The sequence below is a fragment of the Pelophylax lessonae genome, assembly GCF_965119305.1.
Source record: "Pelophylax lessonae genome assembly, chromosome: 9".
NCBI lineage: Eukaryota > Metazoa > Chordata > Amphibia > Anura > Ranidae > Pelophylax > Pelophylax lessonae.
In genome coordinates, this window is record NC_138776.1 from 55,849,252 (window position 1) to 56,137,609 (window position 288,358).

Below are 288,358 nucleotides of genomic sequence, written 5' to 3' on the forward strand. Positions count from 1 at the left end.
AATCTATCCATTTCTATATAGGTGTTCCTACTATCAAAGCTCTCACAATTTGAAGAGTTAAAACTGCAGATAATACTGGGGGGCCTTGTCGTGGCCTCTGCTGCTTACTCATGTATTTGCAAATGTATGCAAACTAAACCCCTGTTTTTATTGTGAACTGTTAAACAGGACAATTTGGTTTGTTGCAGGCTGGTTGGTAAGTTGAGCTGGGAATTTTGTATTTGTTTTTGTTTGATATGCGTTGGCTTTCCACGTGATCCTTACTGTTAAGGCAGTTATAGCTGTTTGTTTGCATGGTTCTACGTCTCCCAACTTAAGGAACGGAGTTAGGCTTCTTAGTATTCAAGTTAAACATATGAATAAATGTCACTGGGAGTGAGGTGACAGTTACTGGGCTGGTGGAGTCCAGTACATGGCTCAGCAGGTGGCAGTTTAGAAATGCTGCACAACTAACGTGAGAGAAGAGTTAGAAGAAGATGATGACTTGTTATCCATAGTGCACTGAGTTTAATGAGGAACTTATGTCTATAGTGAACCATGCAAAGTGCTACATAATTTGGGCCATGAATTACAAGGAGTTAACTGTGCACTTAAGGAGAAGCTTCACTTTTAAGTTGGATTGCAGCCTTAACGTCTACTTTGTGTTAAACGGCAGCCTCAGCCTGCCTTTGGGGGACACTAGTGAGCGAACTTCAAAAAATATAGGGGAAAGACAGAAAGGAAACCCCACCTTCAACGTTTTTGGGACTAATACAGCATGTTGCCAGACTCAGTAAGAAGATATAGTTTATCAATCAATATGTTAAAAGTTCATTGAAATATACACGTATCAAAATTGTCTTGTAAATCACAACCATCATCACCCCAGGGACAATGTTGTCTACACTTAACATAAATATTTGCAAAACGTCACAAATGGCCACTTGTAAGACTCCATTCACACTACCGCGACTTGTCAGGCGACTGGTCAGCCTGACAAGTCGTGGTCCATTGTGTGCTACGGGAACCATTCTAAAAGGAGCGACTCAAGTCGCTCCGACTTAGAAAAAGGTTCCTGTACTACTTCGGGGCGACATCGGAGCGACTTGCTTATATGAAATGACATTCATTATATGAAAATTATATTATAAAAAAATTATATTATACGTGCAAGTCGCGCCGAAGTCGTGGTGCACACGACTTCACAGGTCGCCCCCGAAGTCGTGCCGCGTTAGTGTGAACCGGCACTAAGACTGACTGGTTAGAATGTGTGTCCTCCCTATTCCTATCAGTCCTCCTTATTCCCTTAGAAATATTGAGTGGGGGTCAGTACCTTGGATAAGGTGCTATAGGTGCCTGCATTCCATGAATCACTGATGTGTTATTTTGTTAGGATGGATAGTTGATAGTTGCGGTTAATAATGATCATCCATAATTACTGTCTTTCCACATAAGTGTGTTTTACCCATGAGTTAACCAACTTCGTACAATTGTTATAGCGTAAAGGCAGTCCTCATCTAGAGGTATCTGTACCATTGATCATATAGCCACAGTACCTATCTTGGGCATGATCTGGCTGCTTATTCTGAAGGTAAGTAGCTGCACATTGAATTACATGTGTAGGTATCTATCCAACCTTGAATATAGTTTGCAAAATATTCAGTCGAGTAACTATTGTCCACTGTTTGGAGATGTCAGCTTCATTTACACCTGAATTATCCATCCATCCAGGATATACTTAATATACTTAAAGTAGAAGTTCAGGCAAAATCTAACTAATGCTAAACCTGCTCTTCATTGCCACATTCTGTAACGCTCCTGCGTTTCTTATATGGTGTGGATTTTCAGCTGCAGAAATAGTTCCACGTCAGTAGTCATGTAAGAGATATGCTGAGATACCATTCCCAACCTCAATGACTCATCATGTGTGGAAGGTCTTATTTCAGCCAGTAAATACACACAATTAGCAAGCTGGTTCCTAGAATGACTTTATGTATGTGGTAACACAATGATGAAGGTTGAGGGATAGGTTGAGTGGAGGTGATAGGTGATAGACACTTGAAGGTGAGACAGTAGCAGATGGATGCAGGAAGGTTTAGCAATGTTGTATGATAGCAGATGATAGAATAGCAGGTGGACATACAAAAGAGATCAACCCAGTGCAGAAAAGTAGCAGTAGTCTCAAGAGCTAGCAATCTAGTTTATGCAGATGTAATAAACAGTCTTTACTATGCAGAGCTAGATAGTGTAAGTTTAGTATAAGTTTATAGAGAATTCCCCTGCGGGGTACTTAGCACTATAAGCGATACAGCCGAAGGGTGGTTCTGGAGAGGCGGATGATCCAGTAGCGGGATAAAGGGATCAGCGCAGCGAGGTTCCGTCAGCGAAGTAAGCTTGCAAGCATGGAAGCTTCAAGCAAGGTTAGCATCCAAGTAAGGGTGTTTGAACGAACACATGTGAGTGAGAACCGACGCCCTAAATAGCCATCCAGTCCGGCGCTGAGTGATGACAGCTCCAGTCTTAAAGGTGTATGCGCACCTTTCCAAAAGTAAATGGTAGGGCGCATACACTTGTGGAAAGTGTAATTTAGGGTACCAAAGGTACCGGAACATTACAATACCCCCCCCTTAAGGCCTGCTCCTGAAGGCCTCTGGAGCTGGTTTGTCTGGGTATCTCGCATGAAAATTGCGGATTAATCTAGGGGCATGTATGTCAGAGGTGTTTAGCCAGGTGTCGTCTTGGGGCCCATAGTTCTTCCATCTAACCAAGTACTGAAGTCTTCTTCTGTAGATACGAGAATCCAGAATCTCTTTTATCTCGTATTCTTCTCCACCTTCAACTTGTACAGGAGTGGGAGGTGGAATATTAGGCCTTATTCCTTGGTCCGGAACATGGGGTTTTAGTAGCGACACATGGAAAATGGGATGGATTTTTAGGTCCATTGGCAATGTAAGCTGCACTGCAGCTTTTCCAATAAGTTTCTTGATTGGGAAAGGTCCCAAGAACAGAGGTCCAAGCTTTTTGCTAGGGATCTTCAGTCTCAAGTTTTTTGTTGAGAGCCAAACGAGGTCCCCGATAGTATACTGTGGAGAAGGTCTTCTACGAAGATCATAGTACTTCTTTTGTTGACTGTGAGCGTGTGCAATGGTAGTATTTAGTAAACCCAGAGAATCCTTTATTTGGGAAAGATAGTCTGAGGCTACTGGGTTATTTGAAGGAAGGATGCGTGGAGGGAGAATAGAGGGATGGAACCCATAGTTCAAGTAGAACGGACTCTGCTTGGTTGTACTGTGAGTTGCGTTGTTGTAGGCAAATTCTGCCAGGGGGAGAAGATCCAACCAATCATCCTGTTGGTAAGAAGTGTAACAACGTAAATACTGCTCGATGCATTGGTTGACTCTTTCAGTCTGTCCATTGGTCTGCGGATGGTAAGGAGAAGTGAGCTTCCGCTCAATCCGTAGTATGTGACATAGTTCTTGCCAGAATTTAGAAATAAATTGGGATCCACGGTCAGACAGAAGAGTTTTTGGGATACCATGTAATCTGAAGACATGTTTCATCAGGAGTTCTGCCGTTTGTTTGGACGAAGGTAGTCTGCGAATAGCAATGAAATGTGCCATCTTTGTCAAATGGTCCACTGACACCAAGATGGTATTAAATCCTTTGGAAGGAGGCAATTCTACGATGAAGTCCAATGACAAAACCTCCCATGGAGTTTGGGGTATTGGTAGACTGCATAGTAGACCGGATGGTCTCGTAGTGTCAATTTTGGACCTGGCACAGACATTGCATGAAGAGACGAATTTTTGTATAGATGTTTTCATGTCAGGCCACCAGAATTGTCGAGAAATCAAATTGAAAGTCTTTGTCATACCCATATGTCCTGCCATAGGCACATCATGCGATAATTCCAAGATCTTGGTGCGTAGGGTAGGTGGTATGTAAAGTTTGTCGTTGTAGTAGAGGAAGCCTTCTGCATCAGTATTTAGTTGTGGTGGGGGTGAATCCAAACTTATACCATGCAGAACCTCTTCCTTTAAGGAACGGACAACTCCAATAATGCGTTTGTGAGGTATTATAGGAACGGAAGGGATTTCAAAGTAGTTTTCTTCAGTTAGTCGTGATAGTGCATCCGCCTTTTTGTTCTTATCTGCAGGTGTGTAGGTCACTAGGAAGTTAAACCTTAGAAAGAATAGTGACCATCGTACCTGTCGATGCGAGAGAGTTTTGCTAGTCTGAAGATATTGGAGGTTTTTATGGTCCGTGTATATAATTATTGGTAGTTGGGTGCCTTCGAGTAAATGTCGCCAATTCTCCAGAGCCAATTTTATAGCAAGCAGTTCCTTTTCACCCACGGGGTAATTTATCTCGGGACTGCTCAGGGATTTAGAAAAAAAAGGGACTGGATGAAGTGGTGAAGTGTGGGTAGGTCGTTGGGAGAGTATTGCTCCTACTGCCATGTTTGACGCATCTACCTCCAGAATGTATTGGAGGGATGGGTCTGGATGGCGTAATATGGGAGCGGAAGTAAACCTTGTCTTTAACAAGTGGAAAGCCTTATTTGCTTCTTCTGACCATTTAAATGGTATTTTTATGCTAGTGAGCTGTGTGAGGGGTCTCACAATAGCAGAAAAGTTTTTTATGAACTTCCTGTAGAAATTTGAAAATCCCAGGAATCGCTGCAGCGCCTTGCGTGTAGTTGGTGTAGGCCAATCCTGAATGCAGGATATTTTACTCATGTCCATCTCGATTCCTGTTTTGGATATGATGTAGCCTAGAAAGAGTACCTCATCTTTATGGAACAAGCATTTCTTCAGCTTCACATAAAGATTATGTGCAAGCAATCTCGATAATACAAGTCTTACATGTCTTATGTGTTCAGACAGGGTCCGTGAATATATAAGTATATTGTCCAGATATACCACAACACAGACATCTAGTAAGTCTTTAAAAATATCGTTTATAAATCGTTGGAAAACTGCAGGGGCATTGCATAGGCCGAATGGCATCACAAGATATTCGAACAATCCGTATCTAGTTCTGAATGCAGTCTTCCACTCGTGTCCATCACGGATTCGAATGAGATTGTATGCTCCTTTCAGGTCTAATTTTGAAAAATAGGTAGCTCCACGCACCTGCTCAATGAGCTCAGGGATAAGCGGTAGAGGATAGCGATCTTTTATTGTGATAGCATTAAATTTCCTGTAGTCGATGATAGGTCTGAGACTTGAATCTTTATTGCGAACAAAAAAGAGTCCTGCTGCTGTGGAAGAAGTGGAAGGTCTAATAAAACCTTTTTCCAAGTTCTCATCCAAATAGGTTTTGAGATGGGCAAGTTCATCCTGTGAAAGAGGATAAACATGACCGAACGGCAATTTGCTATTTGGGAGTAGATCAATGCTACAATCATAGTCTCGATGAGGAGGTAATGCTTGAGCATTTTTCTCAAGAAAAACCTCAGAAAGATCCTGATAACATAGTGGTGCAATCTCATCTGTCACCACAGACAGAATCTTCCCGGAAAACGGGAGGTTACACGTTTCCTCGCAATAACAAGAAGGGAAGGTCAAAGACCGTTTCTTCCAATCTATGGTTGGTTGGTGTGTGTGCAACCAGGGAAGTCCCAACACAATGGGAAAGTGGGGTGAAGGTATTAAATCGAAGGTAGTAGTCTCCTTATGAGACTCGTTAATAGTGACTAGAAGTGCCTGTGTCTGATCAGTGATCGGACCAGAGGATAACGGAACACCGGTAATAAGACTTACTGAGACAGGTTTGAGTTTAGAAATAATAGGAATTTTATTTAAAGCAGCAAAACATATATCCATATAATTTCCACAAGATCCTGTGTCAATCATGGCCTTAGTAGTAATCCTGTTCTGGTCCCACTGTAATGTCAAAAAAACAGAAATGTAGGGGTTAGTGAATGAAGTTGTCAATCCTCCTAGGGAGACATGTGAACACTCACCCTTCTTTTTGTTGACTAGGGGACAGACGTTTATCTTGTGATCCGGGGATGCACAGTACAAGCAGAGATTTTAATTTCGTCTTTTGGCTTTTTCCATAGTTGATAGCGGTGGGCGTATGGTTCCTACCTCCATAGGAACGGCCAGACTCCGAGAGGAAACGGATAATGGCATTCCCATCTTTTCAGCCTTTCTTTCTCGTAGTCTTCTATCTATGGTAATACTGAGTTGTATTAATGCATCCAGGGTTTTTGGCAGATCCGCTCGGGCGAGCTCGTCCTTAACGGCTTCTGATAGGCCAAGCCTAAATTGGGTTTTCAGAGATGCATCATTCCATTCTGAATCAAGGGTCCATCTCTTGAACTCTGCGACAAAGTCTTCTACAGGCCTCCTTCCTTGTTTCAAGGATCTTAACTGAAGATCAGCAGTACTCTGCCTATTGGGGTCATCATATAGGCTAGTGAGCTCTGCCAGGAACAAGGCATAGGAGTTGAGAAGCTGGTCGTTTTTCTCAAAAAGAGAATCTGCCCAGGCTCGAGGATCGCTTGATAGGTAAGAAATAATAGTACAAACCTTAATGTGATCAGTAAGGTAGGTACGAGGTTTTAGCAAAAAAAGTAACTCACATGCGTTTTTAAATTCGCGAAATTTTTTGCGATCGCCTGTAAATACCAAAGGGGGATTTATCTTGGGTTCAGGGGACTGAGCAGAGGTAAGTTGTGTCAGTCTAATTACCTGCTGCGACAGAGCCTGATTGTCTTCTTTTAATTCAGCAAGTGCGTGTATTAACGCAGATACTTGCTGTTTTAATTGTGTCACCTGAGTGGTTATTTCTGCTGAATCCATTTTAGGTTCGTTCAATCTGTAACGCTCCTGCGTTTCTTATATGGTGTGGATTTTCAGCTGCAGAAATAGTTCCACGTCAGTAGTCATGTAAGAGATATGCTGAGATACCATTCCCAACCTCATTGACTCATCATGTGTGGAAGGTCTTATTTCAGCCAGTAAATACACACAATTAGCAAGCTGGTTCCTAGAATGACTTTATGTATGTGGTAACACAATGATGAAGGTTGAGGGATAGGTTGAGTGGAGGTGATAGGTGATAGACACTTGAAGGTGAGACAGTAGCAGATGGATGCAGGAAGGTTTAGCAATGTTGTATGATAGCAGATGATAGAATAGCAGGTGGACATACAAAAGAGATCAACCCAGTGCAGAAAAGTAGCAGTAGTCTCAAGAGCTAGCAATCTAGTTTATGCAGATGTAATAAACAGTCTTTACTATGCAGAGCTAGATAGTGTAAGTTTAGTATAAGTTTATAGAGAATTCCCCTGCGGGGTACTTAGCACTATTAGCGATACAGCCGAAGGGTGGTTCAGGAGAGGCGGATGATCCAGTAGCAGGATAAAGGGATCAGCGCAGCGAGGTTCCGTCAGCGAAGTAAGCTTGCAAGCATGGAAGCTTCAAGCAAGGTTAGCATCCAAGTAAGGGTGTTTGAACGAACACATGTGAGTGAGAACCGACGCCCTAAATAGCCATCCAGTCCGGCGCTGAGTGATGACAGCTCCAGTCTTAAAGGTGTATGCGCACCTTTCCAAAAGTAAATGGTAGGGCGCATACACTTGTGGAAAGTGTAATTTAGGGTACCAAAGGTACCGGAACATTACACATTCTAACCCTAATCTATCTAACTCTGTAAAGCAAAAATCGCTATACTTACATATTTTTTCCTATCTGGTCTGGTTTCAGCATCAGTTGTCAGCAGTGGAGTCGGGTGCAGGAGAGGCAGCCGACAACGGAAGCCCCATAGTAACCCTATGAGTGCCGTCACTTCCCAGGCATTTTTCAGCCGTTGTCGATACTCTCCAGCACACAGCTTCCGCCACTGGAGACTGGGCTGGATCAGCTGCAGAATAGACAAGTATAGCGATTTTTTTGATTTACAGGATTAGATAGATTAGGGTTAGAGTAGCAGAGAGCAGGTTTAGCGTTAGGTTTTGCCTGGATTTATCCTTTAATGTACAGTGGGGAAAATAATTATTTGATCCCCTGCTGATTTTGTAAGTTTGCCCACTTACAAAGAAATTAGGTATTATAATTTTCATCATAGGTGTATTTTAAATGATAGAGACAGAATATCAACCAAAAATCTAGAAAAAAACACATGACACAAATGTTATAAATTGAGTTGCAGTTCAGTAAGTAAAATAAGTATTTGATCCCTAAGCAAAACATGACTTAGTACTTGGTGGAGAAACCCTTTTTGGCAAACACAGAGGTAAGACATTTTTTGTAGTTGGTGACCAGGTTTGCACACATCTCAGGAGGGATTTTGGTCCACTCTTCTTTACAGATCTTGTCTAAATCCTTAAGGTTTCTTGGCTGTTGCTTGGCAACTCGAAGTTTCAGCTCCCTCCATAAATTTCTATAGGATTAAGGTTTGGGGACTGACTAGGCCACTCCATGACCTTAATGTGCTTATTCTTGAGCCACTACTTGACGGTATGTTTTGAGTTATTGTCATGCTCAAAGATCTATCCACCACGACCTATCTTCAGTGTTCTGGCTGAGGGAAGAAGGTTCTCATCCAATATTTTACAATACATGGCCCTGTCCATTGGCCCCCTAATGCAGCAAAGTCAGCCTGTACCTTTAGCAGAGAAACGGCTCCAAAGCATAATGTTTCCACCTCCGTGCTTTACTGTAACGATGGTGTTCTTAGGGTCATAGTCAGCATTTTTGTTCCTCCAAACACAATGAGTCGAGTTGCCAAAGCTCAATTTTGGTCTCATCTGACCAAAGCACCTTGTCCCAGTCCTTCTCTGAATCATTTAGATATTCATTGGCAAACTTCAGACAGACCTGTACATGTGCCTTCTTAAAGAGGGGGACCCTGCGGGCACTGCAGGATTTTAATCCATGGAGGCGTGTGTTACCAGCGTGTTACCAGTGGTTTGTTTGGTGACTGTGATACCAACTGCCTTGAGATCATTCACAAGCTTCTCCCCGTGTAGTTCTGGGCTGATCCCTCACTTTTGTCATGATCATCCTTACCCCATGAGGCAAAATCTTGCATGGACCTCCAGACTGCGGGCGATTGATGGCATTTATTTTGTATTTATTCCATTTGTGAATAAGCGCTCCAACAGTTGTTTCTTTCTCACCAAGATTCTTGCTGATGGTCTTGTAGCCCATTCCAGCCTTGTGCAAGTCTATAATCTTGTCCCTGATGTGCTTTGACAGGCCTTTGATCTTGCCCATGATTGTGAGGCTTGAATGTAAGAAAGAGATTCTATGGACAGGTGTCTTTAATAAACATAACGGGTTGTCATTAGGAGCACCTTCTTAAATTGACAGGACTAATCTGTGTACAACATGAGCCAGTCTGTGGGAGCCATATTTATTGTTGGTTGGTAGGGGATCAAATAATTATTTTCGCCACTGTATGCAGACACATTTTTGCCAATTATTGATGTTACTTCTATACAGTTCAATCAAGCAATTGATGTTCCATTCCTGAAGGACATTCACATATTCATTTGTATGCCTTTATGAGGGGATGTCAGTTCTGTTGGTTGCATGTAAACCATCCATCCATCCATCCATCCCTGATAGGCTCAGTGCATACAGATAAAGGGAGCTGCTTGTGTGGTTGTGTGTCATAAGCTGTCTCACCTTTCGACCTCTTCTCATCAACCTCTGCTAATACTGTTAGCAGTTCTATCCCCATCTCACATCCAGTGATACCTGGATTACACAGATGATTGGTCAAATCTCTGTGTGCATGCTGCATACTGGGGAGGACTCGTCCAGGGGGCAGGGGGGCAATTGCCCCCTGGGTCACTCTGATGCCCCGTAAAAAAGCTGCACTGCTTCTGCCACAGACATGCCTAAAGAATTCCTGTTGAGGAGAAGTAAAAAGTCCCTGCCACTGACCTACTGATTGTGGGTTGAAGACAAGGACAAAGCGCAGGCCTCCTCTCCCCCCCCCCTCCCCCCCAGCATGGACGGTGTAAACTGTGTCTGAGCAGAGACCGGTTCCATGCCCCACTGGAGACTCTTCTGCCCTGGCCAGCCCCAACCGAGCTGTCCCAGCACCCCCCAACCTCCCCCTGCTGACCAGGTCGGGAACCCATATTCAGCCGGTAAGTAGAGATTATCTGGAGCAGGGCTTCAGCTTGGGATGAGGGTCAGGAGGAGGAATGGGAGAGTGGGGGGGGGGTTGAGGGAAAGTGGGAGGGGGGCTGAGTCGCTGCGCCATGGGCCTCTGGTTTGTTCTTGCCCTCTGGGCCAAAAGTTGCCAGTCTGCCCCTGGCTGCACATATAATGCTCAATGGTTACACCAGGCCGGATCCACCTGGTTGTAGATAGTGGTTCTCTGCCGTTTGTGTTTCCAGACATCAGCTCAGCTGACCAGCCTCCTGGGCTAGTAGGTGGCCATGTGTGATGTCAGTGACGTTGTCCTGATGAAGCTGAGGAAGATAAGCCCATCGGCAAAATGCATTGATGTCACAACGTCAGTGACATCACACATGGCCATGGTAAACAATCTTTGTCTACCTTCTGTTATGGTAGCTTCTTTGCTTTTTCTTTGTTGTTTTTTTTAAGGCAGTAGCTACTTTAAGGGATATGGCCAGCACTGGAGGGAGCCAAGAACAGCAGTTTCTCCAGGAAAGGTCAGAATTTCATTCCCTTCATTACCCGTTCCTCAAACTTGCAATTCATCTAATAACCACTTTACCGCTGAGTACTGGAATAGTACTGCGGCAAAGTGGCACGATCCCGTCTGACGACGTAGACCTACGTCGCCAGACTCCTCCCCCTGTAGGCGGCGCTCGCGCGCCGCCGGAGGCGCGCTCCCGCTGTTTTCATTCACAGCGGGAGTCGGGCCAGGGGAGGAGCAGCGGCGATCGCCGCTGCTCTGCCCCGATCGTCGGGGAATCCAGTTTGGTGATCCGCCCGCCAGTGTAAACAAAGCGGGAGGATCTCCTCAGTGACAGGGAGTGACAGATCGGAGTGTTCAGCATAGCTGGACATCCGATCTGTCCCTGTCTCACACAGTCACCTCCCCCCCCCACACGTTAGTAAGCACCAGGCATACATTAACCCCTCCCTCTCCAATAAAATTAACCCCTTCCCTGCCAGTGTCATTTTTACAGTAACAGTGCATATGTATAGCACTGATTACTGCAGTAATGTCACTGGTACCCCCAAAAGTGTCAAAAATCTCAGTCAAGGGTCCGATCTGTCCGCCGCAATGTCGCAGTCCCGCAAAAAAAATCGCAGATCGCCGCCATTACTCGTTAAAAAAAAAAACACCAAAAATGACATTTAATAATGCACCATAAACCAAAATTATTTTCTTAGTGTCCATATACTTTCATACAACGTTTCTTCTACCAGTGTCCATACACCTGTGCAATGATTTAAACTTTCATTAAAAAATTGAATTTTTAATTATCAGTGACAGCTTCTTCACTCCAAAATAAAGTGCTCCACCACATGTGATACTCACCAGACTTGAATGGCCATAAACATCGGCTCAGCCTTTAGATTGTAACATGGAAGCTGAAATATGTTCAACATATAATATGCACTCCTCTGTAGCTCCTCTCTCATGTTCAAATAGGAATCGTAGATCCAAAAAAGATATATAAAAAATATATTGATAAGGCAATACGTTTATTAAAATCCAATAACTAAATACAAGCCAACCATATGCACTTACACTATATTGTCAAAAGTATTAGGACACCTGCCTTTACACACACACATGAACGTTAATAGCATCCCAGTCTTAAGGCCCGTACACACGATAAGAAAATCTGTAGGGAAAATTCGTCCAACGACCGATCTGTCGATCTTCGGATTGTTAGTATGGTGCTTTCGACAGCCAACTCCGACTTTTCGGCTGACAAAATCCTGATGTGCAGGCTATATCATTTTTGTCGTCCGTAATACAACTTCCGATTTTCATCTCATTTGTACAGATTTCGACGGAAAAAAATCTTAAGAGCAAGACTAGGCATGCTCAGAAACGAAAGAACACATACAAAGCAATCCAACACATGACATCACTTCTGAAGTAGAATTCTGTCGTAGGGGAAAATTCGAATGAAAATAACCTCTTCACTTTCCACATCAGACTAGCATGCCACAAAAAACGGACGACAGATCGTTCGATAATCTGATCGTGTGTACGGTGCTTTAGTCCGTAGGGTTCAATATTGAGTTGGCCTACCCTTTGCAGCTATAACAGATTTAACTCTTTTGGGAAGGCTGTCCACAAGGTTTAGGAATGTGCCTATTGGAATGTTTGACCATTCTTCCAAAAGCGCATTTGTGAGGTCGGGCACTGATGTGGGACACGAAGGCCTGGCTCGCAGTCTCCGCTCTGATTCATCCCAAAGGTGTTCTATTGGGTTAAGGTCAGGACTCTGTTCAGGGCAGTCAAGTTCCTCCACCTCAAACTCGCTCATCCATGTCTAGGTGGACCTTGCTTTGTGCATTGGTGCGCAGTCATGTTGGAACAGGAAGGGGCCATCCCCAAACTATTCCCACAAAGTTGGGAGCATGAAATTGTCCAAAATGTCTTAGAATGCTGACGCCTTAAGAGTTCCCTTTACTTGAACTAAGGGGCCAAGCCGAACCCCTGAAAAACTACCCCACACCATAATCCCCCCCCCCCCCCCACCAACTCAATATTGAACTCTACAAACTAAGACTGGGATGACATTAAAATTCATGTGCATGTAAAGGCAGGTGTCCCAATACTTTTGACAATATAGTGTATGTCTTTGTAACAAAAGGTACCATGTAACAATTCTAGAGAATGCTAGAGGGAATAAGCAAATACAATTAATTTGTTCATTCTCATTAGCATTCTGTAGAATTGTTACAAAGACTATTTTTTTCCTGTGCTCCTCAGCTGCATCTAGTGACCATCATGTGATATTTTTCTACTACCCATAATAAAGAGCATTTACTTTAAAAGAGAAAATAACCTGCTCAATTCGCACAGAACGAAAGTACGTTCAGATTCACTGGATGAAAGACTATGCAGATTTAATTTTTTTTTAAAAAACTGACCACTTACATTTTTTCTAACATTAAAATTTGTTTTCTCGCCATGTTGTTGTTTTTTTACTGGTATTATATAATTTTACTGCTATATAAACATATTTTTGGACATCTGTTTTGTAGGTGCTGCGTGTGACCTTCTATAAGGCTGGAGGTTGCACACCCCTCCAGTGTCCTTCAGAATCCATTCTTAGCTGTGTCAATGCAGATTTACTTATCAGTAAGAGAAGGTAACATTATTTCCCCATATGGTGACTCTGGGCTTTTTCACAGATCACGTAAGCCAACCTCCCAGCCATAACACCCCCCACACACAATACTGCTGATACAGGGAAATGGATGCTTGGTTTTATCTGCTAAATATGATAATCAGCAATTTTTCTGGGATATGTCCTACAAATGGACAGAATATTTATATATTTTCACTAGAATTCAAGGTAATCTTACAGGATCTGCTGAAGAAATAATAATATAGATACTGTACAGGAGAGTTGCTAAGTTGTATCCTGTCCTGGAAGGTCTAGGCCAGGGCTGTCATCTTTATCCTTTCTTAAATACTTAGTAAGTCCCTTATCCAGGGAAAGATTGTGCATTTAAGTTGGTCAACATACACGATGTGGCCAAATGTTTTTGGACAGCTGACCATCGCACCTATACATTCACCGGACCTTTATTAGGTACACCTGGCTAGTACCAGGTCAGACCCCTTTTTGCCTACAGAAATGCCCTAATTCTTTGTGGCCTAGATTGGAAACATTCCTCAGAATTTTGGTCCATAGTGACACGATAGCATCACACAGTTGCTGCAGATTTGTCGGCTGCACATCCGTGATGCAAATCTCCTGTTCCACCACATTCTAAAGGTGCTCTATTGGATTAAGATCTGGTGACTGTGGAGGCCATTGGAGTACAGTGACCTCATTGTCATGTTCAAGATACCAGTGGTGAGATGATTTGAGCTTTTGGCACTTTTCCACTGCAAGTACCGGCTCGGCTCTACTCGGCCCTGCTTGGCCTGGTTTGGTTTTCCACTGCATGGTACCACATGGTACGGTGTTGGAACGGTTCGGTATGGTTTGGTATGGTTTGCTTTTCCACTAAAGTAGTACTAAAGTAAGTGGGTGGGATAACAACGATTCTCTGACCAATCAATGGCTAGTAGTGACAAACAGTCAGCTGCATGCAAAGGATTGTGGGATATGGTACCGGTATGGTACCTCTTGGAACCACAATCGAGGTGGTACTGTTTTAGCGAGCCGTACCATTCGGTTCCATGTAGTGGAAAAGCGCCGCCGTACCGTACCGCACCGAACCGTTCCTACACCATACCATGCGGTACCAGCAGTGGAAAAGCACAAAAGCAAGCCGAACCGTTCGGTTCCATGCAGTGGAAAAGCGCCAATGTGACATGGTGCATTATCCTGCTGGAAGGAGCCATCAGAAGATGGGTACTCTATACTCATAAAGGAATGGACATGGTCAGCAACAATACTCAGGTAGGCCGTGGTGTTTAAACGATGCTCAATTGGTTCTAAGGGGCCCAAAGTGTGCCAAGAAAATATCCCCCGCGCCATTACACCACCACCATTGATACAAGGCAGGATGGATCCATGCTTTCACGTGGTTTACTCCAAATTCTTAACCTAACATCTGAATGTTGCAGCTGAAATTGAGATTTATCAGACCCGGCAACGTTTTTCCAATCTTCTATTGTCCAACTTTGGTGAGCCTGTGCTAATTGTAGCCTCAGTTTACTGTTCTTAGCTGACAATAGTGGCACCCACTGTGTGGTCTTCCGCTGCTCTAGCCCATCTGCTTCAAGGGTTGATGTGTTGTGCATTCAGAGATTCTGCATACCTTGGTTATACCGAGTAGTCATTTGAGTTACTTTTGCCTTCCTATCATCTCCAACCAGTCTGCCCCTTCTTCTCTGACCTCTGCCATCAACAAGGCATTTTTGTCCATAAAACTGCCGTTCACTGGATATTTTCTCTTTTTCGGATCATTCTCTGTAAACCCGAGAGATTGATGTGCGTGAAAATCCCAGTCGATCAGCAGTTTTTGAAATACTCAGACCAGCCCCTCTGGCACCAACAACCATACCATGTTCAAAGTCTCTTAAATCCAGTTTATTTCCCATTCTGATGCTCGGTTTTAACTTCAGCAAGTCGTCTTCACCATGTCTAGATGCCTAAATGCATTGAGTTGCCTGAATGTGATTGGCTGATTAGCAATTTGTGTTATCAAGCAATTGAACAGGTGTACCTAATAAAGTGGTCAGTGAGTGTACTGTATATGTCTAGGCACAGACCTACCTTGCAACATCAGAAGCCGAGAAAGAGGAAAACGCTGGAAAGGAAAAAATGTGGTATTCTACAATAAAAAGTGCAATAAATATTTAACATGACATAACTGAATGGTTCAATAAAGTCTAAGGAGCCCTTTTTTAAAAGAACATTTGCACATATATCAGAAGCATCTGTGCAAACTGAAGGAAATGTCACTGTCATTTCTGTAAGAGATTAATGCCTGTAACTCTGTCTAGTGGCCAAAATTTTGTTACGTTTTCTGAAATACCTCAGTGAGAAAACTATACTACATATACTGGAGGTACCTGATGATATAGGAGGTATTCTTCTACAAAAATGACGGTGACATTTTGTTCAGCTTGCAAAAATGCTTCTGACTTTCATGCAACTAATGTTTTATAAAGAGATCCTACCGTCTCTCTACCGACAGTACACACTCAGATTGATTTGTTTGTAAGTATACTTCCTTTTACTCACTATTAAAGATACCACTTGGGTAATGCGTAAGGCTAGTGCGCCCTCTTTTCCTTGTTTTACAATGTCCCCACTGGGTTCTCCTTCAACCCCTAGAGGGCAGCAAAGCCTGTGCTTTTATTGGAACTATCAAGGACCTGTGATCCATCCACCACCATTACACCACCCTTGAGTGCAGGAGGTTTTTTCTGTTTTTTTCTGCTCTTACAGCAATAGCACTACATATGTTGCAGGTCATACATTTCTTCACGCAGAAAAGGGCACTGTTTCATATAGTAATAAATCAGTCATTCATATACCACAGAATGCTAGAAGAACATTTCCTTGGGAGAAGGCTATAGCTTGTTCACATTGCATCTCCAAATGTTCCTGCAGATATCTGGCTTCCAGTTGGAGACTCTTCCAGGAAGGTGACAGAGGAGACATCCTGTAAGAGGAAACTTCTCTTACCTTCTTCCACGGATACTTCTTCTTAATGCTGCCCCTGCTCTCGCCCTAACCAGCAGGGCCATGTTCTATCTTACTCCCAACACTGCGGGCACTCTGAATTGCAGAATTCCACTATTTAGAGATTCCTTAGTCAAGATAGCTGTCAATATCTCACAGGATTTCAGTATCCAAAAGGGATGCTGTCCTCTCCAAGATGGCTGCCTGGAGCCCATAGCAAGAGAAAATTAGTTTTCAATAGGGCTTTTTTTCTCTTAGAGAATAAATGCAGGAACTCAACTATGCCTTTATGAGTGGAAGGGTCTTATAGGGGCATAAAATACCAGGAGTATGTTATAGTATAGACTTCAGGAGTGCACTATGTACAGAGTGCAGAGTTCAGGAGTGTGCTATGTACAGAATGCAGAGTTCAAGAGTGTGCTTTATATAGAGTGCAGAGTTCAGAAGTGTGCTATGTACAGAGTGTAGAGTTCAGGTGTGCGCTATGTACAGAATGCAGAGTTCAAGAGCGTGCATTATATAGAGTGCAGAGTTCAGAAGTGTGCTATGTACAGAGTAAAGAGTTCAGAAGTATGCTATGTTCAGAATGCAGAGCTCAAGAGTGTGCTTTATACAGAGTGCAGAGTTCAGAAGTGTGCTATGTACAGAGTAAAGAGTTCAGAAGTATGCTATGTACAGAATGCAGAGTTCAGAAGTGTGCTATGTACAGAGTTTAGAGTTCAGGAGTGCATATCTCACTGGCCACTTTAAACTAAAAATGTCTCCCCCCCTTTTGCCCTAATCACCTCTCTCCCTTACAGTACAGATTTCTCCCACTTCAAATCCCCCACCCTGACAAGATTGACATCCCCCTTCTAGCATAAGCCCACCCCCCCATCCATGCTCCAGATATAAGTTCTCTATCCCTTCCAGCGCATCCCCCTTGTCTCCCTCACCCAAATTCACCTTCATGTACAAATGTCATTTTACCTCTACCCCATCCCCACCCTGAATCTCCCCTTCCAGCACAGACCATAGATACAGTGTTGCTTGATGCAGGGTGGGAAATGTTGCTCCTCTGGGCTCCTCCTCACAGTCTATCATAAGACATGTCAGAGCCGAGGAGGAGCCTAGAGGAAACATCCCTCACCCTCTTAGACTAGTGTGATAGGCAGCACTAGGCAGGTAGAGATGCTGCAGGTGCCGGCACTTGCAGCGGGGCAATGCCTGGATACCTGGTGCTAGGGATGCCATTGGCATCCCCCCCTGTACTTTACACCAGCTGTGCCCAGGAAGGGTTCAGTGCTGCCGGTCATAGAGAAGCACTGTCACTTCTAAATACAGAAGTCGGGCTTCTGTGTTTAGAAGTACTAGTAGTATGCAAAAGGCTCTTCTTCATTGGGTGCCCCCATGGCAAGCCTCTTGCCATGGGGAACACATGCGGGCTTGCTTCCGAGTATAACTGCTGCGTCCTTTGACACAGACAGCGGGACTCGCCCCATCCCCCACTCCCGTGTCACAGGATTTGGTTGCCATTGGCTCCCGCTGCTATTAATCTGCCCAATGAGGAGAGAGACAGCGGCTAGAGCCACTGCACTCGTGCACAAAGCTGGATCAAATCAGTCTCAGGTAAGACCCCCCCCCCCCCCCCCCACACAGACAGTTTTTTAAGGCTTTACCACCAATGTAACTGCTTCCAACCCGCTGTATAGTAAAATAATGGTGGAGCGGGCGGCTCACGTTCTAGGCCGATGTCATATGACGTTGCCCAGTCTCGTCGTGATCGGGCGCCCGGTATTCACTGGTGGGCTGTGCCCCTGGAACACGGCACAACCCTGATCCCGGTAAAGAGCAGCGGTGTGGCTCTTTAACCATGTGATCGGCTGTGTCCAATCACAGCCGATCACATGTAAACAAGGAGATGCCGTTTATCGGCTCTCCTCGCCTTACACTGACAAAAAGTGAAGAGAGGAGAGCCGATCAGCAGCATCTCCTCACAGGGGAGACAGGTATAGGTAATCAGGGCCCTGATCATTAGTGCCCTGATTATAGTGCAGCCCCAACAGTGCCCATTAGTGATACCAACCTGTACCCATCAGTGACACCAGTCAGTGCCCATCAGTTTTGCCAATTTGTGCCCATAAGTGAGGCCAATCTGTGCCCATCAGTGATGCCAATCAATGCTGTCTTTCAGTGCCTGCCCATCAGTGCTGCTCATCATTGACCATCAGTGCTGCCCATCAGTGCCACCTATCATTGCCCATAAATGCCACCCTTCAGTGCTGCCTATCAGTGGCCGTCAGTGCTGCCTATTAGTACTCATTAGTGCTGCATATCAGTGCCCATCAGTGCTGCATATTAGTGCCTCCTCATCAGTGCCACCCCATCAGTTGAGCCTCATCAGTGCCCATCAGTGCAGCCTCATCAGTGCACATCAGTGAAGAAGAAACTTTATTTATTTACAAAACTTTGTGACAGTAGCTAAGAAAAACGTTTTATTTTTCAAAATTTTTGGTCGTTTTTTGTTTGATACAAAACCCAGTGGTGATTAAATACCACCAAAAAGAAAGCTCTATTTGTGGGAAGAGAATTATAAAAAATGTATTTGGGTACAGCGTTGTATGACCGCGCAATTCAAAGTGTTCAATTGGAATGGGCAGGAAGGGGGTGAAAGTGTCCAGTATCGAGGAGGTTAAAAACCGGCCAGAGATCTGTGGCACATTTGCGCATTCCCGAGGTCCTAGATACCAGTGGAGTGTGTGCATGCGCAGACCCGGTAGAGTACTGAAGCACATCTGCCCATGCGTGGCATATTCAAAGAAAAGGGGAGGTGCAGGAAAAAATACGGGGGGGGGGGAATAAAATTCCTCTTGAATGTCTCATTTATCATTAACTTCAATGTATTTTAACAAAATTATTGAACAATTTACAGAAATATTAGAAATGTTGCTGGCAAGGCTAAATCAGTCAAGTTCTATTTATGACTTGTCCTTCCCAGCACAGTAACACTCCCTGATTTTGTACATTACTCTCAGGTCAGCATCTGGTAATTTTCCATTTTGTGTATAAACACCAATCACTTATATAACACAATCACTTATATAATGGCCATACTTATTAATGATTACCAATATTGGGGGTCAGTCTCTGATGACCCCACCCCCATCCTTGTACATCTCTATATATACACACAGCTGTATGCAGAGAGTGTGCAGCTGACAGAAGCTCCGTGGGGACCAAGGTGAGTGTGGACACGGCATGGCAGCCTATCTATCACTACTGGTGATGGAGGGACTCTGCTTCAATATCTCTTCTCTTTACAGATGTTGCTGACCTGGATTGTCGGAATTTTTTGCCTGAGCGCCGTAAAAGGTAGAACAAAGCCAATATCTTTTCTATCTCCTACTATATGTGTTTTCAAAGCTTGCAATTTTAAAGCTAAAGTATATTCTGCTTATAAATTGCTTTCTCTGCCCCCCCCCCCCCCTTCATTAACATTATGATTTCATTTTTTAAAATAAAACATTTGCATTTTTGTCACATACCTTAATTTAGGCTCAGTGATGTCATCAGGGGACCTCTGTGCTTCTCTATACAAGAAGGCAGATCAGTGCCGGGACAAAGTCATCCAGTGCCCAGGGCAAGGATGCACAACTGCGCCCCCCTTCCCTTAGGGTCTGCGTCAAGGCGCCCCCCCATTCCTGTAATAAACCATTGTTCCCAGGGCAACCGCCCCCTCCTGCCCACCCCTTGTCCCAGCCCTAAGGCAGGTTATGCTTGGTGGGAGAGGCTGTACATACCTCCATGATAACATCACAGCACCCTGCCTTAGTACTTCTATCAAGAACCCTCAGTCCCGATACAAAAAGATGGCTGTGTCCTAGGAGGAGTTATGCAAATATCAAAATGCCTTGATTGGTAGGTGCCAGTTTGGAGGAGCGGGCATTCCTAGACAGGCTGTATTTACACACAGATCACCCTAGGTAATGCCTATATGTGATGCTGAGCCTCTATTATTGAAAGAACTGAAATCCAATGAAGGAAAGTGATGGGCGAAGGACAGTAAGTCTGGGAAGGAAAGAGCGAGATGATGCTGGATGTCTTCCAATCAGGGAAAGAAGCCGGCTCTATCTGACTTGCTGCAGCTTCTAATGCACATTTTGAGAAGCTCACAGTGTGCAATTAAATCTCTAAGCAAATTCAGTACAGGAGAGGAGCATGTACAACACAGACTGAAGGGAAGACTGGAGGTCAGATTTAATAACTTAGTTGGCCAACAGAAAGCAACACAAAAACTCCAAATTTATTCACTTATAAAACAATAAATCTTCTTTTTTTTAAAATCACAGTCACAGTAAAGGAGGTGCGGGTATGAACACATGGGGGTTTATTTACTAAAACCGGAGAGTGCAAAATCTGGTGCAGCTCTACATAGAAATGAGTCAGCTTCCAGGTTTTACTGTCAAAGCTTAACTGAACAAGCTGAAGTTAGAAGCTGATTGGCTACCATGCACAGCTGCACCAGATTTTGCACTCTCTCCAGTTTTAGTAAATCAACTCCATTGATTCCAGGCTGATGATCACCGTCTGACAGCAATGATCCTTTGACACACCAATAAGGCCTAAATGCTCTTTGCCATTGAAATTTAGGCCCCTTTCACACTGCTCTGTAGCCAAATCACGGTAAAAACGGATATGCTTTCAGATGCATTTTCTGTGCGTTTCTGGTGCATTTTTGGGTTGCCTGCACCTGTGAAAAATTGACATGTGACTTAAAAAACACACCAAAGATGCAAAGGGCAGTGCGGTTTTACAGCAATTTTTCCGCAATTTTTATTTTTTCCCCATTCATTTTAATGGAGAGCTAAATTTTTGGTGGGGTTTTCAAAACCGCAACTAAAAATGCAACATGCAGGACTTTTCAAAACTCACTGCACCCATAATGCAGTAATGTAAAAAGTCCCATAGGATTTAAAGGGAAACATTTTTCTTGCAAGGTAAAAACGCAGGAAAAATGTATCAGTGTGAAAAGAACCCTTACTGTACAGGAAATAGTGGACCCCCAGAGCTGGGGCTGGTCACATCATGTCCTTTTTTTAAGGGGTTCCACTATTTGCAGAGGATCAAAAATTCTGTAACAAAAAATAAATAAGTATTAATAATAAGAATACTTGCCCATAATATCTATATATCTGTATATCTATCTAAATCGATATATATATATATATATATATAATGCTCGCTAATGTGTGCAATATCCACAGTTAAATGGAGTCAATCTATCTAAAAGTGATATATGCATTCAATGTGCAGTCTGCAGGATTAAGTGATCTGTTGAGTTCTTTAATGATTTGAGGAAAACCTTTCTGCCATAGCTTCTAACTTTGGTCTGCCCCCACCTCAGAGTTTCGAGTGTTCCTTGAGGTGTTCCTTCTCTTGCAACATTCTCAATTACATAAAATATCCAGTAGGAATAGTGGGAATCCCTCATAATGGGCACAGTAGATGTGCAGAACTGGGAACTTACCACAGGGATGGTGGGAACTCTTCATAAGGGTATCAACAGGTGTGCAAATTCTTGAACTCAGCACTGGGATGGTGGGAACCCTTCATAATGAGCACAGCAGGTGTGCAGACCTGGGAACTTAGCACAAGGGTGGTGGGAACCCACCCATAAGGGTATCAACAGGTGTGCAGACTCAGGAGCTCAAATGGTGGGAACCTCTCATATTGGGCACGGTCAGTGTGCAAACCTGGGATCATACCATAGGCATGGTGGAAACTCTTCATAAGGGTATCAGCACGTGTGCAAACCCTTGAATTCAGTGCTGGGATGGTGAGAACTCCTCATATTGGGCACAGCATGTGTGCATACCTGGGAACTTACTACAAGGATGGTGGGAACCCAAGCATACAAATATTAACAGGTGTGCAGACCCAGGAGCTCTGTGCAGAAATGGTGGGAACCTCTCATATTGGGCACAGTAGTTGTGCAGACCTGGGAACATAATATAGGGATGGTGGGAACTCTTCATAAGTGTATCAAAAGGTGTGCAAACCCACTGCTGTATTTTGGCCTAGGCCAACAAGGCCCAGGCCTAGGGCGGCACTTTGCAGGGGGGCAGCAAAAAAGCCACCCCCTCCACCTGAAACTCTATTGGCCACTGGTTGCTAGAACCGCTTCTCTCTCACCCCCCCTCTCTCTCACCCCCCTCTCTCTCTCACTCACCCCCTTCTCTCTCTCTCTCAGCCCTCCTCTCTTTCTCCCTCTCTCTCTTTTAACCCCTCTCTCTTTCTCTATCATCCCCCCTCTCTCTCTCATCCCCCCCTCTTTCTCTCACCCCCCTCTCTCTCTCACCCCCCTCTCTTGCCCTCTCACTCTCATCCCCACTCTCTCATCCCTCTCTCTCTCACTCCCTCTCTCTCCCTCTCATTCCCCCTCTCTCACATTCCCCCTCTCTCTCATCCCCCCACTCTCTCATCCACCCTCTCTATCTCACCCCCCCTCTCTCTCTCATCCCCCCCTCACTCTCTCATCTCCCTCTCTCTCTCATCTCCCCTCTCTCTCATCTCCCCTCTCTCTCTCATCCCCCCTCTCTCTCTCTCATCCCCCCTCTCTCTCTCATCTCCCCTCTCTCTCTCATCCCCTCTCTCTCTCTCTCTCATCCCCCTCTCTCTCTCATCCCCCCTCTCTCTCTCATCCCCCCTCTCTCTCTCATCCCCCTCTCTCTCTCCCTCACCCGCCCCCTCTCTCTTTCTCTCCTTCCCTCACCCACCCCCTCTCTCTCTCTCTCACCCACCCCCCTCTCACCCCCCCTCTCATGAGATCTCAGGGGTTCATGCTGGGACTTGTAGTCCTTCAATTTTGGAGGGAGTCACATCTGTTAAAAAAGGAGTGGGGCAAATTTACATAAGGGGGGGGGAGGCGCCCGATTTTAGTCTTGCCTAGGGCAGCACAAAACCAAGATACACCACTGTGCAAACCCTTGAATCCAGTACAAGGATGGTGGGGACCCTTCACAATGAGCATAGCAAGTGTGCAGACCTGGGAACTCAGCACATGGATGGTGAAAACCCCTCATAATGGGCACAGCAAGTGTGCAGATCTGGGAACTTACCATAAAGATTGTGGGACCCCCTGCAGAAGGGTATCAACAGGTGTGCAGACCCGGGATCTCCATGTAGAAATGGTGGGAACCCCTCGTATTGGGTACAGCTGGTGTACAAACCTTGGAACACACCATAGGGATGGTGAGAACTCTTCATTAGGTTATCAACAGGTGTACAAACTCTTGAATCCAGTGGAGGGACATAGGAACCCTTCACAATGGGCACAGAAGGTGTGCAGACATGGAAACTCAGCACAGAGATGGTTGTAGTCCTTCATTAAGGGAAATTTAACACAGGGATCTCACTAATAAATCCCTGAAAAATAGAAGAAGCAGGGTTTAATTCTCCAGCACTCACCAAACATAAAAATGTCGGTTTTGTGTGGAGTGACCTTTTAGAAATCACATTTCTCATTTGTTCTATCCAGGTGCCGAGGTCTGCTACAACAGAGTGGGATGCTTTAATGATGCCAAGCCCTGGGCTGGCACTGTGCAGAGACCCATTACAAAGTTACCCTGGTCCCCAGAACAGATCAACACTCGATTCCTGCTGTACACCAGGAGCAACCAGAACAGCTTTCAGGTAATGGATAATGCCTGTTATTTAGTGCGGGGGGGGGGCTCATTTTTTAGGGGGTGATGGCTTGTTCCTGAAATTAGCTTTGGGGGTTGGTTAATTCAAATGCAGGGGTGGGCCATTCTGTTTTATTTTATTGCTGCCTTTGCCCCCTATTGGGGAGCTTTTGCCTAACTTTGTCTAAAGCCTCGTACACACGCAACGATTGTTGGCCGTGAATTTTCGGCCAACGTCCGATCGGCCGATTGTCGGCTTGTTAGTATGATGCTTCCGACAACCGACTGCGACTTTTCGGCCGAACAAAATCTGGTGTGCAGGCTATAAAATTTTTGTTGGCCGTCAACACAACGGCCGATTGTTCGTCAGTCAGTACAGATTTCGGCAGACAAAAATCTGATGAGCAAGACTGGGCATGCTCAGAGAAGAAAAAACACACGAAAAGTAAACCAGCACATGACATCACTTCTGAAGTTGGTTGTTGTTGGCCGAAAAAATTTGTGTGCAGTCTAGAGCACATTTTAGCCAACACAACAACCCTGGACAAAAGACGGCCGATCGGTCGGCCAACAATCGTTGCGTATGTACGAGGCATTAGTAATAGTAGGGTTAGAAACAAGAAGAGCGGGTGTCCCTGGGACAGGAAGACACAGACAGTAATATTATCCTGTTTTTTTAAATTTATTATACATATTTACCAAATTATGCTTCTGGTCGACTGTACATTTTATCCACCCACATTCGAGGTCATCATGGTCAAATCACACCAACTTTACGAGGTGGTCCCGTGAGTACCCTTCCCTATAAATGTGGGAACCACACACACTCGTGACATCAATCCCTGCAGTTATTGCCTTGCTTATACCAGCTCTGGTTTTACCCCCTTCATGACCAGGCCATTTTTAGTTACATGGCACTCTGCTACTATAACTGACATTTGCGCGGTCATGCAGCGCTGTACCCAAACAAAATTTATATCATTTGTTTCACACAAATGGAGCTTTCTTTTAGTGCCGGTTCACACTGGGGCGACCTGTGAGGCGACCTGGTCGCCTCACAGGTCGCCGCAGGTCGCCTCCCATAGGGAAGCTGCGGACCCGTTCTAATAGGAGCGACACAAGTCGCTCCGACCTAGAAAAAGGGTCCGGAGCTTCTTTGGGGCGACCAGGAGGCGACCGCCATAGACTTCAATGTTATGAAGTCCGTGGCGGCCGCTCCGAGGTCGCGGCGCGCTGCTCGCACCACGATCTCAGAGGTCGCCCCTGCAAGTAGCGTCGCGGTAATGTGAACCGGCACTTAGTGGTATTTGATCACCACTGTGTTTTTATTTTTTATTATATAAACAAACAAATCCGACAATTTTGAAAAAAAAATGAAAAAACAAATATTTTTTACTTTCTGCTATAAAACACGTCCAATAAAAAAAAAATCAAATCTCTTAATAAATTTTTTTTGAATACATTTTGACCAAAATGTATTCTGTTACATCTTTGTAAAAAAAATCCCAATAAGTGTATATTGTTTGATTTGTGTGAAAGTTATAGCGTCTACAAACTATGAAATATACACTATATTTATTGTCAAAGGTATTTTGACGCCTGTCTTTACACACACATGAACTTTAATGGGATCCCAGTCTTGGTCCATAGGGTTCAATATTGAGTTGGCCCACCCTTTGCAGCCATAACAGCTTCAACTCTTCTGGGAAGGCTGTCCACAAGGTTTAGGAGTGTGCCTATGGGAATGTTTGTCCATTCTTCCAGAAGCGCATTTGTGAGGTCTCACACTGATGTTGGACGAGAAGGCCTGGCTCGCAGTGTCCGCTCTAATTCATCCCAAAGGTGTTCTATCGAGTTGAGGTCAGGACAGTCAAGTTCCTCCACCCCAAACTAACTCACCCATGTCTTTATGGACCTTGCTTTGTGCACTGGTGTGCAGTCATGTTGGAACAGGAAGGGGCCATCTCCAAACTGTTCCTACAAAGTTGGGAGCATGAAATTGTTCAAAATGTCTTGATATGCTGACGCCTTGCTTTGTGCACTGGTACAAATAATTTGGTGGAGGGGGGATTATGGTGTGGGGTTGTTTTTCAGGGATTGGACTTGGCCCCTTAGTTCCAGTGAAGGGAAATCTTAAGGCGTCAGCATACCAAGACATTTTGAACATGTTTGTGCTCTTAACTTTGTGGGAACAGTTTGGGGATGGCCCCTTCCTGTTCTAACAACATGACTGCCCACCAGTGCACAAAGTAAGGTCCATAAACATACGGGCAATGTCTTCTACAGAAAAGGACTGGGAATGGCTCTTTTTCAGAGACAATTTATTTGAATGTTGCAGCCAACGCATTTTGGTTAACCACCTGCCGACCGCTTGTTTTACTGCTACAGTGCAGGCCGGCGGTGCAAATTTGGATTGACCCTCATTACAAAGGACTTATTTTGCCTTTAATCAAATCAATCAGACTCCATAAATCCAGCTAGACCCTCCCAGGGCTCAAGTAATCTTTCACAGAACTCTTGCTCAATAAATCCAACAATCCTCTCAGGTGATGTAGCATGGATCAGTGCTCAAAAAGATAAAAAAAAACTGACATAGTGCTCACTGAGGTATTTTTACAAAGAAAAAAAAGAAAAAAAAAACATGGGTAGATAGTTTAAACATTAGCAATATACAGATGCCTCCAGCTGCATGGAAACTTCTCTTCCTTGTGCAGAGTGCTGCCTCTTTGCATTTCATCATTCTGACATCATCAGGGGCACCAAGAAAAACAATATTATATATTATGCACACCTTGTTTATCGAATATAACACTGCATACTACTTCGTTTATATAACATGTTCTCTTTTTTAATACCATATCTTTCTACTAAGACATGTCAAAAAAAGGTTGTTCTTGTTTTGCTTTAAGAAATAATTAAAAAAAAAAAGTAATATAGTCATGCGCCTAAGGTTATTAAAACATTATAAAACTTTATTGATTACTCAATACATCCATCCCTTGATAATTAACTTAAACCCATTTAACTATTTAAATCGATTTTTATTTTACAGTGATGTAGGATATCTTGTTTCCTGACTCTGATGAAAGGGGGGGGGGGGGGAGAGTATTGAGTCCCCGAAACATGTTGGATTTTCTTGTGATTTCCTGATGTCTGAAAGAAAGATTTATTGGAATTATACTATAATTGTGACACTCCAGCTCTCTCTACCAGAGTTGTATAAAGTACTCAAAACCCATACTTGAGTAAAAGTACAAGTGCTCGATCAAAAAGTGACTGGAGTAGAAGTGGAAGTGCTCGATCAAAAAGTGACTTGAGTAGAAGTGGAAGTGCTCGATCAAAAAGTGACTTGAGTAGAAGTACTAAAGTATTCAACATTTTTTGTACTTAAGTATTGCAAGTAGTTTTTTTTTTTTTAAATTTTGCTACTCAAGTACTGAAAGTAAAAGTACAAGTACTGTGTTATGTAGTTATTAAAGAAAGAAGTCAAAAGTTTGAACATCATATTGTTTTTTATTATTTCAAATGCAGCTTTTATTTATACATACAGTAGCATTTATTTTCGTATGCGCTGATAATACACATGTTTTGAGCTTCATGAAACCTGCCATCTACTGTTCTGGCAGTGGTAATTTTTATAATTGTAACGAGTAACTATGCAGCACAAAAAAAAAAATCGGAGTAGAAGTATTGAAATCATTGAAAAAATGTAGTGAAGTAAAAGTGGAAGTAGGAGAAAAAAATTCTACTCCAGGAAAGTACAGATACCGCCTTTCAGTACTTAAGTACAGTAGTGAAGTAGTTCTACTTAGTTACTATACATCTCTGCTCTCTACACTTCTTAGACTACTCTGGGAGTCAGAGAGTGGTCTCTAAAATTCAGATCTAAAGTCTTATCCTTCCTGTTTTGCGCTCAGCACCCTACCAACACACCTGTTGTTGAATATCATTAACCTGAGAGAGGTTCTTACCTTTCCCAGTTATTAAAAAAAATGATGTGCATATGTTTTATCTTGGAGAATACTATTTCCAGCTGTACTTAGTGTTATTAACCCCACAACAGTAAAATCAGAGTGTATATGCAGTAAAGCATGCTTCTTCTACTCACTGTGGAACCTAAGGTTTTGATCCTCTGCATTGTGTAAAAATGCTGTTTGATCCTGTCTTCCCTGATCATCCCCTTTTTCCACTGTCCCCAATCCATCTCCTGATAGAACAGAGCCTTTGAAGTCACTCATGCTCAGTTTAGTGTGTATTGCTAGAAAGTTTTTTTATTTTTTACTTGGAGTCAGTGTTGGGGTAGTTACTCAAAAAATGTAACTAGTTACTAGTTACTTCTGTAAATTGTAACAAGATTACTTTACTAGTTACTGCATTTGAAAAGTAACTTCACTACTTATTACTTTACTTACCTCTTTCTTAATTGACCATGTAGAAGAAGATACATGACACTCTTTCTGCATAGAGTTTATTGTATAAACACAGGCTTTGGGAAACATGAGAACAAAACCTGAAAAAACAGAATAAAACATAAAGTGCAACAAAAAGTCATAAACTTCATCTCTCTCTATTCTTCGAAATAACGATTGTATCGCACGGCTTGGGTAACGCAGGAAAGCGCGTTCCTATAGTCTAGTAAAGTAGTGTAGTTACCTCCTATAGCCTAGTAAAGTAGTGTAGTTACCAATATTAGTATTGTAACTAGTTACATTACTTCGTTACCAAAAAAAGTAATGTAGTTACTGTAATCAGTTACTTTGTAACTAGTTACCCCCAACACTGCTTGGAGTGCATGTGATCAGCACAGGGCCAATCAAAACTGTCCAGGCAGAGGGTCAGGGGTCATTCAGCCTCATAGAACCGTCAGAGGAGAATGAAAACTCATTCTACAAGCTTTACCCAGACACTGATAGAAGTCACAAGACTGCTATATACTGCTGATGACAACAGGGATTTTAGCAGTTTATATTTACTAAAATATTTGCATTTCCATGTGCTGCGTACTGTGAGAGACCAGATATAGTGAATGCAGGCTCCTGGGGAGACCAGATATAGTGAATGCAGGCTTCTGGGGAGACCAGATATAGAGAATGCAGGCTCCTGGGGAGACCAGATATAGTGAATGCTGGGACCTGGGTTTAGTAACACTTTAAGATGACACAGCAGAGCATAAAATAAATTATACATCAAAAAGGACAGAAAATTCCTTCTGCCTTTCAGCTGTTTTCTATCATATAGTTTATCTAAAATCAAGAAAAAATCCCATGCAGTGGGGCCCTTGAACTGGCACGTTGCCGGTTTCTACCGTACTTTGTGACGTGGTCACTCAGAACTGAAAAATGATTGAAATATTGGCTGGTAGATCGCTGTGAATTCTGTTCCAGTTGGAATGGTTCAGTTCCCATTTTCTTTCCCATTGAAAGCTGATGGACATCCTCAAAAACTGTAAACAGGGCCGCTAATAAGGTAGTACAGCCAGCCCTCCTGTACTGGGCACAGGTCCCATTAGTTTCAAAAGGGGGGCCCAGGCACCTGCCTAGCAGGAGGGCCGACTGTACTGTCTCATTGCAGACACCGATCCTCTTCTGTCTCCTGTCTCCCACCGCAGTGCTGCCAGCTTCTCCTCCTCTCTCTGACTCCGGGTGCACTGCAAGGGGATGGCTTGTAGAACATGCGCCCCTTCCATCTGCTGTCCAGGCCCCCCTTTGTGCCCCTTTCCCCCGCAGTGCTGGCGGCTTCCCTCTTCTCCCACCGTCAGCTGCTGTAGGCACACAGGACATTTACTGGCCCCTTCCTTTCCTGAATGAACACAGTGAGTGATTGATACTAATCACTCCTGTGTCCACTTATCATTGAAACATAGTAAACTGTGTTTACTATGCTTCAGTTTGTGAATGAGCAAGAAGCCTCAGAGTGCTTCCTATTCATTCATCTGTGCAGCAGAAGCTGCAGAGAAAGGGATTGATAACTCTATGTCCTCAGTCACTTTTAGCCTGGGGAAGGGGGGGGGGCACTGTCAGATAGGCTGTGTGATGGGAGTCATTTTGGTTGGGGGGGCCCGTGGAACGCAGCTTACCTTAGAGAGGTTGGGAAATCCCTCTTATGTGTAAGTCACCCCATGTCTATGAGGGACACAGGGTGACCAAGGAAATGGACAGGTACTTAATGGACACTGAGAATGTGGTTTGTATTACTGTACTTTAAATGGGATAGTAATATTTATCAACCATATATCTCAAGAAACATATGAAGACTGCTTCACACAGTCAGACTCATAGCAGATGCTAATATCATCAGCTTAACCACCTATCTTCCACACTGATGATGCTGATTTACTCACCTGTTATCCACTGTGGGTTCTGCGTTTACACTCATGATAATGTGTATTGTACTTCATGATCTCGAGGATGGCAGTCTGTTAGTTAATTGGCTCAGGTTGATTGAATCATTGTCATCTATTAGTTACTGGTAGAAAACTAGAATACTGTTTGTGTAGGTTATTCTTTGGATAATTAGTTCAAGTTATTTATATTTCTGTATACAATTTCATCTTCATATGATAATGTATTCAGGCACCTGACCTGGGGGGTAATCTGATCAGGAGGCGGATGTCCATCCTGTATATATTCAGTGTGAGTTTGTTCAAATAAAGATTCCAGTTCTCTACAAGCTAAGTTCCATCTAGTTTTGTATGGGGGACGGCTAGAATATCTAATACCTATGTTCACGATTGGAGGAAGACGTATACTGACGGAAGCCCACAAACACAGTGTGGGTCGCAGTTTTGTTACATGCTGTATGGGCCCCTGTGATTTCTAACAGCAGCCCTGGTCATGAAACAGCCAAGTGTCAAGCTACAATGGAGACCATATCATCTTAAAAGCCAAAGACGGAGCCATCTTTGTTTAGGCATCATGCAGGGTCACCATAAACTTCCTGGACCGAGATGCCAGCTCAGAGATGACACAGTCGTTTAAATTCTGGTGTTCAGTTCTTGGCTGTGGTCACAAATGTCCGAATTATGAATGAAACTATACACAATAGTTTCTGAAGAACATATCATTTCTGCTTTTCCTCTGACAGCAATCACATTCACTAATAGACAATAACTTACTGGGTAATCTTTTCTTGCAGACGATCAGCGCTGCTAACCCATCCACCATCTCCTCCTCCAATTTTCGCACCACCAGGAAGACCCGTTTTGTCATCCACGGCTTCACTGACAGCGGCACGGCCACTTGGCTGTCTGATATCTGTAGGGTAAGTGAATCTTTCTTCTGACCTCTTGTTTTATTTCTGGATATAATTCAATAATGTACAAAATAACACAGACCACTGCCATGGCCTACCTCAGTCAGAAGGTGGGCATCTGCATTTAAATTCAGTACACATCACTTTAATGCAAGACCCAAAGGATCAGATAACTTTCTTAATAAAAATGACACCTCCTTCTGCAGCTAGTAGAAGTTATTGAGTTAAAAGAGATGTATGGGTTTAATTTTTTTATTTTTTTTATTCATACTAACTAGGTGGATGCAGCATCTCTTCACCGGTGCCTCTACTCTGGCAACCGAGCTATCATACACCGCCGATCTCTCAGTTTTCACAGCTTCATGAGCAGAGAGCTGATGACTGTCAGTCATCGCTCTCCGCTCTGACTCCTCCTCGCTCACTGGAGCGTTGGGCTGGGGAGAGGGTGGGACGAGAGGCCAGCTCAGGCTCTCAGCGGCCCGCTGAGAGGCTGAGCTGGGTGTTGGTCCAGGCACTTGGCGGATCCCGATCCTGTGATCGTGATACATACATATTCGCCAGCACACCATAGATCTTGCACAGCAGTCCGAAGAAACTTTTTATTGCAAAAGGATCACATTAAGAAAGGTGAAACGTTTCGGATTCACGCAGGACCCCTTCGTCAGGCATGTGATGACTGTCAGTCATCGCTCTCTCCGCTCTGACTCCTCCACCCTCACTAAAGCGTTGGGCTGTGGAGGGGGTGGGAAGAGAGGCCGGCTCAGGCTCTCAGCGGCTCACTGAGAGGCTGAGCTGGGTGTTGGTCCAGGCACTTGGCGGATCCCGACCCTGTGAGCGTGATACATACATATTCGCCAGCACACCATAGATCTTGCACAGCAGTCCAAAGAAACGTTTTATTGCAAAAGGATCACATTAAGATAGGTGCAACGTTTCGTAGTCACGCAGGACACCTTCGTCAGGCATGTGATGACATCACATGCTTGACGAAGGGGTCCTGCATGACTCCGAAACATTGCACCTATCCTAATGTGATCCTTTTGCAAAAAAAAATTTCTTCGGACTGCTGTGCAAGATCCTTGGTGTGCTGTCAAAACTGTATGTATCTATGATAGATCCAGTGTCCAGCTGGTGAACGTTGCAGCACCCACAACAGATGTGCCTATATCCAGGAAGGCGTGCAATGGGAATATGAACTATTCCGTGGTCGTGATGACGCAGAGCCTGGACTGACTTCTGTGACATCACCAGAGAGAGGACTTTAGCCCGTTCTCTGCTAAAAAAATGGGTCACAGGAATGTAAAACGGACTGGACTCCTGTGATCCAAAGAAGTACAACCAAACAAGCTTTGGCTGTACTTCTCCTTCAAGAAGTTCATTTGGCATATGGTTATAGGGTCAAGAGGAATTCTGTTATTTTGCCCTTAGTACCTCATGTAGTCAACACTCCGCAAGTTAACTGCCCTTACTATAAAGAACCCTTTTCAACTAATGAACCCTTTCCTACCACTGTTACAGCAAAGAAACAACAACTTTTTTTACTACTTTCCTTTAAAAACCAATTCCAGACAACCCACTGTATATATACGTCATTATTTGATGTTAAATACCAGGGTTATGGCAGAATAATCCCGGTATTTATTTATACAGTGGTTCATCCGGCATCTGCTGAAAGTGGTCCAAGCAGCAGATTTGCCACAGGATCACTTTTATAGGCAGCAAGAGAGGTGTAACAAAGCCCCCCCCCCCCCCCCCGCCGCTTTCTGGTCCTTTCCCTACTTACTAGAGCCGTCGGTAAAGGGGGACACAATCCGTTCCCCTGGAGCAATGGGCAGGAATTTGAGTGAGGACAAGATGGCCCCTATTCGACTCTATGCCCTTGGAGAACCGGAGAAATGTCAAACGTCACTTCCGCCTAACAGCCTTAAACGGTCCATTTTGTTTTGTGTAAAAGTCAAATTATATATATAGTTTTTTGCTTTTAATTGTAAATGTGAGATCTCGCATTAAAGAGGCCCTGTCATGCTTATTTCTATTATAAGGGATGTTTACATTCCTTGTAATAGGTATAAAAGTAATCAAATAAATATATAAGAATAAAATAACATTTCAACCGCCCCGTCCCTCCGCGCTTGCGCGCAGAAGAGAACGCATACGCAAGTCGTGCCCACATATCAAACCACACATGTGAGGTATCATCTCGATTGTTAGAGTGAGAGCAATAATTCTAGCACTAGACCTCCTCTGTAACTCTAAACTGGTAACCTGTGAAAAATGTTAAAGCGTCGCCTATGGTACTTTATGTACTGTAGTTTGTCGCCATTCCACGAGTGTGCGCAATTTTAAAGCATAACATGTTAGGTATCGATTTACTCAGAGTAACATAGTCTTTCACAATATACAAACAAATTGGGCTAACTTTGCTGTTTTTTTTTTTTTTTTTTTATTTAAAAAAAGTAAATTGTTCCCCAAAAAATTGTGTTTGTAAGACCATTGCACAAATATTGTGTGACATAAAGTGTTGCAACGATCTCCATTTTATTCGCTAGGGTCTCTGCTAAAAATAATATATATATATATATATATATATATATATATATATATATATATATATATAATGTTTGGGGGGCTCTAAGTAGTTTTCTAGCAAAAATTACTGATTGTAACTTGTAAAAAACAAATGTCAGAAATAGGTCTGGTCATTAAGTGGTTAAAGAATCCCTTTCTGCCTACAGCTCTTACTGTAAAGAAACACTCCCTACCACTTTTACCATAAAAAACCCTTTCCTACCACTTTTATTGTAAAGACTCCTTTAAAGCCACTTTCACCTTAAATCATTTATTCCTGTAAAGTTGTCCTTTCCCTATATGTAAATGATGCCCTCTAGTGTATTTTTTTAACCCCACTCACTTTATTACCATGCCAGTCGCTAACATGCTTAGCAAACTATAATCAAGCTACTGGACAGGGTTTGGTGCCATCTTCATATTGGTATTCCTGAACATCTATATAAAATACATGAAAAATCATACCCGCAATGTGTTGTCCATGGCCCCCATGTTGATATACAAAATACAACCCACTCATCGACATGAAGGATTGGATACAAATCCCACACACATATGCTGCTATTTTTTTCTTTTCTTGCAGAAACTGTTTGCGATTGAAGACGTGAACTGCATTGCAGTGGACTGGAGTGGAGGATCCCGCACCTTGTATTCCCAGGCCTCTAACAACATCCGCGTCGTAGGAGCTGAAATCGCTTATTTCATCGACATTCTTTCGGTAAAGTAAAGCTGGAGATAATAGACACCACAATAGAAAGATAACTGGAGGACTAGCATACCAACAAGTCCATGCACATTTAATAGAAAAATAATGGTGTGTATTTAACAGAGTTTGCTAATGCACACAAGACATACAGCAAGGACACAAAACTGTACACAACAGAACAGAAAAGGTGCAAAAAACACAGCCGCTATCAAATATGGAGGAACTGAGGTCTCAACTCACTGTTTCGAGTTCACATACCCTTTCTCAAGAGCATAAATATCAGAACAGAAAAAGGGCATAAGACATAGCAGTTACCATGTTAACGCAAGCATGGAGGAACTGAGTTCTCCAACCCAGTGTTTCGGGTTCACATACCCCTTTATCAAGGGCACAAAGCTGTACACAACAGAACAGAACAGAACAGGTGCAAAAAATATAGCAGTTACCAATGTTACAGCAAATATGGATGAACTGAGGCCTCCATCCCAGTGTTTTGGGTTCACATACCCCTTTCTTAAGCGCACAAAGCTGTACACAACGGAACAGCTACAGTGTGAAAAATATAACAGTTACCAATGGTACAGCAAATATGGAGCAACTGAAGTCTCCAACTCACTGTTTCAGGTTCACATACCCCTTTCTCAAGGGCATAAAAATGTACATATCAGAACAGAAAAAGTGCATAAGACATAGCAGTTACCATGTTAAAGCAAGCATGGAGTTCTCCAACCCAGTGTTTCAGGTTCACATACCCCTTTATCAAGGGCACAAAGCTGTACACAACAGAACAGAAAAAGTGTAAAGACAAAGCAATTACTAATGGTACAGCAAATATGGAGGAACTGAGGTCTCCAACCCACCGTATCAGGTTAACATACCCCTTTCTCAAGGGAAACAACGTTCCGTTCAACATAATATGGAATAAAACACTAAGACTACAGCAAGATGATATTTTCATAAAATTCTAGAGTGTATGTATAGCAAAATGTAATGATTTCTATAAGTTCACATATCATTGGAATGGCTGGTAACAATGTACTGTATATATTTTATACTAAATGCATAGGTCGAAGAAGCCTTTAAGTAAATGTAATGAACTGAGCGCTGGTTCACTAGAGTTACTACAATCTAGTATAGCCTTTCTCAATCTTTTACCTCAGAGGAACCCCTAAAATAATTTTCAAGTCCCAGGGGAACCCTTACTAAATTCATTTATTTGGGGGTCAATGGGGGAAAATGCTCCTACATTGATGGTCAGTAGGAATAATGCAACCCTTTACAGAGGTGGTCGGAATGCCCCCCTTACTGACAGCTGAAAAGATAATTGTGAAATGCTTCTTGCTCTGCCAAGAGTTGATCCTGCAACTATGCAGGCACCATCAGATAGGCACAGCTCAAGGAACCCCTAGCAACCTCTGGAGGAACCCTAGTATTCCATTATCAGTCCAGTATATGCATTATTTAACAATACCAAGCCCTGATGAAGGGGGAACCTTTTAAACCCTCTGAAATGTGTTGGATTTTGTTGATATAAGTGTCTGAAAAAAATGAAATCTTTATTCATTTGGCGCTTTCCTCCTTGCACACTGAGCTCCCGTTTGACTGATACTAAGTTAATATAGAATTACTAGCATCCTTCAGTTTAGGGTTGTAAAGGATATTCATATTCTGGAATTGTTGTTCTATGTGGCTTGTTTTGCTCATCATAAAATACAGTTAATGTGACATTTTTAAATTTTAGCAGTACACTCTTCCCAAATCTTCTTGTGTGTATTTAAAGTGTATCTCAAAGCATACACTTTAAATACGTTAGACATTTTAACCACTTAAGCCCCGGAAGATTTTACCCCCTTCCTGTCCAGGGGGTTTTTTGCGATTTTTTTACTGCGTGATTTTAACGGACAATTGCGCGGTCGTGCGACGCTGTACCTAAACGAATTTCACGTCCTTTTTTTCCCACAAACAGAGCTTTCTTTTGGTGGTATTTGATCACCTGTGCCATTTTTTGATCATGCGCTATAAACAAAAAAATAGCGTAAATTTTGCAAAAATAACAATATTTTTCACTTTTTTTTATATGAAATTCCCCCCCCAAAAAATGTAAAAATCTAAATTTTTTAACATTTTCAGCCAATTTGTTTTATGCTACATATGTTTGGTAAAAAAAAATCGCAAAAAGAGTATTTTGATTGGTTTGCGCAAAAGTTATCGTGTTTACTAACAAAGGGAAAGAGTAATGGCGGCGATCTGCGATTTTTTTTGCGGTACTGCGACATTGCGGCGGACAGATCGGACCCTTGACTGACATTTTTGACACTTTTGGGGGTACCAGTGACATTACTACAGTAATCAGTGCTATATATATGCACTGTTACTGTAAAAATGACACTGGCAGGGAAGGGGTTAACTGTATTGGACAGGGAGGGGTTAAGTGTGTCCTAGGGGCGTGCTTCTAACTGTAGTGGGACATGGCTACTAGTGTAAAAACAGAGATCAACGGTTCTACATAGTAGAACCGTCTGATCTCCATTTTTACACAGGGGAGAATGACAGGCGGCTTGTTTACATAAGCCGCTCCGCCTTTCTCCCGCTGTACCGACGATCGTACTGTGACCGGCGGACATGGGGTCCGCCGGTCACACGCCGCACTCCTCCGTGAACGAGCCGAGGCGGGCGCGCGCCCCAGCGGGCACGTGCTCGCCCGCTATTGGCTCAAAACCCGGTGACAGGTGAGCGACGTAGACCTACGTCACTCTGCCTGGCCGGGGCTGACTGCCGCAGTAAATATACTGTGCGCAGTCGGCAAGTGGTTAAATAAATTCTTTTTTTTTTACATTTTTAAATACAGTGGGAAGAGGTTAGGCCCTCTATCATATTTTTATTGTGGCCTGTCCCTCTTTTGGGGAGATTCACCCCTCCATTTGTACCAGTGACCATTGTCACCGAGATAGATATTGAAAGGAAATCCAAAATTCCGCAGACAAAGAGATGAGGAGAAATTTATCAATGAGATACCTATTCCCAGGAATACTGTCTAAGAAGGGAATTGGCATGGGGGCACAGAAAGAGAAAAAATAAACATAAGGGGGGTTTATCCTCTCTCTACTCTATCTTAAACTAATAAAAAAGTTTTGTCAATATATACATTTTAATGAATGTACTATATTCCATCAGTGAGTGCTACAAATATTTGTAACTGTATTGCACTTGTTCTTCCTCCTTCTGGACTGTCATCTAACATGTAATGTGCATGTATGTATGTTTGTAGAAAAACTTTGCCTACTCTGCGGCAAATATCCACCTGATCGGACACAGTCTGGGTGCCCACACCGCTGGAGAAGCTGGCAAGAGGGCGAAAGGCATTGCAAGGATTACAGGTGACCGCTGTTGAGATTGTGTGACTGAGCTAGGACAAAGTGTGAAGGAGCTGAAAGGGAAGTGTTGGAGAACCTTGAGGATCATTATTATTATTATTCAGGATTTATATAGTGCCAACAGTTTATGCAGTAAAAAATACAATAGGTAGACAATACAGTTACAATACAATAAAATACAAGACATTAGGAGGGCCTTGCTCAGAAGAGCTTACAATCTAATGACCATTAAAAAATCTGTTGTTTTTTTGGAATGGTATTTTACATAGGTCATGCTCTGTAAACCTATCATTGGAAGTAGAAAAGCTCCATGTAGGGTAGCTACCTGGCTGCTTTTCAACTGGAGTCTATGTTTTCTGAATGTGGTCAGGTTCTTTAATTGCTATTTATGCCCCATACACACGTGCAGATTATCTGCAGACTTTTGTCTGCAGATTTACCTTTTCTATGTAGTGCAAGGGCCTGCCAGATTGCATACAAATTGAAAGTGTTTAGGTTTGACCTCATATTATATGGTTTTGGTAAGTCTGCAGACAAAAGTCTGCAGATAATCTGCACGTGTGTATGGGGCATTAGTCTCCACTTTGGCCATGCTGCATAGGAAACTGGACCTCCCCTAGCCACTGTGACCACTCTGCCGGATGTAATTGGTGGTCCTGGCTAGTCATCCCTGTTTTGTGTTGTCAGGAGTGCTGACACTGTATAAAATGAACCATTAACAAAGACTAAAAAATTATATACAGTCTTCATTCATAAACACATTATTACAAATTTACAATTATTACAATGTACAATTACATAGGACGTTAACATTTCACATGTGACTCTTTCTCTATAGTAACTCTTCTTGTTCTTCTTTTTCGTTGCAGGTAAATAATAGAATCCAAGCAAAAGCAACATGTCGTCATTGAGTTCTTGATAAGGGAGGGGTGCAGGCTGTCCAACATCCACAGAATGTTTACGGGGTTGACACCATTGACAAGAGCAATGGGGTTGATTTACTAAAGGCAAATCCACTGTGCACTACAAGTGCACTTGGAAATGCACTTAGAAGTGCAGTCGCTGTAGATCTAAGGGGAAAATCTGAAATTAGTGGAAGATCTGCTGATTTCTATCATCCAATTGTGTGCAAACAAAAATGCTGGTTTTTATTTTCCTTGCATGTCCCCCTCAGATCTACAGAGACTGCTCTTCCAAGTGCACTTCTAATTGCACTTCTAGTGCCCTTGTAGTGCAGAGTGGATTTGCCTTTAGTAAAAAAACCCTCACTGTCTTGTAATTGGTAACTTTTGTCAGTATATCATCTCTGTGAACATTCTGTAGCCTTCTGTGGATGTTGGAAGTCTACGCCTCCTTCATCTAGAACTCAATGATGACACATTGCTTCTGCTTGGATTGCATTTTTCTCTTACATCCTCTGACAGATGCAGCTCTCAATGCTTCTTCACTTATGGGTAATGCGCCATCTGCAGGAGTAGACTAGGCAGTGAAAAGTTTTCACGGTTTTCACTTGACACGCCTATAGGGGCTGTCCCTCAGGACATTACCCCAGACACACTGTGCTCTAAAATCAGTTTCTTGCAGCCTAGTGAAGGAGTAGGACCTAGGTTTTCCTGCTGGGACTTCGGTCTCAGTTTTTATTTTCTTTTGAAAAGGTTTATGTTTATTTCTCTTTACTCGCAATCGCTAGCTAGTGTCAGGGGGATCCTCCTGGTGAACTATAAGCGACAGCTATCTGCGGCTTCACACTGGATAATCTAGATCCTTACGGTCTCCCAGCCTGGTCTACAAGTGTGAGCAGGTTGTGGTCCTCCCAGGCCTCGCCACGACAGAGCCCCGGTGGATGGGGACGAGCCTGCAAACGGGTGCTTTGCCGGGTCGCATCAACCTGGAACGCCCTGAGTTGCAGCGTACCCATCTTGGCGGATGGCACCCCCACTAAGGGTGGGAGGCGAGCTGTTTCAGAGCGGAGTCCCCCGGTCTATGGTATGGTGAGTGATGCTACGCGCCCGGTGTCCCTGGGATAGATGTTTGTTGGGGTGATGTGGGCCCACTCCTGGGGAATACAGCGCTGCGTCCCTCTGTGAGATCTCACAGGCCTGTCAGGTCAGGTACTACCCTCCCCGCTGCCGCTGGGGGCACTATGGAGGCATCTAACGCCTGGAGGGGGGTTGAAGATGTTACCTGGTCCTGGGGGGGGTCCCCTTAGGTGGATTCCCGCAGGTTGCCTCTCTCCTGGGTTGCCTGTGCATTTGGCTCCATTTTTGGCCACCATTTTGGGTGTGGACACAGGCCACATCAGTGTAAGGGCAGCGGCCATTTTCCCTTAGCCTTCTGAGTGTTTTCGGGCGCCATTTTAAGTGGGGGCATAGGTCGCGCTGTATGGGCAGTGGCCATTTTCCCTTTGCTTCCTATGTTTTTATATTGGCACCATTTTGTTGTGTTTTTTGGGCTACACCAGGTGGGCTCGGCTTCTTGTGATGTTTGGTCACTTTCTCCCAGCAGTTTTCACATGCTGGAAGACTGTCTGCAGAGCGGCTGCTTCTCAGGGTGTTGGTACAGTAAGGGGATTTTTAGTCCTTTGGGCATTCCTCGAACACACTTAGCTCCTGTCAGGACACTTTTTAGCATAAAGGGGGACTCCGGCTTTAGCACGGTATTGTGGTGCGGACTGCGATTGCTATTTAAAATGGCAGTATACTCATTTTTTTTTTCTCTTCTACCATTATCGAGTCCCAAGGTGAAAACTTCCCCCCTCTGAGTTTATTTGTGCATCCGGCCATCCGGATTACCCTCTCTGGTGTCTCTTTCTGCAGCCTTAGAAACTCTGGCGTCAAAGGTAGATCTTGTGATAAAACAGGTTTCTACTAACAAATGGCCAATGCCCTCTCAGTCCTCTGATTCAGAGCCTGATGTGGTTGCCACAGACAACGCCCTCCCTGTCCTCACAGTCAGATGGTGAGGAGGATGAGTCATCCTCAGTGCAGCGCGGGAACGCGCTCTGGTGGAAGCACTGATTTGTTCAGTAAGGGAAACATTGCAATTAGATGATGAGCCCTCACAATCAGGTAAACGGGTTGTCTTCGGTTCCCGCAAAGCCCAGAAGTCGGGTCAGGTTTTTTCGAGGTTTTCTCGATATTGTGAATGAGCAATGGAGGCGCATTAAGCACATGCTGGTGGTTCCCAAACGCTTTCAGCACTGTTGCCCCTTTGCAGACTCAGTTTCCAATCGTTGGACAGTGTCACCTAAGGTGGATCACACTGTTTCCCGGTTGAATAAATCTACTGTGGTACCTGTAGAAGACTCCCCGGTGTTTAAGGACGCGGTGGACAGGCAAATGAAATTCCTTTCCCACCACCTGCACTTTTTTGGCGGGTTCGATTCTTAAACCTGTGTTCGTGTCCGTCCTGGTTTTTTAGATGGTGACGGAATTGGGCAAGGTACTTAGGAGCAACTTGTCTGCTGAGTCAGTTCCTCCAACTCTAATTGAGCTCAAGGATCAGATGGCCCAGGCCATGGTGTACCTGTGTGATGCGGCCCTTGACACGGCTTCTCTTGCTGCCAGGGTGTCTGCGGTGGGGATCGCCTTACGCCGCATGGTGTGGCTGAAGAGCTGGTCGGCGGACCAAGCTTCTAAGAAGGCCGTAACTGATCTCCCCTTTTTAGGGGAACGTCTGTTTGGTGACTCCTTGGATGAGTTAATCAAGGGTCTAGCCCCTGAGTACCCTTCTCTCCCAATCTGCTAAGGGTAAGGCACCTCGCAGCAAGCGGGGGCCTTCCTTCAAGGCTCATAGGGAGCTCAGGCTCAGGTGCACAGGAAAAAGGCAAACCGTTCAAAGCCTCTCGAGGGAACAAGAAGGCCTGGTCGGGTAAGTCCAAGGCTGACCAGTCTGGTGCGGCAGCAAAATCCTCCTCTGCATGAAGGGACGCCCTCACCCGGTTCAGGGGTAAGGAGACATCTGCGTTACTTTTGGGAACCCTGGACATCTCTGATTCAAGACAAGTGGGTTCCCGAACTGATTCATACAGGGTACAAGATCGAATTTTGGTCTCGCCCAGCAGACAGGTTCTTTCCATCAAATCTCCGTCTGTCTCCGTATCGTTTGACAGATCTCAAGGAGGCGGTGCAGGATCTCCTTTCACAGGGTGTAATCGTCCCGGTCCCTCAGCAGGACAGGTTTCAAGGTTTTTACTCAAACCTGTTCACAGTGCCCAGGAAGAAGGGCAAGGTGCGTCCAATTCTGGACCTCAAATTGCTGTACTGCTTTGTGCGGGTGCAGAAGTTCCGGATGGAATCCATTCGGTCGGTGGTGGCGTCTTTAAATCAGGGGGATTTTCTGGCCTGAATCGATTTAAAAGATGCGTATCTGCACATCCCTATTTACGAGGGTCATCAGCAGTACCTCCGATTTGCAGTGGCGGAGGAGCACTTTCAATTTGTGGCATTACCCTTTGGTCTAATTTCCGCTCCCAGAGTCTTGACAAAAATTTTGGCCCCGGTGCTGGCTTTGCTGCGCAAAAAAGGGATTGCGGTCCTCGGTTATCTGGATGATCTCCTGTTGCGGGCGAACTCTTGTGCCACCCTATCGGGCGACTTGACATTCACGGTTCAGACGCTTCAGGAGTTCGGGTGGAGCATCAACTTCCAGAAGTCTGCGCTGACCCCGTCAGTAAATCTGGGTTATCTGGGCATAATCCTGGACTCCTCTCAAGTGAGGGTCTTTCTTCCAGAGGACAAATTCCGGACCTTGCAGGGCGAGATCATGGTCCTGATGGACACGGATCTCTCCTCCCTGCAAATGTGTATGAGGTCCCTGGGCCTCATGGTGTCAGACTTCGAGGCTCTCCCGTTTGCCCAATTTCACACAAGGCCTCTACAAGCAGAGATCCTTGCCAAGTGGAACAAGGATCCGCAGTCCTTGGACAGGATGATCTGTCTCAGCCGTCTCACGAGGTCGGAGCTCTTGTGGTGGCTTCAGTCACCGGCCCTGAGCCAGGGCAGGTAATTTCTGTCACTGTTGTGGATGGTGATCACCACAGATGCCAGTCTGACAGGCTGGGGTGGAGTGCTGGACACCCTGTGTGCCCAAGGAACGTCGTCTTTGCCGATCAATGTCCTGGAGCTCAGGGCGATCAAACTCTGCCTGCTCCATTGGACGCCACGGCTACATGGTCTTCCGGTTTGGGTGCAATCCAACAATGCCACGACTGTGGCTTACATCATTTACCAAGGGGGCACCAAGAGTGCCCGAGCGGTCAAGGAAGTGGCTGAGATTCTGACTTGGGCCGAGGCACATGTCCCAGCTCTCTCCGCAGTTCACATTTCGGGTGTAGAGAACTGGCAGGCAGATTACCTGAGTCGTCAGGCTCTGGATCAGGGGGAATGGTCCCTGCATCTGGAGGTGTTTTGCCTCCTGTGCACCCTGTGGGTGACTCCGGAGGTGGACCTGTTTGCGTCTCGTCTAAACTCTAAAGGTAGAGTGGTTTGTGGCCAGGGCTCGAGATCCTCTGGCCGACACCACAGACGCGTTGGTGGTGCTCTGGAGCCGATATCGGCTGATTTATGCCTTCCCTCCGATACAACTGTCGCCAAGGTTTCTCCGCAGGTTGGCGGTGGAGGAGGTGCAGGTGATTCTGGTGGCCCCAGACTAGCCTCTCCGGTCTTTGTACGCAAACCTGGTGAAGATGGTCGTCAAGCCTCCCTGGCGGCTGCCTCTGCAAGAGAATCTGCTGTCTCAAGGGCCGATCTTCCATCTTGCTTTACGGTCGCTGGTTTTAACGGCATGGCTGTTGAAGGCCAGGTGTTGAGGGATGGAGGTCTCTGATTCTGTGATCCCTACCCTGCGTAGAGCTAGGAAGACGACTTCCAGGAAGAAGCAACCATATCAAAGTGGATCAGACAGACTATTGTTCAGGCCTATTCGTTGAAGGGTCAAGTGCCTCTTTTCCCTATGAGGGCACATTTTACTAGAGCGCTGAGTGCCTCTTGGGCTTTTCGCCATCAGGCATCTGTGGTTCAGGTGTGTAAAGCGGCAACCTGGTCGTTGGAACACACTTTCACAAAATTCTATTTTGATGGCATCCTCGGATGCTTCCTTTGGCCGCAAGGTTTTGCAGGCTGCTGTTTGTCGAAGAGAACATGGTTTCTCTTCGGGGGTGAAGTTTTGTTTTTTTGGGGAAAGCTCCTGTTGGTTGAGCTTTTTGTTGCCCTGTTGGCTATGTTTTTAGCTTTGGAATGGCGTTAACAGTTGTTGATTGCGTTCTTCCCACCCACCATGCCTACACTGCTTTGGGACGTCCCATAAGTGAAGAAGCATTGAAAGCTGTGTCTGTCAGAGGATGTAAGAGAAAATGGGATTTGTGTAAGAAATTACCGTAAAATCCTTTTCTCTGAGTCCTCTGACAGACGCAGCTCCCGCCCCTCTATTTTGAGGTTGGTTGTGTCTTTTTTCACTGCTTGCTACAAAACTGATTTTAGAGCACAGTGTGTCTGGGGTAATGTCGTGAGGGACCGCCCCTATAGGCGTGTCAAGTGAAAACTGTGAAAACATTTCACTGCCTAGTCTACTCCTGTAGATGGCGCATTACCCATAAGTGAAGAAGCATTGAGAGCTGCGTCTATCAGAGGACTCAGAGAAAAGGATTTTACGGTAAGTTCTTACAAAAATCCCATTTTTACCTAAAATGAAAAAGACAAACAACTATAGAGGAAGATTTACTCTACCAACATGTGATTTTTTTTTTTTATACAACCTATGTAGGCTGATAAAGTAATGCCCACTTTTGCATTACTTTCCTGTACTTTGTTTGATATACAGTGTATGTGCAGCCCAAAAAATGTATCCTTAAATCTGTAAATAACATTTTATATTCTTCACCATACTTCGTATTAGGAATAAAATTTTGATGTTGATATAAACAGGACAAATCACAGAATATAATTAGCGAGAGTGTGTGTATGTGTGAAGGTTAATGATAATGCTGTGTGGATTAACCCTTTCTTTTGGCCCCTCTCTGGACAGGTTTGGATCCTGCTGAGCCATACTTCCAGAACACACCCATAGAGGTCAGGCTGGACCCATCAGATGCCAAAATTGTTGATGTCATTCACACAGACTCTGGACCTCTCGTCCCCTCCCTAGGTCAGTCTTTGTGTCACTTCTATTTAAATAGATTTTAATGAAAAATTTGGAATTTTGCATTTACGACTGTTGGATGTCATGATTAGACCCTAAGTATAGCCAGAGGGCAACAGTCAACAATGAGCAAGACAAATACTAGAGCAGTGTAAGGCCCCACAGAATTTGGGTGGTGTGCGATTAAATGTGGGAATACCCTGCACATTGCTATACACCCTTTCTAGCAAACTTTGCACAAAAACAGGGATTTTTGGTTTGCATACTTTGCAATACATGGTTAAACTGACCAACTGCATCAAAGTAATCTCTCTCTAGCCAGTCCCTACTCTGCTCTGCAAAATGCAAATTTTTACAAAGTATACTGCAGTGGATATAGTGCCAATATGGGGCACATAGACACAGTTGTAGGAGAGATACAGATTCAGATCTGGCCACTGACCCACACTGCAAAAGATATAACTGCGCTTAAATCCCAGTAGCTTCTACATACACTATATTGTCAAATGTATTGGGATGCCTGCCTTTACACGCACATGAACTTTAATGGCATCTCAGTCTTAGTCCATAGGGCTCAATATTGAGTTGGCCCACCCTTTGTAGCTATAACAGCTTCAACTCTTCTAGGAAGGTTGTCCACAAGGTTTAGGAGTGTGTCTATGGGAATGTTTGCCCATTTTTCTAGAAGCGTATTTGTGAGGTCAGGCACTAATGTTGGACGAGAAGGCCTGGCTTGCAGACTCTTCTCTAATTCATCCCAAAGGTGTTCTATCGGGTTGAGGTCCACAAAATGTCACATTAAGCATCGGTTCACACTTATGCGAGTGCGAGGTTCGCATGTAATGTCGGAGTGCACTGCTCCTTCATGACATGCGATCGGCTGTGCGGTGCGAGTTTAGCCATACACTTTGTATGGCTGAATTCGCACCGCACCCGCAGCAAACACGCACAGGACCCTTTTTTGCAGCCGCTTCAGGATCGGATCGCACATCGGTTCACACTTGTGCGATCCGATCCTGTGCGAACTGCACGATCGCACTGCGATATGCAATCAAGCTGGGGGTGTCGTTAAGATTACATTGACACCCCCAGCGTATCGCATATGGCAGTGTGAACTGCCGGGGGTGCGTGTGCGATGCGGGAACAGGCTGCGGATTCGCAGCCTTCCCGCATCGCATAAGTGTGAACCGAACCTTAAGGAATGATAATAAAATGTATAATTGTATTATTAATCTTTTAGGTTTTGGAACGAGCCAGAATAGTGGCCATCTGGATTTCTTCCCTAATGGCGGAGTCCATATGCCTGGATGTCCTCAGAACGTTCAAATCCCCAACGTTAACGTGGAAGATATCTGGAATGGTGAGGATTGTATATTGTAGATCAGGGGTCTCCAAACTTTCTAAATAAAGGGCCAGTTTACTGTCCTTCAGACTTTAGCGGTGCCGGATTGTGGCCTGTGGGAGCAGATATGGTCCCTAGCTTGGTGGTCTGTGTGAGTAAAAAAAAAAAAAAAATACACAGCATCCCTGTGGTTAGGAGGAATAGTGCACCATCATTGGTGTCAGTGGGAGGAATAGTGCCCCATCATTGGTGTCCGTGGGAGGAATAGTGCCCCATCATTGGTGTCCGTGGGAGGAATAGTGCTCCCATTGTTGGTGTCAGTGGGAGGAATAGTGTCCCATCATTGGTGTCAGTAGGAGGAATAGTGCCCCATCATTTGAATTAGTAGAAGGAATACGACCTCCATCGTTGGTATCAGTGGGAGGAATTATCTCTTATCATTGGTGTCAGTAGGAGGAATAGTGTCCCATTATTGGTATTATAGGAGGAATAGTGTCCCATCATTACTGTCAGTGGGAGGAAAAGTGTCCTATCATTGGTGTCAGTGGAAGGAATGGTACCCCACTGTTGGTATCAGTGGGAGGAATAGTGCTCCCATCTTTGGTGTCAGTGGGAGGAATAGTGCCCCATCACTGCTGTCAGTGGGAGGAATAGTGTCCCATCGTTGGTGTCAGTGGGAGGAATCATGTCTTATCATTGGTGTCAGTAGGAGGAATAGTGTCCCATCATTACTGTCAGTGGGAGGAAAAGCATCCTACCATTGGTGTCAGTGGAAGGAATAGTGCCCCATTGTTGGTATTCATGGGAGGAATAGTGCCCCCATCTTTAGTGTCAGAGGGAGGAACAGTGCCCCATCATTGGTGTTACTAAAAGGAATAGTGTCCCATCAATGGTGTCAGAGGAAGAATTTATGCTCCATCATTGGTGTCAGTGGGAGGAATAATACCCTATTGTTGGTGTCAGAGGGAGGAATAGTGCCCCAAGGGCCTGATAAAGGCAAGCAAAGACTATTGTTGTAGATGATGGCAGCTCTCTGTGATGCCAGTTCTGATGTTAGATTTTTCACATAGTACTTATCTGTGTTCTTGCAAGTGAGCAAATATGGCTACAATCACTGTTAAAAAGGATATTCCCACAGGAAATAAATCCACTGAATGTAATTTAAAAGCCTCATAATATGTAACTAGACTAGAGCTGGGTCATTCCAAATCGCCCACTGCTGACAAACAAGAAGTCCAATGATTCCCTACCAGCTGCTATGCATACTAGGATTTTTTTTTTTTATATTGACTATTTTTTCTGCTCCACTTTAATATTTACCTTTAGAAATCAGACAAAAAAAAATAGTGGCACAATTATATGAAAAATGATGCAGCAAAAAGGCCATTTTTTTTAGCCAAATCACATAGATGACTGTTGAGGACCCTAGAATGTGTCAGTAACATTCTATGCGGAGTCCTGGCACTCAGGCTAGGGTACTTGTATTGGACAATCAGAATTCATTTTATAAATTCCCCGCAATGGATTGTCACTTTTTCTCAAGCAGGGGAGGCCTGCAATTGAGTAATCATTGCCCAGGTGTTAATGCATAGAGAGCATTTTAAAGGATAAGTTCACCTTCTCTTTTTTTTTCTAAATTCCAGCTCTCCTATGTACCAATATATCATTAAAGGAGTTGTAAAGTCAGAAGGTTTTTTATCTTTATGAATTCTATGCATTAAGATAAAAAAAAACCTTCTGTGTGTAGCAGCATCCCTCAGCATCCCTAATACTTACCTGAGCCCCATCTGTATCCAGCGATGTCCACGGGTTCCTCGGCCTTCAGGGACTCTCCCTCCTGAGTGGCTGAGATACAGCCGCGGCACCATTGGCTCCCGCAGCTGTCAATCAAAGTCAGTTAGCCAATCAGGAGAGAGAGGGGGTGGGGCCGAACGGCAGCTCCATGTCTAAATGGACACAGGGAGCTGTGACTCGGCTTGGGTGCCCCTGTCCTGTCAGAATAGCGCTACCCATCAGAAAATGTAACAGAAGTGACATTCTAAGCAAAATTTTCTTAGTGAGCATGCGTTCTAACATGGCCGTGATGCGTTCCAATAGGTTTCCTAATCTGACAGGAAGCAGCGGCCGAAATTTTCTTACACCCAGACAAGTCTTCAATTTCCCACTTATTTTAGGAGTAAACTCACCCTATATACTGAATCACAGTATTACATTTGCATTATTATTGTATTATAGTAAAAATGGATAGAAACCTACTGGCAGAAGGTGGCGACGACCATCTTGGTGCACCCCGCACAGCTCAGCGACAAAGTGATTATTTCCTGAACTAAACTTTTTCACTTGGTCGCGGTAAAATAGTCTATTTCAGTATATAAGGTGAGTTACCTGCTAAAATAGGTGTGACATTGACGACTTGTCTGGGTGTAAGAAGAAGTTCCTGTTCTGTCAGATTAGGAAACCTATTGAAATGCATAGTGGCCATGTTGGAATGCATAGAGCATGTGCAATAGGCAATTGTGTGTGCAACGTCACTTTTGTTGCATTTTCTTATGGGTAGCGTTGTTCCGATAGAACACCCCCATAGCAAGCTGCTTGCTGTGGGGGCACTCGACAGGAGGGAGGGGCCAGGCCCAGGAGCAGCAACGAGGGATCCAAGAAGAGGAGGATCCAGGCTGCCTTGTGCAAAACCTGCACAGAGGAGGTAAGTACAACATGTTTGTTATTTATTTATTTATTTTTTTAAATGAGACTTTACAATCACTTAAATTTACCTTCGTTGCAGAAAAATAAAAGCTTCTTTGAATTTTAGAGCAAGGCCTTACCTTAGCCTTTGCTGTATTTCTTAGAAAGCTTCATAGACTTCTTGGTATATAGATTTGGGATGGAAAAACCAGTAAGACACAGGAAGGAGTTTACCAGCTGACCTCATTAGCACACACATCCTGCACTGGCTTCATTAAAACTCAACCCCTTCATCCATCAACTACACCAGGGGTCTTCAAACTGTGGCCCTCCAGCTGTTCAGGAACTACAATTCCTATCATGCCTAGTCATGTCTGAGCATGTCAGAGTTTTACAATGCCTCATGGGACGTGTAGTTCCCAATCAGCTGGTGGGCCGAAGTTTGAGGATCCCTGAACTACACTATGTTACCAAAATTATTGGGACACCTGCCTTTAAACACACATGAACTTCATCTATCGAATTCAACAATGCATATAAACGTAGGATTTTTTTCGTACGATTCCGGAAAAGCTTCCTGGTTGCTTAGCCGCGTATCAGATGGTGCAAAACAAAAACAATGGCAGCCAGACTTTTTCCGTGCTATTTTAGTGTTTCTGATCATGCACGGTCTTTGTCGATCGATTTTTAGCGGACGCATACTGTACTGATTAAACGATTGTCGTTCGCTAGGCTATCGTACGACAGAAGTTTTCGTGTTTGTCCCTTCGGATTTTGTTGGATGAATTGTCGTGATCGGCTGTCGAAAGCTGTGTACTAACGATCAGATTATCATGCGATCAAGTCAAAAGAGATTATTTTTGTCAGATTATCTGAACGTGTGTACGAGGCATTAGTCCATAGGGTTTATTATTGAATTGGCCCACCCTTTGCAGCTAGACCAGCTTCAACTCTTCTGGGAAGGCTGTCCACAAGGATTAAGAGTGTGTCTATGGGAATGTTTGACCATTCTTCCAGAAGCGCATTTGTGAGGTCAGGCACTGATGTTGAATGAGAAGGCCTGGCTTGCAGTCTCCACTCTAAATTATCCCAAAGGTGTTCTATCAGGTTGAGGAAGAATGGTCAAACATTCCCATAGACACACTCCTAAACCTTGTGGACGGGGCTATGTACCTACTGATCAGTCAGGGTGCCTATGCTGACCCATGTCCACAGCCAAAAGGGCCTACAATGGGCACTTGAGCATCAGAACTGGACCACAGCGCAATGGAAGAAGGTGGCCTGGGCTGATAAATCACATTTTCTTTTACATCATGTTGATGGCTGGGTGCATGTGTGTCACTTACCTGGGAAAAATATGGCATCAGTATGCACTATAGGAAGTAGGCAAGTCGGCGGAATGCATTGTGCTTGTCTAGTGGAGTCCAGGAGTCCATGCCTAGAGGAGTCGGGGGTGCTTTGACGGCAAAAGGGGGACCTACTCAATATTAGTTAGGAGGTCTCAATGTTATGGTGGGTAGTCATTATGTTTTGGCTGATCAGTATATATATATATATATATATATATATATATATATATATATATATATATATATATATATATATTTTTTTTTTTTTTTTTTGTCATGTGATAAACCCATTCACGTGTTTTGTTTTTTTTGTTTTTGTAGGAGTGGTCAACTTTGTAACTTGTAACCACATGAGAGCCATCAAGTACTACACAGACAGTATCGGTAACACTGGAAGTTTCGCCAGCTATCCCTGCTCCAACTGGAACACCTACCAGGCGGTTAGTGTCTCGGTGCTGATGACCTCTATTCTATAGGATATTTCCTAAGGGTGGAATTGTATTCATGTCTCACATCATCAATGAAAAGCTGAACTCCAAGATAGGTTAAAAACCTCAGCATTATCTCCAGTCATCTCCCACATTAAAAATAGACATTTATGAACACGGTCCTAATTCCTCTATATAGAATGGATCTTTAGTTGGACCTAACTTAGAATATTGTGTCCAGTTCTTGAAACCTCACTTACAAAAAGATATTGATAAGATAGAACTAGTCTAGAAATGGGCAACACAAATGGTGAAAGGTCTAAGGGATAAAACCTATCAGGAGAGATTATAGGATCTTAATTTTTACTGTTTGGCGGAAAGAAGGGAAAGCGGGTTGTGGTTGAAGCCTTCAGATACATAACGGGTGTGAAAAAGGTTCAGGATGGCAGTATTTTCAATACGAACAAGAAAACTTGGGCATAACCTCAAACTGGCCTACTGGAGGTCATTTTGTAGGGCTCTGACAGTGCTCATCCTGTTCCTCCTTGCACAAAGGTGCAGATAGCAGTCCTGCTGATGGGATAAGGACATTCTACGGCCCTTTGCAGCTGTCCTAGAGTAATTGCCTATCTCCTGGAATCTCCTCAATGTTCTTGAGACTGTGCTGGGAGACACAGCAAACCTTCTAGCAATGGCAAGTGTTGATGTGCCATCCTGGAGGAGTTGGACTGCCTGTGCAACCTCTAGAGGGTCCAGGTATTGCCTCATGCTACCAGTAGTGACACTGACTCTAGCCAAAAGGAAAACTAGTGAAAAGATGAGTAGGGAAAATATTGTCAGTGGCCTCCACCTGTAAAGCCATTACTGTTTTGGAAGTCGTCTCATTGTTGCCCATCTAGTGCACCTGTTGTTAAAACACCAAAGCAGCTGAAACTGATTATCAACCCCCTCTGCTACTTAACTGACCAGATCAATATCCCAGGAGTTTAATTGACTTGATTCTATACTCTGTGTTTCTTTTTTTTTTTTTTTTGAGCAATGTATATATATATATATATATATATATATATATATATATATATATATATATATATATATATAAAATTCAACATTTAAATGTCCATGACATCATCACTGTATACAGCACAAACCAGCACCATTAGGAGGGACAGAGGAAGTAGTGACACGCTTACTGTTAGTTTTTGGGACTGTAGACTACAATTCCCATCTTGCATTGGGAATTACTGCAAACCATGGACATGAATGTGAGTGAAATGTGAGTGTGCGCAGGTTTGTTGCATATTATGTCATATTTACTGGCCCTTTTTTTTTTGTGAATGAACACAATGGTTGATCGGTTCAAATAACCCTTCATCTTGATTTACCGTGGGTAAACAGTGTTGAAATGTTGATTCTATTTTTCTAGTAGTGACTATAGGGAATAGATTATTTACTCCATATGACATTCAGTTGGTTCTTTTTGGGTTTTTTTTGGTTCCTCTGGAAGAATTTATCTTGCATCTGCAGAAAAGGCATAGCAGCTTTTCAGTCTTGGTAAATATGCATTTCTCCATCATACAGGGCAGCTGTAAATCTTGCCCCAGCGCTGGATGCCCAAAGATGGGTCACTACGCCGACACTTACAAAGGTATCACCACCTCCAGCCAAGTCTTCTATCTCACCACTCCTTAAAGGTAAGTGCCAGCCGAGTTCAAAATGTAGAAATCAACAAAAGGGATACTCATATGCAAATACTAAACACTAACACAAATATAAAAGCATCTCAAATTGTATTTTTTCACATTCTTTGTTGGGACCATGAAAAGACCCATTACCACACCATTATTGCATTGTGTACGTCCCAGAGAATCCTGCATATGCTGATTGCATCCATCGCATTTCTTGGAACAAAGTTCATCTTTTCAAGGAATCACATGAGGTTCAAATAGTGAGAATAATCGCAAAAAAAAAGCAGACGTGTCACATAAGGAACATTCATATATTGCTTAAAGTAGAACTATAGGGAAAACTTTTCTTTTCATTTTGGATAGTGCATGGGAGGGTTATAACTCCTATCAGATTTTTTTTCGCCATCTTTGTCCCATTGTGGAGATTTACCTTCACTTCCTTTTCCATAGCCAAATAGGAAGTGTGAAGAAATCCCAGCAAATTAAGGGACAATGACAGCCCGTCCTTAAGGGGGCAGGGGCGCCGCGTTCCTAATCAATGCACCTGGCCCCTAATCTCCATGCAGGGCGCTGGCGCATGTATTCCAATGTTATTTTTTTTTTTTAAAGCACATGATTAGAGCCTGAGGCTTTAATTGGCTTAAAAAAAGGTGGGCTCGGGGCGCAGAGCACTGCGTCCTGAGCCCATCTAGTTATGTGACAATAGCAAATTAATATTCGCTATTGTCTTCCTGATTTTAGTCCTGGCCAATCAGGAAGCAGGTCCTGAGACCCGATTGGCCATGGAGTCTTAGGACCTACTTTCTGTTCTGCCGGGAGGAGAAGCCTGTCTGTTCGTCCTGGAGGAGAAGCCCCGACTCTTCCCTCAACTGGAGCGAGGAGCAGCAACCCTACCCCTCCTCATCTCCTAAGGTTAAGGCTTCCTTCCCATCCATCAACCGTGGGGGAGAGGGGGTTTTGTTTGCCATACCCCCCCCCCCCCCCCAAAAAAATATTGAGCACCACCTGCCACTGCTTAGGGGATCCCCGGAACTAGTGTCCCCATTGGAAGATTTCCTGTCTATTACTTTTCTGGGGACAACCCAAAATCTGGGATTTTCTTTTACTTTCGATGATAATGGTCAACAGGAGAAATAGAGGGGGTGAATCTCCCTAACGCACAGACAGCAAAAAAACTGAACATTCATTCTAATCCCTCTACACTCCATCCAAAACTAAAAAAAAGTTTTTTCCTTTAGTTATACTTTAACTGTCATTGGTGTGTTTATTATAAAAATTCAAATATAGAACTCCATCTAATGGATCATAATTAGAGATCAACCGATTATCGAGAGTCGATCTGCACTTTCCCCGATATATCGGAATCGGCCACGAAGGTGACCGATATTGCCGATATTTTGGGAAAGTGCTTGCACCAGAGAGATGCCTGCAGCTAGAGGCATCACCCCGGTACCGGCATCCATAGCTGGCGGTCGGCTGTCTTGTAATGACAACCTATGCGGCTGAGAAGCCGCTCGGCTGTCATTACAAGGAGCTGGAGGGGACATTCCCCCCCTCCTGCCGCCTTCTGCGGCTCGCCCAGGTCTCCCGCCCCACTGGGAGACCTGGGCAACCGTCCTGCATGGGCGCCGAAGAGAAGACCAGATCAAAGCCGCATTCAGGTCTGATCGGGTCTCCATGTAAAAACCCGGAAGTGATGTCATGATATCACTTCCGGGTACTCTGCGCCAAATTAAAAAAAAATGACAGTATTCAAAACATTGAATGCTTTTAAGTGCAGGGGAGGGGTTTGGGGTCTTTGAGACCCCCAGATCCCTCCACAAGAGTACCTGTAAAAAAATTTAAAAATAATTAATTTTTTTAATGTACAATAAAATATCGGCCATTATCGTCCGATACCGATATGCGATGACCAAAATATCGGTATCGGCATCAGCATCGGCAATAAAAAAACTATATCGGTCGATCACTAATCATAATATGCTGTTTTGTTTTAGAATATGTCTTTATGTCATGTATGTCATGTATGTATGTCTTTAGTCATTAGCATACAGTGTCAAAAGCATACCCTTCAGTATAGCAAGACACTGCAAGAAAGAGATAGATAACAATTATCTCAAAGTGGCAGCCTAAGTGTTCAGCTTTTGTCCAATACAATCATTTTTTTGTGTTTATTCATTTTCTTTGTATTTATTTCTAGATCACTTCTGGCTGTGAACGTGGACCTCATTATATCACTGCAATGTTTGGATTTTTCATTTGTCCACCAATAAAACTAGCACTTTCCAAAATCCAACTTTTTGTCCTTTTTTTTTTCTGTCATTATCTGTTCTCTTTGATACAATGTACTGAACAATGAAGACATCTTGGACAGTCTGTGCTGTCTAAAATAGCCAATCAGATCCCTTATATCCTTTGCTCAGTGCAGACTGCAGTATGCTTAGGTCAGACTCATAGGCACTTCAATTTGTCGGTAACACCCTGCCAAGTGTGCAGATAGCTAATTATCAGTGTCAAACATTTAGTTATAAGCCCCGGTTCACACTACTGCGTGTGCGGGGTTTGCATGTCATGTCTGAGCGCACTGCTCCGACATGACATGCGATCAGCTGTGCGGTGCGAGTTTAGCCATACAGTTTCTATGGCTAAATTCGCATCGCACCCGCAGCAAACACGCACAGGAGGCATTTTTGCTGCCGCATCAGGATCGGATCGCACAGCGGTTCACACTTGTGCGATCCGATCCTGTGCGAACTGCACGATCGCACTGCGATATGCGATCAAACTGGGGGTGTCGTTAAGATTACATTGACACCCCCAGCAGATCGCATATGGCAGTGTGAACTGCCTGGGGTGCGTGTGAGATGCGGGAACAGGCTGCGAATTCGCAGCCTTCCCGCATCGCATCAGTGTGAACCGGCACTAACTCACACGCATCTAGTGGAGGCTTCTTATTTGGACACAAGACTAGATTTGGTATTAGATAGAATACACCGGAATCTTTAGCCATATACTGTATTCATTGGTCACAGATCTTATGTCCGTCCTCTGTAGCAGCCTTTTTCAACCAAGGTGCCCAGGCACCCTGGGGGGCCTTGAGTCTTCTTCAGGGGTGCCTTGGCAAAATGCTGAAAAATTGTATACAAGCCAGAAGGTGGATGAAGCCTGCCTTTGAGTTACACAAAGCCACAAGTTATCATGATGAACCATTACAACTTTCTAGACACTGGCATCCTAACAACCAGTGACGTTATCAGTTGATAAGGAGGATGTCTGTTGCCTCCATAGCATCCTTGTTTGACCCTCCTGTGCCCCTCTTCCTCAGGACTGGGGTGGCATTAGCTGACTGATGGAGAGAAATTGAGGGAGAAGAGAAACATTGGAATACTAGTCAGTACCAGTTTGCAAACATGCATTTGCTTTGGAAGAATAAATCACCTCTAATGTTGGGCGTCCTACGTGTGTGGATGTTGCTGCATTATGTAAAGCTATTAGAATTGTTTTTTACATTTTAGAATGGGGTGCCTCAAGACTGCCCATAATTTTAAAGGGTGCCTTGAGAATGTCTATAATTTTAAAGGGTGCTTCGACTGAAAAAAGGTTGAGAAACACTGCTCTGTAGGAATGCAGCCCTTTAATATCAGCTTATTTACATATCGGACCTGATCTAATAACGGATATGTACATACAATGCGTCATCAATGGCAGGTGGCCATCTAAATTGTATGCTCACATAATTTGTTATAAGTCCACAATGTGCGCAAACATGTCCACTGGCTATATTGAACAAGGATGCTTTGCTATGGAACACCCACCATCTGAACACATGGTATGTTTAAAATAAAAATGCGTTGAGTTTGAAATATGCAAATCCTGTAGGAAAAAACGACATCAAGTGTGCTCAGCTATCATTAAAGAAGCAGCAAAAAAAAAACCTTAAGGGTTACATAGTTTCACAGTTAGTATAGCTAAAAAAAGACACAAGTCCATCTAGTTCAACCAACTAAGAGTTTATTTAAAAAAAAAAAAAAAAAGCTGCATGAATGCATCAAGTATTCACACAGTTATAAGAAATACCCCTATACATTGTCTAATATGTGAATTTCCTTTGATTGTCAGCTCCATCTTGTGGCCATAATGCAATATTTTACTGAAAAATGCACAATCTGGAAAATACTTTATGGCCACTAGGTGGAGCTGACAATCATAGGAAATATACATATTAGACAAATTAGCTGGATTATACGTGACCGGTAAGCATCTGTTTGAGACATTCTCACACTTTTTTTTTTTTTTTTTAATATAGAGCCCATAATGTTTAGGAAGCCTCAGAGAACATTACAGGAAGGGGTACTGTGCCAAGCATGGTCAGATCCTTGTGCACATGTCTAGAAGATTAACCATCAATGTAGAGGATTCCATATACCTGGAACACAGGGCTTGATATATATATATTTCTTATACAGTATCTCACACAAGTGAGTACACCCCTCACATTATAGTAAATATTTTATTATATCTTTTCATGTGACAACACTGAAGAAATGACAGTTTGCTACAATATAAAGTAGTGAGTGTACAGCTTGTATAACAGTGTAAATTTGCTGTCCCCTCAAAATAACTCAACACACAGCCATTAATGTCTAAACCGCTGGCAACAAAAGTGAGTACACCCCTAAGTCAAAATGTCCAGATTGGGCCCAATTAGCCATTTTCCTTCTGAGGTGTCATGTGGCTCGTTAGTGTTACAAAGTCTCAGGTGTGAGTGGGGAGCAGGTGTGGTAAATTTGGTGTTATCGCTTTCACTCTCTCATACTGATCACTGGAAGTTTAACATGGCACCTTATGGCAAAGAACTCTCTGGGGATCTAAAAAAAGGAATTGTTGCTCTACATGAAGATGGCCTAGGCTATAAGAACATTAGCAAGAACCTGAAACTGAGCTGCAGCACGGTTGCCAAGACCATATAGCGGTTAAACAGGACAGGTTCCCCTCAGAACAGGCCTCACCATGGTCGTCTAAAGAAGTTGAGTGCACGTGCTCAGCGTCATATCCAGAGGTTGTCCTTGGGCAATAGACGTATGAGTTCTACCAGCATTGGTGGAGAGGTTAAAGGGGAGGGTCTGCCTTTCAGTGCTCAGACCATACGCCGCACACTGCTTCAGATTGGTCTGCATTGCTGTCTTCCCAGAAGGAAGCCTCTTCTAAAGATGATGCACAAGAAAGCCCATAAACAGTTTGCTGAAGACAAGCAGACTAAGGACATGGATTACTGGAACCATAGCCTGTGGTCTGATGAGACCAAGATAAGCTACTTTAGTTCAGATGGTGTCAAACGTGTGTGGTGGCAACCAGGTGAGGAGTACAAAGACAAGTGTGTCTTGCCTACAGTCAAGCATGGTGGTGGGAGTACCATGGTCTGGGGCTGCATGAGTGCTCCTGGCACTGGGGAGCTACAGTTCATTGAGGGAACCATGAATGCCAACATGTACTGTGACATACTGAAGCAGAGCAAGATCCCCTCCCTTCGGAGACTGGGCTGTAGGGCAGTATTCCAACATGATAACGACCCCAAACACACCTCCATGACGACCACTGCCTTCCTAAAGAAGCTGAGTGTAAAGGCGATGGACTGGCCAAGCATGTCTCCAGACCTAAACCCTAATGAGCATCTGTGGGGCATCCTCAAACAGAAGGTGGAGCAGCGCAAGGTCTCTAACATCCACCAGCTCAGTGATGTCGTCATGGAGGAGTGGAAGAGGACTCCAGTGACAACCTGTGAAGCTCTGGTGAACTCCATGCCCAAGAGGGTTAAGGAAGTGCTGGAAAATAATGGTGGCCATACAAAATATTGACACTTTGGGCCCAGTTCGGACATTTTCCCTTAGAGGTGTACTCACTTTTGTTGCTAGCGGTTTAGACATTAATGGCTGTGTGTTATTGTTTTGAAGGGACTTCAAATTGTATACAAGCTGTACACTCACTACTTTACATTGTAGCAAAGTGTAATTTCTTCAGTGTTGTCACATGAAAAGATATAATAAAATATTTACAAAAATGTGAGGGGTGTACTCACTTGTGTGAGATACTGTATGTAAATTTTGTAAATTTAGGAAATAATCCAGTCATTTTTTAACCACATTAAGACTGCCTGCCACAGATTTACTGCAGCAGGCTGCCTCTCCTGCGCGAACCGTTGTAGCCCCACGTCAGTTGCGTGCGTGGTGCTGGGGGGGGGGGGGGGTGGGGACAACCTCCAATAGGCAGCGGGGATGCCAATGCACGGGTCGATGGCCGCGATAGTTTGTAGACGCGATAACTTTTGCGCAAACCAATCAAAACACGCTTATTGGGATTTTTTTTTACCAAAAATATTTAGCAGAATACAAATTGGCCTAAAAGGATGTTAAATTTTGATTTTTAAATTTTTTGGTAATGCTATATAGCAGAATGGGAAAAATATTGTTTTTTTTTTTCCAGAAATGTCGCGTTTTTTTTGTTTACAGCGCAAAAAATAAAAATTACACAGGTGATCAAATGCCACCAAAAGAAAGCTCTATTTGTGGGAAAAAAGGACGTGAATTTTATTTGGGTACATCATCGCACGACCGCACAATTTTCCGTTAAAGTAATACAGTGCCGAATCGCAAAAAATGGCCTGGTCATTAAGGGGGCAAATCTGGTCCAGAACTAGTTAAATGAATCCACTGAGATAGCAAGAATCACACTTTCACAGATCTTACTGTGAAGAAACCTTTCCGTACATGGAGTTTAAATCCCTTTTCCCCCCAGACGTAAAGAGTGCCCCCTTGTCCTCTGTGATGACCTTAAAGTGAATAACCCAACACCACGTTCACTATATGGACCCCTTATATGTATTTATACATGGTTATCATATCCCCCCCTTAATCTTCTCTAATATATAATAATAAATTCAGTTCCTCTAATCTCTCCTCATAGCTGAGCTCCCCCATGCCTCTTATCAGTTTGGTTGCCCTTCTCTGCACTTTCTCCAGTTACCCTGATATCCTTTTTGTGAACTGGTGCCCAAAACTGAACTGCATATTACAGATGAGGTCTTACTAATGATTTGTACAGGGGCAAAATGTACATCTCTTTCTCTGGAGTCCATGCCTTTCTTAATACAAGACAATTCAAGTGTCTATAGTGTAGTATTTTTTTTAATTTGTATGTTAAAAGCCAAAATAAAATGAATCATTAAACCATATGACAATGGGTGCCACTGCCGACCTGGTATCGGACAGTGGCCTGACGTCAGCACTAGTGTTTCCTCCCCAAAATATATATAAATATATATTAACATGAAGTGACTTAATTAGAGTTCAGTTATCTGTTCAAAAGTACATGGTGTGCTGCCATCTTTGACTCAGAGCTCCACCTTACGGTTGAGTTATCCCTGAAAGTGACCTCCAAGCTATCCCATGGCATTGGTGAGCACGGCACAAGTAAAGGTACCCCATGTGTAAGGTATTGACCCTAACCAAGGTGCTAGCATGGCACAGAAGAACCCATCCCGGGGTAGGCCTTTCATGTGACCAACAGTTGGTGCCCATTGAGGAGGGGAACATGGAGGTACAACCCACCTACTACCTACCCCTACAAACAATAAACCTCATTTATCACATAGTTGCCCAATAAAACAGTGCATGGAGGTCGGCTTGTAGACTGGAGTTATCATATATATACAGTGCATTGCGAAAGTACCCCTTGAACTTTTCGACCTTTTGCCACATTTCAGGCTTCAAACATAAAGATATAAAACTGTAATTTTTTTGTGAAGAATCAATAACAAAACAAGTGGGACACAATCATGAAGTGGAACTAAATTTATATATATATTTGTGTGTAAAAAATAAATATATACAGTGTATATATATATATATATATATATAGTGCATTGCGAAAGCACCCCTTGAACTTTTCGACCTTTTGCCACATTTCAGGCTTCAAACATAAAGATATAAAACTGTAATTTTTTTGTGAAGATAATCAATAACAAAACAAGTGGGACACAATCATGAAGTGGAACTAAATTTATTGGATATTTCAAACTTTTTTAACAAATAAAATAACTGAAAAATTGGGCGTGCAAAATTATTCAGCCCCCTTAAGTTAATACTTTGTAGCGCCACCTTTTGCTGCGATTACAGCTGTAAGTCGCTTGGGGTATGTCTTTATCAGTTTAGCACATCGAGAGACTGAAATTTTTGCCCATATCATTACCTGGATATGTTTATTTGTGAACCATTCCATTGTAGATTTTGCTTTATGTTTTGGATCATCGTCTTGTTGGAAGACAAATCTCCGTCCCAGTCTCAGGTCTTTTGCAGACTCCATCAGGTTTTCTTCCAGAATGGTCCTGTATTTGACTCCATCCATCTTCCCATCAATTTTAACCATCTTCCCTGTCCCTGCTGAAGAAAAGCAGGCCAAAACCATGATGCTGCCACCACCATGTTTGACAGTGGGGATGGTGTGTTCAGGGTGATGAGCTGTGTTGCTTTTACGCCAAACATAACGTTTTTGCATTGTTGCCAAAAAGTTCAATTTTGGTTTCATCTGACCAGAGCACCTTCTTCCACATGTTTGGTGTGTCTCCCAGGTGGCTTGTGGCAAACTTTAAACAACACTTTTTATGGATATCTTTAAGAAATGGCTTTCTTCTTGCCACTCTTCCATAAAGGCCAGATTTGTGCAGTATACGACTGATTGTTGTCCTATGGACAGAGTCTCCCACCTCAGCTGTAGATCTCTGCAATTCATCCAGAGTGATCATGGGCCTCTTGGCTGCATCTCTGATCAGTCTTCTCCTTGTATGAGCTGAAAGTTTAGAGGGACGGCCAGGTCTTCGTAGATTTGCTGTGGAGTGGTCTGATACTCCTTCCATTTCAATATTATCGTTTGCACAGTGCTCCTTGGGATGTTTAAAGCTTGGGAAATCTTTTTGTATCCAAATCCGGCTTTAAACTTCTCCACAACAGTATCTCGGACCTGCCTGGTGTGTTCCTTGTTCTTCATGATGCTCTCTGCGCTTTAAACGGACCTCTGAGACTATCACAGTGCAGGTGCATTTATACGGAGACTTGATTACGCAAAGGTGGATTCTATTTATCATCATTAGTCATTTAGGTCAACATTGGATCATTTAGAGATCCTCACTGAACTTCTGGAGAGAGTTTGCTGCACTGAAAGTAAAGGAGCTGAATAATTTTGCACGCCTCAGTTTTTTTATTTGTTAACAAAGTTTGAAATATCCAATAAATTTCATTCCACTTCATGATTGTGTCCCACTTGTTGTTGATTCTTCAAAAAAAATTACAGTTTTATATCTTTATGTTTGAAGCCTGAAATGTGGCAAAAGGTCGCAAAGTTCAAGGGGGCCGAATACTTTCGCAATGCACTGTATACAGTATATATTTATTTTTTACTTTTTTTGTTTTTTTTATCTGAATATAGTTCTATGTTTGTCCCAAGCATCTTTGAATCCACTTACAGTTGACTGACTCACTATCTCTGCTGAAAGTCTATTCCAAGCATCCAAGTAGATAGTCTTGAGTATCTTTTGTGATGATTGAAAGAATATTGGGCCATGTGGATGGTAATTGTGGGGTGATAACAAGCACTTCTATACACCAGTAATACATATAAATAACAGGTAGAGTAAAAAATATTTATCACGTAGCTATGTTAGGCAGGGCATCTAAACTTATAGGTTGACTTTTCCAGAGAGCCTTGAGAATGCACACTTATCTGTTGTCCTGAGGCTTTATTTCTAAGAAGTTATGGAAACCCTTCCCCATCTGTTTTTTCTTTACATTTTCCCATGGTGCCACAATATCATCGTATACATTGGAACACTGCCACATAAGATCCACACTGTGAGCTAAACTTGTTTTATTGTTGCTTTGGGACATAAACCAATTCTGACAATTTCACTTTTTTATTTTTTTTTTCACTTATTTATTTTATTATATATTCCATATTATTATTTTTATATATTTGATTTAATTTATTCAATTTTTGTATTTATTTATTTTGACTTAAGAAATATTATTCTATTTTAATAAAGTAGAACTATAGGCAAAACTGTTTTTTTTCATTTTGGATAAAGTAAGGGAGAGTTATCACCCCTGTAGGGTTTTTTTTCTTTTTTTTTCTTTGCCTCACTGCCCCATTGGGGTGATTTTCCTTCATTTCCTGTCCCTTCGCCAAAATAGGAAGTGAGGGAATCCCTGGTTGTCACCAGAATTAGTTTCCCCATTGGAAGGTTCCCCCTATTACTGTGTCTGGGGACAACCTAACATTTGGCATTTTCTTTTACTTTCGGAAATCTCTCTAACAGAACCCTCAATAGCAGAATTCTTCCCTATTCCAAAAGTGCACAAACAGTTTTTGGCTTGACATTAATTTCTATGGGCAACTTGATAAAGCAGTAAATGTGACAATAGCACATATTAAAGCGGAGTTCCACTCAAAAGTGGAAATTCCGCTTTAAATACACCTGACCCCCTGACATGCCACATTTGGCATGTCATTTGTTTTGGAGGGGAGCGGGTACCTAGTTTTGAAAGGTACCCGCTCCCACTTCTGCTCGGGCCACCTAGGCGGCTCAAGCAAAATTTCTCCTCTCCCCGTCCCTCCCTGCAATTTTCTGGGACACATCATAGGTCCCAGAAGATTGCCCGGTAATTCATGAAGTGCAGCGTGACTCGCGCATGCGCAGTGAGCACTGGGCTGTGAAGCCCCAAGCTGTCACAGCCGAGTGCCCACACTAGAGATGCCGGCACCGCAGAGAGCAGAAGGAGAGGATCCAGGCTTCAGGTGGCCGCATTGCTGGATCATGAGACAGGTGGGTGTGTGTTTAATAAAAGTTAGCAAATACACTTTTTGTAGCTGCTGACTTTTTATAATCACAAAAACGAGTGGAACTCCGCTGCCATTTTGCTAAAGCCCAGAGCCACTGAGCTGAAGTAAATCGTAAAGCGGAAATAAACCCATCAGTTTTACAGTTTCAAAAAGGTTACATTCCTGGAATGCCGGTATTACTAACTGTCACATTTGCTTGTGTCCTCAACCAAACTGTCAAACCAGAAAATGTCTGGTGTCATCATATCTGATCACATGTGCAGCACCATGGCAGTTGCAGATCAAACAGAAGCAGCTTCCTTGGCTGTAAAGTATAAGAGGGTTTAATAAGGTTGTCAGCAGATTGGTCTCTACAAATTCCTCATTGCCTAAAAGTGCCTAAAAATGGAGAGCAGCTGAGCATGTGCAGAGCAGGGTGAGACAGTGTATTACTGGATTTTAAACAGTATAGTCACTTATTTTTAATGTTTTACATCTCTATACCTGAAAAATGGGCCAGGATGAAGTGATCTAGTAGGACTTAATTGTGTGACCACTTTAAGAGTTCTTTGTGATAGTGTGCTTTAATTTTTTTGTATTCTACAGTTTTTTTGAGTTTTGTTTTTTTTTTAAGCAAAAGAATGAGGCTGGAGTGTTTTTGTGCCACAAGAACATATCCAGTATAGTTGAAAGAAGCTTATATAGGGCGTGGCTGAACTGCCGATGTGAGCAGACGTGTCTCGAGTCGGCTCCGCTATCCTGCCTGAAATAATCCTGTTGATCGGACCCTAGAGCCCGCTGACAGTACCTAGTCGACCCGTACTGCTGCTCCTTACATCCCGGTGGCTGTTTGGTGATCCTCACTGCCGCACTCCGCCATGACGAGGAGGAAAGACGACAGCACAGCCGCAGCCAGGCAAATCCAAGATGGCGCCGGCCCGCTCCCGCAGCGTGCAGCTCGTGAGAAGCCTCCACCGACTGCCATCGCTAAGCTGGGAAAGTTTGCCAGGGACCCTGCTAAGCACAAGCCAGCATCTCCTCCTCCGGCTCCCGCCCCGTCCTCCAGGAATCCTCCATCTCCGCCTGTGGCTGCGATGTCCCCACACGAGGCTGTCCAGGCCGGATCTCCTTCTGGGCACACAGTGAGTACTCGGCTGGAGGGTGCAGAGGGAGCAGCTCCGCTGGACAATATCCCCCAGGCCATCCCCACTATACAGGATGTCCTGACGGCTATACACACTTATGGGGCCTCACTATCTGAGTTGTCTGTGGAAGTCAAGAGCATGAAGGAGGGCCTGCTGCATATCAGGCAAGATATGCAAAAGATGAGAGAGCGGACCACAGCCTTGGAGGGTCGAGTGGCGCTGTTGAGGATGATTTACCCCCCCTGATCCAAGATGTGCGCATGAACTCTTCTGGGGTCTCTGAAGCGATGAATAGGCTGGAGGACATGGAAAACCGGCTGCGTCGCAGTAATCTGCGCCTGGTGGGCATCCCTGAGAAAGCGGAGGGTAAAACTCCGGTGGAATTTATAGAGCACTGGTTAATAACTACTTTTGGGAAAGATAATCTCTCCCCGTTTTTCTCTGTGGAGCGGGCACATAGGGTGCCTTTCAGGGCCCCTCCACCAGGTGGCCCTGACAGACCATTCCTACTGAAGCTGTTTCATTATAGAGATAGAGATATCATTCTGAGACTTGCCCAGCAACAGCCTCGCATGGAAATTCAAGGTGCTAAAATCTCCATTTATCCTGATTTTTCTGCAGCTCTGCTCCCGCGCTCCATGTATGAGGCAGTGGTAGTTGTTCTCCTGAAGCCCGGGAAGGATCCGACTCGACCGGAATCGTATAGACCAATCTCTCTATTACCCACTGATTTGAAATTGCTGGCTAAAGTGCTAGCCACTCGCTTGTCGAAAGTTATTGCCAAATTGGTGCATGGTGACCAATCCGGCTTTATACCGGGTAGGTCCACAGCTACCAATATACGTAGATTATATCTGAATATGCAGATTCCCCCGGATAACTGTGGCCAGAGAGCTATACTATCACTCGACGCTGCTAAAGCATTTGATAGCGTGGAGTGGCAGTACCTGTGGGCGGCCCTGGAGGGCTTTGGCCTGGGACCCTCCTTTATCAAATGGATAAAAATCCTCTATGCTGCACCTACGGCGTGTCTCCGCATCAATAATTCGCTTTCTCAATCGTTTCCGCTACGCAGGGGCACTAGGCAGGGGTGTCCATTGTCCCCCTTGCTGTTTGCCCTGGCGGTGGAACCCCTGGCAGCGGCGGTGAGGGCTGCCCCGGATGTTGTGGGCTTCCGACGGGGAGACCAGGAAGACAAAATTGCATTATACGCTGACGACGCGCTTTTATTTTTGGGCGACGCTTCGGGCTCGCTGCTCGCTTTAATGCGCCTGATTCATAGATTCGGATCCTTCTCGGGTTTCCAGATAAATTGGGATAAATCTGTCTTGCTGCCGCTTGACCCCCTGGAGGTGGCATTGCCTCCGGTTGCGTCGCAGATTGGGGTGGTGACCCAGTTCCGCTATTTGGGAGTGGTGATCCACCCTGACCTGGGGCAGTATATTAAGCTCAATATTCTCCCCTTGTTGCATAGGTTTCGTGATAAGTTGACTTGCTGGATCAGGTTGCCTCTGTCAGTGGTTGGCAGATGTAATCTGGTCAAGATGATTTGGAATCCACAGCTTTTATATGTTTTGCATAATGCACCGATATGGGTCCCCCTGCATATTTTCAAGATGTTTAACACGGTTTACCGAGCACTCATTTGGCGGAAACAGTCCGCCAGGATTCGTCTGGAAACTTTGCAGGAGGCCAAGGATAGTGGTGGTTTGGCCGTTCCGAATCCCTTCTATTACTTTTTGTCATCCCAACTACAACATGTGACGGGATGGCTGCTGGATGATGCGAGTGATCCTGTCAGACGGATCCTTGCGACTCGTCTGGCTGGTGGGACGCATGTCGAGGCGCTGGAGTCGGGCACCCTGCGAGGTTCGCCTGGCTGTCCCACTCTCGCGCTTCTTGACAGGGTATGGCAGAGGGCTAAAACACATTTTTCCTATGCTGGATTCTCCGAGTACTCCCGTATCCTGAATAACGCTAACTACCCCCAGTTGGATAAATTGCGGACCTCTCTGAGATGGGGAGACTATGGCATCCGCTTCATTTACCAATTGTACAGGGGGGATGTGCTTAGGGATTTCCAGTCTCTCCGCACCGAATTTGGATTACCTAACTCCCTCTTCTTTCAATATTTGCAGCTGCGTCATGCCATTGACGCTCAGTCTAAGGTCTCCCCCTGGGGTTTGTGCCGGCCCGCTGTCCTCCTGAGTCTGGTTAACTCCACAAGCAAGAAAGGGCAGATTTCCTCACTATATACGGCCTTTATGGGACAGATATCGAGGGCTATGACATTTAAGTGCAGGGAATCCTGGGCTGAGGACGTGGGTCCCATATCCGCCGAGGAATGGACCGGCATCCTGGATAATGTACCCAGGGTCTCGCTATCTTCCTCACAGAGACTCACCCAATTGTTTATACTACATCGCACCTACCGGACCCCGCAGCGCTTGCACAGTTGGCGGAGGAGGGATACTCCCCTCTGCCCTCGGTGCAAAGTTCACACGGGCGATCTGTTGCACATGCTGTGGCGCTGTCCGAAGTTGCATCGCTATTGGCATGGGATAATACGCTCTATTAACGATGTTTGGAAATTGACGTTGTCTGTGGAACCCAAATTGTGTATCCTGGGATGGTTGGATGAGGAACTCTACCCCCCCGAGATACACGTTGCAATCCTCAGAGTACTTTTTACTGCTAGAAAGCTGATAGCCCGCAGGTGGATCTCTGCTCAGGCTCCTACACATGAAGCCTGGGTTGAGGAGGTTAAGGTGCTCTTGAACAGGGAACGTCTCACTTATAAACACAGAGGGAATGTCATGAAATTTGAGCGCATATGGGGCCCGTGGTTGGATGTCCCGGGTCTAGCCCCACTTCACCTGGTGTCCAATAGGATTATGGGTGGGGTTCGACGACCTCCGACATAAGGTGGCTGCGACCCTGAGGGTTTCTCTCTGGGTCTACACCGGGGGGCTCCTCGAACTGTCTACCACATTTTCCTTGCGGCTGGTACTTGGGGGCACCCGTAACATACGTGCGTGGAGTAACTCACCGGAATGTTAGTGTATTGTTTTGTGTTCTGTCAGTGACGGGGGGCGTCTTCTCCTAGAAGTCTGTGCTTTATATGAGACGCTTAAAGTATAAGATTGTCGATACTTCACTGCAATTTCTCGCTTGATAATGTATTACCGTACTGTGATGCCCGTGGCGGCGGGTCCCCTGCTGCCGTATGACTATAGTCTATGCCACTCTAACTAGACCTTTTGGGACTTGGAGACTTCCTCGTCTGTTCTTGTCTTGTAAGTTTGGTTTTGGTTTTGTATTGTGTGTGAAAAAGTTTTTTTCAATAAAAATTATCTGATTAAAAAAAAAAAAAAAAAAGAAGCTTATATAGCATGAATGAGGCATTTTGGACCCATTGTACCAGCCAAAAGTTCACCTTTCTTGTTAACTCCAATTCAATTTACGAAAATTGTAAAATTGCATGAAATTCCCTGATCTTCACTGAAAATTTGTGGGGTTTAAAACTCTCATGTTTGCTCATTTCTATTCATAAGAGGCAGAGATTGCTGGTTTATTGTTGTTTTAAATAGATAAAGAAATTCTGACAATTTTAGTGCTTTATTCTGCTGCCATGGGCTATTTCCCTACTAATTCTGATGAAGAATACAATTTCAGCAAAATACATTTCTTTGCAGAACATTTTGCAGACAATATATGCCTTCTATAGCCCATGTAGCGCTTACCCACGCAGGAGCTGCTGGTCCTCTGTTCTTCCACGACTCTTAAATCCACTCTGTTCTCACAGACACCCCCAGTTAGAGGCAGGAAACCATGTACACCTGGGCAACTTAAGCGTTAGTTATTCACAACAATGTAAACAGTGCACAAGAGGATTAAACGAAGACTACCAAATAGCAAGTTAAGTAGATGTAATATCTCAAAGTAGATGACAATACAATACTTGATATGTAGCAAATAAACAAATCAAAGTTTTGAGATTGAATAACTTAAATACTGGCCTATAACCAGAAGGCTTAACTGCATTACGACAGTATTAAACCAAGTTTTAACTAGACTAGCCAATATTTAACTGGAATAAACCCAACAGACTCAATATTAATGTTCCTGAGTGCACTCTGATAAGATATCCCAGATGTGGGTATCTGCCAGTGTCTCTGAGCAGGTGATGGAAAAGTTCCTGGCACCTTGCTGCTAGTGTTGGCCGGCTTGCGGTGGGGCCCTTCTAACTAATGTGCTCGAGGGTCTGTCCCTTTAACCACTTACAGAATGGCAGCTACAGAGCAGCCAGCTAGTTCTTGGACGCTGCCTGGAGGGCATTGCTGATCACATATTGAGGTAAGGAGTCAATCAGCGGCTCTTTACCTCATGATCAGCTGTGACCAATTACAGCTGATCACGGATGTCAACAGAAGCCAGTTATCGGCACTCCTTTCCTCATGCTGACAGCATGAGGAGAGGATAAGAGAGCCGATGACCCGCTTCTTTGAAAGTGACACCTACACTGATAATCAGGGCACAATCTGTGCCCACAAGTGCTGCCAATCAGTGCCCTCCAGTGCTGCCTCCTTAACAGGCCACCTTCCAGTGTCTTCAGTGTCCCCTATCAGTGCCCATCAGTGATGCCTATCAGTGCCACTTATCAGTGCCACCTATTAGTGTCCATCAGTGCCGCCTATCAGTGCCCATCAGTGCCGCCTATCAGTGCCTCCTCATCAGTGCCCACCAGTGCGGCTTGATCAGTGCAGCCTATCAGTGCCTGCCAATGCCCATCAGTGCTGTCTTATTAGTGCCCATCAGTGCAGGTTCATCATCAACGCACATCAGTGAAGGAGAAAAATAACCTGTTTGCAAAATTTTAATACAAACTATGCTAAGGTTTTTTTTTTTTTCCCAGAATTTGTGGTCTTAATTCATTTATTTAGCAAAAAAATAAAAAACCCAGTGGTGATTAAGTACCACCAAAAAAAAAGTACTATTTGTGCAAAAACAATGGTAAAAATTTTGTTTGGGTACAGCTTTGCATGACCGCGCAATTTTCATTCAAAGTGTGACAGTGCGGAAAGCTGACAATTGACTTGGGGCAGGAAGGGGGTAAAAGTGCCCAGTATTGAAGTGGTTAAAGCCTAAATTGGTTAAGAGTGAGTGGAAGTGTAGCTGTAAGCTAATAGGTAAGGGGTAGTCTAAGCACAGTTGAGTGTAGCAATGGGTTTAAATGTCTGTTCTCCTCTCATCACTCCTGGCAAGCAAAGGGTCCTAATCCACCTGCATGGCAGTTCCAGATGTCTGGTCCAGAAGACTTGGTTCCTCTTCTATGGTAAGCTGCGGCAACAGAACTACCTCCCTCGGATGCAGGCAGTTAGGCATCGGCCAGGGGTATTGATAGGTGGGAAAAAGACCAGGGACTTCAGCCCGAAGGTAAATTTGATAACTCCTTTCACATTTTAAAGTATCTAGGGCGCTCGCTCCCTAGAGCCTACTACGTCACTTTGCCTGTGAGGGGCTGACCGCCACAGTAAATAGTCGTGCGGCTGTCGGCAAGTGGTTAATGCAGCCTCACCACTGACCATCAAATGCAGTCTCATCATTGCCCACCAATGCAGCCTACCAGTGCCCATCAATGCAACCTACCATACCAGTGCCCAACAATGCAGCCTACCAGTGCCCACCAATGCAGCCTACCAGTGCCTTGCAATGCAGCCTACCAGTGCCTACCAATGCAGCCTACCAGTGCCCAACAATGCAGACTACCAGTGCCAAACAATGCAACCTACCAGTCCTCACCAATGCAGCCTACCAGTGCCGAACAATGCAGACTACCAGTGCTCATCAATGCAGCCTACCAATGCCCAACAATGCAGCCTACCAGTGCCCTTCAATACAGCCTACCAGTGCCCATCAATGCAGTCTACCAGTGCACACCAATGCAGCCTACCAGTGCACACCAATGCAGCCTACCAGTGCCTAACAATTTAGACTACCAGTACCCATCAATGCAGCCTACCAGTGCCCACCAATGCAGCGTACAAGTGCCCATCAATGCAGCCTACTAGTGCCCATTAATACAGCCTACTAGTGCCCAACAATGCAGACTACCAGTGCCCATCAATGCAACCTACCAGTGCTCACCAATGCAGCCTACCAGTGTCCAACAATGCAGACTACCAGTGCTCATCAATGCAGCCTACCAATGCCCACCAATGCAGCCTACCAGTGCCCTTCAATACAGCCTACCTGTGCCCTTCAAGGCAGCCTACCAGTGCCCAACAATTTAGACTACCAGTGTTCATCAATGCAGCCTACCAGTGCCCACCAATGCAGCCTACTAGTGCCCATCAATGCAGCCTACCAATGCCCACCAATGTAGCCTACCAGTGCCCATCAATGCCTAGTCATGTCTGTGAATGTCAGAGTTTTCCAATCCCTTATGGGATGTGTAGTTCCGCAACAGCTGGAGGGCTGTAGTTTGAGGACCCCTGTCTTAAAGCTTTAGTTCCAGCATGTTTGGCATCATGCATCACTATTAGACAAGTGCAATTCATTTAGTTACAAATCGAAATTCTGACACATTTTTTGTTATTCAGAGGTTCGGATGTAGGAATATAGTAATGAGTTTCAAATAATCCAAAATTAATTTTAACAAAACAAATTATCCAAATTCAAATACAAGATTTAATTTGAATTTGGAAATTAATGTAAAAATTAATTTGAATTAGAAAATGAATTAAAATTCAAAATGGAAACACATTGCAACAAATACAGTAAGGTAAGGTAAGTAAAATAAAGATGATGATTAATCTTACTTAGGCTGCTTTATTGAATGGAATAGAATAGAATAGAAAATAAAGGAATAGAATAGAATAAAACAGAACAGAATAGAATAGAAAAGAACAGAATAGATTGAAATATAATAGAATAGAATAAAATAGAATGAATACAGCCTCTCTTCTGAAATTTGAATTTCAAATTGATTTGAAAATAACAAATACACGAAACAGATTCTGAAAATGAATCATTCTAATAACGAATATGATAAAACAAAATGATTACCTAAACAAATTAAACTGTTTCTATCGTGCACATCTCTAATCGCTGTATACTTTTTTAAGTTATCCATGTTGTCAGCCTGCAATGCCCGTTCCTTCTGCTGTGATCTATCCCTCCAAGTCTGCATCACCCTTTATCTGCTGACATCAATTCATCCCTCTCTCACTCCACCACTTTCCCCCTCCATTGACATCTATTCCTTCCCAGTCAACGTATCCCTCCTCCACTGATTTTCATCCCTTCCTAGCCACCACTTCCCTCTCCACTGACATAAAGTATCTCACCATTTTTGTACATTTTTATTATATCTTTTCATGTGACAACACTGAAGAAATTACACTTTGCTACAATGTAAAGTAGTGAGTGTACAGCTTGTATAACAGTGTAAAGCCCCGTACACACGTACCGATCGTCGGCCGAACGATCGGCCGTCTTTTGTCCAGTGCTGTCGTGTCTGTTGAAAATTGCAAAAGACTGCACATGAATTTTGACGGCCAACAGCAGCCGACTGCAGAAGTGATGTCATGTGATGGTAAACTTTCTGTGTGTTTTGTCTTTTCTGAGCATGCCCAGTCTAGCAAATCTGCTGTCTGTCGGCCGAATTCTGTGCGGACTGGCGAACAATCGGCTGTTCTGGGGTCGGCATACAAAATTTTTTAATGCTTTAACGCTGTCGGCTGTCGAAAGCATCATACTAACAAGCCGAAAATTGGCCGATCGGTCGTCGGCCAAATCTTTTCGGCCGACAATCTGCACGTGTGTACGGGCCTTAAATCTGCTGTCCCCTCAAAATAACTCAACACACAGCCATTCATGTCTAAATTGCTGGCAACAAAAGTGAGTACACCCCTAAGTGAAAATTGGGCCCAATTAGCCATTTTCCCTCCCCGGTGTCATGTGACTCGTGAGTGTTACAAGGTCTCAGGTGTGAATAGGGAGCAGGTGTGTTAAAGTTGGTGTTATCACTCTCACTCTGTCATACTGGTCATTGGAAGTTCAACATGGCACCTCATGGCAAAGAACTCTCTAAAGATTCTAAAAAAAAAAGGAATTGTTGCTCTACATAAAGATGGCTTAGGCTATAAGAAGATTGTCAAGACCCTGAAACTGAGATGCAGCATGGTGGCCAAGACCATATAGCAGTTTAACAGGACAGGTTCCACCCAGAACAGGCCTCGCCATGGTCGACCAAAGAAGTTGAGTGCATGTGCTCAGCGTCCCATTCAGAGGTTGTCTCCATCCCTCTTTGACAGCATCGACTCCCAAAGCTGACATCCACTTCTGCTTTCTCCTCTAAACTCAATTCTGCTCTGGCCATCTTACCCCTCCTTCATTGACATCCATTCTTCCACAAATATCCCCCACACCCACCTTCCCCCCCGATGTCTTTCCCTAACCTTCTCACTTGCTTCTGCTGTCATCTGTCATCCATCTCCATCTCCTCTCATCTGCCTCAACCTTTCTCTAAAATCCATCCCTTCTTGTAATCCCCCCGCCTCCCCCTCACACTTTCTTTCCTCCCCAACCACCTTTTCCCCATCCACTGACAAACATCAATTAATTTGCCTGATATGTTCCTGCTGTACCATTTACTTGTATGAAATTGTATCCTGTTCTCTTTGTATTGCTTCCTTTGTAAGAAAACCCCCGGTGTTCCCTCCAGCCCCTCTGCTTTCCTATTATAAAATTACCACACTAAGCATGAGAGCACAGCGTTTTCATTTTACTAGCTGTGCTAAAACTCAGCCTGCTCTCCTCCAACGATCAGACTTGTGCTGACGTGCCCTCTCCCCCTGCACAGCCGCTCACTTGGAAGACTAGTGTACTGCTGTTTCTCCTACCTCAGCTCTCTAAGATTCCTTATGCGGCTGAGAACAGAGGTTATGTGATCACTTATAAAAAAAAAGGTAAACAAGTATTTATAATGTTTTTATGTATATACACAAATGTTTTGCCTTTCACATCTATTTTAATCTGAATGGGTTGTTTTACAAGGTGAGTGTTTACATATAAAACATGTAATTGCTGCGCTAAAATATAATAAAAATAACTATGCGAAAAGCAGCCAACACAAATCTTTGGAACAGAAAGATCAATAATAATAAAAATACAAATGTGGCGCTAATCTGGTAGCTAAAATCAAAGAAATGTCCTTGATATGCGTGGATGAAAAAGCAACAGTTCAAATTCTTTCTCGTGCATCAACAAAAAAACTTCACAAAGAAGGGAAGAAATGTGAAGATCCTCAGCAAGGGAAACCACCACCAGGCACCCGCACACACTGATCCTTACCAGATCGCATTGACCCTCATCACAAAGGTCAAAAAACGCCCATGGTACAAGCACTGGAAAGCCGGGATCATTCACTCCTCCTCCTATGAAATCTTCCACCAAACGGACAGTCCTTAGGTCCTTACAGGGTCCCCATGTGAGGAAACAAAATACCAACACATAGTGTACACTGCTATGAAGTTTATTGCTCCCCAAGGATAATAAGTACACTTACAGGATAGCCGCACTTAGAGAGCGTTGCTTTATCCACCTCCGAACGGTCGGGTGCTCGCGCATCCCACCAAAAATATGGCCGCCGTGTCTCTTCCTGGTGTGGCGTGCGTCGCCACAGGCTCCACCCGACGCGTTTCGTCAGAGTTGACGTCGTCTAGGGGTGTGGTCCTGCGGCGTCAGCGCCATATATATAGGATCGAGACGGGCGGAAGTTGTTCAATTCACCAACAACCGGAAATGGCCTGCTTGCGCTCCACCACCCGGATGTGGGAATTTTAAGAATGGAACATAGAGGCATAATACCCCCAACGTTCCAATCACCACATAACATGGGATCGAATCGCGCAAAAAAGAAGAAAAAAGGCTTTTACTTATTAGACTTCAATGACGTTAGTTCTCACCATTAACAGTCAACACGCCAATTAGTCGGAGAACACAGCGCCAGTGTTTACATATACTTTAATCTCCTTCCTCTGATATTCCCCCTCCTCTCACATCCAGCCCCCATGCCTCACCCACTGCACTCCTCTCCTTCACAGCTGATATTTGTTAAACCTTATTAGCTATATCCCCAACCTTGCCCATGCAGTAATGGGCAAACTTATGCCTGTCAGTGTCTACTTTTATTACTCTACTGCAAATCTTTTGTGCAAAACCTTTAAAGTAACATGATACAAACGTAATGAATAATCTCATGACAGCTGATTTACTTAGAATGACCAGTGCATCCACAGCCTAAAGAACAGAACAGGTAAAATAATAAAATAATAAAATACAAAAATAAAGTACATTCTGTTTATTTGATCCCAAAGGATTTAACTTGATTATATTATCCCATGACACACTCTTATAGTGGCAATAAGAAGAGATGCTCTTTAATTATTATATTATACAGGATTTATATAGCGCCAACAGTTTGCACAGCCCTTTAATGATTGATAGTGCTGGGGGTCATTGAGTATAGTGACCCCTCCCTCCTTCTATATATACAATGCGATGTCAGGTATGAGTGCAGCTGAGTGGAGTGCTGTGGGGACGGAGGTGAGAGTGGAATTCTTTGTATTTCATCACCCAAGGATGAAGAATGCCCAAATCCTCATTTTAAATCCGTTCTCTTTCCCTTGCAGATGTTGCCTGCCTGGATCGTCGGTATTTTCCTCCTAGGCACTGTAAAAGGTAAAGGAGTTAATACATTTGCTTATTTTTAATGATCACAAAAAATGGTTATTTGTCTTTGGAATCCCTTTGGGATTATTAAAGTATTCTGAATCTGAATTGATGTACATTTAAAACATTACAGATAAACTGCAGATTTCATATCGAATAAGATACAAATAAGCATATTTAAAATGTATGTAGGACCAAAACTTTTTTTTCTGTTTTTAGGTTTGGGTGGTATGAGGAAGGATTAGAGGCTCTTTGAGTTTTTTTTTTTTTTTTAATTGCTATCTATGGCTCTTTTATTGAGATTTTCCCTTACTTGCTGTCCTGGTAGAAATGAGTTCCCCAGACAGAAAATTAGGGAGATTGGGAAACCAAATAGGGAAAACTGCAGAAAACTAGATAAATGATGGTCAGAAATTTTGGAAATGCCACAGGTTATGTTGGAGACATGCTGCAGACTGGGGACATGTTAGATGAAGCTGTAGAGATCACTGCCTGTGCTCCCACTACAGACTCCAGGACATGAGGGTCCTATAACAAGTGTCAAAGGGCTGCTTGTGGTCCTTGGGCTGCAAGCTGGGCAGCAAGGAAGAAAGGGAAAGGCTAAGATGCCTAATGGTTTTTATTGCTATGTACGGTGAAGAAATCGCCAGACCCTAAGTCCAAAAGTTAGGTTTATTGAAAGTCACATTCCATTAAAGCCAATATGTTATGAGGGCCTAAAGGAACATTTAGAACAATTCCAAGGATGATACGAGAACCTGTTCATTCTTAGCCATACTGTAATGGCAACAGCAGATAAGGTGACTTTCAACCAGTTCCTGAGGGACCGGCTAAAATCCAAGGCATTGGTGGCCCTGTCAATACCCTTCTGCCTGATATGAGGAACATTCAGAAGAGCTCCTAGGATGATATAAGAACCTGCTCATTCTTAGCTATACTGTAATGGCAACAGCAGACAAGGTGAATTTCGACCAGTTCCCAAAAAACACAAAAAAAAATTCAAGGTATGGATGGCCACGTTGGCACCCTTCCATCTGCAAATTACATAGTTAAATCGTTACATAGTTACATAGTTAGTCAGGTTGAAAAAAGACACAAGTCCATCCGGTTCAACCATAAAAAAAAAAAAACAGTATTGAAAACCCTACCATACAATCCCATATACACAATCCTATACCCGCTGTTGATCCAGAGGAAGGCGAAAATAAAACCCAGCAAAGCATGATCCAATTTGCTACAGCAGGGGAAAAAAATCCCTTCCTGATCCCCCGAAAGGCAATCGGATATTCCCTGGATCAACTTTACCTAAAAAAAATTTTTTAGTACCCATTTATATTATGTACACCTAGGAAAGAATCCAGGCCTTTTTTTAAAGCAATCTAGTGAGCTAGCCAGAACCACCTCTGGAGGGAGTCTATTCCACATTTTCACAGCTCTTATGGTGAAGAAACCTTTCCGTATTTGGAGACTAAATCGGTTTTCCTCTGTGTTGACCTTAAAGTGAACAACTCAAACCCAAGTTAACTGTATGGACCCCTTATGTATTTATACATGTTGATCATATCCCCCCTTAATCTACTCTTCTCAACAGAGAATAAATTCAGTTCCTCTAATCTTTTCTCATAGCTGAGCTCCTCCATGTCTCTTATCAGTTTGGTTGCCCTTCTCTGCACTTTCTCCAGTTCCCCAATTAAAGGAACTGAGCAGAAAATTGTTGAGCAAACAGTGGCTACATCCAATTAAAAGGATTTAATGCAGGTGCCAGCTATTAGAATATAACAGCAGGCAGGGGAGATTCCTCCATTCATGCGGTCTCGCATGGCTGGGGGATCAATAGATTTCCCTCATTCAGCACCTGGGGATGAGAGAAGGCTTACAGCAGGCATGTCCAACCTGCGGCCCGGGGGCTGCATGCGGCCCAGAACCGCAGGCAATGCGGCCCACTGCCCCCTGACAATTTTTTTTTTTTGCTGGGGAGGAAGGAAGTCTGGTCGGGGGCACGGCCACAGCAGCTTCCAACTAACTGTAGGCAGAGGCTGCCTTGGAAGGGATCATCCTCTAGTTGTGTTAAATTAGTGCTGGGGGGCGGCAGTGCGGGAAGGGCACAGGGGCCTTTTATTACTTATATACCTTAACTATAGTATATATTTTATATGCGGCCCGAGAACATTTCTCTACACTCAATGTGGCCTAGAGAAGCCAAAAGGTTGGACACCCATGGCTTACAGTGTATGGTCAGCTTAACCCTCACCTATCTATTCATTGACCATTTATCATCATAGTTTTTAAGTATACAGTCTTTTATTCAGCCATCCATGAACAGTACTGATACTATTTATTTTTTCCAGTTTGTACATGAATAAAGAGGTCAATTAAAAAAACACATATTTAGAAAATGAAGTACTGTTCAAAGAAAGCTAAAGTAGAAGAAAGGTGCTTAATACAGGAAGCGTTATACAGGGATAAGGATCTTTAAGCCTAGTGCACACGATTCAATAGAAATCGTCCGACATTCAGCCCTTGTATATGGCAGCCGGTTTGACAGAAGCCGGCCGTTCTTGACTGAAAGCGGTCTGTCGACCAGCTCCTGATCAGCGAGAGCGCTGACCGCAATGTTATGGTGGGGGGGGGCCGCCCCCTCTTAGAACACAATAGCTCAGCTGGGGAGACCCACTGGGTTGAAGGAAATAGAACTAGTGGTGTGTACTAAGCTTCAGTGTCAGTCATGTCGTTCTTAAACCTCATTGAGCTAAGCTGAAATTAACTGTAACTTTTTTAAAGTAGGGATCCAAATCTTTGTGTGTTGGCTTTTTCTGTATTATGGTAATATGGTATTATTTTTAAACATAAAATATTGCATTCTTTTTTAACCAGCAGCTCCTCTGTGCATGATTGCCTAAAGCCGGCCATATATAGATCAACATTTGGCTGGTTCAGCAGGGACCAGCTGAATTTTGACCCATGTATGGGTAGGTTGGCTGTATCGATCGACTTGTATACAACCAGCCTATTGGAAAGTTTTTGCTCAATTAGCGTCGTCGGCTATAGCTGGCGGTGCTGATGAGTAGGGATGATCGAACGGTTCAGGTCCACCATCGGTTCGGCCCGAACATTGGGTGTTCGAGGTTCGGCCGAATTTAGAACTTTTTGCCCAAAAAGTTCGGAATTCGGCAACCAGAACCGCCCAAAATGCAATGCTTCAGGAAATGGGCTTTAAAAGCCCGTGATTGGACCAGAACCATTAGCAAAAGCCAATTGAGGGGGCAGGAGAATGCTAGGAATGTGATTGGAGTGACTAGGGGGTCCCTAGACCAATCATTAGTGAATACGCCCCCCAGTATATAAGATCGCCCCCGCCATATTGCTAGCATTGTTATACTGGACATGGAAGAGAGTGGAAGCAGTTCTGTTAATTTTACTTTAAAAGTGTCATTTAGCATTTATTAGTGTGAGGAAAGGGATATCTAGTGTAGTTAGAGTGCTCCTTTACACTTTAGTTAGCTTCAAAAATTTAGTTTCTGTAGGGAAAGTGTTAAGTGTCAGGGGACCGTAGTGTAGTGTAGGGTTAACTGGCAAGCATATATTTCTGCTACTATCACACCTATATATGTCTAGGTGTGTATATAAATATATGGATGTGTGTATATACACCACTATACACAAGTTCAGATGTTTTGCCTGCCTCAAAAGAACCCCAAAAAATGCCAAAAAAAAACGCTAGCGTCAAAAAAAAAATGCCTAGGTGTGTTTTTGCTGGCATTTTTGGGGGGTTTTTGGAGGCAGGCAAAACATCAGAACTTGTGCACAGTACCACTATACACAAGTTCAGATGTTTTTCCTGACTGCAAAGATCCCAAAAAAATGCCTTCTATTAAACCGGCAAGGTGTTACAGGAGCGGAGCCAACCCCCTGTTAGAAAGTTTTCTAATACAAATGATTTTTTTTTCTGGTCCTGGACATGCTACAGAGCTGAAACTTCACATGTACACTTTTAGACCCCCCAGATCTGAAATCCAAAGTAAAAATCAAAAAAATCTCTCTCTTTTTTTTTTTTTTTTTTTTAATTTTTTCAATAATTGGCTTTTTTATCAAAAATGACAATTTTTAAGAACTTTTTTTTGTGTGATTTTGTGTCTGGGGGGGGGGGTCTAAAATGTGTGCATGTGAAGTTTCAGCTCTGTAGCATGTCCAGAACCAGAAAAAAAGATCATATAGGTGTTAAAGTTAAAGGAGGGTCCCGACCCACATCCCTGTTCTACTGAAAAATTATCTTTTTTTTTTTTCATGGTTCTGGACATGCTACAGAGCTGACACTTCACATGCACACCTTTTAGACCCCCCAGATACTAAATCCAAAGTCAAAATCAAACAATCTCTCTTTTTTTTTTTTTTTCAATACGTGGCTTTTTTATCAAAAATGACAATTTTTAAGAACTTTTTTTTGTGTGATTAATAGTTAATGGGGCATGACCCAGAACCCTAGGCACTTTTTAGGGGCATTTATTATTAATACAGTATCTCAGTGAGAGTGATTTCCCTATAAACCTTGAACGCGTGGATGGGGGAATTAAGTAATTTTCTTTCATTCAAATCGCTGGTTGAACAAAAAAAAAAAAAGACTCATCTATGGCCAGCCTAATTCTCATCTACTAATAAAAAAAACCTGTTGTTCACACAGCTCGATAGCTCAATGAAGACATACAATTAAAGCATATCTAAACCAATATAGTGTATATACAGTATCTCACAAAAGTGAGTACACCCCTCCCATTTTTGTAACTATTTTATTATATCTTTTCATGTGACAACACTGAAGAAATGACACTTTGCTGCAATGTAAAGTAGTGAGAGTACAGCTTGTATAACAGTGTAAATTTGCTGTTCCCTCAAAATAAGTCAACACACAGCCATTAATGTCTAAACCGCTTGCAACAAAAGTGAGTACACTCCTAAGTGAAAATGTCCAAATTGGGCCAAAAGTGTCAATATTTTGTGTGGCCACCATTATTTTCCAGCACTGCAGGGAGTTCACCAGAGCTTAACCGGTTTCCACTGGAGTCCTCTTCCACTACTCCATGACTACATCTTGGAGCTGGTGGAGGTTAGAAACCTTGCACTTCTCCACCTTCCGTTTGAGAATGCCCCACAGATGCTCAATAGGGTTTAGGTTTAGGCTTCCTTCTGGGACAACAGCCATGCAGACCAATTTGATGCAGTGTGCGGCGTATGGTCTGAGCACTGACAGGCTGACCCCCCCACCCCTTCAGACTCTGCAGCAATGCTGGCAGCACACATACGTCTATTTCCCAAAGGCAACCTCTGGATGTGACGTTGAGCACGTGCACTCAACTTCTTTGGTCGACCATTGTAAGGCCTGTTTTGAGTGGAACCTGTCCTGTTAAACCACTGTATGGTCTTGGCCACTGAGCTGCAGCTCAGTTTTAGGGTCTTGGAAATCTTCTGTTAGCCTAGGCCATCTTTATGTAGAGTAACAATTCTTTTTTTCAGATCCTCAGAGAGTTCTTTGCCATGTGGCCATATGCCATGTTGAACTTCCAGTGACCGTATGAGAGAGTGAGAGCAATAACACCAAATTTAACACACCTGCTCCTCATTCCCACCTAAGACCTTGTAACACTAATGAGTCACATGACACACGGGAGGGAAAATTACTAATTGTGCCAAATTTGGCCATTTTTACTTAGGGGTGTACTCACTTTTGTTGCCAGCGGTTTAGACACTAATGGCTGTGTGTTGACTTATTTTGAGGGGACAGCAAAATTACTGTTATACAAGCTGTACACTCACTACTTTCTTCAGTATTGTCACATGAAAAGATATAATAAAATATTTACAAAAATGTTAGGGGTGTATTCTCTATAGTCAGATACTGCATATATATATTTAAAAAAAAGTGAACTGCAAGCTGGGCAAGGGTTAAATCTTCAGCTGTTGTTAATGATGGGACATGGAAGGGTAAGGTTGTCTGTAGATAAAGCAGGTGAGGTTGATAAGATGTGACAAAGATAAAAGCTCCAGCAATGACCCTGAGATTGTAACCACAGATAGCAGAATACTGATAGTCATCTGCAGTAAACCTACAATAGGTTTATCATAATCACATAAAAAGATCATATAAAACAGTCAACATGTTTCAGGGGTCAACAACCCTCCACCTTCATCAGGGCTCAGTAGACTTTAAAGTGTATTTTCACATTTGCAGCCAAATTGGGATAACACTTAAGCTGGTCATAGAGGGATCAAAATTTGGCCGGTTCCGCAGGAATATATGGCCACATTAGGTCAATGATGTCACCAGCATCCCCTCCCCTGTGTTACATACGGCTACGGGACCGAATTCCATGGCTGGTAAACTGCTATCATGTGAAAGTTTTCTGCAGGTTTGGGTCAAGCTGAGAAAATGTGAAGCTATTGCAAACCTATAGACAAAAACCTACTTCTCCAAATGGTATCCCCCATCCTTGCACAGAGTTGCTGGTTGATGGTGATCTTACGTGTTAGAGGTCCTTAAGCACCCTCTGGGCTCCTGACACAGTTCTAGATGGCCTTTTGGGGGGTCTTACCTTGACCATAATGTTATTAAACGGAGCGTATTTGGAGTTTCTTCTTACTGGTGTCTCTTTGTGCCTTCCTGCAGGTGCTGAGGTGTGCTATGACAGGCTTGGATGTTTCTCAGATGCCTGGCCCTATTCAGGTTCTATTCAGAGACCCTCTGCCAAGTTACCCTGGTCCCCAGAGAAAATCAACGTCCGGTTCTTCCTCTATACCAGGAGCAACCAGAACAGCTACCAAGTGAGAGATCCAATTCTGCCATTTTTTTTTCTGTAAACTAAAAATGACCAGTATCAGCTAAAAAGTGATGCTTTAGATATTCAAAATTTCCTCACTTTTTGTTTCACTGAAAATGATCAGTATTGCAAATAGAGAGGGTTAATCTACCTAGTGGAGATAAAAATACTTTTCACCTTAGCACTTTAGGGCGTACTATATGGTATTTCCACAATATACCATGTTCCATATTCCACAATATAACATACATTATATTATATATATTTATTTATTCTGTCTCCTCCATCCAGGTGATCAGTGCCGTCAATCCTTCCACCATCTCATCCTCCAACTTCAGCACTGCCAGGAAGACCCGCTTTGCCATCCATGGTTTTACCAGTAGTGGAGAGGCTTCCTGGTTATCTGAAACCTGCAGAGTAAGTGGACCTGTCTTCAAAGTCATTGGCACCTTTACTGTTAATGTCCAACCTAATTTTAAGTTTTTGATTGTTTTTTTTTGCTGTCTGTGACTTCATTGGGGAGATTCCCCTTATCATTTTACCCTTGTGACCCCAGGACAGGAATTGAGGTCAATGGAAAATGAGCCAAGTCCAAAACCATTAATTTTAATTTAGTTTTTAATAGACAAGAAAGGGGTTAAGAGCATTTATCATGGCTTTATTGCTTTCTGTGATCTCGCTGGGGAGATTTTGTCATGATAGAAAGTGATAGGAAATCTCTCTGGTGGTAACCAAGACAACAAACAAAAACGCATTTTTTAAGCAATGATAAGGTTACCAGAAATCATGGACTTTATGAGCACAAAGACACGAGTGTATAAAAATAACAAACCAACTTTATTGATACATTATTAAAACACTGAACTCAGTGAAAGGGTCTAAAAAAACAGCCTGGATATAGCAAAATATATATGAATTCCAATTTCTGAGCCTTACTGCTTTACATGGCATATTCTTCAATTAATATCTCAACTCGACATGTTTCACGGAGAGCCGCTTCTTCAGGAGCCTCTTTGGTTGCTGAGTCAATTAAAAGCACTACATATAAACATATTTTACATTAGTGTACAAGATATATTGAATCTTTAAATATTTTACATCATATCTCGTTGCACTTACTGAAATTTTTAGTAGGGGTAGGATCCTCTTTTTTTTGCTTGTCTCAATGACAACCATCCTCCTCATTTCTTGTATAAGTGTCACATGGAGAGGAAATGGGGAAATATCTCTCTAGTGGGGTCACAGAAATAAAAACTTAATAGAAACATTTACTCTTCTCCACTCTGTCCAATACTAAAAAGAAGAAGACATGATATAAAATGTAGTAAAGACTAAACTGAGGTCACAGAAGCCCAATACACATCAGTGTCTACAGGAAATGTTTGGATAGCCTTCATTAGCGTGCAGCATGCATAGTTTCCTAGTTGTCAGCCCCTTATATCTGCCTGAACTTAAGTTTATGGTACTACAGTCTCTGAGGGGTCTTCTCCTCCAATGAACTATAAATAAACATACTTTAACCACTTCTGGACTGCAAGGATTTGCCCCCCTAACGACCAGGCCATATTTTGCGATTCGGCACTGTGTTACTTTAACGGACATTTGCGCGGTAGTGAGACGCTGTACCCAAATAAAATGGATTGAAGTTATCGCGTCTAGTAACTACGGGAAAAATTTATGTCATTTTTATTTATTTATTTTTTTACTAGTAATGGCGGCGATCTGCAAATTTTTGCGAGACTGCGACATTGCGGCTGACAGATTGGACCCCTAACTGACATTTTTGACACTTTTGGGGGGACCAGTGACATTACTACAGTAATCAGTGCTAAAAATATGCACTGTTACTGTAATAATGACACTGGCAGGGAAGGGGTTAACACAGTAAGTGATCAAGGGGTTAAATGTGTACCTAGGGGCATGTTTCTAACTGTATGGGGGCTGGGCTTGTGAAATGATCACAGAGACCTGTGACCCTACATAGAAGGATCACAGGGGCTCTGTGATCATCCCAGAGAGAAGAACGGTCAGCTTTGTTTACAACAGCTGACTCTTCTTCTCTCAGCAGGGAGCGATCGTGGGTGTCAGGTGGCAATCGGAGCCACCTGCCCCGTGCAGCGTAATCCCTGCTGATGAGTGGGGGCGGGAGTGCGCCACCGGCGGCATGTGCTTGCCCCCCTAGCTGCAGGCACGCGGCCGACGTATACCTACGTCGGTTCGCGCAGGAGGGCCGCCCTGCAGCAGTATAACTGCGGCGGGCGGTCCGGAAGCGGTTAAAGGAGAATTATAGCCTAAGCTCATTTGGCTGTACTTTTTCTGGGGATCACAGCAGTTAAAGCCCGCTGCCGGCTGACGTCACAGAGCCAGCCCAGGCTCGAGAAAGATAAGCGAGACACTAAGAGCCTGAGCTGGCCGCTCCCACCCCCTCTACAGCCAAGTGAGTGTGGGGGGCAGAGAATAGAGCCTGTGACTGACAGTTACCAGCTCTCAGCTCAGTGATTGGCGTGTTTGATCACTCGGTTCTCAGTAGACCAATGACTTCATTATGGCAAGTTCCAAAATGGGGGCTGGAGGATTGATTCTGATTGCAGTAGCCCCCACAGCAGTTTCTATGGCAGTGATAAAATTGCAGACAGTTGTTGGGTTCTAGCTTTTTAGAAATTGTTAGAACTTATTCTGTGATGTTCAGGATACATTTACCATTTTTCCAAGTCTAAACAACGCCCCTAGTATTGAATGGCAAGTTTATTGCTGAAGGACTCAGGGATATGGTTATATAATAAGCTAAGTATTTATGCAGTCGGTGCCAAGCAACAGCTACATCAGGCCGCCATCCCCTATAGCAATGAGACTTACTGCTCTTTTTTGTGTGACTCTTCTGATGACCTGTAGAGACCCACAGGTCATGAGGACCTTCCTTCACTGCCCTCAGAGTGTAGAAGGATCTATTGGCCAGGCTGCAAAGAGATATTGTCAACAAGTTGGAAAATCTTTGTGACTGCTAATAAAAGAATCAGAACTTAAAAAAGAAAAAACATAATTAGGAATTGCAATATGGTCACCCCTAGTAGTGCTTTGATTGTTGAATATAAATATATATTTAAGGTCAGCCTTTTTTCTATATCTAAGGAGGATTGTACGATGGGCAGGAATGTTTCAGAATGTAACATTCAGAAGAATTACAATTTTACAAATTCTTTTTTTTTTTTTACAATAAAAGCAGTTAAGTTATGGAATTCTATACAACATTAGCTAGTACTGGCAAAAGAAAGGTGGAATGTGAAAAGGACAATGGGGTTCAAAAGGATTAGTTTCTCCTTTCAGGAAAAATTGGCAACACAGTCACCTAGAATGAACGCGTGAGCATGTAAGCAGGAGCAACTATTTTGCCCAGTTATAAGCTAGGTTTGGAGGAGCATTTGGAGCTTGGGAGCACTTGGAGCATGGGAGCCCACACAAACACAGATGTAACCAGCACATGGAGGCCCTGTACAAGGCAGGAAGCTGGGGAGGAGTAGACCCGCACCCAGGAGAGCTGGCTGTAGACTTTCTGACTCTTTGGAGGTGGGGGCTAGGGCGAATTGTAAAAGGCCTTGTAGGCCAGGCCAAGAGTTCCCTGAGTTAGGCTATTTCCCTGAAGGGTCCCGGGAGAAATGTACCTGTGGAGGAGGTGGCTACAGAAAGCCCAGTCCTGTGAGCATGAATGACCCTGGGTAGAAGGAGAGACTGTTAGAGGGAGATGGATGCTTAAAGTGCAGCATATTCTTTCACATGTAACTACTGCAATCCATCAATGAAATGTAATTGCCTATGTATTGTTAAGTGACTCTGGAATGTATGTCGATTTGATGTGACGGTTTTGCCACCCCTTAAATTCCATCAGTAAATGGCAGCAAATTTGCTCTTTGTGTGTACATTCCTTCATTGGGCTACAAAGGTCAATGTCTGAGAATGTCTTGTGGTACTCAGTTGGATACTCTATGGCAGAGGGTTTGGCCTTAGCAGCAGGAACAGTGTTCGGCAGGACAGGATTGGGGGCAGGGACTTGTAATCTTGGCACCAATTCTAGCCAACTACCAAGCCCCTCTTACCAACTGGTATCTGTCTTTGGTTCAATGCAGATAGGGTCTGAAAAATGCTTATACTGGTGGGCACTGGGCATGTGTCCTTGGCAGCTAATTTGGAACCCCCCACCTTTGTACCTATAAAAGCATATAATCTTCCAGGAGGGATTTTCACAAGATCTTTGAGTGTGTTGGTGGGAATTTGCATACATTCAACCAAAAATACATTTGTGAGGTCAGGCCAGCTCACAATTAGCTTAATATTTTAGTCATTCAGTAAGATGGAGGTTAGGGCTCTGTGCAGGCCATTCAAGTTCCTCTACACCAAACTAGTCAAACCATGTCTTTATGAAGCTAGCTTTGTAGACAAGGCCACAGGCATGCTGGAACAGAAAAGGTTCTTCACCAAACTGTTACCACAAGTTTGGAAAAGCACAATTGTCTAAAACATTTTTGTATGATGTATTACTAACAGTATGCTTCACTTTTTGTGTTAAAGGTTAGGTGGGAAGGTCAGGTGTTTGGCCATATTGTGTACATCAAAGCAAGAAAGTGTAACCAGACTCTGTTTCTTCTTCTCAGACTCTGTTTCAGGTTGAAGATGTGAACTGCATTGCAGTGGACTGGGGCGGAGGATCCCGCACTACCTATTCCCAGGCGGCTAACAATATCCGTGTTGTGGGGGCAGAAATTGCCTATTTCGTTAAATATTTATCGGTAAGTTTTGGGTCTTTTGCAAGGGAGGGTTGGAAGGAAACTGGACTGAGAATGGGAGTACATTTTTCTAGCATGGATTAAGGGCCTGCTCTGGTTACCAGTCAAGCAGGCACATTCCATGGTAACTGGATGTAGGTGGCTGGGGTGGCTAAAAAAAGGGGAAATGTTCCCATTGCTAATTAGAAACAAATAGTGAAATGTATAGAGCAAGTCCAGGGTATTCAATACGTTCAGGTTATGCTGAAATTTTAAGCCCAATTTTAGCCCTAATCTGGGCCTTTTAGTCATTTCTGTCTTGATTCTTCCACAAACCATTATTTAAAGTGGAACTAAACCCATCAATTTTACAGTTTCAAAAAGCAGTTACTGTACATTCCCAGCATGCCAGGAATGCTGTTGCTTGTGCTGTCAACAAAACTGTCAAACCATCAACTATCTGGTGTCATAACTGATCACATGTGCAGCACCATGGCAGTTGCAGATCAAACAGAGCCCAAGATGGCAGCTTCCTTGGCTGAAAAGGATAGGAGGGTTTAGTTTTGCTTTAAACCCTGAAGGAGGGGGAAGACAACTCCGCAATCATGTTGACAATACCTGATGTTATTGTTCAATAAAAATATTAAACACATTTCCAAGCAAGATGACCCCTTCTACCAGGTGCTTCCAACCACATACTCAGGGTAAAAATAAAACACGCCCTGATTTTAAATGATTTTCTGAATCCCCTGCAGATGCCACAAAAATATATATTTTTATTTTAATTCTTGTGTTTCCAGCAAGACCACCTCCTAGCACTTTTCCTCCTATTTTTCCTTCCTCTTGAAAAAAAAAAGCCCCTGCCTTGTGTCTTTGAATTTAGGGCGTACCAAGCCTAATAGCGCTTTGTCCTGTCACTTGGAAATTGTTCTCGCTGCTATGTCTTAACTTCAAAGCAAGTGTGTTTAATGTGTAACTGATAAAACTATCTAAAACAAAGCCTTTTTTTAAATGAAATTAATCAGATTAAGATATCATTAAAGGCAAAACTTTTTTTTTTTTGGATAGAGTGGAGAGGGATTAGGACACCTGTTAGTTTCTATTGCTGTCTGTAGGAGATTCACCCTCTCTATGAGTCCTTTTTATCATTATCCTTGAAAGTGAAAGTAAATGAAAATCCCAAATTTTGAGTCCCAAGAAAAGTAATAGAGGGGAAATAATCCAATGGTTACACTAGTTCTGATGACTAAGGTGTCCTTAAGGAATTCCCTTCATTTTCAGGGATTTTCTTCTCACTTCCTGTTTGGCTTTGGGACAGTAAGTGAAGGGAAATCTCTGCAATGGGACACCGTTGGTTAAAATAAACCCTACAGTTATAACACTTCCTTACTCTATCCAAAATGAAAAAAAAAAATTTGTCCATAGTGATACTTTAAGTGATCTTGCAATAGGGGCTGAACTATACTTTGGTGATATAGTAAACATGAGCATAGTGTATTAGTGTATGCAAAAAATAAAAAAAATGTTCTATTTTTTGCATGTGCCCGTATGCCATACTTGTGTTTAGGATAACACCAACATATACATGAGTGCAGCAAAGCACACAGTCATACATGTCTATGGGAGGCTGTCTGGTGGGGGAAAGACACCAGCATTTACGTTGATCAGGGCTCAGCCACCCATAAGCAAAGAGGTCTATGGCAATTGCTGTAAAGTCGTCCCCAAAAGTTGATGACATAAATATACATTTTCAATAAATCTGCAACTTCAGTGTATTTAGATATTTTTGTCAGATGTTACTATGGTATACTGAAGTATAATTATAAGCAACTCATAAGTGTCAAAGGCTTTTATTAAAGAGGTTGTAAACCGAGAAAATTTTTTTTTTCTTTACATCCTGAAAGAGAAAGACATAATGAGCTAGTATGCATCGCATACTAGCTCATTATGAAATACTTACCTTAGAACGAGCCCCCGCCGCGCCGCTCGCTTACCTCTATGACGGACGACATGTCCAGTCGCCCCTCTCCTGGGATCGCGGCATCCGGCCGTTCCTTCAGAGCGCATGCGCCAGTGACATCACTGGCTGCATGAAAGGTAAATATCTCCTAAACGGTGCATGTTTAGGAGCTATTTACAGTACCTATAGGTAAGCCTTATCATAGGCTTACCTATAGGTGGAAGTGTCAGAGGAGGGTTTACTTCCTCTTTAATACAAAAAAATTGCAGCGCTTCTAAAAATCATAAGTCATAAAACCCCAAATGATAGTGCAATAGTCCACATTAGGGTAAATGTTAGATTGAGGCGCTGCCTTAAATTTCAAATTGTGTTCATATACGTGCATAGTATAAAAAAGTGCTATGTTTATAACAAAAACATTCCATTAATCAAGTATAATATAATTAGAGAACGTCCATAATCGCATTTCTGTAAACACACCACGTGCATATAAGTGCTCAGTATTCTTCTTAAACAGTGCTCCTTAATAGTGCTCCTCCACCTTAGATAAGGGGGCCACTCACCAGATTGCTTTGGGCCACCAGGACCCTCTTTGTTTTTATGGAGCTCTTATAATCCAGGATTAGTTTAGCTTAAATCCACAATCATCAGATAAAGATAATTAGATATCACAAGGTCTCCTAAGCCTTAAAATGTTTATATGGGTTTCCTTTGTGTCAGGTCAGGCTCTATTATCAGTAGAGCTTCCCAGAATAAAGAATATAGCAAATGACCGTGCAGTACCTTTTATTTAACATGTTTTGTTTACAAAAAATGTAGATGAAAAACTCACATTTTTGTGTGCCTCCAAGCGGCACCCACTACAATTGCCTGGTTGTGTACAATCAGCGGCGTCCACACTCAGGAGTGGCGTGCGTTCCACCTGTGTTCCACTGGGCCGGATGTTACAAAACTGGAAGTATCACCGCTACACTGAACCTCAATGCATTTCACCGGAAGGCGTCATCAGGAAGTCCTTTTTTGGGGCCTGTTGATCCTCCTCCCTCCTCTCTTTTCTAGGTAAATCAGATACCTAGAGGTTTGAGTCATAAGCACACCAGTTTGAGAAATGCATCACTATTTAACCCCCCTGGCACTAATTTGCATATTTCTTTAAGAATTTAGTGACACAGGATCTTGACAAAATTAGGATGCAAAAACTACATGAGGATAAAGAATCTCTTACGGGTATTAAAAACCTCCTTGAGAGAAAACATCTTGTAGTCCGACCAGCGGACAAAGGCTGTGCAGTAGTGATCTTAGATAAGGATAACTATATTAAGCAGATGTATGACATTTTGGATGATAGGGAAACCTACAGTATTTATCTTTAAATAAAAATCCCACTGGTACCTATGTACAATAATTAAAGCTTCTGATAAATACTGGGAGCAGCCTTAGTATCTTTAATAAAAAAGAAAAATAATTTTTGGTTCCCGCAGCTCCTAGAATTCCTATCATGTATTGCTTACCTAAAATACACAAAGATCCGGTCCGGGGAGACCGATAATCAGTGGGATAGGATCACTTACACCTTAAATTGGGGAGTACATTGACTCTTTTTTGCAGGATTTGGTAATAAAGACACCTGGTTAGTTGCGTGATACCAAACATGTACTAAATGAGCTAATGAATTTTGAATTCAGAGAAGGAATGTTTTTAGTAACTGTGGATGTCACATCTTTGTATACTAATATTACACATGAAGATGGGATGTCAGCAGTTAAACATTATTTGAAATTGAACAAAGGGAACCCTGTAACACAGAGAAAATGTATTCTTAACTTTTTTTCCTTTTCCAAGACACATAATTTTTGTTGATTTAACAATAAGTTCTATTTACAGCAAAGGGATGTGGCTATGGGGGCTAAATTCACCCCTAGCTTGGCAAACCTATTTATGTCTCATTGGGAAAGTGAAATAATTTTTGACCATTAATGCGAACAACTTTAATTTTTTTAAACGCTTCATTGATGACATTATACTAATTTGGAATTGAGATTGGGAGTCACTGGAGCACTTTATGAATATTCTAAACACCAATGAGCAAAACATCCAACTCTCCTTTTCTACTAGAACAGAGGAGATACATTTTCTGTATCTGACAATTGTAGTAAGAGAAGTGTTTTTAAAAAAAAACCAAACAAACATGTTATACTTACCTCCAATGTGCAGTTGGTTTTGCAGAGTGGCCCAGATCCTCCTCTTCTCGGGTCCCTCTTCACTGCTTCTGGCTCCTCCCTTCTGTCGAGTGCCCCCACAGCAAACAGCTTGCTATGGGGGCACCCGAACCGAGCTACAGCTCAGTGTATCCATTCAGACACGGAGCTGCCGTTTGGCCCCGCCCCATCCCTCTCTTAAATGGCTAACAAACTTTGATTGACAGTCGTGGGAGCCATTGGCCCCGTGACAGTGTCTCAGCCAATCACTATGTGATGATACATGGCTACATATAATCACTGTCCTTAAATAAAACAGTGTTTTGGCATAATCAGTTATATTTTTAATATCAATGGCAAAAATTCACATTTTCTGCCAGGGTATGCAAACTTTTGATCACAATTGTATACTGAAGCCACATTAAAATACCTTTTCCCTTCTGTACATTACTTATTGCTTTTTCCAATTCTGTTTTGGGGTACACATGCCCCATGGCAATTTTCAGCTTCCTATATAAACCTTTTTAAAAATACTTTGTTTATGAATCCCACAAAAGGCACAAATTAAATATCAAAATTTGCTTCACATCAACTTTAAGGAAGTTCTAGGTAAACTTGAGTTGTTTCAGATTTTGAGGATGCTTTGCAAAACTGATTGCCAATTGAATCTGGGGAGATTTGCTAATCCCTAATTCATTGTATTACTATTAGCAGCAAATGTTCTTGAATTGAAATAAACAGTTTTTTTTTTTAGAACGCTTTTATGCCTTTTCATATTTCTAATTTCTTATTAGGAGAAGCTTGGATATTCTCCTTCAAATGTCCATGTAATCGGACACAGTCTGGGGGCGCACGCTGCTGGAGAGGCTGGAAAGAGAATGAAAGGCATTAGCCGGATCACAGGTGACAACTGATGGGGGGGCTACAAAGACAGGATAACACACTGTAAACCATTTACGTTTTTATGTTCTATTGTGGTATTCTGATCTTAATACACACCTTTCAGCATTTGTTCAACCAAAATTCATGTTCAACACATGCCTCGCTGCAGCCAGGGTGTTTGGGCACCTATCACTTCAATCCAAATATGATCCTGGTACTCTAGAAATGTATTTTAGTGGTGCCCAACTAAACAAAATCAATAATATAATGGTGAGTGTCACTACAAAAACCTACTGATCCAATAAGCAAAGGAAACCAATGTAGTGGTGGGTTGAGGTGTCATTATAAATGCATGGTACCACAACCCAAGGCCAAAGTGACATGCACTACATTAAAGTAAAACCTGATTTAAAGCCAAAAAAAAATGTAATATATTGCAGCTGCCCAGTCATGGCTGGTTGGCTGCATTCTTTTTTTTTTCTGGATAAAAAAATGTACACTTACCGATAATTTAAAAGAAAGCAAAAAAAAAAACGTATCTTCCTGTATAAAATATTAGCCTTCATGTAATATTGATGAACAAAGGTAGACATGTTTGATGTCCAGAGTAAAAAAAGTCTGGCGGCATCCTGTAAAGGCCAGTGTTTGTAATGTATTCCAGGATGCAAAGAAAATGTTTTATTCAGTAAAATCATCCAACATCAAGAAAAAAATTCATGACACACACGGAGGAGAGCATGGTTGGCGCGTTTCACGAGTTGCTTCGCTTAGTCATAACCTATAAGCACTTGTGAAGTTGAACTCTTAAATAGCCAAAATAGCCAAACTACAGCTGAAGATGTTTGAATGTTTATTTAATTTGCTCAAGACACACACTTGGTATATACCAAAATAACATATTAAGAAAACTAAAACCCCTAGAAAGATAGATGTACCAAATTTGATGTTTGTCTAAAACCCCCTAGGTGTCATATGGATGTGCACAAATACAAATAAGATATAACATAAAAAGATAGAAGGTAGGCCAATGCGCTACCAATGGGGTATGAGACGTATGGGGGAAATTAGATATGTAAAATATAAATCAAGTATATAAATGAAACACAGAAAAAAGCAGGCAATTGTGTAGTGTCACCACGTACTGAATAAAGAAAGAATCTGCGCTAATTTCTCTATGAGCAGAATAAATATTATCTCAACAAAAGATGTCTGATGTAAATCTTAATCGCTATATATATTCCGATTCCCCAGGAATCGCACGATCAATAAATAGATGGATGTGACAAATGTAAAATGTCAAATAAATGTCTTAATCAAATGTAGAAACTCAGATTCCATAGGAACATAAAAAAACAACTTTGTATGTGTATGCGCCCTGACACCATGGGAAAAAAAAAACGATCAGTCACACAATGATTACTAATAGACAGACACATAGGGCTGTATTTAGTATCCCTACTTTTATAGTCACACGTAAATAATAATGCCTTTTAAAATTATTGTCTATTGTCACAAGTCATGTAAGGAGATTATAAACTGAACCAAAACCAGAATTATCAGAAGGATCAGAATCATCAAACAGGACACTTTGAGACTGACATGGGGAACAATAGCACAGTGGCAAAAATGCATTTGGCCCATAGTGTAAGCATGTCAAACTGGAGATTGCCTGTAGTCCACCATGTCACCTGAATAGGGACATGTATATACCACACTACAGCTACATACATACCTATATAAGATCAAAAATACAATGAGCCTATTGAAAATAAATAAATGAATAAATAAAATCCAATGGTATAGAAAACGACACGATCGATATGTACAACAATTATCTAATACCACGCAGCAAGACCATAAAAAGGATGCAAAAATAAAGATAACTAAATATGATGATATTTAAAAAGAAAAGGAAAAGGTTATTAAAGATAATATATTCTAAAATATAACAATACAAATAAAGTTGTTTTCCCTTCATGGCCAATGTTGCGGCATAGAGCAAAAAGTCATGAGTATATACACAACGACCACTCGCTTATCATAATACCCATGAGATCAACTTTGAATCCCAGGGCTGTCTTTATTATTGATTGGACCCTGGGCAAACATTTTCTTGGGCCCTCCCAAATCTGCTTACTAACTATTCTCAGGCAGTGCGGGCTCAAAGGGCAGCAGCTTAGGCCCCACAACAATGACTGGGCCCAGGGCAGTTGCCCCTTTTGCCCTGCCTTAAAGACAGCCCTGTTGAATCCTCAACAAAAGATATATAACAATAGGCACATAGGGGTATGGAAAACCAGACCAGAATACAACCAAACAAATAGAATTGTCACATATTGTAATAATCAAGAAATTCATATCAATATCAATTTACCCATAAATTTGAGAGTGAAGGAAAGAGCAATAATATAGGATTATACCTTACGAGTGAGACGAACTAAACTAGTGCAAAAAACCTTATTCAAAATAGTGTGTCACGCCCCACTCGAAGTTCAACCCATTAGACATCCTAGTCTGGAGCTTAAAACCTATGTTCCATTAATGGTAGGATCTTTAAGAATGACTAATTTTTCAACTGCAATACATCATATTTGATTTACGCTATTACATGTGGTGCTTGTCTTAAGCAATATGTGGGAAGAACCATTTGCAGGCCCAGGGACAGATTCCGAGAAGCAATATAAAAATTACAAATCGACTAATGTTGTTTGTCACCTTAATCTTATGCACAATGGAGATTTGTCCCTGGTCATAGAAAAAGTAAAAGCACTACAGAGGGGGAGATGTACTCCACCTCCTCTGTAAAAGAGAGATAGTCTCGATTTTGAAGCTCCAGACCAGGATACCTAACGGGTTGTACTTTGAGTGGAACGTGACACACTATTTTGAATAAGGTTTTCGGCACTAGTTTAGTTCCTCCCACTAGTAAAATAAAACCCTCGATTATTTCTATTTCCATCATTCTCAAACTTATAGGTATATTGATATATATTTCTTGGTTATTACAATATGTGAAAATACTATGTGTTTGGTTGTATTCTGGTCTGGTTTTCCATACCCCTATGTGCTTATTATTATATATCTTATGTTGAGGATTTAAAGTTGATCTTGTGGGTATTATGATAAGCGAGTGGTCGTTGTGTATATACTCATGACTTTTTGCTCTATGCTGCAACATTGGCCATGAAGGGAAAACTATTTTATTTGCATGGCTAAATTTTAGAATATATTACCTTTATGAACTTTTTCTTTTCTTTTTAAATATCATCATATTTAGTTATCTTTAATTTTGAATCCATTTTATGGTCTTGTTGCGTGGTATTAGGTAATTGTTGTACAAATCGACCGTGTCTTTTTCTATACCATTTGTTTCATTTATTTGTTTATTTGTTTTCAATGGGCTCATTGTATTTGTGATCTTATATAGGACCGTGTGTAGCTGTAGTGTGGTATATAGTACATGTACCTATTCAGTTGACATGGTGGGCTTAATGGAATCTCCAGTTTGACATGTTTACGCTATGTGTTGGTCTATTAGTAATCGTCCTGTGACTGAACGTTTTTTTCCCATGGTGTCAGGGTGCATACAAATACAAAGTTGGTTCTTTATGTTATATGTTATTTGTATTTGTGCACATCCTTATGACACCTTGTGAACTTATTTCTTGATGTTGGATGATTTAATGGAATAAAATATTTTCTTTGTATCCTGGAGTGCGGTCACTTTGTATCCTGGATCATTTGGTCAGACCACAGACTGGACCAGCACCCGGTCATCAAGGAGAGGATTACTCTCACCTGAAGCGGTGTCGCCCTTCTCTCTCTTTGCAGTATTGTAATGTATTAATTATCCAGGACAAGTTGCATGAAGCCCTGCCTAGGACCTTCTCCCTTGACACATTTCTCCCACCATTTCTCAGATTAGGCCCAGTTATGGGTGAAATGGGTCAGTGAGGGTGCCACACAACTCAAGGTGCCTAGAAAAACGTATTACAAACATTGAACTTTGTGCACTCTTTGATGTTTTTTTTCTGGATGCCCTATAGTTCAGGGTGGGAACGAGACTTTGCTTGGCATTTGCCAAGGGGGCCAAGGGAGTGATCCATTATAAAGGACTTGGGATAAATGAAAAACCTTGACTTTTATGTATAGTATGTTTGTCCAGGCCATGTGACAATTATGGCTGCACCCATAGATACAGTGGTGCATTGAGTGTAGCCACCCAGTGAAAAGAAGCGTGTTAATCACAGCATTATCAGGTAAAAATAAAGTTAAAAAAAAAAAAAGGCTAAAAAAATAAATTTATTGCGGCCACCACATCTAAGGACTGGTGAGCTGTAATATATTACAGTTTTCTTCTTGAGTTTAGATATTCTTTAAGCTTGTCTGATTTATCACATGCTATTATCTTGTCCCTTGGAATAAAGTTCCACATTGCATGGCTTCACTGACTGTCTGGTAAGCATGTTAAGTGAGTGGCAGTTGGTGTATGCACACACCATGCCAGTTGCACAATGCTTGCTCTACAAGAGAAGGTCACATGGCTTGCTGACCAATGAGAAACCAATGTCTACATTTCCTTATTCTTCAATTTTACTGGTGACATACTGTATATTTACATATGCAGTTGAAATTCCTTTTTTGTTTATTAAAAATAAATTGTGGATTTTCCCACTAGGCATAGAAAAAAATGGAAAACAATTTCAATTAAATTGCAGTTAATTTAGCATTGTTCTCAGGTTTTTTCACAGATTTGTACAAAAATGTCAAACTTTTGATGCATTTGTTCCTGGAATGTACTGTACTGCTATGGCTGGTGGAAAGATCTGATGTAACCCTTAGGGCAAGATAATGTGTGTTCAGGGGTGGGGTCTTATGGATCAGAGGGACTGTACAGTCCAATAAATGGGGAAGGTAATAGGGAAATCTGCGGAAACCTTATCTTGTATGCTTCCTATCTGATCAGGCCTGGATCCCGCTGAGCCGTACTTCCAGGATACACCCGCGGAGGTCAGGTTGGATTTGACGGATGCTTCATTCGTTGATGTCATCCACACTGATGCCGGAAGTGTCCTGACCGACTTGGGTTAGTATTACTGATTTATCATAATATTAAAAATAAAAATACATCTACAAGATAATGTGCCCTCTGATGTAAATTATAGAGAAGTATAATGACTATGTTAGCTAAATGTTGTGATTGAACTACAGACCTATGACCTCAAGGCCACCAGAGCCCCAATCATACTTTTTGTCACTGCTTTTTTGTTAGGGGCTTGAAAGTCCTCATACAGAAGTCACCAGTTGACATCGCAATTCAGACCACTTGTTGTGTTAGTAACATTGGGTTTAGCCCTATGTTTTGTTGCAAAGGCCCTACTAAAACCTTCACCTACTGCAGGACTAAAGCCTCGTACACACGCACCGAATTTCCGCCGACCGGTCGTCCATCTTTTGTCCAGAGTGATGTTTGTTGGTTGGAATGTGCTCTAGACTGCGCACGAATTTTCCTGCACGACAGAATTCGACTTCAGAAGTGATGTCATGTATTGGTTTGCTTTCTTTGTGTTCTTTCTTCTCTGAGCATGCCCAGTCTTGCTCATAAGATTTTTCCCTGTCGAAATCTGCACTGACTGCACGAAAATCAGACGTGTTTTGACTTAGGACAAAAATTTTATAGCCTGCACACCAGAATTTTTTCGGTCAAAAAGTCGGAGTCGGTTGTCGGAAGCATCATACTAACAAGCCGAAAATCGGCAGATCGATCGTCGGACGAAAATTCCTGGCATTTCGACTCGAGTGTACGGGGCATAAATCTCCCAGCATACCACACCTGACTAAATCTTGTAGCATTGACTATAGTTCGATACCGACTACTCTTAAAGTTAACCTGAGAACATCATAGACTAAAAGCACAAGAGTTTAGTGAATTTGGTAAAGCTCTGTTGACCTCCATCATTCAGTCATGTGCAAGCAAAAATGTTTTTTCTATTTTCCTTGCAAGTGATTGCATATTCTTTGCAAAGTGAATTTATATCACATTCTTTAAGCTCTGGGGAAAATTCCCTTGCAAAATGTACCTTCTCTTGCAAGGTAGACAGCCTACAGACCTATAGTAAATCAAGCTCAAAGTCCCTTTTGCAAAAAAAAAAACTTTTCTCTAGTTGCCAGAGACAGTGTAACTCCTGTGCATGCTAAACATTATTGGCCACCCAATGTCTGAAGAGGAGTGCCATGGAAACCCGAAGAATCATCATTGGTGTGGAATGCAGTGGTGACAGGATCTCAGACCCATTATCACTAAAGAACAGAACATTAGAAAGTAGTAGTAGCAAGTAGAAGCAGTTGAAGGTAGTAGTAGTAAAGTAGTAGTAGTAGAAAAGTAGCAGTGTGCTGTTCAGTACTTGCAGATTATGGTGAAGGTTCCCTTCCACCAATGAGTTTACTCCACTTTTAATTGCCACTTTTTCATACAAATGTATTCTACATGTATTACATTGTACAACCTTTTGTGCCATGAAAATGTATCTTTCAGGCTTGGGGATGAGTCAGGTCATCGGCCATGTGGATTTCTTCCCCAATGGTGGTGTGGAAATGCCTGAATGTCAGTCCTACAAGAATGTTGAGATCACTGATGAAGAAATCTTGAACAATCCAAGTAAGTCATTGGCAAATTTTAACAGATCTGTAACATAATGGATGAATGCTGGTAATGGTAGCGTGCTTTAAAGGTCAGTCCACTCAGAACTGATATGTCAGTGTTTGGTAGGTGCTGGAAACCAATCACAGTCTGTATCTCTCGGAGATTTCATTAGATCCCTGTGCTGTGTTCCCACTTATACACACCTACTGTGCCCGTTATGAGGAGTTTCCACTATCCCAGAAGTGAGTTCCCACCACTGCACAATTGTTGTACCTATTATGAGGGCAACCACCAACCCTAAGCTGAATTCCCAGATCTGCCCATCTACTGTATACATTATGAGGGGTTCCCACCAACCCTAAGCTGAGTTCCCAGATCTGCCCACCTACTATGTACATAATGAGGGCTTCCCCCCACCCTAAGCGGAGTTCCCAGATCTGCCCACCCACTGTGTACATTATGAGGTGTCCCCACCATTCCTGTGCCAAGTTCCCAAGTCTGCATACCTACTTTGCCTGATATGCGATATATCTGGGAAGCTGAGTTCCCAGATCTGCCCATATACTGTGTACATTATTAGGGATTCCCACAAACCCTAAGCTAAATTCCGAGATCTGCCCACCTACTATATACATAACGAGGGCTTCCACCAACCCTAAGCTGAGTTCCCAGGTCTATACACCTGCTGTGCCCATTATGAAGGGTTTCGCATATAGTATGCTCATGTGAAGTCCACAAAACTGTGCCGCATCCCAAAAAATAGAATCTTCAAAGAAATTCCCCTAGGGGTGGGACTTTTTAGGCACTAATATATCAACAACATTGTAAGTACATAAGAGTTCAAAAAAAGTATATTTTATTAAAGAAGTAACAAAGTACAAATAAATTGAGTTTAAAAATAATGGCAAGTTGTATACAGTAGATCAGACCACATAGCAGATGACTACCGCTGTAATGTAAGGTAAATACCCAACGCGTTTCAGAGACATAAGTGAAAAGCTCCTTCTTCAGGGGGTAACCTTTTAGAGGCGGTCTGTAAGTGATCAATTACAGATAATTAATCTTAAATACAAACATAGATACATATTGCAGTTGTAACATGATATAATAAAGTAACATTGATAATAATACAAAAAGTCTAATATCAGATCAAATAAAGCATAAAAACACTTACATAGTTTGTTATGTGGATCAAAAAAGCAACAGCTTGCCAGTGGAGATAAAAGCATGTGACTGAGTTGCCCAAATCTTTATATCAGGAGGTATCTGGTAAAGGGAGTCATAGAAGGATTTAAATGAGAATCATTCCTGCCATGCTCTGATATTGTGTATCCCTCAGCCAGTGGCTGATTGGAGACAGCTGGAACCCACAATAAGTGGAGAATCTGCCAGGTGAAAGACAAAAATGGAAACACTCAAAGGGTTGTATAAGTGCAATAATGTCTATGCAGGAGGTAAGGTCCCACATAACCATATATTATGAAGGGTTTCCACCATCCCTGTGCTGAGCTCCTAGGTCTTCACACCTGTTGTGCCCATTATGACGGGTTCCCAGATCCATGTACCAAGTTTCCAAGTCTGCATACCCACTGTGCCCATTATGAGGGGTTCCAACAATCCCTGATCTGAGATCTCAGGTCTGCACACCTGCTGTGCCCATTGTGAGAGGCTCCCACCATCCCTGTGCTGAGTACCCAGATCTGCACCCCTGCTGTGCCCATTATGAGGGGTTCCCATCATCCCTTCACTGAGTTACTGAATCTACAGACAAGTCAAGTCATCATTCTGTTCTCTTCTCCTATTCCCATGTTGACGGTCAGCACATGTGCATACAGCACACCTGACTGGCTACTGCCCTTCCCTCTACCAGCCTTGATTATTGTTGTGTGAAGGTTTATCCCACTTATCCAAATTCCCGTTATTAATACCACTAACTGATTTACCCTGATGGCTAACAAGGTGGGGGATTACCAGATTGTAGTGAGCCTCGTTAAAAAGGGGTCAAAAAGGTGTTTGTAAATATGTAGTAGCTCCATAATTCTGATCCACCCACTGGATTTACAGCAAAGCAATGTGTATCACCTCATATCGCAACATATGCTGGGCGTTGAGGCTCCTTGCACCGATGTTACCATAAAATAAAAAGAGCACGCTCCATTGTGAAAATCAATTAAAAACAGGAAAATTTAAAAAACTGCACAAAAACAGTACAAATTCAGGTCCTCCCAACAAGCAAGATCCAGCCGCGGTCATCTTGCTTGTTGGAAGGACCCAAATTTGTTCTGTTTGAAATGCTCATTTACTCTTCATGTATTGGAAGTGCAATTTTTATTAAATTTTCCTGCTTGTAATTGTTCCCTTCACTGGAACCAAGGGGCCAAGCCCAATGTCTGAAAAACAACCCCACAACATAATCCCCCCTCCACCAAATGATTTGGACCAGTGCACAAAGCAAGGTCCATAAAGACATAGATGAGCAAATTTGGGGTGGAGAACCTTGACTGGCCTGCACGGAGTCCTGACCTCAACCCGATAGAACACCTTTGGGATGAATTAGAGCGGAGAATGCAAGCTAGGCCTTCTTGTCCAACATCAGAGCCTGACCTCACAAATGAGCTTCTGGAAGAATGGTCAAACATTCCCATAGACACACTCTTAAACCTTGTGGACAGCCTTCCCAGAAGAGTTGAAGCTGTTATAGCTGCAAAAAGTGGGCCAACTCAATATTGAACCCAACAGACTAAGACTGGGATGCCATTAAAGTTCATGTGCGTGAGAAGGCAAGCATCTCAATACTTTTGGTAATATTGTGTATGTAATGTATATTTAGCCTGTCTAGCATTTCCTTTTTGGAAATTTCCTTGGACATTGCTATCCACTTTGTATTACTTTCTTGGTACTTATGCTTCCTCACTCTCTTTTGATTGTTGTATGTCATTATATTTTGTCACTGTATTTGATATTTCTGGTCTATTTTATAAAGTTTAAAAAAATAAAATTATATATATATATATATATATATATATATATATTGGATCTCCCCTCACTTTCACTACTTGTGACAATGGTCACCAGTACAAATAGAGAGGATACATTTCCCCAATGGGGACTCAGACAGCAGTAAAACGGACAGAGGGTCTAACCCTTCCTTACTCTATTCCAAAACAGAAAAATATGTAATGAGTATTAATAGATAACCTATTCCTGTCTGAACTTTTTCCAGCAACATTTGCCTCCCTCCTGTGCAACCACGATGCTGCCAAAGTATATTACCTCCAGAGTATCACCAATCCAAGCGCCTTCGTCAGCTTTCCCTGTAACAGCTGGAACAATTATTTGGCGGTGAGTGCCCGTTCCTAGTCTAAGGGGAGAATTGGGTTGTTGTGTTAAACCTGTAAACTCCCAAAATAACAAAATCAATTCAATAAATGCATTTTGACTGTCTTTATCTCAAAGTACCCAACATATTCTCTAACCTCTGCACTACATCATACCGACAGCTCACCATACATACAGCAAGGTCCTGAGTGCTCCTATTGTGGGACTGTCTTGGTGTTCTCCGTACAACACTTCAGTGTATGTCAGAGCTATAAAAATGTACAGTGTATTAATAATAATAGTGTGGGACTGTGGTGGGGACGTGAGAGTGTAAGCTTCTCTGCTACAGAGACTGATGTGACTGGCTCAGTGTTCTCTGTACAGCACTATGGCACATGTCCGAGCTATATAAATGTATAACAATAACAATAATAATAAAATTAGTATGTGACTGTGGTGGGACATTAGAGTGTAAGCTCTTCTGGTAGAGAGACTGATGTGACTGTCTCTGTGTTCTTTGAACAACACTGCAGTATATGTCAGAGCTATATAAATGTATAATTATAGTGTGTGACTGTGGTGACTGTGGTGGGAACTTTAAAGTGTAAACTTCTCTGATACAGAGACTAATGTGACTGGCTCAGTATCTCTGTGCAGCACAATGGCATATGTCAGAGCTATATAAATGTAAGATTTATTAGCGTGTGACTGGGGTGGGGACAATAGAGTGTAAATTTGTGTTTATTAAAAATCTTACAAACATAACAAAAACATATTTACATATATACAAAATAAATAAAAATATATTTTAACAAAAATAGCTTACATCAGCATAGAAACAGAAAATTGTTTTTTTTGCCTGAAAAAAAAAAACAAAACAAAGAAAACTAAATATACCAATCAAGACACATTTTTATATTATTATTATCATGATTCAACTCAACAAAGCCCTAACCTCCACCTAACCACACACTCAGGCTAAGAAACGATTACACATTTATCCCATGCATGCAGCCTTTTTTTAGAAATCCAATCTTATAAAAAAAATCAAGGGGGCATGAAAGGACAGAAAGAAAAGCCGCACACCCAGAGACTGACAGACAGCAGCTATGGGGACCTGACATTCCTCCACGCCTTTGTCCAGGCCCCCGGCCGCCACCTGCCCTTCTCAAGACCCTGAATCTTCCCAAACTTACCCAGAATGTTGTGCCCCACCACCTCGACAGGAAGGACTTTTTTCAGAGTGGAAACCTGACACTGTGCATTCCACGTTAAGTAGCAGACTACTAAGCTAACTAAAAAAAAGTCCCTCAAAATCAGAATCCTGATGTGTCTCGAAAGACCCGTACGACCACTCCGCATAACTCAAGCGGGAAAGGAAAGGGATACTGAGAGCCCAACCCACTTATAGACTTCTATATTGAAGGTGGACTGCAGCAAAAAATGGTCCATCATCTCCTCCACACCGACACACTCTACTCTTGGACAAACACGGTTCTCCGAAGAGCGATGCTTCAAGTTGCCTTTCACATAGAGTCTGCCATGGAACGAGAGCCAGACCAAATCCTAAAACTTTAAAGGGATTCTTTCCAGATTATTCAGACGCAAACCCTCCCTCATAACAGGGCCTGGGCAATCCCTCAGTGGTTCGCTAAAGGCAGATTCAACAACCCTCTACTCCAGAGCCTTCCAAGGAAGAGACCTAATTTTCTCTGTCTTCACTCGCCACTGCCGAAGCATTTTCAATCATGGAGCAATGTAAGGGTTTTACCATGTAGGATCCTCAGGCTTTTTACTGGCCCACCATTCTCTCAGCTTATCAGAAAAGGCCTAAACCAGGACTGAAAAATACCAACCTACCCAGGCGGTTCCTCTGCCAGCATGTTACCAAAATTATGTTTCAAAAACATCCGAGAAAAAAATACCAAATGGGTTGACCATACCTAGGCCACCCATCCACCTGGGAAGGTAGGTTGCAGACCTCCTAATGAGGTTCAGTTTTTTTTCCCCATAACAGATGGAAGAAACAGATGTTGATCTTCGCATAGAGAGATACTGGCAAAACACAAACAAAGCTGACATACAGAAATACCGGGTTAAGGTATGTTTTAATCAGGTCAATGCTTTCCCTTTAAGTAAGTTTCCATTCCTTCCAGCTGGCAACCTTGGCATCGGCATCTTATAATCTGCTTTCCCAATTTGCAAGGCCGTAATTGCCGGGACCAAATTTGATGCCTAAAACTTTAATTTTCTGCCGGGGCTCTGGGAAGGTGTTGGGAAGCTCAAAGCCATTGCCTTCCTCTCCCATCCAGAAAACCTCACTCTTATCCTGATTGATCTTTGAGCGAGATGTCTCAGCATACTGCTCCATCACCAAGACCACCTCCTCCACCAACTCTGTCCCAGAGATGAAAACAGACACGTCATCAGCATAGGCCAGGACCCTCAAAGGGGGCACACTAGGAATGCCCAAAGGCACCCCGCACAACAGCCCGCACTGTAACCTTCTGATGAAGGGATTGATTGTGAACGCGTATGGCAGAGGACTCAAAGGACACCCCTGACACACACCCAAGCCAACCTCAAAGGGCCGTTCAATCCAAACATTCACAAGCATGAAGCTTTCAGCCCCTCTATACAAGGTCTTTAGCCAATCGATAAAGCCCCCCTCCAGGCCATACTTGCCAAGAAGCAGTCATAGGTACTCATGCTTGACCAGATCTAAAGCTTTTGCCTGATCCAATGTCAGCAGGTACTTTCTCCAGCCTGCAGCCCTGCACCACTCCAGGGCCTCCCGGACAGCTAACACCGCTGAAAAAGTGCTTCTACTCTGAACCGAACAGTGCTTGTGGTGAGATTGCCCACTACAGACTATAAAGGTCAGAAACATTTTTTGCCAGTATCTTCCTATCAACATTGAGAAGGCTAATGTGCCGCCATTTCTCAATTCTTTAAGAATCTTTACTCTTTGACAGTAGAATCACCGCAGATTGTCACGGGAGGGAGAGAGCGAACCCTCCCTCAGACAGCCATTAAAAACCTACACCAAATAAGGGGCCAGAGTAACTTTAAAGTGCTTAAAAAACTTGGCTGTCAATCCATCTGGCCCGGGTGACTTCTTAATGGCAAGCTAATCAATAACCTTAACCACCTCATCTGCAGTGATATCCTCTGTCAAACTCGAGAGAGAACTGCCATTTCCCAGTCCTGGAACAGAATCCAGCAAACCTGACATGCCTGCCCAATCAAGGTTCCTCCTACCCAGGAGGTCAGCATAATACGACCCGACAGTTTCCAGGTTCGCCGACTTGGACTTTGTTAAGAAACCCATACTGTCAACTAGGCCTACAACTGACTTAACTGCTCTACCTTGTTTGTAATTCTGGTAAGGGTCGAGCGAGTAATATTTCCCATAACCTCTTTCCAAAACCAAAGAGGCATGCCCATCATATTGACACTCCCTGAGCAAGAGTTTAACCTCAGAGATCATCCCTGGATCTCCATTTTTTGAGGCAAGCCTATCAGGCTTCCTCCGCAGACGCTGGTAGGTGATATACTTATCAAGCTGTTTATTTCTTCCTTTGGCCTCTCTTCCTATCATGATCGATACCTGTGTCTGAAAAAAATCAAAGAATTGACTCACCTTCTGATCGTCCAGGAGTGCAAAATTTAGCTTCCAAGTACCCCTCCCTCCAGGTGGCGTATCGGGGCTATTTAGAGTCACAGACAGAATACAGTGATCGGAAAACTCCACCGCCTGACACACTGGTACCGAAAAGGCGGAGTTCCCCTTTAAAAAAAAAATTATCTATTCAACTTTGACTACTATCTTGCTGAAAAAGTGAATCCTGTCATCTGGGCAGCATCAACCAGACCTGCTCTTCTAGCTATGTTGTTTAACAAAAAGCCGTCACAGTCTAGCCTGGCTCCGTTACCTTTCCTGTCCTTAGTCCTAGTAAAATCACTACCGAAGACAGCTTGCTGGGCTGTAAATAGAAAAGGCTTGATCTTCATAAGGAGGCATTTCCTGATCCATTTTGTCTGGGGCCCGGAGATAATGAGCGGGCGCAGGTCCTGCTCCCCCCCATGAACACATCTAAGACCATGCATTTCCTCATTTCTAATTCAATAATCCGCCGACAGGTTACCATGCCAGAAAAAAGTACCGCAACTCCAGTGTAAGGCTCAGCCGCAAGAGACAAGAAGAAGGGCCCGCGCCTCCACTACTTTGCCAGATGAATATCGGCCAAACTAGACAACCGGGTCTCTTGCAAAGAGAAAATATCAGCATCAAACCTAAGGCCATGTTATGAGCACTTACTGATTTTATGCTGGCAACATGGTCACCACCTTCAAAGGAGTGGGAATCACCATCAGGATGATTGAGGTACTAGTTTCTTAGCCTGCTTCCCCCCCCCCCCCCCTCCCTGCTCGGAGACCCTACACACTTTAATGTTCCCTGTGATTGCTCTTCCATGGACATCACAGACGCATCACCCGAAGAATCCTCATCCTCCACTTCAAAAAACACCTCAAACTTACTGGACACCTCTACCCTCCCAGGTTCAGGTACAGGCATATCCTTCTTCTTCCTCTTCCCAGACTTTCTTTTTGCCTCCACCACACCATATCTTCATGAGACAATTCTGACTGCAAAGCCCCCTCCCCTCCATTCTACCATTACCCAAAACATCATCCACCCTACTCATTCCACTCACCACAACAGTCTCCCCGCTCTTCAGCCCAGCATCCCCACCATCATTCACTACATCCCCCGTGCCTCGCACCCTTCAGTCCTCAGATGCCGGGGAGTGGTTGCACACCATTCCAGCTCCCTCCACAGCCTCTACAACCTCTGGGAGACTGACACAGGAGGATCAGACACAACATCCACTGACACTGACTCAGGGGGCACGGCACAAGGGGATGACACAACATTGGATGGATCATAAGACACTGACTGCACTGAGACAACAGGGACAGAGACATTGGGGACCCCTGGAACAGCCCCCCTCTACTCTGCCTTCTCCATGTCCAGGCGAAAAAACTCTTTCACCAAAGTAAACTGATGATGTAAGGCCTCAGGGTACTGGCTGTACACATGCCCAAACTTATCACAAAGATTGCATTTGATCTTATTGGAATCCTTAGCCAGATTCCCCAGGTCCTGACACAAAGAGCGCTTCATCTCTGGACAGGAGGAGGCGAAATGACCCCGAGAACTGCACTTATTACAGTGCTTGGGCTGCCCAGGGTAAATACGACAATCCTATTCTTCCGAAAGAAGGCTGAGGAGGGAAGATGCTGGACCACATTCTCACACACGTATGCAACCTCATCTGGCACCGACCCACCCACCTGTCCATATGCCCCTCTCATCCACAATCATCTTCAATGGGGTCAGAAGCTCCCCAAATCGCCTCAGCCAGAGAGGGCAGCAAAAGAAATTGATTTATTCCTTACCAGGATGATGACATTCTTCACACGAGGTTGGCGTGAGACAAGTTTTGGGACGAGTCCTTCCCACTCTTGCAGACCCTATACACATGTTCATACTTCTCCAAGAAAACATTGAGAGACTTGGGTCAAACAAAGGACAGTTCGTACTCATAGAAGCCAACCGGACTGATCAAAGCAAAGATGTCATCTGCCTTGAAACCCATCGCCAAACTCTTGTCCACAACCAACCTCCTAATAGGGGGGCACCAACACCCTCCCACCCTCCCACCCCTGCAGCACTACATTCCACCATCTGAAAGACAGGGGTACAGATGGCAGACCCACAGCAGACCTCCCTCCTGAGCTGCCCGCCTGATGTGACCCCCTCATGCCAGCCAGAGCCCCAGCATAAGTTTTACTTGCAGGATTTGAAGCTCCAGACCTCAAAGCTGCACCATTGGTTGCAGGAGCCTCAGAACCCCCACTCAGCAAATCACCACCTTAGGTAGCAGCAGGTGTCACTCCATCCATCCAACCACTTTCCAGCATTACAAGCAGCTTCATCATTCACAATCATTTCCCATCCGTGGCACTTCTGCTCCCAGCAGACCTACTTACACCAGACGCTGCTGTCTTTTCCATCCTCCTCCTCTCCCCCAACATACTCCTCTTAGGTAAATGCCTTCCACTCCTAGTCACTCTGCTGGGATTTTAGTGAAGTATGTATGACTAAACACACTTTTGTAGGTTAGAGATAACTCAATTTATGAATTTGCTTTGTGGTATTACAGGGCAGCTGCAGGTCGTGCCCCAGTTCCGGCTGTCCCAAGATGGGTCACTACGCCAATACCTATGGAGGTGTCACCAATTCCAGCCAAGTCTTTTATCTCAGCACAGTGTAATGATAGACTGGTAAGTGATTAAATTACTATTTAAGAACTATGGGCTCCCATAAAAAAAAAAAGATATGTTCTACAGAAATTAAAGGGTTTGTAAACCCTTGATTTTTTTATACTAAACATAGCAAATATGTCTATACTTACTTGCTCTGTGTAATGCTTTTGCACAGAGCAGCTCTGATTTTCTTCTTCTGGGGTCCCGCGCCAGCGCTCCAAGCCCCTGCTCTTCATCGGGTGCCTCCACGGAAAGCTGCTTTCCATGGGGGCACCCGTGCAGCCCTGCTCCTTAGTCCTGCTGCTGCGTCCATTGACACAGATAGCGGGACTCCCCCCCCCCGCTCCAGTGTCACAGCTTTTGATTGACAGCAGCGGGAGCCAATGGCTCCTGCTGCTATCAATCTGTCTGATTAGGAGAGAGACAGCGGCTGGAGCCGCTGAGCTCATGCACATCGCTGTATCGGATTGGGCTCAGGTAAGAAAAAAGGAGAGGGTGTGTGGGGGGGGGGGGGAGCTGCAGTACAGTTTTTTTTTTCACCTTAGTTCAGAAAAACCTTAAGACTTTACAACCACTTTAATTATGAGTCAATCTGTACTTACAGTATTTCCATAGTCCCCCTGCAAAGTCCCACAAATACCTGCAGATCCTGCCACCATGTCCACCTAATGCAGCTTTCTGATGGGATGGCAACGATGCTGAAAAAAATACACATGAGGACGCTTCTAAGTGCAGTATGTACAATCAATTTAATAATAAAAAGCAAATAAACCACTCACGTGTAGTTGAAAAAAAAAAAAAAAAAAAAAACAATCTAGCTGCAAAGTGACAATATTTAATGGGTGGGTTATTGTATTGCCTTCTACTTTGGATCGACTACAGACATTTTCTTAGAAAGCAGCCACAGCCTGCGTAGTAAAGCCTATCCCCTGCCAGCATGTTGCAACAAAGGACCCTCCTGGTTCACACCTATGCAGTTTGCTTTTGATCCGTTTCTGCAGGTCTTTTTTGCGCACACATTTTTTACTTGTTTTATGTGCTTTTATAATGCATTTTGCTTTTTTTAGATGCTTTTGCCTTTTTTTTTTTTATGGCTAATTTGTTGTTGAGCAGATTAAAAAAAGCAAATCGTGGCAAAATCGTGGTTGAAAACATTGCAAAAAAAGCACTAAATGCTTTCCTGCAGCTTCTCCATTGAAGTCTATTGAAGCAAAAAAGCTCAGTTTTGCATTTAAAAAAGTCCCTGACCCTTTCCAAAAAGGCAATGGCTGAAAAAAGCATGGATGGGATTTTTAAAAAAAGACATTGAAAAATTTATTTTGTTTTTCTTTTTGCTACATCTGTAAGGCCCCTTTTACACTTGTGCGACCTAAAAGTTGCGCGATTTTACTGCAATTTTTTGGCCGTGAGTTTGACTAGTATTGAAGCGATGATGCCTATGTCTATGGACCTCAAAACGCCTTAAAATCGGCCCAAAGCAGTGCAGGGACTATTTTGAAGTCGTTGCTGCTTGAAGTCGCATAGATATGAATGGTACTCATTGGAAATAATGGAGTGCGACTTGTCATGCGACTTTGCAGTCTCAAGTCGCAGGACAAGTTGCACGAATGTGAAAGGGGCCTAAATGTATATTTAAAGTGGTTCTAAAGGCAGAAGGTTTTTTTTTTTATCTTATTGCATTCTACGCATTAGACAAAAAACACCTTCTGTGTGCAGCAGCCTCCCCAGTACCCCCTAATACTAACCTGAACCCTATCTCAATCCAGCAATATTGCACGAGAGACTATGCTGTCCTGGACTCTCCCTCCTGATTGGCTCCTAGTGCTATTAATCAAAGTCAGTGAGCCAATGAAGAGAGAGAGGGGGCAGGGCCGAGCCACAGGCTCTGTGTCTGAATGGACACGCAGAGCGGTGGTTCAGCTCGGATGCCCCCATAGCAAGCTGCTTGATGTGGCGGCACTTAACAGGAGGGAGGGGCCAGGAGCCGGGAAGAGGAGGATCCGGGCTTCTCTGTGCAAAACCAACTGCACAGAGGAGGTAAGTATAACATGTTTGTTATTTTTAAACCAAAAAAACAAGACTTTGGTGTCACTTTAACAGATTTAAACTGAAGGTTAAAGCGGAGTTCAGCCCCCCCCCCTCCAAAAATTAAAAGTCATCAGCTACACATACTGTAGCTGCTGACTTTTAATATTAGGACACTTACCTGTCCTGGAGTCCAGCGATGTCGGCTCCCCAGCCGATTATTCTATTGGCTGTCGGGTGCTGCCACAGCCATTCCTGGTAAGGGAACCCGTTAGTGAAGCCTTGCGGCTTCACGGGCAGGTCCCTACTGCGCATGCACAAAGCGCGCTGCGCATTCGGATTGGCTCGGCGGCGGGGGGTAGGAGGAGGGGATCTAACTTCGCTGCTGCGCCGTTTCCCGGAAGTGGGGAAGGGTACCTGTCAATAACAGGTACCCGTTCCCCCCTCCCCCCTGAAAGGGGCCAAATGTGGCAACGGAGGGGGGGGGAGGAAGTAAATGAGCGGAAGTTCCACATTTGGGTGAAACTCCGCTTTAAGGCCTCATGTACACTACTGCTGATAAAAGGACGTTTAGGAGAAGTTGGGCATTTTTTTCAGCAGCCCCTGAACTCTTCTCTGTGTTATCTTATCTGTCCATGTACACTGGGCCTTTATAGTCGTTTAGAGGCAGTTGAGTTTGGTGGCATTTTTTTAAAGAAAAAAATGCGTTCAGACGGAGGTTTATTGGCATTTGAAACGCCAAATGCTTGTAACAGCGTGCAAACGCTTCTAAACGCCGTAACTTGCATTTTTAAACGTTTTGTTTATAGAGAGGGCCGGTTCCCTGTTAGCGTGGGTAGTTGTAGGATTGACTAAATTTCGATACGGGATCTTCTCATATTGGATACAGTTCTTGGGTCCATGTGATTTTTTACAACATATGGTTGTGGCTTGAGGGGTTACTGTTGCTTAGTGTTTGAAGAAAATTTTTTCTTTTTTTCCTTCCCATGAGTAAAGACTGTCTTTAGGGGTTTTCCATACCCACTTTTTCTGCCCAGGCCCAACTGCCAATGATCGAAGACCTTTTTGCATCGGTCTGAGGTTTATTTGATTTTATTTGTGGTGTATGATTTGAAAATTCCACAACACATCTGGATCCTGAGGAAGCTCACGGCGTGGGCGAAACACGTCGATCCATCATACAGAAGAATGTGCTATGCCATGTGGATACACCATTGATATGTTGTACTTCAGTGTCTGGTTTTTAATAATTTTTTTTGCTTCAATAAATGTATAAATAATTTATAATATAAATATATATAAAAAAACAATTTTTTCTTGTTTATAGTTGTTATCAATGGAAATACATTCCTGACCTCAATGTAAAAACGCTTCTAAACGCAAACGCCGCTAAACGCGCATAAACGCGGCAAATTGGACGTTTTTAACCGTCGGTTACTAGTTGTCAAGTTCCAGCGTTCAGGAGAGGTTTCCAAACGTCCCGTGTACATGAAGCCTGAGATTTTTCTGGTGTTCCTCTCAGAAATCGGTGTTCTATTGCTATACTACTACTATTGTTATTTTCTCGTTTTGCCATTATTTATCTGGGCTGATTAACTGCTAAAAGTTCCCTATAATATTTGCATTTATTTATTTTCAGATAAAAACACCTACAACCAGGAACTGGGAACCGTTTTCACCGATTGCACCTGCGTTTTACTGAGAAATAAATCTTATTGTGTGAAATCAGTGTCTCCTGATCTGTGTTAAAAAAAATAAATGTAACCTGCTTATATCTTGCCTCCATTGGTAGCCTCCCCCCACCCCATCAACATGCTAATGAAAATAAATATTTGGGGGGGGGGGGGTATCGCGCTTCAGGGAAAATTGTGTAAATCTAACTAAATAGTGAATAAATAGTGTAATATTAAAATTGTATAAATCTATAAAACTTCTCTGTGGTGATATTCAAATCATAAAATTCCTAAAAATCCATTCATATATGTCACATATATGAATGGATTTTTAGGAATTTTATGATTTGAATATCACCACAGAGAAGTTTTATAGATTTATACAATTTTAATATTACACTATTTATTCACTATTTAGTTAGATTTACACAATTTTCCCTGAAGCGCGATACCTCCCCCCCTCCCCCCCCAAATACTTGTTTATACACTGTCTGGTTCACAGAACTGGTATACGCAGCCGCAGCTTTAAGGGGTGTCACGTATATAAGGAATCCTCTAGACAGCGCGAGACTCACATCACCATTTATGCTAATGAAAATATTACATAAAATCTTTCCTTTTTTTTTTTTTAATTACATACCTTATTTTTAGATCTAATGACATCACCCCTGAGTCTCTGTGCTTCTCTATGCAATGCAGGCAGATCAGGGCTGGTGGGAGGGGCCGGCAGGGTGTTGTATATAGCTTACTCAACACATGACAGCACCCTGCCACTGTACTCCTCTCAAACCTGATCCGATTCCCCCATCCACACACTCGAGTTGGATGGGGGAATCCCTCCTGCTGTGCTATTGTGTTCTCACGACATAAGACTAGTTAAGCTGTGGAATGCTACTACTTGTCACCATCAGGAAGCCCCCCTAAGAAATGCCATGCAGTCATTGCTGGAGTGCATGTAGACAGGAAGTGACTAAAAAAGGGCTGTGGAAGATCAGCAGCACTGAGATGTTACAAAAAAATAAAATAAATAATAATAATGCCATTCCTTAGGGCACAAATGTCAAACACAAGGCCTGGGGGCCAAATATGGCCCTCCAGGCCATTTCATGTGGCCCTTGCACCTCTCCTGCAGCTGCAGCAACCCCTTCATTGTTGCCACCACTTTGTCCCAGCATTCAGCAGCATAGCGGAGGACAGAACTTCTCCACCAGATCCTGCACTTCTCCCTGAAGCCACAAAAAAGGCTCCTATCTACCCCCCCCCCCTTTCCCCGTCTCAGCAGTCCGCAAAAGAGAAAGAGAGAGAACTCATCATTCAGATCCTGCACCTCTCTGTGCAGCTGCAGTACCCCCTCCTTTCCACTTCCCCTGGTCTTAACCTTCAGTAGACTTCAGCCCTCCTCTGGTCCTCCTCCAGACTCTGCACTTTCTGCTTCCCAGCTTCTTCCCGGCAGCAGCACAAGGTAAGAGGGAGCTCTGTGATGTAAGGGAGGGTGAGGGACTCTTGACTTCTGATGGTGGGGGGGGGGTGTGTGTACTTGACAATGGATGAAAGGGGGTGGGGTAATGTGGACATCTAGTCTTACAGATACAACCGGCCCTTTGAGGGCAACCATAAGGCTGATTCGGCCCACAATGAACTTGAGTTTGACACCCCTGCCTTAGGGTCTACAAGTGCTTCAAAGCTGAACTCTGAGTACACAAACTTTCATATAAGATATTCTTCAATAGCCACAAAGGATATAAATCCTTTTTGTGTGAACCAAATGCCTTTGTAGACCCAGATATTACCTTGTAAATGCAGAAGTGATATAATTACTGTGCAGAGAGCAGAGCTGTGGGAGGAGCCAGGCAGGCCCCACCCACTAAAGGCTGCCTGTAGAAGACTACGGGAGGGGGCGGAGACAAGACCAGTCACTCTGCTCAAGGAGAGAGAGCAGCAGTGGCCGGTCTCTATTAAAGTAAAAGTCTCACACTGGGCTCAGTTCACTAAAGAATATGACATTAGATAATTGGATCACGTGACACATTATTTGCAGTTATCTCATATGATATTCAAAATATCATTTTGCTGTCAGTTTATATGGTATTTACCGCACTAGTAAAAAATGCACGGTATATATATCAAATAAACTGACTCTAAAGCCAACTAACAAATCTAAATAAATAAATAAATAAATACATTTATTGAACAACTTGAGGTCTAGCCACACGTCATCCAAGGACTTTATTCAAGTAGTGCTACTTGTCAAGGAGCCGACAACCCCCGGAGTGTGACATGGATCTGAGATGGAAGTACCAGTCCTGATAGAATCTTATTCCATGCAAAGTAAGAAGATTAAATGAAGATCCAATGCATTTGGGGATCCATCAGAACTAAGAACACATAATAAAGGAATATTTAAATCAATAAAATGTGTGTGTTTTTCATTCAACTTACGTAACATAACAATCAATATATACATAAGAAACAACATAAAAAATGATCAATACATAAAAAAAACTACTATTTGTAAAGGAAAACATACTAGAAAAGATGATCCCTGCTGCATTGATTGCTGCTAGCTTCCAGGTCCTGTGCCGAGAGGCTGCCATGCTGCATTGTGAACACAGGAGGTCGGCCGCGGCCTGAGCGGAAGTGGGAGCGGGTACCTGTCAAATCTAGGTACCTGCCCCCCCCCCCCCAAAAAAAAAAAATTAACATGCCAGGCGGTTAGCAGTATTTAAAGCGGAAGTTCTACTCTTGGGTGGTACTCTGCTTTAATTTGTTATTACAGGAGATTACTTATGCACTCTGTTTGGGTTGGATGGAGGTGGATCTATGAGAATCCCTGAATTAGAATGTAGCCCCCTACAGGTAGGTGCTAGGCAAATGTATAGTGGGCCTTGACTGCCTAACAGCAGGGCCATGATTTGGTTTTTGCTAGGGTGTCAGGGCTTCCAGATGTGACTGCTGAAGGGGGAGTCTCCCCACTGGCCCCTGTGAGAGGCTTCTCATAGGGCAGTGGAGGAAACCCAATCAGGGGACACATTCGGGCTTGTAACTACCCCAGAAGGCAGATTATGCCGCAAGGGATTCTGGGAGTTTATTATTATTATTATACAGGATTTATATAGTGCCAGCAGTTTGCGCAGCGCTTAACAAAATGAAGGCAGACATTACAGTTACACTACAATTTGGAACAAAAAGAATCAGAGGGCCCTGCACGTTAGAGCTTATAATCTTTTTTTTTTTTAATTTTATTTATTTATAACAAAGAAACAAAGGAGGTTTTCCTGAACATCATTTACAAAGTCTGATCCATTGTAATCATTATGCCAACATATACCATTACATCCATAATTATTTATATTTTATTAACATTCACAAATAGTGTTGAGCGAACACGGACTGTATTATTCGTGTTCGTACCGAATAATTGGATTTTTGTTACCCGAACACGGACACGGACACTTTACTGTATGTTCGGGTAAAAATCCGTGTTCGGTCGTTTTATTTCCGGGTTTTGCATGCTTTGGCGCTCTTTTCATGGCGGGCTTTCAACAGCCAATCAACAATCGTTTAACTGGTGTGCCTTAAGCCATCCCAGCCATGCCTGCAAATGTCTCAGTAGCTGTGATTGGCCGTCTGAAGCATGTGACCAAGTCTTTATAAGTTCCAGGCAGCCGCAGCTGCTTCATTCTGCTGCTTAGATCAGGGACAGAGCACACATACGTGCTGGCTGCTGATTAGGGAAAGACAGGCAGGGAAAACGAATTGGTGTCCGGATAGAATTGAGGGACAGGTCGGAGTGTTTAGGCAGGGCGAGTTGTAGGCATTTTAGGGATAGAGTCTGCTGAATTATAGGGTCAGTGTCTTCTACAAACTACAATCGATATTGCTGTGTGGGGGGTGGGGTCTGCACTCAATCCTGATCTACGATCTCTTCTCAATCCTATTAGGGAGAGGCTGCTGCTGAATTTTAGGGTCAGAGTGTTCTACAAACTACAATCGATATTGCTGTGTGGTGTCTGCACTTAGTCCCGATCTACGATCTCTTCTCAATCCTGTTAGGGAGAGGCTGCTGCTGAATTTTAGGGAAACTGTGTTCTACAAACTACAATCGATATTGCTGTGTGGTGTGGGATAGGAGATAGGCAGGTGTCAGTGATCCACATCCATTTTTCTGTGTGTGAGCTGCAGTGAACACAATCTTTTAGGGTGCAGTGAACACAATCTTTTTGGGGTGCAGTGTACAAAATCCTTTTAGGGTGCAGTGAACACAATCTTTGTGGAGTGCAGTGAACAACATCCTTTTAGGGTGCAGTGAACACAATCTTTGTGGGGTACAGTGAACAGAATCTTTGTGGGGTGCAGTGAACACAATCTTTGGGGGGTACAGTGAACACAATCTTTTTGGGGTGCAGTGAACAAAATCCTTTTAGGGTGCAGTGAACACAATCTTTGTGGGGTGCAGTGAACAAAATCCTTTTTGGGGTGCAGTGAACACAATCTTTTTGGGGTGCAGTGAACAAAATCCTTTGTGGGGTGCAGTGAACACAATCTTTGTGGGGTGCAGTGAACACAATCTTTTTGGGGTGCAGTGAACAAAATCCTTTTTGGGGTGCAGTGAACAACATCCTTTTTGGGGTGCAGTGAACAAAATCCTTTTTGGGGTGCAGTGAACAAAATCCTTTTAGGGTGCAGTGAACACAATCTTTGTGGGGTACAGTGAACACAATCTTTGTGGGGTGCAGTGAACACAATCTTTGTGGGGTACAGTGAACACAATCTCATACTTCTGAAGATTTGAGGGTGCTGCCTGTTCCATACTCCTCCTCCTACTCCTCATCCATCCTTTTAGGGGTACAAACAATAGTAATTGGGGCCTAGTGTGGTGGTGTACGTGTGAGATACATACACTTTTTTTTTGATCATATTTTCTATTCCGCTATTTAATTAAAACCTTTGGGTATAAACAATTAAATTGCGTGATAGTCTGTGTCGGTACGTGTGAGATCCACCTTTCCAAGTTTTTGAGGTTCATCTCATACTTCTGAAGATTTGAGGGTGCTGCCTGTTCCATACTCCTCCTACTCCTCCTACTCCTCATCCATCCTTTTAGGGGTACAAACAATAGTAATTGGGGCCTAGTGTGGTGGTGTACGTGCGAGATACATACACTTTTTTTGATCATATTTCCTATTCCGCTATTCAATAAAAACCTTTCGGGGAACAATTAAATTGCGTGATAGTCTGTGTCGGTACGTGTGAGATTCACCTTTCCAAGTTTTTGGGGTTCATCTCATACTTCTGAAGATTTGAGGGTGCTGCCTGTTCCATACTCCTCCTCCTACTCCTCAACCATCCTTTTAGGGGTACAAACAATAGTAATTGGGGCCTAGTGTGGTGGTGTACGTGTGAGATACATACACTTTCTTTTTGATCATATTTTCTATTCCGCTATTCAATTAAAACCTTTGGGGATCAATTAAATTGCGTGATAGTCTGTGTCGGTACGTGTGAGATCCACCTTTCCAAGTTTTTGGGGTTCATCTCATACTTCTGAAGATTTGAGGGTGCTGCCTGTTCCATACTCCTCCTCCTACTGCTCAACCATCCTTTTAGGGGTACAAACAATAGTAATTGGGGCCTAGTGTGGTGGTGTACGTGTGAGATATATACACTTTCTTTTTGATCATATTTTCTATTCCGCTATTCAATTAAAACCTTTGGGGATCAATTAAATTGCGTGATAGTCTGTGTCGGTACGTGTGAGATCCACCTTTCCAAGTTTTCGAGGTTCATCTCATACTTCTGAAGATTTGAGGGTGCTGTCTGTTCCATACTCCTCCTACTCCTCATCCATCCTTTTAGGGGTAGAAACAATAGTAATTGGGGCCTAGTGTGGTTGTGTACGTGTGAGATACATACACTTTTTTGGATCATATTTCCTATTCCGCAATTCGATAAAAACCTTTCTAGGGCAAGATCTTAAATTACAGAAATATGAGGAGACCGTCAAATAAGGGCCGTGGCCTGGGTCGTGGTGCTGCTGGTAGAGCTCCTGTTGCAAGGAGAGGACGTGGTCGATCTGTGCCAGCTACACGCACAAGTGAAACACCTTCCTCAAGTGTGAGTAGGCGACAGAACCTGCATCAGTATTTGGTAGGGCATCATACGCCTCTAGAAGTGATGAGGCCAGAACAAGTGGAGGCGATAGTAGATTGGTTTGCTGCTGACAGTGCCACCAGTTCCTTCACATTGTCTCCCACCCAGTCTACTGCAGAAAGGTCACAGTTGGCACCTGCAGCCGATGTCCAACCATCTTTCACCTCACCCCCTTGCAAATCAGGCAAGCAGTCTGAGCCCCAAGCCATACAGCAGTCTCTTCTTCTTTATGATGACTCTGTCAGCAGGGTTTCCCAGGGCCATCCACCTAGCCCTGCCCCAGAAGTGGAAGACATTGAGTGCAGCGATGCCCAACCACTTATTTCTCAAGATGAGTACATGCAAGGACCATCGCAGCACGTCTCCGATGATGACGAAACGCAGGTGCCAACTGCTGCGGCGTTCAGCATTGTGGAGACCGACAAGGAGGGCAGGGGTGAAGACTGGGTGGAAGATGATGTGGAGGACGATGAGGTCCTCGACCCCACATGGAATGAAAGTCATGCAGGTGACCTGAGTAGTTTGGAGGAAGAGGCGGTGGTCGCACAGAGCCACCAGCACAGCAGAAGAGGGAGCAGGGTGCAGAAGCGGAGCGGCCGTGCCCTAGACACTACGCCTGCTACTGCCCAACGCAGCAAGGGAACGAGCGCACCAAAGTCAGCTCAAAGGAGTTCTCTAGCGTGGAAGTTCTTTAGAAAATGTGCTGATGACAGGACACGAGTGGTTTGCACCCTGTGCAATCAGAGCTTGAAGCGAGGCATAAACCTTCTCAACCTGAGCACAACCTGCATGATCAGGCATCTAAGTGCAAAGCACGAGCTGCAGTGGAGTACACACCTTCAAAACAATGAAACGTCTCTGGCTCATCCTGCTTCCTCTTCTGCTGCAGTCTCGGCCGCTCCAGCCACATCTGTAGTGATACCGGCACCTGCCACCCCGCAAACAGACGATCTGTCAGCAACACCACCACCTGGGTCCCCAACAACCATCTCCACAATGTCCCGTGGAAGCGTTCAGCTTTCCATCTCCCAAACACTTGAGAGGAAGAGGAAGTACCCCCCTACCCACCCGCGATCCCTGGCCCTGAATGCCAGCATTTCAAAATTATTGGCCTTTGAAATGCTGTCATTCCGTCTGGTGGAGACGCACAGTTTTAAAAACCTTATGTCGGTGGCTGTCCCACAGTACGTCGTGCCCAGCCGCCACTACTTTTCCAGGCAAGCCATCCCTTCCCTGCACAACCAAGCACACTGGGTAAATGCAGTGGCGGATGGGCCTGAGGCGGATAGCAATTTGGCGCATGTCCTTCCACCACCGAGGATTGCAGGGCGCTTCAGTTTGCCTCCTGTTCCTAACTCCTCCTACTCCGCTTCCTCATCCTCTACCGCCTCCTCATCCGGACAGCGTAACACCTTCACCACCAACTTCAGCACGGCCAGGGGTAAACGACAGCAGGCAGTTTTACAACTTGCCTGTTTGGGGGACAAACCACACACCGTGCAGGAGTTGTGGAGGAGCATGGAACAGCAGACAAATGAGTGGTTGCTGCCAGCGAGCCTCAAGCCCGGCCTGGTGGTGTGCGATAACGGGCGAAATCTCATAGCAGCTCTGGGCCTAGCCGGTTTGACGCACATCCCTTGCCTGGCGCATGTGCTGAATTTGGTGGTGCAGAGGTTCCTTAAAAACTACCCCGATATGTCAGAGCTGCTGCAGAAAGTGCGGGCCGTTTGTGCGCACTTTCGGCGTTCTCACCCTGCTGCTGCTCGCCTGGCAGCGCTGCAGCGTAACTTCGGCCTTCCCGCTCACCGCCTCATATGTGACGTGCCCACAAGGTGGAACTCCACCTTGCACATGCTGGAAAGACTGTGCGAGCAGCAGCAGGCCATAGTGGAGTTTCAGCTGCAGCACGCACGCGTGAGTCGCTCTGCGGAACAGCACCACTTCACCACCAATAACTGGGCCTCCATGCAAGACCTGTGTGCCTTGTTGCGCTGTTTTGAGTACTCCACCAACATGGCCAGTGGCAATGACGCCGTTCTCAGCTTAACTATCCCACTTCTATGCCTCCTTGAAAAAACAATTCAGGCGATGATGGAAGAGGATGTGGCACAGGATGAGGAGGAGGAGGAGGATGAAGAGGTAACATTTCCAAGGCTTTCAGGGCAGTCATTCGCAAGGGGCTCCGAGGGTGGGCTCCTGCACACACAAACGCCAGGGACACAATTGTCCAGCAGGGGCACAGTTCTGGAGGATGAGGAGGAGCTGGAGGAGGAGATGGAACCATGTTCACAGCAGGGTGGCACCCAGGCCAGCTCATGGCCATCACTGGTGCGTGGCTGGGGGGATACAGAGGACACGGACGATACACCTCCCACAGAGGACAGCCTTTCGTTGCCTCTGGGCAGCCTGGCACACATGAGCGATTACATGCTGCAGTGTCTCCACAATGACCGCCGAGTTGCCCACATTCTAACTTGTGCTGATTACTGGGTGGCCACGCTGCTGGATCCCCGTTACAAGGACAACGTACCGTCCTTAATTCACTCACTGGAGCGCGATCGCAAGATGCGTGAGTACAAGCGCACGCTGGTAGACGCCATGCTGCTGGCATTCCCATCTGACAGCGGGGCCGCAGTGGAAGCACAAGGCAGAGGAAGAGGAGGAGGAGGAGGAGGTCGCCAACGCAACCAGGGCACCGCCAGCACCTCAGAAGGCAGGGTTAGCATGGCCGAAATGTGGAAAAGCTTTGTCAGCAAGCCACAACAAACAGCAGCACCAGCAGCTCAGATGGAACGTCTTAGCAGGAGGCAGCATTTTACCAACATGGTGGAGCAGTATGTATGATGCTCTTAATCCGGCCCTGGTCCTCCTCCACCGCCGCTTCCACCTCCACCGCCCATATGTGTTCGCAGCCTATTGCATTAAGGTGTGCACCCCAAAGTTGAAATACACATGCATGTGTTTGCCTACAGGTACATGGCCCCGATACATTACTCTCCCTGCTGGCAAAGAGAAATAGAGCAGAGCAGGTCCGAGGGAGATCTTTACCATCTCCTCACTGGCAATGCTATGTGACCTAGGTGATTAGGGTGTGCCCAGGCACACCCGGCACACCCTGTGCGCACGCCTATGTCACCGCCACATCCACCACCACCTCAACCTCCCTCCTACTCCATATGGGCCTCGTCCTTCAGAGATGAAGAAGAACATTGTTTTATTTTTCTGGTTTTTTTTGTTGTTTTAAGTTATTTCCCTATCCACATTTGTTTGCAGAGCACTTGCCATGCTCTTAATTACGTTTTGCTGCCATTTGCAGCACTCTAGCCCTTTCCTTTGGTGTTTTAGAGCCATTTTAGTGCCTTAAAGTTCGGGTCCCCATTGACTTTAATGGGGTTCGGTGTCCGGGAAAAGTTCGGTAAAAGTCCGGGACACGGATCCGGACTTTTTTTTAAAGTTCGGCCGAACCCGTCGAACACGGACATCTAGGTGTCCGCTCAACCCTATTCACAAATAACCCATATTTTCTTATATGATTGGATCGGTCTATACTAACTATTCTGATTCTCCCAAGCCTCTAAAATTGTTTTGGATTTTTAACAATCCAAAAGCCCCTTTTTACGGGTGAGGGGCTTATTGCAATCTGATAGCCCCTTTTAACAAGGGGGCCCCCACATCCCGCCCCCCATGTGAATGGGTATCGGGTATATCGGGTACATTGTACCCCTACCCATTCACCAAAAAAGTGTACAAAAAAAATAAACACAAAAGACAGATTTTGACAAGTCCAGATTCCGATAAGTCCCCCACCTGCAGACCGCAGACCCCCCAACCACTACTCATGGTTGTCAGGAAGAGGCCCTTGTCCCCATCAACATGGGGCACCCCAAAGCACCCTCCCCATTTTTTTAGTTCTGTCATAGGGTTTCCCTTAACCACTTAAATACAGTGCACTTTCACCCCCTTCCTGCTCAGACCAATTTTCAGCTTTCAGTGCTCCTTGGCATCTATGGGAAATATTGGTCATCTTGGCAAAGCACTGCTCCCTGTCTTAAACATTGGCGTCTATGGGAAATCTTGGTCTGCTTGGCATGGCACTGCTCATGAACTATAAGTGACAGGGACACAAACCTTGGGGAGGACCGAGAGGGGACCCAGGACTAAATTAAATCTGTACATTATAAAAGTGGGGTATGCCTGTACATTACACTGACTGCACTAAACTGACTGAACTCATTATCCACTAACTACCTCTCTAATCTCTATTGTCACACACTATACATGGCTGCCATGTATGCAGCAGCCTTATATAGTGTGGGGCGTGTACTTAGCTCCTGAGGCATGATTGGCTAAAGACACCCTGCCTTTGGTTAATCATGGCTCTAACAGGACATTGTGCTGTGATTGGCCAAAGTATACAGGTCAGGTGCATGCTTTGGCCAATCACAAGCACTTAATGCAGTGCATTATGGGGTGCTCATCAGCGGGCGAACTTGCCCCTGAGCCCCCCGGGTGTTCATGTGTTTGGCAAACATGCAAACACCCAATGTTAAAGTAGAACTTACATTTAACTCAAACATCAAGCCCATCCCTAACAAACACTATACCAGAGGTCTCCAAACTGCGGCCCAGGGGCTGGGTGCTGACCTTTGCTTTTTTTTTTCCAGCCCTTGCGGCACTATTTCATCCACTGACACCAACGATGGGGCATAATTCCTCTCATTGACCCTACAAAAGGGCACAATGTTCCCAATGACACCAACAATGGGGCACCATTTCATCCACTAACACCAGCGATGGGGCACAATTTCTCCCACTGACATTAATGATGGGGCACTATTCCTCCCACTGATATCAATGATGGGGCCCTATTCCTCCTACTGACACCAACAACGGGGCACAATTCCTTCCACTAACACCAATGATAGGGCACTATTCCTCCAAATGACACCAACGATGGGGCACTATTACAACCAATGACACCAATAATGGGGCACAATTTCTCCCAATGACACAAACAATGGGGCCCTATTCCTCCCAATGACACCAATAATGGGCCACTATTCCTCCCACAGACACCAACAATGTGGCACAAGTTCTCCTACTGACACCAACAACGGGGCACAATTCCTTCCACTAACACCAATGATGGGGCACTATTCCTCCAAATGACCAGACTTGTATAAAGTACTCGAAATTTCTACTTGAGTAAAAGTACAAGTGCTAGATCAAAAAATTACTTGAGTAGAAGTGGAAGTGCTCGCAGAAAAAGTTACTTAAGTAGAAGTACTAAAGTATTCAACATTTTTTTTACTTAAGTATTGCAAGTAGTTTTTTCAAAAAATTTGCTACTTAAGTACTAAAAGTAAAAAGTACCAGTAGTTTTGAAAAAAAAATTCTACTCAAGTACTGAAAGTAGAAGTAGAAGTACTGTGTTATGTAGTTATTAAAGAAAGAAGTCAAAAGTATGAACATCATATTGTTTTTATTATTTCAAATGATTTATTCAAATGATTAACCTGTGTTTGTTAGTAGTTTCTTGATGCACTTTAAGTGCTGTAGCACCATTTATTTGTTTGTTTCATATTTTCTTTTTATTGGAAAGATTTGGTATAGCAGATTTTATTATACACAGCCTTTATTTTTGTATGCGCTGATTTACAAATGACATTATACACATTTTTTTGAGCTTTATGCAACCTGCCATCTACTGTTCTGGCAGTGGTCATTTTTTTAAAAGTAACGAGTAACTATGCAGCACAAAAAAAAAATACTTGAGTAGAAGTATCGAAATCATCAAAAAAATGTAGTGAAGTAAAAGTAGAAGTAGGAGAAAAAAATTCTACTCTAGGAAAGTACAGATACCGCATTTCGGTACTTAAGTACAGTACTTAAGTAGTTCTACTTCGTTACTATACATCTCTGCAAATGACACCAATGATCTGACACTATTACTCCTAAAGACACCAACGATGGGGCACAATTCCTTATAATGACACCAATGATGGGCCACAATTCCTCCCAATGACACCAATGATGGCGCACTATTCTTCCCAATGACACCAATAATGGGGCACTATTCCTCCCAATGACTCCAACAATAGGTCACTATTCTTTCCAATGACATGAATAATGGTGCTCTATTTCTCCCACTGACACTACCCATGGGGCACTATTTCTCCCAATGACATCCGTGATTGGGCATTGTTTGCTCATACTTATGCCAGTTTTCTAAACTCACTGACCACAGTCCGGCCCTCTCTAAAATCTGAAGGACAGTAAACTGGCCCTTTTTTTTAGAAAGTTTGGAGACCGCTGCACCGCAATCTCCTTTGGATCTACCATCAACTATGTCATAGCTCCCAACCATCCGTGATTTCGAGGGACTGTCCCATATTCGGAATAAAGTCCCTCTGTTCCTCCTTCTTCCTCATTTGTCCCTCATTATGGTCTGATCTAAATAATTGTATATAATGCACTATTTATCTTTTAAAAAGTGTTTTACAGAGCTAAACCTTACATCCAATTTCTAAATGGCTGCATATGTAAATTCCAAAAGCCAAAATAAAAGAATAGTAATGTGGGTTTAACCAATCATTTTTTGTACAATTCTCCTTTAAGGGGTGTGTGGCAGGGGACATGTCCTATGCCTACATACTTTTGGTAATATGTTCACATCTCAGAAAGTTGGGAGGTATGAACTATGTGGTGGAGGTGCCTGCCTGATTTTATACAAATTGAATGAATTATTTAACCACTTGCTGACCAGCCGTGGTAGTTTTACTGCGGCAGGTAGGCCCTATTACGCAAAATACGCACCTGTACATAGCTTTTTGTAACAGAGAAAGGGGGCACGTGTGCGCTGCTGAAGGGCCCAGACATGGCCAGAGGGGGACTCAATCAGCGGGTCTGGCAAACGTGATGTCCGCTGGCCACCCGCGCTCGCTCCCTGTGGAGATAGAACAGCGGTTTGCCGATGTAAATGGCAGACCACTGTTCTGTCAGAAATTAGCACAGGGATCCTGTGTTCCTCCTATTTAGGAAAACAGATCTCTGTGTTCATCCAGTGAGTACAACCCCCATACAGTTAAAAAGCATCCCCTAGGAGCACACTTAACCCTTTGCTCGCCCCTGGTATTAACCTCTTCCCTGCCCAGTGGAGTACCTAGAGCATTTGGCACCCGGGGCAGATTCTATATACGGTACCCCCCCCCCCCCCCAACTTTAAAATGTAAAAACACCCACAAAAATTTGTAATGTTTTCAAGAATATTCAGTGCACACATTTCACAGCCCCCCCATCACAGTGTCCCTTGCAGTCTGCCCCCCCCCCATCTCTCTAATCACAGTTCCCCCTTTTGCACTCTCTGCCTCCCCTGCACAGTCCTACCCTACCTTTGGCATAAACAGATAGCTAATATTATTAGCAATGTGTTTAAGTTTGAGTAAGAGATTGGAGACATGCTAAAGGAGATAGTCAGAGATTGCGGACATGGTAAACGAGATAGTCAGAGACTGCAGACATGATACAAGAGATGGTTAGAGACTACGGACCTAATACAAGAGATGGTCAGAGACTGAGGACATGATACAAGAGATGGTCAGAGACTGCAGAACTAATACAATAGACGATCAGAGACTGAGAACATAATACAATAGATGGTCAGAGACTATGGATGTGATACAAGAGATGGTCAGAGACTGCAGACATAATACAGGAGATGGTCAGAGACTACTGACATGATACAGGAGATGGTCAGAGACTGAGGACATGATACAAGAGATGGTCAGAGACTGGGGGCATGATACAAGAGATGGTCAGAGACTGAGGACATGATACAATAGATGGTCAGAGACTGAGGACATGATACAAGAGATGGTCAGAGACTGTGGACATGATACAGGAGATGGTCAGAGACTACAGACATGATACAAGAGAATAGTCAGAGACTGAGGACATGATACAAGAGATGGTCAGAGACTGCAGACATGATACAGTAGATGGTCAGACACTGCAGACGTGATACAAGAGATGGTCAGAGACTGCAGACGTGATACAAGAGATGGTCAGAGACTGCGGACATGAAACAAGAGATGATCTGAGACTGCGGACATGACACAAGAGATGGTCAGAGACTGAGGACATGATGCAAGAGATGGTCAGAGACTGAGGACATGATACAAGAGATGATCAGAGACTGAGGATATGATACAAGAGATGGTCAGAGACTGAGGACATGATACAAGAGATGGTCAGAGACTGAGGACATGATACAGGAGATGGTCAGAGACTGCAGACATGATACAGGAGATGGTCAGAGACTGCAGACATGATTCAGTAGATGGTCAGACACTGCAGACGTGATACAAGAAATGATCAGAGACTATGTACATGATACAGTAGATGGTCAGACACTGCAGACGTGATACAAGAGATGGTCAGAGACTGCAGACGTGATACTAGAGATGGTCAGAGACTGCGGACATGAAACAAGAGATGACCTGAGACTGCGGACATGATACAAGAGATGGTCAGAGACTGAGGACATGATGCAAGAGATAGTCAGAGACTGAGGACATGATACAAGAGATGACCTGAGACTGAGGACATGATACAAGAGATAGTCAGAGACTGAGGACATGATAGAGTAGATGGTCAGACACTGCAGACGTGATACAAGAGATGATCAAAGACTGCAGACATGATACAGTAGATGTTAAGACACTGCAGACGTGATACAAGAGATGGTCAGAGACTGCAGACGTGATACAAGAGATGGTCAGAGACTGCAGACGTGATACAAGAGATGGTCATAGACTGCGGACATGATAAAAGAGATGGTCAGAGACTGAGGACATGATACAAGAGATGGTCAGAGAGTGAGGACATGATACAAGAGATGGTCAGAGACTGAGGACATGATATAAGAGATGATCAGAGACTGAGGACATGATACAAGAGAAGGTCAGAGACTGCAGACATGATAGAAGATAGAAGAGCACTAGGGGGCCCGGAGAGCACAAGGGAAGCAGAGAGCACTGGAGGAGCTGAAGGGCACGGGAGGGGGAATTAAGGGGGGTCTGGAAAGCATTGGAGGGGGTGGAGAGCACAGGGGGAGGGGGGAACTGGAGAGCACTGGGGGGGAACTGGAAGTCACTGAGGGGGGAGCCAGAGAGCATTGGGGGAGCCAGAGAGCATAGGGAGGGGAGATGAAAAGCACTGTGGGGAGCTGAAGAGCACCGGGGGGGGGGCTTAAGGGCACTGGGGGGCTAAGAGCACTAGGGGTTAGGAGCACTAGGGGGTTAAGAGCACTGAGGGGGGTTAAGAGCACAGGGGAGCTAAGAGCACAGGGGGGCTAAAGAGCATGGGGGGCTAAAGAGCACTAGGGGGGCTAAAGAGCATTGGGGGGGCTAAGGGCACAGGGGGGGGCGAAGAGCCCTAGGGGGGTTAAGAGCACTGGGGGAGGGGTTAAGAGCACTGGGGGGGGTTAAGAGCACTGGGAGGGTTAAGAGCACTGGGTGGAGTTAAGAGCACTGGGGGGGGGGTAAAGAGCACTGGAAGGGCAACAAAATAAGTTGTATAGGAGGGGGATGGGGCAGCTGCATATAGATGAATTTATCTTTTCATATTTCTCCTGCAGAAGGGAGGGGAGGAGAATCAAGCATTCGGGAATAGCAGGAGGAATATGGAAAGATCAATTAATCTACAAGTATATGCAGCTGCCCCATCCCCCAACTATCCAGCATACACACAAGGCTCCTCAGACACTCACCTTCAAGATGTTGCTGGGGACACCCTTCTCCTAAATTGGCATTTTCCACTTGTAAGATATGCTGTTTCTATGTTTTGACGTGAGCTCTGTTTAGTCCTTTGATTTGGACTCTTGGAGTCGCTTAGTTCCAGTAATTATTATATATTGTCTGATGGCTCCTGCGTGAGCGACTGTGTCATTCATTGTGACTTTATGTTTTGTCTGTATTGTGTTTGCAACTTGCAATAATAAAAAAGTTATTAAAAAAAAAATCACTGATTGTCGCCATTACTAGTAAAACATATATAAATCAATAAAAAATAATTAAAAATTACAAATCTATCCCCTAGTTTGTAGATACGATAACTTTTGTGCAAACCAATCAATATACACTTATGGGAATTTTTTTTTTTTTTTACCAAAAATATGTAGCAGAATACATATTGGCCTAAATTGATGAAAAAAATGATTTTTACATTTTTTTTTTATTGGGAATGTTTTATAGTAAAAAATATTGTTTTTTTTTTTTTTTTTTCAGAATTGTTGCTTTTTTTTTTTGTTTATAATGCAAAATATAAAAACCGCAGAAGTTATCAAATACCATCAAAAAAAAGCTCTGTTTGTGGGGAAAAAAAGACATAAATTTTATTTGGGTACAGTATTGCACGACTGCGCATTTGTCAGTTCAATTATTGAAATGCCATTTCGCGAAAAAAAATGGCCTGGTCATTAAGGGGGTAAAACCTTCCGGTCCTTAAGTGGTAAAGTGTGCTCTCATATGACATAGTTTGGGTAGATCCAAAGGAGATTTGTACAGAGATTGCATAGTGTGTGGCCAGCTTAAAAGGATCAGGAGCAAGGATCTGTAAGTTGTGGAAAGACAAAACCTCAGGTATCCTTCAACCTCCCTCATCCCCATACTTCCCTAGTACTCCTCTGGCCGTGAATTGCGACAACATTTTAATGCTTTATTTTTTAGTCCTCTCCAAGATAAATCAGATGAATATGTAGGTAACCAATAAACTTGCTCAATATGTGATCAGAAACTTCTTGGTGTATCCAAATTTCTGGGATTTATTGTGACAGCAGGCGATCTGCCAATGAGGCTGAGCCTGACTTGGCACCATGTGCCAAGCAATATCTGTTGCCTTATTACTGGCTATGTAATGATATTACAGCTGACCTCGGGGTCACTGAACCCGGCACTGGCATACCTGCACATGCTGGCACTGCACATTTCTCTTCATAGATTAGTATTTAGGATGTGTGCCCATTTCCTTCTACCTTGAAAAACATGAATCAGAGTTATCTTGATAATGAGTTACATATCATTAACGTCTGGAACACAACTATGGAGGTTATTACCTAGATATTTATCAGTAGTTGACTCTTCAGCAAACACTGACATGACAGTGTCTTCTATCACTAGAGGACTATATTGGTGATATTTCTGTGCTAGTTTCTCGGGTCTGCACACTTGCTTTGCCCATTATGAGCATTTCCCACCATTCTGCACTAGTTCTGGGGTCTTTACACCTGCTGTGGCCATTATGAGGTACTCCCACCGTGGGACTTCACACCTGCGGTACTCATTATGGGGGGCTTGCACCATCCCTGCACTGAGTTTCTCAGGCTTCACAACTGCTGTGCCCATTGTGAGGGGCTTGAACATAAAAATACCCTAAAAAATTATTGAGCTTTGAGGGTCTTAACTCGATGACGTGAGGTCACAGAGACCGAAGTCCTACCCAACTGGTCAGAATTTGGGGCTCCTAGCACCTATGGTTCTAGAGATAGGGGCTCCTTGCACAGCTTGTCAGAAGCTACATTTAGCGCGGCCAGTTTAAATACAAGCTGGCATGCACTGTTTGCAGCACAGAGAGGATGAGCTCACAGTGCCTCTGACTTCTTGTCACAGGCACTGAGCTCAATGGACAACGTAGAGCCTCGGACCAATGGTAAAGCACCATTGGTCCAAGCTGTCCAATAAAAACGCTGCAGTGGAGGCTCTCCTCTCACTGTTATAGAAGTGGGCATGTGTCTAAAGGCAAATGGTCCCTTCCAGTGCAGCCCTCTTAACTACAAAGAAGAAAACATGGGTTTATGGGTATAAGGTTTACCCATAATCCTATGTTTTTCTCACACAGTTAAGAGGGAGAATCTGCTGCTGCTGAAAAGGTATTATTATGCTATATGTTATAGCATAATAATTTATTTTTTATCCATTTACTGTGAAATTACTGGTTTAAAGTTATAACTTCAAACTTCAGAAATGTGTCCGTTAAGCCACCTGCTTGAGTACAGTTTTTGAAAATATAGTAAATTACCTTAAAAACAATATATAATAATTATTTGCATTTTACTTACTTATGGTATTTAACCACTTGTCACCCAGGCCAATTCTGACACTTCTCTCCTACTTGTTATAATCAACATTTTTTTGCTAGAAAGTTACTTAGAACTCCCAAACAATATATATATATATATATATATATATATATATATATATACAGTGCCTTGCAAAAGTATTCGGCCCCCTTGAACTTTGCGACCTTTTGCCACATTTCAGGCTTCAAACATAAAGATATAAAACTGTAATTTTTTGTGAAGAATCAACAACATGTGGGACACAATCATGAAGTGGAACAAAATTTATTGGATATTTCAAACTTTGTTAACAAATAAAAAACTGAAAAATTGGGCGTGCAAAATTATTCAGCCCCTTTACTTTCAGTGCAGCAAACTCTCTCCAGAAGTTCAGTGAGGATCTCTGAATGATCCAATGTTGACCTAAATTACTAATGATGATAAATAGAATCCACCTGTGTGTAATCAAGTCTCCGTATAAATGCGTCTGCACTGTGATAGTCTCAGAAGTCCGTTTAAAGCGCAGAGAGCATCATGAAGAACAAGGAACACACCAGGCAGGTCCGAGATACTGTTGTGGAGAAGTTTAAAGCTGGATTTGGATACAAAAAGATTTCCCAAGCTTTAAACATCCCAAGGAGCACTGTGCAAGCGATAATATTGAAATGGAAGGAGTATCAGACCACTGCAAATCTACGAAGACCTGGCCGTCCCTCTACACTTTCAGCTCATACAAGGAGAAGACTGAACAGAGATGCAGCCAAGAGGCCCATGATCACTCTGGATGAACTGCAGAGATCTACAGCTGAGGTGGGAGACTCTGTCCATAGGACAACAATCAGTCGTTTACTGCACAAATCTGGCCTTTATGGAAGAGTGGCAAGAAGAAAGCCATTTCTTAAAGATATCCATAAAAAGTGTAGTTTAAAGTTTGCCACAAGCCACCTGGGAGACACACCAAACATGTGGAAGAAGGTGCTCTGGTCAGATGAAACCAAAATCAAACTTTTTGGCAACATTGCAAAATGTTATGTTTGGCGTAAAAGCAACACAGCTCATCACCCTGAACACACCATCCCCACTGTCAAACATGGTGGTGGCAGCTTCATGGTTTGGGCCTGATTTTCTTCAGCAGGGACAGGGAAGATGGTTAAAATTGATGGGAAGATGGATGGAGCCAAATACAGGACCATTCTGGAAGAAAACCTGATGGAGTCTGCAAAAGACCTGAGACTGGGACGGAGATTTGTCTTCCAACAAGACAATGATCCAAAACATAAAGCAAAATCTACAATGGAATGATTCACAAATAAACATATCCAGGTGTTAGAATGGCCAAGTCAAAGTCCAGACCTGAATCCAATCGAGAATCTGTGGAAAGAACTGAAAACTGCTGTTCACAAACGCTCTCCATCCAACCTCACTGAGCTCGAGCTGTTTTGCAAGGAGGAATGGGCAAAAATTTCAGTCTCTCGATGTGCAAAACTGATAGAGACATACCCCAAGCGACTTACAGATGTAATCGCAGCAAAAGGTGGCGCTACAAAGTATTAACTTAAGGGGGGTGAATAATTTTGCACGCCCAATTTCTCAGTTTTTTATTTGTGAAAAAAGTTTGAAATATCCAATAAATTTCGTTCCACTTCATGATTGTGTCCCACTTGTTGATTCTTCACAAAAAAATTACAGTTTTATATCTTTATGTTTGAAGGCTGAAATGTGGCAAAAGGTCGAAAAGTTCAAGGGGGCCGAATACTTTCACAAGGCACTGTATATATATATATATATATATATATTGGCAGACACCCATGGGAATAAAATGGTGGTCGTTGTAACTTTTTATGGCCCACGGTATTTGCGCAGCAATGTTTTTAGAAATAAAAATAGTTTTATGAATAGAAAAAAAAAACAATAAAGTTAACTTGATTTTTTTTTTTGTATAATGCGAAAGATGATGTTACGCTGAGTAAATAGATACCTAACATGTCATGGTTTAAAATTGCGCACATTTGTGGAATGGCACCAAACTTCAGTACTTAAAAATTTCCATAGGCGAAGCTTTAACATTTTTTACAGGTTACATGTTTCCATCATCAACAAAAAGGGTGACTAAAAAACATCTTAAAGGGACAGCATTGGTAAATATTTTTGGTAAATGAGGAAAACTAGTAGAACTGAAATTGCCTACATAATAAGAATTAAATACATAATTTGTGATAATGTAACCTGTATCTAGGTCTGATACTAGCCAGTGCCTCACAAGCAACTGACCTCACCACATGTCCCTGCTGTGCCCATCATAAAGGGTTCCCACCATGCCTGTGCTGAGTTGTGACTGGGAGGGGAGTTGGCTAGGAGGAGGGCTCTGCTTTGGAGAGGGCGAGGTGGGGGCAGGGAGGTGATGTGACCAAAGGAGATGAGGTGGGTGTCAGGGGGACTGTGACCAAGGAGGGCGAAATGGGGATGAAGGGGGAGCTGTGACTTAGGGGGTGAGTTGAATGTAGGAGGGTGCTCTGATCAGGAGTACATTGTGACAGGAGAGGACTCTGGGACCCGGGAGGTGAAGTGGATCAGAGGTAGTGCTGTGAAGGAAGGAGGTCCAGTGACCGGGAAGGCAAAATGTGTGGAAGGGCGGCTTTGTGACTAGGGGGCAAAGTGTCTGTGTAGGGATAGGCTGCGAGGTAGAGGCTCTGTTATGCCCTATGACAGGGGTAGGGGTAATATGGTGGTGGAGAGTTGTTCTACAACGGAGACGTTTGGGGTGGTTATAAAGGTATGTGCTGTGATGGGTTTGTAGTCTGTTGAGGGAAATTCTGTGGTGGGTTCTAGGAGATGCACAACGATGGGAAGGGCGTGAGGTGGGTGCAGATAGATGTTCTGCATTGAGAGTTTAGGTGACTGCAGAGGGATGTTCTGTGATTGGGGTGAGGTGGGTCTGGGGGGATGCTCTGTATTGGGAGTAGAAGATGTGATGACCACAAATGAATGAGGTGTGACGGGGGATAGGGGTGTGGAGGGATCAGCTGTGATAGGGGTGGGGGAGACGTAGCCATGGAGAGATGCCTATTGATGGAGCATGCGCTACGATGGGGGTGAACAGCTGGTCCTGTTGTGTAGGCAAGCTGCCCAACAGCCCTCCCTCCTTTCCAACCTGGGTTTCTTGCAGGTCTGCACACTGAAAAAGTGTCAGTGTCCTCAGTAAAAGGGTTGGCCAAGGGGATGACCAATTCTTCCTATGTAGCCACCTCCTTAACAGCCTGCTTGGCCCAGTGCTGTTCTTACATAGTTACATAGTTACATAGTTACATAGTAGGTGAGGTTGAATAAAGACAATAGTCCATCCAGTTCAACCTGTGTAGGTGTGTGGCCGTAATCATCTCTCATACCCCTGAATGTTCTGATCCTTGAGATGTACGTCCAAGAGTCTTTTGAAAGTAGCTATACTTCCCGCAGAAACCACCTCTTGTGGTAGAGAATTCCACAATCGTGTAGCCCTAACAGTAAAGAACCCCTGCATTGCCTGAGTTTAGAACACTTCTCCTCTAATCGCATTGTATGCCCTTGAGTCCTCATGCAATCCTTTCGACTGAATAGCTTTTTTTTTTTCTATGCTGAGATCACCATTGAGATATTTATAAATTGCTATCATGTCCCCTCTCAGGCGTCTCTTCTCCAGGGAGAATAAATCAAGCGATTGCAGATGTTCTTCATAATTAAGGTCCTACAATCCCCTAATTAGTTTAGTTGCCCTTCTCTGGACTCTCTCCAGCTCCAACACATCCCTCCTGAGGACTGGCGACCAGAACTGGACAGAATACTCCAGATGTGGTCGGACCAGAGCTTTATAAAGTGGTAGGATTATAGTTTTATCTCTGGAATACATCCCTTTCTGCAGGGCTGCTGGGATTTATGGAACTGTGAGGGGGCTGAGAGCAGATGGGGACTGGTCTACAGCAGAGAGGGGTAGGTGGTGGGGCGAGTAATAGTACTATAGGCCAAATTCCCCTTCTGGCAAAGAAGTAGTCTGACTTTTTTTTATATTATTATAAGCAATATAATGAGTATGGAAGGAATGGTGATTTTTTTTCCTTTGTGCCCTGATGGTGTTTCTATTTAACACTTTGCCTGTGAATCTGACCAGGCAGTGTTGTTGTTATTATGTGTATTACCTGACATGTGTTTTGAGGAAAATTCTTATATAATGTGTTTTCAGCTTGCTGATATAGATATGCGTTGGCCTTGGCTGTATCAGGCAACAGATTGGCTTTCTTCTGGTGATATTTAAATAACCGCAACCTTCACAGGTCATGTGTTCCAGCTGTATAATCCTTGGTATACATTTCAAGGGTGTGAACTGGTCAGCCAATGCTATAAGAGTAATGTATATTTACAAGAGGTTGAACCAAACTTAACTTTCCTCACCCTGTATGTTGTACTGATATAAATAATACAAACTTCTTCTTAGTCTTTGAAAATTCTTATCTGTGTAACATTGAACTGTAGGTCCCCTTTACTTGGATGTAATTTAACTCTTCCAAATCATAGGCTGAAACAAAGACAATATAGGGCGCACCAGCCTACTGCATTGTCTAGGACTAAGACTTGTCTTTGTTTCAGCCTTTGATCTAAGGATCTCCCCAATTTGAAGTGGGCAGCAAGGCCTATACATTGCAGAGTTTTTCTAGGTCAGTTTCTTCCTACATCTGATGAGGTCAGAAGAGGATCACTACTCACGATCACGACTGCCTCTATAGACTCAAAGACTTGAGGTTCCCATGATCCACCTGTAGTGCTGATGTTCTTTCCTTACTGATCATAGCCTGTTCTTAGCTATGCAGGACCAGTGCAATCACAGGGATACCATTGCAGGGACAGATTTAGGAGGAGACTGCTTCCTTGCCCACTGCCCCTCTCCTCATCCCACCAATATTATACCAATGGTATCAGCCCAATTGTAGGGCTGTGAATACCTTGATGAAGCCCCTTGTGCTTCCTGGCACCCAATGTGTCCTAATAGTTGAGTTTCAACATTTCTCCAAAAAAAAAACATATATATATATATATATATATATATATATATATATATATATACTGTATACATAGACCAGACTTCTGTGGTTGAGCATCCCACCCCCCACACACACCTGTACTCTATCAGAGAGTCCACCATCAAGTAGATACAGGAGGAGTCCTTTGTAGTGCATTAGCACATCCATCCCAGCAAGGAGTGTTGTCTCCAAGGGTTGGAGAGGCTGGATTCACCCCTTTTCTATGGATAGTGTAGGACCCACTGATAATGGGGTACTTTGACGCAGTGGTGGGCTTGAGCACGATATGGCCATATGGTGGGACTAAACCCCCATTTTTATTTATGGATTGTCTCCATATTTAATAGTCATTTCTTTTGCATGGTTGCGCTATTCTTTTTTAATATATATATATATATGCCTGAATGTATTGGTTCTTATAAAAAATTGGAGAGTCGTGTCCAGTAGGGAGTTGAAGTATACAGAAGGTTCCAGCCAGTCCCAATGACATTGCCCACACCAGCCATGACAATTGTTCTTCAGTATACGAGGAACGGCTTGAAAGTCACAAATTTGTTTAATTCTCCTTTCTGAGTGATAATAAAAAGTGCATGACTAGCGTAGAACAGATGTCATTATAAAACCTGGCTGAACGGCCAACCCACCACCCACTTGCACCCTTTTCCCTTTACCTTATCCCAATAATCGAGACGACACCGTAAGTGGAATAAAATTGGCCATAGCAGCCCTTTTATTAACCAATTTCAAATTAAATTAACATAAATTAACATAAAGGAAAAAACCATTCCTTAAAACAGAAACGTCAAAAACAGTTAAAGCTTTTGTTGGTCTTTGAGGCCCCCCCATTTTAATGTTCAGATAAATACTACACTGCGGGCCCACTTAAACATAATAGGCCTCCAGCCGCAAAACTCCAGCTCTGAGACAACACTCTACCCGCAGTGTACCCATGTTTCCTTCCAGTCAACTGACCTCAACTGGAACGCACCAGAGGGAACCTACCACCAGTGGGTCCCGAACCATTATCTTGCCTTAAAGGTTCTTGCACCTGCCAGCAAAGACCAACAAAAAGACGCCACAGCTGCCACGACATCCCAGGCAAACCTGTCAAAAAACAAAGAAAAAGAACAAAACCCCCCACCTAGGATCCAACAAATAGAGGTTAAACAGTAGGGCGGGAGGGAGGGACGCTTCTACTGCCAAGTGAGGGGATTTTGGCGCCCCCCAGCAGATCCCACCTCTTCCTGCCTGCCAGCCCCACCTCCCCCTGAGCTAGCTAAACAGCCTAGGCTCCCCCCATGACCACTGCTAACTTTGTTCCTGACTTAACCCCTACACTCCCCTGTCCACTTAGTCATGCTGGCCCTATGCTATCTCTCCGCTCCTGCTCCGGGCCTCCCTGGCTTATCTAAGAAAATACCTAAAAAATACCTGTTTACTTTGAGTATGACTCTAGGCACTGGGACCTAGGCTTGAGTTGTCATCTGCAGTGTGACTGTTGATGCCCAATAAGCTACATGTGATAGCATGCACAGTTTCCTGAGTAACTCAAAACAGAGCCCTGTGGGTACAATAAATGGAAGGAAGGGAAAAAAATCGACATACTGTAAATAGATATTCTTTAATTTACAAAAAAAAACAATTCAGAGCACTAGGGATTTTTTAAAATCAGAGCGCATCAGTAGCTTTCATTTAAACACTTTGGGGAATTTACTAAAACTGGAGCAGACACCATCTAGAGCAGCTGTGCATGGCAGCCAATAAGCTTTTAACCTAATCTTGTTTAGTTATGATTTGAAACTGAAAGCCGATTGGTTGCCACGTACAGCTGCTTTATATATTTTCTGCTCCAGTTACAATAAATCTACTTTTTTGTCTCCCTTTTCAAGATTGGGTGAACCTGTATGGGGATGTGGAAAGAGAAGTCACTGCTCTGCAGGGGCAAGTCTCACTGCTTTGTCTCACTTTCTCGTGTATTCACTTTTCAGCTTGAGCTGCTGAAGTCTATAAACAATAATTTTTCTAGGCATTTAGAAGAAATTGTGCATCAAAATATAAAGTACTGAAATGCAATTTTTATTAAAATTTATATGTATGTAATGTTTTTAAAGAGATTCTTTAGTTTGTTCATAATAAATAAAGAAGATATGTAAAAAACTATTGTTTCTTACTTTTTATGGATGTTCCAGTGCTCACTGGCTCTTAGTGGCAGAGTTAGGGCATATCTCACCTCAATGAAATGTATAGGATGTATGCAGCTTTCTCTGCTTTTTGACCACTTATAAAAGCTGCTAAAAAAGGAACTAATACCCCCCCCCCCCCCCAAACAAACAGCAGTGCTCGGAGTGTTTAGGCCTTTTAGGTATTTGAGATATGCATGTTAAAGTTTCTTTACAGTCTATAAACATAATAAAGCAGATCCAGCTGTTATAGTCACCATTTCACCTGTGCTGTTCCCAGGCAGACTCAAACTTCAAACTCAAAATTGAATGGCCACTAGCATCGTTGGATTCACTTCCTGTGAGCCCATGGCGTCATGGTTCTGCTCCTTGCCCTGGTGTCACAGTACTATACTGCAGAGGGTGGCACCATGTCATTATGTGTTTGAATAGGGGTCTGGCAAGCCCAGAGTTGGGCTGTAAGTTTGTGTGAGGCAAAGAATACAGATCAAATGGCTTTATTTCACCTTCAGTGCTCCACCCTCTGCACAGGCTAGGTAGGTACTGATTTTGGGGTATCCATTAATTTTTGGCTTCATATCACATTTACTGTTTTTTTTTTTTTGTTTTTTGGTGGGGAAATTTTGCCGGCAAAAGTTGTAGCAAATATTCAGCAGTTTGTTGTTATATGTGCTATAATCTACCAAATAATCAATTAATAACAACTGAAAAGGTAGAGGGATATAGATTGCCAACTTTATTGTAAACTCAATCCTGAACTCCGGATATGTCATTTTATATTTGTATTTATTTTCTGCTAGGTTTATTTTGCATGTCCCTACTGCAGTAAATGCCCAAGTTGTGATGTTGTCACTGCTGTAACCCTTCCTAACCCTGGCCCAAACACCAAAAAAAAAGCTGCAGTTTTGGTTTTGACTTTAATCTAAACCATACATTTAAATCAATTGTAAAGGAAAATTAAAAAAAAAAAAAAATCTCTATTCTAACCTGCTCTGTGCAAAGTAATTGCACAGAGCGGACCCAAACCTCCTCTTCTAGGGTCCCCTGCTGGCGCTCCTGGCTCCTCCTCTTCAGCCGCTGACCATGGTCGCTCCTGAGCCCCGCTGCTGCGCCCATTGACATCCCTGTTCCCTCGTCACTGGCTTTGATTTACAGCACTGGGAGCCAATGGCTTCTGGTGCCCCAGCAAAGCTAGTGGGACCCGGAAGAGGGGAGAGAAGAGCTGCAGGCATGCACAGCGCTGGATCAAATGAGGGCTCAGGTAAGTATAAGGGGGGATGAGGGGCTAAATTTTGATGCCTACATATTTTTTACCTTAATGCAATGAATGCATTAAGGTAAAATATGTTTAGGCTTTAGAACTACTTTAACTCTTAGAGCATATACAGCTACAACTTTTTTTTTTTTATTATTTTGGGATAGTGTTAGGAATGGTTAGAATGTCCATCACTTGTTTTGTTTTTTTATCCAATTGGAGATATTTCTCATAACTTCCTGTCTCACAGGGGTGTATCGGCAGATCATGGGGCCCCATAACAACATAGAAACATAGAATGTGTCGGCAGATAAGAACCATTTGGCCCATCTAGTTTGCCCAATATATCTGAATCCTATGAATAGTCCCTGGCCCTATCTTATATGAAGGATAGCCTTATGCCTATCCCATGCATGCTTAAACTCCTTCACTGTATTTGCAGCTACCACTTCTGCAGGAAGGTTATTCCATGCATCCACTACTCTCTCAGTGAAGTAATACTTCCTCATATTACTTTTAAACCTTTGCCCCTCTAATTTAAAACTGTGTCCTCTTGTGGTAGTTTTTCTTCTTTTAAATATGCTCTCCTCCTTTACCGAGTTGATTCCCTTTATGTATTTAAAAGTTTCTATCATATCCCCTCTGTCTCTTCTTTCTTCCAAGCTATACATGTTAAGGTCCTTTAACCTTTCCTGGTAAGTTTTTACCTGCAATCCATGTACTAGTTTAGTAGCTCTTCTCTGAACTCTCTCTAGAGTATCTATATCCTTCTGGAGATATGGCCTCCAGTACTGCGCACAATACTCCAAGTGAGGTCTCACCAGTGTTCTGTACAGTGGCATTAGCACTTCTCTCTTTTTACTGCTTATACCTCTCCCTATACATCCAAGAATTCTGCTGGCATTTCGTGCTGCTCTATTACATTGTCTTCTATTACAAAATCTTGATGTGGCCCCTCAGCAATCTCCCTAGTATGAATGTGTAATAAATCGGCGCCACGGATGTGGAATTTAATTAGTTTGGGTCAGCAGCAGGTACTAAATTTTAAAAATATGTGCAGGAACGCTGTTCTGCCTGTATACTGAACAATCGGTGGGTGCTGGCTAATATTGAGTCCACGGTTCCCGCCGGGCGATCTCAGCAGGAACAAGCTTCTCCCACTGCACATTCATGCGCTCTAATCGGAAGAGCCGGATCATGTATATATATATGATCCTGCACACAGGTGCCACACTGTAGCAGTAAAACTGCTATGGGGTGGACCTGAAACGGTTAATACAGTACTGGATATGTTTTATCTTTACATGCACACAGATTTTCTTTGTCTAAAATTTGTCAACAGATCTTGTAATGGGGTCCCCTTCCATCCCCGGGCCCCATAGCAGCCGCTTGGGCTGCTATGGCTTTTATTACCCTAAAGCCAATGAGTGCACAAAGTTACAATGCCAGACACTGGAAAACCACCACTGAGCGCAGAAACATACAGTGTGACCCTTTTCCAAGTTTTGTATGCCGTTAGCAAAACATAGTAATATAAAAAAATGAAGCCACAAAATTTTATTATCTGTTTTTTTCATGATGCAATAAGGTTAATCATGTTAAATAAGATAGTTGGCAGTTTATTTATTATTTGTTCAGATCTGATATGCTAAATTGCCTTCGCTCTAATCTTTATATCTGAATCATCTTGTCACCGTCTGATTTTAAAGATCTGAAAAATAGTGTCAGTGGTCAGAAGAAGACGACAGAGTCTATGGTGGAGAAGATCGCGCTACTGCTTACGTGAAACGAGGCAACACATCAATCTCTTAGGTAATTTTATTTCTGCTTAATTTAGGAACAGTTCAACTTTTATTGGATGATTCATACAAACTCCAGTGTTCAGTATATAAAAGCAATGACAAAGTCACAGTCATCAATGACTTTGAAATTGAAACCAGCTTGGACAAAATACTTTAATCCCTTTTTAGGACTGAAAGGCTAATTCAGTAATGGATATTATGTGCGATATTTGTGTCATGTGGCTATATTAAAATATTGAAAGCGATAATCAAATAGCCAATTCATTAAGGGCCAGTTCACACCACATGCGGTCCAGTGCTTTTTTTTCTGCATCATAAATGCATGGAAAGTAGGTTATATGGTATTCAATGTCATAGTTCACACCAGTGCAGTCAGTTCCAGAAAAAAAAGTCGAACATGCTGCATTTTTCCTGAATTGTACTTGAACGTGGTAAAATGCATCAAAAATGCACTGGAACGCACTTAAACACACCAAAAACGCACTGGAACATACATGTCCTTATATAAAGAGAATAAAAAAGTGGGAAAAAACGCGATTGAATGCATCAAAAGCGCACCGGAATGCATAAAAATTGCGTTAGAAAACGTGCATGCAAATAAACACTTGAATTGCATCTGGACTGCGTTTCTATGGTGTGAACTGACCCTAAATTAAAATTTTAAATTAGCAGTAACAACTGCAAAAGTGGTAAACATGTGCAGTAGATACCAATAAAAATATTGATATAACATTAGAGTAAAAGCCCAGGATAAATCTAACTAATCTTAAAAATGCTCCTCCCCCCGACACCTATGCTGACTAACCTGTGTAAGAAAGTTGTAAATACAGTACTTACCTATTTTCAGCCTGCTCCAGTCCAGTCCTGTGATCCCTTGTGTCAGGCAGCGGCTGCTGCAGGGGAGAGAAGAAAGCATTCAGTACCGGCTTGGAATTACAGGATCAGTGATGTAACCCATAGGCTCCCCTGTCCCAGCCATTCTCGGTACTCCCTCCTCTCCCCTGCAGCCACTGTTTACTGACACATGGGAGTGAGATCATGTGAACATATTGGAGCAGGTTGAAAATAGGTAGGTATGCCTCCTGAAATGCAGGGACAAGGTTCCTGCTCCATTTTTGGAATTGCAATCCACCCAGGAATCGCAGGAGCAGTGAGGTTCCCAGTACGGAGGCAATTTCCAGTTTGTGCGGCGTGCCTTTAGGATTTTTTTTCGTGCAGCAGGTTGCCGCTGTGGGAACATGTGCAAACCTGCAGCAGGAAACACCCCCACAGATGTGAACCAAGCCTTAAAGTCAATTAACTAAAAAAAAAAATTTCGCAATCTCGTGGTATAGACCAGGTGAAGGCAACCTTTGTGTGTGAGCATTGTATGCCAAAAAATGTTTTCAAAGAAATTGAGACTTGAAAGTGCCTGCTACTTTAATAAAAATGTCAACTTCACAATTTTAATCACAAAATGGGATTTCTTAAATACTACATGTTGGAATAGTTGTGAATGTTGTATAATAGTAATAATATTAATATTGAGCATTGCACCTTCCCACCTCAGATCACCTTAGTTCCAGCACCTTCCCACCTCATATCCAAATTCCTGCACCTGCACACCTCATATCATCCTCAATTATTGCGCTTGTACACCTCAGATCACCACAATTCCTTCACCTTCACATTTCAATGCAGGCCCAATTCCTGTATTTCCACACCTCAGATCACCTTGATGCATGCACCTTCAAACCTTAGATAAGCCCTAATTCCTGCACCCTTACATCTTAGATTAACTCAATTGCAGAGCCATCGCACCATCAGCTCCAATTCCTGCACCTTCACACCTTAGATCACTCCAATTCCTCCACCTTAACACCTCATATCACCCCAATTCCTGCACCTTCACACCTCAGATCACCCCAAATCCTGCACCTTCACATTTCAGATCATCCCAATTCCTGCACCTTCACACCTCAGTTCAGTCCCAATTCCTGCGCCTTCAGACCTCAGATAACCCCAATGTATTCACCTTCACACCTCAGATCAGCCCCAGTGTATGCACCTTAATACCTAAGATCACCCCAAGGCATGCACCTGTACACCTTAGATCAATCCCAATTCCTGCACCTGTAGACCTTAGATCACCTTAATTCCTGCACTACCGTACCTCATATCAGTACCAATTCTTGCGCTTTCACACCTCAGATCACCCCAATTCATGCACCTTCACACCTCATATCACACTAAATCCTGCACCTTGACACCTCAGATCAGTAGGGCAGAGGAGAGTGACCAGCAAAGCAGATAACAGGGGTCAGAAGGGCAGAGGAGAGTGGTCAGCAAAGAGGGAAAAGGGGTCAGCAGGGCAGAGGAGAGTGGTTAGCAAAGCAGAGAACAGGGGGTTAGTGGGGCAGTGGAGAGTGGTCTGCAAAGCAGAGAACATGGGCCAGTAGAGCAGAGGAGAGTGGTCAGAAAAGCAGAGGACAAGGGTGAGTAGGGCAGAGGGGAAGGGTCAGCAAAGCAGAGGACAGGAGTCAGTAGGGCAGAGGATAATGGCAAGTAAAGCAGAGGACAGGGGTCAGTAGGGCAGAGGAGAGTGGTCAGCAAAGTAGAAGATAGGGGCAAGTAGGGCAAAGGAAAGTGATGAGCAAAGCAGAGGACAGGGGTCAGTAGGGCAGAGGAGAGTGATCAGCAAAGCAGAGAACAGGGTTCAGTAGGGCAGAGGAGAGTAGTCAGCAAAGCAGAGAACAGGGGTCAGCAAGGCAGTAGAGAGTGGTCAGCAAAGCAGAGGACAGGGGCCAGTAGGGCAGAGGAGATTGGTCAGAAAAGCAGAGGACAGGGGTCAGTAGGGCAGAGGAGAGTGGACAGCAAAGGAGAGGACAGGGGTCAGTAGGGCAGAGGAGAATAGTCAGCAAAGCAGAGGACAGTGGTCAGTAGGGCTAAAGAGAGTGGTCAGCTAAGCAGAGGACATGGGTCAGTAGGGCAGTGTACAGGGGTCAGTAGGGCATAGGACAGGTTATGTATCTAATCCCCTGTGCTACTATATGTATACTCACAAACTTGCAATTTCCAACAATATTTTTGTGTAACATGAGGTTGCTGCACAACACCTATATGTAAATGTCCCACATAAGTGTGGCAGTACCGATAACTCTTAGACTCCAAATACCTAATATCATCAAATCATACAATAATTGTAATGACCCCCAAATTAAAAAAGAAAAACAACCTAAAGAGGATCATGCAGATGACTAAAGTGTAAAAATGAACATCTCCGTTATGTGACAACAATTAAAAAAATAAATATACATAATAGACAAGAGTAGTGTATATCCCCTCCTGGTGATGGTGATACCACTATATGTAAAAGATACTCTATAAGTATAAGACAAATAATCAATGTGAACAAAATCCTTAAAGTGAACATGAACAGATTGTTATCAAAGTCCAAACCACATCATTTCCGTTGACTCTCCAGCAGCAATAATTGGAGACTTCGAAGAGTTGGTGTTTTCACAGAACAGTGGCAGTGTATACACTACGGTACACGACCAGTTGCCTGTTTTAACAAAACACTGAGTAAGGAGGAAAAAAGTTGTCACCGCCTTGGAGGTGGCCATGTTGTTGGTTAGTAGCGGGCGGACTAACAATGTCAACTCATTATATAGTGTACTGCAGTGTATATGCTGCCGCTGTTCTGTGAAAACACCAACTGGTCGGAGTCTCCAATTATTGCTGCTGGAGAGTCACTGGAAGTTACGTGCTTGGAGATTTTGGCGAGTTGGAGTTTTCAGCAGAACACTGGCGCCATTGCATAACCTTATATACCTTAACTATATATGGCGCCGTAATGTTGAAGCCCGCCACACTCATTTTCCTAGTGATCATCCACCATATAAAGTGGACGACTGGAAAAAGACTTTGGTGGCCATTTTGTTGAAGTTGGCTTAGTATACTGTGTGCAGGTTACCTCTTATAAATGAATGCAAAAACCTCTGGTGGCCATTTTGCTGTAGTGCATTGAGCACACCAGGCAAGGAGATAAGCCTGTCCAAGAATATTATCTCAATGTAGCCGCAATATAAGCAAGGAACTAAGCTGGGTTGCCAGCTACCTTAATGGGATGAATAAAAATAAAAATGAATAGTCAATTAAAATAAAAACCGAATAGTTAAACAATATTACAATATTCCTAATTAAAAAGGAAAATAACACCTATTCAGGCTGGATCTTTTAAATCCAGCAATGCAAGGATAAAAATCTATGGTTTAAATTAAACAAAAAAAAAATAGCTTACATCCCTTACATATAATTGTAAAAATGTGAGTGAGGTTTTTTTTTTATATATAAAGAGATGGCAAAAAAACAGCCGAGGAGTGCCAATACCTAAGTGTTACAAAGCATCATATCAACAATCTGTAAATGTAGGGGAACTACTGCGCTTACTAAAAAATAAATAAATTGACCAGCTACTGGCACTACAATACAACTATATTGTTAGACTTGTAAAACCATAGAATGTGCCGCGCTAAAAATATGAAAATAATTGGTTGGATCCAATATATGTGATAACCCGTGATTCTATATACATAGAATCAATTACGAACCATATATTATTGCATCTCATATAAAAAGTGCAACGTGCATACCTGTGCAAAATGTTATAATATAAGTTCAATCACACTATAGCCTTTGGAGAAAAAGTGCAATAGTGTAAAAAGTCCTCAAAAGTATAAAATTATATAAAATGAATATCCACATTAAAAGTGAGATCCATAAATATGAAGACAATCTTCAGTGAAGAAAAAGGAAAAAACACCAATAGTACTTCCAAGGCTGCAAAAGCCTTGCCAGGAACACCCTTGGCACCAGACTCTCCTTTGGATCCTTAGATCCGTAGAGATAATGGACTCCGATGCTGCTAACATAGAGTCGCATGAACATAAGGTGATAGGACCTTACTGAACCAACCCAGGGTTGGGTTGGAGTGAGCTTAATTTCTAACATTGCGCCCATTTGCTACTACATGCGATTTTTTATTTGAATGCCTGTTCATACAGGGAAAATGTAAATTGTTTACTTTTAACCACTTAAGCCCCGGAAGATTTTACCCCCATTCCGACCAGGGGGTATTTTGCGATTCGGCACTGCGTGAATTTAACGCACAATTGCGCGGTCGTGCGACGCTGTACCTAAACGAATTTGACGTCCTTTTTTTCCCACAAACAGAGCTTTCTTTTGGTGGTATTTGATCACCTGTGCGATTTTTTGATCACGCGCTATAAACAAAAAAAGAGCGTCAATTTTGCAAAAATAACAATATTTTTCACATTTTTTTATATGAAATTCCCCCAAAAAAAAATGTAAAAATCAAATTTTTTAAAAATTTTCGGCCAATTTATTTTATGCTACCTATGTTTGGTAAAAAAAATCGCAAAAAGCGTATTTTGATTGGTTTGCGCAAAAGTTATCGCGTTTACTAACAAAGGGAAAGATTTTTGTCATTTTTGTTGTTTTTTTTTTTAACGCGTAATGGCGGCGATCTGCGATTTTTTTTGCGGTACTGCGACATTGCGGCGGACAGATCGGACCCTTGACTGACATTTTTGACACTTTTGGGGTTACCAGTGACATTTCTACAGTAATCAGTGCTATACATATGCACTGTTACTGTAAAAATACACTGGTAGTGAAGGGGTTAACTTTATTTGGAAGGGAGGGGCTGTGTGTGTCCCTAGGGGCGTGGTTTCTACTGTGATTGGCTGTGGCTCTAGCTGTAAGGACACTGATCAACGGATCTACATACCAGATCCGTTTTATCAGTGTCTTTGCAGCGAGGAGAATGACAGGCAGTTTGTTTACACAAGCTGCCTGACATTCTCCCTCTCCCCCGCCGATCGCCGAGTGACCGGCGGACATCGGGTCCGCTGGTCACACGCGCGGGGGGGTCCGTGACCACGCGGGAGCGGGAGCGCGCCCCGGGGGGCGCGCGCTCGCTCCCTAGACCCTCACAAGCAAGCAACGTAGCCCTACGTTAGTTTGCCTGTGAGGGGCTGACCGCCGACGTAGATAGTCGTGCGGCGGTCGGCAAGTGGTTAAATAAAGTCCCCCTTCTATAATGGTATTACACTATGTGGAGCATTTTTTTTTTTTTTGGAGCACTTTAAAGACCTGATACTATGGGTCAGTTCAGCGAGGTCCTATCACCTTATGTTCATGCGACTCTATGTTAGCAGCATCGGAGTCCATGATCTCTACATCTTAAGGATCCGAAGGGGAGTCTGGTGCAAAGGGTGTTCCGGCAAGGCTTTAATACTGTAACGCTCTGGTTGATTATTTAATGAATTGGATCTACAGCTGCAGAGTTCCACTCAGTAGTCTTGTAGAGGTATGTCAAATCACCTGATTTAACTCTCTTGACTTATCATAGTGGTTCAGCCTGGTTCAGTATGCACATGTACAAACACTCAGCAAGCGATGGTCTAAGAGTGACAGGTACTAATGCAAGTAGCAGTGAATATGATACACTGGAGTTATAGTATAGGTTCAGCGGTGCAATAGTAAATGATAATGATTAGTGTTCTCAAGAGCTAGCAATCAGTTACGTCAAAGCAGGCAGTAGGTAATAGTAGACAAGATGTACAAGAGCTAGCAAACTAGTTCAGCAGTGCAGGTACAGGTATTAGTAGACGAGATGTACAAGAGCTAGCGATCTAATTCAGCAATGCAGGTAATAGTTATTAGAGAGCAAGATGTACAAGAGCTAGCAATCAAGTTCAGCAATGCAGTTAATAGGTAGCAAGCGGTGTTGATAAGGAGGGGTCCCCTGTGGGGTACTTATCAATATCCAAGAAGCAAGCAATGGTTAGAATAAGGTAGCGAAGCTCCGGTCGGTCCAGCAATGGGGTGTGTCACTGGAAGATTCGGCAGCATCAGGTTAGGCATCTGCTGAGAGCGGTTGCACGAACAATGTGTCCATGCAAACCGCTAGTTGAAATAGGCGCCCTCAGCGGCGCCCGATGATGACGTCAGAGCGCTGTCAATCTACACCAAGCCCATATGCGTTCCACCTGACCGAGCGGTGGAACGCAACCCGGAAGAAAGGAACCATTGAAGCTCTAAAGTACCGAAGGATCTTACAAATACCCCATTCTTGTAGGACTCTATGTTAAGAGTCCATTACCTCTGGTAAGCGCTCCTGCAATTTTATTTTTTTTGGTGTTGGAAGCACTATTGGTGTTTTTTCCTTTTTCTTCACTGAATCACTGAAGATTGTCTTCATATTTATGGATCTCACTTTTAATGTGGACATTCATTTTATATAATTTTATACTTTTGAGGACTTTTACCCTATTGCACTTTTTCTCTAAAGGCTATAGTGGGATTGAACTTATATTATAACATTTTGCACAGGTCTGCACGTTTCACTTTTTATATGAGATGCAATATTTTAGGGTTCTTAATTGATTTTATGTACAGTATATAGAATCACGGGTTATCACATATCCATCCAATTATTTTTATATTTTTAGCACGACACTTTCTATGGTTTTACATATCAACAATCTGGCATGTCCCGATTGATTGTGAATAGACGCCATCTAGTGGAGAAAAAAAAGTGAGTTGCACTTAAAATAATGGAAACCATAAAGTAAACCTACAACTCCTCCAAAGTTAAGGTAATTATAAATAAATAAATAGCAATTTATTTATAAAATAGCAAAGTTAAATATATTTAAATAGCAAGTTATTTTGTAAAATGGGCCCTCCCCTGAAGATAGTTTAAACGGGTGTACAGTGACCTACCACTCAAAACAACTAAAACCCCAGAGGCTAAACAGCTAAAGATACTGTATAGTAAAAAAAAAACCTAAGGGCATCATATAGTATAAATGTCTGGTAATAATTGAAAGAAGTTAAAAAATATGAGACTAAGGAGGGTATGGAATATACACTATATTACCAAAAAGTATTGGCACGCCTGCCTTTACAAGTACATGAACTTTTATGGCATCCCAGACTTAGTCCGTAGGGTTCAATATTGAGTTGGCCCACCCTTTGCAGCTATAACAGCTTCAACTCTTCTGGAAAGTCTGTCCACAAGGTTTTCAACCAAATTAATGCATTTTGTAACCATGTACCCCTGAAGAAGAAAAAATACATTGATTTTTTCGAAACGCGTTGGGTGTATATCTCTGTTATTACAGTTGATTGAAGTTACATTTGTACAACAATTTATACTACAACCGCATTGTTCTTATTGGATTATATACTGTCACTTTTGTTTAAGACATATGCAATAAAATTTGTACTTTTTAATTGTTTTTGATTTATGCCCTAAAAATCTCATTAGAGGGGATTCTGTACAATATCTTTCAGTCTCTAGGGATGTGGGCATCAATTCAGCAGTTGTTTGTAATTTTCGTCCACAAGGTTTAGGTGTGTGTCTATGGGAAAGTTTGATGCATTTGTGAGGTCAGGCACTGATGTTGGAGAGAAGGCCTGGCTCGCAGTCTCCAGTCTTTTTCATCCCAAAGATGTTCTATCAGGTTGAGGTCAGGACTCTGTGCAGGCCAGTCAAGTTCCTTTACCCCAAACTTGCTCATCCATGTCTTTGGGACCTTGCTTGGACCACACCCTTATGGCAATCCCCTTGATCTGTTTAAAATATCTATTCCCCTCACCAAAAGTAATTGTGGCTGAGGAAGTAATCGAGGCAATCCTCTAAGTAATTTTTCTGTTTACTGCATAGGACAGGGGTCGGCAAGGCATAAAACAGGGGTCAACAGTGCAGAGGTTGGGGGTCAGCAGAGCAGTGTACAGGGGTCAGTAGATCATAGGACAGGAGTCAGCAGGGCAGAGGGTGGGGTCAGCAGTGTACAGGGGCAGCAGGGCATGGGACAGGAGTCAGCAGGGCAGAGGATGGGGTCAGCAGTGTACAGGGGCAACAGGGCATAGGACAGCAGTCAGCAGGGCAGAGGATGGGGTCAGCAGTGTACAGGGGCAGCAGGGCATGGGACAGGAGTCAGCAGGGCAGATGATGGGGTCAGCAGTGTACAGGGGCCAGCAGAGCATAGGACAGGAGTCAGCAGTGCAGAGGATGGGGTCAGCAGTGTACAGGGGCCATAAGAGCATGGGACAGGAGTCAGCTAGGCAGAGGATGGGGTCAGCAGTGTACAGGAGTCAGCAGCGCAGAGGATGGGGTCAGCAGTGTACAGGGGCCAGCAGAGCATGGGATAGGAGTCAGAAGGGCAGACAATGGGGTCAGCAGTGTACAAGGGTCAGCAGAGCATAGGACAGGAGTCAGCAGGGCAGAGGATGGGGTTAGAAGTGTACAGGAGTCAGCAGGCCACGGAACAGGAGTCAGCATAGCAGAGGATGGGGTTAGCAGTGTACAGAGGCCAGCAGAGCACAGGGCAGGAGTCAGCAGGGCAGAGGATGGGGTCAGCAGTGTACAGGGGCAAGCAGAGCATAGGACAGGAGTCAGCAGGGCAGAGGATGGGGTCAACAGTGTACAGGGGCAAGCAGAGCATAGGACAGGAGTCAGCAGGGCAAAGGATGGGGTCTGCAGAACAGTGTACATGAGTCAGCAGGGCATAGAACAGGAGTTAGAAGGGAAATGGACAGGGTCACTGCAGACAGGACACTCAGCAGAGCTGCTCCTCCCCACACAGCACATCTCTGAGATATATAACTTTATAGAGTTGCACTAATATACAAAGAAAAGTCCACAAGTGTTGTGATGATAAATCTCATTCCCAAGTGCTGTGATACAATTCCTGATGTGCATCCTCCCCATCCAACACCTTAAAGTATGATCTGTGTGTCTGTGCCACCACCAGGGGCTTAAAAACTCACTTACCAGCTCATGTAGACCTCTCCTGCCCTTAGCACACCACTTATCTTGGTATGGTTATCACAGGATTCCACAAAAAAACATAAAAAGCTCCACAAGGTGTAAAATCCTTAAAACTTTATTCCACGTATAAAAATATTGCACTTACAACAAAAGCTGAACAAGATTTTCCTTAAGTTTGATGCGTCGGCCGGCACACATCCAAACAACACGTCCTTCTGGGACTCGAGGGTAATAGTGATATCCGTTTTGAGGATTTTACACCTTGTAGAGCTTATGTTTTTTGGGGAATCTTATGACAACCATTCCAAGATAAGTGGTGCGCTAAGGGCAGGAGAGTTCCGTGTATTTATTTATTTATTTTTTTAAAGCTGGACTTGGCCTTTAAATGGGAATACATTGGTGCATGCATACACTAAACATTTTTTAAATAAGCAATATTCATTAATAGGGTTAAAACTATCCATGAATGGTATGAGCTTCATTTTTCTTAAATGGTTTAAAGAAATTGATTAAAATATTTTGAAAAATTTGCATAGTTCTGCAAACAATATTAAAAAAGTTGAAAAATTGTTTTTTATTGTAAAGTCCTGCCTTCCCTTTTTATATATTTTTGAAAAGTATATTTCAGTCTGTTGTAGTCAAACATTTGGTGTTCTACTTTTTAAAGTTTTATCTCTCTGATATAACATTTCTCCTCCCCCTCTCGAACGTATTTATAGTTTCAGAGACATCTGTTGGGTCCCATTTCTAGAGCGGCAGCTGTGGAATTGGACAAGGTGAGTGCTGATCACCAATATCAGAAGAATGACATTGCAGATATACAATTACCTCTTAGAGAAGCTGAGATATCAGGATCAATTGTGATTCTCTGCACTGTAGCACCACTGTGTCCCATGGTAGACTGGTAGGGAAGAGCGCCTTCATTTGGTGAAATTGATTTAGCTGCAAAGTTTCAAATTTTTCTGTTGTCAAAATTTAGCCAAATTAGCATCTCTCAATTTCACTCATTAAACTGCTTAGGAAAAATCTGTTTAATAAAAAAAATAAAAAAATAGATGTTTTTTAATTAGAGGATGTGTTTAATGTGTGTGTGTGTGGGGGGGGGGGAGTATTTAGGGTAGTTTATTATCTTAGTGTAATTTGTGTTTTTACCTTTTTGTGTGTGTGTGTTCGTTATACATACAGCAATATAAAAAAGAGCTGTTTTTTTTATAGGATATGGTTCTTGGGGGACATATGAAGGGTAGTTTATTATATTTCATTTAGTGTAATTTGTATTTTTGTGTGTATTTGATCATTATTTTTGTTCACTTTTTTTGTCTTATTTGTTTGTTTATTTGACTTTTATGTACTGTCTGTTTTTTCCATTCTGCTAAAAGAAAACTATTTAGGCTAATGAGGAGCACTTTTTTGGCACAAGAACGAGTCATAGAAACATAGAAAAGCGATGGCACAAAAAGACAGAGTAGTCCATCGAGTCTGCCCTTTTTATTTTTGTTTACTTTATTGTCTGAGTATGGATCTATGTTTGTCCCAAGCATGTTTGAAGCCATATACTGTTGACTGTCTCACTACCTCTACTGGTAGCTTTTTCCAATCATCAACTACCCTTTCAGTAAAATAGTACTATCTAAGATTAGTTTTGAACTTGTGTCTGTGTTCTTGATTTTGGTTTCATTTTGCCCTCCTGAACCATATTCATCCTCTTGATGTATTTAAAGGGGAAGTCCACTAACAGTAAAATCGCTACATCTACAGGCATCCCCGATCTCAGACTAACCTATCTAGCCCTGTAAAGAAGAAATTGGTATACTAACCTTTTCTGAAGCCGATCTGGACTGGTCCCACGCTGAGCTGTTAGAGGTGGGTGCAGAGGAGGTAGCCGACAATGGAAGCCCCATAGTAACTCTTTGGGTGACGTCACTTCCCATTCATTTCCCAGCTGTTGTCGGCTGTGTCCTCTGCAGAGCTTCTGCCGCTGGAGACCGGCCTGGAGCGGCTTCAAAATAGGTATGTATACTGATTTCTTCTTTACAGGGTTAGATAGGTTAGTGTTAGATCATGAATGCTTGTAGATTTAAAGATTTTAGTGTTAGGGTGGACTTGCCCTTTAAAGGTTTCACACATGTCTTGCCCTTCCCTTCTTTCCTCCAGACTGTACATATTAAGTTTCTGAAGTCTCTCCTGATATGTTTTATCTCCCAAACCTTTCACCATTTTTGTTACCCATCTCTGGACTCGTTCTATCTTATCATTATCTTTGTGTAAGTGAGGTCTCCAGAACTGGACACAGTATTCTAAATGAGGTCTCAGTAAAGATCTATATAGGGGAATCAGAATCTCCTTCCTCCTGCTGGTGATCCCTCTAGTGATATAAAGATCTATAGAGGAATCAGGACCTCCTTCCTCCTGCTGGTAATCCCTCTAGTAATATAAAGATATATATAGAGGAATCAGAACCTCCTTCCTCCTGCTGGTGATCCCTATAGTGATATAAAGATCTATAGAGGAATCAGGACCTCCTTCCTCCTGCTGGTGATCCCTCTAGTGATATAAAGATCTATAGAGGAATCAGGACCTCCTTCTTCCTGCTGGTGATCCCTCTAGTGATGCATCCTAGAATTCTATTCACTGAGGTCTCACTAAAGATCTATATAGGGGAATCAGAACCTCCTTCCTCCTGCTGGTGATCCCTCTAGTGATATAAAGATCTATATAGAGGAATCAGGACCTCCTTCCTACTGCTGGTGATCCCTCTAGTGATATAAAGATCTATATAGAGGAATCAGGACCTCCTTCCTACTGCTGGTGATCCCTCTAGTGATATAAAGATCTATATAGAGGAATCAGGACCTCCTTCCTCCTGCTGGTTATCCCTCTAGTGATATAAAGATCTATAGAGGAATCAGGACCTCCTTCCTCCTGCTGATGATCCATCTAGTGATATAAAGATCTATAGAGGAATCAGGACCTCCTTCATCCGGCTGATGATCCCTCTAGTGATATAAAGATCTATAGAGGAATCAGGACCTCCTTCCTCCTGCTGGTGATCTCTCTAGTGATGCATCCTAGAATTCTATTCACTGAGGTCTCACTAAAGATCTATATAGGGGAATCAGAACCTCCTTCCTCCTGCTGGTGATCCCTCTAGTGATGCATCCTAAAATTCTATTTGCTTTTCCCTCTGCCTGGTCACACTGTTTGCTCATTTGTCAATCATCTGAAATATGTACCCCAAATTGTTTTCTTCTGTAGTGCTGGCTCACACTGTACCCCCAATGTTGTACTCTCTCAAGGGGTACTTTTTCCTTAGATGCATGTTTTTACATTTAGAAACATTGAACTGTAGTCTCCACTGCTTTGACCAATCTTCCAGCAATGCCAAATCGCGTTCCATGTTACAGATCCCTCCAGGAATATCAACCCTATTGCACACCTTGGTATCATCAACAAAAATACATACCTTGCCCAACAAACCCATAGTTATATCACTTACATATAGATAAAATAGAACAGAATCCAGTACAGAGTCTTGTGGTACACTACTAGTGACTGCTCTCTGTTCCAAGTGAACCCCATTTACAACCACACTCTGGTATCTGTCCTTTAGCCAACTGTGTATCCACTGAACCACCCAAGGGTAAAAGTGTTACTAAACCCACAACAGTAAAATCAGTGTGTGTATATGCAGTAAAGCATGCTTGTTATACTCACTGTGGAACTTAAGAGGTTAAAGTCATTTTAAAGTATGGCTTTCTTTTTTATAAAAAACATGTTATACTTACCTGCACTGTGCAGTGTTTTTTGCCCCGGATCCTCCTCTTCTCGGGTCCCCCTTCTGCCTTCTGTGCTCTTGGCCCCTCCCTCCTGTTGAGTGCCCCCACAGCAAGTAGCTTGCTTTGGGGGCACTGAGCCAAGTGAAAGCTCCTTGTATCCATTCAGGAACAGAACCGTGACCCGGCCCCACCCCCTCTCTCTCTCCTGATTGGCTGACCAACTTTGATTGACAGCAGCAGGAGCCAATCATGCCACACTGTTGTCTCAGCCAATGAGGGGGGGAGTCCCTGGCAGCTGAGACACTCCTGCAACATCGCTGGATAAAGATGGCCTCAGGTAAGTATTAGGGGGGCTGCTGCATACAGAAGGTTTTTTTTTAATCTAAATGCATAAAATGCATTAAGATAAAAAGAATAAAAAGAAACTTCTGCCTTTAAAATCCCTTTAATTCTCTGCATTGTGTAAAAAGGCTGTTTGATCCTATATGTACAGATCCTCCTCTTCTTGCATTGTCTCCATAACATGTCTGGATAAGACAGAGTTACTGGAGTCAGGCTGCACATGCTCAGTTTGGTGTGTATTGCTGGGGAGTTTTTTTTTTTTCTCGGGAGGGTGCATGGGATCAGCACAGGGTCAATCAGCACCATCCAGACAGCAGGTCAGGGGTCCTACAGCCTCATAGGATAATCAAAGCAGAATGAAAACTCCTCCTACAAGCTTCACCAGACACTGATCAAAGTCACAAGGCTGCTAAATACTGCTGATAGGAAAAGGTATTTAGCAGTTTATACTTACTAAAATCAGGGCTTTTTTTCAGCTGGAACTTGGAGGAACTCAGTTCCACCACATTTGGCTCAGACCCTCTGTTCCTTGCTCACCGCTATCATTTGTAAACAAAGGGTAGTGGTTGAGTTCCTGCACCTTTTTTTCTGAGAAAAAAAAACCCTGACTAAAATAATTGCATTTCTGTGTTCTGTGTACTGTGGGAGACCAGATATAGTGAATGCAGGCTCCCGGGTTTAGTAATACTTTAAGTCTTGGGTCCGTGATAGGGGAAAGGATCTTTGGTCCTACACAGGAGACGTTTAAAGCTCACTGTACCTTTAAAACCCACCAAAAACCACCTCCATTTCACCCTTCTCATTTACTCCAATTTATTTCACAAAAAATATAATGTAATGCATTTCAGACACTTTTCAATTACATTTTACATGTGTTACCATTCACCTTTATGAAAAATGTGGAGCCTGTGCCATGAAAACAGCAAACATTTCTTTATGATGTGAATGCAGCTTCACAAGAATTATCCAATTTAGCCGAAATAAGAAATACCAATATAATTGCCACACAAACCATTTCACGTCTCTAATTTCTTTTTTTCTGCATGCCAATCTGCAGACTCTTTAGCTTTTTAAGAATAATTACATTTTTGTGCATATGATTAGCTTAGTGCTTTTCTCAGACATCTACATTGAGATACATTTAAAGGCTAAGTTAACTTTTTTTTTTAAATCCAGTTTCCCTATGTACCAATATACCATTGATGTGCCCCTGCTGCAAAAAAAGAAAAAGCATTCTCTATATTCTAGGGCAGGTTTAAGGTCAGCCTCTATTTTCTCCTATAGAAAACTCCTCCATTACTTCCTGGTATTTGTCTTGGTATTTGGGACAGGAAAACCGTTAGAAGGAAGTAGTTCAGCAGCCGACCTCATTACCATGCACTCTACACCTGCCCTCATCCTCCAGGAGATTGCTCCTGCCCACCTCTGTAGTTACATGCTTTTCCAATGCAGGCATTGTCAGTGTGCACCATTCTCCCAAAATACACAGCCAGTGTCCTCCTCTGCTGACCAATTATTTTGTACCTTACCTTCTTCTTGCATAAATCATTAATTTTTCAGAGTGTGCAGGAACTAAGCAATCACATAACATCCCTATGTGAAGCAGAACTGTAATATTGAAAACAGGAGAATTGTGTCTTTGGAAGTCTGTAAAGCTCACCATACACTATGAAAACTGATTGTACAATCTCCTTTAGATCTACCATCAACTATGTTGTGCCTGATTGGATGATTAGGTGTATCCTCCTAATATATCCACTTGCCTGCCGCAATAAGTATATATACAGTAAGTTGCGGTTTGCTAGTGGTTTAAGGGGGTTATGGCTGAAGCTATAAGCCATAACCCCGATATAATTTTTTTTCCAGCCGGCGGCTGGCTTTCTCATGAAAGCAGTCCGAGTGACTCATTAGCCACTGGATTGCTTTTTTAAGCAATGCAGTGTTTCTCGGGCTTACTGTTTTTACCGGCGCACCCAAGGAACTGTGTTTGTACATTTATAAACGGTGTTCGCACCACACATGTGAGTTATCGCCACAAACATTAGAGCGAGAGAACTAATTCTAGAGCTAGACCTCCTCTGTAACTCTAAACAGGTAACCTGTAAAAAATTTTAAAGCGTCCCCTATGGAGATTTTTAGGTATCGTAGTTTGTCGCCATTCCATGAGCGTACGCAATTTGAAAGCGTGACATATTAGGTATCTATTTACTCAGCGTAACATCTTTCATATTTTACAAAAATTGGAGTAAATTGTGTGTTATTTTTAATGCATTAAAGTGTATTTTTTCCAAAAAATTGCATTTGAAAAACCACTGCGCAAATACCGTGTGACAAAGAAAATTGAAACCATAGCCACTTTATTCCCTAGGGTCAGTGCGAAAAAATATATATAATGTTTGGAGGTTATAAGTAATTTTCTACCAAAAAAAAAAAAACCAGAGTGCAGAAGTATGTAAAACAGAGCAAGGGAGTTTGTAGTATGCAATTGCCAGAACCAGGATCTGAACCCGCAACCTCTGCAATAGCCCTTCTTGCTGAGCCAACTGAGATGCTGAAAGCACCCCCTCTGATCCTTTAGACAATCCTACCTTGTGGCCTGTTTCTGGTGAACCTTAAACTCCTTGCTCCTACCATGAACTTTCTATTTAAGCAATGCATATGCACTTCCTGTTTGCCAGATTATTGTGCTCTTCCCCAGCCAATATCTTGCTTTTGTCTCTCCTGCTGCCACCTGTATCATAACTACTACTCATTACTGACCTTGAATTGTGTAGCACCAGGCTGCTCAGGGTTTCATGGGCTGCTTCTTTGCTACTTCCCCCTCTAATCTGGAACTTTCTGGGAAATTCCAGAACATAGTGGGCCAGAGGGTAGAAGCTGCAGCCTGAATATTTATTAAACTTCCACCAATCACAGGGAAGGGGTGCCCAGAAGGGGGGAGCCCCTAAAACGACCTGAGCCTGAGCAGCAAGGGGAGTCTGCAGCATGTTGGTGTAAGGTAGCATTCCAGAGTGCAGCCAGGAGGAAACCCCTGTTCATAGACCTTGCTCTCCTGGGCAGAAGCCAGGGAGAGAGTCAGCAAAAAGCAAATAGGGCCCCAGCTAGGCCTAGCTAGGGGATCTGAAGAGAAATAATCAAAGGAACCCAGGGGGTAGGGAGAGAGCTCACAGGAGGAAAGCTTGGAAGGAAGCTGTGGGAGAGAGCCAAGTTGTCCAGGAGGCTGAGTGAGTCTGCATCTCCTCCACAAGGAAAGAGCCAGCTGGCTATCAGAAGGAGGCAACCAAAGATCCTATGACTTAGTAAGTACAAAACCCCAGTGCTGCAAGAGTGACTGTTTAGCGCTTAGGAGCTGGGAGAGTCTTTGGGACTTGTTACTCGAGAAAAGTACAGTCTGAAGTTTGCCATTGTTGCAGGGGTGCAATACTGTCAGGTGTTGTACAGGCGCAGCTGAGGAAGTACAATCCTTTTTGTGTTATTTTTGTAAAGAAGTGAACAAGTGCAGCCATAAAGTTAGTAGACGTCAACATATTCAAGTTAAGATTCTACAGTTCTGGGCTATCCCATATGCCCTACCCCTATCCAAGTTCTACCCAAAAAAACAAAAGACCTAAGACTGCTTCTTGAGCCAGAGAAAGACTATCAGAAATGCTGTGGGTCTGGCTTTGTGAACTAAGTGGAGGAAATAGGCCTAATCTATCAGTGGCTCTTTGCCGGCTGACACCTTTTTCCGGTGTCTCTTCCAGGTTCGCAGGCTCTGGCGCAGTAATTCCCCCGGAGCGTGTGATGTCACTCCTGCGCATGCAAGCAGGAGCTGCCAGTCACTGCACAGGGCTATGAAGAAACAGCACCGGAGGCCGTTCCATCAGAGAGCATGCTCCAATGACGTCATTGGCTGCATGCACTCTGCATATCTCCTAAACGGTGCAAGTTTAGGAGATATTCACAATACCTACAGGTAAGCCTTATTATAGCCTTACCTGTAGGTACAAGTAAAAACTAAGACATTTACTTCCTCTTTAAACAGACTTCTCCTAAAGAAAACTGCACCTCGCTCCCATCAGGACCCCATTCCCTCCCACCCAAGAAACCTCCTGATCATCATTTTTCTCCATTTAAAGAAATATGTTTTAATACTACCTGGACTATTCTACCTGCATATATTTTATTTATTTATTTATTTGCTTGGGTTTTACAGAAAAAAGTAACTCTACATTTTGTATTTTCTTTTAGATGATCGGTATACTCCCAGTCCTGTTCCTGGTGGGAGCAGTCAAAGGTAAGAAAAGCTGGTGGGCAGTAAGAGATACTTGAAAATATATCTATCAATGGAGTGTTCATTTTATTACTATAGCTCCGATATATTTCGTAGTGCGGTACAAAGAACACTGAGCCAATCACATCAGTCCCTTCACCAAAGGAGTTTATACTCCCTCCACAGTCACACCCTATCATTATTATTCTGTATAGAGTGCCTTGAAAAGTATTCACATCCCTTGAAATTTTGCACATTTTGTCATGTTACAACCAAAAACATAAATGTATTTTATTGGGACTTTATGTGATAGACCAACACAAAGTGGCACATAACTGTGAAGTGGAAGGAAAATGATAAATGGTTTTCAACATGTTTTTCAAATAAATAAAATTTACTTTGTAGAACCGCCTTTCCCTGCAATTACAGCTGCAAATCTTTTTGGGGATGTCTCTACCAGCTTTGCACATCTAGAGAGTGATATTTTTGCCCATTCTTCTTTGCAAAATATCTCAAGCTCTCTCAGATTGGATGGAGAGCGTCTGTGAACAGCAATTTTCAAGTCTTGCCACAGATTCTCAATTGGATTTAGGTCTGGACTTTGACTGGGCCATTCTAACACATAAATATGCTTTGATATTAACCATTCCATTGTATCTCTGGCTGTATGTTTAGGGTCGTTCTCCTCCTGGAAGGTGAACTTCTGCCCCAGTCTCAAGTCTTTTGCAGACTAACAGGTTTTCTTCTAAGTTTGCCCTGTATTTGGCTCCATCCATCTCCCATCAACTCTGACCAGCTTCCCTGTCCCTGCTGAAGATAAGCATCCCCACAACATGATGCTGTCGCCACCATGTTTCACAGTGGGGATGGTGTGTTCAGGGTGATGTGCAGTGTTAGTTTTCCGCCACACATAGAGTTTTTCTTTCAGGCCAAAAAGTTTATTTTCGTCTCATCTGACCAGAGCACCTACTTCCACATGTTTTCTGTGTCCCCCATATGGCAAACTGCAAACAGGACTTCTAATGGCTTTCTTTCAACAATGGCTTTCTTGTTGTCCTGTGAACAGATTCTCCCACCTGAGCTGTGGATCTCTGCAGCTCCTCCAGAGTAACCATAGGTTCTCTAACAAACCTCTGAGGGCTTCACAGAACAGCTGTATTTATACTGAGAATAAATTACACACAGCTAGACTTACTAATTAGGTGACTTCTGAAGGCAATTGGTTCCCCTAGATTTTAGTTAGGGGTATCAGAGTACAGGGGGCTGAATACAAATGCATGCCACACTTTTTAGATATTTATTTGTAAAAAAATTTGAAAACCATTTATCATTTTCCTTCCACTTCACAATTATGTGCCACGTTGTGTTGGTCTATCGCATAAAATCTCAATAAAATACATTTACATTTTTGGTTCTAACATGACAAAATATGGAAAATTTCAAGGGGTATGAATACTTTTTCAAGGCACTGTGTAGCTCTAACATGTTCTGCAGTGTTGTACACAGACCACTGAGACATTTACAGCAGTCTGAAGAAAGGCATACACTCTAACATCCCTACTGCAGCCATAGGCACATTGTAGGGCCAGTTTTGATCAGACAAAGGGTAAAGTGACACTAATTGATACATATGCGTTCACTAATGGCCCTGTAATTTATTTTTCATTAAATGGTTTCAAAACTGTGTTTTTCTGCCTAGTTTAATGAGCTCTGTGAGCTCCCAACCCTCTCCTTTTCCTTATCACTTCTCTTTGTTTGAAATAAGCAGTGCACATAAGTTGGCTCTATGCACACTACAAATCCTATAGTCCATAGTCTACCTTGAGAGTGACAACGATATGGCGGCTACATTCCTACATGCAGTGTGACCATGAAGAAACAAAGCTACCCTCTAACAGGAAGCCAGATCAAAGCAGCAAAAAAAAGCAAAAAAATAATAAAAATCTCGGGATATGGAGGAGATCGAGTGCAATAGAAGGGACTTTTATGAACTAGGAATATACACTTATCAGCCACTTTATTAGGTACACCTTGCTAGTACTGGGTTGGACCACCTTTTCCCTTCAGAATTGTCTTCATTCTTCATGGCATGGATTTAACAAGGTGTTGGAAAGATTCTTCAGAGATTTTGGTCCATAGTGACATGATAGCATCATGCAGTTGCTGCAGATTTGTCGGCTGCACATCCATGATGCCAATCTCATGTTCCACCACATCCCAAAGGTGCTCTATTGCAGTTGCTCTCAACCTCCAGCCCCCAAGTACCCCCAACGGGCCATGTTTTCAGGTTTTCCTTTACTTTGCACAACTGCTTTAAACTAATATCAATGACATGGTATTGATAATAGGAGCTTTTTTATCTAAGGAAAGTTCCCAAAATTTGGCTAGTTGGGGGTACTTGAGGACTGAGGTTGAGAACCACTGCTCTATTGGATTGAGATTGAGTGTGGAGGCCATTGGAGTACAGTGACCTCATTGTCATGTTGTAGAAAGCAGTGGTGAGATGATTTGATCTTTGTGACATGGTGCATTATCCTGCTGGAAGGAGCCATCAGAAGATGGGGACACTGTAGTCATAAAGGGATGGACATGGTCAGCAACAATACTCAGGTAGGGTGTGGTGTTTAAACAAAGCTCAATTGCAGAGGCATAACTAGAACCTTCATGGCTCCAGTGCAAGAAAGCATGAAGGGCCCTTCTTACCCACGGGGCGACCCAGCCCCATGCGTCACCCCTGTAAACCTGGATAGGAGGGGTGGCGGGGGCATCGTATATAGGAACGTATCCCCTCCATTTTCTTCCTGCAGCGGAGAGGGGATGGGTTCCTCTATTTGCTGCCCCTGCCACTCCTTCTATCCAGGTGTACAGGGGTGAGTCATGGGCCCCCTGGAGCACAGGGTTGGAATTAATCTCAGCTGTGGTAGTAGTGATGGGGGAATAGAATGGGATCAGTGGCAGTGGTGTTAGTAGTGGTGGGGGGTTGGTATGGGATGAATGGTAGCGGCGGTGGGAGGGATGAGATAAGTGGCAGCGGTAGTGGTTGGGTAGATAGGAATAGGATGAGTGCCAGTGGTGGGGGAATGGGAAACGTGGGAGCAGTGGAGGGATGGGATGAGTGGCAGTGGTGGTGGGGGGATGGGAACAGTGGGACTCATGGACATGCTCCCTTAGTCAGCTTGCAAGAGAACCGTGGGTTTCAGCTTTAGTGTTTCAGGCCCTCAGGTCTCCCATCTGAGGCTGCATGGCAGCCTGCGCTGGGGAAAGGCAGCAGCCCCCTCCCCACCTGGACCTCTCTGTAGAAGAAGACTGGGCCCAGAGCCCATGTGCTCTTAAGATATAAATACAGTCACCCAGCATTTCTTTGGGACACATCCCCTTCTAACTGGCCAGGGCTGTACAGACATCCATGCTGTCATCTGCCAGGTTTCAACTCACTCGAGCACCTACCTAAGAAGGCGCTATAATGAGTACTATCAGGACAAAGAAATATAGAAATGGTTGGTTGCACATTGCTTTACATAATAATCCCGTAAGATGTTCTGGACATTAGACTTTGGTTCTTTGGTGATGACATTCATTGTGCTGCTTGCAGGTGGAGAGGTCTGTTTCGCCAGAATCGGATGTTTTACAGACACTGTCCCCTGGTCTGGCACATTGGAGAGATTGAATGTCCAGTTACCCTGGTCTCCAGAGAAGATTAATCCCCGATTTCTGCTTTATACCAAGGCCAACAACAACAACTTTCAGGTGAGGACAGACACATCACATTTGGGATTGGTAACACTTGTATACCGTTGTGCTGTAGCTGTGTTGGTTGGCAACTTTGGGGGGAAAAGTCTGATGTGCCCTACCTCTACGACTTATTGCACCTTGGTGTCTCACTTAGGCTCTATCACTGCGTGGTGTGTATGGATCCTTTGCATCTGCTGCTAGGAGTGCCAACATGGGATGGAGCTCCCAGCTCCTGCAATGACTCAAAGAAGGAAATGGGATGATTCCTGTAGCCGCACATTCATATGGTCTTATGATCAGTGTTAGAGTGGCAACCTCAGCCTTGATTACAACCAGGACATGCCTCCAATGCTCTTCGCTCTGCCCCTCGGAGCTTAGTCATGCAGAGTGAACCGCATCAGGGGCATGGCCTGGTTGAAGTCCACGCTGAGGTTGACACTTTCACATTGAACACAGGACCATATGGATGTGCAACTACAGGGTGCACCCCCTTCACTTCTTTGTGCCATACCTCTAGTTTGTGTAGTCCTACCACCTCTCTGTCCTGCAAGACCTGCTCATCCCTTTCAACCTTAAAGTGAAGCACTTCTACTTGTCACTTTAGGCCTGTATCTCATTGTAGTACTTTTTGGGAGGTGAATGGAATGTCTAGAATTTGCTAAAAACTATCACAATAGGGTGAACATGTGGTGCCTTTGGTGTACACTAGTTACCGCACTGCACCAAGATGGTGTGTGCATACAAAGGACAGCTCCATCAACTATTCATCAACAACCACAACCTATGAGATTACTATGCATCTACCCAAAGGTATTTAACCACATCTGGACCGGAAGATTTTCCCCCTTAATGACCAGGCCATATTTTGCGATTCGGCACTGCGTTACTTTAACGGACAATTGTGCGGTCGTGCGACACTGTACGCAAATAAAATAGATTTTCTTTTTTTCCCACAAATAGAACTTTCTTTTGGTGGTATTTGATCACCTCTGCGATTTTTATTTTTTGCGCTATAAACAAAAAAAGAGCATCAATTCTGAAAAGAATAAACAATATTTTTCACATTCTGCTATATGACATTCTCGAAAAAAAATGTAAAAATCAAAATTTTTAACATTTTAGGCTAATTTGTTTTCTGCTACATATTTTTGGTAAAAAAAAAAATCGCAATAACCTTATTTTGATTGGTTTGCGCAAAAGTTATCGCGTCTACTAACTAGGGAAAAGATTTATGTCATTTTTATTGTTTTTTTTTTACTAATAATGGCGGCGATCTGCGATTTTTAGTGGGACTGTGACATTGCAGCGAACAGTTCAGACCCCTAACTGACATTTTTGACACTTTTGGGGGGACCAGTGACATTACTACAGTAATCAGTGCTAAAAATATGCATTGTTACTGTAATAATGAAACTGGGAGGGAAGGGGTTAACACTGTGGGTGATCAAGGGGTTAAATGTAAGCCTAGGGGAGTGATTCTAACCGTGGGGGGCGTGGCTTGTGAAATGATCATAGAGACCTGTGATTCTATATAGAAGGATCACAGGCGCTCTGTGATCATTCCAGAGAGAAGAACGGTTGGCTGTGTTTACAACAGCTGACCGTTCTTCTCTATCTGCGGCGGAGCGATTGTGAGTGGCAGGCGGCAATCGGAGCCTCCTGCCCCATGCATTGAAGTCCCCGCTGCTGAGCAGGCGTGCGACCGATGTAGGTCTACGTCTTTTCGTGCAGGAGGGCCACCCTGCCGCAGTAAATCGGCGGTGGACGGTCCGGAACCAGTTAAAGTGTACCCTCTCTGCCGTCTGGCCCTCTGCTGAACTGATGGGGCCTGGGCCCAGTACAGCAGGGCCAGTGTTCTACCAGAATACCGCTACCTATCAGATTCTGCTACCGGAAGTGACGTTCGGACGTGAACAAATTACTGCGCACGCGCCTTGCGTTCCAACATGGCCGCTATGCTAGGTTTCCTAATGTGACAGAACACAAAGCAGTGGCGGACATCTTACACCCACACAAGTCTTGAATTTTACATTTATTTTAGCAGTAAACTTACCTTGAACACTGAAATAGACTATTTCACCGTGACCAAGTGAAATAGTCTATTTCAATATATAATCAGTTTGTCATTGAGCAGTGCGGGGTGTACCAAGATGGCCGTCGCCGCCTTCTACCTGCAGGTTTCTCGCTATGTTTACTATATTACAATAATAATAGAAATGTAATACAGTTATTCAGTCTATAAGGTGAGTTTACTCCTAAATAAAATGTAAAGTTTAAGACTTGCGTGGGTGTAAGAAGATGCCCGTCGCTGCTTCGTGTTCTGTCGCATCAGGAAACCTATTGGAATGCATAGCGGCCATGTTGGAACGCATGTGCAGTAAGTTGTTCTGGTCCGAACATCACTTCCAGTTGCAGAATCTGATAGGTAGCGGCAGGGCTTTTTTTCAGTGGGAACGCGGTGGAACGCAGTTCCGGCACCTCCAGCACTGAATGTATGCCATGGCAAGGGGTGCTGGAGGGTCTACTGATGCTGGCTGCTGGGGGGGATCTATTTTTGCATGCCAATCTAATGTTGCTGGTGGTGGATCTTTTGTTACTGGGGGTTAATTGTTGCTGGAAGGGATCTGCTGTTTAGGGAGGGGTCTACTGTTGCTGGCTGCTGGAGAGTCAATTGATGCTTGCTGTTGGGAGATCTGTTGTTGCTGCTGCTGGGGGTTCTATTGCTGCTGGCTGTGGGGTATCTATTTTATTGCTTTTTACCAAATTCCATACATTACACTACAAAATAATACTTGGCCCTATATTCTCCAAAAAGGGCTGTACTGGGAGCTGGGTAGAGGGTGGAACCAAGGGTCAGTGCTCGGAGGTGGGTAGGGGGCGGAGACACGAAGTGACTTAGGACGGGGGAGTTCCTGCACCTATTCTCTGAAAAAAAAAGCCCTGGGTAGCGGTATTCTGATAGAACACCGGCTCTAATCCCCCTATCAGCGGCCCTGCCTGTTTCCTTTCAATAAGGTTTTTTTGAACATGCATACTTGACAGTTCCACTTATTGGGCTTCCGGTAACTTCAAGTTTCTTCTTGCTCTGCAGTACTTCATATGTGGACAAGCTACACATTGCCAAGGACTGATTGTCCCTATGATGTTATAGATATCAGTGCTAGACTAAAAAATGATGTAGGGTGGGATCCTTGGACAGGCACACCGTCCTCTGCCTTTGGCACCAGCACCATGAGAGGCAACCAGTAGTTTAATCTCAACATATCGCACTCCAGTTAAAGAGTCCACGTATAAAATAATATAAAAATACATTAACATTATGCACACTGTATATGTATTTATTTATTTAATTAACTAATTAATTTCATACAAAGTATTGGAATCTAACTGTGCCCAAAACTTTTGTGGTGATTGGAAAGAACTGCTCATGGATCAGTTGCATGTCACATGGGTCCTCTTTTTAGCAGTGTACATCTATCAGTATTTGTGGACCTACCCAACAACTCATCTGCAACACTAAAATGGAAAGATCAATTCTGCTTCAACGGTTAAAATATCCTGATGAAATTTGACATGAATAGAGAGATATTCACAGCTTTTTTTATTTTTTTATTTACAGGAAATTAGCGCTGTGAACCCCTCCACTATTTCCGCCTCAAACTTTAGGACAACCAGGAAGACCCGATTCATCATTCATGGCTTCATTGATAAAGGAGAGGAGAGCTGGCTGAGCGATATGTGCAAGGTGAGTGTGCCAACATCATGGTGAAATGATTAACCTCTCATCACCAAACATTTTATTGAGAAACCAAATCAGAATAAAAAGTTTCCATGCACAGCGACAAAAATACAAAGCGCATAATGATCATCTTCCTGGAAACTCTTCTGGAGATCTCCATCCTTACCTTTTATAGATGACATCACAGAACTGACCTAAACCAATGAAAACAATGTTTATTCATTTGCTTTCTATTAGGGATCGACTGATTATCGGCAAAACCGATATATCGGGGGCCTATATGCACTTTCCCCGATATATCGGAATCGGCCCCTGAGGTTACCGATATTGCAGATATTTCGGGAAAGTGCTGTACCAGAGTGATACCTGCAGCTAGAGGCATCAACCCGGTACCGGCGTCCATAGCCGACGGTCGGCTGTCTTGTAATGAAAACCGATGCGGCTGAGAAGCAGTGTTAATTTCGTCGACTAAAACCGACTAAAACGTTTTCGTCGACTAACATAATTCAGATGACTAAAATACGACTAAAACTAAAATGGCATTTTAGTCTTAAGACTAAAATACGACTAAAACTAAAAGGGCATTTTAGTCTTAAGACTAAAATACGACTAAAACTAAAATGGCATTTTAGTCAAAAGACTATTAACTAAAACTAAATGGAAATTTGCTGCCAAAATTAACACTGGTGCATGCTCAAAGCTTAGTACCATAAATCAGTGTTTCTCAACTCCGGTCCTCAGGGCCCACTAACAGGCCAGATTTTAATTATTACCTTGGGGAGATGCAGACTAGAATACTGCAATCACTGAGCAGCAAATGATATCACTTGTGATGTATTTCAGTTTTCTTGCAAACCTGGCCTGTTAGTGTGCCCTGAGGACCGGAGTTGAGAAACACTGCCATAAATAACATATTTGATTTTTCACTCCAGGACCAGCAGTAGTATATAATGAGTTTGGAAATTGTAGAGAAATGCTTAAATAATGCATTACAAATTACAATTGAACTACACCCATTTGATTATAGATGACTAAAATGTAGGACATTTAGTCGACTAAAATATACTGGAGTTTTAGTCTACTAAATACGACTAAAACTAATACACTTGCAGAAGACTAAAATGGGACTAAAACTAAAATGCCATTTTAGTCCTAAGACTAAGACTAAAACTAAATTGAAATTTGCTGCCAAAATTAACACTGAGAAGCCGCTTGGCTGTCATTACAAGGAGCAGGAGGGGACGTCCCCCCTCTCGCCGCCTTCCGCATCTCGCCCGGGTCTCCCGTCCCACTGGGAGACCCGGACCAGTTTCCCCAGGCACTCAAATAAAGTACTGTAGTCTTACCGTAGATTACACAGAGCGGAGGGAGCAAGGGAGGAGCTGGAGTGCAGAAGGCTGGAGGGGCGGAATTCAGTTCAGCTGGTGAGGCGGAGCTGGGTGGAACTGGATGGCAGATGGCAGATGGCTAGAGACTGAGGCGATCAGAGCTGAGTGCCAGGACACCACCGAACATTCGGCTCTGAACGGGTCTCCATGTAAAAACCCGGAAGTCATGACATCACTTCCGGGTACTCGGCGCCAGTTTCAAAAAACTGAAAGCATTCAAAACAGCCAAACTTGGGGTTTGGGGTATTTTAGACCCCCAGATCCCTCCACGACAGTACCTGTCAAGTGTAAAAAATAAAAAAAAATAAACATTTTTAAATGTTCAAAAATATGGGCCAATATCGGCCGATACTGATATTCAATGGCCAAAATATGGGTATCGGCAACGAAAATCTGATTTCGGTCGATCACTACTTTCTGTTGATTTGCAGGCTTTAAGTAGAACTATAGGCAAAACCTTCTCTCCATTATGGATTTAGTAAAGAATGGGTATAAAAATCAAATTTTTCTTTTTCGCCATCTGTGTCCCATTGCGGAGATTTCCCTTCATTTCCTGTCCCATTGCCAAACAGGAAGTGAGAGAAAATCCCTTTAAATTTAGGGAACTCCTTGGGGACCGTGATAAGACATAAGCATTTTATTTTTATTTGCGTTATTTTGCACATCTTGATAAAAAGTCCATTGTAGCTCTGGCACTTTGAGTACAAAGTCAGTAGATAAAATATTATTATTATTCACATTATTCAATATCTACCTTGAGAGATCAGACACATGTAATATTATTGCAATTCTTTATATAGTTTCAATATTCTTTTAGTTTTTGAAGCATAGCACCACTTCATATTTGTATTTAGATGTGGGGACACATTGTTAAGCTGTGAGCAGCTGCTTCCTATATCTTATAATAAGTGGTAGCGCATAGGATTCTATATCTACTATATGTAGCACTGCCCCCTAGAGGGTTGCTGAAGATTACACTTTAGGGATTCCCCTGGGTTACCCGTAGCAACTGCTACAGAAAACTTAACACTTTAATTTCTTGGCCCAGTCAAAGATCAGTCCAGGGGTTGTTGTCTTTGTGGTTTTATTTAAATTGGGATAGGAGAAGGGATGAGTGGGATACTTCAGCTGTTATCTATTCACAATGCTGAGGACTCTTAACTCGAGAATGCGGCAAGAGCGCTACTTCATCCTGCCACTTGAATGAAGATGAGGTAAGTGTCTCTAAAGTATTTCTCTTCAGGGTAACTCCCCCAGTACCCCCTTTTTCTCTGGGCTAGCTGACACCGGTCCACTGACTGCACTAACCGGAGTGGTCCCCTTCCTGGGCAGACCCCTGGGCGAGATCCCCTGTACTCACAATACTGTTTTTCCACAGTCTCACTCAGAGCCGGGACAAAGGGGGGGGGCAGGAGGGGCGGCACCTCAAGGAGATGGGGGGGGTTTGTGTTGGGAGGAGGAAATTGGGGGCAGCAGATGGTAAGAATGTTTCCAGGAGGGGAAATTTGGGGAGGTAATTTGGGAGATTTGTGCTAGAAAAGGTAGGGGAAGAGGTTTGTGCTAGGAGGGAGATTTATGCTACTTGGGATGATTTGGGGGTATTTGTGCTAGAAGGGGAACATGGGGGGGGGGGGGATTTGCTATGATGGGAAAGATTGGGGGAATTCGTGTGTGGGGGGGGGGGGATTTGGAGTGTGAGGAGGAGAGGAATTGTGCTCGGAGTGGACATTTGTGCTAGGAGGGGGACATTTTTTGGGAGAGGGATTTGTGCTGGGTGCATATGTGGAGAGAGGATTTTAGCTGGGGGGCAAATATGTATGCATGCAGTTTAGTGCTCAATTTTTAATAGGGGGGGAGAGGATTTTTGACACGTAATGCTCATACATCTTGGGGGAGCACAATTTGGCATGCTCGCTCTGGGCTCTAGATGACCTTGTCCCGGCACTGCCCCAACTCCTCAGTCAGCATTCCTGGACCTCTGGGTTCAGCCTCACCCCACCGGTACACTAGGCCAATTGCCTGTGACCACCATCAACCACTGTAGAAGAGGAGGCAGCCGCCACCCTCCTTCTGGGACTCTGCTTTCCACCAAACACCTCTACCTCATGTTCTCGTGGCTTTTTATACCATGTCCCATAATGCACCACTCTCTGTGCCAACCCGTGGGACAATACCAAAAGCCTGTGTGTCATTGGTCAGGTTTCCTCCAGCATCCAACGTGCCTCCCCATTGGATCAGCTGGGGACACTCCCTGAGACCAGATGAATCACACACTGGGCACACTGAGTAGACCTGACTACCAATCCTGCTCTCCTGGTAAGCAGAGAGAGACAAAACTACTCTCCCTTACCTAGTACCTGACAAGGAGGGTGCTGCATATATCAGCAAACACATGGGTTTCAAACCAACAAAAATGTAACATGCTTCTATAGTAAATACTGCTACCTTTCCATTTACCAATGTTCATGACAATCTGACATCTTTTATTATTAATGTCTCCAGACAATGCTGCAAGTGGAAGATGTGAACTGTATCTGCGTGGATTGGGTCGGAGGATCCCGGACTCTCTACAGCGTAGCTGCTAATAATATCCGTGTTGTGGGGGCCGAAGTGGCCTATTTTGTGGACATTCTTCAAGTAAGTAAAATTGAAGACATGGCTGCAAGTATGAATTTAAGTAGAAAGAGCAATAAATCTTATGAATGTTAACATGCAGTTTACATAATGCTGATTACCATGAGATTTCACATATTGCAGATTATTATTAAAGTGCTGTAATTTCCCAGTAGTTGTTTGTGTCTCTGCCCTCCCCACCACCACACACACATACAATTGTGAGATTTCCTGTGGCAGTCTGGGTCTCTGCCCCTCCCACAATGGTGAGATTTCTCTGCAGTAGTTTGTGTCTCTGCCCCTCCCACAATGATGGGATTTCCCTGCAGTAGTTTGTGTCTGCCCCTCCCACAATGATGGGATTTCCCTGCAGTAGTTTGTGTGTCTGCCCCTCCCACAATGATGGGATTTCCCTGCAGTAGTTTGTGTGTCTTCCCCTCCCACAATGATGGGATTTCCCTGCAGTAGTTTGTGTGTCTGCCCCTCCCACAATGGTGAGATTTCCTGCAGTAGTTTGTGTCTCTACCCCTCCCACAATGATGGGATTTCCCTGCAGTAGTTTGTGTGTCTTCCCCTCCCACAGTGGTAAGATTTCCTGCAGTAGTTTGTGTCTCTACCCCTCCCACAATGATGGGATTTCCCTGCATTATTTTGTGTGTCTGCCCCTCCCACAATGATGGGATTTCCCTGCAGTAGTTTGTATCTCTGCCCCTCCCACAGTGGTGACATTTCCTGCAGTAGTTTGTGTCTCTGCCCCTCCCACAATGGTGAGATTTCTCTGCAGTAGTTTGTGTCTCTGCCCCTCCCACAATGGAGAGATTTCCTGCAGTAGTTTGTGTCTCTGCCCCTCCCACAATGATGGGATTTCCTGCATTAGTTTGTGTCTCTGCCCCTCCCACAATGGTGAGATTTCCTGCAGTAGTTTGTGTCTCTGCCCCTCCCACAATGGTGAGATTTCCTGCAGTAGTTTGTGTCTCTGCCCCTCCCACAATGGTGAGATTTCTCTGCAGTAGTTTGTGTCTCTGCCCCTCCCACAGTGGTGAGATTTCCTGCAGTAGTCTGTGTCTCTGCCCCTCCCACAATGGTGAGATTTCTCTGCAGTAGTTTGTGTCTCCGCCCCTCCCACAATGGTGAGATTTCCTGCAGTAGTTTGTGTCTCTGCCCCTCCCACAATGGTGAGATTTCCTGCAGTAGTTTGTGTCTCTGCTCCTCCCACAATGGTGAGATTTCCTGCAGTAGTTTGTGTCTCTGCCCCTCCCACAATGGTGAGATTTCCTGCAGTAGCTGTGTAGAGTTTCACTGAAGAATAGCAAGGAACAGGAGGTGAGGAAGTGGGCCAGAACCCACATTTTTATGTGGATAAGATTTGCTTAATAAAGTTTCCCAAAGGATTAAGGTTGAAAGAGTTCTTGAGCAACAGTCTATGGCCTCATGCACACATTCCATTAGATATCTGATCTTTTTTACTCCTCATACTGTCAAATGTATAATCCTCGCTAACGTGTCGCCATATCGATTTCTAATGTATTGCTGACATCCCATGTGATTGGTCTATAGAAAAACTTTGGATACTCTCCCGCCAACGTCCACATCATCGGACACAGTTTGGGCTCTCATGCTGCAGGAGAAGCTGGCAAGAGGAAGGCCGGAATCGGCAGGATTACTGGTAGGTGTCAACCAATGGAAGACCTTCGATTTATGACATAAGGTGCAGTTCAATGACTAAGTGCCGTACAATCTCAGCACTCAGCCAGCAGGGGGGGCTCTAAATTACAACCATTATGGTGACATGTGGAATCCATAGACTGCTTCTCTATTATCCGCTCTTGATGCACAGGTACTGCCCACTTCCATTCATTTCAGTAGCAAAAGGAATGTGATGCTAAATAATATTCTTCCTTTAATAATTAACCTGTTCTGTCACACTTATATTTTTATGTGTGTAGCACTGCCCCCTAGGGAGCTGCTGAGTGTGGATTCCCCTGAGTTACCCATAGCAACAGTCTGTAAAACTTATCACTTTAAGACTTGGCTCGGACAATGAGCAGTCCAGGGGATTTGGTTTTTCATGTTTTATTTTAGAACTTGGATGGAAGGAGGGACGAGTGGGATACTCCAACTTGAACTATGAACAATTTCTGAGGACAACTGACTGTAGTGTGTGCAGCAAGGCCGCTGCTTCACCTTGCCACTGAAGTAAAGTAAAAGATATGTTCCTGAATTAATTTCTCTTCAGGGTCCTAACCTGGCACCCCCTTTCTGACTTCCCGTGCATGCTAGCCCTTGTCCACTGACTCTCCACTGGAGCGGTCCCCTTCCTGGGCAGACCCCTGGCAAGCTTTCCGGTACTCATGGACACTGTTTTTCCCTGGGTTGCTCTGCCTTCAGCTCCACTCGTCAGTATCCTGGTTCAGCATCACACACTTGGTGCATTAGGCCGACCGCCTGTGACCACTTTCCTTGCTGACAGGAGGAGAGTCAGCTGTCACCTTCCTCCTGGGACCTGGCTTTCTGCCCAAAAACGCCCTGTCACCTGTGCCCTTGGCTTTTATGACCAATCCCAGGATGCACCACTCCTGAGCCAACCCTCTGGGACAGCCACAAAAGCCTGTGCGTCATTGGCTGGGTTTCCTTTACTATCCAACAGGCTCTCCCATTGGATACAGTGGGGACACTCCTTCAGCCCAGATGAATCACACCCTGGACACATGCAACATGCAGAACTAACAATCAAGTTCCCCTGATAAGCAGATAGAGCTGCTAAGCTTTACCTAGGAGGGTGCTACATGTGTTTTATTATACTGCACAGATTACTATTATTAGACGTATGCTGAGATCTAGAGGTGGTTTTGGGCCACTACAACCTGTGTAATGAACTTATTCTGTATCTCCATTTGTCCTCCCCTCCTTTTTAATGTTAGTTGGATCAGTCTTAGATCCCCCCCGTTTCTTCGATGCTCCATTAAATAATGTTAGTTCTTCACAACGACAGTGCTTAGGAAATGTATTGTCCTCTTACACTTCAAAGGATCTGAAGTAAAATTGCGTTCGTCACATCTGTGTTCTATTGAAGAGTAAAGCTGCCTGTGGATAGTGGCAAGTCAGCAGGTGATTATACTGCCAGGATAGACTGGTTGTAAGGAGGTATGTAAATGCATTAAAAATGGCATTTGCAACAGAACATAGCCAGCAGAAACAAGTTCTATTTTGACATGTCTCGCTCTAGGCACAGCCTAGGGATTTTAACACCAATAGAATATTATTTTTCATCTTGGTGTGCAGCAATCCTGTTGCTGGTACAATTGATTGCATTGGTTAGCCAGCACCCCAGATGTGATTTTGGAGTGTCGAGCCTGATGTTGTCTGCACAGAGCTCTGACCTCAACGGTACTTAACACCTTTGGGTTCAAATGGATCTCTGATGGTGAGCATGGTCTTCTCATTCAACATCAGTACCTGACCGCACAAATGGGCTCAAATTTTCACAGACCCCCCTCCGAAATCCCGTGTAACGTTTTAGGGGCACCTCCATATTAATGGTCATGGTGGTCATGGTTTTGAAATGGGATGTCCAACCAGCTCATACAGAAGCAATGATAAATGGGTGCAGATAAAAAAATTTGGAAATAGAATATATATAATGATCTGGTAAGTAGACAATTTCCTCTCTTAGTACTATTTCTAACAAGATGATGTGTTCATACAGGTCTAGATCCAGCTGAACCCTACTTCCAGGGAACCCCAAATGAGGTCAGACTGGACATCACAGATGCAAAGTTTGTTGATGTAATCCACACAGATGCTGCTCCAATGATCCCCAATCTTGGTTTGTATATTATCCATTCTAGTTGTGTTATACAAAAAATAGTTGTTTTCCTATATTTTTTAACTAAATATGAAATACTTTATATCTGAGAATTTAAATATTATCTTTGCTGGACAACTGCTGAGATTCAATAATTTAGATGCCTAGAAAGTATATTACTTTAACCACTTCAGCCCCGGAAGGTTTTGCCCCCTTAATGACCAGGCCATTTCTTGCGATTCGGCACTGCATTACTTTAACTGACAATTGTGCGGTCGTGCGACACTGTACCCAAATAAAATTGATGTCTTTTTTCCCCACAAATAGAGCTTTCTTTTGGTGGTATTTGATCACCTGTGCCATTTTTATTTATTGCGCTATAAATAAGAAGAGCGACAATTCTGAGATACAAACAATATTTTTTACTTTCTGCTATATAACATTCCCAAAATATAAAAATCTAATTTTTTCATCCTTCTAGGTCAATTTGTATTCTGCTACATATTTTTGGTATTTTGATTGGTTTTGATCTAAAAACTAGGGGAAAGATTTATGTCATTGTTATTTATTTTATTTTTTCTTACTAGTAATGGCGGCGATCTGTGATTTTTAGTGGGACTGCGACATTGCGGTGGACATATAGGACCCCTGACATTTTTGACACATTTGGGGGGAGTTCATTAACATTTAACAATGAGCGTCGGTTCACACTACCGCGACGCTACTTTAGGTGGCGACCTCCGAGGTCGCGGTGCGAGCAGCGTGCCGCGACCTCGGAGCGGCCGCCACGGACTTCATAACATTGAAGTCTATGGCGGTCGCCTCCTGGTCGCCCCAAAGAAGCTCCGGACCCTTTTCTAGGTCGGAGCGACTTGTGTCGCTCCTATTAGAACGGGTCCGTAGCTTCCCTATGGGAGGCGACCTGCGGCGACCTGTGAGGCGACCAGGTCGCCTCACAGGTCGCCCTAGTGTGAACGGGCACTAAGGCAGACAGGCTTAACAGAATCTACAACACATCTCAATACACAAACAATAAGGAGAGCCTGTCTCTGCCATTAAAGTACAATACACATTAGCATAAGTGTAAATACAGACCCCATTTGAAGCAATTCAAGCCATATTCTTAGTGTCCATTAAAGAGGAAGTAAACCCTCCTCTGACACTTTTACCTATAGGTAAGCCTATGATAAGGCTTACCTATAAGTACTGTAAATATCTCCTAAACATGTACCGTTTAGGAGATATTTACCTTACATGCAGCCAGTGACATCACTGGCGCATGCGCTCTGAAGGAACGGCCGCTGGTGCCGTTCCTTCAGAGTCCCATGCCGTGACCGTCGGCTCCCGCGTGCGTGTGCGGGAGTGACGTCACCGCGGCTCCGGCCAATCAGATGGCCGGATGCCGCGATCTCGGAAGATGGGCGACTGGACATGTCGCCCGTCATACAGGTAAGTGGGGGCGGCACGGCGGAGGCTCGTTCTAAGGTAAGTATCTCATAATGAGCTAGTATGCGATGCATACTAGCTCATTATGTCTTTCTCTTTCAGGTTGCGAAAAAAAAAAAAAAAACTATGGGTTTACAACCTCTTTAAGTATCTGTCTTTTACTCCTAGTGACGGTGAGTACCGTCACAACATGGTTCACAGTTTAACTATTTATCCACCTGTATGCAATTAATTCCATATCTATCACCTAGTTTGGTGCAACTTTGTATCTATGTGTGCATCTTATCACTGGATTTTTCACCATTTTGTTTATTAAGGGTAAGAGATATGTCTATCATGGATATTTATATTAGATTTTATTATGTACTGATTTTATTTTATTTATCCACCTGTACGCAATCTATTTCATATTTATCACTCAGCACGAGTACTTATTGCATTTTTGCACACTTCGTCACTGGATTGTTTGTCTATTTAAGATAAGAGATATGTTAAACAGCCCTATTTGATATATTTATTTGGATTTTATGTCCTGTTTTTACATCTAATTTATTCACTATTTGTGGCTGCACCTTCATCATCTATTCTATTCATCCACATATCTAATTTTGGCATTAGCACTTTTCATTATTTTGATCTTTTGCATTATCACATCATCATTTTCACATCCTATGCTCTTAAGACCTTAGCACAGCACCTTATTTATATTTATCTATCTAGTGGTCTGGGCACACCATATTGGCTCTGCTTTCTACATTTGGGTCTCATTCCCCACACTTCCTCATTACCTTCAATACTTGATAGCGCGGGAGCCAGTTATCTTGTATGACATCACGTACCTGTATGGGATTTCACGCAGGAGAGCTAACGCTCCGCAGTATATGTATGTAAATGGTTAATAATTTCACATCTGTATTTAGGTCTGTTGATTCTCTTCATCTATAAATTGATGTAAGCGACGCCTAGCAGGGTTATCACCATAATGATGGTAATAATGGTATTTGCTGTGTCTTTGTTCTGCAGGTCTTGGGATGAGTCAGGTAGCCGGACATTTGGACTTTTTCCCAAATGGAGGAGAGGAAATGCCTGGATGTGCCAAGAACGCCCTCTCTTCGATTATTGACCTCGATGGTATCTGGCAAGGTAATGCAGATGGTCCGCTGTACACTGAATCTTTAATACACACTGTAAGGAAAGTGGTTAAAACACTTGTAAAATAGCATTCCAATATAGTATTTGACACAAACTGATTAAAGACTGGTCATTACCCCTCGTAGCTCATCCGTGACGTCACCTCACTCCTCCTTACGCGTATCGTCACTAACCACGTGACTTAATTAGGGGTCTTTTTAGCACTGGACATTTATTGTGTTAATTAAGGATTACTGGATACTATTGGATCATTTTAGGAGTACTAGTACTTTATTTAGAAAGTTCATTTCTATTCACTTCTTTGATGTATATATAGTATTTTTCATTGCACACATTGGTACATCACAGCAGCGCAGCAATTTTTATTTATAGATGTGTTTCTATATGTGAGGAACACACATTCAGTGGTTGCACAGCATCTGTCAGATCAACACAGAATAAAACTTTAGTTTCATCACATTTTTTTGGCAGCGCACGGGTTTTTTCTTTATATAACATAGACTTTGGCCCTAGGATAGCGGAGCAGGGTCTGTCTTTAAGTCTGGGGTGAGATGTGTGGCCCTTAGATTGCTTCCTTCCTTGTCTCTATTCAGGAAGCACAGAGCAGCCAGGATCCTCCTCTTCTCAGGTCCCTCACTGGCGCTCCTGGCACCTCCCTCCTGCCGGGTGCCCCCACAACAAGCAGCTTGCTCTGGGGGTACCCAAGCAGACGTGCTCCCGAGCTGCGGCTGTGTGTGTCTATTCAAACACTGAGTCGGGGCTTGCCCCAGTGCCATCTTAAGAACATTAAAGGGCCCAGGCAATGCAGTGCACTGGGGCCCTGTCTACACAATCACACACGAGAATAAAATGCAAATTATCGATAAGGCGATATTCATTGGTACAGCAGTGCCAGGCTAATGACAGCTTCCAAGTTGGGCGGCTGGGTCTTGTGAACACACACACGGACGGGAGTCTGACTCGACTGTCCTGTGTGTGCCTGTTCCCGAGGAGACGGACAGGCATTCCTTCAGTTGTGGGCTCCCGCTCCATGACCCTAGTGGCCTGACAGCAGTGCAGGGTCGACAGGCACTTGCCACCTGCTAAGTTCGGTGGCGGGATGCACACGGGAATTGCGACTAATGCTTGGCTGGGGCTGGGTGCCCATTTGGTAAGATTGGCCTGGCCTGCCCCTTCCTCCTCTGTCTCCTGATTGGCTCACTGACTGTGATTGACAGCAACGAGAGCCAATGGCTCCCACTGCTGCCAAAAGCCAATCAAAAGTGTGAGCCCCAGAAGAGACAAGGCTGTCTTGGACATCCCGGGGGGGGGGGGGGGGGTTGAGAGGAGACATTGCTGGAACTGGCAACAGGTTGTCTAGTTTGGCTGATACTCATTTGGCGAAGTAGGAGTGGAGGCGCAGTCCCCCCATTCTTCTGGTCTCTTGTGGCCGAGCCTTACATTGGAGTTGTGATACTTTTTTCCGGGCATGGTAACCTGTCGGATTATTGAGGTAGAAATGGGAAGATGCATGGTCTTAGATGTCTCCATGGGGTGGGCGGGATGCCTGATCAACATTTTTGGGCCCCAGGCAAATTGGGACAGGGAATGCCTCTTCATGAAGATCAAGCCATTTATTTTTACAGTCCAGCAAGTTGTCTTCGGTGGTGATTTCAACACCATCATTAGGACTAAGGACAGGAAAGGTACCAGAGCCAGGCTGGACTGTGATGGTCTTTTTTTAATGAAACAGCTAGACAGGCAGTTCTGGTTGATGTGCATATTCATTGCTGCCCAGACATCACAGGATTCACTTTTCAGCAAGGTAGCTAAGGTAGTTAAGGGGGAACTCTGCCCTCTTGGCACCAGTGTACCAGGCAGTGGAGTTTCCTTTGAGGATTTTTTTCAGTCACAGATATCGATCATGGACGTTTGCAGCAGTATTTCAAAGTGGTGGGAGCTTACAAAACAAAGGAAAGTTGGGTTATTCAAGGCCTTAGGAAGAAAAAACAGCTTGATGAGTATGTCACCTACCAGCGTCTGCAGAGGAAACTTGAAAGGCTTTTTTTGAATAATGGAGATCTGGGGATGATCTCTGAGGTTAAACTCTAGCTCAGGAAGTGTCAGTATGACAGGCATGCCTCTTTGGTTCTGGAAATGGATTATGGTAAATATCACTCGCAGTTAAGTCAGTTGTAGGCCTGGTTGACAGAACAGGTTCCTTGACAAAGTCCAAGTCGGGGATCCTGGAAGCCAGGTCATATTATGCTGATCTCCTGGGTAGGAGAGACCATGATTGGGCAGGCATGTCAGGTTTTCTTGATTCTACTCCAGGACTAGGAAATGGCAGTTCTCTTGCGAGTTTCACAGAAGACATCACAGCAGATGAGGTGATTAAGACTATTGATAAGTTTGCCATTAGGAAGTTGCCTGGGTCAAATGGGTTGATAGGCGAGTTTCTAAGCACTTTAAGCTTACTCTGGCCCCATATTTGATGGAGGTTTTAATGGCTGTCTGAGAGAGGGTTTGCTCTCTCCCTCAATGTGACAATTTGCAGTGATTCTTCTGTCCTAAGGTAAAGATTCTTTAAGAATTGGCAGCCCATTAGCCTTCTCAATGTTGATAGGAAGACAGAGCATTTTTTTGTCTGTAGCAGGCAATTTTTTTTCTTACCGCCAGCATTGTTCAGTACAGGGTAGAAGTGTAACGCTCTGACTATTTAGGTCAATGGACGTGATCTACAGCTGCAGAGTTCCACTCAGTAGTCTTGTAGAGAAATGTTAAATCACCTGATCCAACTCTCTTGACTCATCATAGTGGTTCAGCCTGGTTCAGTATGCACATGTACAAACACTCAGTAAGTGATGTTATGAGAGTGATAGGTACTAAATGCAAGTAGCAGTGAAATGATACACTGAAGGTATAGGTTCTGAGGAATGGTAGCAAGTGTGATGAATAGTAATCTCAAGAGCTAGCAATCTAGTACATACAACAGGTGGTAATTAGTAGTAGGCAAGGTGTACAAGAGTTGATAAGCTAGTTCAGTAATGCAGGTTTAGGTATTAGCAAGCAAGATGTATGAGAGCTAGCAATCTAATTCAGTTATGCAGGTAGTAGATATTAAAGAGCAAGATGTATAAGAGCTAGCAATCAGTTCAATAATGCAGGTAATAGGTAGCAAGCGTTGTTGATAAGGAGGGGTCCCCTGTGGGGTACTTATCAATAGCCGGGAAGTAAATAAGAGTAGAGTGAGGTAGCGAGGCTCCGGTCAATCCAGGAATGGGGTGTGTCACTGGAAGATTCGGCAGCGTCAGGTTAGGCATCTATCAGGAGCGGTTGCACGAACAATGTGTGAGTGCAGACCGTCAGTTGAAATAGGCGCCCTATGCGGCGCCTGATGATGACGTCAGCGCTGTGAACCATTACCACACCCATATGCGTTCCACCTACCTGAGTGGTGGAACGCAACCCGGAAGTAAAGAGTCAGAAAGGCATTGAATATACCAAGGATCTTACAAGAAGCAATTTTTCAGCGGTGTTAGCTTTCTGGGAGGCTCTGGAGCGGTACAGGACTGCAGACTGGAGAATGTTTCTGTTGGCATTGGATCATGCTAAAGCTTTTGATCGGGTCAATCATGAGTACCCATGGCTGCTTCTTGTCAAGTATGGCCTGGAGGGGGGCTTTATCTATTGACTGAAGTCCTTGTACAGGGGGCTGAAAGTTTCATGCTTGTGAAGGGTTGGCATGGACAAGCCCTTTGAGGTTGGCTCAGATGTGCATCAATGGTGTCCTTTAGGTCCTCTGCTATATGCATTTTCAATCCATCATATCGGAATCAAATTTATGTCAGCTTTGTCTGTGTTTTGCCAGTGTCTCTCTGTAACCTACCTTCCCAGGTGGATGGGTGGCCTAGGTATGTCAACCCGGTGTTTTTTTTTTTTTTCTCTGATCTTTTTGAAATATAATTTTGGTAATATGCTGGCAGAGGAACCAACTGAGTGGGTGTATTTCAGTCCTGGTTTATGCCTTTTCTGAAGAGCTGGGAGAATGGTGGACCAGTGAAAAAAGCCTGCGGGTACGACACGATAAGCTCCCGTCTTTTGTTGCCCCGTGCCTGAAAATTCTTTGGCAGTGGCGAGTGACAGTGAAGGAAATTATGTAACTTCCTGGGAAGGTCCTAGAGAGGAGGGTTGTTGAATCTGCCTTTAGCGAGCCACTAGCCTTGAGGGATTGCTCAGGCCCTGTTATGAGGGAGGGTCTGCGTTTTATGAATTAACAGAGAATCCCTTTAAAGTTTCTGGATTTGGCCTGGCGCTTGTTCCATGGCAGGTGGAGGAGGTGATGCACAATTTCTTGTTTCAGTGCCCCTTCAGTATTGAAGTCTATAAGTGGGTGGCTGGAGCTCTGTGTATCCCTTTCCTGCTTGAGTTATGCAGAGTGGTCAAACGGGGCCTTTAAAACTCACTGGGATTTTGATTTTGAGACGCTTTTTTTACATAACTTAGTAGTTAGTTACTTCACGTGGAATGCACTGTGTCAAATTTCCACTCTAAAAAAAGTCCTTCCTATTGAGATGGTGGTGCTCAACAATCTGGGGGTGAGGTTGGGAAGATTCGTGGTCTTGAGAAAGACAGGTGGTGGCAGGAGCCCTGACAAAGGCACAGAGGAATGTCAGGTCTCCGTAGCTGCTGTCTGTCAGTATCTGGGCGTGTGGATTTTCTTTGTATCCTTTCACATCCTCTAGATTTTTATAAGATCAGATTTTTGGAAAAAAGCTACATGCATGGGTTAACTGCGGGTTCACACTATAGTGATGTCAGACATCGCATGTGATTTGCATCGCACTGCTTTGCAAATCACATGCAATGTCTATGCGATGCAAATTCAGCCATACAGATTGGCTGAATTTGCATCGCATTCGGATCAAAGTCACACAGGACCCTTTTTTTGGTCTGCACCAGAATCGGGTTGCATGGGTGTTCACACCTATGCAATCCGATTCCTGCCTAAATTGAAAGTTAACACTGCGATATGCACACTAATTTGGGGCTGTCATTAACTTTGTATTGACACTCCCAGTGGTTCGCATATGGCAGTGTGAACTGCCTGCGAGTCGGGTGCGATGCAGTGGATTCGCAGGGTTCCCGCATCGCACCACTGAATCGTCACTAAAGGTTTAATCATTTCTTAGCCTGAGGCAGTATTTAGGTTGAGGTGAGTTGTGTTTTGCATAAATTAGAAGTTTAATGATATTCAAATTATGTTTCTTTGTATACAGTTCTACTTACGTTATTTTCAGGAGAAAAAAAAAAGCTGTTTTCTGTTATCTGCTGATGTATATATTTTTTTATTAATTATTTTGTATATATATTATTATACATTTCTGCATATATTTGTACTTTGTGTGTGCAGAATTTTCCCTTACAGTCAGGCAGAAAAAGGTTCACATCAAGAAATGAATTGGGAATAAACTTCTCTCCTTGACTATTGCTTGTATAAAGTTCTCAGTACATTCTCTTAGTGTGTGAATTTTCAGATGACATTATCCAGATTTGTTCCCTTTCAGGTACCCGTAATTTCGTTGCTTGCAATCACCTAAGAAGCTATAAATATTACACAGAGAGTATTCTGAAACGTGACGGCTTTGCCGGCTACCCTGCCTCCACCTACAGCACTTTCTCCTCTGTGAGTACCTGACACAATGGCTTTTCGTTGACACACCAACACACTGTATCCTTTCCAAATCTCTAATCTTGGGGGACTCAACAACATACCTCCAAACTTTGAGAGGTGGGAAGAAGGGAAGCATTAGAGCACAAAGTATACTGGCAAAGGACACGCCACCACCATACCTCCAGTAACATTGACCACGAGGATTAATGGGCAAAAGTTGATTGATTTAACACAAATTTTTTTGCAATAATTTTCTTTTATTTTGGCTTTCCTTTATATTCACCAAAATAACATTTAAAATAGATTAAATTTTAGATAAAAGCATAGGTGTGCACCCCAAAACCCAAACACAAATCAACAGAGGCAGTGGCTAGGGGTGTATACATTTCACAGCTGCAAAATTATAGAAAGCAAAACACTCGGGAACGAGGCCTTAATTTTTGAAAATTACTTTTAAAATGTTTTCTTTTTTACTTTTTATATTTATTTTTTTACATTTTTAACTGCCCTGTTGGGAGGCTTGGTGAGAAATCAGGGATCTAAACAGACCCCTGATATCTCGTATTTAAGGCTAAGAAATGGACTGACGACATAGATACATCAGTCCCTTTCTCTGCAGCCTCAGCTGCACAGATGAGTAGAAAGCGCTCTGAGGCTTCCTATTTATTCACAAACTGAAGCATAGTAAACACAGCTTAGTATGCTTCGGCGATGAATGGGTTCAGGAGCGATCTGCACCAGTCGCTCACTGTGTGCATTCAGTAAAGGAAGGGGCCAGTAAATGACATTATTTATTATTATTGCTCTCCTTCCTGAAACATCCCCCTGAGTGCCCACAGCTGCTGGCAGGAGAGCTGAAGATGGGGGTCAGCAGTGCTATGGGTAAAGGGGTAACACAGGGGGCCCGGACAGCAGGGGAATGGGGTGCAGATGTAGAACAAATCCCCTGCAGTGCAGTTGGAGGGAGGGAGAGGGGTAGAAGCCAGTAGTGCTTCAGGGGGAGGAACATGTCGATAGGTGTCTGCAATACCGCAGTACAGCTGGTTCTCCTGCTTGGCAGGTCCCGCGCTCCCCTTTTAAACTGGTTGGGCCCCAGCCCAGTACAGGAGGGCCAGCAGTGCTGCCCTTGCGCATGGAGTAATTAGGGTGTGCTCAGGCACACGCCAATGAATATAAGGTTTATAGTGCAGTAAAACACTTTTGTAGTTAAAGCAAAACTTAAGGCAAGAAATACCCACCTATGGTCCACCTCTCATGAGATCCCTTGCTGGCACTGGCATCTTCAACTCTGCCTCTTCCGGGTGCTGGTTTTTGACCATCTTGTTCAGCCTGTTCAGGAATAATTTTTCCCGACACACTGGCACTGTGCCTGCAATGTACATTCTGCAGAGGATTGCTAACATGTAGGTAAGTTGATTCTATTGCAGAAGAGACATTGCATGTCTCATCTGCAATCATAGGCGTGCGCACAGGGTGTGTCAGGTGTGCCTGGGCACACCCTAATCACCTAGTGCACATTAGCATTATCGCTCTGTGTGCAGGCGGGGAGATGGGAAAGATCTCATTCTTACCAGCTCAGCCATAAGAGAAGTGCTAAAGTACTTCTCTTTCATTGTGCCAGCAGGGAGATGAATGCACAGGGGCCATATACATATAGACACACACATGCATGTGTGTTTAAGATTTGAGGTGCACACCCTAATGCAATAGCCTGCGCACACCTATGTCTGCAATAAAGAGCTGGCCTGTTTGCAGTGTTTTTATTGTAAGCATTTAGTTTCACCTTGAGGGCTTGTTCACACCAGTACATTGCTGGAACGCACCCAAAAAGTTTCTTGCAACACACACAAATGCGTGACCCCTTTGCAGGGGTGTGACAGTGGCATTAATTCTTAATGGAACCCATATGCACTTTTCAAACACACTTGCTAAAATGCATGGTACCCCAATAATATGTGGTTTGGTGTGATACAATTTCAAAAATCATGCAGGCACCTTTTTGTGCATATGTCACCTATAGGACAGCCCATTGAAATGAATAAGGCTTACCTGATTGCGACACACGGGAACATGCACAAAGGCGTGCGTACATGGTCGCACCTCCTGGTGTGAACCAAGGTCAAATAATAAATTTTTTATGGAGATCCTTACATGAGACCAAAAAGGACAGCTGAGGAAGAAAAAGGGGGACAGACGGATTCAGTTCCAAAAGAGGGACAGTGGGGAGGTATACTCAGCAGTCAATCATTTTCTGAGTCCCACCAAAAACCCCACAGTTCCTAATATTATTCAGGTGGCAAAGAACTCTGTATTTAGAGTTCTCTCTCCCCAAAAATCAAGAGCTAATGGTTGGACTTCTCTTTGTTGCTGAACAGATGTATTTTCGGACGTTATTTTAATGTTAATGCTATGACTGTGTCTTTGACCTCAGGGCACCGGATTCCCATGTGCTAGTAGCGGATGCCCCTTGATGGGTCACTATGCCGATACCTACTCTGGGATCACTTCTTCAAGCCAGAGGTTCTACTTCAACACCGGAGACCAGAATAACGCATTTGCACGTATGTGTTTCCTTCATAGAGACCATAACAGAGCTTAATGGTCATACAGTATATATAAAAAATGTTTTTTTGTAGCATGCCCACAATGAGCAGAAAAACACAATGCCCTGCCTCAGCAATGGGAATGGCCCACAATTTATTTTTGGATATGTGGTTGAATATAAAGTTCTACAACAGCACCCCTATTCCTGCGCTTGTACTGCCGAGAAAAACATTGCCAAAAACTGGCATAACCACTTGCTGACCAGCCCTTTTTCTGGCACTTTTTGTTTACAAGTTCAAATTAGAATTTTTTTCTAGAAAATTACTTAGAACCTCCAAACATTATATATATTTTTTTTAGCAGACAAGAAAAGCCGGCACACTAATGCTTCCTTTTGATGCAATTTATTCCAGCATGACAGCAGTGTACAACATGGGAAAACACTAACGCCTTTCGGTCATAGCCTTACTCATATGAGTAAGGCTATGGCCGAAAGGCGTTAGCATTTTACCATGTTGTACACTGCTGTCATGCTGGAATAAATCACATCAAAAGGAAGCATTCGCATGCCGGCTTTTCTTGTTACTTGAAAGCAATTGCATGCATCTGGACGCTGCAGCCTGAGCACCGACACTCAGTTCCATATTAATTTCACTATGCGGTAGAGCTAGGGTGAGTTTGCATCTATTCTATTTTTTAGCAGAGACCCTGGAGAATAAAATGGTAGTCGTTGCAATTTTTTATGACGCACAATTTTTTGCACAGCTGTTTTTAAACAGTTTTTTTTAGAGAAAATACACTTTAAAGCAGTGTTCCAGCCTTTTCTGTGTTTATTAAAAGTCAGCAGCTACAAAAAGTGTAGCTGCTGACTTTTAATAAACACACACCCACCTGTCCCACGATCCAGCGATGCAGCTGCCCGAAGCCTTAATCCTCTGCTCTCTGCGGCGTCGGCATCACTGGTGTGGGCACCTGGCTGTGACAGCTTGCAGCTTCACAGCCGGGTGTGAGTACTGCGCATGCGCGAGTCGTGCTGCGTGTCTTGATTGGCCGGCAATCTTCTGGGACCTCTGACGTATCCCAGAAGATTGCAGGGAGGGAGGGGGAGAGGAGAACTTCCGTTCGGGGTGCCGCGGCACCCTGAGCAGTAGTGAGAGCAGGTACCTGTCAAAATTAGGTACCTGCCCCCCCCCCCCAAAAAAAAATGACATGCCAAATGTGTCAGAGGGCTAGGAGTACTTAAAGCGGAAGTTCCACTTTTGGATGGAACTCCGCTTTAATGAATTTAAAAAAACAAAACATAATATATATATACCCCAATTTTTTTTGTATATTATGAAAGATGATGTTACGCTGGGTGAATAGATACCGAACATGTTATGCTTTCAAATTGTGCATGCTCTTGGAATGGCGCCAAGCTACGGTACTTAAAAATCTCTATAGGCGACGTTTTAAAAATGTCTACAGGTTACCAGTTTAGAGTTCCAGAGGAGGTCTAGTGCTAGAACTTTTGCCCTCGCTCAGACGTTAACTCACATGTATGGCGATACCTCACATGTGTGGTGCGAACACCGTTTACATATGTGGGCGTGACCTAAGCATGCGTTCATCAATGCGTGCAAGCACGCGGGGACGAGGATGCTTTAAAATCTTTTTTTTTATTTTAATTTTTACACTGCCCCTAAAAGACCCCAAATCCCTCTTATACCCCTAAAAGCAAAATAAAAAAAAATTGATATTTTGCTTTAAAAAAAAAAAAGGCCTTGTTTACATGTGATCAGAACCAGAAGTGACATCATGATGTCACTCCGGTACTGCTAGGTCATAGAGATGAGCGGAGGCCATCTTTACTTCGCTCATCTCTGTGCCCAGCTTCCGCCAGCACCGGATTGGTTTTTGGGCTTCCCTATCTGCCATGTAAGCCGAAAATCACGGAGAAATGGCGGGAGGGGGGGGAACGACCCATCCTGCCCTTTCTAAAAGTGAGTGAGTAGTAAATCCCCTGCTTGGGCCACTTTTATGAGAAAGGAAAGGAAAAAAATAACGGGGTTATGGCATCTAGCTGCAGCCATAATCCCGATACGGTAACGTCAAAGTAATGACAGATTTTCACAGTTAAGTGGTCGGCAAGTAGAACTATAGTCACATTTTTTTTTCCCATCTTGGATAGAGTATGGGAGGGTAATAACCCCTGTAAGTTTTTTTTTTTTGCCATCGTTGTCCCATTGGTGGAGATTCTCTTCACTTCCTTTTCCATAGCCAAAACAGAAAATGAGCAGAAATCCCTGCAAATTAAGTGACTCCCTTGCAGGGCTGCTGATAAGGCAATACAACCAATGGGCCCAGGCCCCATCAGCTAAACAGGGGGGCACAGGGCAGCTTCATTGTTCATTTCTGCTTAAATTAATGAATGGAGTTTACTAGACTACACCACTGCTCCCATTTGCTTACCAAGGCTCAAATTACATTTCCCTGGGGCCCCATCAGGTCAACTCCAAATAACGAAAAATTTGTTCGAATTTTTATTTGGAACAAAATGAACCGCACATGTCTAATGTACAGGCCTGGGAACTGACCACAGGAATGACGGAAATGCCTCAAAATGGGCTCAGCAGAGATGCAGAGTCAGATCTCACCAATAGTCCCCTAGAGAGAGAACAGAATTTCTATTTCTCCACCATTAAACAATAAAATTACAACTTAGGATAAACTGACCCTTTATATTTGAAGAGGAATTTAATAATATCTGGTCCAATCAGATTTCAATAATTGGTTTCCGGTATATATCATATGACAATACCTGTTTATTATGTTCTGGTTATCATGTAGTGAAATATGGGTTGATGATGACTTTAGAATCTCATCTGGTCGTGATGATCAATTTAGTCTGTTTGCATACATTTGAATATACAGCATATGTATTATATCCAGGGCTGTTTTTTTTTTTTTTTTAGAGAACAGGTGCAGGAATCCCCAGCCCCCCTCTGAGTCACCCCTTGCCTCTGCCCCCTACCTACCTCTGAGCACCATCCCTTGGTTCCACCCCCTACCCACCTCCCAGTACCACCCCGTTTAGAGAATACAGGACCAAGTATCATTTTGTGCTACTAAGTAATTTGTATGGAATGTGTTAATTATAACAAGACAGTAAAACAGTGAGCAACAATAGACCCCACCCCAGCAGCAATAGATCCCTCACACAACAATAGACCCCCCCCCCCCAGAAACAATGGACCCCTCGCAACAACATAACGAACCAGTGACAATAGACTCCCAGCAGCAACAACAGATCTCCCAGCAGCCAGCATCAATAGACCCTCCAGCAGCCAGCAAGAGTAGACCTCTCCCTCAACAGTAGATCCCTCCCAGCAAAAAATTGCCCCCCCCCCAGCAACATAAGACCCCCCCCACCAGAAACAATAGACATACCTAGAAATAGTATATCCCCCACACAGAAAAAGAACCCCACCAGCGACAATAGATCCCCCAGCAGCCAGCATCAATAGACCCTTCAGCATCACTCCTTGCCATTACATACATTCAGTGCTAGAGGTACCTGAAATGCGTTACCCCCGCTGAAACAAAGCCCTGATTATATTATATTATTTTTTATTATATTCTGTCTGTTTGTTCTGCTGTACACTATCTTGCAGTCCCTTCAATTGAATTAATGTCATTCCCATAGGCTGGCGTTACAGGGTGAGTGCGCAGGTCACCGGAGCGAGCGTGAAGGGATACTTTCAAGTTTCTCTCTTTGGCCCCAATGGAAATACTCGTCAGTATCAGGTCTACAAGTAAGTACACATTTGGCACAGACATTTGGCAATGAATTTAAAGGATAAGTTCACCTTTGTTCTACTCAATGTAAGGGTGGAACATGTAACATGTTCCCAGTGCTGCAGTCACCCCCCCCCTCCCCTGCCGAGTGTATGGAGGTGGGTAGAATGTGCAGGTGAGGAGTGCGGAGTATACGGCGGTGGGTAGTGAGTGTCAGTAGTTCTTTATTTTTTTTTTATTTTTTTTTTGCAATTTAATTTTTTTTTCATTTTTTCAAAATGCTTTTTTGGGGGGCCAGTGGATGGTGTCAGTAGGGCAGAGATGGTGAAAGTGGAGCAATGGACAGTGTTTTTTATTTTTATTATTATTTACAATTTTATTTTTTTAATTATTTTTTACAATTTATCTTTGTATTATTTTTTTCTCAATGATTGGGGGTGGGGGTGGTGTACATTGTCAGTGGACTATGTCAGCAGAGCAGTAGATGTTGTCAGTAGTTTTTTTTATTTTTATGTATTTATTTTCTTATAATTTAATTTGTTTTTCATTTTTTTCACAATGTTTTTTTTTTTTTTTTGAGGGGGGGGTTGAGGCAGTGGACAGTGTCAGTAGGGTGGGGGGATCGTGTCAGTAGTTGTTTTTTTATTTTACAATTTTATTTTTATCATTTTTTTACAATTTACTTTTTTAGTAATTATTTTTTTTTTTATCAGCCCAGTTTGTGTACTTTTGGTGAGATATCAGGGGTCTAAACAGACCCCTGACATCTCCCCTTTGAGACAGAGAAAGGGACTGAGGACAGAGATTCCCCAATCCCTTCCCCAGCAGCTTCAGCATTGAAAATGAATGAACAGGAGACAGAGGCTCCTATTCATTCATAAACTGAGGCATAGTAAACATAGTTTACTCTGCTCAGTTATCACAGGACACAGGAGCGATCGGTAGCGATCGCTCACTATGTCCAATTCAGAAAAGGAAGGAGCTACTAAGTGACATATTTACAGGCCCCTTCCTCTGCTCTACATCCTGACAGATCTCCCCCAGCAGCCGGCGGGGGAGGAGGGAAGGCGCCTGCGGGGGGATGAGGGGGCGGAGGAGGAGGACACAGAGAGGGGCCGGAGGAAGAGGGGGACATTGAGGGAGCGGTAAGAGGAGGACACTGTGGCAAGAGTTGGAGGAGGACAAGGGGGGCCGGAGGAGAACACGGAGGCTGCCGGAGGAAGCCACGGGGGGGGGGGGGGGCAGAGGAGGACATGGAGGGCTGCCAGAAGAGTAGGACACGGGGGACAGTCAGGGATGGTCAGCGTGGCGGTGGGAACAGTTGCTAGCACAAATCTCGCTGTACGACTTTTCAGCTGACAGCTGCAGGAGGGAAAGGAGGAGAAGCGGCTGTCAGCTGAAAAGTCATACAGGGAGATCGGTGCTAGCAGCTGTCACACCATTAATCCCTGACCATCAGCCAGGAGATCATCCATGGGTGCAGGGTGGGTCACAGTGCCCCCCCCCCTCGGGGGCCCCTGTGCAGTGAACACCCTGCACACATGGATGATATGCCACTGGGACTAAGGACTAACACTGGGATGGCATTAAAGTTTTTGTGCATGTAGCACTGTCCCCGTGGGGCCTGCTGTAAGATGATTTCTTGGGCCTCCTCTGATTACCAGCACACAGTCACTTACGGAACAGTTCACACATCCCTCCCTACTCCCGATGGCTCGTCACACAATAAACAGTGCAGGGGTATTGGTTTTTAGTGTATATTTTGGAACTTGGATGGGATAAGGGAATAGTGGGATACTCCAACTGTAACTATTCACAATGAACAAGGACAACTGTCACTTGGCCTCACCAGGTTGCTCGTGGAAGCAGCTGTACTGCTTAATCCTTACTGCCACATGTATGGAAAGGGTTAAGTCTCCTTGCTCTTTTCTCTCCAGCAATAGACTTGGTGAACTACATTATCTTCGGGACACTCACTATCATCCCCTTTACTGACCCCTGTCCACTGACTCTTCTAGCTGCCGGGTGACCCCCCTCAGGTCAGGCCCTTGACACAGATCTGTACTCACTGTACTGCAGAATCAGATCCTCCAGTGTCTCCCCTTTCAGTCAGTTTCACGTGACCTCTGGGTTCAGCTCCTCACTGGTACTCTTTAGGCCCCCAGGTCGACCACCTGGGACTGCACGACCCCTCTACAGAGGAGGAGGTAGCCGCCCCCTCCTTCTGGGACTCTGCTATCAAGCCACATATGCTCCTTGCTTTTATACAGTATCCTAGCATGCACCAAGGCACTTTCCTCTGCCAAATCACCAGGGCTGTATCAAAAACCTGTGCACTCATTTGTCCGTTTTCCTCCCACTGTCCAATATGCTTCCCTTTTGGACCAGTGTGAAACACTCTGCAGACAGAATTAGTTGCACATGAGCACAATGAGCAGACCTCACTAGCAGATCCTGCTCTCTGGTAAGCAGAGAACAATATAGATTTACCTGCAGTCCTTCTGGTAAGCAGACAGGACTCAAAACTATACTTTCTCTCTAGCACTTACATTGGAGGGAGCTACATGCGTGTAAAGGTAGGCGTCCCAATAATTCGGCTTGAGGGATCTGCTGATTGCAGGTGCAATGCTTTCCAGGTCCTACAACAAGAAAATTATAAATGCACAATTTTTTACCTGCAAAAAAATGTGCATTTTTTTTTTTAAAGGTGAACTTATCCTTTAAAGCTGAACTCCAGCCTTCCCTTTCACTCTTGCACAGTTCTAGACTCCTCTCCTGTACTGGCATTTCTTACTCTTGTAGCACTGCCCCCTTGAGGGCTGTTGGATATTTCACTCTCGGGTCCCCCTGGGTTACCGTTAGCAATACTGGCATTCACACTTTAACACTTTATGTCTTGGCTCAATGATCAGACCAGGGGTTTGTAGTTGTTTTTGTTGATTTATTTAAATTAGGGATGGGAGAAGGGAATACTGGGATACTCCAAATTAACTATTCACAATGCAGAGGATTTCTACTTCTGACAATGCAGTCAGGCTGCTGTTTCACCCTGCCACTAGGTGAATCTGGATTAAGTGTCTATCCAGACTTGATCTGACTTGATGGACTAGATTATCTTCAGGATACTCTCCTACTATCCCCTTTCACTTGACACCTGTCCTCTGACTATCCTACACCGGGATTGCCCCCCTCAGGTCAGGCCCCTAGACATGATCCCCTGTACTCACTATACTTTTGGGGCCTCCAGTGCCTGTTCCCCTCTAGTCAGCTCTCCTGGACCTCTGGGTTCAGCTCCGTTCCTCTGGTCCCCTGGCTGACTGCCTGCCACCATGCGCCATCACTACAGAAGAGGAGGCAGCTACCACCCTCCCTCCGGGACTCTCCTCACCAGCCAAAGACCCCGCAGCACATGTGCTCCTGGCTTTTACACAGTATCCCATAATGCACCGAGACAGCCTGTCTCTACCAATCACCAGGACTGTATCAAAGCCTATGTATCCATTGGTCAGGTTTCCTCCCACTGTCCAACATGCCTCCCTATTGGACCAGTGTGAAACGTTCTCTAGACCCAATGAATCCCATACTGAGCACACTGAGCAGACCTAACTGACAGATCCTGCTCTCTGGTAGGCAGAAAGCAATATAGATTTGCCTGCTTCTCCTCTGATAGGCAGACAGAGCCAAAAACTATACTCTCTCAGTCACTAGCACCTACCTAGGAGGGTGCTACACTCTGATTTCACTGCACACTGTGCACTTCTCATAATGTGCATTAGTAGCTGCAGCAAGTCAGATAGAGCCTGCCTGATTTCCTGGCTGGAGGACATCCTGCATCATCTAGCTCCTTTCTCCCTAGCCCTAGGGGTCTATGTATAAAGCAATAAATGTGACTTTCATCCAGCATTCTCTAGTGAAGATGCAATCACTGTCAGTTAAAAGACCTGGGATATTCACCTGCAAAGAATGTTTTCTGAATGTCAGACTCTCTGCTTTATATACTGTATATGCCTCTGTCTAACTGCTATGTGTCCCAATTCATATATGTGTTACTCAGTTAGCAAGACAGGATTCATCGACTGACATAAAAGAGAGAGCTCATATTTCTTTCTTTATCCATAGGGGAAGCATTAGCTCATCCAATACTTACACAGGCTTCATTGACGTGGAGATGGATGCAGGAGATCTGAACAGAGTAAAGTTTGTCTGGAAAAACGATGCCATTTCTCTTGTGTCTCCCACAATTGGAGCCACCTCTATAACGGTGCAGAACGGCAGAAATGGCAAATCGTGAGTATGATGGACTGTGGAGACACAGACCTATAAAACCTATATCAATACAACTAGACCTATACAATCTATACCTATACAACCAGAATTATACAACCTATATCAATACAACTAGACCTATACAATCTATACCTATACAACCAGAATTATACAACCTATATCAATACAACTAGACCTATACAATCTATACCTATACAACCAGAACTATACAACCTATATCAATACAACTAGACCTATACAATCTATACCTATACAACCAGAATTATACAACCTATATCAATACAACTAGACCTATACAATCTATACCTATACAACCAGAACTATACAACCTATATCAATACAACTAGACCTATACAATCTATACCTATACAACCAGAATTATACAACCTATATCAATACAATTAGACCTATACAATCTATACCTATACAACCAGAATTATACAACCTATATCAATACAATTAGACCTCTACAACGTATATCAATGCAACTAGACCTATACAAACTATACCTTAACAACTAGACCTTTACAACCTATACAACCTATATCAGTACCATTAGACCTATACATCGTTTATCAATACAACTAGACCTATACAACCTATATCAATACAACTAGACATATACAAACTATACTTATACAACTAGACCTATACAAGCTATATCAATACAACTACACATATACAAACTATACTTATACAACCAGACCTTTACAACCAATTTTTATACAACTAAACCAATCTATACCTATACAGGTAGACCTATACAAAATATACCTATAAAACTAGACCTATACAATTTTTACCTATAACGCTAGACCTATACAACCTATACCTATTCAAGCTATACTTATGCAACCATAACTATACAACTTATACAACTAAACGTATAGAACATAGACCAAAACAATCTATACCTATACATTCAGACCTATTCAAGCTATACCTTTAAAACTAGACCAACATAATATATACCTATACAGGTAGACCTATACCAACTATACCTATACAGGTAGACCTATATAACCTACACCTATACAATCTATACCTATACAACCAGAGCTATACAACCAGATCTATACAACTAGACCTGGTCAACCTATACAACCATACCTATACTACTAGGCCTAGACAACCTGACCTATACAACATATACAACCAGACCTATATATTCTATACCTATACAGCCTATGCAACTGGACATATACAACCTAGACCTATACAACTTATACCTATACAACCAGACCTATACTTCTAGACCTATAAAATCTATCCCCATACAACCAGACCTATACAACCTATACCAATACAATCTATATCCATACACACAGACCTATACAGCCAGATCTATACAATCTATACCTTTACAACCTATACAACTGGACTTATATGACCTATACAATCTCTACTACTAGATCTATACATCCAGATCTACAGTATACTACTAGACTTATGCAATTTATACTGATACAACCAGACCAATTATTATTAGTATTATACAGGATTTATATAGTGCCAACAGTTTGCGCAGTGCTTTACAATGTGGGGGGACACAGTACAATTACAATACAATTCGATACAAGAGGAATCAGAGGGTCCTGCTTTTTATGGCTTACAATTTAGAAAGAAGGGTCAAGTGATACAAAAAGGCAGTGGCGGAGCTAGACTTTTAAAACAGGGGTGGCAAAGGGGTGGCAAGGTATTATTTTGGGGGGTCAATATATTGCGATATTTTTTTGCGGCGCATCCTCTTCATCATGCAGTTTTAGTAGTGCAGAGTTACTACAGTGTGCCCCCATTCAATGCAGAGTTACTACAGCATGCCCCCATTCAATGCAGTGACCAGCGTGCCCCCTATCAATGCAGTGACCAGCGTGCCGTGCCCCCCATCAATGCAGTGACCAGTGTGCCGTGTCCCCTTCAATGCAGTGACCAGCGTGCCCCCCATCAATGCAGTGACCAGCGTGCCCCCCATCAATGCAGTGACCAGCGTGCCGTGCCCCCCATCAATGCAGTGACCAGCGTGCCATGTCCCCTTCAATGCAGTGACCAGCATGCCCCCCATCAATGTAGTGACCAGCATGCCCCCCCATCAATTGACAATGCAGTGACCAGCGTACCAACCCATCAATGTAGTGACCAGCATGCCCCCCCATCAATTGACAATGTAGTGACCAGCCCCACCCATTCAGTGCCCTTAGATCTTATGTCTAGGTACCTGGGATTGTGGGGGGTCACCCATTCAGTGCCCTTTGGTATTATCACCTGGCCTTGGTACTTGAGGTTTGGAAATTGGGAGGTCACCCATTAGTTGCTCTTTGATCTTATCCCATAGCCTTGGTACCTGAGGTTTTGAGGTCACCAATTCAGTGCCCTGCCCTTTCCCTTTGATCCTATCTCCTAGCCTGGTAAATGAGGTTTTGGGGCCTTCCATATGTCCTTTGGCTACATCTCCTGGACATGGTACATGAATTATTGGGTCACCAATTCAGTCTATCTCCTGGATTTGACACCTAATGCAGGAAGCAGACACCAACATTTCCCACAGGCTGGGCACTGGTGAGTGTAGGGACCACAGTACTAAATAGGTACCCCTGTCATTGAAATTAGGGGGGTAGTAGCTCTACCGAACCATGAGCTGGGAAGTGTGAGTTGACTAATCTATTAGAAGAGTTCAATCATGCAGAGACCACCAGAGGCAGAGAGACTTACCTAAGGTAACGGTTACAGGTAGAAGAAGAAGTGAAGAACACAGCCTGACAAAGGGACATCCATCCCCGGCCCGCAGCTAGTTCTTCTCTTGACCGAGCGGTAAGCACAGGCGAACCAATCACGTCGTGAGTAGCGGCACAGCGAACCAATCAGGTGTGCAGGCACGCGTGATTGGTTAGCTGTGCAGCGGCTCATGGTGCCGCCCGCTGCTGCTGCTCACCGCGCTCGGCTCAGACAGTCACAGTCAGTCAGTCTGAGTCATGAGAACTAGGCGCTGCAGGCGCCCACTCGTTCAACTTCAGGGCAGCTAATGTTATTTATGACTGAGCGTATATTTTCAGCGAGGCGCGAGCGGGGCCGGGGTGGCAACAGGGGTGGCAAGGACTTCCTCTGGGGTGGCAATTGCCACCCCAGCTAGCACTCTGGCTCCGCCACTGCAAAAAGGTAATAGTTGTGGGGGATGAGCTGATGACGAAAATGAAAGTACAGTAGTTAGGTTGAGACAGGATAGGCTTCTCTGAAAAAAAAAGAAAAAAATCAGGTGTTGCCTAAAAGTGGAAAGAGTTGGAGATAGTCGGACAGATTGGGGTAGGGAATTCCAAAGGATGGGAGAAGCTTGGGGAAGCCCTGGAGGCGAGCATGGGAGGAGGTCACTCAGGAACAAGAGAGCAGGATGTCTTGGGAGGAATGAAGAGAAAAATTTGGTTTGTATTTTGAGACTAGGTTAGTGATGTAGCTGGGAGCTGAGTTGTGGATGGCTTTGTAAGTTGTTATTTGTATTTTGAATTTAGTTTGTTGGGTAAGTGGCAGCCAATGGAGGGATTGGCAGAGAGGAGTAGCAGACGCTGAGGGGTTGGTAAGGTGGATGAGGCTGGCAGCAGTATTCATGATGGACTGATTAGGGGATAGCCTATGTAAAGGTAATCCAATGAGGAAGGAATCTCAGTAGCTGAGGTGAGAGATAACCAGGGAGTGGGTTAGGAGTTTTGTGGTGTCATTGGTTAGGAAGGGGCATATTTTGGAGATGTTGCAGAGGTTGAGGCGGCAAGCTTTGGAATGTGATTGAATGTGGGGCCAAAAAGAGGGCTATACAACCTATACCTATACAGTGTATACCCATACACCCTATACAAACTATAACTATACATCTAGACCTATATAATCTATACCCATACAACCTATACAACCAGATCTAAACAACTAGACCTATACAATCTATACATATACAACCAGACCAATACAACCTATTCCTATATACCACCCACCAAACAGGGCAGCTTCACATAGCAACTAATTGGGTTGAATAATTCAAAGAAAACAAGAAATCTGCTCTCTTCTCTTTCCCATCTATTGATTGCAAACCAATACCAAGCTTCTGCCAAAATCTTCATTTTAAATGCTGAACCAAACTTTAGTCAGTTTACAGATATTCCTGAGCTGCGAAAACCTTGCAAAAGTATAATCTGAATTGTTGGTGTTTATCTGGTTGTCTTCTCCTTTGGTGTACAAATGCATGTCAATCTTGAAATAAATGTTGCTTGTAGAGCACATATTATAGATGGCTTGCGTGGTTCAGTGAGGATTCTGGGAGATGGCATGCTTTCATACATTTTACATAATAATAATAATAATAAAAAAAGAATAAAAAATTAAGGCTTTTTTCCTTTCTAGGTACCGTTTCTGTGGCAGTGGACAAGTGAAAGAAGAGGTCCTTCAGACTCTGAACCCCTGTTAAACTGTAATTCGTTTCTACAATAAAGATTTATTTTTTTGCCCCGCAAACTGTCTCTTTTCTCAGTGTAAGAGCAAACAATGTCAATCAATAAGGCCACTTTTACACTAGCAGCTGGGGGTAGGGTAGGTAAAAACAGGCGGTAGAGCTGTGGTTTTACTGCCCCCAGCAACCCACCTAAAGGCTAAACAACAGCCAGAGGAGGATGTTCACATGGTGGGGCTGTGATACTTTGCTTTGTGGGCACAGCAAATTTAACAGCATGTAGAGTACATCAGTAAGCAGTATGTAGTGTAAAGCCCAGCAAACAGTGTGCAATGGTCAGGACTAAACAATGTACAGCTCAGCAGACCAAGTGAGGGGGGGTCAGAAGTATTTAACATCTCACATGATGGTCCTTTAAAGGAGAAAATTCTCCAGAATTATTGATTAGTTGGAAGAAGATGACTCTTTAGTTTCACTTTAGTGGTCATTGAGAGGAGAAAATGCCTCTATGTTGGCGTTCATTGGGTGGAAGAATGCCCCAGTGTTGGTGTCAAAGGGTGGAAAATGCCCCATTATTGGTTACAGTAAGAGTAAATTAGAGTTAGAATTAGGTCACATCAGTGAAAATTAATATATAGGGGTCATTTTAACCTTTCCCTGATAGTACCCTACTTTACCTTCAGAGGAATCAGCTTTATGGTATGTAAAAGGAGTCCACAAAATTGTCATTTCTTGTGAAGTACAATCTTCTACTGGAATGTTTCTTCTGAATAAGAGGAACATCAGCCATAGTCAAATCACAATTCAGGTGATGGCCTCACATTATTAGCCATGGCAGCCTTTCACTCAGGAATGGAAGTCTCCCTTATAGTGTTCATTCCCTAGAGGAAACCACCAGAAGGAGCTTGGCTAACTGTGCCATATTTCCTTGTGATGGGGAACTCTAAAGATAAACTACAAGGCAACTTCTCATCTTTGGTCACCACACCACCTAAGATCATTTTAAGAAATGAAAGGCCCAGACAAATAATCCTATACGTGGGGCCACCATTTATAAGACCACCAAACATCTTAACAATCCCAGGTATCATAGCCTGCTGTCTACTACTATATATGTACTTCTTTGACAATTCCAGTGACAGGCAGCAGGATACTTGCTGGGCATAGCAGGCTATGCCTTTTGGAATCTGAAAGTGTTGGGGTCTAAGTGTGCACCCCAACCTGGTGGCATTGGGGCAGTGTGACAGAACCAGCCAACATCCAGCTTGGGTGCCTCTGTCAAGATATAGCCAGTCAGGACCCAGGAATCAGGTAATAAAGCTGATTATTCCACCCAAGACTAGACTGCACTAGCTTAGATGCAAACTGGAACTCACTTTATTAAGAACTCAAACAGAATTTATATAGCACACAGGACCAGATAGGGCCTGATCTCATTACCCTAACAATGCAAACTGTAAACAGGAATATATTTAACATAATATAATTAGAAGGAACAGCCAAACATAAATGTAATCTAAGTAAGCTAATCAACATGAACATATAACATTCCACAATGGTCCGATAGCAAGATAAAAAGCTCGCAATAATAATCACATTTTCAAGAGATGATCAGACAAACAGAAACAATAGGTGACTCAATTAACAATGGGAATTCACACCTAGGAGGCACACCATTGGAGAGACACAAACGTGTGTAATCTGTCCACTAGACAAGTCATCAGATGACAAACAACGTTCCAGCAGTCTGATACAGTGGAATTTATTTATCTTCATAGACATATTTCTGTCCCAGGTGAGGAAGCCTCTCCAACCCAGTCTGCAGGAGGGCCACCATATTCTCTTTAACCATTAACCTGCACAAGAATAATTTTACTCTTTTCCATCCATTCCAGAAGGGAAGCTTTATTGTCCTTATTCTGTGAATTAATCCAAGCCTCGCTCTCAGCGTTAATCACATTTCTTGTCCATCATTAGAGAATGATCTGCACTCTCCATGGGCCATAATCAGTGGGTAGAAGGCTTGCCCCTAGTCCTCTCCAAAAGCCCTTGTCCTGGTTGGGTCTTTCACAGGCAGTAATCCCATTTTATAATGGTTGAGATGTACAGTATCTCACAAAAGTGAGTACACCCCTCACATTTTTGAAAATATTTTAATATATCTTTTCCTTTCACAACACTGAAGAAATGACAATTTGCTACAATGTAAAGTAGTGAGTGTACAGCTTGTATAACATTGTAAATTTGCTGTCCCCTATAAAATAACTCAACACACAGCCATTGATGTTTAAACCGCTGGCAACAAAAGTGAGCACACCCCTTAAGTGAAAAAATGTCCAAATTGGGCCCAAAATGTCAATATTTTGTGTAGCCACCCTAATTTTTAGGCACTGCCTTAACCCTCTTGGGCATGGAGTTCACCAGAGCTTCTCAGGTTGTCACTGGAGTCCTCTTCCACTCCTCCATGATGACATCACGGAGCTGGTGGATGTTAGAGACCTTGCACTCCTCCACCTTCCGTTTGAGGATGCCTCACAGATGCACAATAGGGTTTAGGTCTGGAGACATGCTTGGCCAGTCCATCACCTTTACCCTCAGCTTCTTAAGCAAGGTAGTGGTCGTCTTGGAGGTGTGTCTTGGGTTGTTATCATGTTGGGAGGGGATCATGCTCTGCTTCAGTATGTCACAGTACATGTTGGCATTTATGGTTCCCTCAATGAACTGTAGCTCCCCAGTGCTGGCAGCACTCAAGCAGCCCCAGACCATGACACTCCCACCACCATGCTTGACTGTAGGCAAGACACACTTATACAATATACACACCAAATAAGTTTATCTTGGTCTCATCAGACCACAGGACATGGTTCCAGTAATCCAAGTCCTTAGTCTGCTTGTCTTCAGCAAACTGTTTGCGGGCTTTCTTGTGCATCATCTTTAGAAGCGGCTTCCTTCTGGAACAACAACCATGCGGACCATTTTAATGCAGTGTGTTGCATATGGTCTGAGCACTGACAGGCTGATCCCCCACCCCTTCAACCTCTGCAGCAATGCTGGCAGCACTCATACGTCTATTTCCCAAAGACAACCTCTAGATATGATGCTGAGCACCTGCACTCAACTTCTTTGGTCAACCATGGTGAGGCCTGTTTTGAGTGGAACCTTTCCTGTTAAACCACTGTATGGTCTTGATCAACGTGCTGCAGTTCAGTTTCAGGGTCTTGGCAATCTTCTTATAGTCTAGGGGCTATCTTTATGAATAGCAACAATTCTTTTTTTAGATCCTCAAAGAGTTCCTTGCCATGAGGTGTCATGTTGAACTTCCAGTGACCAGTATGAGAGAGTGAGAGCGATAACATAAAAATTTAACACACCTCCTCCCCATTCACACCTGAGACCTTGTAACACTAACGAGCCACATGACACTGGGGAGGGAAGATGGCTAATGGGGCTCAATTTGGACATTTTAACTTGGGAGTGTACACACTTTTGTTGCCGGCAATTTAGACATTAATGACTGTGTGTTGTGTTATTTTGAGGGGACAGCAAATTTACACTGTTATACAAGCTGTACACTCACTACTTTACATTGTAGTAAAGTGTCATTTCTTCGGTGTTGTCACATGAAAAGTTATACTAAGATATTTACAAAAATGTGAGGGGTGTACTCACTTTAGTGAGATACTGTATGTAAATGCAGTGGAAAGATGTATAATCAAGCGCTGTGGATGTCACCCTTGGATAGAAAATAGGACAATCTGCATATAAGATCAATCTACATATAACTAGGGTTAACGGAAAATGCTGCTGGTTGCCTGTAGATATAATACATATATATGAGGACAAGAGAACAAAAAAAACTAGCGCAAATTCTATTTAGACCCAAATTTAACAGAAATAATACTTTAGATGAACCAAATAATCAAAATATGATGCTTTAAAGTGCCAGTGCAAGGTATGATATTCTCTCTATATTTGATGTGGAAAATATGCTAGGACCTAAATAGAAAAACATTTTTTTACCAACTGGTTGACCCAGTTTGATAAAGTGCACGCTGGAAAATGTATGCTAAAGTGCAAAAAGGCGTGTATTAAAGTGCAAACATATACTGTAAACTAAAATCATGTAGTGGTTAGCTTCCACTAACATATATTATATAAATAATATGTAACGATGTAGTAATAAAAAAAGTATATTATTCTGAGGTATCATGGGCAAAAATAGCAAAAATTCAGTAAATGTGCCTGATTGTTGTCAATGAACTGACCACTAGATGGCAGTTCAATAAAGAACTACATTTATAGTGACTGAAGTGCATAAAAGCTATGAAATAACTCGTATGAAAAAATTAATTAATAATTGATTAATCAAAGTGACCAATATGGGAAAATGGTAGTGTTAATGCGACTTTACACCAATGTGTCCTAAAAAAACACTTAAACAAAACCTCCATCAAAGTATACAATATAAAAATACATATATATAAGAATTGTATTAGCTGTTTATCAAAAAATAATTTTTTTTTTAGTCAAGTCCCATAATCAGTCCATATAATGCTTTAAACAGATTTTCAAATGATAAATAGTGCAAATGTGCAAAACGGTGCCAATATAAATCATAAAGTGCTCTTGGTGTCCACACATGGAAATCCCACCATCTGTGCAGGCTTTCTCTCTAAATGGACTCACCAGAACTTTAGCTGGTGAAACCAGCTATCTCGCTTTTGATAGACTCCACTCTTGATTGTGTATTCAATACCTCCACAGAACTCTAGCTGGTAAAAATCAGCAATCTCGCTTGGTTACATCATCATCATCCACCAGGAATAATGCTCCCAGAGGTAGGGAGATTATATTAGTGAGTAGAAGAGAAACAAAGCCAACATAGCGTAACTCCGTTACAATAAAACAAAGTTTATTTAACCACTTGCCTACAGTGCACTTTCACCCCCTTCCTGCCCAGACCGATTTTCAGCTTTCAGCGCTCTCACACTTTGACTGAGAATTACTCAGTCATGCAACACTGTACCCATACAAAAATTGTGTCCTTTTTTTCACACAAATAGAGCTTTCTTTTGATGGTATTTGATCAATACTGGGTTTTTTATTTTTTGTGCTATAAATAAAAAAAGACTGAAAATATTGTAAAAAAAACGCATTTTTCTTTGTTTCTGTCATAAAATTTTGCAAATTAGTAATTTTTCTTCACAAATTTTGGCCAAAATTGATACTGCTACTTATCTTTGGTAAAAAAAACCCAAGTAAGTGTATATTATTTGGTCTTTGTGAAAGTTATAGAGTCCACAAGTTATGGTGCTAATCATTGAAAATTGATCACACTTGATCACACCTGATGTACTGAAGGCCTATCTCATTTCTTGAGACACTAAAAAGTCAGGAAAGTACAAATACCCCCCAAATGACCCCTTTTTGGAAAGTAGACATTCCAAGGTATTTAATAAGGGGCATGGTGAGTTTTTTGAAGTTGTAATTTTTTCCCACAATGCTTTCCAAATTAAGATTTTTTTTTTTTTTTTACAAATTGCCGTATTAACAGGTTATTTCTCTCACACAGCACATGTATACTTGCAACTACACCCCAAAACACATTCTACTACTCCTCCTGAGTATGGCGATACCACATGTGTGAGACTTTTTCACAGCCTGGCCACATACAGAGGCCTAACATCCAAGTAGCAGTGTCCGGCATTCTAGGAGCACAAATTACACATATAATTTCCTGACAACCTATCGCACTTTTGAAGGCCCTGGAGCACCAGGACAATGGAAACCCCCATAAAATGACCCCATTTTGGAAAGCAAACAGCCCAACGTATAATTTTTGAGGCATAATGAGTCTTTTGAATACGTCATTTTTTTCCACAAGTTTTTGGAAAATGTGGAAAGAAAATGAAAACACATTTTTTTTTACACAAAGCTGTCCATTTATGCAATATTTCTAACACATAGCATGTACATAGCAGAAATTGCACCCCAAAATACATTCTGCTATTCCTCCTGAGTATGGCGATACCACATGTGTAACACTTTTTCACAGCCTGGCCACATACATAGGCCTAACATCCAAGTAGCGCTTTACACAAAGTTGTCCATTTATCCACTTTAAGACTGGGCCTATTTTTGACACTTGGTGTTTACAAGCTAAAATCATTTTTTTTGCTAGAAAACTACTTGGAACCCCCAAACATTATATATATTTTTTTAGCAGAGACCCTAGAGAATAAAATGGAGATCGTTGCAATATTTTTTATCACACCATATTTGCGCAGCAGTCTTCCAAATGCGATTTTTTTGAAAAAAATTCACTTTTTTTGAACTAAAAAATAAGAAAACAGTAAATTTAGCACAATTTTTTTCCATAATGTGAAAGATAATGTTACGCCGAGTAATTAGATACCCAACATGTCATGCTTCAAAATTGCGCATGCTCACAGAATGGCGCCAAACATTGGTACTTAAAAATCTCCATAGGCAACATTTTAAAAATTTCTGCAGGTTACTAGCTTAGAGTTACAGAGGAGGTCTAGGGCTCAAATTATTGCTCTCGCTCTAACGATCGCGGCGATACCTCACATGTATGGTTTGAACACCGTTTACATATGTGGGCGGGACTTGCGTATGTGTTTGCTTCTGTGCGCGAGCTAACGGGGACAGGGCGCTTTAATTTTTTTATTTTTTTTTCCTATTTATTTTATTTATTATTTTTTTATTTTTACACAGTTTAAAAAAAAATGTTTTGATCATTTTTATTCCTATTACAAGGAATGTAAACATCCCTTGTAATAGATATAGGCATGACAGGTCCTCTTTATTGTGAGATCTGGGGTCAAAAAGACCTCACACCTCACAACTACACTAAAAAAGAAAAAAAAAAAAAAATTGTTGAAAGAGGAAAAAAAAAAAAGCAAAAAAAAAAAGTGGCCCTTTAAACCGGTTGCTAGGCAACGTCTTTTGCCGTAGCTCCGGTCCTCCAAGACCATAGAGTTGAGTGAGGGCCATCTTGCCCTCACTCGACTTCCTGTCTCTGAGGATCCGGGACCGGATAGTTTTCCCCGCTGCCGGCGGGTCCGGTAAGCTGGGAAAACGTCTGGGACGCGGCAGGAGGGGGGGGGCACCTCTTCCCCTGCACCGTAAGGGTAATTCTGCGGCGAATCCCCCACTGGGACCACCCTTATCTGAAAGCCGACCGCCCGCCGTTTCAAAAAATACCGGGGTTATGGGGGCTATCTGCTGCCATAACCCCAGTATTTAGCTTTTAATGGCCGACGCATATAGTCGTTAGGCGGTCAGTAAAGTGATTGCATGTATATGGCAAACAGGTGACGATGACTGATGGGGTGACAGGTGACGATGACTGATGGGGTGACAGGTGACAATGACTGATGGGGTGACAGGTGACAATGTCTGATGGGGTGACAGGTGACGATGACTGATGGGGTGACAGGTGACGATGACTGATGGGGTGACAGGTGATGATAATTGATGAGGTGACAGGTGACGATGATTGATGAGGTGACAAGTGACGATGATTGATGGGGTGACAGATGACAATCACTGACGGGGTGACATGTGACGATGATTGATGGGGTGACAAGTGACGATCACTGACGGGGTGTCAAGTGACGATGATTGATAGGGTGACAGATGACGGTGACTGATGGGGTGACAGGTGACGATGACTGATGGGGTGACAGGTGACGTGATTGATGGGGTGACAGGTGACGGGCGATGGTCACTGATGGGTGACAGGTGACGGGCGATGGTGCACAGCAGTACTGATGGCAGTCTCTGGTGACCGGTGAACTTTAGGCAACGTTCACATGTGAGCGTAGCGATCACGGGCAGAATCACTGCAATTCTGCCCGTGATCCAGAAATCATTGCAAATGGCGGGGCGCCTGTGCGTTGCACGTGATTTGCAATAGCACCCCAAACGCTGTGCGATGTTGCAGCGATTTCCGCCTGCCGAATCGAGGTAACATCACGCAAACAACGCATGACGCCCCAAAGAAACTCTTGTACCTTTTTTGGGCGTCATGCGATGTTTGCGCGATGTTACCGCGATTCGGCAGGCGGAAATGGCGGCAACATCGCACAGCATTTGGGGTGCTATTGCAAATCACGGGCAACGCACAGGCGCCCCGCAATTTGCAATGATTTCCGGATCGCGGGCAGAATCGCGGTGATTCTGCCTGCGATTGCTGCGCTCACATGTGAACGTAGCCTTATGGGTGTCAATTTCTGGGCACTGATGAGGTGACTGTTGGGTGACAGGTGACATTGGGGGGGGCTGAGGACTGTGTGGGGGGACCTTTATTTGTGTGATTTTACTGTGACATGTGTACAGAGCAGTAACTCCCTATTTCTAGCTCTTCTCCCCTCATACTGGAAACTGTATGAGGGGAGAAGAGCTAGTAACACTGAGTTACTGCTCTTTGTTTACATTTTGTGATCGGCTGTGAATGGATTCACAGCCGATCACTTAGTAAACAGTCACTGTCAGTGACTGTTTACTACCGCCGGTGACAGCTGTGTTCCTACGGAACACAGTGCCACCAACATGACCGCGCTGCGCGCTCCCGATCGCGCATGCGCAGTCATCTCCCGGGCGCCTCCATTGTGATCGGCTGTGTCATTGGAACACAGCCGATCACGTGGGAAACAGCCATGCCTATTGGCTGTTTCCCCCCTGCCGGTGACCGGCTGTGTCCCGGGGACACGCCGACACCGGCAGTGCACGGCGGCGCGCCCGCAATCGCGCGCCTGCCCTGCTTGAATGGGCGGACGTCATATGACGTCCGCCCAGGATAATAGCCGCACCGTCCCGCCGTCATATGACGGCGGGCGGGCGGTAAGTGGTTAAATACTTGGTTAAACTCACATTACATTGTGTCACATTACATACATGATCCATGCCTCATTCATTTTTATAAATGTGAGGTAGTCTACACTGTCATGAGCTCGGCGAGTGCGCTTATCGGTCACAATCCCCCCTGCTGTGCTGAACGTCCTTTAGGACAGGACACTGGATGGGGGGGCAAGCCAACATTTCCATTGCAAATTGGGCAAGCTCTGGCCAGAGGTCAAGCCTGCCCACCCAGTAGTCCAGGGGTTCATCACTCCTCAGAGCGTCCACATCGGCCGTTAACCCGATGTAGTTGGACACCTGTCGGTCTAGGCGTTCCCTGATGCTGGATCTGGAGAGCAGCTGTTGATGGTTCGGCTGAAAGAAGGATCTCATATCTGAAGTGACTAAGACATCTTCAAATCGCCCTCTTCTTGCAGGCGCTGTTGGATTGCTACCCGCAACTGTCTCTCTGTGACTGGAAATTCCTCTGCCAGCGCACGCAAAAGCAGAATGCAGCATTTCACGCAGCGAGGCCTGAAAGTGCTGCATTCTGACCACCTCTGTGATTGCGGTAACATTTCCGCCATTTTTTGTTTGTACCGGGGGTCTAAGTACGTTGCCACCCAGTACTGGTCCTTGGCCTTTATGCTTTTTATACGGGGTCCCCCTTAAAACACTGGAGCATGAAGGCCCCCATTCGCACTAAACTGGAAGTGGTGTAGTGGCCTGCTTCCAGCTCATCATCCAGGATAATGTCGTCCTCGTTCTCCTCCCCCCAACCACGGATAACACCAGGGATCCCAGAAAGGTTTAAAGCATGTTCTTCTTGCTCCTCCTCATCCCCCCCCCCCCCCCAGCACCATCCTCCTCTGACTCCTCTTCAGACTCCTGCTGTTTACTTGTCTCAGATGGAGTAGCACCCACTGGGAATTCATCCAACATTGCGACTTCCTCATCTTCCTGCTCCTGCTCCTCGACGGCTTGATCAATGACACAACGCAATGCACGCTCCAGAAAGAAGGCGTAAGGTACGATGTCACTGATGACGCCCTGGCCATGACTGACCAGTTTGGTGATCTCATCGAATGGCCGCAGAAGTCTGCATGCGTCCTGCATGAGCAGCCACTGGCGAGGTGAAAAAAACCCAAGCTCCCCAGAACCTGTCCTGCCGCAGAGTTCGTACAGGTAGTCGTTAACTGCACGTTTCTGCTGGAGTAGCCTATCGAGCATATGCAACGTTGAGTTCCATCGCGTCAGGCAGTCACAAATAAGACGCCTGACGGGCAGGTTGTGTCGCCGCTGAATGTCAGCAAGGCGAGCCATGGCTGTGTAAGATCTTCTGAAATGGCCCAAGAGTTTCCTGGCCTGCCGCAAGACATCCTGGACCCCAGGGTATTTGGCAACGAATTGCTGCACCACCAAGTTCAGGACATGTGCCATGCATGGCACGTGTGTTATTTTGCCCTGTTTCAGCTCGCTCAGCAGATTGGCACCGTTGTCGCACACCACTTTACCAACTGTCAAATTCAGCGGTGTCAGCCACTGATCTGCCTGTGAACGCAAAGCTGAAAGGAGTGCAGGACCAGTGTGGCTCTTGGCTTCCAGGCACAACAGACGCAGCACAGCATGGCAACGTCTCACCTGGCATGTGGAATAGATTCTGGGGATCTTGGGCGGTGCAGCAGAAGAGACGGTAGAAGCGGAAAAGGAGGAGTCAGCCGAGGAGGAGAGGGAGGATGGAGGAGGAGGAGGAGGAGAAGAAGAGGCAGGCCTGCATGCAATCCGTGGCGGTACAACAAAATCTACACGGGTGCCACGGGTTACATGCTTGACGGCCATCAGAAGGTTCACCCAGTGGGCAGTAAAAGTGATATACCTTCCCTTCCCGTGTTTGCTAGACCATGTGTCTGTGGTCAGATGTATCCTGGCACCAACACTGTGTGCCAGAGATATATTCACTTGCCGCTGAACATGGCCATACAGCTCTGGAATGCCCTTCTGCGAGAAATATTTCCTGCCTGGGACCTTCCATTGTGGTGTTCCAATGGCCACAAATTTACGAAAGGCCTCCGAGTCCACCAGTTGATATGACAGTAGTTGGCGGGCTATCAGTTCCGACAAGCCAGCAGTCAAACGTTGGGCAAGAGGGTGATCCGGGGTCATCATTCTTTTACGCTCCAACATTTGGGCCACAGAAGCCTGCCTTTTTCCAGAACAACGTGACGATGGCATCATGGAAGGTGGAGTGGAGGACAAATGTGAGGAGAGAGGAGAAGGAGAAGAGGCTGGACGGTAAGAGCCTGGAGTGTGGCTTTGTGGGTTCTGACGGTGTTGCTCCCACTGGGCTCTGTGATAGGAGTTCAGGTGCCTTCTTAAGGTGGTTGTCCCTAGGTGAGTGTTGGGCGACTTATGCGTTAGCTGCAAAGGCTGCAGATGGCAAAACTGTTGTCAGCAACGGACACATTAAAAAAAGCCCACACTGCAGAGCCATGTGCCGGCATCCTGGGAGCGCCAGATGTGACTGTACATGGTTGATGGCTCGCTCCTGATACATTTGCAGTCTGCTTTGTACCTCTTGTGCAATGCAAGTTCTGCCTGCCTCTCCTCCCTATCTGCCGGTCCGTCTCTCCCTTTGAACTCCCCTCCTCTTCGTCTCTTGTGGGCACCCACGTGACGTCCAAAGACAAGTCATCATCCACGTCACCTTCCCCACCACTAACAATCGAGATCTCTGAGTAGGCAGCAACAGCGGGGACCAACCTCCTTGGGCTGATCTGGGTACTGTCATCAGACTGCTGAGTGGCGGCTGTTGCTACCTCCTCTTCCTGATCCGATGCCAACAATGGCTGGGCATCACAAATGTCTTGTGATGGATCAGAAAATAATTCCAGTGACTCAAGCGGAGGGTATGTGGTGGTTGTGGTGTCTTTGGGGGTGCACACAGCAGAGAGTGAAAAGGGTGCAGATAGAGAGGATGAGGAGGGTGCAGAAAAGGAAGGCTGAGTGAGCCACTCAACCAATTCTGGTGCGTCCTTTGACGTAATTGCACGAGGTTTTTGAAACTTCACACTTTGGCTCCAGCCTACTGCTCCTGCCCTACCCCTACCACCCCTGCGTATGTGTCTGCCTCTTTCTCTGCCTGTCATGTTTTTAAATTACCCTGTGATAAAAGTCTCTAGAGAATCGCAGTTTATCTGGAAAAAGGTATATAACACCCCGCTTCAATCTGTGGTATTGGGAGGCCACAGGTTTATCACACCAGTTCTACAAATAATTGGCCAGTAACTGTTGTCACTGTGTGTAGCACAGTTAACACAGCAAAAGAGGCCACATTTTTTCAGGACTAAAATACAATCTTAGAAAAGTATACTATTAAATAACACCTCACTTCAATCTGTGGTGTTGGGGGGGACACAGTTTTATCACACCAGTTCTACAAATAATTGGCCAGTAACTGTTGTCACTGTGTTTAGCACAGTTAACACAGCAAAAGAGGCCAAATTTTTTCAGGACTAAAATACACTCTTAGAAAAGTATACTGTTAAATAACACCCCGCTTCAATATGTGGTATTGGGGGGCCACTGGTCTATCACATTAGTTGTTCCAAAAATTGGCCAGTGAGTTTGGCACTGTGTGTATCAGACTTAACACAGCAAAAAAGGCAATATTGTTGCAGGACACAAATACACTTGTAAAAGTATACTCAGATAACACCCCGCTTCAATCTGTGGTATTGGGGGGCCACAGGTTTATTACATCAGTTCTACAAATAATTGGCCAGTAACTGTTGTCACTGTGTGTAGCAGAGTTAACAAAGCAAAAGAGGCCACATTTTTGCAGGACTAAAATACACTCTTAGAAAGGTATACTGTTAAATAACACCCCACTACAATATGTGGTATTGGGGGGGCCACTGGTCTATCACACCAGTTGTTCAAAAAATTGGCCAGTGAGTTTGGCATTGTGTGTGTCAGACTTAACACAGCAAAAGAGGCAATATTGTTGCAGGACACAAATACACTTGTAAAAGTATACTCAGATAACACCCCACTTCAATATGTGGTATTGGAGGGCCACTGGTTTATCACACCAGTTGTTAAAAAAAATTGGCCAGTGAGTTTGGCACTGTGTGTATCAGAGTTAACTCAGCAAAAGAGGCAATATTGTTGCAGGACACAAATAAACTTATGAAAGTATACTCAGATAACACCCCGCTTCAATCCGTGGTATTGGGGGGCCACATCAGTTCTACAAATAATTGGCCAGTAACTGTTGTCACTGTGTGTAGCAGAGTTAACACAGCAAAAGAGGCCACATTTTTGCAGGACTAAAATACACTCTTAGAAAAGTATACTTTTCAATAACACCCACTTCAATATGTGGTATTGGGGGGCTTTTGTCACTGTTTGTAGTACTGCTGCAGCAAAGCTCAGTCACCACACCTGTCACAATGCTGCACAGTGCACAATACTAATCCACTAATATGCTTTCTACAAAGTATATTATACCGTGGGATTACCCCCCCCCCCCCCCATATAGTGCACTGCACACCAATACCAAAAAAATTGCAGCCCTTTAAATGACTTTTGTGGACATTAACAGAGCGATTTGTGTCACTGCTGCCGATCTCTAACTGCCCCTAAAGCACAGACTGGATACCTGTCCCTAAACTCAAAATAGACTGTAGTAGACCTATACCGAAATACCAGCCCTGAAAAGGACTTTTGTGGATCTTAACAGAGCTATTTGTGTCTGGCAATCTCTCCCTCATGAACACAGCAGACCTTTCCCTACGCTGACAAAAAGCAGAATGTGAAATGGCCGACAGCTCAGGTCTTTTTATAGGGTAGGGGGTAGGGGCATGTCCATGTGCTGAAATGTTTCAATTGGCTGTCCCGTTCCACCTGACGGCTGTGTCATGGGTAAAAGTTCTCCCCAATGTAAACTAATATGGCCACCGCGAACAACGCCATGTGTTCACAAAATTGGCGGGTAGCGAACAAGCAAAATTCACCGCGAACCGACCGCCGGGCGAACCGCAAGGCCATCTCTATCGCTGACTACTCCCTCCAGCCTTGCACTGGCTTGAGGTAGCTTGTTGTGAATTCCTGTATGGCTGCATCTCTTAACTGATGCACTACACACTGTGCACTGACTCTTCAGGGCCCAAACTGCAGACGCCCCCTTTAACTCTTCAGGGTCCCCTGACTAGGTACCCTCTCTGTCACTTCAGGGTCCTCTACCTAGGTACCCCCTTTCCAGCTAGCTGACACTTGGATCCTAGAACCTTCTCCGGAGTGGTCCCCACTGACACTAGGCAGACCCCCAGGGGCAATCCTCAGTACTCACGACCTGTGTAGGCTTTCCTGGGACTGGACCCCTCTTTCCCTCCGCTGGTTCTCGGCACACCGGATCCCCGCAGCTCAACTCAGCATCCTTTGGATTCTCAGACAGCACCCCCAGAAAATATAAGGGGGCACTCTGGAGGTACTAAAACCGTACCTTCAGAGTGCCCTCTTATATCCACCTGAGTGCCCCCTTGGGATCAGTGGCAGTAGTGGTGCTGGTGGTGGGAGGGGGTGGAATCCGTGGTAGTGGTGGTGAAGGTGGCGGGATCCATGGTGGTGGTGGTGGTGAGGGGGGGGGGTGGGATCAGTGGCAGCAGTAGTGGTGAGGAGGGTGGGATGAGTAGCAGCAGTGGTGGTGGTGAGGGGGGGTGGGATCAGTGGCAGCAGTGAAGTGGTTTTGGTGAGGGGCGGTGGGATCAGTGGCAGTGGTGGTGAGGGGGGTGGATCAGTGGCAGTGGTGGTGGGGGTAAGGGGGTGGGATCAGTGGCAGCGGTGGTGGTGAGGGGGGGATGGGATCAGTGGCAGTGGTGGTGGTGAGAGGGTGGTATCTGTGGCAGTGGTGGTAGTGAGGGGGGTGGGATCAGTGGCAGCAGTGGTGGTGGTGAGGGGGTGGAGCAGTGGTGATGGGGGTAAGGGGGGTGTGATCAGTGGCAGCGGTGGTGGTGGGGTGTGGGATCTATGGCAGCGGTGGTGGTGAGGGGGGTTGGATCTGCGACAGAGGTGATGGGGGCAATAGGGATGGGATCTATGGTGGCGGTGAAGGGGGGGATCGGTAAGAGGCAGCAGTGGTGGAGGATGGGATCAATTGCACTGACATCTTGCAAATAATCACTTACTAAGTCAGTCGCAAGTCAGGGATGCCTGGGGTCGCCTCTCAGAAGAGAGAGCTCCTCCCCCTTAAGTCTATTGGTCGTCAGCTGCTCAGCTGACGCCTCCCTTTCAGCCTGTCACTGTCCACCTCCCTACAATGACAGTCCCTGCTCAGCCTCCACTCAGCGGCCATCAGGCAGGTGCTCCCTCCCCCAGTGGTGGAACAAACGAGGGAGGGAGAGACCGCGCCGCTCACACTGACAGAGCCAGGAGAGGAACGGGCAGCTCACAGCTTTCCCTCCGCAGGTTCTCGGCACACCGGATCCCCGCAGCTCAACTCAGCATCCTTTGGATTCTCAGACAGCACCCCGGAAAATATAAGGGGGCACTCTGGAGGTACTAAAACCGTACCTTCAGAGTGCCCTCTTATATCCACCTGAGTGCCCCCTTGGGATCAGTGGCAGTAGTAGGGCTGGTGGTGGGAGGGGGTGGAATCCGTGGTAGTGGTGGTGAAGGTGGCGGGATCCATGGTGGTGGTGGTGGTGAGGGGGGGGTGGGATCAGTGGCAGCAGTAGAGGTGAGGAGGGTGGGATGAGTAGCAGCAGTGGTGGTGGTGAGGGGGGGTGGGATCAGTGGCAGCAGTGAAGTGGTTGTGGTGAGGGGCGGTGGGATCAGTGGCAGTGGTGGTGAGGGGGGTGGATCAGTGGCAGTGGTGGTGGGGGTAAGGGGGTGGGATCAGTGGCAGCGGTGGTGGTGAGGGGGGGGTGGGATCAGTGGCAGTGGTGGTGGTGAGAGGGTGGTATCTGTGGCAGTGGTGGTAGTGAGGGGGGGTGGGATCAGTGGCAGCAGTGGTGGTGGTGAGGGGGTGGAGCAGTGGTGATGGGGGTAAGGGGGTAGGATAAGTGGCAGCGGTGGTGGTGGGGTGTGGGATCTATGGCGGCGGTGGTGGTGAGGGGGGTGGGATCAGTGGGAGTGGTGGTAGTGAGGGGGGTGGGATCTGTGGCAGCTGTGGTGGTGAGGGAAGTTGGATCAGTGGCAGCAGTGGTGGTGGTAGGGGGGTGGATCAGTGGTGGTGGGGGTAAGCAGGTGGAATCTGTGGAAGTGGTGGGGAGGGGGGGCGAGATCTGTGGCAGCGATGGTGGTGGTGAGGGGAGTGGATCAGTGGCAGTGGTGGTATGAGTAAGGGGGGTCAATCAGTGGCAGCGGTGGTGGTGAGGGGGGTGGGATCTGTGGCAGTGGTGGTAGTGAGGGGGGTGGGATCTGTGGCAGCAGTGGTGGTGTGGGGGGTTGGATCAGTGGCAGCAGTGGTGGTGGTGAGGGGGGTGGGATCAGTGGCAGCAGTGGAGTGGTTGTGATGAGGGGCGGTGGGATCAGTGGCAGTGGTGGTGAGGGGGGTGGATCAGTGGCAGTGGTGGTGGGGGTAAGGTGGTGGGATCAGTGGCAGTGGTGGTGGTGAGGGGGGGTGGGATCAGTGGCAGTGGTGGTGGTGAGGGGGTGGGATCTGTGGCAGTGGTGGTAGTGAGGGGGTGGGATCAGTGGCAGCAGTGGTGGTGGTGAGGGGGGTGGATCAGTGGTGATGGGGGTAAGGGGGGTGTGATCAGTGGCAGTGGTGGAAGTGGGGTGTGGGATCTGTGGCAGCGGTGGTGGTGAGGGGGGTGGGATCTGCGACAGAGGTGATGGGGGCAATATAGGGATGAGATCTATGGTGGCGGTGAAGGGGGGGGAATCGGTAAGAGTCAGCAGTGGTGGAGGATGGGATCAATTCCACTGACATCTTGCAAATAATCACTTACCAAGTCAGTCGCAAGTCAGGGATGCCTGGGGTCGCCTCTCAGAAGAGAGAGCTCCTCCCCCTTAAGTCTATTTGGTCGTCAGCTGCTCAGCTGACGCCTCCCTTTCAGCCTGTCACTGTCCACCTCCCTACAATGACAGTCCCTGCTCAGCCTCCACTCAGCGCCCAGCAGAACAGAACAGTCCCTGCTCCCTCCCCCAGTGGTGGAACAAACGAGGGAGGGAGGGGCCGCACCGCTCACACTGACAGAGGCAGGAGAGGAACGGGCAGCTCACAGCTGAAGAGCGTAACGAGTGGGCCCTTCACAGAAGAGCGAGAGAAGAAAGGGTGGGGCGGCGGGCCCCCCGCACAGTGGTGGAACGCCAGGGCCCAGTCGCAAGTGTGACTGCTGCGACTCTGGTGTGAACCGGCTCTTAAAGAATGAAATGACAATGTTTTTCCTTATCTCTCAGCGCTGAGCAATGTTGTGATAAACTTTGTCAGCTGTGAGCAGAGAACGGCTCTTCACTGAATCGTGGGTTGAATTGAGATCACAATTTTTTAATGATATATTGTGCAGCTCTACCCTCTCATTTACCAAAAAATAGGCAAAGTAAATAAGTAAATAAAAACAAAAAGGAAAAATGTTCCCCCCTAAGTAAATTCAGCATCAATTACAATGAAAGCTGCTGCCAAAGAAAACCGCACCTAATGCTTGGCTTCCACAGAATGACTGCTCCGCTGCCTACCCACTGCTAAATAAACTATGGGGCGGGGTCGCACAGTAACATTACCGGTTGACCCTGCACCCTTGTGACATCTTCAACCCAGCTTTCCCCAGTTGATGATGTCACAAGAGGAAGAGTGCGGCAGTCACCTGGTGACATCACTGGGTGATCCCGCCCCTTAGTTTAATTAGCAGCAGGTAGGCAACGGAGCTGTAATTCTGCGGCAGGCAAAATGCTTGTATAAGGGTTTGGTTTGGATTTTGGGGGAAATCCTCACCATTTTTTTAAAACCTTTGGGTATGAGGCCCCCCTTAAAATCCATACCAGACCCGAAGGGCCTGGTATAGATTGAGTGGGTGGACCCCATGCTGTTTAAAAAAAAAAAAATTCTCCTGTCAGTGGAAAAGGAGGCAGCGGTGCTGACTCCTTCTCAACAACTTATTATTCACTGGTTGTTAACCACTTGCCAACTGCCTTCAGTGCCACCCATCAGTGCCACCTATCTGAATGAGTGAGTTTGGGATGGAGGAACTTGACTGGCCTGCACAAAGTCCTGACCTCAACCCGATAGAACACTTTTGGGATGAATTAGAGCGGATACTACGAGCCAAGCCTTCTCATCCAACATCAGTGCCTGACCTCACAAATGCGCTTCTGGAAGAATGGTCAAACATTCCCATAGACACGCTCCTAAACCTTGTGGACAGCCTTCCCAGAAGAACTGATACTGTTATAGCTACAAAGGGTGGGCCAACTCAATAATAAACTCTACAGACTAAAGCCCCGTACACACGTACCGATTGTCGGCCGAACGATCGGCCGTCTTTTGTCCGGTGCTGTCGTGTTGGTTGAAAAGTGCTCAAGACTGCACACGAATTTTGTCGGCCAACAACAACCAACTTCAGAAGTGATGTCATGTGATGGTTAACTTTCCGTGTGTTTTTTCTTCTCTGAGCATGCCCAGTCTTGCTCATCTGGCTTTTGTCGGCCGAAATCTGTACTGACTAACGAACAATCGGCCGTTCTGGTGTTGGCCAACAAAAATTTTATAGCATGCAGACCAGATTTTGTTCGGCCAAAAAGTCGTAGTCGGTTGTCGGAAGCATATTACTAACAAGCCGACAATCGGCCGATCGGACATTGGCCGACAATCGGTACGTGTACGGCCTTGTACTTTTCGGCCGAACAAAATCTGGTGTGCAGGCTATAAAATTTTTGTTGGCTGCCACCAGGCCGACAAAATTCGTGTGCAGTCTTGAGCACTTTTCAACCAACACGACAGCACTGGACAAAAGACGGCCGATCATTCGGCCGACAATCGGTACGTGTGTACGGGGCTTAAAGCCCCGTACACAAGCAACGATTGTCGGCCGAACGATCGGCCGTCTTTTGTCCAGTGTTGTTTTGTTGGTTGAAATGTGCTCTAGACTGCACACGAATTTTGTCGGCCAACAACAGCCGACTGCAGAAGTGATGTCATGTGATGGTTAACTTTCCGTGTGTTTTTTCTTCTCTGAGCATGCCCAGTCTTGCTCATCTGCTGTTTGTCAGCCGAATTCTGTACTGACTGAGGAACAATCGGCCGTTCTGGTGTTGGCCATTAAAAATTTTAAAGCCTGCACATCAGATTCTGTTCGGCCGAAAAGTCGCAGTCGGTTGTCGGAAGCATACTAACAAGCCGAAAATCGGCAGATCAGTCCTCGGACGAAAATTCCCTGCCAATTTTCGACGCGTGTGTACGGGGCTTTAGACTGGGGTGCCATTAAAGTTCATGTTGGTGTAAAGGCAGGCGTCCTAATACTTTTGGTAATATAGTGTAGATTTGGAGGGGCCTTAAATGATAAAGAAAATAAAGGTACAGCAAAATAATGTGTCCTTTCTGGTTTCTTTGGTACACTACCCCCTACTGTGGGTGAATGAATAAAAGTGAACAAGTCTGAGCATGGGTAGGTAAAAGGTGAAATTGGTGGCTTTATTGAAGCAAGGCAATGAAATGGTTATTGATCTAGTCTAGTGTCTGGGCTGTATGGATGCAAACCTTCACAGCTGTGGCAAATTCTGGTTCTCATTGAGCTTGGTTCCACCCAGTGGAAAGCCTTTATATTCAACTGCTTGGAGGCAAAGGTGATAGTTCTCAGCTTTGAGGGTCACCAAGGTGAGGGTTGCACTGCTGGGTCTGTATGGTAATTTTGCTGCTTATAGATGTCTATGAGGTTGTACATGGTGGTCCTTGGCTTGTTTTTGAGGTCCTACATACAATGTGAATCTAAATGTAATGAACATGATGCAGATCCATGATGTGCAATACTACTCCCCACTGGGTACAATCCTCATATTGGGTAATAAATGGATAACCCATACTGTTTGTTTTCTTGTCTCTTCCCCTGTACAGCTGGAATTTGTATTGTTATGGATGGTAAATTGTGTTCCTCCTGGGTGAATACCAGTTCTCCTAACCAACAGGCAGCATAATTGCAATAAAATAGTGTTTTTATTTAGTGGGAAAAAGTTGTGTACTTTTTGGCCCATTCCTGTGCCTTACTGCAGCACACAGTGTTTAAAGTCTTAGTGGTTGGCCTTCCACCATGGTTTATCTGCCAGCTGTGTATGTGGGATACTTATTTATTTCCTTCCGAAATCCAGTAATGGAGCAAATGCTTTCCACATTTTAGATGAGCAGTAACTAACAGAGCTTGTTAAACTTTTGAATTGGTCTCTAAAGCGTGATCTGTGTTCTGATTCCTCTGCAGAGCGTTTGACAGGTGTTGTATTGCCTGCTTTAACCACTTAATTCCTGCACTATGCTTTTGTGAGACCCTAGTCTGAAAGTGCTGGGATAGAATTCCTGCCTCTGCAGCTAAAGGTTGCAGTTAGAGGGGTGGGGGGTTGTACAGCAATCTTTAGCAAAGTATTTTCAGAGGTTTAGATCAGCTTTTAAACACTCTTGTTAAAGTTTTTTTTTTAATGTGCATGCCCGCTTTTTAGGAATGGTAAACATTGGCAGAATCACCTCCTGAATGCCTAAAACCTCCTTTTGAATTCCTCTGAAAAGCAATCCACCATGGATCACTTTTCAGGTGGGGTGGTAAACCTTTCTGGTAGTGTGAACGAAGCCTTAGTGTAAGCTGGTTTAGTGTTCTCTGTAAAGCACTGTGGTATATGTTGGAGCTATATAAACTTCTTGGCTAACCTACTCAGTTCTTCCAGTTATTCTAGTGCCATAAAATATATTAAACCTCGAATATTGATGTGCATGGACCATACAGTACATGTGCTGGTATGCAGTCTTAATAGGTTACCAAAGTTTTTTTTATTTTATTTTTTTTTATTTTTTACAGATGATTGGCAAGCTATTACTGGTGCTCTCCATCATAGCCACTGGAAGAGGTATGTTATTGTGAGATTGTTACTAACCTGAATTTCCCTTTAGTAGTTTGTGTCTCTGCCCCTCCCACAATGGCGAGATTTCCCTTTAGTAGTTTGTGTCTCTGCCCCTCCCACAATGGTGAGATTTCCCTGCAGTAGTTTGTCTCTGCCCCTCCCACCATGCTGACATTTCCTTGAAATAGTATCTGCTTTGCTCCACATGACATGAGAGAAGCGAAGTGCCATCAGAATCTCAAGCTGAAGTTTCTGAGAGTCCATTCAGACAGGGGATTAGCACATCCTGCTATTTCCAGCTTTAAAAATGATTTGCGTACGTCTGTTATTCCAGATGCTTGAATGTCTGCGGCTGCTCAGCTCATACAATGCAATGTTAGGCTGACAGACGGCGCCACAGCTATTCATACCTACTTGTACAGCCACTGACTGCGGCTGGATGCGGCTATTCACGCACACCTGTCATTCCAAATACAGGCATTGGCAGTTCCTTGCCACTGGAAATCACAAGGTGTGCTAATGGACCTTTATGGATGAACGGGAAAAGTCATTGCTCCGAATTATGTTTTGTGTAAAATTGTTAGTTTTGCAGGGTTTTTACTATACAGTGCAGAAAAGTGTATAGAATGAGCAAAACATAGAATCATGCCATGCTTAAAGTTGAACCCCAGGCAAAATGCACAGCTGACTTGAATATAGAAAAGCATATTTGCACATTAAAAGATTTTTTCTTTTAACTAATATAAATTATCGCTTCACACGGTCCATAATTGCCAAGGAAACCCGGCAGGTGCAGGCAGGGCCTCTGATATTGGGCGGGGGGGGGGGGGGGGAACACCAGTCCTTTAGGGGACCCGGCACACAAGGGGGGGGCCTCAACAGCATGGGGAATCGGTGAGTCGGGCGGAGGGGCAATTGCAGAAGGAAAGCCAGTTTCTCCACCTTCTGATTTCTGCAGCTGCTGCAGGGGGAGACAGACACAGGGCATCATTCCTGTAATCTCCAACACCAATTCCCCTCCCTGTTCTGCCTGCTTCTGATACCCCCGGCAGTGCTGCAGGCTTCCTGTCCTGTTAAAAAATAAAAATTGTAAACAAAAAAATCATTAAACATAATAAATATTGTAAAAATTAACATTTAATAAAACCCTGTGCTATTTTTAATATTTGGCTCTCTCAATGTCTATACCAGACCCTCATCTAGAAAGGTCTGGTGTAGAATACAATCCCTGGCCTTTGTTTACAAATAGAATGAAGTATCAGGAAGCTGTCACTTTGCCAGCAATTTAACTACTTGAGGACCTCCTGCACGCATGTACTGCAGATGGGTGGCCCGTACAGGCAATACTACAAGTAGGTCACTGCTTGTTTCCGGGTTTAGGGTGTGCCCTCCCTTCCCTCATGCCATTACCCATACCATTATTGTGTTTGTACACAGTGAGAGTTTGTCATCAGGTCCTGCTCATGAAGGGGATACAACCTTCCAGAAATGGGTTAATCAGCCACCCAGGGCCAGCCCTACCATGGGTCCCGCAGGGTCCATTGGACCAGGCGGCACTTAAGAGAAGCAGCAGAGGCTGTGCTTTTTTAGATCTGTCCTCATCCCTGAAATGTCTGTTTCCGACATCCTTTTAATAAAAAATCCCGAGGCAATAGCCTCTCCACTGCCTACTTTGCCAATGGGAACAGTGTACACACCCTATTTCCCAGAGCACCTTATTTGACTTGGAGCAGGAAATGCTGCCTACTGGAGGGGGAGGGAGGAGTGTACGCCGCCTGCAGTGTCGAATGGGCTGCAGCCTCATAGAAGGTGAGCTGGGGAAGCTAAACTAAATGTGTTCCTGTCAGTACTTATCCTGGTGAGAGGGGGGAGGCTGTTTTCTTTAGTAGGCCGCCTCTTGTCTCTGAGGCTGTTAGATGGATTTTCTGTGTAAGGAGCAGTGCACACCTCAGCCGGGTTAGCCCCCCATTACAAAATTTTTGAACAAAACATATGCAGTTGGTTAGATCTTTGTTAGATCAATTGTTTGCGTTAGATCTCACACAGAAGAGATATTAACAGTTATTTGCAAGGGGGGCTAACCCGTCATCAGCCCCCCTTATCAAAAAATTGACCAAACAATTAGCTATTTTGGAAGATATTTGTTAGATCTGGTATGATCAACTAGTTGTTTTGTTAAATCTCACATAATTAGACTTATTAAGTGATTAATGAGGGGGAGCTAGCCCCCCACTGCAATTTTCAGGTAAAATTTGATTCAGGCTAATAGGCCTTCGTTAGATCTGGTAAGATCAAACGGTTTCAAGGTTAGATCTCGTATAATTAGAGATATTTCACATGAAAACAGATATTGGGTATTAGATAGGGGGGCTAGCCCCCCCCCACATGCAATTTTCTGGTAAAATTTCATTCAGGCTAATAGGCCTTCCTTGGATCTGGTAAGATCAAGTGGTTTCAACGTTAGATCTCATATAATTAGAGATATTTCCCATGAAAACACAGCTATTAGCTAGCCCCCCCACCAATGCATTCAATTCAAGCACCCCAACTATTTAGAGAAATGTGTTTTTATTTGTGTATCACTCGGCTGTATATTCTCAATCACCTCTGAATCGGTGCTGATACTGTACTTTTTGAAAGGCTACCCCCCTTATGTAATATTACCTCATATCTCTGTTTGTCTGTTTATGTGAAATATCTCTGTAATTATGAGATCCAACATTGAAACCACCTTGAAACCATCTTACCGGATCTAACGAAGGCCTATTAGCCTGAATGAAATTTTACCATAAAATTGCATGTGGGGGGGCTAGCCCCTCTTATGTAATACCAAATATTCATAATATCTCGAATTATGACGAGATCTAACGTTGAAACCACTTGATCTTACAGGATTTAAGGAAGGCCTATTAGTCTGAATGAAATTTTACCCGAAAATTGCATGTGGGGGGCTAGCCCCCCTCATTACTCAAGTCTGTAATTATGTGAGAGCTAACAAAACTAGTTGATCATACCGGATCTAACAAATATCTTATAAAATAGCTAATGGTTTGGTCAATTTTTTGATAAGGGGGGGGGGGGCTGATAACTGGTTAGCCCCCCCTGCAAATAACTGTTAATATCTCTACTTCTGGGTGAGATCTAACGCAAACAATTGATCTAACCAACTGCATATGTTTTGCTCAAAAATTTTGAAATGGGAGGGCTAACACGGCTGAGGTGCAGTGCACTGCTTTTGGAGGAAGGACATATTCTACTAAACTTCTCCTCCCAATCTCGGCTACGTCTCCCTACTCATTACCTGCCCACTTCCTCCTCCTGCGTTATCACAACCAATGTCTGTGAGCTGCTGGGGCACTACATGTGCCAGCATGCCAGGAGATGGGGGCAGCAATGTGTTCAATCAGGCTGATATTTAGATAGAAAGTGCTGGGGGGGGGGGGCGGTGTACTGTGTGTGTTCCATGTGTCCCAACTGCTGCTAAACACAAGTCGATCTAATAATCGACTTTTGTTGAGCAGCTTTTTTCCATGTCCGTTTTATCAGTGGCTTTGTTGTCAACCGTCTGAGGATGCTATTTTGAGGCAGCTGATTGGTGCACCGCTGAGCTCGGCTTTGGATCAGGCAGCAGGGCAGGTGTGGGTGCGTGCCTGTGCAGTGACACCATGGCACACATCAAGCATGGCTTATATTCACAAGCCCCACTGCCCAATCTGAGGCCCACCACCGCAGTTCACTATACCTCTGGCTCTGACTGCACATGTGCAGTTCAGATGCGGCAACAAGTGGATTTTTAAAAGCCTTTTCCCGCCAGCTGCCTACCACACTAAGCATGAAGATGAAAAGGTGTGTAAGGGGACACAGATGGAAGGTGCCACTCTGGGGGCTCTGCCGTAGGGTACACCCCGGCCGGATTGTCTGCAGGTAACAGGCGAGTCCCAGTCTGGACACCGTCCTATCCTCCTTCTTGATGGGAGACTGCATGTGGCCATGGAGATTGCTGGGCTAAATGGGGGGGGGGGGGGGGGATTTTTTTGTAAATGCTAAACATTGTATGGTTGCTTTCAAAAGACTCTTGGACGTACATCTCAACGTACATCTCAAGGATCAGAACATTCAGGGGTATGAGAGATGGTTACGGCCACACACTTTCACAGGTTGAACTGGATTGACTATGGTCTTCAACCTCCACTACTATGCAACTATGTAACTATTGTAAATGGCATGATCATGTTATGTGTGGGGGTCTGGGGGGTCTCCCTATTGTACCTGGTTGCTTGAGGGCCGATTCACACCAGCACAAGGTTGTTGCGGCTAAGGTGCGCTGTGTGCGTTTCCCAAGCAGCAGGTGAACACACTACCCTTGCAATCTGCTGCTTGTGGGTGCCCTGGTATTGTGAATAACACCCCATACGCAGATTGCAAGTGCAGCGGGTTTACATGCACAAAATCGCATAGTATCACAGTACTTTGCGGTTTGGTGCAGTGTTGTGGAAACACTACTTATTCTGCAGTCTGGTACTTTTTGCAGGCCATTCAAATGAATGGACTGTCAAAATGCTCCCCATGGGAAAGCATTTGATCCTGGTAAGAATTGGCCCTTAATCTATGTTCACACTACTGTTTAGTTTAGGCCATGTTTATGTGGGCAAATATCAGGATAAAAATAAATGTGGGGGCCTTTTCTTGGATGTGACTTTTTTTTCTTTGGGGGGGGGGGGGGCGACAGCACTTTATTCTTGGACCCAGGCAGCACAAAGTTTTGGGCCAGCCCTGCAGCCACCACATGTATCCATGCCAGTCTGAGGTTGTGTGTTGAGAATGCACTCCCAGGACACTGACTCAGCTATTAGACCGCTCTTGGTCACGGCTTCTGAGTGGGAGTCAGTGATGGACTCCTGGTCATGTGACTGCTTTGAGGCGATCACAGTGGTCACATGAAAGAGAAACTGTGCCCACTTGAAGGGTTGCTGAGAAATGGGGTTAATAAGTTAGTCTTCAAATTACAATAGTCATGAAAATAAGACCTAACCTTTTGCCATTCCTCCAAAAATAAAACTCTTAAAACATGTTTAAACGAGAAGGCTGTGAACCTTCCTGTGGAAAAGGCTGATTCTCTGGATTCCTCAGTACAGGTTGTGTTCAGATACAATGTGTGATGGCATGGACTGTGCAAACACCTTCATTTGTATGTTAACTGTGCATATGTTGGCCTGTGCAAACCCTTTTTGTATATGTTGTTCCCAGCAAAGGAGATCTGCTATGGGAAGTTGGGATGTTTCACAGATGGCCCCCCATACTCTGACACTTTGGAAAGGCCTTTTAGTTGCTTGCCGTGGCCCCCGGAGGTGATTGGTACTCAGTTTCTGCTCTTCTCTAGAGTACAAGACCAGTTTGAGGTAAGTTTGTGTTGGTTGTTGTTGTTGGTGGGTGTTGTTGTTGGTGTGTGGTGTTTTTCTCTACCTTGTATCTACAGATTACTGTCATAATGCTGAAGTTTAACCTGCCTTGTGCTTTCTACCCACAACAATCTACAGTGCTCAGCATCAATGAGTACACACCAATCAGAAAACCTTTACTTTTCTTTCAGAATCAACATTTTCAATAGGGACACTATACTACAAAATACTGCCACAAATGTGGGCCATTGATTTCCACCAAGATTTTTTAACTTGCACAGGGTTTTAGTATTGTATGGTTTCACAAAGGTGTGGTACAAAGAAAATGCATGGTGCCTACAGTGAAACATGGTGGTGCTGGTGTCAGGGAACTGCAGTTCATTGTGTAATTTACAGATTTACTACTCTATATTGAAAGAGAAGATGCTACCATCACTAGTGCCCTTGGTCATCGTGCACTTTTCCAACATGACAATGATCCAAAACGCACATCTAAGGCCACTGCTGCATTTCTGAAGAACAGGGTAAAAGTGATTTAGTGGTCCAAGTGTCTCCTGATCTGAACCCAATCAACCGCCTGTTGGGAATTCAAGGGAAAAGACAAGTTAAGCATAACTCTCCATTCAGCATCCAGGCTCTAAAAGGTTTTTTGAAGAATGGAAAAAGATGTTGCAATATGTGACCAAACTGTTCATGCCTTGCCTAGAAGACTTGTTCTGTCCTTAAAAATCATGGAGGTCTTACAAAATACCAGATGTAGTATTTGTTAGGGGGTATATTCCTTTTTACATTAACTACTTTCAGTAAAACTGAAGATTTTGTCATCCAAGTTATATTAACCTTACATTCATGTTCATGTAATAAGCTGAACAAATCTTCTATAAAATGCAGTTTTGTCAAAATTTTGAAAATGGTTTGTACATTGAGATTGATTTTAATTTTACTCTACTCATTTATGCTGAGCACTTAATTATATTTTTATTTGAATGTTTCACTGGTAGACCTGTAGAATGTTTCATTATGAATTGAATTTTGGAGGAAATTTTCGGAGACTCTGATGTACCCAAATTTCTGAACCGCCATAGTAAGTCAGTGAATCCAAAAGTGCAACAAAGCAAAACTTTTTGAATTGCAATAAATACTGTAAGGGAAATAAGATGATTCCTACTTAAACTGCTTTATAGCATAGAATAGAGAAGAGCATATGGCAGTCTCCTGAAATGTTTTTCTATTTCAAATAGAATAAAATAGAAAATATAGCGGCCCTCCCAAATTTAAAATTCGAATCTATGCAATGCAGGCTTCCTGGAAACGTCACCCGGCGATCTGATGCAAGCATTGGGCTGGTTCATGTGAGGAGTTATGCGAATATCAAATGCCTTGATGGGTGGATGCTAGTCTGTACAAGGGCGTTCTGAGCAGGCAATGCCCACATGTGATGAGCCTCCAAAATTGAAAAAGCTGAAATCCAAAGAATGAGGGGTGGGGTCAGGTACAGTCAAGTTGAAGGGGGGGTGGGAGAGGGCCTTGGTGCACAGCCCCAAATGCAGATGTGTGTTTGGGGTCATACACAGGGCTGTCAATTGGGAGCAACTGCCTTGTCCATGCAGCTGCTATCCCGAGATGGGGATGCAGAAAGCACAGCTCTTGCACACGTGTATGCTGTAGTACACGCATGTGAACAAGGCCTGCTTGTTGGTGCTTTCCATAGTAGTAGCAGAACCTCACTCTTAAGCCAAGCTAAGATCTGAGAGGAGCTTTGATGGACATTGCCCATTTTTATCTGATCATGCAGTGCTTGTGTGTGACTGTATCAATGAGTTTAACACTGCTTCAATTCAGATTGTGAGTATCTGGAATGTGTCATCTTCCAACTTCAGTCCCAGTAAGAAGTCTTGCTTTATCATCCATGGATATCTAGATGATGGCTATGAGCCCTGGATTGTGAACATGTGTAAGGTAGGTCTCAGAAATGGACCCAGTTTTCAAGGTTTTCCAGAGGTATTGCACAGTTGGAATAATTATTGATATTTTAGTCGTTGCTCCAGGTGTCCGACGTGAATTGTTTCAGCGTGAACTGGAATTATGGTGCTCATGCTCTGTATCCTGAAGCTGCTAATAATGTCCGTGTGGTCGGGGCTGAACTTGCTCTCTTCATAGACTCTCTTTTGGTGGGTACTATTCCCAGTGTTCCATTTTTCCCTCTAGTAATTCCTTCTAGTATCATAACATTGATGGGCTGCACTCAAATTTCCAACACTCATTTTAAAGGAAACTAATTTTAGGCTAATGTGTAGGACTAAAGAGAATTGATCTGGTTAGAAATTAAGGAGGGCATACAGTGCTTGTTTAAGGTGCATGGACCTGGCCGGTCAGGTGATCCTGACTTCACTACTTGGCCAGTCCTTAACCTGGCATAAGTAGTAGCTCAATACCCGACTTTTCCAGGTAAAAGAGCCCAAGTAGTGAAGGGGATGATGGCTCAGAGCTGCAGCAGTTGGTATTTTGCAAGATAATTTATAGTTTACTGCTGTATGGAGATCATGACGGACTATACTATTCATAGAAGGAAGCAAAACATGTTGCATGGTCATCCTTATTTCAGTGTTTAGTCACTCAGTGGAACATGTGTGAAGCTACAAGAGTTAATAGTCATGCATACCCTTTTGGTTTAGTGACTTGCAAAGTAGTAAATGTTAGCCCTCCAAGGATCTTCTGGATTTTAAAACCTAATTGGCAATTGAGACTTATTTGCTATGACCATTTCCCTTTTAAAGGCTCATTTTAGCAGTACAGAAAATGTAATTTCCTTTAAAGTTTTAAAAACAGAACAGTACAAGAGTAAGTCTCATAAACAATTGCACATAATCTCTGCCCGAAAGAAAGTAAATGCAACGCTTTAACAAGAATGACCTAAATGTTTAGTTGGCTGAAAACTGTCATAAAGAATGGGGGATAATCTGGTCATGGTGGTGCGCATATACTAGCGAATAATGGACCCACTTTCCCAGGGCGCGTTAGAGATGAGGGTGAGTCAGGAAAAGAAAGCAGAGGGTAGGGTAAAAAGGAGGGGGGGGGGGGAATCAGAAGCAAGGGAGGGGAGGAGTTAGGAAGCCAAGGGGCATGTAAACCCAGGAGAAAATGGCTACAGTTTTGAGAGAGGAGGTATTACAGAAGATTTCAGTCTGGGGAAGCCATGGTGATGTCATTGTCTTTGCCTTTCAGGATGCAGACTACTCCCTTTCTGACATTTATCTCATCGGTCACAGTCTGGGAGCCCAGGTTGCCGGGGAAGCTGGAAAAAGGCGGCCTGGAATAGCGAGAATCTCTGGTAAGTTTTTCTGAGGTCTGGTCAGAAAATGCCACAATCGCACTGCGGTGTCAGAAAATGTATGCAGAGCAGTGGTTCTGATTCTGATCTTTTTTTTTTTTTTTTTTTTACACTAAAGGTCTACAAACTTTTGAAATTCTAGGGCTGGCACTGTAAATCTGATGCTTATAAAGCAGGCCTTATATGGTATATTGCAGCCACAACTTTTTGGATAAAGGGCAAAAGTAAGCACCACTTTAGTCAAGTTTCTATTGCTTGTTGAAGTGATTTCCCATCAAGGCTTCAGCACAATGTGGTGGTCAGGGCTTGCATCATTGCTACTACAAGCTAAAGATGGCTGTGAGAAGATACTGTCTGGTGTGAAAACACATCAACATTTTACTACCCACATTGGGAACAATTATCATAGATTGCACCCTATGGTTTTGGTTTTAAGTGCAGCATACATCTTAAAATAAGACAAATGGCAGCTCATATGGAAACCTCTCCAAGCCGACAATGCAGGCTTTCTCATGGTCCAGTGCACTGCTTGTCACTGTCAGAACATCGCCACTGAAGTCAGGTCAGCCAATGTACAGAAGCAACTGACAGCGTAGAAAATCTGAAGATGTCACATGCTGTTGAAGGACAAAGTAGTGTGGCAATGCGTTTAAAAAGCTACTGGCTTCTTTGTCAAGCCCCTTTGTCCACCCTCAGCATGTGACCTTTCCAGAGCTTCCCATGCTATCATATGCTTTTGAACACACTGGCTGACCTGACTTCTAGCGATTTTTGATACAGTGAAAAGCCATGCATTGGTCCTTGGCGCTGACAGCAGTGTCAGCTTGGCGATCTTTCATTACATGTGCTTCTGCCCGTTTCCTTGTAAATTGCCATTTTCTTTTTGATGTAGCACCCCCCCCTAGGTAGGTGATGGGATAGTTGAAGTGTTTGTTTATGGGTAGATTTGCCACACTGTAGGGAGTGTGACTATAATTGTGTGGGTAAAAGCCTAGTTTGGCTCACTGTATTCAGTGAGTTGTGATTCTTTAGTAAGGTCTGAGCTGTGTGTTCTCTGCGGCTTCCAGTCTGTTGGATAGCTCCCTCTGTATCCAGGTAGCCTGAAAAATTTCTGGATGATGGGTGTGGAGTTTTGTAGCATGAATACTCATACAGCCTTAGCCTATCCAAGAGGCAGGCTCTGAAGCATGCATGGAGTGTAGTTATTCTGGGAGCACACCGAGGTTTGGGGCTTGTCCCAGCATGGAGGAGTCCATCCTGAGGAGAGCATGCTACCATAAGGAGGCCTCTGGTGGGAGACATGAGGGAAGAATCCTGAGACCCAGGTGTTTGGAAGAAGCTGAATGAAGGGAGATATTGGTCTAATATCTGGAGGACATCAGTTGGAAGGGGGCTTTATCTGATTTTTGGGCCCTTGGGCTTTAGCTACCCCTCTGGTACCTTGTTAGAATCCAGCTGTTGGTCTATAGGGGACACCAACTTGTGTGCTGATGAGCTCTGTCCAGACATTTTCCTATTTAAATGCTCTAATGGCTCTACTTAAGCCAAAGTCGGTTTAGTGCAAGCTCGGACTTCATAGCTTGCCCTATAGGAAAACCAAGTCCTCAGTTGTACATAGTTCTTATCCTTGGAGTATCCCACCGCTTCCCTCATCCCTATCCAAAAAATACCAAATTCCCCATAGTTGGTCTTTGGAGAAAGTGAATGAGCCTGTGTGCCGCGCGCAGAAGTTGGGGAAAACCGAGACAGTAATTCCTGAGTAGCACTTAGTTTGTGCCCACTGGTGTCTTATCATATTACTAGGTGGAGCTGCAGCAAAATGTACCCTTGGGTTATCAAGGACTTTAAAATACTTTTTTGTATTTATCCATCATAAGCCATGTCATACTTTACAATACTTTGAGCACATAGGTAATTTTTACACCATTATACTATTATCCTCCAAACCTGGTTGGAAACATGATATTTTAGACAATTATGCACTTCCAACCATGTAATAGTTTGGAGAAAGACCTTCTGTTTCAGCATGACTGTGCCCCTGTGCACAAAGCCACCTTAAGGCTTGTTTTAACAAATTTGTTGTGGAAGACCTCCAAGTGGCCTGTCCAGAGCCCTGACCTCAACCTCATTACTTTGCGATTAATTGAAATGCTAGTTGTGAGTAGGTCTTCATATCGAACATCAGTACCTGATCCCACAAATTAGTGTAAACTTACGCAGAAAATTTTGTGGAAAGCCTTCCCAGAAAAGGATAATGGCTGCAAAGTGATGAACACTCCCAATTTAGTGATTTACCGTAATATCCATTTCTCTGACGAACAGACACAGCACCCACCCTTCTGGAGTTGTAATTCTTCTGACACTGCTTGTAACAAAACTGAGTACTTAATAGCAGAGGGAGTATACCCTCTCTACCCTAGTGTCCAGGTTACTGAAAGTGTGAGGTGAGGTTGAGACTGGGATGAGATTATTAATGAATTGCGGCATTTTAGATAAGTACTCGACACCCTCTATAGGGAACTGGATTTTGTGCTTGTCTTTGGCCAGTATTTTAGAATATTGTCAACTTGATTTCTCACACCAATCTTTGAGCTAGTGCTGGCCATGCACTAGGAATTTTTAAAGATGTATTTTTCCTCCTAGACATCTGTTAACGCCAAGACTCATACTTTTGTATGGGATGTTCATATTTAAAATATTTCAGATCCTTTACTTTTCTTAACCCAGTAGAACCTATTCCTTATAACACTTGGGTATTGGTACTATCCCCCTGTGGTCAGCAAAGCATCCTCGGACTCATAGTTCCTGGCTAGCTGGGGCTGTAATTTACACGTGTTTTTATTTCCCTTGTGTTTCACCAAGTCTGCTTTGATATATTGTAGGTCTGGATCCAGCTGGGCCGTATTTCCAAGATACACCACCCGAAGTCCGACTTAACCCAACAGATGCTGTTTTTGTTGATGCGATCCACACTAATGGCTGGTCTTTGCTGCATTTTGGTACTGTATATAAAAATAGCTGTTCATCTGTTTTATCAGTCTGTCCTCCCACTAAATTTTTGCAAAAAATGCAACACTTGTCCCATCTTGTGAAATGAACAAGAAGATTTTGTTTTATAGTATAAAGAGCGGTTTATTCATTCCATCCATTTGAGCAATGTATACATTGTCATGTTCATGTAAAAAAGGCATAGCTCTAGAAAGTTCCATCTTGGAGATTCTTCAGTTTTGTAGGATTGCAGCATTGGCTTTGGTCCACGTGGTCTCGTGGTGAGACTTCAGCTCTATCCAACTGTAGCACCCTACAGGTAGGTGCTAGGTAAATGTATAGTGGGCCTTGTCTGCCTAACAGCAAGGCTGTGACTTATTTAGCTAGGATGTCAGGGCTTCCAGATGTGCCTGATGAGGGGAGAAGTATCCCCACTGGCTCCTGTGAGGATTCTCATAGGGCAGTGTGGGAAGCCCAATCGGGGGACACATCCCAGCTTGTAACTACCCCAGAAAGCTGCTTGTGCTGCAAGGATTCTGGGAGTGAGTAAGTTTGGGGGGGGAAGTGCGTGGCATGGTGTCTTTGGTGGGAGCAGTGTCCCTGGAAGGAGAGCACGGCTGTCTCTCCTCCTGTCTGAGGAAGGTGGATGTCAGCTGAGTGTCCAGAGTGCTGAGTTGAGCTGAGGGGGATCCGGTGTGCCGAGAGGAGAGGGGGGGTCCAGTCCCAGGAAAGCCTACAAAGGTCGTGAGTACTGAGGATTGCCCCTGGGGGTCTGCCTGAAGTTAGAGGGGACCACTCCGGAAGAGGTTCTGGGATCGTGTCAGCTGGCTGTAAAGGGGGTACCTAGGTTGAGGACCCTGAAGCTACAGAGGGGGTACATAGTCAGTGGACCCTGAAGAGTTCAAGGTTAAAGGCGGCACTTGCAGTCTGGGCCCTGATTTGCACAGAGCGTGCCAGTTAAAGTGACAGCTATACAGAGTTCTACAATAAACTACCTCAAGCTGTGCCAGGCGAGGGGGAAAGGCATTCATTGATTTTCATAGTACAACAGTGTCAGGAGTTCTACAGTTCTCAGTCTTGGATCTTCTGGACTACAGTTCTCAGTCTTGGATCTTCTGGACTAGAAGTTGAGGATTCGGCACTTCTTCTGTTCTACAGAGTGTTCTCAGTGTCAGTGAGCGTTGGCTGGCATCACAAAAGCGCCAACGGGTATTTCAGGAGTTAAAGCCCCAATTGTAATTCGTTTGAGCCGCAAGGAGTAGCCTAATCATTCTCTTCTCCCATCCCCTAAATTCCAATAAAAAAAACACAAACAAAGATGCCGGAGTTGTCGCTGCTTCAGTTGTCACACCCAGGGTCACAGCACACATGGGCTGGAGGGGTTACCGATACTAATGGCAGACCCACATCAGGCCATAGGCCTGGAAACCTTGCTACACAACTACTGTAGCCTTTATAAATCCAAAGGGTGTTCCTACCCTTCCCCACAACTTGGACATCTAAATGTGTAGCTTATCTATGCAAGTGGGTCCTGATGGAAGAGGTCATTCCTAGCTAAACATTTTTGTGCATATTGCATAAATACGGACATTAACTTCAAGTTCTATACTAAAATCTTCTAATGTAACACTTTTCAGGGTTCGGCATGATGCAGTCTGTTGGTCATCTGGACTTTTACCCAAACGGAGGGCAGAGCATGCCAGGCTGTGACGAACTTCCTTTCTCATTCAGTAACATTGATTACATGTTTGATGGTAATTTAGAGCCTCCTACAAAATTGGCTGTACCTCAGCAGGTTGCTAGCATTCTGATTGCTGAATTTGTTTTATTACCAGAAGTGGATGACAAGGTCACTTGTAACCATCGGAGAAGCCACCAGTTATTTCAGGAAAGCATTTTGCGGCCTTATGGCTTCACCAGCTACCCAGCACCATCATACAGTGCCTTCCAACAGGTAAGAGCATTGCTATAAACACTCATCATTGATTCCAAGATAGTGGCCATGAGCATTTGTCTGCCAGTTACCAAGTTCTAGAAGTTGAACTGTCTGATGTGATACAATGCGACATTTTTAATGTCCAGAGGCAAACGGCATGGAGCCTTTTAGGTTTAATGAAAGGTATGGTGTAGTGAGTCCTGCGCTGTCTAAACTAGAGCGATAGCAGGGGTTTAAAGGAGACCCCAGATGCTGCTAGTACCGGAACTGGTGACCAAACAGTGTAAGATGTATAAACGGTGGGGGGTACTGCGCTTCTGGGTAGGTGAACAATATTAAATAAACTATATCTGGTGTGTGTGCCTATCACAATATATATAGAAGAGAACTATACCAAATAAATTAAGTCCATATTCATAGTAAACAATTTAAAATAAAAATAAAAGTGCAATACTCTAAAAACCACTTAATGTGCTAATGATGCTTTAGTGACAAATAAGGTGCTCGGGTGCATATATATAAAACCAAAAATGTCACTAAAGCATCATTAGCACATTAAGTGGTTTTAGAGTATTGCACTTTTATTTTTATTTTAAATTGTTTACTATGAATATGGACTTAATTTATTTGGTATAGTTCTCTTCTATATATATATTGTGATAGGCACACACACCAGATATAGTTTATTTATTTATTTAATATTGTTCAACTACCCAGAAGCGCAGTACCCCCCACCGTTTATATATCTTATGTTTAATGTTACACCACCTAAAAAGGCGTGATGTTTTTCAATACCTACAGAAACTGATCTGAAATGGTATGCTAAAATTCTTCCATGAATAGATGAACTGAAGGAAGATTGTTTAGGCTAGGGTTCTAGTCAGAATAGACAGTGTTTTCTTAGCCTAGAGTTCCACTTTGATTCTAAGGGAAGTTCATTCTGACTAGAACCCTTCCCTTAGAATCAAAGTGGAACTCCAGGCTAAGGGAAGTATCAGACGGTCGCAACTAAGTGTTGGGCTTTACAGCAACGCCATAAAGGTAATCCTAGTCTGATCTCTTTAAAATTTTGGGAAGTTTGAGTTTGCTGTGCGCCCTATTGTGCACACCATGTGTTTTTATATGCATATCAATAACACTTACTGTAGGGGTCTTCCTAACATAGTGGGCCCACCATTACGGGACCTTGTCTGCTTGGCCTCAATGGTTTTGATTGTCCTGTACTGGGTACAGTATTCCCATTGCCATTTTTCTCCAATATTGATCTGCATTCTAGACAATATACACCACTCATGGTTGGCCAGAATGGCAGGACTTTTTGAGACCTTTTTTTTAATGATGCATTGAATTTTCATTGTTCCACTGCGTAAATATTTAAAAATGATACCTACTATACCCCTGATGGAGTTGCACAGCCTCATAAATGTGTCAGGTGGAGGACATCAGTTTAGAATAGCAATGTAGATTTCAACTGGTGTAATCTGATATACCCTGTATATTTTGCAACTTCTTTTTATTGGTGAAATATTAATATCTGATTTTATGGATAGATTTGTGATTGTAGGCACTTGACAAGTTCCATAACAGGGAAACTTCCAATTCTATGTTCTAACTAAGGGATGTGGCACATTATGGAGTTTAATCACTGATGCCTCTAAAATTTCCAGATTCTATATGCATTTAATCCATATGTATCTGCTTTGGCAGTTATCCTGGTCTGCTACAGTTACACCCTTGCTTTCAACATTATCACAATTGACACAATAGTGGTTCCATCGTAGAAGTACATGAGAAATGCTTTGTTAGCGGCATAGATGGGATGTGGTGTTTCTTGGAAAATATTCTTTATTTAACCAGACCAGCACCTCTAATTAGTTTCTTATTATGTAAAGTATATTTTTAGAATAGTAGATAAAAATTAGGCACTCGTACAGGGGGTGTTTTAGCTTGATAGACTATCATCCTTTTGCTTCAGGTTTATGAAAACTGACCATGTACAACATTCAGTTTTTGTTTCAACCCATTCCTTACGGCCCTTTAGGAGATCATAAAGCCATGACACAGGCAACTAATTGGCTGTCAGTGGTCACATGATCGGAGCCACAGCCTACTAACTCCCAAACGTCACTGTGACCAGGAGCGATCAGTGACTACACAACCATAGCGGTATGCTCACTCCCAGCATGAAACGGCAATGCATAGGAGACAGCATGGAATAAAACCCACCTCTGTGTTGCCCACAAATGTGTACAACTGGTGGGAAGAGGTTAAAATATCAAACAAAAGCCAAATGTAATATTGCAACTTACCAGTCCTTAGATGTGTTGCATGTGTAGTTTTGGCTTGGTTCACCTAAGCATTCTTGCACTACATAGTTGGTAGGTCATCTAAAGAAAATTGAAAAAGGAAAAATGTATAGATTGCATGGTATCACAATTGCATGTCTTTGACACTTGACAGAGTAAATATGGCTTGTTTTTTGCCTGGAAGACAGATGCATAATAAACTTATCATATTTGTAACCTCTTCCTCTTTGCAGGGTGCTGGCTTCCCCTGCAGTAACAAAAGCTGTGCCATCATGGGTTATTATGCTGATGGCTATACCAAAGATCCAACCACTAGACAGACCTTCTACCTTGATGCTGGAGGCACCAATAACTTTCTACGTATGCAATTCCTTGACTGGTTTGACCTAAGTGCTTTATCACCAATGAGAACTTGGCTTCCTATGTGGTGCAAATCTGGGCATCAATTGTTTGTTTTTTCCAAAACGAATGTGATGGTGCTTGATTTCTCCTTGTCTTCCCACCAGCAATCAACTCTGGCTTTCCAGAAGCCCATTATTCCAGTGTGCACTGGTTCACAAACTCTGACCATCCCTAGAAATCAAGGACCATATCTTGATCCAGCAGCTCTTTAATACTGTGTTCCAGAGAAATTCACTTTCCTGAAGGTTTTTTTTTTTTTTTTTATAGTTTAAGATGCATACAACCCTACTCTAAACATACAGGTCTTGTGTGCTTCACCTTTCTGCTTGATAATGCAGTCAGCCATTGCGTTTTTCAAGGAGGAGAGCCAGCCATAGACTGTGTGTTTTTTCTTTCCTACAGCCAGAGTTGGGGGGGGGGGGGGGGGCGGAGAATAAGCCTCCCATGGAGCTATTGTGTTCTCCCAGTGGACAGCATGGGAAGCCATTCTGGCTGGGAGAACAGTGATTATTGCTAGCAGCTGTAGCCAACAGGCTGGTTGTACCCAGGTCAAATTGGGTACAATCAGCCTGCCTATACATGGTTTGACTCTCAGGCAGTCCCTGCTGAACCGGCCAAAATTCAAACAGTCTATGGCTGGCTTAAGGTCTGGCTGCAGGAAAGGGTAATAAGGTGTTGCTTTGCATATCTGAGTAGATAATCTTTTGAGTGCTTTTCAGAACTCTCTAAAATGTCCTGAGACCTATGAAGGTTGCCATGTAGAATTGTCACAGGTCATAAAAATATATGAATTCTGAATTTGATACTTGGCTGACTGGTTGCTTAGTAGATGAAGTTGAAAAGTCACAGTACCATCACGTTCAACCTGGGTGTGTACAGTTCTTGTTTTAGGTCACTGGCTTGCAGCTCAACTACAAAGCCAGTAGTAGCCAGCCACTGTCTGCAGTCATGGGCTAATGCTCAAAGTAGCATGAGACTAATTGTGGCGGGCAGTGTTTACCGTTCTTGAGGTAATATACAATAACTCTGCTTGCTCAACCTGTCAGTTAAATGTGCCCCCTCTAATAAGAACAGCAGATAGGCTCAAATATAGTAAGAGGCTGTAGGTAATCGGCACATCCTTACCAATGGTAATTGACCAAGCGGGCTGTGTCCTTGGACGCTGAAAGACCAAATAGAACACTTTCCTTTTCAGTGGAATAAAGATTTTTCTAATGAAGCATATCTGCACAGCATGAAGCAGATATCCTACAGAATGACCTGGACAAAATAACGGAGTGGGCAACGACATAGCAAATGAGGTTTAATGTGGAGAAGTGTAAGATTTTGCACTTGGGGACAAACATAAAGGCACAATATACGTTGGGGGGGGGGGGGGGAACCCTTGGGGCAATCAAAAATGGAGAAAGATCTGGGAGTCTTGGTTGATTAGGCAATACCAGGCAATGTCAAGCGGCAGCTGCCAAAGCCAGCAGAATATTAGCATGCATAAAGAAAGGGATGTATTCCAGAGATAAGACTATAATCCTTCCACTTTATAAAACTCTGGGCCTCTGGGCCGACCACATCTGGAGTATTCTGTCCAGTTCTGGTCGCCAGTCCTCAGGAGGGATGTGTTGGAGCTGGAGAGAGTCCAGAGAAGGGCAACTAATCTGATTAGGGGATTGGAGGACCTTTAATTATGAAGAGCGTCTGCAATCACTTGATTGATTTTTTTTTTTTTTTTTTTCTCCCTGGAGAAGACGCCTGAGGGGGGACATGATGGCAATTTATAAATATCTCAATGGGGATCTGGGCATAGAAAAACAGCTATTCAGTCGAAGGGATTGCATGAGGGCTTACAATGCAATTTTAGAGGAGAAGCGTTTTAACCTCGGGCAACGTGGGGGCTTCTTTACTGTTAGGGCTACAAGATTGTGGAATTCTCTACCACAAGAGGTGGTTTCTGCGGGAAGTATGGTGGCTTTCGAAAGTCTTAGACATACATCTCAAGGATCAGAACATTCAGGGCTATGTGAGATGATTACAGCCACACACACCTACACAGGTTGAACTGGATGGACTATTGTCTTTATTCAACCTCCCCTACTATGTAACTATGTAACTAAAATGAAAGTAGATTAATTTGGAGGTTTTTCCAAAATAGTGTGGTGCAAATGGCAGATTTGCGCTTTGAAGGGTCTCTAGAATTCCCAATTCAAAATGTAAACTTTAGAGGACTAGTGAAGTTAATGCCTGCCATAAAAAATGCATTTGAACTATTACTTTGGTAAATATAACACTTGGATTATAATTTGAAGGCCAATGGTAAAGTGGAACTATATCGAAATACCATATACTGAAAACAGTAACACCATTTTAATATAAGCATATTTACCCATCCATCCAAGTCTCTATCCTTTCAACAAATCCCTTTGAACAAAAACCCATAGCATTTTTAGCTGCAGACATTCTTAAGGGCAGGTGATGTAGCATTTACTTCAAGGAATCCATCTGCTCTTAGCTCAGGAAGGCAATAGCGGAGTCCCTCCTCCAGATGGAATTAAAATGCACATAAAGACTCTTGGGATGTAGAACATTTTTGCCTAGGCTATAAACTAGAAAGCCACTGAAGAAATGTAAAAAGACAGTTAAAACAAATGTATAATACAACTTCCTAGCGATTTTACTACTGCTAGCAGCGTAAGGATAAAAAATGTAGTACTTTCTGAATTTAGAAAAATTACCAGCAGAAGTGTGCAAATGTGAATATGGACTTTGCTGATTTAATGCTTGTTCTAATTGAAAGCTAAACATCTACCTTCTGAATCTTGGGTGTTTCTTTGCAGGGTGGTGTAGAGGGGGAGGTTTACCATCCATAATGGCAAGAATACAATAAAACATGGCAATCAGCGCAAATCCTTACTGAACCCTTGCTAATATAAATTAAAAATATGTATATATAATCTAATTTGATATGTCTTCCAAATATGTGAAAATACTGTGTCTCAAGCTAGCATGTGTGTTCAGTGCGGTGTAGCCTTCGGCATCCAGAAGCCCCGCCCAAAAGTTTTTAGGCATTTTACATACATTTCCAGTGAAATGGTCAATGTTCTTCAGCATTTTATCTGTGAAAGAAATTGCACTAATTTTGCACTTGGTTACATATATATAACCATTTTTTGATGGCACATAGCACTTTTAAGTATAATTAATTTTATAGATATTTGAGACCCATAGTATTTTCCCATATTTGGAAGACATATTAAATTAGATTATATGCATTTTTATATTAGCAGGGGTTCAGTAAGGATTTGCTCTGATTGCTCTTTATTGTATCTATCAGAGATGTATAGTAACGAAGTAGAACTACTTAAGTACTGTACTTAAGTACCGAAATGCGGTATCTGTACTTTCCTAGAGTAGAATTTTTTTCTCCTACTTCTACTTTTACTTCACTACATTTTTTCGATGATTTTGATACTTCTACTCAAGTATTTTTTTTTTGTGCTGCATAGTTACTCGTTACTTTTAAAAAAATTACCACTGCCAGAACAGTAGATGGCAGGTTACATAAAGCTCAAAAAAATTTGTATAATGTCATGTGTAAATCAGCGCATATGAAAATAAAGGCTGTGTATAATAAAAGCTGCTATACCAAATCTTTCCAATAAAAAGAAAATATGAAACAAACAAATAAATTGTGCTACAGCGCTTAAAGTGCATCAAGAAACTACTAACAAACACAACTTGGCTGTGCAAATAAAGTGCCTGTGCAATCGATATATAATATCATTGTTGCCCCCAGTGCCCTGCCCACACTCCACACAGTATCAAAAATAAAGTGACATGAATGTGCTAAAGCCTAAATGCAGTGAAAATAATTATTCCCACAATGTAACAGTAAATTCAATTCATATAAAATATGAATAATAAATCACAATAAAATAAGTTATGAAATAAGTTAGGTCAGGTGCGTGCAACAAGTTGAAGTGTGTAAACCTATCTATAACGAAAAGTCAATAAATGAATTCCAGTGTGCAAATCGAAAGTGTCACTTCACTTGTCAGATGCTTCCACCTCCTTCAGTGCTCGAGTGACCGACCAACACACTTAATGGTGGTGGCACTGGTGGATAGCGTCTGGGTGGCACTGTGGCACTGACTGCACTGGTTCAAAAAGCCATATATATTTAATTATTTCAATTTTCAATCCCATAGGTCCTCTCCTCATAAGATATTAATAACTTAAGATTAGGTGATGAACTTCTTGGCGGCCCTGGCAGGATGACGGGGACACCCGCCACTTCTGGAGCCGAGCCGCTGTGATTCCCCAACATGTGACAAAGTGACAGCCAGGAGATCTAGTGGCTAGTAGTGCTCAACAATACCGCTTTTATATATAAAAATGAAATAAAATATACTGACTCACAATTTAGTAGTAGTAGTAGTAGGTAGCGTGTAGCAGTAGGCAGCACAACTCAATTCAATCAATCCCACAGCCTCGCTCGCGCCGCGGCCCGCGGAATCACTGTCATGATCATCAAGTTAAGACCGCACTGGAGGAGCCATGCTGCCGTCTTCCCGCTCGAGGTCTCTGCCTCTAGACGTGTTGTGTGTCACTCAGACTCCACCCCTTAGGGCCCTTACTGAGAGGAGTTGTGACACGGGCGGCGGGACTCAGAGAATTTTCTTCGTTATCTCATCTTCTTCTCTATGAGGTGAGTGAGGTGGACCGTGGAGAGGGCCTAATCCTTGCCATGGCAAATGTGCCATTTGAGAATCAAATAATCAATATAAAATATTAATATATTATATACACATGGGTCATGGGTGGCTTTTTTGAACCAAGAAGAGTGAGACTGACGGCTATGATGATTATCCGACCATCCATGGTCCATTAACCATAAGTGTTGTGTTGGTGGTGCCTGTGCTTCCTGCGGCCTGCCTCTGCCTGTGCGGCTGTGCCTGCACTGCAGTGGCCACTGGCAGTGGCACTTGACTTGAGCAAAGCAAATGAGCACTACTAGTGTGAAGGACAGGTGGTGGAAGCATGTTCTGACGAGTTCTGACGAGTTCTTATAATGAAAATAATGTAGACAGCTTTTTGAACCAGTGCAGTGCCAGTGCTACTAAGGTGAGAGGCAGAGAGAGAGGCTATCCAGTCCACTTTACTTGAGCAGATCACAGAAGAAAGGTGGAAGCATCTGACAGCAAGTGACAAGCACTTCTTAGATTGCACAGTACAATTCAGTTATGGACTTTTCGTTATAAAGTTTAGTTTACACACTTAAACTTGCACCTAACTTATTCACAATCACAACTTATTTTATTGTGGCATTGTCATATATATTTTATATGAATTACATTTACAGTACATTGTGGGAATAATTTGCACTGCATTTAGCACAGACATGTCACTTTATTTTTGATACTGTGGGCGATGATTTTGAATACAAGAAGAATATATATATATATATATATAATTGCAGGCACTTTATTAGCATTTTTAGCACAGCCCCTTTGTTAGTAGTTTTTGATGCATTTTTCACTTTAAGCGTTGTAGGTTTGATGAAGCTGGCCTGGCACATCATCATCAATTGAGCAAATCAAATCAAACCGCGATTAAGAAGCCTGCGCATGCTCCTGTTCTGCCTTTTGATCAGCTGAAAAGATGGACGAACCAAAAACACCACCTTCCACCCCTGGCCCTTCAACTTCAAGTGATCTGCCTGGCTGTGAGAGTGAGGAAGCTCAGGAAGGAGACCACCCCTGGCTTTAAAAGGTGGATGCTTTAAAAGGGGAAGGGAGGGACATACTTTATCTGTTTTTTGTTTACAAAAAGTTACAGCCTAAGGAATTGTGATTGTCCTTTAGGTTAATCATTTGAATAAATCATTTGAAATAATAAAAAAACAATATGATGTTCAAACTTTTGACTTCTTTCTTTAATAACTACATAACACAGTACTTGTACTTCTACTTTCAGTACTTGAGTAGAATTTTTTTTTCAAAACTACTGGTACTTTTTACTTTTAGTACTTAAGTAGCAATTTTTTTGAAAAAACTACTTGCAATACTTAAGTAAAAAAAATGTTGAATACTTTAGTACTTCTACTTAAGTAACTTTTTCTGCGAGCACTTCCACTTCTACTCAAGTCACTTTTTGATCGAGCACTTGTACTTTTACTCAAGTAGAAATTTTGAATACTTTATACAAGTCTGGTATCTATATGCAGATCATCTGCAATTAGCATCACTTCTTACCCAACTAGTTCGTTTTTCACCTTTGGTGTCCTGGGCGCCTGATGATTTCTATTTTTAGAATGCCATTCGTCTAACTGGAAAATTTCTTATTTCTAGGCTGGAGGTACCATGTATCCATCACAATTGCTGGGTCAGAGTTTGTTTTGGGGTCTCTTTCGGTGTCTCTTTGTGGCAAGGATGTATGTTCCAGTCAGTATGAAATTTATAGGTAAGACTGTCTTGTTCATGTATCTGTTGCTGGTGTGAGGCATTATAAAAGGTGATTTATCAGAATCGTTTGCCTGTATCCACATTTCCGAATCACAATAGTAGCAAATTTCAGCGAATCTAAAATAAATTATAACAAATTTTAGAATTTGAAAATGCATACATATTGCTATAAATACAGTAACTTAAAGTGAAATAAGAGGATTCCTACTTGTGGACTGCTGAGTATAACTGAATGAGATTGAATAGAACCAGCCATTTAATATTCAGATCAATTCTGTACTTTGGTTCAAAGAATTTGAATCCATTGACCAGATTTTTCACAAGGAAAATAAACTAAACTTTAATTTCATTTTGAACGCAATTGAACAAAACTAGTGACTGAACGATTCGATCCGAAACCTTTTCACTCTGCACGTGTCCAATTGTTTCAATAAGATCCTTTGTTATGCCATCATGGGGGTCCTTTAAACACCTGTCAAAGCCAGGGGGTTTCCAGTCACAACTTGCCAACCAGCCTGCGACCAACTGAATTAACCTGTCTAACAGTATGCGTTAACAGTAGGGTTGAGCGAACACTGACTGTATTATTCGTGTTCGTACCGAATAATTGGATTTTTGTTACCCGAACACGGACCCGAAAACTTTACTGTATATTCAGGTAAAAATCCGTGTTCGTTCATTTATTTCTGGGTTTTGTATGCATTGGCGCGCTTTTCATGGCGGGCTTTCAACAGCCAATCAACAAGCGTTTAACTGGTGTGCCTTAAGCCATCCCAGCCATGCCTACAAATGTATTAGTAGCTGTGATTGGCCATCTGAAGCATGTGACCAAGTCTTTATAAGTTCGAGCCAGCGCCGCTGCGTCATTCTGCTGTGTTAGTTCAGGGACAGAGCACACATCATACGTGCTGGCTGCTGATTAGGGACAGACAAAAATCATTTGTGTCCGGATAGAATTGAGGGACAGGTCGGAGTGTGTTAGGCAGGGCGAGTTTTAGGGTGAGGCTGCTGATTTTTAGGGTCAGTGTTCTACAATCGATATTGCTGTGTGGGGGGAGTTTGCAGTGACCGATCCTTTTAGGGAGAGGCTGGAGATAGGCAGGTGTCAGTGGTCCACATCGATTTTGCTGCGTGGGGTGCAGTGAACACAATCTTTTTTGCCCACTGAGGAGGGGGGGAGAAAAGTCTTTTTCTATCAGTCACTGTGTGCAGCGTTTTCCTTCAGTGCTGTGCCGTGCTGACTGTGATAATACACTGCTGTCACTGTTCACATGTGCTATTATTGAGATATTTCAAAAGTTATACTTTTTTTTTTTTTTTTTTTTTTTCTATTCCACTATTCAATATACACCCTTGGGTTAAAAAAATTAAATTGTGGCATAGTCTGTACTAATCTAGTTAAAAATTACAAACTTAAAAGGGGAATTTTTTTTTTTTCCCTCCATAGCCTGCAGCAGAGCTGGTCCACATCGATTTTGCTGTGTGTGGGGTGCAGTGAAACAATCTTTTTTGCCCACTGAGGAGGAGGAAGACGTCTTTTTCTATCAGTCACTTTGTGCAGCGTTTTTCCTTCAGTGCTGACTGTGATAATACACTGCTGTGTTCACATGTGCTATTGAGTGGTTTCAAAAATTATACTTTTTTCTATTCCACTATTCAATATACAGCCTTGGGTTAAAAAATTAAATTGTGGCATAGTCTGTACTAATCTATTTAAAAATTACAAACTTAAACAGAGCTGAATGATATAAGACACTGCTGTTCACATGTGCTATTGATAAATCACACCAATTTTATATCATATTTTCTATTCCGCTATTCAATAAAAACCTTTTGGTATAAACAATTAAATTGCGGGATAGTCTGTGTTGGTACGTGTGAGATACACCTTTCCAATTTTTGGGGTTCATCTCCTACTTCTGAAGATTTGAGGGTGCTGCCTGTTCTGTACTCCTCCTACTCCTCATCCTGCCTTTGGGGGTACAAAAAATAGTAATTGGGGCCTAGTCTGGTTCTGTATGTGAGATACATACACCTTTTTTGATAATATTTTCTATTCCGCTATTTAATCTACACCTTTTGGGTAAAAACAATTAAATTGCGGGATAGTCTGTGTCGGTATGTGTGAGATGCACCTTTCCAATTTTTGGGGCGCATCTCATACTGCCGAGGATTTGAGGGTGCTTCAGTCTGCCTCCTGCCTGTTCCGAACTCCTCCTCTTCCTCATCCTGCCTTTAGGGTACAAAAAATTGTAATCGGGGCCTAGTTTGTGTTTGTACGTGTGAGATACACCGTATTATAAAATGTTTCCTATTCCACTATTCAATATACACCCTTTTGGAGTGTAAAAAAAATAAAATTACGGCATAGTCTGTATCGGTACGTGTGAGATACACCTTTTAAATTTGTTTGGCGCATCTCCTTCCACCGCCAAGGATTGCAGGGCGCTTCAGTTTGCCTCCTATTCCCAACTCCTCCTACTCTTCCTCATCCTCCCTTTAGGGTACAAAAAATTGTAATCGGGGCCTAGTCTGTGTTTGTACGTGTGAGATACACCGTTATTTATCCTTTTTCCTATTCCGCTATTCAATATACACCCTTTTGGGGTAAAAAACATTAAATTGCGGCATAGTTTGCATATTTGACACTGAGATACACCCGTGCGATACTGTTTTGTTCCGCTATTCAATAAACACCTTTCTAGGGCTAGGGCAAGATCCTAAATTACAGAAATATGAGGAGACCGTCAAATAGGGGCCGTGGCCTGGGTCGTGGTGCTGCTGGTAGAGCTCCTGTTGCAAGGAGAGGACGTGGTCGATCTGTGCCAGCTACACGCACAAGTGAAACGCCTTCCTCAAGTGTTAATAGGCGACAGAACCTGCATCAGTATTTGGTAGGGCATCATACGCCTCTAGAAGTGATGATGCCAGAACACGTAGAGGCGATAGTAGATTGGTTTGCTGCTGACAGTGCCTCCAGTTCCTTCACATTGTCTCCCACCCAGTCTACTGCAGAAAGGTCAGAGTTGGCACCTGCAGCCGATGTCCAACCGTCTTTCACCTCACCCGCTTGCAAATCGGGCAAGCAGTCTGAGCCCCAAGCCATACAGCAGTCTCTTCTTTTTGATAACTGTCAGCAGGGTTTCCCAGGGCCATCCACCTAGCCCAGCCCCAGAAGTGGAAGAGATTGAGTGCAGCGATGCCCAACCACTTTCTCAAGATGAGTACATGCAAGGACCATCGCAGCACGTCTCCGATGATGACGAAACGCAGGTGCCAACTGCTGCGGCGTTCAGAATTGTGGAGACCGACAAGGAGGGCAGGGGTGGAGGACGATGAGGTCCTCGACCCCACATGGAATGAAGGTCATGCAGGTGACCTGAGTAGTTTGGAGGAAGAGGCGGTGGTCGCACAGAGCCACCAGCACAGCAGAAGAGGGAGCAGGGTGCGGAGCAGCCATGCCCTAGACACTACGCCTGCTACTGCCCAACGCAGCAAGGGAACGAGCGCAGCAAAGCCAGCTCAAAGGAGTTCTCTAGCGTGGAAGTTCTTTAGAAAATGTGCTGATGACAGGACACAAGTGGTTTGCACCCTGTGCAATCAGAGCCTGAAGTGAGGCATAAACCTTCTCAACCTGAGCACAACCTGCATGATCAGGCATCTAAGTGCAAAGCACGAGCTGCAGTGGAGTAGACACCTTCAAAACCAAGAAACGTCTCTGGCTCATCCTGCTTCCTCTTCTGCTGCAGTCTCGGTTGCTCCATCCACATCTGTAGTGATACCGGCACCTGCCACCCCGCAAACAGACAATCTGTCAGCAACACCACCACCTGGGCCACCAACCATCTCCACAATGTCCCGTGGAAGCGTTCAGCTTTCCATCTCCCAAACACTTGAGAGGAAGAGGAAGTACCCCCCTACCCACCCACGATCCCTGGCCCTGAATGCCAGCATTTCAAAATTCTTGGCCTTTGAAATGCTGTCATTCCGTCTGGTGGAGACGCACAGTTTTAAAAACCTTATGTCGATGGCTGTCCCACAGTACGTCGTGCCCAGCCGCCACTACTTTTCCAGGCAAGCCATCCCTTCCCTGCACAACCAAGTGGGGGAAAAAATCAGGTGTGCACTGCGCAACGCCATCTGTGCCAAGGTCCACCTAACTACCGATACGTGGACCAGTAAGCACGGTCAGGGGCGTTATATCTCCCTAACGGCACACTGGGTAAATGCAGTGGCGGATGGGCCTGAGGCGGATAGCAATTTGGCGCATGTCCTTCCACCACCGAGGATTGCAGGGCGCTTCAGTTTGCCTCCTGTTCCTAACTCCTCCTACTCCGCTTCCTCATCCTCTACCGCCTCCTCATCCTGACAGCGTAACACCTTCACCACCAACTTCAGCACGGCCAGGGGTAAACGACAGCAGGCAGTTTTAAAACTTGCCTGTTTGGGGGAAAAACCACACACCGCGCAGGAGTTGTGGAGGAGCATGGAACAGCAGACAAATGAGTGGTTGCTGCCAGCGAGCCTCAAGCCCGGCCTGGTGGTGTGCGATAACGGGCGAAATCTCATAGCAGCTCTGGGCCTAGCCGGTTTGACGCACATCCCTTGCCTGGCGCATGTGCTGAATTTGGTGATGCAGAGGTTCCTTAAAAACTACCCCGATATGTCAGAGCTGCTGCAGAAAGTGCGGGCCGTCTGTGCGCACTTTCGGCGTTCTCACCCTGCTGCTGATCGCCTGGCAGCGTAAATTCGGCCTTCCCGCTCACCGCCTCATATGTGACGTGCCCACAAGGTGGAACTCCACCTTGCACATGCTGGAAAGACTGCGAGCAGCAGCAGCAGGCCATAGTGGAGTTTCAGCTGCAGCACGCACGGGTGAGTCGCTCTGCGGAACAGCACCGCTTCACCACCAATAACTGGGCCTCCATGCGAGACCTGTGTGCCTTGTTGCGCTGTTTTGAGTTTTGAGTACTCCACCAACATGGCCAGTGCCGATGACCCCGTTGTCAGCTTAACTATCCCACTTCTATGCCTCCTTGAAAAAACAATTCGGGCCATGATGGAAGAGGATGTGGCACAGGATGTGGAGGAGGATGAAGAGGTAACATTTCCAAGGCTTTAAGGGCAGTCATTCACAAGGGGCTCCGATGGTGGGTTCCTGCACACACAAACGCCAGGGACACAATTGTCCAGCAGGGGCACAGTTCTGGAGGATGAGGAGGAGATGGAACCATGTTCACAGCAGGGTGGCACCCAGGCCAGCTCATGGCCATCACTGGTGCGTGGCTGGGGGGATAGAGAGGATACAGAGGACACAGACGATACACCTCCCACAGAGGACAGCCTTTCGTTGCCTCTGGGCAGCCTGGCACACACGAGCGATTACATGGTGCAGTGTCTCCACAACGACCGCCGAGTTGCCCACATTCTAACTTGTGCTGATTACTGGGTGGCCACGCTGCTGGATCACCGTTACAAGGACAACGTACCGTCCTTAATTCACTCACTGGAGCGTGATCGCAAGATGCGCGAGTACAAGCGCACGCTGGTAGACGCGATGCTGCTGGCATTCCCATATGACAGCGGGGCCACAGTGGAAGCACAAGGAGGAGGAAGAGGTCGCCAATGCAACCTGGGCACCGCCAGCACCTCAGAAGGCAGGGTTAGCATGGCCGAAATGTGGAAAAGCTTTGTCAGCACGCCACAACAAACAGCAGCACCAGCAGCTCATATGGAACGTCTTAGCAGGAGGCAGCATTTCACCAACATGGTGGAGCAGTATGTGTGCACACGCCTAGACGTACTGAATGACGGGTCTGCCCCCTTCAACTTCTGGGTCTCCAAATTGGGCACAATTGGAGGTGCTGGCGTGCCCTGCAGCCAGTGTATTATCTGAACGGGTATTTAGCACGGCTGGGGGCGTTATCACAGACAAGCGCAGCCGCCTGTCCAGAGACAATGTGGACAAGCTCACGTTCATTAAAATGAACCAGGCATGGATCCCACGGGACTTTTCCGTACCTTGTGCAGAATAGCGATGGATACCGACCTTACCCAGCCATTGTTCTATTTTTGCTCTTTCTCACTCTTTTTTGGGGTGTACCCTCATTTAAAATTTCTGAAAAAAAGCAGTGTTGGCTACCTCGTCCTCCTCAGGGCCAGATTAACATAGGGGCTATTGGAGCTGCAGCTCCAGGCCCCTACCTTAATATAGGCCCCGGGTTGGCCATATTCACTGTTACCGCTCTTCTGTCACTTGTAAACACAGAAGTCTGGCTTCTATGCTCGCTTCCCCAGGCAGCTCCCTCAGAATCTCCCCACACAGCACGAAGGCCGGACAAGGAGGGACAGTTGCCGATGCATGGATGTGTTTATGGGCTTCAGAGACAGCATCCCATGTTGAATTAGGCATGCATGGCTGCACCCTTCCTCCTCTGGGTGCATGCCAAGGCACGGCCCTTAAGGCCCTTCAAAATCCTCAGCACCAAGCCCATGATGCTCTTAATCTGGCCCTGGTCCTCCTCCACCACCGCTTCCACCTACACCGCCCATAGGTGTGCGCAGCCTATTGCATTAGGGTGTGCACCCCAAAGTTGAAATACACATGCATGTGTTTGCCTACATGTACATGGCCCCGATACATTACTCTCCCTGCTGACAAAGTGAAATGGAGCAGAGTAGGTCCGAGGGAGATCTTTCCCATCTCCTCATTGGCAAACAGAGCGATAATGCTATGTGCCCTAGGTGATTAGGGTGTGCCCAGGTACACCCGGCACACCCTGTGCACACGCCTATGACAACCCCACATCCACAACCTCCCTCCTACTCCATATGGACCTCGTCCTTCAGAGATGAAGAACATTGTTTTATTTTTCTGTTTTTTTTTTTTTTTTGTTTTAAGTTATTTCCCTATCCACATTTGTTTGCAGAGCACTTGCCATGCTCTTAACTACGTTTTGCTGCCATTTGCAGCACTCTAGCCCTTTCCATTTGTGTTTTAGAGCCATTTTAGTGCCTGAAAGTTTGGGTCTCCATTGACTTCAATGGGGTTCGGTGTCCGGGAAAAGTTCGGCAAAAGTCCGGGACACAGACCCGGACTTTTTTTTTTTTTTCAAGTTTGGCCGAACCCGCTGAACACGGACATCCAGGTGTCCGCTCAACTCTAGTTAACAGGTTTAGTTGCACACATTTGCAAATGCATGCGTAAGCTGGTAAATGGCAGGTAAATGGCAATCAGGAAGCGGCTGTAAATAAGCTGCAGGAAATTGGTGGTTCTGAGGTGTAGGAGGGGGAGGGTTTTTACAGCTATAGCATAAGCCAAAGATCTACTCTGCTTACGAAGCATCACAATTTCCAGGGTTTAGATGATGGCCCTTCCAGTGCTGGAAGAGTCTTGAGGTGAGGTGTCATGGATTGAGTTTACCCCAGGCTTTGTAAAAAAGACGATGATAATGTAACATTTTGTAGATGCAAAACTGCAGAGTGTATCTGGATGTCTTGCTGAGGACACAATACAGCAGCACAATGGCTGTGCAGTACTACACAGTAGACAGCAGGTCCTATCTTTGTAATATGCAAATCTTATGGACTCAAAAGTAGAAAAGATGAAGCCATAAATGTCAAAATTAGATTTTTAAATATGAATAGTTATTCATTTTGAATGTGTTCTCAAATGTCAAACTTTAAATGATTTTCTTTTTAACAGAAGGATTGGCAATTACCTCTTTGCTTTGTTTGCAGTGGACTCCTTCGTTCTGGTTTAACCTACTCGTCTTTCATTGATGTGGGGTTAGAAGTCAATCCCATCCATAAGGTGGAATTCATTTGGCATAAAATGGCACTCTACTTCCTACATCCCAAACTAGGTGCCTCGGTTGTCGTTGTGCAATATGGACCAAGTGGGGAGATGTATGTATCCCTTATAGAATTTCTTGTTACATCTCTTAAACTGAAGTAGACTAAGCCTTGGGTACAATCGGTCAAGTGAGGATTGGCACAAGAAATATCCAAAAGAAATGTAGGTGCAAGTCTGTCTTAATCTGTTGAAGGCCAACCGTGTTCTGCGAATGTTGGCTGCTGATATGGGTCTATAAAGAGGGTGAAAGCTAAGGGGATCTGTATATAATCAAGTAAAAGTCAGCAGATTGATTTCTGGCTTTTGAGAATTGTTTTTGTAATCTGTGTAGAGCTCTAAAGGTGGCATTCTAAAAACAGTGATTTTTAAAAACAAACAATTCTAAGTCCCCGTTCACACTGGGGTGACCTGTCAGGTGACCTGGTCGCCGTAGGTCGCCTCGCATAGAAAAGCTGTGGACCCGTTCTAATAGTGACACAAGTCGCTCCGACTTAGAAAAAGGGTCTGGAGCTTCTTTGGAGCAACCTGCATTGACTTCAATGTTATGAAGTCCGTGCCGGCTGCTCCGAGGTCGCAGTGCGACCTGTGAGGTCGCCCGTGGAAGTCAGATCGCCCCAGTGTGAACGGGGCCTAGACTTTCTCTGGCGTAACTTTGTGGCAATCTTCATTTTTACCTTTAGGAGGGGATGCAGAACAGTTTCTTGCTGACCTGTGATAAATATTTATGCTGATTTGGCCTGCAAAAAATTTAGAAAAAGGGGTGAAGTAAAGTACACTGAAGCAGAAAAGCTTCTCCACTGCAGGGCCTGGTCCTCACTCCTGAGCTTGGCTTTTGAGATGTGCTCTAAAGATGTCCTTCTGATTAGGAAACCCAAATTTTATCTTGCATTGTATTTTCTTTGAAACTATATTGCTAGTTCATGTTGTATAATCTTTTCCAGATGCAAATTTTGTGCAGATGACCTGACTGAAGAAGACAAAATGCAGATTCTGGAAGAATGTTCCTCATCTCATCCTCAGTGATTTTTATAGATGGCTAATAAAATGAAGGAAAAAAAATATGATTTGTAGAGTCTTTTTATCAAAGCTGTCAAACGGCTTTCCTCATCTATAGTCCCTGCCAATGGCACCACTATATAAACGAATGGAGATATATACACACACTGAATGCCTCCAGGATTCACTTGGCTCCATCCCTTCTACATTCCATTACTCGGTTTTATAACCTGTGATGGATGCCTCACTAACCAATAGGAGGCCTACAAGACAGGAGTGATGGGACCAAACTAGACTTGCAGGAAGTCAATTTGCATCTGTTCTATGGCTGCGCTCAAAACATCAAAGTGCTAATGCGGTTTTAAAAGTGCTATTGCAAAACGCAGTAAATCCAGATCACATCAATCTTGTAGTAAAAAGTAAAACCTAGGATGTCTTAATGTCCATCAAAGATGTCATTATCAGTGTTCAGAGGTATTCATTCATGAACTGTCCATAAACAATTGACACATTTTGATAAACTTTATGAATTCTAGTTTTTACTTTTTATTACAAGATTAATGTGTGTGTTTTATTTATTGAATTTTTGCACTAGCTTTTTTGATATAGCACTTTGTTATAATTTAAATGATTGTGTTATAATTTAAATGATTGTGCTATCAAACCATCATTCATACACCTTAGGCGATCACAGCAGCAAAAAAAAAATTTGCGCAACCCCTTCCAGGTCATCCACCAGTGTTCAGTAGGGTTAGGGTCAAGATTGTGTAGACCATTTGAATTTCTTTACACTAAACTGGTGAGACCATAGCTTTATGGAGCTGGTTTTGTGCTCAGTTATGCTGCAACAAAAATAAATTCCCTAAACAGTTACCATAACGTTGTAAGTGTACAATTGTCTACCTTTTTTATGCTGTCAGCTGACCAATAATATGCACAGCACTGCAGTATGGTTATTACCCAGTGTTAAAAAACAATGTTACCCAAACTGAGTTGGGAAGTAAGCAACAGTTTGTTAGTTTTTTAATGTTTAGAACCTCTGTTAGCAACCTGTCATTCACCCTTTTTGAATTTTTCCCTCAGATTTAAATGGTTACTCCAGTGATTTTTTTTTTTGATTTTTTTTTTTTTCCTTCTGTTCGGTCTGCCACAGAATAAAGAATATCTCCCTCGTGGGGAGAGTAGAATTTTAAAGGTCCCATTTACACATTTCCAGTGTGTGCATCACTTTGTCATTCATGTTCATTGATTATTTATTCTGGGGTAGGTATGAATTGGCTATTTTAAACTATCATCTACTGGAAAAATGTTTGTTGGGACAATTTCCCTCTGATTAACCACTTGCTGACCGCCCTGTAGTACTTTTACTGCTGCAGGGTGGCAGCTGTTGGTAGAATCAGAGTGCTTCTGCAAAAGTATTCAAAGCGCTTCACTTTGTTACAGCCTTATTCTAAAATAAGATTGAAGTTCATTTTCCTCAAAATTCTACAAACAATACCCCATGATGACAATGTAAAAAGTTTGATGGAAACCTTTGCAAATGTATTAAATAAAAAAATCACATGTGCACAAGTATTCAGCCTTAGCCATAACACTCAAAATTGAGCCCAGGTGCATCCTGTTTCCACTGATCATCCTTGATGATTCTACAATTTGATTGGAGTCCACCTGAGGTAAATTCAGTTGATTGGACATGATATTGAAAGGCACACACCTGTATCAGGTTCCACAGTTAGTGCATGTCAGAGCACAAACCAAGCCATGAAGTCCAAGGAATTGTCTGTAGACCTCTGACAGGATTCTCTCAAGGCAGAGATCTGGGGGAAGGGCACAAAAGAATTACAGAGGAATGCTCATTGGGACCTTCATTGCTGCAGAAAAGGTCCCAATGAGCATTCATCTGTAAATGGAAGAAGTTTGGAACCACCAGGACTCTTCCTAGAGCAGGCTGCTTGGCCAAACTCTGAGCATTTGGGGGGGGGGGGGAGAGAAGGGCCTTAGTCAAGAAGGTGCTCAAGAACCCAATGGTCACTCAAGAGTTCCAGTGTTTCTCTGTGGAGAGAGGAAACCTTCCAGAAGAACAATCTGTAGCACTCCCACCAATCAGGCCTGGATGGTAGATCGACCAGACAGAAGTCACGCCTCAGTAATAGGGACATGACAGCCTGCCTATAGTTTTCCAATAAGGCTTATGAAGGACCCTCAGACCATGAGAAGCAAAATTCTCTGGTCTGATAAAACAGATTGAACTTTTTAGCCTGAATAGCAAGCGTCATGTCTGGCAGAAACCAGGCACTGCTCATCACCTGGCCAATACCATCCCTACAGTGAAGCAGGGTGGTGGCAACATCATGCTGTGGGAATGTTTTTCAGTGACCAGAACTTTGAGACTAGTCCGGTTCAAGGGAAAGATGAATGCAGCAATATACAGAGACAAAGGAGTGGCTAGGGGACCACTCAAGTCCTTGAGTGGCCCAGACTTAAACCTAATTGAACATTACTGGAGAGATCTGAAAATGGTTGTGCACTGACGCTCCCCATCCAACCTGATGGAGCTTGAGAAAATGGGAGAAACTGCCCAAAAATAGGTGTGCCAAGGGTGTAGCACCATACTCCAAAAGACTTGAGGCTGTAATTGGCGCCAAAGGCTGTGAATACTTGCGTACATGTAATTTTTTTTTAAATAAATTTGCAAGGGTTTCAAACAAATTGATTTGACGTTGTCATTATGGGGTATTGGGTTGTAGAATTTTGAGGAGAATAATGAATCCGTTTTGGAATAAGGCTGTAATGGAACAAGTCACTTGTACAGTGCATGTTTTTAGCACTGGTCAGTGTCAGACTGTCCGCTGTAATATCACAGTCCTGCTATGAGTCACTGATTCTAGTATGTGTGTTTGTGTGTATGTACAGTGGGTATGGAAAGTATTCAGACCCCCTTAAATTTTTCACTCTTTGTTATATTGCGGCCATTTGCTAAAATCATTTAAGTTCATTCTTCTTCCTCATGAATGTACACACAGCTCCCCATATTGACGGAAAAACACAGAATTGTTGACATTGTTGCAGATTTATTAAAAAAGAAAAACTGAAATATCACATGGTCCTAAGTATTCAGACCCTTTGCTGTGACACTCATATTTAACTCAGGTGCTTTCCATTTCTTCTGATCATCCTTGAGATGGTTCTACACCTTCATTTGAGTCCAGCTGTGTTTGATTATACTGATTGGACTTGATTAGGAAAGCCACACACTTGTCTATATAAGACCTTCCAGATCACAAGGCATGTCAGAGCAAATGAGAATCATGAGGTCAAAGGAACTGCCTGAAGAGCTCAGAGACAGAATTGTGGCAAGGCACAGATCTGCCCAAGGTTACAAAAAGATTTCTGCTGCACTTAAGGTTCCTAAGAGCACAGTGGCCTCCATAATCCTCAAATGGAAGACGTTTGGGATGACCAGAACCCTTCCTAGAGCTGGCCGTCCGGCCAAACTGAGCTATCGGGGGAGAAGAGCCTTGTTGAGAGAGGTAAAGAAGAACCCAAAGATCACTGTGGCTGAGCTCCAGAGATGCAGTCAGGAGATGGGAGAACGTTGTAGAAAGTTAACCATCACTGTAGCCCTCTACCAGTCGGGGCTTTATGGCAGAGTGGCCCGACGGAAGCCTCTCCACAGTGTAAGACACATGAAAGCCCGCATGGAGTTTGCTAAAAAAACACCTGAAGGACTCCAAGAAGGTGAGAAATAAGATTCTCTGGTCTGATGAGACCAAAATAGAAGTTTTTGGCCTTAATTCTAAGCGGTATGTGTGGAGAAAACCAGGCACTGCTCATCACCTGTCCAATACAGTCCCAACAGTGAAGCATGGTGGTGGCAGCATCATGCTGTGGGGGTGTTTTTCAGCTGCAGGGACAGGACGACTGGTTGCAATAGAGGGAAAGATGAATGCGGCCAAGTACAGGGATATCCTGGACAAAAACCTTCTCCAGAGTGCTCTGGACCTCAGACTGGGCCGAAGGTTTACCTCCCAACAAGACAATGACCCTAAGCACACAGCTAAAATAATGAAGGAGTGGCTTCACAACAACTCCGTGACTGTTCTTGAATGGCCCAGCCAGAGCCCTGACTTAAACCCAATTGAGGATCTCTGGAGAGACCTAAAAATGGCTGTCCACCAACGTTTACCATCCAACCTGACAGAACTGGAGAGGATCTGCAAGGAGGAATGGCAGAGGATCCCCAAATCCAGGTGTGAAAGACTTGTTGCATCTTTCCCAAAAAGACTCCTGGCTGTATTAGATCAAAAGGGGGCTTCTACTAAATACTGAGCAAAGGGTCTGAATACTTAGGACCATGTGATATTTCAGTTTTTCTTTTTTAATAAATCTGCAACAATGTCAACAATTCTGTGTTTTTCTGTCAGTATGGGGTGCTATTTGTACATTCTTGCGGAAGAAGAATGAACTTAAATGATTTTAGCAAATGGCTGCAATATAACAAAGAGTGAAAAATTTAAGGGGGTCTGAATACTTTCCGTACCCACTGTATATAAAAAAATCCATAAATTTTTATCCAATAGTTTGGTTTATAAGAATGTTAGTGTCTGCAATCAATATACGCCTATTGTCATTTTTTTTTAACAGAATACATATTGGCCTAAATGTATTTAATTTTTATTTGACATGTTTTATAAGTGTAGCACCACCCCCGCAGGAGCTGCTGATTATATTATTGGGTCTACACCCTGCCTAACAACCCAATCAAATTGGCTCGATCCCTCCTCAGGCACAACTGACCCAGAATAGGACTGGACTATCAAATGGATACACAGATTGGAATACAATACTTCACTATGCAACTATACCTTGTTACCTTCTTGAATGGTAGTCCTTCTGGGTGACACAATGGAACAACGCACAGGATTGTAATTAACCAAACTTAGTTTACTTTATATTACTATATATCAAATTGAATAGGGGAGATACAATACAATACAAGTCCATAAAAGGTTATTTAAAACAGCTTTAAAAAGGTAAAAGAATACCCCCACACTCCTCCTGCATTAAGGCTAGACACAGTACCAGGTAGGTAGGCCTATCTGAGTCCCTCCCCCAGAGTTCTCTTCTTTCTTGTTGATCTTCGCTAGCAAGGTTATTGAATAGAGCTCATTTGTAATCCAGATTAGGAATAAAGATCAAGAGAGAGAAAAACAACGAGCTGTTAGTTGTCACCGCAGGGTGTCTGCGTAACTGAGCAATAACTTCTGCGAGAGAGATAAGCCTCTGGCGACTCCTTTACAGACCTTATTGTTTGTCTATGAGTCTCCTGAGAAAGTATGCTGATAAACCCCGGGGTTTTATCACCTCCTGTTGCGCTACCGCTATCTGTAGATAAAACTATCTCTTTGGCAGATAAAGTCAGTTATTGGGCATGTGCCCTCTCACCAACAGAAGTTTCTCCTTCGCGCGCTTCCACTGCGGTCTCAGTCCTGTGGCTATATGCCAGCCGCGCGAGGTCCTTCTGGCGGATGACTTCCGGTCTCTGCAAACAGCAGTATGACCTCCAGGAGTGTGCCTCGTGCTTGAGATGGGACGGTTCCACGTCGTCCCTCCAGGCTAAGAGGCTCTGGCCCAATATCCAGTGTCAGTCCTTCACTCTCGCTCGCTGGTTCCTCAGAGTCCAGCGCAGAAAGGCGCCCCCCTCGCGCGCTTCTCTCTTCCTTTAAATAACTTCCCCCATAGTGCCGTGCGGTGCAGCCGTGCACCTTGGATCTTGCAAAGCAGCCTGGGAGATGTAGTTTCTTCATCTTGTGAAAAGGAAGTCACAGCCCGGGAAATTCCATGCAGCTACCACTAGAGGGAGCCTAGTTCCTTTCCACATATCAAACAGTGTCTTTAGGCATGTTTAACCCCGCTACACACTCCCCCCACTTGAGAAACTTTGGTCCCCAAAGAGGTCAACAGTATGTACCCTAGTGCATAGGTTGGCATTATACAACAAAAACATTAACATTTTGCTGAAATAAGTCAATCTGAATATATCCAATTTCGTATTCTAATAGCAGTGCAACAGTAAAACGATAAAGTGCAATTAATAAACAAATAAGTGATTTCTACAGTGTTAATATAGTGCTGATTTCTAGTGCTTTTATATAGTGCTCCTTTAAAAAGCACATGTGCATTTGCAATTTCTTAAACACTTACATCTTAAAGTTTGTGTTGAAAAAAAAAACATCAAAAGGTGAGAAAGAAAAAAAAAACATATAGTGAGGTCAGAGCAACAAAATGTGCGCAAACATTAACTCACAAAGTAAACCAAATTGTGAACATCAAAAACTGTGCTTATTATAATGGCCAAACCCAATATCCTTATGTACAAACTTAAATGCAAACGTTTTCTACTTCAATACTTTGTTCTCATGATCTCTCACAGACCCCCCAAAACTTGGGTGGCTTGTACAGTTGTGCCTGGGGGTGAGCTAGGGTTGTCCCCCACCAAATCTACAGTGGAGGAACTAGGCTGGTCAGGAGATCTTTTGGAGGTAAAAACAGCTTCTTCCGAACATTCACCCAATTGATCATAGGTCAGTCTCTTAGGTGGGTGAATGACTCTCCTTTCCCTCTGTTCCCGTGGAGGCACGCTCTCAGAGGTACTAGGATCAGGCACTTCTGAGGATTCTTCAATGTCCACCTCCTCATGTTCCAACACAGAGGAACCTGATGGTTCAAGAGAGGTCAGTTCTTCTTCAGAGAAGGGTGCAACCTCTTCCTCAGGATCTTCATCCTCAGCTGCTTCTTCTGGAAGCATATGAAAGGGTATGAATTCAGGGGCTTCTGCCCGAAGGGCTCCTCTATCAGCCAAGTCAGATGAAGACAGGGAGGCAGGTGTGGGTTCTGGCAACTGAGATGACCACAACCAGTCGGGTACCTCCTCTTCATCTTCCAAATCTTCAGATGGAGAACTTCCCTCTCCCTCATCTGGGAGCGTCGTCTGAGATCTGGTAACTGGTCTGGACCGGCGAGAAGTCGAAGGGGCCTCTGACAAGTCTTCCACAGGGGGCATACGAACCGCTTCAGAGAGAGGCAGCAAATGGTTCCGATGCCAAGCCTTCAATGGACCCACACTTCCTTCAGGCCGAATTTGGTACACAGGAAGGTTTGGCAGTTGCTTGCAGATAACATAAGGTTGGGACTTCCAGCGGTCTGCCAACTTGTGTTTTCCCGGGACACCCAAGTTTCTCAACAAAACCCTGTCCCCTGGTTGCAGGTCATGGATCCGAACTTTTAGGTCGAAATTTTTTTTATTCCGCAGTCCACGTTGATCAGATGTGGCCTGAGCCTTGTCATAGGCCGCTTTCAGACTCTTCCGCAGTCGGTCCACATATCCTCTATGCGATGCTGAAGAGGTATGATCAGGCGAAATGCCAAAGGCCAAATCCACTGGCAACCGAGCCTCCCTTCCAAACATCAGCCGATAAGGGGAATATCCAGTAGCATCACTGACAGTGCTGTTGTAGGCATGCACAATGGCAGCTACGTGCTTGCCCCAATGCTGTTTCTTCTCTGAGCTCAAAGTCCCCAACATATCCAAAAGAGTCCTGTTAAATCGTTCAGGCTGGGCATCCCCCTGTGGATGGTAGGGAGTGGTTCTAGTCTTTTGAATGCCTAACATATCTAACAGTCTCTTGATCAGTCTGCTTTCAAAGTCCCTTCCCTGATCAGAATGGAGGCGTTGTGGTAACCCATAATGTACAAAGAACTTCTCTACAAGAACTTTGGCTACCGTTGAGGCCTTATGATCCCTTGTTGGGAATGCTTGAGCGTATCTGGTAAAATGGTCTGTTACCACAAGGACATTCCCCTGGCCACTCAGATCAGGCTCTAAGCAAAGGAAATCAATGCACACCAGCTCCATGGGTCCCTGGCTTTGTAGATGGCCCATTGGGGCTGCTTGACGTGGCAGAGTCTTCCTCTGTATACACCGGACACAAGAATGACAGTATCCTTCAACTTCGGCCCTCATACAAGGCCAGTAGAACCTGTCCCTGACAAGCTGAAAGGTTCTTTCGGGCCCCAGATGGCCATGATTATCATGAAGAGCGGCCAGAACTCCCTCTCTATATTTAGCTGGTAAGAACAGTTGCCACTTCTCCTCCAGATCTTCAGATGGACCTCTCCGGTAGACCACTCCTTCTCTGATCTGTAACCGGGTCCACTCTCTATGTAACAGACGGGCCCCCTGAGGGGAGTCAGTTAGAAGCAACTCAGGGCTCTGGATCTCCAAGGCTTCCAAGAGAAGTTTTCCCAAAGGGTCTTCCAACTGCTCCTTCCGCAAGTCCCTTTTGGACAGCCGGGGCAAATCCTCCCCTTCAACCTGGGTCACCTGGCAGTAGCATTTGGGTACTCCGATAGCCGAAACCCCAATCTCTTCTGCTCTTGACCCTCCTCGGGATCGAAATTCAGTTCCCTGATATAAGGCACGCACCCCTTCTGGAGCCAAATGAGTCCATTCTTCCGCAGGTTCCTGTGGAGCATGCAACCTTCTGGACAGGGCATCTGCATCCCTATTTCCGATTCCTGGCCGATACTTCAGGCTAAAATTGAAGCTAGAGAGGGCAGCCAACCATCGGTGTCCTGTTGCATCCAGCTTGGCCGTAGTCAACAGATAGGTGAGGGGATTATTATCTGTCTTGACAATGAATTCAGCTCCGTACAGGTAGTCTTTCAATTTGTCAACCACTGCCCACTTCAAGGCCAAGAATTCAAGTTTGTGGGTAGGATAATTCCTTTCAGCAGGCAGTAGGCTTCTGCTCACATAGGCAACAGGTCGCAGATGACCCTCATGCTCCTGATAAAGTACCCCCCCAGCCCATCTCGGCTGGCATCAACATGCAGTTCATATGGTTTTGTGGGGTCCGCATAGGCCAACACAGGGGCAGTGGTTAGGGTTTCCTTCAGCTGGACAAAGGCCCCTTCGCATTCCGGGGTCCACTGATCCTGGATGGATTCCTTAGCCTTCCGGGGGCCCATGATGGACTTCGCCGGCTTTACCAACTCAGGGACATCATCTTCTTCATTCTTCAGGAGCTCATTTAGGGGTCGGGCAATCTGGGCGAACCCCTCCACAAACCTCCTGTAATAGGAGCAAAAGCCCAAGAATGACCGGAGTTCGGTCACATTTGTGGGTTTCGGCCAGGAAGCAACAGCATCCAGCTTGTCCGGGTCAGTGGCCACCCCTTCTTCAGACACGATATGGCCCAGGTAATGGACCGAGGACTGATAGAATTGGCACTTCTCAGGAGAAAGTTTCAGACCTTCTTCATGTAGCCTCTTCAAGACCTTTTCCAACCTCTCCTCATGTTCTTCCAAAGTTCTGCCAAACACGATAACATCATCCAAGTATACCAGTACCTCTATCAAATTCATATCTCCAACGGTCCTCTCCATCAGCCTTTGGAAGGTAGCAGGGGCCCCGGACAACCCCTGAGGCATGCAATTGAACTCAAAGAACCCCACAGGGGTGATGAAGGCTGTTTTCTCCCGATCTTCAGAGTGCATGGGGATCTGATAATACCCACTCTTTAAGTCCATCACACTGAACCACTTCGCCCCTGACAGACTCTGTAGGGCATCTTCGATTCGAGGAGTGGTATACTGGTCTGGGATGGTTCTTCTGTTCAGCGTTCGGTAGTCGATACAAAGCCTCAGAGATCCATTCTTCTTCCGGACTACCACTATCGGGGAAGCATACGGGCTCCTGGATTCTCGGATAATCCCGATCTTTTTGAGCTCTGCCAGCTGTTGACGTAGATCTTCTAAGTCACCTAAGGGGACTCGCCGGACTCTCTCCCTGAAAGGCTTGTCCTCACTCAGGCGGATCTTATGAGTGGCACTCCTGGCACAGCCCACATCAAACTCGTCCTTAGAGAATATTTCCCTCCATCGAGCAAGTTGTGCCTTGGCCCTCTTCACCCATTCCGGCGGGAGGGCAGCGTTTCCAGAGCAGAGCTCCTCTATAACCGCTTCACCCTGTTCCTTTTCTTTGAAATCAATGGGGGCAACTGGGGTAGCCGGGTTGACTTGGCCCAGGAGCACTCTGGCCGGTACCTTCACCGGTGTAATAGAGGTGTTTCTGACACTCACTAAAACCCTTCCACGGTTTTCCTGTAACACCTTCAAAGGGATCACCTCAGGGATCACTTCTATCCCTCTCTGTCTCTCCTTTTGACCTGATTCAAAGATAATGAAAGGACCCGGCTGTTGCCATGTGAGTTTAACAGAAGCCTTAAAACAGGCCACCTCTCCTGGCTGTAAGACCTTTTCCGCTCTGTCCAGCTTCCAGAGTCGTCCAATTCCTTCTGCGGGGGTCTCTTGCTCCAACACTAATCGTTGGTAGGCCTGCCGTAGCATGGGATGGATCCTTGGCGCCTGAACATCTTGTCCCTGGACCAGTTGTATCAGAAGGCGCCTTACCAGGTCAGTGTTTGTTCCTACGATGAGAGAGCTTTTGTTGGCCCCTGGTGGACGAGGACAGACCACCGCTAAGGTGTCGAAGGTTTCCGCTTCACCAGCCACTGATGGATCAAAGGTCAGCTTGATTGGCAGATACCCGTCATAGGGAAAACTTTGGGTCCCAATACCCCATATCTCCAGATCTTCCAACTTCTGCAAAGGTAGATGGGTAAGATATTTATCATAGAAGTCTCTATACAAAAGAGTCACCTGGGCCCCTGTGTCAAGGAGGGCTCTTGTGTAAATTCCTTCCACCTGAACCAAGACCACTGGGGAGGGCCCGACCAAGTTAGTTGGGAATTCTCTTGATGTAGCCTGGTTGTCTGATTCAGTTCTCTGTACCCTGGCCCTCTTCTCCTTTTTCTTCCTTGATCTGGGCCCCCGCTGAACCCGGTGTGCATTGACTCTCCTTCCCTCAGTAACCCGGAGTCTAGAACTTGGGGTGTTATATTGGGGTCTAACCCCCTGACTCGGTTTCCCTGATCCTGCACCACTCCTGGAGTCCCTTAAAACTGGCGGACACCCGGTTGATTCCTTCACCGGTGTCCTCTGAAGTTTCCCGCTGGCTCGCGAGCTTTCGTGGCAACCTTTCCTGAGCTGGGACATACCCTTCTAACATGCCCAACTCCCCCGCAGTTGAAACAAGTTAACAATCTTGCAGGCCGTGGCTCTGGATCTGTGCTGAGACTAACAGGTTCATCTGGCCTCTCCGATATACTCCCCTTGGGTAGAGTGGATACCTGACCAGTCAGGATGGACACCATTTCTATCAACTGAGACACTTGGGTCTTTAGGAGTTCAACTTGAGAGTCACCCTCTTCCACACTTATCACTCCAACCCGGGCAGTTGAGTCAAACTGCCGACTTTTCTTCTTGTTGTCCAACATGACCTCTTCCTCTCTGACCATTCGAATCAGGTCGGGGTATTCTAGAATGCCGCCATCTCGACGAGTTCGTAACAGTATGGCAATGGGATCTAAAGGTTGAGCCCCTTTCAGAACCTGTCGTGCACGAGTCTCATCTATTTTCCGGGGGTCTATTCCTTTCTTTAACAGAATCTGGTGGATAATCCTATCCAGACGTTTAATGAATTCAGACAACTTCTCCCCCTCTTCTTGATAACAGTGGTCCAACTGGTAGAGAAGTTCAGCCGCGTTCTCCGTCCGACCAAACACATCTTGCAGAATGTCCAAATAATCCTGTGCAGTGCAGTTCTTCTTGCTAAGCTTTAGGTTACGTACAGCCTCTAATGCAGGTCCCCTTAAACTCTCTGTGATCCTCTGCTTCTTGTGCTGTTCTGGTACCTCCCATTCCTCCAAAGCCTGAGTGGCGGTATCTAGCCACTCTTCGAACCCATCTTCTGCTGAAGGCACAGGCTGTTTCCCAGAGAATGTCCGGAGCTTCCTATATCCAGTCATCAGATAGCTCGAGGAGTCCCTGCTACATTTTGCCACAATCTCCCCAAGAACAGCACACAGTTCTGAGCTAAAAGTCGACAAAGGTGATGACTCAGGATGCCCTTCTTGGACACCTTTTTCTTGGTTGGATACCCCAGGGGTGGTGGATGAGGGACCCGCAGTAGGAACTCCTGGATGTATCAGGAAAAGTTCTGTTTGGTCAATAGTTTTTACACTGTTTCCATTGAAATAATCAGGGACCCCCTTCCTCCACTCACACAGTGCATACGTGTGTGGGACAGTGGTGTCAGTTTTCATGTCAATCACCCAGAATTTCCTGTCTGTGGATAGTGCCCTCAAAACAGGGAGGAGCTTTTCTTCAGTCCAGGCTTCTCCCTTGATTTCAACCACCAGGCCATTTTCCACTATGACATTCTCTTCCTTGCACCACTCAGCAGCAGCGACAGGATCCATTTCTGCGTGGGAGGGGATTCTATGGCTGAGAGGGTTGTGTTGCAGGACTGTAGAAATCCCGGACGAGCCCCCACGTGTAGCACCACCCCTGCAGGAGCTGCTGATTATATTATTGGGTCTACACCCTGCCTAACAACCCAATCAAATTGGCTCGATCCCTCCTCAGGCACAACTGACCCAGAATAGGACTGGACTATCAAATGGATACACAGATTGGAATACAATACTTCACTATGCAACAATACCTTGTTACCTTCTTGAATGGTAGTCCTTCTGGGTGACACAATGGAACAACGCACAGGATTGTAATGAACCAAACTTAGTTTACTATATATCAAATTGAATAGGGGAGATACAATACAATACAATACAAGTCCATAAAAGGTTATTTAAAACAGCTTTAAAAAGGTAAAAGAATACCCCCACACTCCTCCTGCATTAAGGCTAGACACAGTACCAGGTAGGTAGGCCTATCTGAGTCCCTCCCCCAGAATTCTCTTCTTTCTTGTTGATCTTCGCTAGCAAGGTTATTGAATAGAGCTCATTTGTAATCCAGATTAGGAATAAAGATCAAGAGAGAGAAAAACAACGAGCTGTTAGTTGTCACCGCAGGGTGTCTGCGTAACTGAGCAATAACTTCTGCGAGAGAGATAAGCCTCTGGCGACTCCTTTACAGACCTTATTGTTTGTCTATGAGTCTCCTGAGAAAGTATGCTGATAAACCCCGGGGTTTTATCACCTCCTGTTGCGCTACCGCTATCTGTAGATAAAACTATCTCTTCGGCAGATAAAGTCAGTTATTGGGCATGTGCCCTCTCACCAACAGAAGTTTCTCCTTCGCGCGCTTCCACTGCGGTCTCAGTCCTGTGGCTATATGCCAGCCGCGCGAGGTCCTTCTGGCGGATGACTTCCGGTCTCTGCAAACAGCAGTATGACCTCCAGGAGTGTGCCTCGTGCTTGAGATGGGACGGTTCCACGTCGTCCCTCCAGGCTAAGAGGCTCTGGCCCAATATCCAGTGTCAGTCCTTCACTCTCGCTCGCTGGTTCCTCAGAGTCCAGCGCAGAAAGGCGCCCCCCTCGCGCGCTTCTCTCTTCCTTTAAATAACTTCCCCTATAGTGCCGTGCGGTGCAGCCGTGCACCTTGGATCTTGCAAAGCAGCCTGGGAGATGTAGTTTCTTCATCTTGTGAAAAGGAAGTCACAGCCCGGGAAATTCCATGCAGCTACCACTAGAGGGAGCCTAGTTCCTTTCCACATATCAAACAGTGTCTTTAGGCATGTTTAACCCCGCTACACAAGTGTTGTTTTTTTTTTGCGTTTAGCGGGAAAAAAATAACTTGGTGATGATCCTATACCACCAAAAGAGCTCTATTTTTTGGGGGAGAAAAATGAAACCAATTTTTGGTACAATATTGCATGACCCTGCAATTATCAGTTAAAGTAATGCAGTGCCATATCACAAAAATGGCCTGGTCATGAGGGGGGGGGGGGGTTAAATCTTCTAACTAAAGGTCCATGTGGTTAAAAGCTGTTAACTGTACCAGAGGTAAGAAAAAAAAATAGTTTGACACCTGCTAAATAGACAGGAAGGGAAGAGAATCTCCCAAATGGGGGCGCAGGCAGTAAAAAAATGTGAATGGTTTCAAACCATACAAAACAAAATTTTGATCCTCAGCAGGAGCTAGGAGGTCCTGATTCCTTTATATAGATCTTTAATATCACTAGAGTGATCACCAGGAGGGGGGAAGGAGGGTCTGATTTCCCTATATAGATCTTTTAGCTGGACATCTTTTAGATTATTGTGCCCTGTACTAGAGATCTCACTTATAATAAAGGTAAATTAAGAATGAGTCCAGAGTAGAGATGTATAGAACTGTTCGCCGGCGAACAGTTCCCGGCGAACTTAGCATGTTCGCGTTCGCCGCTGCCGGCGAACATATGCGATGTTCGGTCCGCCCCCCATAAGACATCATTGAGGCAAACTTTGACCCTGAACTTTACAGTCAGCAGACACATTTCCAGCCAATCAGCATACCTCCCTCCCACACCCTCCCACCTCCTATAAATAAGCAAGGGCAGCATCCATCTTAGATCATTCTGAAGCAGTGTGTGTAGTGAGAGTAGGGAGAGAGCTGCTGCTGCTGCTGCTGCTGCTGCTGTTAAGCTAGGGACAGTTAGTCAGTGTTCCTGGTCTTGCAGTGTTCTTGGTCCACTACTGCTGTAATATCAGCACCCCAAAAAGCCCTTCTAAGGGCTGGTATTTGTGTTTTTTTTTTTTATATATATATATATATATATATATATATATATATATATATATATATATATATACCTAGCGTCCCCAAAAGCCCTTTTAAGGGCTGGTAATTGAGTTGTTTCTTCTTATATATATATATCTATATCTATCTAGTGTCCCCAAAAGCCCTTTTAAGGGCTGGTAATTGAGGATTTTTTTTATTTATATATATACATATATATATATATATATATATAGTGTCCCCAAAAGCCCTTTTAAGGGCTGGTAAGGTAATAGAGTTTTTTCTTTATATATATATCTATATATATCTATTGTACACTGCAGTTGCCTGCCCGCTGTGTGTGAGAGGCCCCAGACCTACCACAGACTGTACTGTGTGCACACCACACTCATTTCGGGTGGCACAGGCACAGTACCTGGCATTTTAAAAAATATTTTTTTTTTCCTCTGTCATAATTGCAGTGAGTGCTGTGTCAGGTCCACAGAGTGCACTGTACCCACTGAAGTGCACTGCCCACCACTGATATATATATGGTGGCACAGCATCTTGTTGCAATAAATTGAAAAAAAAAATATTTTTTATTATTGCAGTTGCCTGGGCTGCCAGTTACTGTCAGGTCCACAGAGTGTACTGTGCCCACTGCAGTGCCACTGTGTGCCCACCCACCACTGATATATAAGGTGGCACAGCAGCTTGCAAAGTAAAAAAAAATATATATATTTTTTAATTGCAGTTGCCTGGGTGCCAGTGACTGCTGTCAGGTCCACAGAGAGTGTACTGTGCCACTGCCCACCCACCACTGATATATAAGGTGGCACAGCAGCTTGCAAAGTAAAATAAAATATATTTTTTTAAAATTGCAGTTGCCTGGGTGCCAGTGACTGCTGTCAGGTCCACAGAGAGTGTACTGTGCCACTGCCCACCCACCACTGATATATAAGGTGGCACAGCAGCTTGCAAAGTAAAATAAAATATATATTTTTTAAAATTGCAGTTGCCTGGGTGCCAGTGACTGCTGTCAGGTCCACAGAGAGTGTACTGTGCCACTGCCCACCCACCACTGATATATAAGGTGGCACAGCAGCTTGCAAAGTAAAATAAAATATATATTTTTTAAAATTGCAGTTGCCTGGGTGCCAGTGACTGCTGTCAGGTCCACAGAGAGTGTACTGTGCCACTGCCCACCCACCACTGATATATAAGGTGGCACAGCAGCTTGCCAAGTAAAAAAAATATATATATTTTTTAATTGCAGTTGCCTGAGTGCCAGTGACTGTCAGGTCCACAGAGTGTACTGTACCCACTGCCCAACACTCCTATAGGGTGGCACAGCACCTTGCACTCATAGTACACAACACATTAAAAAAGAAAATGACAGGCAGAGGCAGGCCACCCCGCAAGGGCCGTCGTGGTCGTGGTGCTGTGATTTCCTTAGGCCCTAGAATAATGCCCAGTGTTCAGAGGCCACCACAGACCCTGAACTCAAAAAATTCTGAGGCCATAGTTGACTGGCTTACACAAGACACCCAATCGTCTACAGCTTCCGCTCGGAACCCTAATGCACCATCCTCCTCCAGCTCAGCTTCGGGCACCTCTCAATTTACCACTCGCCAGCCCGCCGGCACCACCACCAACACTAGCACCACAGCCGCTTCACTTGATCCGTCAGAGGAGTTATTTTCACATCAGTTTGAAGAAATAAGTGATGCGCAACTATTAGTGCCAGAGGATGTAGATAACGGGGATATGTCTCAGTCAGGCAGCATTATACACATGGACGTACATTGTGATGATGATGATGTTGTACCTGCTGCTGCTGCCTTTGCTGAGTTGTCAAGTGAAGCGGCTGATGATGACGATGTGTCTGTGGATGTCACCTGGGTGCCTGCTCGAAGAGCAGAAGAAGAGGGGGAAAGTTCAGATGGGGAGACAGAGAGGAGGAGGAGACGAGTTGGAAGCAGGGGGAGGAGGTCATCGCAAGGAGCTAGTGGCGCAGTCAGACAGCATGTAGATTCGGCACCCGGGGTCAGCCAGACAGCACGCCAATCAACGCAAGCTGTTGCCACCACCAGAATGCCGTCCTTGCAAAGCTCAGCAGTGTGGCATTTTTTTTGTGTGTCTGCCTTCGATATCAGCGATGCCATTTGTAACCTGTGCCAAAAGAAACTGAGTCGTGGGAAGTCCAACACCCACCTAGGTACAACTGCTTTGCGAAGGCACATGATCTCACATCACAAACGCCTATGGGATCAACACATGAGTAAAAGCAGCACACAAACTGAAAGCCACCATCCTCCTCCTGGTCCAGCATCTTCAGCCACGTCAACCACTGCTGTCCTCCATGCCCCCTATCAACAACCCGCCCCTCCGCCTCTCACCTTCAGCAGTTCCTGCTCGTCACCTGCCCACAGTCAGGTGTCTGTCAAGGAAATGTTTGAGCGTAAAAAGCCAATCTCGCAGAGTCACCCCCTTGCCCGGCGTCTGACAGCTGGCTTGTCGGAACTCTTAGCCCGCCAGCTTTTACCATACAAGCTGGTGGAGTCTGAGGCCTTCAAAAAATTTGTCGCTATTGGGACACCGCAGTGGAAGGTACCCGGCCGAAATTATTTTTCACAAAAGGCAATCCCCAACCTGTACTCTATTGTGGAAAAGGAAATCATGTCACGTCTGGCACACAGTGTTGGGGCAAGGGTCCATCTGACCACTGATAGCTGGTCTGCAAAGCACGGTCAGGGCAGGTATATAACGTACACTGCGCATTGGGTAAACCTGCTGGCGGCTGCCAAGCATGGAATGCGTGGCTCTGCTGCAGAGGAGTTGGTGACACCGCCACGACTTGCAGGCAGGCCTGCTGCCACCTCCTCTACTCCTCCTACTCCATCCTCTTTGCTAACCTCCTCGGCTGAGTCCTCTTCTGCTGTTGCGTCTTGCTCCACACCAACTGCACCCCCCCAGCTCCCCAGGGGCTATTCCACATGCCGGATACGACAGTGTCACGCTGTCTTGGGGTTGACTTGCCTGAAAGCAGAGAGTCACACCGGACCAGCACTACTGTCCGCCCTGAATGCACAGGTGGATCAGTGGCTGACCCCGCACCAACTGGAGATCGGCAAAGTGGTGTGTGACAACGGGAGCAATTTGTTGGCGGCATTGAATTTGGGCAAGTTGACACATGTGCCGTGCATGGCACATGTGTTGAATCTGATTGTGCAACGTTTTGTGCAGAAGTACCCAGGCTTACAGGACGTCCTCAAGCAGGCCAGGAAGGTGTGTGGCCATTTCAGGCGTTCCTACACGGCCATGGCGCACTTTGCAGATATTCAGCGGCGAAACAACATGCCAGTGAGGCGCTTGATTTGCGACAGCCCGACACGTTGGAATTCAACACTGCTAATGTTCGACCGCCTGCTCCAACAAGAAAAAGCGGTCAACGAGTATTTGTATGACCGGGGTGCTAGGACAGCCTCTGCGGAGCTGGGTATTTTTTTGCCACGCTACTGGACGCTCATGCGCAATGCCTGTAGGCTCATGCGTCCTTTTGAGGAGGTGACAAACCTAGTGAGTCGCACTGAAGGCACCATCAGCGACATCATCCCATATGTTTTTTTCCTGGAGCGTGCCCTGCGAAGAGTGCTGGATCAGGCCGTAGATGAGCGTGAAGAGGAAGAGGAAGAGTTGTGGACACCATCACCACCACCAGAAACAGCCTTACCATCGATTGCTGGACCTGCGGCAACACTGGAAGAGGAGTGCGAGGAAGAGGAGTCAGAGGAGGAATGTGGCTTTGAGGAGGAGGAACACCAACCACAGCAGGCATCCCAGGGTGCTCGTTGTCACCTATCTGGTACCCGTGGTGTTGTACGTGGCTGGGGGGAAGAACACACCTTCAATGACATCAGTGAGGACGAGGAATTGGACATGAGTAGCTCGGCATCCAACCTTGTGCAAATGGGGTCTTTCATGCTGTCATGCCTGTTGAGAGACCCTCGTATAAAAAGGCTGAAGGAGAACGACCTGTACTGGGTGGCCACGCTACTAGACCCCCGGTATAAGCAGAAAGTCTGTGATATGTTACCCAATTACCGGCAGTCGCAAAGGATGCAGCAGCTACAAAATAAGTTAAAAACTATGCTTTACACAGCGTATAAGGGTGATGTCACAGCACAACGGGAATCCAACAGGGGAAGAGGTGAAAGTAATCCTCCTCCTACCACCACAACCACGCCGGCAAGGACAGGACGCTTTACAGACGTCTTGTTGATGGAGGACATGCAGAGCTTTTTTAGTCCTATGCATCGCCACAGCCCTTCGGGGTCCACCCTCAGAGAACGACTCGACCGACAGGTAGCAGACTACCTTGCCTTAACTGCAGATATCGACACTCTGAGGAGCGATGAACCCCTTGACTACTGGGTGTGCAGGCTTGACCTGTGGCCTGAGCTATCCCAATTTGCCATTGAACTTCTGGCCTGCCCCGCTTCAAGTGTGCTGTCAGAAAGGACCTTCAGCGCAGCAGGAGATATTGTCACTGAGAAGAGAAGTCGCCTAGGTCAAAAAAGTCTTGATTACCTCACGTTTATTAAGATGAATGAGGCATGGATCCCGAAGGGACTGACAGTGGGGGATGCATTTGACTAAAAAAGGCCTGGTGATGACTGAGATGCCTTGGCCTAAAAATGGTCCACACGCTGCTGTATATAATCATTCTCTGCATGCCGGATGACTTACGTGACGTCTCCGCCACCAACTACGCTTCAAGCCGCAATGTTTTAGTGCACTTTCTGCCTTAAAACCTCAATTTTTCAGGCCGCTGCTACAGCAGCGGCTGCAACAATACCTACTTTTTCATGCATGTGTACATGCCTAATTTTTCTGGCCTCTGGTGCTACACTGTGGCTGCAAAAAAACAAAAAACAAAAAAAAAGGCACATACATGTGTCAATTCCCCTTCGTGATCGTTACCTTGTCGTGGTGAAGGGGCTTGCGTATCACAATGAAGCGATCACCTCTAGGATTGTGTTGGCACACCCCAGATGATAAGGTCGTTGCTTCATTGTGTACAGACCAAAAGCGATCCGCAGGATAATTTTTCATAAAAAAAACCATTCATTTTCTTTCATTCTTTCTGCGGAGCTGGGTATTTTTTGGCCGCGTTACTGAATGCTCATGAACAATGGCTGTAGGCTCATGCGTCCTTTTGCGGAGATGACAACCCTGGTGGTCAGTCGAACCCAAGGCAACATCATCGACCTCATCCCATATGCGTTTTTTCTGGAGCGTGCCCTGCGAAGAGTACTGGATCAGGCTGTAGATGAGCATGAAGAGGAAGAGTTGTGGTCCTCATCACCACCAGAAGCAGCCTTGTCGTTGTCAATTGCTGGACCTGTGGCAATGCAGAGAGAGGAGTCTGAAGAAGAGAAGTCAGAGGAGGAAGGTGGCTTTGAGGAGGTGGAATACCAGCCACAGCAGGCGTCCCAGGGGGCTTGTTCTCACCTTTCGGGGACCCTTGGTGTTGTATGTGGCTGGGTGGAGGAAGAGACCTTCAATGATGTCAGTGAGGACAAGGAACGGGACATGGCTAGCTTGGTATCCAACTTTGTGCAAATGGGGAGTTTGCGGTTGTGCAAATGGACTGACTGACTGTTAAACGGGGAGTTTGGTCTGTCAGAGTTTGGTCTGTCACTGTGAAGCGGGCGACGGGCGTAACCCTTACACTACTTGACCGATAAAACATCATACCTGATCGTATTCACACACTGGATGTTTTAGTGCTGGTTTACACTGCCGCTACCACTAAAGTAGCGTCGCTTCCAGTGCGACTTTGGCGCGACTTAGCGCGACTTTGGTGCGACCTCATCGCGAGGCGACTTTTTATTTGGCCAATCACAATATCATGTTTTGTGACCGTCACCTAATTTCCTTTTCCTGTTTTTTGTTTTACATATTTCCCCATGTGTGCAGTGTTGTCTGTGTCATAGCTCAACTCAACTGATAGGCATGTTTGCCTTGGCATATCATATTTCAGCTTGCCAGAAAGAAAAAAAGACAGCTGGAAAGACACTGCATTAGTTTTCTACTAAAAATCATAAGGAAAATGCTGTTTTTTTTGGGTTGTGGACATACTACAGAGCTGAAACTTGACAGGTACACTTTTTAGACCCCCCAGACACTAAATACAAAAAATGACATGCCTGCCTAAAAAAATGCCCGCTAAATGCCTGCAAGAAAAAAAGCCAGCCGCAGAGAAGCCATATTCCTGAAAATATAAGAAAAATGCTGTTTTTTAGGGGTTCTGGACATGCTACAGAGCTGAAACTTGACAGGTACACTTTTTAGACCCCCCAGACACTAAATACAAAAAATTACATGCCTGCCTAAAAAAATGCCCGATAAATGCCTGCAAGAGAAAAAGCCAGCCGCAGAGAAGCCGTATTCCTGAAAATATAATAAAAATGCTGTTTTTTAGGGGTTCTGGACATGCTACAGAGCTGAAACTTGACAGGTACACTTTTTAGACCCCCCAGACACTAAATACAAAAAATGACATGCCTGCCTAAAAAAATGCCCGCTAAATGCCTGCAAGAGAAAAAGCCAGCCGCAGAGAAGCCGTATTCCTGAAAATATAAGAAAAATGCTGTTTTTTAGGGGTTCTGGACATGCTACAGAGCTGAAACTTGACAGGTACACTTTTTAGACCCCCCAGACACTAAATACAAAAAATGACATGCCTGCCTAAAAAAATGCCCGATAAATGCCTGCAAGAGTAAAAGCCAGCCGCAGAGAAGCCGTATTACTGAAAATATAAGAAAAATGCTGTTTTTTAGGGGTTCTGGACATGCTACAGAGCTGAAACTTGACAGGTACACTTTTTAGACCCCCCAGACACTAAATACAAAAAATGACATGCCTGCCTAAAAAAATGCCCGATAAATGCCTGCAAGAGAAAAAGCCAGCCGCAGAGAAGCCGTATTACTGAAAATATAATAAAAATGCTGTTTTTTAGGGGTTCTGGACATGCTACAGAGCTGAAACTTGACAGGTACACTTTTTAGACCCCCCAGACACTAAATACAAAAAATGACATGCCTGCCTAAAAAAATGCCCGCTAAATGCCTGCAAGAGAAAAAGCCAGCCGCAGAGAAGCCGTATTCCTGAAAATATAAGAAAAATGCTGTTTTTTAGGGGTTCTGGACATGCTACAGAGCTGAAACTTGACAGGTACACTTTTTAGACCCCCCAGACACTAAATACAAAAAATGACATGCCTGCCTAAAAAAATGCCCGCTAAATGCCTGCAAGAGAAAAAGCCAGCCGCAGAGAAGCCGTATTCCTGAAAATATAAGAAAAATGCTGTTTTTTAGGGGTTCTGGACATGCTACAGAGCTGAAACTTGACAGGTACACTTTTTAGACCCCCCAGACACTAAATACAAAAAATGACATGCCTGCCTAAAAAAATGCCCGCTAAATGCCTGCAAGAGTAAAAGCCAGCCGCAGAGAAGCCATATTCCTGAAAATATAAGAAAAATGCTGTTTTTTAGGGGTTCTGGACATGCTACAGAGCTGAAACTTGACAGGTACACTTTTTAGACCCCCCAGACACTAAATACAAAAAATGACATGCCTGCCTAAAAAAATGCCCGATAAATGCCTGCAAGAGAAAAAGCCAGCCGCAGAGAAGCCGTATTACTGAAAATATAAGAAAAATGCTGTTTTTTAGGGGTTCTGGACATGCTACAGAGCTGAAACTTGACAGGTACACTTTTTAGACCCCCCAGACACTAAATACAAAAAATGACATGCCTGCCTAAAAAAATGCCCGCTAAATGCCTGCAAGAGAAAAAGCCAGCCGCAGAGAAGCCATATTCCTGAAAATATAAGAAAAATGCTGTTTTTTAGGGGTTCTGGACATGCTACAGAGCTGAAAATTGACAGGTACACTTTTTAGACCCCCCAGACACTAAATACAAAAAATGACATGCCTGCCTAAAAAAATGCCCGATAAATGCCTGCAAGAGAAAAAGCCAGCCGCAGAGAAGCCATATTCCTGAAAATATAAGACAAATGCTGTTTTTTAGGGGTTCTGGACATGCTACAGAGCTGAAACTTCACAGGTACACTTTTTAGACCCCCCAGATGCTAAATCCAAAGAAATTTTTTATTTTTTTTTTTTTTTAATTTTTCCAATAATTGGCTCTCTATCAAAAAATTATAATTTTTAAGAACTTTTTTTTGCGTGATCCCTCTCCGGCATGCCACAGTCCAGGTGTTAGTCCCCTTGAAACAACTTTTCCATCACTATTGTGGCCAGAAAGAGTCCCTGTGTGTTTTAAAATTTGCCTGCCTGTTGAAGTCTATGGCGGTTCGCCCGGTTCGCCGGTTCGCGAACATTTGCCGATGTTCGCGTTCGCCGTTCGCGAACGGCGAATTTTAGGTTCGCGACATCACTAGTCCAGAGTTGAGCATCAAAAATAGTGAAAGCAAGGTCTGGGGCATAAAACATATCTGGGGAGACTGCAGGAAATTACTATGTACAGTCTTTAGAGAAAGATGGGGGGGGGGGGGGTGGAAGACGAAAACATTAAATATATTAAAACAGCATTGACTCCAAAAAAGCAAATTTTAATGCTGCAGCATAACAAATCATGAATGTTGTGGCTTAATTAATGTCCTTTTTTTGTTTCCTCTTATTAATAGGTTCCTTTATCCACACTATACTGTGTGGAGGACAAAACGAGTGCTGTGGCTAATGTATTTTGACAGCCTCTCCCCAAATTTAGGACCCTTTCACACACTCCGTCCGTCGGACTCCGTTTTTCTCAGCGGGGGATCGATCTGAGCAGAGCACACAGCACGGAGAACAGCTGTCAGTTCCCCATGCATCTCTATGGGGGAAATCGGATGGGAACGGACCGTCGGTCTGTTCTCATCCGATCCGCTGGACGGATGGAAAATAGGGTTTCCATCCGTACAGATTTGACGGATCGGATGTCAGCGGACATGTCTCCGCTGACATCCGATGCTCCATAGGGATGCATGGGGGGACCGTTCAGATCCGCAAAAAAACAGACAGGCAGATCTGAACGGTCCGCCTGTGTGAAAGGGGCCTTAGGGGTAAGCATGGGTTCAGGCCAAACCCAGAAAGCTGATTGTTTAGCCCAAACAGCTGTGACATTTGCATCCTCTACCTGGCAGCTGCACATAAGCAAAGGGGAAGGGATGGTTATTGCATCATTGACATAATATGGCCATATTACATCATTGACATTGTGTGAATAAGGTTCAGGAGGGCAGTATTTTCAATCTGAAGCCACGATCAAGAACAAGGGGATATGACTACAAACTAACCTTAGAACGTATTATTTTATTGAAAGCGTAGTTGATGCATGGAACAAAGCAGAGATAGTAAATCCGTTAACAGTGAAGTTAAATTGGATCTAAAGACAAAAGGGAGGGTGATCACACTTGTTGGATTTTTTTGCCATAAGGTCCCCAGTTGGGGAGATTACCCTTCACCTCCTACATATAGGCAAACTTGGAAGTGAGAGAATCTACCCAAAGTAAGGGAAATCCCTGACTTGCACCAGAACTAGTGTCCCCATTTAAACATTTTCCTTTTTCCTTCTGTTGTGGTGACAAACCAAAATTTGGAATTTTTGTTTACTTTTATTCTTGGTGATAATGGTAAACAGGATAAATATGTATAGAGAGCAAATCTCCCCAATGGTGGCAGACAGCAATACAAACCTGGCAAGTTGTGAAGTGTTCTAATTCCTCAACACTCTCCAAAACAAAGTTTTGACTATAAACGTGCTTGGGACAACCATAGACCTACACTCAAAGCTTTTCAGGAAAGTAATAAAAGAAAAATTCAAAAAAGACAAATCCCTCCCCAAAAACCAAAAAAGTGGACCACTTGGTCTTTTCCTGCTGTCAGGTTTCTATGTTGGACAGCAGTGCAGGGCAAACATGCATGAAACACAGAGCAGGCAATAGGCGACTGTTAATGAAAACCAAATGTAATCAATTGAGCCACACTGTTTGAAGAATGCCCTTGTCCTAGCAGCCAATGATGTCACCAGCCCTATTCAGCTGCTGTATGGTGTTGTAGCAACTAATGAGCCATGAGTGGGAAGCTGTGGTATAGTAATGGCTGGCAGGCGTTCAAGAGACGCTACTGCTGCTTTTTTTTTCTTTTTTAATTTGAAATTGCTGAATGGCAAGTTTACATTGCGGGACGACATTTTAACTTGCAAGGCAAGTATTTGGATTGTGGTTGCAGTGGGACTTCACTGACCTCGATGGGCGAGATTGACAAGTGGTGCCACCTGTCAAATTTTGAAGTCCGTGTTAAAGTTAACATTTGCTGTGGCAAGTGTACAGGCTTGTCAGACACTAATGTTGGAATTCTGGGGGGCAGCTAGTGGCTCATCAGCCACCTGTTTTTAGCCCCCCAAATTCCCAGCCGCCAGTGTGAAAGAGCTCTTAGTGGTGGTATTAATACTGAAACCAAATGAATGACTTTCCAGCAGTTGGAGGTTTAGTTCAGTGGGCAGGCAAATGGGGCGTTTGGTTCACGGATTCAGTGAATGAAGAAACCATCAGTTTGCCTAGAACCTGTACCCTCCATTCCTATTAGCCACTTATCCAGAAAGACCATTCTTTATTATGAGTGTGACCTTTTTCCTACTAAATGTGCCTCTAACCTGTTTGGACTGCCAACTCAATAAAACTTTGTTCTCTGCTGCCAAAATAAGCTACCATTTATACAAAGGTATCTTTATATTGGCAGGGATAAAGGAGATCCACCTCCACTCAGCTGTGGAAAATGAATTTAAAGACGTAGCTTACTCTGCTTAATTAGTAAACTGGAAAGACTAGTAGAGATCTGTCACTGGATTGAATTAATTTGTTTTTTCTTTAGTGGACAGTAAATTAATTCTAACAATCGCTCTTAACAGGGCCGATGCAAGGATTTTTGCCTACACAGGTGAAGGTACATTTTGGTGCCCCCTACCACCATCCTCCTACCCCCCCCCCCCCCACAATGCAAACCTCCACCCCCACTGTCTGCATCCTCGCTGGTACCTCCTTCATGTTGCGCTCCTAATGTGAGAGCGCAGCATGAAGGACATCGCACAGCATTGGAAATTTGAGCTATACTGAACTGCAACTAAACAGCAGTGTGCAATGAGGGGAGGAGTTATGCATTCCCGGTTCCCCTCATTGGCTATGGGGCAGGTAAGGCAAATGAAAACTTCTATGCTGTGCCCAGTAGGAGAGCGCGCAGCTTAAAGGAATGGATACCTCCCAACTTTAGAATGAGGGACATAATTAATTAAAAGCAAGAATGTGGGACTTTAAATGAGGTTGACTAGACATGAAGGTTTATTACAAAAATACATACACATATAAAGATATTTTTGCATAGGCACATACAGAGATGCAGCAAACAGTAGATAGCATGGTACAAACTGATACATATAAAATACAATATTTCTCGGATCACACACGGATCTCTCTGAAGTAAATAAGTACAATAGGACCTCATGATCCCTGTGTACTCATAATCTAAAATATGTCATAATACATTAAAACATCTGAGTGTTTGTAGGCTCGACGCGTTTCATTGACCTCCGTCCATTCATCAGGAGCTTAGATGTACGTCTAAAAAATAAGAATGTGGGTTGTATCAATATATTAATTTGAATAATGAAATAATTGGGAAATGTATGAAAAGGGACACTACCTTAGGCAGTATCAGAATTCATGAGCGATCCAGTCTGGGAGTGAGGGACCAGAGGTGTATCGCTTCAAAATATGATGGTGAAGGCACATTATGAACCAAGAGAAGGGGTCTGTAGGTATATATGAAAAAGCAATAAATATACTCTAAAAATAATATGCTGAGAAAACCATCTCAGGAACAGATTTTGTGCCTTCACCATCATATTTTGAAGCGATACACCTGGAGTTCCTTGAGTTGTTCTGGTTATGGTCCCCCCCCCCTACTGTCCCCCTGCTGGATATATTCCGCGCCTCAGCCCCGGGTCAGGCTTCTCCTGGATCTCCTCTGGTCCCTCACTCCCAGACTGGATCGCTCATGAATTCTGATACTGCCTAAGGTAGTGTCCCTTTTCATACATTTCCCAATTATTTCATTATTCAAATTAATATATTGATACAACCCACATTCTTATTTTTTAGATGTACATCTAAGCTCCTGATGAATGGACGGAGGTCCATGAAACGCATCGAGCCTACGATCACTCAGATGTTTTAATGTATTATGACATATTTTAGATTGTGAGCACACAGAGATCATGAGGTCCTATTCTACTTATTTACTTCAGAGAGATCCGTGTGTGATCCGAGAAATATTGTGATCCGAGAAATATTGTATCAGTTTGTACCATGCTATCTACTGTTTGCTGCATCTCTGTATGTGCCTATACAAAAATATCTTTATATGTGTATGTATTTTTGTAATAAACCTTCATGTCTAGTCAACCTCATTTAAAGTCCCACATTCTTGCTTTTAATTTATTATGTATATATATATACAGGGATGGAGGCCACTAGACTTGTTATGTGGCAAGCCATAAACGATTTCTCTTCTTTCGCATTTAGAATGAGGGACACTTAAGGGAGGAAGTGACCCACGGAGTGAGTAGCTTAAGGTTAAACAAAAGTCGGGCTTCCTTGAACCCATAAAATAAACTTTCACTGCTATACCATAAGCAAGAGTCTCACGAACACGTATAAACCCCAGTGCAATCATCACAAAAAAAAAAGAATGAAAAGCTTCCATTGCATATAGTTTTACACACAATAAAAATATTCAAAGAGCTAACACTTTATCTGAGTCTACCTTAAAGAAGACATTCTTTAAAATAGTCAAGGTCTGCATAGCAACCAGCAACAAAGAACAAGATCCAGGAGAACATAATGCACAGAATGCAGGGAGCAGAATTGTGTAACGCACAATGTATCGGTAAGGAAAATCACCCCCACCCCCACTTCCCCCTTTTAGCAAAAATCCCCACTCCCCTTCAAAAAAAAACAAAAAAACCCAGCACTAATTTGTATGCTTCCTTTCTCCCCTTCCCTGAACAAAACCCCCCTCCCAGCAGAAATCTTGTTTGCCCCTCCTCAGGACCATTCCTCCTCCATCTTCCCAAAATCCCCAGTCCCAGCACAATTACCCCTTCTTCCCTATCCTAACACTTATCCCCGCACCCCTCAATTGCACCTCCCAGCACGAATCCTCCTTCCCCAATACCCCTCTCAGAATAAATCATCTTCCACCCCTCAAATCCTCCCTCCCAGCACAACCCCCCATTCCAGTACAAATCCTCCCAGACCAAATTACCCCTCTCCAAATCCCCAAAGCACAAATGCTCTTTTCCTCCACCCCCCTTCCCATCACAACAAAGCCCCCCCAAATGTATTCTCCCGGAATCCTCCCCCCCCCCCCCACCAAACCCTCTTCTAGCACAGTTCTTCCTCCCACTGTAAATCTTTTCCCCATTTCTAACACAAATCCTCTCCCCCAAATCTCCCTTCCCAGCACATATCTCCTTCCACCCCCTCCCAACAAAAAACCTCATACGAGCATAATTACACCACCCCCAAATTGCCTCCCAGCACAACTTCTCTTTCCCCCCAATCCCTCACACAAGCACAAGTATACTGCCCAGTTCCATCATAAATCCTCCCATGCAAATGCTCCTTCCCTGTACCAAACCTTACCCAAACACGACTCCTCCCCCCTTCGAATACAAATCGATCAACAATCCTTAATCCACCTTGCCACTTAGGTGGATTTAGGGTTAAGTCTCTTTCCAGATGACTTGATGAACTAAATTATCTTCAGGACACTCTCCTAGTATCTTCTTTCTTGACCACTGATTCTCCTACTCTGGGGTGGCTCCCCCTCAGGTCAGGCCCCTAGACAGGATCCCCTGTACTCGCGATACTGTTTTTCTAGGGTCTCCAGTGTCTCCCCCTCAGTCAGCTTCCCTGGACCTCTCGGTTCAGCTCCGTTCCTCTGGCCCTCAGGGCGACCTCCTGATGCCACGTGCCACTGCTACAGAGGAGGAAGCAGCCACCACCCTTCCTCCGGGACTCTGCTCACCAGCCAAAGACCCAGCAGCACATGTGCTCCTGGCTTTTATACAGTATCCCAGAATGCATGAGACGTCCTGTCTCTGCAAATTACCAGGACTGTATCAAAGCCTATGTATACATTGGTCAGATTTCCTCCCACTGTCCAACATGCCTCCCTATTGGACCAGCGCGAAACACTCTCTAGACCCAATGTCCCAATGAATCGCATACTGAGCACACTGAGCAGACCTAACTCAGAGATCCTGCTCTCTGGTAGGCAGAAAGCAATATAGATTTGCCTGCTGCGCTTCTGATAGGCAGACCGAGCCAAAAACTATACTCTCGCAAGCACCTACCTAGGAGGGTGCTCCATGTGCATTTTATAACTTGGTGCAGTCTGGCATGATTTCAGCCCATTCAAATGAATGGGCTGAAATTGCACTGCACCTGGAAAGCATGTGCATCATACAGAAGTGCACAGTGTTATCCTGTGTGATTCATGGTGTGAACTGGCCCTGAATCCTGGAGCCCAGTGCCGAAAAAACTTCTGCTACCTGGCTCCACTGATTCGGACTTGCCTGGCAGGGGGACACTAATGTGGGCACCTGGACAATTGCCCCACGTCTCTATCAGCTGTTTAGCAGCCAGCATCTCATTGATTTGCGGTGGGGGGTTTAACAGGATACTCTATGTCCTAGGGGTGCTTTGGAAGGAGAGGTGACTTGTGTTGGGGGAGGGGGGGGTGGAGGTGGACAGATTTCATATCCAACCCAACTCCCCCAGCACAAGTCCCCAACCCTTCCACCCTCAGGCGGCTGCCTGAGCTTCCTTATGGTGGTGCCCGCCCTGGCTCTTAGAAGAGTTATAGATGGATCCTGAACTAAGCTTTTATTAGGGGTTCAGGTGGGGTCAGCCACAACAATAAAAGGGGTGTTCTGTTAAAAGCTGGTATAATAAACATCTTGGCTGCTTTTCAGACTTTTATTGGTGTTATGTGGAGCTTCCCCCGGAAGGAGCCGCTGGATGTATAGGGTAGATGTGCAAAATGGAAAAATTTGTTTACTTTAGGATAGATTTGTTATGTTACTAATTTTGTTTCATTGATACATTTTGAAATTAGTGTAATTGAACTTAATGTTCGTTTTTTTTATTAATTTTCTAACAAATTCAACATTTTGGGAACAATTCAAATTCAGATTGGTCGAAAAACAATCGGCCAATTCGATTTTTGTGTGAAGAAATAGCTGGTTGTTAATGAGCAGGCCATGAAGCTGGCCGCCACGTACTTAACAACTGATGACTCATCAGCTGTTAGTGGGCTGCACCCACTGACAGCTGAAATGTAAACAAAAGAATGCCAACAATAGAAAATTTTGAGAAAAAATAAAAAATAGTGTGAGCCCCCCCACCCCCTTATTCTTACTAGGCCCTTGTGGGTCTGGTATGGATTTTAAGGGAATCCCCATGCCAAAAAAAAAAGACAGCAATTAAAACCTGACGTGTCGTTAAGTGCTCTAATTCCTCAACACTCTCCAAAACAAAGTTTTGACTACAAACATGCTTGGGACAACCGTAGATCTACACTCAAAGCTTTTCAGGAAAGTAATGAAATAAAAATACAAAGACAACAACCCCCCCCCCCAAAAAAAAAAAAAAAAAAGGGTCAGACTCAATGGGCCACTTGGTCTTTTCCGGCTGTCAGGTTTTTATGTTGGACAGCAGTGCAGGGCAAACATGTATGGGTTTGAATAGCAAGCCTTTGGCGACCACTAATACAAACCAAATTGAAATCAATGTAATCAATTGAGCGGCACTCAATTTGAAGAATGCCCTTGTCCTAGCAGCCAATGATGCATCACCAGCCCTATTCAACTGCTGTATGGTGTTGTAGCAACTAATGAGCCATGAGTGGGAAGCTGTGGTATAGTAATGGCTGGCAGGCGTTCAAGAGGTGCTACTGCTGCTTTTTTTTTTAATTGTTGAATGGCAAGTTTACATTGTGGGACCACATTGTAACTGCAAGCCAAGTGATTGGCTTGTGGTTGCAGTGCGGCCTCATTGATCTCGATGGGCGAGATTGACAAGCGGTGTCGCCTGTCAAATTTTGAAGCCTGTGTTAAAATTTACATTTGCTGTGGCAAGTGTACAGGCTTGTCAGACTGTAATGTTGGAATTCTGGTGGGCAGCTAGTGCCCCCCCCCCCGCTAAGGTTAGTGCTAAGGTTTTGTTTTTGCCTAGAATCTGTACCCCCCCCCCCATGCCTATTAGCCACTTATCCAGAAAGACAATTCTTTATTATGGGTGTGACCTTTTTCCTACTAAATGTGCCTCTAACCTGTTTGGACTGCCAACTCTATAATACTTTGTTCTCTGCTGCCAAATTAAACTATCATTTGTACAAAGGTATCTTTACATTGGCAGGGATAAAGGAGATCCACCTCCACTCAGCTGTGGAAAATTAATTTAAAGAGTAGCTTACTCTGCTTAAATTGGTAAACTGGAAAGACTAGTAGAGATCTGTCACTGGATAGAATTAAAACACTTTTAGTGGACAGTAAATGATTTCTTGCAATGGCTCTTAACAGGGCCAGTCGAAATATGGAAGCCCCCTTTAACAAGAGGACCCCCAGATCCCACCTCCCTTTGTGAATGAGTATGGGATAGTCCCCCTACCCCTTCACCAAAAAAGTGAATAAAGACACAACACAGATTTTTAAAAATGCCTTTTTTAACCACTTCCGCACCAGCCGCTGCAGTTGTACGGCGGCAGTCTGGCGCTCCCAGGCAAAGCGTCGTACATGTGAAGCTAGTGGGCGATCGCGCGCCGCCGGAGGCACGCCCCCTGCTCATCAGCTGGGGAGCCAGTGCGCGTGCCCGAAGGGTCTGATGGCCGCCGGCCACTCGTGATTTCCCGCAGCTGACTGAGAAAGACAGACGGCTGATGTAAACACAGCCGTCTGTCATTCCCCCTGAAGTGATCACAGAGGCTATGTGATCCTGCTACGTAGGATTGCATGTCTCTGTAATTACTTCGCAAGCCACGCCCCCTGACATTTAGAATCACGCCCCTAGGGACACACTTAACCCACTGATCGCCAGTAATGTTAACCCCTTCCCTGCCAGTGTCATTTTTACAGTAACAGTGCATATTTTTAGCACTGATTACTGTAGTAATGTCACTGGTATACCCAAAAGTGTCAAAATTGTCAGGGGTCAGATCTGTCCGCCGCAATGTCGCAGTCCCCCCAAAAAAATTGCAGATCGCCGCCATTACTAGTTGTAACGGGATGATACCTCTAGCTAGAGGCATCATCCCGGTACCGTTATTTAGAGTTGGCAGTCAGCTTTCCGGCGGTAATGACCGATGCGGCTCGGCAGCTGCTTGATCGTTACCCCGGCGAGTGGGAGGGGACGTCCTCCCGCCGCCTTACGCGGCTCTGCCCGGGTCTCCCGTCTCAGCGTGTCCGCCGACTGGATGGAATCCCTATCTAAGCCGGACGCGGCTTCGATCGGGTCTCCAATGACGTAACCTGGAAGTGTAGTGGAGAAGAGTACCTGTCACTGCATATTGCTGTCACAAGGGATGTTTACATTGCTTACCACAGCAATAAAAGTGATCAGATTTAAAAAAAAAGAAAGAAAAAAAACCTGTGTTAAAATGTAAAAAAAAAAAATAGGAAAATAAAAAATTTTAGCCTCCCCCGTCGCCGTGAGCTCGTGCACGAAAGAAAGTGTATATGGAAGTCGCGCGGCAAATGAAATCGCTGTTCAAACCACACATGTTGGGTATCGCTGCGATCGCCAGAGCGTGAGCAATAAATTAAAAAAAGAGCTACACTCTACCTCTAAACTGGTAACCGTTAAAAACTTTTAAAGCGTCGCCTATGGAGATTTTTATTGACTGTAGTTTGTCGCCATTCCACGGGTGTGCGCAATTTTAAACTGTAACATGTTGGGTATCTATTTACTTGGCGTGACATCATCTTTCACAATATACAAAAAAAAATGGGCTAACTTTACTGTTTAGTTTTTTTAAATGCAGTGAAATTAGATTTTTCGTAATTTTTCCCCAAAAAAATGTCGTTTGAAAGACCGCTGCGCAAATACCGCGTGACAAAAAATATTGCAATGACTGCCATTTTATTCTCCAGGGTCTTTGCTAAAAAAAAAATAAATATATATATATATAGATATAGATATAGATATATATACATATATACATAAATATATAAGGTTTGGGGGTTCTAAGTAGTTTTCTAGCAAAAAAATACTGATTTTAACTTGTAAACAAAAAGTGTCAAATATAGGCCCGGTCTTGAAGTGGTTAATTTGTGATGAAATCTCCACTCTGCAGTTATCTCCACCCCATGTCAACATGTACAATCAACACTCCCCTTATTCAACCCTTCTACTACAGATGTGGTTGCTAAACGTATTTCTAAAGCCCCGTACACACGTACCGATCGTCGGCGAACGATCGGCCGTCTTTTGTCCAGGGCTGTCGGTGTCTGTTGAAAAGTGCAAAAGACTGCACAAGAATTTTGTCCGCCGACTACAGCTGACTGCAGAAGTGATGTCATGTAATGGTTAACTTTCCCTGTGTTTTTCCTTTTCTGAGCATGCCCAGTCTTGCAAATCTGCGGTCTGTCGGCCGAAATCTGTACTGACTGGCGAACAATCGGCCGCTCTGGTGTCGGCATACAAAAATTTTAATGCTTGCATGACAGATTATTTTCGGCCGAATGTGCGCTGTCGGCTGTCGGAAGCATCATACTAACAAGCCTACAATCGGCAGATCGGTCGTCGGCCGAAGCTTTTCGGCCGACGATCGGTACGTGTGTACGGGGCTTAACACCCACCTAACCACCTGTCCCCTGGACTGTTTCTTCGCAAATACTACAGTCACCCTCTGACTCTGTCCTACACTCTAACCCACATCTTCAATCTCTCCCTCTCTTCTCGCAACTTCCCAAAATCTCTAAAACATGCACTAGTCACCGTCATACTTAAAAAGCATTCTTTGGACCCTAAAAATCTTAACAATCTAAGCCCCATCTACTTGCTCCCCTTTTCTTCCAAACTCCTTGAACCTCATTAAGCATAACCTTCTTGATCCCCATCAGACTGAATTTCGCCCTCAATACCCCATAGAAACTGCTCTTTTAAAACTCGCAAATGATTTACAGCTAAAACCAATGGACACTATTCTACACTCCTACTTCTGGACCTTTCGGCTGCCTTTGATACGATTCACCACCTCCTCAAAAAAAACGTTACTCCTTTGTTCTCTGTGACTGTGCTCTTTGATGGCTTTCATCCTACCTTTCCCACCACACCTTCATCGTCACTTACAATTGTACTTCCTCCTCTCCTCTTCCTTTCTTTGTCGTGGTGGTCCAAGGTTCTGTTTTTGGAACTTTCCTATTCTCAATCTACACATTCTCCCTTGGTCTGCTGATAGCCTCCCATGGCTTTCAATATCTTTTCTATGCTGATGACACCCAAATCTATCTCTCCACTCCTCAGCTCTCTCCATCAGTCTCCTCCCTAATTTACTAACAGACATATCTGTCTGGATCAAACCAAAAATAGTGCAATGCATCTATCTTCTGCTCTCTGAGAGGTGACCTTCTGACCAACTCGAGTCACACACATGCATCTACCAGAGACCTTACGCTTGGCTTCCCCTGAATGCTTCGGCCTTGCAGATCCTTCAAGACAAGGGTAGTCTGGGACCACTGCAATCAAAAGACAAACACAAGGGCGCACCGGCCTAGCGCATTATCCTCCATAAAGGCTTTATTAGATAAAGAACTAAAAATACTCACAAGTTCTTGGTATGTGCATAACAACATGATATGTTGCTGTCCGCATCAGAAAGGGAAGATATACCATCCTCAAAGGCTTGAAATGGCTTACGTATTTCGAGGCCTAACCTCTTCCCTTTAGAGCCTCTGATATCTGTCTGGATGTCACAGCACTTCCTCAAACTCAACCTGTGGTATTTATCTATTGGTGCCTATTAATTTCCATTCTACCTTCTTTTAAAATCTGGAATTAGTATCTGCCTGGTATGTATGTAGTTGTTATCTACCTTTGTGGCAAGTGTTTAGGTGCTCTGTTACAAAAAAAAGTGTAGGTAAACCCTTTTCGTAATCTTGTACCTACAGGCAGGCCCAGACTGGCCATAGGGCATTTGCCCGGTGGGCCGGGGCCACCCACTTCATGGCTGGTTGATGATCAGGCTGCATAGCGGGAAGTAAGCGGTGACCGCGGCCTGGATAGGGTTAACACAGGCCGTGGCCGCCGCTTACCTACCACTGTGCGGCCATGCCTGTGTCTCCTCTGGCTGCAGGGCTGAGCTATGTATCTTTCTCACACAGCTCAGCCTCAGAGCCGCTGCTGACAGTTCCCCTCCTCTCTGCAGGGACGCAAGAGGGGAGAGAGAGCTCGTCTGCTGCTCCTCCTCCTCCCGCCCCTCTCCTCCTGGGTCTGCCCCGCCCACACTTCCCAGGGATGTGTGGGTAGGAAGTTTAATAGCAGGGAAGAAAAGCTGCGGACAGCCTGTGCCTGAGCCTCCATCCTGGGGTGAGTAAGCTCACCCTCTCTCCTTCCTCAGTATAGATAAAATTATTGTAAGAGGGGGCTCTCTGATGTAAGGGGGGCTCTGTGTTGACTCTGATGTAAGGGGGGCTCTGTGCAGACTCTGATGTAAGGGGGGGCTCTGTGCGAACTCTGATGTAAGGGGGGGCTCTGTGCAGACTCTGATGTAAGGGGGGGGGCTCTGTGCAGACTCTGATGTAAGGAAGAAGGGGTGGGAGGAGCTGGAGAATCTGCACAGTAAGCAGCGATCAAAAGGGGGGACATGATTGCTGGGGGCACTGTAATCATTACAGTGCCCCTTTACAGTGCAGTCCCCTTTATATCACAGTATCCCCTGTACATTAGAGGACCTAATCTAAATATTCTGTCACTACCTGCCCCCCCCCCCTCACAAATACCCCCCCCCCCCCCACCCCTGGTCCCTGGAAAAATTGTCTGCTCAGTCTAAAATGCCCGAGCCTATTTTTTGTCCCAGTCCAGGCCTGCCTACAGGTAACCCTATAATAGAGCTTAATTGTTCTGTAGGTACTGTGCATATCTCCTAAACTTGATATTTACACTGAATGCAGCCAGTGATGTCACGACTTTCATAAAGTTCACCAACACCCTTAAGTGACCCCAAATATAGCCTGCAGAAAAACTAGCTGAAGGCAGGCCATACACAGAGCAAATTTATTTTCTTCAACCACGGGTTTGAGGAAGTAAATTTGCTTGATTCCCCCATCAACACAGACCCTGTTGATGTGGGAATCCCTCCTGCCGGGCCATTGTCTCCCGGGTAGGGGAGGGGGGGTGGAGCTGTCCCCACTGGGAGAAACAGTGACAGTGATTATCGCTAGTGGCTATAGCAGCTGCTAGTGATAATCGCAAGAGAGTCCGGCAGGCTGGTTGTACCCAAGTTGAGGTTTCAAATATATATTTGTAAAATATTTTGAAAACAATTTATCATTTTTCTTTCCCATATATGTGCAATAAACAACAAGGTCATCAGTAGAGATAGTTCCACTGACTTATTTGGAGTAAATGGAGTGTAACAAAACAGGCAGGAAAGGAATGTGAAGAAATTAAAGTAGTCAACCTCCATAGGAGGAATGAGGAGGGCTATCCCCAGGCTTCGAGAATTCACTCATACAGTATGTATCTTATCCACGAATCCCATGTCTAGTCAAATTTAAGTATCATTGTTTTGGAGGGTACAGGTAAGTTTGGTGTTGACCATGATCTAATTCAGCTTTTTGTTTAACACAATCAAACATCACCACAGAAGGCATGAAAGAGCTTCAAAAGAGACCCCATTGAGGTACAGGTCCTTTTGCGGTAGTATAGGAGAGCTGGGTTATTTGAGCCCCTTAAAAATATGCAAAAAGGTTGGGAAGTCCCAAACCACAACATATGTTTGAAGTGTATAGGATTAATTAACTAATTCAAAGGAGTTTGTGGCCCCAGCTAAAATGGAGGACATTGTTTTGCAATTTATGTAATTCCTGTCTGGGGACTGCTATAGGTAAAGTCCTAAAGTAATAAAGCAGCCTAAGTAATAGAGTGAATTCTTCCAAACCAGGATAGAAGGTAATTAGACCACTGAATCAAGTCTTTCTGAAGATGTTTCAAGAGTGGTGGGTACTTTTCACTATAGAGTCTTGATAAAGGAAGTCAGGTAGATCCCCAAGTAGGAGGGAGCTTTAGGAGTCCATTGAAAATCAAAAACTGGTTATCGACTGTAGATTAAGGTAAGCTGACATTAAAGGCTATCATTTTAGTTGAATTCAAAAGTAAGGCCTGAAAGCTGAGAAAATTGTTGTAATAGATTTAACAAATTGCGGACTATCCTATGTGGAGCAAAGGTATACATGAGTACGTCATCATAAAATTAAGTACATTTGTGCTCCTGCTGGCCCCAGGTGATTCCACATATATCCAGATGGGATCATTTAGCGATGGTGAGAGGTTTCGATAGCCAATGCAAACAGTAATGGGGATAGAGGGCAGTCTTGTAGGGTGCCCTTTTGAATTAGTATTGGAAAAGATTTAAATCTTTTCATTGAGACTTGAGCTATAGCGGAGGAATAAAAGGGACCTAAAATAGCAGGAAATTAGGTACCAAACCAAACAGCCTCTAAAACTTCAAATAAGCAGTCCCATGAAAAGCTATTGAACACCTTGTGCAGATCTAAAAATAAAAGCATTATTTCTTTAGAAATTAGTTCCAACAAATGCAAACTGCAGAAATTTTATTTTTTTTTCACAATAAAATACTTTATTGAAAAATAAGTAATTACACAATCTGAAATCAACAAAAATAACAGGATACAAAACATGAAACAAATGTGTAATGTTCGAACTTCAAAACATGTCGAGTTTGGGTAACAGTTTTTGCAATACATATAAAGGTAATACATAGAATGTGAATTATCAAGTAGCGTATGTGGGCTTATAAAAAAAAAAAAAAAAAAAAAAAACAGAAATTAAGTAAAGATCTATGTATTTGATCCAATGTTTGGAGACCCTGAATAAAACCTGACCGATCTTAGTGTGTATAATGTTTCAAGAAGGTGTTAAGTCATAAGGTAAGAGGTTTAGTGAGAATCTTTCAGTCACAGTTAATTAAAGATATTGGGTGGTATCTAAAGACATCATTGGTGGGGGCGTGGCCAGGAACAGCATGTGAGAAAACGTGTCTCATGGAGCTCCCCGCTGTTACCCGTCATTGATCCTTCTCCGGTCACCCATGCACTCTGCAGCACCCGCTCTCGCCATGCAGTCCAGCCAAAATGGCGCCGCGGAGGTCCTCCCGCAGCAGGAACAACGAGGCAGCGCAGTGAGTAAAGACCCTGCCAGCAAACTTCCTAAACCTTCTAAAAAGGCCCTCAAGGACAGTACCAGAGATATACGTTTTTACACCCAGAAGGTGCCCGCGGTTCAGGGTGAGCGGGAGGGAACGCCAGTGGCACACTCCCAGCCCTCACCCTGGGATGACTGTGTGGAGGATAGGCTGGAATCATCCTATCCTGCTAGACAGGACCATCCACCCGCTCAACCTGCGACTGCAGTCAGCTCCATGGGCTCCGACTCTCAGCCTACCCTTGCAGATATCCTTCATCCGGTCCATAAGTGTACTGCCTCGGTGGACCTGTTGAAGGAACAATTTGGGGCCCTTAAAAAGACAGTAGCTTTGATCCGACAATGTCTCCATAAGGTCCAGGAGCGCACGACTGCTGTTGAGAGCAGAGTCAGTGATCTGGAGGATCAACTTCCCCCCCTCCAGCGGGATGTGCAGCAGGTCTCCAGACTGGCGAGGGTCACCGACCTTAGGGCTGAG

The 288,358-nt window shown here is 44.0% G+C and overlaps 3 protein-coding genes across 3 annotated transcripts; all 3 read left to right on the forward strand.

Annotated features, from left to right (window-relative positions):
* Positions 1-19,560: 19,560 nt before the first annotated feature.
* Positions 19,561-52,448, forward strand: LOC309563779 (pancreatic triacylglycerol lipase-like; the record flags this gene model as incomplete). Its single annotated transcript, XM_082268383.1, has 9 exons — positions 19,561-19,609; positions 23,775-23,929; positions 31,054-31,179; positions 34,322-34,456; positions 37,713-37,821; positions 44,842-44,961; positions 46,196-46,315; positions 50,650-50,768; positions 52,338-52,448. 9 exons carry the CDS (start codon positions 19,561-19,563, stop codon positions 52,446-52,448), a joined length of 1,044 nt encoding a protein of 347 aa, XP_082124509.1.
* A 22,636-nt stretch (positions 52,449-75,084) lies between these two features.
* On the forward strand, positions 75,085-197,134 carry LOC309564211 (pancreatic triacylglycerol lipase-like; the record flags this gene model as incomplete). The annotated part of the gene is made up of 22 exons (XM_082268838.1): positions 75,085-75,201; positions 81,851-82,005; positions 82,293-82,418; positions 86,648-86,782; positions 91,711-91,819; positions 96,765-96,884; positions 98,334-98,456; positions 101,665-101,783; positions 107,990-108,096; positions 150,936-150,960; positions 158,533-158,578; positions 162,147-162,301; positions 165,906-166,031; positions 169,916-170,050; positions 171,584-171,692; positions 173,733-173,852; positions 176,301-176,420; positions 181,976-182,094; positions 184,514-184,643; positions 188,312-188,420; positions 192,523-192,690; positions 197,071-197,134. Exons 1-22 carry the CDS (start codon positions 75,153-75,155, stop codon positions 197,132-197,134), a joined length of 2,469 nt encoding a protein of 822 aa, XP_082124964.1. The 5' UTR covers positions 75,085-75,152.
* Positions 197,135-217,977: 20,843 nt separating this feature from the next.
* Positions 217,978-249,715, forward strand: LOC309563774 (pancreatic lipase-related protein 2-like; the record flags this gene model as incomplete). The annotated part of the gene is made up of 12 exons (XM_082268378.1): positions 217,978-218,026; positions 223,268-223,419; positions 225,262-225,378; positions 225,456-225,590; positions 226,645-226,750; positions 229,633-229,749; positions 231,376-231,492; positions 231,574-231,692; positions 234,214-234,340; positions 240,724-240,835; positions 248,578-248,745; positions 249,634-249,715. 12 exons carry the CDS (start codon positions 217,978-217,980, stop codon positions 249,713-249,715), a joined length of 1,401 nt encoding a protein of 466 aa, XP_082124504.1.
* Positions 249,716-288,358: the final 38,643 nt, after the last annotated feature.